A 288,358-nucleotide genomic window follows, 5' to 3' on the forward strand; every position below is an offset into this window, starting at 1 on the left:
TCTCATTCTTCAATGATTACTCCACAGCGGTTGTACGAAGACGCAAAGGGTTTGATGAGGCGAAGGCTCGACTCAGGAGAATGAAGATGGACTACGCACTGTTGTACCCGGCCACATTGAAGATTATGGTCAACGGATCGCCTAAGAAATTCTCCACACCTGAAGAGGCTGCTGCGTTTATTGACTCTCTCGGGTAAATAACTTTAAGCTGCGCCGCCGCAGCATTGGATAACTTTATTATCTTATTTGAACCTGATCATGAAACAGTGGTGTGAGCTCTCACATGCTCCGGTTCAGTAATATTCGTATTTTTATTATTTTTCTTGCTAAAGTAACTGCCGCTATAGCTCAGGCTGAGATATGGGTGAATCTATATTGGTGCCCAGGCTTGGTTTTAGGTGGAAGAGCCTCAATCTTCATATATTGATTTTCATTTTCATATGTATAAAGGACGAGGCTATTGAGTGGCAATGCAGACTTAAGAGTCTACATTGGAAAGTTGAAATCCCCTGCATGTTAGCTAGTGGGAAAACCCCCTTTTGGATCTTTACATGTTTAATTTTTGGGTTTAGTATAGTTAGAGTTCAGGGTTCATATCGTTTGTTTATGCTCGGTGAGATAGAAGAGAGTTCAACACATGGAAAAAGGTACCACCCCATTTTTACAGTGGGATTCAGTCTGAATATGAAACGGTCAAAGTGCAATGGCAGGTAATACACTGCGTGTATGTACATGGAACATTAGAGGGAGCCATAATCCCATTAAAAGGAAGAAGGTACTGTCTTTTTTGAAAAAAGAAAATGTTGATATTGCCCTGTTGCAAGAAACTCATTTGGATGATAAGGAACATCTGAAATTACAACAAGGGGGGTTTGGTCAAGTGTTTTTCTCATCATTTACATCCAGAAGTAGAGGTGTAGCAATTCTTGTGAAAAAGAACTTACCACTTAAGGTCTTGAATTGTGTGAAAGATAAATCTGGTCGCTTTGTTATAATTAATGGTACTTTACAAGGGCAGAGCATCTCCATAATGAATATTTACTTCCCCCCTGCCCACCCCCCTGATTTCCTCACCAAGGTATTTCTAGACTTTTCAGAATTAAACTCAGACACTGCAGTGGTTGGAGGAGATTTTAATTGTTTGTTGAACCCCCTTATTGATAAGTTTCCCAGCGGTATAGCTTCACTCTCCCCTCGAGCTAAGTCACTTAAAGTTATTTGTGATGATCTGGGGTATGCTGATGTTTGGAGAACTTTTCACCCCTCCAACAGAGAGTTCACTTTTTTCTCTGCACCTCATGGATGTCAGACTAGAATAGATTACTTTTTTATGCCCAGGACGTCTTTGCAGTCTGTTTTATCTGCTAGGATAGGAAGCATAGTCATATCTGATCATGCGGAGGTGATCCTGGACATAAAACTCAACGGGGCATTCAATCTGTCAAGACATTGGAGGTTGAATACAACCATCCTTAAAGACCATACGTTCACATCATATTTTATTACAGAGTTTAAAGCATTTTTCTCTATTAACTCTCAATCAACAGATAATCCCTCGCTCCTTTGGGAAACCTGTAAAGCGTACGCCAGGGGTCTGATTATGTCATACACAGCCACTAAGAGGCGGAAAAAGCGTGAAAAGCAAAAAAGGTTAGAGGGTGAATTAGGAACTAAAGAGAAGGACTACATTAAAACTCCCACTCCTGCCCTATTAAAGGAAATATCAGTTCTTAGATCAACGTTGGACTCTCTCCTAACACAGGACGCTGAAAAGAAAATGGGATTTGTCAGGCAAAAGCTATACGAACATGGCGATAAGCCAGGAAAGTACTTGGCGTACTTAGCTAAAAAGAGAGCTGACTCACAGTCAATTGCTACTATTACTGATTCGGATGGCAATCAGTTATATGAAAATAAATTGATAAATGACTCATTTAAGAAATTTTATGCAAATCTTTATGCCTCAGAACTGCCAAATGACGCACCCAAATTAATGGAGAATTTCTTTTCTAAGATTGAGCTCCCTACTATCTCCGAAGACCAGAGATCTCTCCTTAATGCCCCTATTACCGAGGAAGAGATAATGTTCGCAATTAAGAATCTGCAAAACGGTAAGGCCCCAGGACCAGACGGGTTTGGTAGTGAATTCTATAAAGAGTTTCATGGCCTGATCCTTGAGCCATTGCGTGATATGTTTAACCACTCATTTTCAAATGACCAGCTCCCTCAAACGCTGAGGGAAGCCAACATATCACTTATTCTCAAAAAGGGAAAATGTCCAGAGTCTTGTTCCTCGTACAGACCAATTTCCCTTCTGAATGTGGATAGAAAATTACTTTCTAAAATTCTAGCCACAAGATTAGAGGACTCACTGCCACTAATTGTGAAAGGAGACCAAACTGGCTTCATTAAGGGCCGTAAGTCGTGCAACAATGTCAGGCGGCTTCTTAATGTAATTCAAGCCTACCAACAAAGTGCTAGGGATGGTCTTGTGCTCTCCCTAGATGCTGAGAAAGCATTTGATCGTGTGGAGTGGTCTTACCTACTCTTTGCTCTAAATAAATTTGGTCTAGGGGACAACTTTATAAAATGGGTGAAAGTTTTATATGAGGATCCTCAGGCTGCTGTCCTTACTAATGGGCTAAGGTCAAATAGCTTCTCTATATACAGAGGTACCAGACAGGGCTGCCCTTTGTCCCCCCTCCTATTTGCACTCGCTATGGAACCACTGGCTGAGGCCATCAGGGTAACGCCTGCTATACAGGGGCTGCTCATTGGTGATGTTCACCATAAAATAAGCTTGTATGCTGATGATGTCCTGATATTCATCTCTAATCCCGAGACCTCAACTACATCTCTTATTAATATTATTCAATTATTCAGCGAATTCTCAGGCTACAAGATTAACTTAACTAAATCAGAGGCTATGCCACTTGGTAGCCTTCACTCTGTACCTAATACTTCTCCCCCCTTCCCTTTTAAATGGTCTCCCTCAGGCTTTACGTATCTGGGTATATTTGTAACTCCTAAATTCCAGCAAATGTACAAAGCCAATTTTGTTCCCTTGTTTGATACAGTAAGACAGGATCTGGAGCGCTGGAACTCTCTCCCGATTTCTTGGTTGGGTAGAATATCCCTCTTGAAAATGAACATTTTACCTAGACTACTTTACCCAATCCAAATGATCCCAGTATTACTCTCCAATAAGGTAATAAAGGATGTAAATGGATGGCTAAGTTCCTTCATATGGAGTAAACGCAAGCCAAGGCTTAAGATGGCAATATTGCAGCTGCCAAGTTCTATGGGGGGCTTGGATCTGCCCAATATCAGGTTCTATCAGTGGTGTGCCCACCTATGTTATATTTCTGATTGGATCACAAACGATGACTCCTCTATTTGGTTAGACATTGAGACTTCTCTTTCAAAATACCCCTTACAGGATCTTTTATTTTTCAGAAGTTTCAAGTCTGTAGAAGATCACTGCAATAATCCTATTACACTTAACACACTCAAGGTGTGGAGGTCAGTTCGGCGCTTCCTGGGAAGGTCCAAACTGACCTCTGCTCTTACCCCAATTCTTAACAACCCAGATTTTGGTCCAGGATTGCTGGATGCTGGCTTTAACTCTTGGCTTAATAAGGGCATACGCAGACTAAATGACTTATTTGCTGATAAGATTCTATTGTCATTTGAGCAGATGGTGGAGAAATACCGACTCCCAAAGCAGGACTTTTTCCGCTTCCTACAAGTAAGACATTATATTGTGAAGAGCACCACCTTAATTGGTAACCCTGATATGTCTGTCATTGAGAGAATGCTTTTCTTTCCACAAAGGAAAATGTCTGTAAGTCTGTTTTATGATGCTTTAAGGTCCTTTCCTGCTGTCGATACACAGAGGGTGAAACAAGTGTGGGAGAAAGAATTGTCTGTGACTATTGACGAAGAGATGTGGGAGGACATTTGGAGATATGCAAAAACAATATCTATATGTAATCGTACTAGAGCAATCCAATTAAGAATAATACACCGATTGCATATATCCCCAAATCGCAGACATGCCTTTAGCCCCTCTTCCTCTTCTCCTCAGTGTCTTAAATGCAAAACTGATACAGGCACCCTAACACATTGTTTATGGTCATGTACCAAAATACAAAGATACTGGTCTGGTGTTCTGCAAGAAATTGAAAAGATCCTAGGGGTTGATCTAGAATTGGACCCAGTTTCTTTACTGTTGGGTCTCCCTAGTAGGCATGTTACTTCTGTGAGTAAGAGGAGGCTTTATAACATCCTTACCTTTGCTGCAAGGAAAAACATCCTTTTACGGTGGATTAGTGATAAGGTTCCTTCTATTAAAGATTGGCATAAGATACTTTTTGAATGGGTGCCTCTGGAATATCTGACATGTACATTGCATTCTAAAACAGATCAGTTCTACAAAGTGTGGGAACCCTATCTAAATTACCTAGAACCTGAGGTATCAGCTATTATGCTGCAAGGATTCTCTTAGAATGGTGGTGATCTATGTATTCAGAACTACACTGTATGTTCCATGTGTGGAACCTAACTTCTTAGTTTAAACCGAGCTTTTTTGTTTAATCTCTGTTTGTAAGTTTGTTTAAAATGTATGTATTGAGAGACGCAATGATGGGGATAGGGTGAGAGAAGCGGGGATAGGAAAGTGGTGTGCGTATGTGTGTATAGGTATATGTGTATATATATATGTATGCGCAGATATGTGTAGGCGGGTGCCGTATTTTTTTTATTATTATTATTATTTTTTGCCTTGTCTCTGTTGTTGTATCTCTTTAATATGGGTGAAAATTGTGAAATTCCAATAAAAATACTGTAAAAAAAAAAAAAATAAGGATTTAAAGTGACGGAGATAACTTGAGACATGGATTGAATGTGTGCCATTTAGAGGGTGAATGAGCAAAACAAAATATTTAAGTGCCCTTGAACGGGGTATGGTGGTAGGTGCCACGGTGCACCGGTTAAAGTGTGTCGAACTTGCAAAGCTACTGGGTTTTTCACACTCAACAGTTTCCCGTGGGGATCAAGAATGGTCCACCACCCAAAGGACACCCAGTCAACTTGACACAACTGTGGGACGCATTGGAGTCAACATGGGCCAGCATCGCTATGGCACGCTTTCGACACCTTGAAGAGTCCACGCCCCGACGAATTGAGGCTGTTCTGAGGGCAAAGGGGGGTGCAACTCAATAATTCCAAATGTTTTATACACTCAGTGTATCTATTGAACTACTACGTGTTTAGCATTGCAGGGACCAAGATGAAAAATGAAATGTATCGGAAAGGATCGAATGGGAGTATGTCACATGCAAATGTAAAGGACGTCACGATTCTTCCTAGCAAGTACCACATCCTCCTGATACGGCTCACACCGAGGCTCAAACCCAGGACCTCTGCCCTGCTAGCGCACGTGACCGCCCTCCTGAAGCGTCTTACCATTTGGCGCTACACGAAAAGCTAGCTATTCAGTGGCGCAAGTGGCGACACAAGGCTGAGGAGGACGTGTCACACTCCCCCATATGCTACTAACAGGATGATTTCAGACAGGGTACAAATGCCTAATTAGTCATTAGGATGTAAATGAATGTTTTGGTAATCAATGAGGTGAGCATAGGACCAGGGAGGCCGGGACTAATGAGAATTAGACTGTGCTCATAAATCCGCTGCTAAATCACCTCCGGTTAAGTGGATGGGTGTCCAGTAGGGTTCAAGCCAGGCACCCTAAACTGTTATCACCTAGCTTATTACCATGCGGCTCACTGAATACTAATCATTCCCTTTGCTGACCTACAGAAGGCAATTAGCCTGAATTGTAGCATTAGCATATTAGCTAACGATGCTAGCATGAACAGCAGCGCATTCTATTGGGAAATGCTAATCATCATGCAAACACACAATGACGGAGTGGAAGGCAAAAGGATATTCCAGGGAGCATATTTCAACAGTGCTTTCTAAAGGAGATCATGGTATGCTATGACGTTGTGACATGGAAAGAGTGTCATGCTGACTGAAGAATAATGATGCATCCCGGGGAAGAGGGGAAGCAGGGAGGGCCAAGAAGGACAAAGGGATGAAAGCAGATAGAAATGTAATAGTCGTAAAACGATAATGATCTAAACCACTGCTGTTCATGGATATAAAGATAGGGGACATGAACAGGATCTAGTATCTATCCATCTAGGGTTAATGACCATGATAAGAGGGGCTAATGAATAGTCACACTAGCTTACAGCCAGCCACTGTCACTTAAGATGAGACAGAGGGGCCATGTCCCAAATTACACCCTATTCCTTATTTAGTGCACTATTTTTTTTACCAGGACCCTTGGGGGTCTGGTCAAAAGTAGTGCACAACATAGGGAATAGGGTGCCATTTGGGACGCAGCCCTGACTCACTCTGCACACCCAAGGGTCCAACAAGTCACAACAGCCACGATAAATAACACATGGTCGGCATTCCAAATGGCATCCTATTCCCTATATATATTGCACTACTTTTGACCAGACCCCTAAGGACCCTGATCAAATATAGACCCTTAATAGGGTGCCATTTAGGACGCAGAGGCATGATCTTCTAAAGTGGTCCTGTTTATATGTTAATTATCATCACTGGTCAGTCCGTCTTTCATAGTTGTCATGATCACCGGTTATTAATTCAATATTATACAGCATTAATATTCATGAGGTGAAATAATTCATTAAAAGCCATGCATGACGGACAGATAGAAAATACCTTTTAGAAATAGTTGCTTTGTGTCGTTCAGACAAGTGACAAACGCTTATTATGGAGTCTACTTAGTCACCTGGATGGGACTAAGTAGATGGGTTTTTTTTTACGTACACACACGTAAACACATGGAACAAGCGCTTACACACCACACACACATAATTATACATATACATATATATATATATATATATATAATATATTCACATCTATATTAATACATACACACACACATTATATATATACACACACATATACATACACTGTATATATATACACACACACACACATATGAAAGAGACAGTGAGCGACAGCTGTAGGAGGAGACAAGCTAGAGAATAGAGGGTGCACAAGACCCAGGTAGCAACGAAGGACAATAAATACTAAAAAAATCAGTATGCCTTGATCATGTTGATGAACCTCATCGACCCGTTTTCAAAGCCTTCTCTCCTTGAGGTTCTTGATTTCCAAGAAACCCTAATCCAGGTCCCGGTGCTCTACTATTGGATTGAGTGAATATTTTATACAAATGTAGCCTACCAATCCCAAAGGGCAAAACACATTGTGCTCACAAATGGTTAAAAGCAACGGTTAGCCGTCCTATCACCTCCGAGTAGAAATGTCGGCCATTATTTTCTATTCATTTGCCGTCGATACTACATATAGAATCGTCACCGTATGTCGACACCCCGCAGGATTTCGCTAACACCTGCTGCTTTTAGAAGGGAGTCTATGCGGTGCGTTTTGTCGTATAGAATGTAATCCTATGGTCAATAGTAGGGCCGGGACGATACCAGTATCGTGATACTCGTTAGTATCGTGGCAAGGAAACAAAATACGAATCGGATTCAACTTCTTTAGGAAAACAGCCCTAGTGTTGGAAACAAACATTATGTAATTCTGAGTCAGATGTATCCATTTATTTTCCAATCTATAGCACACAATATTTTATATACAGCAGGTTTTTAAAGGACTAAAGAGTTGTCTGCTTGGTGTTTTCATTTTTGCCATGGAATCTTTTTTTTCTATACTGGTATCATCACAGCCCTAGTCAATAGAATGCTTTGACAATTCTGTCAAATGAGTCAATGACAAAATCAAGAGTCTCCTTTCTACAAATTCGTTATATTCTCGAATGCAAAATAATGGCTAAGGGCTAGCTGGACTTCCTTTTCTGCTTCTGTTTGAAGCCATAATTTCTAATGGTTATTTTATGGTCTTATCGGATCATGCTAATAAGGCTGAAGGGGATATCAATGTATTCATCTGTTTCGAGTTTCCTCTTCTGATTCTGAAACATGGGGGGCGGGAGAAGGGGAAGACCTGATCTTATCACCTGGTGATGGCAGTATTCACACATACGGTCTTGCAAGCTCACATCAACACCTAGAACCAAGACTTGAGCAAACGTCATTCCAACACGGTCGACCTAATTGGAGAGGTGTGTCATAAGTCTCTCCATTGCGCCCTTCCTCTTGCTCACGCTCTCTTCAAATGGTTTCTATTCCCTTCTCACTCCCTCTCTCTCTCTCTCTCCAAAGCCAAGGACCTGCAAATCAAACACTCCATCGTCTAAACTGGGCCGGGGTTCATTATCGATCCCCTACCTTCCTGGTTTCTCCATATCTATGCTCAGGGCTGTAACATGCATTTCTCATACGTGACTTCATATTGTTTGTGTCAGTGCCTTCGGTTGAGGTTTAAATTATTCATCTTTAAAATGATTCTGTTAAAAAGGGGAAATCTAGGATTGGAACATCAATTTTTGGACTATTTAACCTTTAAAGTTGAAAGGCGCATGAGGTGAAACAACGCCACTGATCGTACCAGTGCATTTGTTATTGTTTTGCTGATGAAACGGAAGAGAGGAGCATCCAGCATTGTTGTATAGCAAAATACAAGTACATTCTTTGCTGTTCTATCACGCGTGCAATGATGTATTGTAAGATGTAAAGTACTCATTCTTACATTCACATAGGTTCTATTTACACACTTTACTTTAAATGTCAACCTTTTTTCCATGTCATTAAGGAAAGCTTTCACATCTCCCGTCAGTTGAGTGTCTCTCTCTCATTGGTGTGTGTGCGTGCGTGAACCCACTGCTTTAAGACACTGGCTCCTCCCTACCCTGACAGTCAGTAACGCTTTGCATTCTGGGAATGCTGCCTCGCTTGGCGCAGAACGAACCTGTTTCCACTGTAGCATCACATCGGAGAGCCATATTGTAAGCCGCCCTCCTCCCTCCCCCCTCCCTCTTAAGGGAATGAGTATGAAATACGTTAGATGAAATACGGTACTGAAATTGCACCGCATTGAGTGTGGCCTTTTGATGTTCTCACTAGGGGCTTGGTCATTCACTCAGCCCACCCTGGCTGGGTGTGGGGCATAAATCACAGGGACAGAAGCGCTGACCATGTATGCATGCATGTACTTATTTTCTTTGCATTATTCGAGGTCTGACAACACTGCATCTTTTTTGTTATTTTGACCAGTTGTCATTTTCTGCAAATAAATGCTCCAAATGACAATATTTTTATTTGGAATTTGGGAGAAATGTTGTCAGTTTATAGAATGGGTAAAATTAACATTTTTTTTTTTTTAAACATACCTATAAATAGTAAAACCAGAGAAACTGATCATTTTGCAGTGGTCTCTTATTTTTTTCCAAAGCTGTATGTATCAGTGGCAGTCATTAAATTTTTTTTTTTTTTATTTCAGTCAGTTAAGAACAAATTCTTATTTACAATGACGGCCTAGGAACAGTGGGTTAACTGCCTTGTTCAGGGGCAGAACAACAGTTTTTTACTGTGTCAGCTCGGGGATTCGATCTAGCAACATTTCGGTTACTGGCCCAACGCTCTAACCACTAGGTTACCTGCCACCCCAGACAGAAAAAAGAAAACTGTATTTTTTTTTTTTTTTTCATGAGAACAGCCTTATTTATATTACAGCATACTGGATGGCTGTCATTCATATTCCATTCACCCAGTTCAAAGTAACAGCGATAGGTTTAGCCTACTTGAATTGATAATCACATTTTCCCTACACCCAGGTTGCTACAACCTAGCCTATGAATGAAAGTTTACAACGTAGGAGCACATAGGTCGAGAGAAAAATTTGACACATTCAATTCCGCCTTGCACTCTTGCCCGCATCTAGGTGATATAGGGTGTAATCATTAGTCCAACAGTTTCAAACGAGTTTCTATTGCACAAATACAGGTATGTTTATCCCCGTTTTGCCTGTTTGCTTCCGTTTAAGAAACATTTAACAGAATCGGCGGAATGAATACATCACAGATCCCGCGTAAACACAGTTCCCTTTCATAGCAGCCACGTTGTATTCCTTCTCGCATCTACGCGCTCTCTTACTCTCATCTTGTCACTTCGCTGCACAACACATCAGCTGTATGTGAGCAGGCAAAAAATTATTTCTAAGCCAAACCATATCATAACCGCTACACACAGCCTACATCGCTGCCACAATATTAGCTAAAGTAACATCATAGTCAACATAGCTAATAGAACTAACACGTAAGTAAACCCATGCATTAACATTGGTGTGCAGTCGGTAAGCAGTTTAGCACTTACACAAAAGCTTACCTTGACTTGGAAGAGTTCTAGTGTTGTATTGGATAGTCCTAGCCAGCTAGCTAACATAGCATCCCTATGTTTGAGATGGGTGTTTGAGTAGGCTGAACTAGCTACCTGAATTTGCTAGCGCTCACTTGCTTCTCCTTCATTTTGGAAGACATTAATTTGTTCAAAACTGTTCAACAACTGTCTTTCTTGCTCTTTGAATCAACTACTCGCCACATTTTATGCACTGCAGTGCTAGCTAGAGCTTATGCTTTCAGTACTAGATTCATTCTCTGATCCTTTGAATGGGTTGACAACAGGTCAGTTCATGCTGCAAGTTGTCATAATTACTGTGCAAGTCTATGGAAGGGGGTGCGAACCATGAGCCTCCTAGGTCTTGTATTAAAGTCAATGTACCCAGAGGAGGACAGAAACCAGCTGCCCTCCGGCTACACCATGGTGCTACTCTACAGAGTGCTGTTGCAGCTACGGTAGACCATTGCAAAAGTGTGTTTTAATCAATTATCTGGTGACGTGAAAATATTCAGTATATAGTTTTATCTAAAAAGGATCACTTTTTAAACGTTTAAACATTTTGTATGCATGCATGTTAAATCCTTAACAGCAGAGCAATTATTTTGTAAACAGCTGAAATGTATAGGCATTTCTTATATTACAGGCTTGCTTTACTACCTATTTCTGTTAGGGAATGCCTAATCTGAAGTGCGTGTGTGCAATATCTCAAGTTGCCCTTGCATTCCTTCTAAATAATAAAAATGTTTTGAAAAATATATTAACTTTGGCAATGGGTAAAGTCTACAAAAACAAAAGTCTGTTCATAACAAACTCTAGTTTTAGAAACAGACAACTGCATTGAGATCAGATGTTTCATAGATGAGAAAATGTGTAGAATGTCGCCCGGAATCCATCTTGCTCCATCTTCTCCCACTGCCGGCCCTTCTCCCAATGACTTCCTCTCATTACCATGCCTCTCACCACCATTTCTACATCCGGTGAAATACCTGGCTCATTGTTCTACCAGTGCTAGTAGTATGTAGACATTTTGTTTAGCTTGCTACCTAGCTCTGTATAATATGAATGACACCGTATGATGACATTACTGTACTTTTATATTCGCCTGAGAGGGGTAAACGTTTATTTTTTTCTATGCTAAAGCTATGTGATAAGGCAAATGTTAGTAGTAGCTGTACCACTGGCTGTTGTCTTGCGGCTAAATCTATGAGTGTATAAAAGGAGAAAATAAACCATTTAAAATGTCTACACATGCTTGTGAATAGTTGCAGTGTAATACGGTGGATGAAAGGTTGCTTGTATAGTTTAATAGTTTGAATGCTTACTGGCTAAAGGCTATGATGATATTAATAAAAAAAATTGACCTGTGGCGCTAGAACATCACGTCACTATGTCCCCGATCCCCTCTCTCAGCATGTGACATTCTGTTGCTAATGCAAATCGAAAAGTTTATGTACATGCAATGTCATTTGAATTCCATTGTTTCAACCCTCTTCAGTCTAAATAAGCCCCTAGTTGCCCTGATATCTGCTACTACAACCCCTGTGGCTTTCCTCATGTCCCTTGACCTTCATTTCAGATCACAGCAGGAAGAGTTTAATGACTCTCCCATCCAATCAACTGCGTAAATGCTCCATGAACAGCCAATCATCACTGCTCACAGTGACATGGCCCAGGCTATTATTGGACAACTTTCATTGACCCAATGAAAGCACAGCGCTGGCATTACAATGCAAATGACTTGGGCAATCTGCTGCCTTTTACTTGATAAGATCAAAGTGGGTTAAGAAAAGAACATCTCTCTTCCTGATTTCCTGGCACAATGTGTTAGGTTACTGAGTTGCCAAGCCAGTAAACCTGAATAAGTAATCTAATATAAACTCAGCAAAAAAAGAAACGTCCTCTCACTGTCAACTGCGTTTAATTTCAGCAAACTTAACATGTGTGAATATTTGTATGAATATAACAAGATTCAATAACTGAGACATAAACTGAACAAGTTCCACAGACATGCGACTAACAGAAATGGAATAATGTGTCCCTGAACAAAGGGGGGGGTCAAAATAACAGTCAGTATATGGTGTGGCCACCAGCTGCATTAAGCACTGCAGTGCATCTCCTCCTAATGGACTGCACCAGATTTGCCAGTTCTTGCTGTGAGATGTTACCCCACTCTTTCACCAAGGCACCTGCAAGTTCCCGGACATTTCTGGGGGGAATGGCCCTAGCCCTCACCCTCCGATCCAACAGTTCCCAGATGTGCTCAATGGGATTGAGATCCGGGCTCTTCGCTGGCCATGGCAGAACACTGACATTCCTGTCTTGCAGGAAATCACACACAGAACAAGCAGTATGGTATTGTCATGCTGAAGGGTCATGTCAGGATGAGCCTGCAGGAAGGGTACAACATGAGGGAGGAGGATGTCTTCCCTGTAAGGCACAGCGCTGAGATTTCCTGCAATGACAACAACCTCAGTCCGATGATGCTGTGACACACTGCCCCAGACCATGAGGGACCCTCCACCTCCAAATCGATCATGCTCCAGAGTACAGGCTTCGGTGTAATGCTCATTCCTTCGACGATAAACGCGAATACAACCATCACCCCTGGTGAGACAAAACCGTGACTCGTCAGTGAAGAGCACTTTTTGCCAGTCCTGTCTGGTCCAACGACAGTGGGTTTGTGCCCATAGGCAACGTTGTTGCCAGTGACGTCTGGTGAGGACCTGCCTTACAACAGGCCTACAAGCCCTCAGTCCAGCCTCTCTCAGCCTATTGCAGACAGTCTGAGCACTGATGGAGGGATTGTGCATTCCTGGTGTAACTCAGGCAGTTGTTGTTGCTATCCTGTACCTGTCCCGCAGGTGTGATGTTCGGCTGTACCAATCCTGTGCAGGTGTTGTTACGTGGTCTTTAAGGGAATTGCTCAAACATTGGCACATTCTAAGATCCGATGATGGTCCGAAAACACATTACCCATACTTTTCCTTGGTCGTATTCTCGCGGGGCCAGAAACCTCAGAGATGAACTGGTAAACTCTGATTTACCATTCCAAGATATCCCTGCACAATGTGTATTCGCGCCCCTACTGGATGGAATCTACAAGTGTAATGGCTGTGCTCAATGCAATGGCACTTATAAATGTAGATCCTTCACACACACCCAATCAAAGGTGTAATTACGTGCTCCACTAAGGCAGTTATTTATCTTATAAACTTGTCTTTCTGGTAAAAAATGATGTGGGTAAAACAAAGCGCGAAGTACGTCTCGGAGCATCGTTGCACCGTTAGGTGCAAAAACTCGACTTACCCAGTTTTTGGAAGAAAACCACTCGATTTCGTCTATGTTATATTGGCATCGAACATGTCACCCTCCCTAGGAGAGGGAGGTGACCTCGACAGTTTGCTGTTAAAACAAGAGGCTGCTTGGATCTTTAAAGACCCTTGCTCCCTTCGGTCTCAACGTAGACTTTGATCTGAAGCAATTCTTGTGATTTTGCTATTGTAAAATGTTTGTAGGCTTATGTAGCCAAATTGTATCTATGATCGTACGCTATCCATTTATGTTTTTTGTATCCTATTTTAATATGAGAATTAACCAATGATTTCAGGCCACACCTGGCCATGATTACAGACACCGGTGTGTCTTTTGACACTATATAAATGAATCATCCCGCAGTGTTTGTCATTATACCCTGATGAAGACAGCTTGTCTGTCGAAACGTTGGACATAAATAATTTTGCATCTGAGCTCCTAGAGTGTGCGGCTCTCCTTTATTTTTTTTAAGTGTTCCACTCCGCTAGCCAGCACCTCGCCTAAATAGGTGCCTTTCTTTCGCCTCTAGGTTACACGTGTTCTGCCACTGAGGACGATCAGCTGTCTGTCCTGTCTCCCTGTAGCACTGTCTTAGTACTCACAGTACGGACATTGCAATTTATTGCCCTGGCCACATCTGCAGTCCTCATACCTCCTTGCAGCATGCCTAAGGCACGTTCACACAGATGAGCAGGGACCCTGGGCATCTTTCTTTTGTTGTTTTTCAGGGTCAGTAGAAAGGCCTCTTTAGTGTGCACACACACACACACATATATACAAAAAATAGCAAGGAGCATCTTGAGAAGAGAAATTATGCCTAGGTTTTCAATTCCGAGCACACACACCCGTGATGAAACATTGAAATTACTGGGATGGCTTAGCTTAACTAAATATCACATTACATTTTTATCCTGAGGCAAAACTTTAGTTGCGTAACCCTGAAATTATTTATGTTATCGCAAATGAATCTAAAAGACCCTATTTCGGACTGTAGTGGCTGACTGTGTTGAAGTAAAGAGGTTGACTTTCTCTGCTTGCCTATTCTATAAATTATTGAATACAACCACAACCGCAATCGTGGTTGCTAGAAAATTATACCTTCCCTTGACAAGGAGATCTAATAACATTAATAATAACGCTTATATTAGGCCCATATATTGTCATCATTTTATGTAGAAACGGGCTAAACCAAATTTCAAGACACTAGACGGTTAAAAAAATATCATAAAATGATAATTTAATACGACAACTTGTATATCTCCCATCATGCTGAGAAGACGCCGCGGCCATCTTTTAGCCATCGTCAACCACACCGCTGAGTCATCTTTTGCGGCTTAGCCTGGACATTCACAGTCTGTGATGCACTTTTTCCATCTCTGCAGCTAGCCTACATTTCAGTGTCAGAACGACCTTACCGTTGAGTTGGCAGCTTTTCCTTCCACGCAAGGAGGGCCAATGGGGTTGCATCCCAAATGGCACCCTAGTCCCGATGTAGTGCACTACTTTTCAACATGGACCATAGGGCCCTTGTCAAAAGTAGTGCGGTGCATAGGGAATAGGGTGCCATTAGGTACACGACCAATGTCTTTGGCATAACGGAGAAAGTCAAAACAACTCAGACAAATGGTAGTTGTGTCTACGACCTTCGTAGAGGGTGCCTTAGCGACAGGATATTCATCACTCTTACAACATAGTCATTTGGCAGACACAAACTTTATCCAAAACCAAGTTAAAGCATGCATCAAAATAAGGCGGCTGAAACAACGAGAGCTTGAAAAAGCGAACGCATCTCAACCAAGATAAAAAAATATATATATACATTAGTAAAACTTTTCAAAATTGAGTGATATTACCACTGTGCTGGGATAGTCCCATCTCTTAATACCTGAGATGTTGGCCTTGGGCCTCTACTCTCATATACCGACACTGGCAGGCTGTGTGTGTTTTTGGTTTTACTATCCTTGTGGGGACCAGAAGTCCTCACGTGTGTGTGTATATGCGTGTGTTTTTACTATTCATGTGGGGACCAGAAGTCCTCAAGGATAGTAAAATAAGGACAATTATTGCAAGTGGAGCCATTTCACCAGTCCCCACAAGGAAAAAGGCTATTTTAGGCTTAGGGGTTAGGTTTAGGGAAAATAGGACATTGAATGGGAATCATTTGTTTGTTCCCCACATTGAAACTGTGCGCGCGCTGTGTGCAATGGTATGTCCGGTGAGATGGCAGTAATGTGGCCATGATGACCTCCCAGGCCTTGCTCTGAAGAGTATCTATCCGTCTACCTATTATCTAGCCCTGATCAGCAGACTAACTGCTGAGTTAGAGAGGGAGGGGTAAGCACAGACAGAAAGAGGAAGGGGTTGCATTAACATCCTACACTGTGCAATGATGCTCTGTGTGCCTCTTCTATTAACGTTCCAATGCATCGTTAATGCTAGCTGAGCTGAACTTACAATGCCAATCTTTTTCATTTAAAATCAGGGAGTCAATCATTGACTGGTGTCTCTTACAAGGGAGCCCTGCATATACAATTTCATAAAACACATCAACAATCAAATACAATACAAAGCTCAACATATATTGGACAGATAAACCTAAATATACACAAAACAGTCAACAAAAACAAACACATTCTTCATGATAAGAATCCTCTGTTCACTGCCTGAACTGCCCAAGGGACACGAAAGCATTTACTCTAAAATGTATTTCGGAGATCATTCCAGACAGGTGGACACCAAAAGGAGTCTCCAGAGTTATCAAACCCGTTCACAGGGTTGGTTAACTTGGCATTTTAAAATCTTAACAGTGAAGTCCGGTAAGTCGGAAGCTTTGTGGAGGAAAGAGCGTAGTGACGTGATCTACTAGACTTCAAAAGAGGTCCAGACAACCTTCTGGTAAAGAACACAGTGATGAGTAATAAAACTATTTCCCGTGATAAAGCAAAGGGCGCGTTGAAAAACGACACCCGGGGGTTTAAAAGTAGAGGCAGCTGCACTTTGATGAAACGGTTTCACCCTAATCAAGAACAGGTAGAAAGGATGACTGCACAATCTGCTTCCTGCTGACTAGACACACAATATCTGTTTCCCGTAAAAATAGCCCGCTTTCAATCTTGGTTTAACAAGCTCATTCGTATGTTTTATAAACTGTAAATCGTTACAGAACCATCCGATGACTCAAGACGTAATCCATCTAAGTGAGACAATCTTACTCGCATGAAACAAACACTACAACTGAACCACCACAATAAAGTGTGCCAGCTATGCTCACATTCCCCCATTCGCCCTGAATTAACTAAGTGTAATGACTATGCCTTGTTGAAGCTTCCCCAAACACAGTAGGCCAGGTGGTTTGAGCCTTTGGGATACCGGTCCAAATTGTTGCCTATTGGCCGGATGTTGCTGTCCAAGCCCGCCCTTCAGCCTGACTGGCCAATGAGCATGCTGAAGCACTGAGTGACATGGAGACAGCGGCCAATAGGCACGCTCCAGGCACTGAGAGTTATGGAGACGGCAGCAAGGCCACATCTGGAGGACCGGACGTCCACAGAGAATCACACCATCAAAAGAGAGAGTGTGTGTGGACTGACAGGGAGAGAGAGAGAAAAAGGGAGGGGGAAAGAGAAAGAGAGCGAGAGTGGAAGAGAGAGTGTTAGAGAGCGTTGTACCATCCATGTCAGGGTCACTGTTCTGTTTACCCTCAGAGTTCAGCCATGCGTCAGTAACACTGACACAGCTGTGGACAACTGTGTGAACAGGGAGAGAGACCAAAGCACCCAGCAGCCATCATCAGCTGTGAGTTATCCACAAGGGTCCAGGCAAACACACACGGAGTTACGGACACAATCATCACAAAGTTAAAGTCAAACAATGGGATGCCTCCCGACTGTTTGGCAGGAAAACCAGGGTCCAAACATTCTCGGTATATAGCACTAACAGCAGCTTCTGTATATTGACTCACTTATCCCACAAGGGTCCAGATAAACAAACTCACACAGGGATATCACAGCCACTAAGAATATACTGTTAAGCTAAACCTGTACAGTAAACCTGCTTTTCTTTTTGATGTACAGTATATTGTCTGACTCGCAACAGTAAAGAGCTACAGTAGGTAAATACATTAAAGGTTTAGAGTAGGCCTCTATTATCAGACTCACTGCTGTTTGTGGACGAGCTCATACTGTAGGGGTGTGTCGAGTAGTCGGACAAAACAAGTATCTTATTTACACATATAGGCCATTTTCCTACGATTCTGATCCGAGTATGTTTCTTTAAAAAATATTTTCCGGTTGGCAGCGCGCAACTTTCAATCAAGTGCAAGGTGCTAGATGGTCTAAAGAACTCAACTGGCTAGTTAGCCTGTCTGAAAGAGAAAGGCGGGCTGTACGTTTACCCTCCTTCACCGATTGGATAAAGTGAAGCTGTGTTTCTCAGTCCACTTGCTTCAGCTGTATTTCTCAGTCCACTTGCTTCACTCGCATGTTTCGGTCTGATCATTTAGATCGCTGCCGCATCATGTTTGCCTACTACAAAACATCATAACTCAAATGGCGAGGACGTTGGTTAGCTTGCAAGCCATCAATAGGCATAATATCTAACAAGCGGGCCGAGGGCAGAGAAAAAAAGATGAACCGCCGATGCACATTCTGACTGAGTAACAGCAAACTTTTCTGCCTGGCCCACTTGTACAAATACATGTATGGCCAGATTGGCACACCCCTATCCTACTGGTAGTAACAGTACAGCTACACTAAGCCTATACACTAAAGGTAAACCGCCATATTGTGTGACTCACTGTTGTTTGTGGGTGAGCTCCTCCTCCTTGCTGACCAGGTCCTGCTTGAGGTTGGCCAGCATCTCCACCGAAACGTCCACCTGGCGGGAGAGCTCCGACGCCTTGTCCTCCAGGTCCTGTTTCTCCTGGCCCAGCCGCTCGCTCTCATGCTTGGCCCGCTCCAGCTCGCCACTCTTCCTCTCCAGCTCCGCCTGCAGCCGGCCCACGCGTGCAGCTATCTTCTGCTCCACCTGCAAATGGAGGAGGGATTTTGGTTCTAGTCCAGCAGTGGTGATGGGAAGTACTTTCTGTTTGAGTTTCTTGGTACATATGTAAAAAAACAGATTTTAAATTATGGAAAAAGGGGGAGAAAATAGAAAAATATGTGTTTTACTTTTCTCTTCCAAAGAGGGGTAGTGGTGGGAAGAAATTCAATTAAATCAGTGTTTCCCAAACCTCTTAAGTATTCTCAGCAGTTCCACATTAGTATTCCAGAACTAGCCTGATTCAATTAATGAGCTTAGTGGCCTTGGTGATTAGGTGTGGTAGTACTGGTATACATTGAATAAGTGGAATGGCTCGGGGCACTCAAGGAGAAGTTTGGGAAACACCAAAATAAATAATAAGATGATTACCATTACCTCCTCTGAGAGTTTCTCCAGCCTCTCGTCCAGCTCCAGACGCTCAAAGGCTCTTGCCTTCAACCTGGCCAAGCCCTCCTCATAGGCCGCCTCCACCGCGCTCGCAGCCACATTCGCCGCCACTGCCACGGCCGTGCTTTGGTTGCCGTGGGAACCGTGGGGGTCCCCGGCTGCGCTCATGGCTTTCTTCACAAAGATCTCCCCCAGGGGGAACTCTACACTGGGGATGTAGCGAGCCGCGGCGTTGGAAGTAGTGGATAAACCGCCGAGGTCGTCCGAGCAGGGAAGCTCTCGGCACGGGAAGCGGCGCTCCTTGAAGTCCCTGAAGGCGGAAGACCGGAGTTGAAGACCGTCGAAGGGGTCGTTCACGTTGTTGCTGCGGTTAATGCCGGGGACAGAAGGAGCGAGGAGAAGGTCTCCGTCGGCCACCAGGGGGAGTAGCGCAGCTGCGTCGCACACACTGTTGGACTTGGAGAGCACGTAGAGCGTCTCGTAGGTATGGTTGTACTCCAGATGGGCACGGAGGGAGGACAGCGACCGGAAGCGCTTGTGCTCCCCGCAACGAGGACAGCGGTAGGGCAGGTCCAGAGAAGCCATTCCGGGAGAGGCCGCCGGGGGGGGGGGGCCCTCACGGGGCACAGCGGCGCTGATACGCCGCAGGCTTTTCTCTCACCAAGTACTGGGCGGATCCTCTCATGGTACAAAAATGGTGGTGGCGAGATGAGGGTGGCGGTGGGAGTTAGATGAGGGCGAGAAGGAAGAGGGATGTCTGAGGGAGGCGAGAAGACGACCAAAGGCCATTCACGCCAGCACACATACTGGAAGTCTGACACACACAGATTCAGAAACTTCTTAGGTTGTTGATTTGTTCCTCTTGTCACCGTTACTTCTGCCTCACCATTACCTTTGGCCCTGAAAGAAATAGCGAAAAAGAGTTGACATTATTTTCATTACTTATATAGACAACACTTTTTTGCCTTGGAATGTATGGTGCAAAAACTAAAAACAAGTGAGCATCTACTGCATCTAGCATGAGAGCTACTTTAAAAAAAAATATAACACAGCCCGAGCTACTCTTTTCTTCTAGCTTAAAATAGGCAGTCTTCTCTTCTCCTCTGCAACTCTTCCCCAGCTCCTTAGTGCACTACTACTACTACTGTCTCTTGTACATTAGGTGTTATTTCTTTATACCTGGTAAAATGGTTAATAAAAAAAACTTATTTTTTCCCCAAATGATGTTCAGATGTATTTCCTTGTTTTAGATTATACATTTTTACTCAACATTACAATTGTTCATAGCGAAACAACGAAATTGGATGTTCTGAGTGGATGTCATCGCTTAAATCATTAGATGGTAATTCCTCAGTGCAGAAACAATCTTCAGATAATGTTTTTATCATTTATCTGCAGATGATGTATCGAGCTCCAAAAAAAGAATAGTAAAAGTAAGCAAACCAGGGAGTCAAATTTACATCTTTCACATATGGGATTTGACGTTCACCAAAAAGAGCCGTTCAAAACGAGCAGCTTGTTCGCAAACAACCCATCACTATTTGCTACACGCGGAGTGATATACAAACGCCCGCACCACACAGACAAAAAAGGGGCAATATTGCTGGGAATTAAGTGGCAGATATTGTGTAAAGTATGGCTTTTTAAGCCAATAGTGGCAAACCAGGTGTGGGATAATGTCAATGTTGCGTTGACTAGATAGTAGGTGGGAGCTTGCAGTGTCTGATACTTGTGTGATTTGTTTAAGACAGTTTGCGGTAGAACACGTGAAAATTGCATGTACTTTCAGAATTGTTTGGCGAGCTACTGGTAGCTTGCGATCGACCTGTTGGAGACCCCTGATCGACTGAATCATTGTATTAAGTCATTTGAGTTTGGTATACAGTAATCCCTCGTTTATCGCGGGGGTTACGTTCCGAAAATGACCCGCGATAAGTGAAATCCGCGAAATAGAAAACTTCTTTTTTTTTTACAATTAGCAACTATTACATGTATACAAATACAGTGACTCACGTGTAGGCCGTTTCACTGCTCTTCAGACTGGGCCGCTGCATCCTGACTGCGCTCTGCAGTGTTCTCTTCTTCTGAAGCCCGCGGTGCAGGTGTGTTTGTTCGGGAGAAGAGCATAGTGATAGGCAGCTGTTGTCGCTCTTTTTTCTTCTTTGCAAAAAGATCCTTGTACACCGACATGCCACCATCGATTACGTTGGAGAACTGTAATGAACGGCTCATCAAAGGGTCCCATTCCTCAGCTACTCGCTTAAGTTCAGTGGCCATTCGCACCATGGTTGCTAAGCGACCAAGCGTTAGTCCTTCCTTCCTTCCTGGCCAACTTAATGTAAATTTGCCAAGCTGTTTTATGTACGTACACATAACTGCACGAGACGACAAAATGATAGCACAATTCGTAGCATGTTTTGATACAAGAAGCGGGAGTGAGTTTTTAGCGAATCAGAATGCAGAGCACAATGCACCAAAAAAAAATAAAAAATGCATTATGAAAATCCGCGAAATAGCGAATCCGCGATAAGTGAACCGCGAAGTGGCGAGGGATCACTGTAGTTAAGATCTAACTAAAGCAATGGTCACCAACCTTTGAGTCAAGATCACCGAGTCAAAATGCAAGCTGAAATCTACCGCACATTTTTTTTTACATGAAAAAAATACGGAAGCCTACGCAACATTAACCAATTAAAAACAGCTTTGTGCAGTAGGCTACCGCCCAGCACATTATCACTGCATATTGGCTATGCTTGAATTGCCTTGCCAACGTTGTTCTTCTCAGACCATTTTTTATTTTATTTTTTAAATTGTAGGTATATGACACTGGTAATAGATCATGTGTTGTATTACATGTGAGGCACATCTGAGTGAGCTTAATTTTAATACTGATGGCATCTGATGGTCAGTCTGAGGAAAGGGGACAGTCTTCCAGCTGATGGCGAAACGCAAGTCGCACTGCATTATTTCTGCCTCATGCACCAATTCATGTTGTTACTCCTATGACCAGAGAAAGTGAAATACTCCTCGATCTAAAAAAAGACAAGCCTATAATAATAATAATGCGAGTTTATTAGAACCCTGCTCATTCATTGCAGCTGGTTGTAGCGTGAGTGGAATTAGGGAGAACGTGCATTTTATGATTTATATAAGTGTTGACAGTGCTGAATAACAACATAAAACATAAACTTACTCAAACAGCAGCTCTGCTGTATTCGTTGAGTCGCTCTTGTCATGGTTTTAAAAGTGTTTTAATCTCACAGTACCAATTTTACTTTGCGTTCGAGGCTTCTTTTACAGTCTATGGCTCGGGGAAACTGCAGATTGGGAGATCTGAGCTATCCGATTGGCCAGCTGTAGGCGGATAGTTCTACCTTCAGAGACATAAAATGGATCAAAATGGGAACACTGAATCAAGTGCAGGAAGGCAAGGCTTTATCGTTGTTGTTTCTTTACACAGATGTTTGGAGATTGACCAGTCCGCGATCGACCGGTTGGTGACCACTGAGCTAAAGCATAGCGCTAATTGAAATACAGCCACAGAAAGCACTGATGCATTCACAGGTTTCCTAAAATAACAAATCTGCATCTCAGCCCACAAAAGGTGCTTGTTTGAGTCTGATGTTTGTTGATGCAATGTGCTGCTGAGCCAACGCTGGAAACAAGAACAGACAGCACAGCAATGTGTCCCAAATGGCACCATATATGGGCCCTTTTCAAAAGTAGTGCACTATATAGAGAATATGATGCCATTTGGGACAAGCATCGTTTTAGGAGGGGACAACTGACAGGCTGAGCTCATTTTTAGAAACATCTGACATTTCAGTGAAACAAGGTCGAGAGACTGCCGAGGATGGAAATTGCTGCTGAATGAAAGAGGAATAATTATCTTGCCCTACCCTTCCCCTTCAGTGCATTGGCTTATCAGTTTATTTATTACCTTTTGGTTAGCAATAAAATATAGAACGATAGACATCTTTCGATCCTATCCTCCCCCAATTATAGATCAGAACGAGATATGATTTTGTTAAAGCTATTTCACTAGACAAGCATTATCGAATGCAGCTCCATTTAACTAATAGCCTACAAGGCTAATTCGATTATTCCTATACACATCAACGGATAAGGGTTTTATAACAGCTAAGTGACCCCAGAAACACACAGACCAGATGGACACTGCCCGCTTTAACAGATGCAAGTAGAGGAGAGAAAAAAGAAAAAAAAATGTATCGGGAACTCGTGCCAGATTCTCTTTGTGTATGGAACGGAGAGTCTTTCTCTGCCCCCTTCCCCTGGGCTCATTCCCTTGCTCTATCACTCCCTCACCGTCTCCCTCGCTCCCTCTCTCCGATGCATTCTGAATGGATAGACGTCGGGAGCGGAGAAGTAAACATTGAGCCCATTAGTCTGTTTATTTCTGTTTACCGCCGTCCTCGCTCGCTACATCTTCAGGGCGACCACGCTAAGTAGCTAACAATGAAGTCTTGAGGGTCGACCCGGGATGCATGTCTGGTTTACCCCTGCCGCCACTGTCAAAGCCTCACAATTCTGCTCACTTTGTGGTCGTCTCACTCGACCCAGTTTTTTTTCTTCTCTTCTTTCTGCCCTTCCTTTGCTTCCTGATTCCGCCTGTCAAAGTCATCGCAAATCTAGCGCGGCCCGGTTGACAACGACCATAGGATTTGGCCAAAACAAAGAGCTGGGACCTGGCTTATTCCAGACAACGAGAGTTGATGAAAACAGCACCCAAAATGACAAAAGAACTTCAGACCAAGCACGTAAAATCTGATCCCTTTCCTATTGAAATGAATAAAAAAAAATTAAATAGCAAAAATGAGTTATCGTTCTTTTTTTACATCCGTTATTAGACAGTAGCAACGATGATGATTATGAACATGGTCTTTTGCCTGCTAATGCCTGCAATGCAGTGAAGAAAACGATATGACAACAATAACGTCTAATGTAACTGGCCCCTCTTTGTACAACTGGCCCCAGCTTGGCCCCCCCAGTTGAAATGGTCTAGAACCGCCACTGGTGAGTCCACCCAGCCATCTGCCAATTAGAGTTCAGACGCAGAGCGCGAGCAGTCGGGACGTTCACCGCAGGCAATTAACCTGAAAGTGATGCCCCTCGCTTAATGTAATCGAATTAATTCTGCTTGGCATTTGGTTGATTTTCCAGCAACTATTGTGGCGTCCCCTGTACCGTCTGATCTAATGAGTGAAGCACGTTTAGCTTCAGCGCAGATTGTCTGCTGGGCTAAAAAAGTCCAGCGTGCGAGACGTTGAGGTCAGATACTGTATAAGTAGTGGGTACTTGTACTGAGTAACAAGAAGAGACTGGCGGGTTAGAGTTTCAGCTAAATCAGATCTGACAGTATTGATTGTGGAATTGACTGGTGGCCTAACATCACTGTCCTGACTCAGGACAAAACTGCACATCATTGAGTGAAACAGCATATCCCACTGATACTAAGCACGGTTAAAACAACATTTAGCTCAAGTACATTTTTTAAAACAAACCTAAGCATCGATGCTAAATCTATTAAGCTTATAATAGATATGTTGAAACACTTAAAATCCTATAATGTTGTTGGCCACCTCTTTCTTGTTATTCTTTGGATAAATGCCACTGCAAACTACCATCATCCCCAATTTCAATACATGGTATAAAAAAAAATAAAAAAAAATCCTCAGCCACATTACATAAAGTCTTATGAGGATCTGTTAATAGGCGAGAGCAACATTAGTGTGCTGCTGCCATAGAGACAAGCTCTCCCCCACACAACCCCCTGAAGCACTGCTAGAACTTCAACTCACATATTGCAGCGCTGACAAATCTTCATGACAGGCGAATCTGAAAATATTGTGGGCAGCACAGCTGACCTCTAACCTCACCCTAGCAAAATAGCTCATCGTGATGGCATGTCCATTTCCCCTTGAACAAATTGCTTTCGTTATGATTAGCTTGTGCCGCGTTAGTGGCTCTGCCATAGATGAGCATGACGAGCTGGACAAAGAAATCCCATCAGCGTGCCTCCCTATTCAATAGCTGCATGTCTTCCAGACACTGATCGTGTGCGTTACAGGTCTGAGACCCAGCGAATTAGGCAGAGTAGGCATTCAGTGGAGGGGGATTAGGCATGAGGCTCTACAATGCTTATTAACATACCAAGCGGGTATGATAGTAGGCATAATAGCCTGGCACAGACACGTCCTTACTCAGCTCAGAAGTGTTCTCATACACCGCGATCCCTAGACCAGTGCCTGGGTTCAAAAAGTGTTTGTTGTCTTTCAAATACTTTTGAGGTGTTCACCTGAGCTTGCCTGGAGTGCCAGATGGGCAGGGTTTGCATTTTTGGGACTATTCTATTCGTCCATTTCTGCCAGGTAATCTCAATAAGTTTTTGAAAGAAGAAAAATTACAATTTGGAGGTCTGGATCTGAGGCGCTGTGTTGTGTTCCCTATAGACTAAGTAACAATGGAGAAACAAATGCACTATATGGCTGCGACCCAATTCTCCACCTTTCTCCAGAAGTGTGCACTTTCTTGCATGGATTTAACAAAAATGGTGGAAACTCCCACCTTCCAATGCACACCATTTCATGCTTTTAAATCCATGAAAAGGGAATTCCCAAGGGCACACTTCTGGAAAAAGAGTGGGAAATCGTCTAGAATGGGAAGAGCACTGCCAGAGTATAACGCTCATTAAACCAGGAAGACCATGGTCAGAGACGATAAAAGACTCAGAGAGATTTAATTGGCCAATTGGGTGGGAAGGAAGTGAAGCAGCTTGTCAGTCACGTGTCACTTCCTTTGACAGGAATGCAAGTGGTGGCGTCCCACTGGCCTGCTCTCACAGTAAGAACCCACTTGGATGTACAGTACTGCTGTAGCATACATACACACGTGCCACGCACACCGGTACGGTTTACCCACACTTTTTCTTGACAAAAATAGCCCCCTCTGAAGCATTCTCCTCAATAACTGACTGTGTACACATCCAGTTCCAAACAGAACAGGAGACAGCGCATCAGATTGCTTCATCTCTAATGACACCACAGGGAGAATCCTGTCGATGCAGCGTTTACCTCAGTCAAGCATAAACACACTCAAGCTGTAGCCCACTCACTGCCTGCAAGATCCCCCACCTGCCTGCAGTACATGCAATAGTCATATACAGACCTGGGTTCAAAGAGTATTTGCTATTGTTCATATACTTTAGCTTCAACAGGTGTCTCCAGTTTTGTTGACATATTGCCGTTGGTGACGTATCCCCTTTCCAAACATACCGAGTTTGCCAATGGAACAGTCACAGAAGTGCAAACCCCACTGCACTTGGCACTTCAGGCAGGTTAAACAGGGTATATGAAAGAATGCAAATACTATTTGAACCCAGGTCTGGATGAACGGTATACCACTGTTAGGGCTGTGACATAATTGAATAACCATGTACCTGACAGTCATGGATGAAGAGACTGTCATGAAAATAAAATACCCATCAAAAATAGGCCTACATTCATTTTTGTATTGTAGATAAACTTGACCTAATAACGGGAGTGTTCACTTATGATTATAAGTATGGTTGCACATTTTGGGGAATATTCAGAGATGGAAACTTTCCATGGGAATTAACAGAAATATATGCAAATTAATACCATTTAAAATGTAGATGTTTTTTTGCATTGGATATATTTACCATATCATATGGACACAGAAACATAAGTAGACATAATTGCAAATTATTAAACCCTTCCATATAATTTTTTTTAAACAATTTAGTTACGAATTGAACTTTAATTAAATGAGTTGACTCTTCACATGGGATGATTTCACTAAACAACAAAACGGAATATTGAATGATCCATCGCATCTCCCAAAAATGTTTTCAACATGCATCTGTAAAATGATAGTCTAGACACTAAAGCTTTGGTTGTCTTCCTCTCATGCTTCCATGTCTTCTCCCTGGACCTACTCAATGTCCACGTCTTGAACATCAAACTGAGGCCTCATCTTCACTGTCACTCTCCAACCTTGCTGAGGATGGCTCGTTGTCATGCTCAAAAAGCCTCAAATGTACAGATAAATAAATAACACGGAACCGAAACCGGCTGCGCACGTGCGCCATCGTGCATGAATGTATTTTGTCCCCCTACACCAAACGCGATCACGACACACAGGTTAAAATATAAAAACAAACTGAACCAATGACATTCATTTGGGGACAGGTCGAAAAGCATTAAACATGTATGGCAATTTAGCTAGTTAGCTTGCTAGTTAATTTGTCCTATTTAGCTAGCTTGCTGTTGCTAGCTAATTTGTCCTGGGATATAAACATTGAGTTGTTATTTTACCTGAAATGCACAAGGTCCTCTACTCCACCAATTAATCCACACATAAAACGGCCAACCGAATCGTTTCTAGTGATCTCTCCTCCTTCCAGGCTGTTTCATCTTTGAACTTATAGTGATCGCATCTACACTTTCATAGTATTACCACGACGACCGGCAAAACAGTTGGTCTTTCAATTACCCACGTGGGTATAACCAATGAGGAGATGGCACGTGGGTACCTGCTTCTATAAACCAATGAGGAGATGGGAGGCAGGACTTTCAGCGAGATCTGCGTCAGAAATAGAAAGGAGTTCTATTTTAGCCCTTGGCATCGCAGACGCTTGTTGGTGCGCGCGAGCAGTGTGTGTGCAATAAATGAATAACATGGATTTCTAAATTTATTTTTGCGACGCTCGCGCACGCGACGTGTCCGGTCTGGTCAGCATGTAAGCAGTTAGATTAAACAACTCCTTTGTAATATATATATATTTTTTTTTATAAAACATGTATGGAAACAGGTGAATTAACACTCAGCAGGCTCAAGCAAGCTAAAACCCACATGGTAGCAAAAACTACAAGGTAGAAATTAACAAGTTAGAAATTATTTAAACAGACTTTGCTGTAGGCTACTACTTACTAGTTACCAAAAACGAATCATATATGTCATAAAATATATTCACCCCACCCAGTATTGTAATCAAAACTTAACCGAAAGAATGTAGTCCTTGGATCAGACAGTTTAGTAGTGGGCTCAATAGCATCTCATCTTATGGAAGAGTGCACTGTGCATGTGATGGAAGAATGCACTGTGCATCTTGATTCTCAAGATCTTGCACACTAATGAGATGCTATTGAGCCCACAGTACTAAACTGTCTGATCCAAGGACTACATTCTTTCAATGCCATTGAATTGGGGATAGTTTAACCAAAATATGCCACAAGACCTAGAATTGCCTTATGTTTATCCCACAAAAAAGGTTCACTGTTATAAGCTAACTTTTTTTGAGGAATTTAAGCAAAATTGCCAAAATTCCAGGGCTTAACTTCCTATTTAAAATTTCCGGAAATTTCCTGGAAAGTTTCTGACCCTTTTCAACCCTAATTATAAGCAATTGTTTTGCCAATATCTGGCATGGTATAGTTTGATACAGAATGTATAGACTGTGCTGCCCTCCAATCCCCGCAAAGTAGAATAGTAGCCTAGGCTATACAGCATTAGGCCGCAATACACTTTTATGACTGCCATGTGGTAGACTGCAGTTTGTAAACAGGCAATTTACCATTAATCCCTGTCATTTGGTTACATTTATGTTCATTTTACCGTTTCATTCTCGGAAGTGAAAAGTTATTTGCAGAGTTCACAACTTGCTACACTTGTGAGAAACAAGTGTTGGTTTATTTCATACCATCATTTACGCGCTCCACGTGAGCACGTGTCTGGTTTCTCTGTCATGTTAACGTTGACGGAGCGCACATGCCTGAACACGCATAGAAGTACCTGGCCTGCTTCTCGCAAATGTAGTAAAGTGCCCAACTGGGCTTCTCAGTTTTTTTCTTCACCTCACAAATTAGGATAGTTCCTCACAGTATTTGAAAAATCTTACCAACACTCTTCCTCTTGAAAATCAACGTTGCTAATAAATAGGCTATGGACATGTTGCGCGTATGTGTTTATATTTTAATGATTGTCAATTTAAATCTTCATACTATGGCATAGCTGTCCCCTTCATACTTTCCTTGTCAATTCATTATCTTCTAGGCTACTTTCAGAAAAGCCTACAAGTAGGCCTACGTTTTAAGGAAAGGAGACATATTTGCTTGTGTCCGACATACGCTGTTGGCTGTGATTAACTGGTGCTTTTACAGGGGAGTGCGTTTGAGTTTCCTAAAGTAGCCTGGGTGAACTCCATCTCTTTAATAAAAATCTAAACGCTCCTGTCATAATTTAATCTTGTAAAGGGCCTCTCAATAGCTTAGATTACATTCATTTCATTACGGCGTTTTCTCTTGGAAGAAAATATATGTTAATGCCAGCAGAGTTTGTTACGTTATGCGAATATTTTGGTAAAAGTGGGAGAGACCCCATCGGACTTAATTTGAATGGTTGTGTGTCAAATAGGATCTGTATTAAAAACAATGATATGCAGAAAAGCCAACAGACAAGGTAGGCATAGATCTTAAGTTTGACTCCATTAAATGTGGCGATACGAAAATGAGACAGATCCTCTCCAACCTGGCATTTCTTCATTTGATGATTAATATTTGTAAGTAATAACCTGAATAATAATGAAATATCAAGATAATAACGAAGTGTAATGGCTGGTTTCAAATAATCATTTCCATGTAAACAAGTATACAAACAGAACTGTTACACCCCCCCCTGCATGGTTGGCCTGGCCAATTACCTTAAACTCAAATACCAAGACCGTCACAGCCCTAACTACTGCATGTCTGTGAGGGAGGGGATCCTCCCTTCCACACACGCACATAATCCTGGCTCTTCACAGCAGCAGGCACCTGGGGCTTCCACTGTGTTCTCAGAATCATGCAAGCCTGCAGGGGTAAGACTTGTACAAGGCAGTACAGTATTGATCTACTATGATATTTACTGTATCAGATGTTACTGTATTTTATTGTATCACTTATCCTCATGTCTACACAGCATTGAAATGGTTTTGTTCTAGCTGACGACATTCAGTTGTTTCCCTGCCTGTCCTGCATGACCCTATTGTGAATAACCTCAGCTCTTCAAGTCTAGACTTTAAAACAATGAAGGGGACCTTTAAAACTGAGATAACGTTTAAAGAGCCTTCCCTGGCTGGCTGGCTGGCAAACTGTAACGATCTCACAAAACCTCTTTATTGGCGTCCGTTTCTATTCAGGCTTCCACACGAGAAGGAAGCGAAATGGAAATGAGACAGGATTAACGCCAAGTCAAAATCCCAGTGAAATGGAGCAACGCCGTTATTTAAATTCAAATGGTTTCAGCCAAGGTTTTGTGCGATTAACATTCAGATTGGCTTCGTCTCAAATGACTCCCTATATAGTAGTGCAGTCGGCTTGGGCGGTATACCAGGGTATTTTGATATACCCACGGTATGATTTTTTAATACTGTCAATATTAAATACTTAGTAGTCAACTTGTGCAATAGCTCGGTTAATAGATTAAGCAGATTGTGTTCTTAATTTCGCCTGTTGGGTTTTTTCATTTTTGAAGCTGTTCCCCAAAGCAGCCGATTGTAAACAAACATACCATGACTGGCTCAAAGAGCACACGGAAGCATTCGTGTCATGACGATCCAATGTTGTCCAGCTCAAGAGAGGTGGTTAAGTTACTAATTCACTACTAAATGTTTGCCAGCTAAATACAGTATCTTATAAGGTTTCAAAATAAATTCCCTTCAGCTCAGGGCTCCAGCTATGCATTTGGTTTGCTAACTTGCGAGCTCATGTGGCTAGCTTGCAAGATTAAGCTTCTTGGTTACATTGATTACAGCGTGCCTCTGAACGGGTTATGGTAGTAGGTGCCAGGCGCATCAGTTTGAGTTTGTCAAGAACTGCAACGCTGCTGGGTTTCACACAACAGTTTCCCGTGTATCAAGAATGGTCCACCAAGGACATCCAGCCAACTTGACAACTGCGGGACGCACTGGAGTCAACATGGGCCAGCATCCCTGTCGAACACTTTCAACACCTTGTAGAGTCCATGCCGCGGACGAATTGAGGCTGTTCTGAGGGCAAGGCTGAGAAGAACTTTGAAATAATGTTTGCCTGTGGCTCTGCAGAATCTAGCAGGTCTAAAAATGGAAGTCTCCAGGGATACCAGCTAACTCCAGAATCCCGTTCTGCTGTGATGAAAGGATCTGTGGCATGCTAACAGGAAGTTGAAATGACTCATCAGTGAAAGGTTGCAGAGAGAGAACGAGTAGATCAAGACAAGGTGGTGGCAGAAGAGCGGGAGTGAAAAAAAACGAGTGAGGGCAAGCGGGCACAGAGAGCCTCGGGGTTGAGCTGTGGGTGTCGGGGACGGGGGGGGCAGATGGTAGAAGAAACAAGTGACATGGAGGTAACAAGAGACTGCAGCAGTAGACAGGCCAGGAGGGCATCAGCCACTGTGAATAACACCTCTGACTTATTTTAAGAGGGAGGGAAGAAGAGGAGATTGCTGGTGTCACTATCATCAAGTGCAGGCGATTTGGTTAGCCAGCGTCCTAGGAAAGAGGGTGTAGCCGTCCCAGTGAGGGTTAAGGAGGTTTAGCATTTTTGCTTTGAATTAGATTATACTAATTGTGCTATTATGGTATGCATGATTGCTTTAGCCTTCCTGCAAGTCTGCGTTGACTGGCCAGGCAGAGACAATAATGTACAGTGTTTTGAGTAATCTTTCTGTCGTAGGGCTGAGTCTAAGATAGAACCCTATTCCCTACTACACAGTGTGCTAGTGAACAAGAGCACTCAAAAATAGTAGCCTGCAATATTTCAGACAAACAGATCAACTGATTGATCTCCTTGAGCTAATAACACAAATGAGCTTTCCCGTTCCATCAGTATCATCTCACTGGGTGGATGCAGAGAAGCTGACCTTTAAATTAGGCCCAGAGGGGATCCGAGGGAGACGACCCATCATGTGCCCATCACCAATTGGCTTTTAAAACGACGTCCAGTGGCTTTCCATTAAACAACAATCCATACTGCTGGCCCACAATAGATACCTAATCATCCAAAATCAGAGGTTTGCTGAAATCAGTGCCGAATTGCATCCCATTATCGGTAAGCACTGTACAGTTGGAGAGAGATGCATCACGTCCTCATTCTGATCTATGATAAAGTAAATGTTTTGCCTGGAGGTGTGGAGAGAATAGAGAAGCAAGGCAGGATGTGGCTGGCTAATAACCAGAGAGTCTAATAACAGAGTCTTCTACCTCTGCGGTGCTTCACACGGGAGGTGGTGGTGGCATTTAGCGGTGCCAAGACTCTGCAAGGTGCAACACAAGCATCTGCCTACTCTTAGTCAGTGTTGTTCAGACTGTTCACGGGTTTTATTCTGACGATGTGAACTAGAGAGTTTACGAGTGAGAGGAATTAAATATCAATTTTATACAGGCATGTAATTAAAACACATTGGCGAACGTTATGACAATAACTAACATGCGCTTGTGTTTTACGGTGTTCCCATTGGCTCCACAGATTCCCATATCTCCTTACTGTATAAGGGCTTCTGCTATGATGGTAAAGTTCCAGAAACTTTCCCAAAATTCCCAGGTATTCAAGAAATCACAGTTAGCAGATTCCACAAATCAGGAGGGAATAAGCAGGAAATACAGAATCCTCCAACCAGGATTTCTGGAAAGGTTACCAGATTTTAGCAACCCTAGCTTTTGCCTTACCTCTAACACTGGTTTACTGAAACCCCTAATGCTGGCTAGGCTTTAGCATGAGCGTGTCAAAGTGTTAGTCCTGAGTAAGCCACGGGTTCTCCCAAGACAGGCCAATCACACAGCCAAGGGCTACGAACCTGACAGCAGAGAGCCAATCTCATGGCCAGCCAATTGAACAGAATGTCGACGTCCTCTTCGGGGATGCCCACTCTATTCAAATGGACTGGACTGTGTCACACAATGGTCTACCTTTCCTTCATGACAGTTGATAGGGGTTGATAGGTGAAAGCCATGGTGGGAAGTGGAAACCTGTTCACTCCTTTCATGTATAAGTGGTTATGAAGGACAGGAGATAAGGAGACCGTTTAAGAATATTGGGTCACAGCTACTGTGTGAAGGAAAAGAGACAAGAAAAAAAGGTGGGAATTTTTAAGAGCAGCTACACTGTGGACACAGCCGTTGAGGACTGAGGAGACACTGCTACTGTACTGTGACTAGGGTTGCAAAGGGTCGGAAACTTTCCAGTAAATTTCCGAAATTTTTCCAAGGGAAGATAAGCCCTGGAATTTTGCTTAAATTCATCAAAAAAAGTTAGCTTATAACAGTGAACCTTTTTTGTGGGATAAACATAAGGCAATTCTAGGTCTTGTGGCATATTTTGGTTAAACTATCCACAATTCAATAGCATTGCAACCCTCTGCATGCACAGTGCACTCTTCCATCACATGTACAGATGATTCTCAAGATCTTGCACACTAATGAGATGCTATTGAGCCCACACTACTAAACTGTCTGAGCCAAGGACTACATGCTTTTGGTTAAGTTTTGATTACAATACTGGGTGAGGTGAATATATTTTATATGACATACATGATTTTTTGTTAACTAGTAAATAGTAGCCTACAGCAAAGTGTGTTTAAATCATTTCTAACTTGTTAACAATTTGTTAGTTTTTGCTACCATGTGGGTTGTAGCTTGCTTGAGCCTGCTGAGGAGTGTTAATTCACCCGTTTCCATACAGGTTTCATTTATTTAAAATTCTTACAAAGGCGTTGTTTAATCTAATTGCTTAACTATTTATCTGTACATGGAATTGTATTTGGGTTTTTAACAACAAAAAAAGTAATCTTTACAGGAAAATGCCCCGGGCACTATCTGATGTGTAGAGACATTTCACTGCAGCTAATGTAGAAGGAAAATCTGTGTACATTTGCAAAGTGTCAAATCATATGTGAAGAATGCAACAAAGATGCAGAATCATCTGGCCAAGTGCATAAAGTTCCCTCAGTGCTCACAACAAGCAACCTCTGACAAAAGTCCCTCTGCTTCTATTCGAGGTGAAAATGATGAATCAGACACCTTATCGATAGCAACAGCTCATGGTCCTCCTGGAATAAGAAGTTTTTGACTCAATGGAGGAACGTAGTCAGAGAAAGGCTGATGAATGTCTTGCTCGAGCTGTATATGCAACTGGTTAACCTCTGATGCTCACAGGCAATGTGTATTGGAAGAGATTTCTGAATGTTCTTCGCCCAGAATACACCCCTCCGATCAGATATGCTTTATCTACTAATTTGCTGGATGCAGAGTTCAACAGAGTTCAAGTGAAGGTCAAGCAAATCATAGAGAAAGCAGACTATATTGCAATCATCTCTGATGGGTGGTTGAATGTTGGTAGTCAAGGAATAATTAACTACATCATCTCCACCCCTCAACCAGTATTTTACAAGAGCACAGACACACCGGTCTCTACATTAAAGATGAGCTGAAGGCAGTCAATGACCTTGGAACACAGACGGTATTTGCACTGGTGGCAGACAATTCTGCGAACATGAAGGCTGCTTGGTCTAAAATGGAGGAGTCCTACCCTCACATCACACCCATTGGCTGTGCTGCTCATGCATTGAATGTGCTCCTCAAGGACATCATGGCACTGAAAACAATAGATACACTCTACAAGAAAGCCAAGGAAATGGTTAGGTATGTGAAGGATCATCAAGTTACAGCAGTAACACCCATTGGGGTGGTATTGTGATCAAGTTTGACAGTCTCCTGGAGGGGAATGAGTCTCTCCAAGAAATGGCCATATCACAGTCTGTTGATATGGACAGCCCCATCAAGAGGATCCTCCTGGATGATGTATTTTGGGAAAGAGTGGTAAGCAGCCTGAAACCTATAGCAGTAGCCATTGCACAGATTGAGGGAGACAATGCCATCCTGTCTGATGTTCAGACTCTGCTTGCAGATGTAAGAAGAAAGCCGTACTGCCCTGCCCACTTCACTGATGCGCCAAGCAGAGGAAACTGCAGTTCTGAAATACATAATGCATGAAGACTTCTGCCTGAAGCTCATACACACCGCAGCGTACATGTTGGATCCCAAATATGCTGGCAAGAGCATCCTGTCTTGTGCAGAGATCAACATGGCCAATGGTGTCATCACTACCATGTCTCGCCACCTTGGCCTGGATGAGGGCAAGGTTCTTTGCAGTCTGGCGAAGTATACTTCCAAGTAAGGGCTTTGGGATGGAGATGCAATATGGCAGTCGTGCCAACATATCTCATCAGCCACCTGGTGGAAGGGACTTTGTGGATCTGAGTCTCTTTCCCCTGTTGCCTCAATCATTCTCCAAATCCCACCAACATCAGCTGCCTCAGAGCGCAACTGGTCCTTGTTTGGGAACACACATCGAAACAGGCTGACCAATACAAGGGTTGAAAAATGTGAGGCTTTTTGAGCCTGACAACGAGCCATCCTCAACAAGGTTGGAAAGTGACAGTGAAGATGAGGCCTCAGTCTGCTGTTCAAAAGGTAGACATTGAGGAGGTCCAGGGAGAAGACATGGAAGCAAGAGAGGAAGACAACCAAAGCTTTAGTTTCTAGACTATCATTTTACAGATGCATGTTGAAAACGTTTTTGGGAGATGTGATAGATCATTCAATATTCCCTTTTGTTGTTTAGTGAAATCATCCCATGTGAAGAGTCAATTCATTTATTTAAAGTCCAATTTGTAAAAAAAATAAAATAATGTAAATCCTATTGGAAGGATTTAATCATTTGCAATTATGTCTACTTATGTTTCTGTGTCCATGTGATATGGTAAATATATCCAATGCAAAAAACATCTAAATGGTATTAATATTAATTTGCATATATTCCCGTTAATTCCCAAGGAAAGTTTCCACCTCTGAATATTCCACAAAATGTGACTAAGGCTAGGACAATAATTGTATGGTCATGTAAAAAAAAAAAAAAATATGGACAATAACAGAAATATTAAATAAGAATCGTCATGAGTGTCAAAGTAGTTTTAGGAGTGGGATATTCAACTTTATTTTCAAGTAGATATAGTTCACCCAATTGGTAGCGACCAAAGTAAGTTTTACTATTAACGCAGGCATGAGATATAAGCCTTGATACCAATTGAGCAACGTTTTCATGACCCGAAGAATTCCGGCTGTTCTGGATGCAAAGGGGGGGTCTGACCCAGTACTTGATGGGTGTACCTAATAAACGGTGTGTATAAACGGTGCTGTATCGAATCTCCGTTCAAAATTGTGGGGAGATCAGAGGCAGTCAACAACTGAGGTCTCAAATGTAAACAAAACAATCTCTCGTTACCGTCCCATAGTGGCAGTCAGATAGTGTAGTGTAGTGGCGCTATGGGACAGGAGGAGTACAATCAATGTTGTTTTTCCAGAGGTGATGTGATGCTGTCTGTTTACTTGAGGAAAATTACTATGGGATTGGGACACTCCACTGTCACTGTAGAGAATACTTGACACCTACACAAGGAAAATGACTATGGGAAGATCCACTGTCACACGCACAAACAGGAATACTTGACGCCCAACTGTCTGCGCGACAGAAAACATTCTGCATGAGAATTCAATTTCACTGAATATGCAGCATTCCTCCAAGGTAACTAGTGGTTAAAGAAATGCATTAGTTGACAGAGATAGTGCTCATCGGTCACCATTGTCAAGGAGATTTTCTTGAATCGCTTTGGAAATGTCTTCCACCCTGGGTCACTGTGTGGAAATTGAAAAAAAAGGCCCATGAATTTCTATTTGAAATTCAATACAAAGAAGAAATAGGCCTAACCTTTGGAGGAAAAAGAAACTAAATGTCAAATGGGACGTAAACTCTTCTTAGAGCTTAATATATTTGTACTGAACAAAAATAGCTGAAATAAAAGATCTCAGAAATGTTCCATACGTACAAAAAGCTAATTTCTCAGATTTTGTGCACAAATTTGTTTATATGCCTGTTAGTAAGCATTATTCCTTTGCCAAGATGATCCATCCACCTGACAGGTGTGGCATATCAAGAAGATTAAACAGCATTATTATTACACAAGGTGCACCTTGTGCTGGGGACAATAAAAGGCCACTAAAATGTGCAGTTATGACAAACAATACCACAGATGTCTGAAGTTGAGGGAGCATGCAATTAGCATGCTGACTGCAGGAATGTCCACCAGAACTGTTGCCTGAGAAATTCATGTTAATTTCTCTATCATTAGCCACATCGTTTTAGAGAATTTGGCAGTACGTCCAACCAGCCTCACAACCGCAGACCACGTGTAACCACACCAGCCCAGGACCTCCACATCCGGCTTCTTCACCTGCGTGATTGTCTGAGACCAGCCACCTGGACAGCTGAAGAAACTGTGGGTTTGCACAACTAAAGAATTTCTGCACAAATTGTTAGAAACCGTCTCAGGGAAGCGCATGTGAATGCTCGTCGTCCTCACCAGGGTCTTGACCTGACTGCAGTTTGGCGTCGTAACCGACTTCAGTGGGCAAATGCTCACCTTCCATGGCCACTTCATAGATTAATACAGGTTTCAACAGATTGCAGACAGCGTGTATGGCTGTATGTGTGTTTGCTGATGTCAATGTTGTGAACAGAGTGCCCCATTGTGGCGCTGGGGTTATGGTATGGGCAGGCATAAGCTACAGACTAACACAATTGCATTTTATTGATGGCAATTTGAATGCACAGAGATACCATGACGAGATGCCCATTGTCGTGCCATTCATCCGCCACCATCACTTCATGTTTCAGCATGATAATGTACAGCAACATGTTGCAAGGATCTGTACACAATTCCTGGAAGCTGAAAATATCCCATGTCTTTCATGGCCTGCATACTCAGACATGTCACCCATTGAGCATGTTTGGGATGCTCTGGATTGACGTGTATGACAGCGTGTTCCAGTTCCCGCCAATATCCAGCAACTTCGCAAAGCAATTGAAGAGGGACAACATTCCACAATCAACAGCCTGATCAGCTCTATGCGAAGGAGATGGGTCGCCTGCATGAGGCAAATGGTGGTCACACAAGCTACTGACTGGTTATCTGTACCCAACAGATGCATAACTGTATTCCCAGTCATGTGAAATCCATAGATTAGCATTTCACTGTAAGGGCTACACCTGTTGTATTCGGTGCATATGACAAATAAATTCATTAGGCCCTAATCAAATGTTATGTCAGACTGGTTTCCTTATATCAGTGGTCACCAACCTTGAGTCAAGATCACTTTCGCAGTCAAAAAACACGCAGAGATCTTCCGCTCAGATTTATTTTATTTAAACATGACTTGTAACATTAAGTAGCCACGACAAGCTGCTAATAATAATAAAAATGCAAGGCTATCAATACACTTGGCTACTCATTCGTTGCAGCAGTGCGAGTGGAAGTACGGAGAAACCAATTTTATGTTTTGTAATCGCGTTGAATAAAAACAGTGTTGACAGTGCTGAATAAAAACTTAATCATGAACTCACCCATAAAAACAGCAGCTCTTCGCTGTATTCTTTGACAGTCTCTGTGGTAATAGGTTTGTATCAAACTTTGCTGTGGCCGGGGAAGCTCTGTAGGCACGGTGGTTGAGCTAGCCGATTGGCTAGCCAGTAGGCGCACTTGTTTTAGTCTAAGATCTCCCGGTCCTCCTAGGTAGGCAGAGTTTGTCTTTTCAAACAGAAATGGTTCAGAATGGAAACAATTTGCTTACCCAGTAAGCAAAGCGTTACCGGGTAAGGCAAGTGCACCTACCGCCAACACTGCAACGCAAATAAAGATAAAGGAGTGCAAGCCTTTATCGTTGGCTTTTCTACAGAAATGTTTGTCAATCAACTAGGAATGCCTTGAAGATCAACCAAATCGATCGCCATCGACCAGCTGGCGACCACTCGCTTAGATGAAGTGTAACTCAGTAAAATCTTTGAAATTGTTGCATGTTACATTTATGTTTTTGTTCAGTGTAAATATGTTACTGAAACCGGTTTTGTGATTGTGACCTACATTATCCTCATATTGGCTAACTTAATTGCAGTGGTAATTGACAGGGAAGTGAAATCACCTGTGATAGTAAGCCTGAATGATCCGCTTATTCTACTACAGGCAGAAAGACTGGTGTGCCGACTGTCTTTACCTTTAAAATGAGAGGAAACTAAACCTTTCTTCACGAGCAACGTACATGCAAATGTATCTCAAATGACTAAAAACAGTGTGTGTGCAGTGTTTCCTCTGAAAATAAAGTTAGCAGTGGGTGGGGTCTGTGCATGCAAGTGTGCGCTTGTGTATTTGTGTGTCCATGCATGCAATTTCATCTTGTGTTTAGGTCTTAAAGTAATGTCGGTCTGCTAATACAGGTCTAGTGAAGCCCCAGTGCACGCACTACTTTTGTAAAAAAATATATATATATATCTAATACTGTAAAGTACACACACTAAAGCATAGCCGAGGGAAGTAGGGGTGCTGAGAGTGCTGCTGCACTCCCTGAATATTTATTTGGTTATTATTTATTTTTTTACATTTCAGGGGGTGCTCTAGCACCCGTACTTCCTGCGGCTATGCTTTAGTGTGTGTAAGTACTGTATTTATACTTGGGATATCCCTTTTCAACAGGAAAAGTAACACAATAACTCATTAAAGCTTGAATGACTTGACTTTAGTCACATCTGATGCCCAACAGAGCAGCATGGACACAGCAACAGCAAGTCAGTATTTCCCACAGTGGTCAGCCAGTCACACGAAACTGTAAATCAGTATTTCCCACTGGTCACACACAAGCACAATTTCCCACACTCAAGTAGCATGTCTGTCACTTTAGGCAAAGTGCTGCTGTGGCTTCAAGAGCTGTAGGGGCAGATCTGGGAAGTTTTCTAAATGGCCAAGCAGAAGCAGTGCATAATGCCAAGTCATAATTTCCTTCGAGACCGTCGCCTTGAGCTCAAGTGTATTTAGTGGGACAGCTGGAATTACTATGAGGCTCATAGCTGAGTAGTGGGATCTTTTAAAATATAAATACATATTTAAAGTAAGTGATATGATGTATTATCAGATAGGCCCTAATCATATTGCTTTGACGTTTGAACATTATGCCCAAATAAATGTAATTTCTCTGGAAAAAAGATTGATATACTGGAATGATAAGTGTTTCTTGACTTAAAAGCTTTCAAAAATGCCTTACGTGCAAAAATAGGCTACGTTACCCGCTGAATAATGATTCCACCCGAATAGATTGTATCATGTTATGATGGGCATGGGCCAGATTTTCATTAACCGTCACGTAGTTTATGAGAAGCGAATTAGGCCGTTGACATTATGGATTCCGAACATTCGATTGACAACTGATAGATTAAGTGACAATCACGCACGTGCAATGAACGGCTATACATATTGATTTCAACAATCGCACTGACTGGACGTTAGTCTTCGTTTGGGTGTGAAGACCCAAAGACAAGTGGCATAGGTAGTATACCGCAGTAGGAACATGCAGCTTGACTGTAGCCTATCATTCATCAATTGAAATAACCGAAGAAAAACATCACGTTTCATTACATAGCATAACATTGACAAATATCAATGCAGTCGTGTCGATGCGGACGACAACGTGCAGAAGGCGGAGTGTGTCCGGCGCGGGTAGTCGCGTAGCACTAGCAGCATGCCCTGATTTTCTTGCCTACCATTTTCGACAGTGCACAGACCATCACTTGTGTGCTGCCTGCTAGCTCTAATTTTGCGTTATTTTCAGCCATTCTCTCGAACGTGGTGTCAACTGATATATACACACAAACACTTAGCACTGCCATCCCTCCAAAACATTATGTAGGGTAAAAAGCGCTTCTCACCGTGCAATTCTCTCCCCATTTCTCGCTCGAGCGAAAGAGCCGCTCCAGCATTCGTTGACGTCACACGCCCCACTCTGCAGCAGAAATACAGTAGGCTTGCAATAGAACGAGAGGGCGCACTGGGAGAGCGAAGGAGAGAAAATAAGGCTGTTCGAGCACGAATAAAGATTTCTGCCCACCGAAATCTAGAAGATGAAAGACATCCCTCTACCTGTGTGATTCCCAAGGAGCTTTCATACCTGTGAACACAGGACAGAAAAACACGATCATTCCCTGGAGAACTAGGATTTGAAATGAATGCATGTATACAGAGAAAAATCCTACAAACTTTATTTTTTTATAACATTTTTTAAAGCATGTCAAAGTAGGCCTAGTCAGTGCAACTGCATCTACTAGTGATAATCATCACTTATGTCATCTATAATGGGCTCCTCACTTTATTTCAACCAATCAAATGTGATTTGATCAACAAACCAATCAGTAATAAATGTATCAATGAGATTCTCTCTTTTTTTAAAGCGCCTGTATAAACGGGTAGGCAACAGCCACGAAGTCACCGGCTAATTAATGCACTATAAAAATGAACAGCTAATGCAAGAGGACTAGGAGTCCTTGAGTATGGACGTGAGGTGTCTGTCGAGGAGTCATGCTCATAGGGGACACAGGGCCATGTGCCCCCTCAGGTGTCCTGGTAACAGGACGTCCTGGTATTTTTTGTGTGTGAAATGTTTAGTTGTGTCTCTGTAATGCTACTAACCACCTAGTAATTTTATGAAGTTGGCTTTAGCTAGCCCAGTTTGGGGACCTATCTCCCAACTAGCTACAAGAAGCCATTTCAGGCTATTATTATTATTTTTCACCTTTATTTAACCAGGTAGCCAGTTGAGAACAAGTTCTCATTTACAATTGTGACCTATTAGTCAAGTTAGAGTAGCTAGTTTGTCTAACTAAGCTGGCATGCCTGCTGGCAAGGTTGGTAGACTTTAGAAAAGCAAGCAATTACCAAATGTACTGAATAAGACTCACATTCCTTTCTAATCTTTTACCCAGATTTTAGCAGAGATGCAGAGCAGCATATTTAGTTTCTTTAACTAAATAATCACCAGTCAGCTTCAAGATGGCCACCATTGTTCCTGTGCCCAGGAAAGCAAAGGTACCTGAACTAAACAACTTCTGTCACCATGAAGTGCTTTGAGAGACTAGTCAAGGATCATATCACCTCTACCTTACCTGTCACCTTAGACCCACTTCAATTTGCTTACCGCCCCAATAGGTCCACAGACGACGCAATCACACTGCCCTAACCCATCTGGACAAGAGGAATACCTATGTAAGAATGCTGTTCATTGACTATAGTTCAGCATCCAACACCATAGAACCCTCCAAGCTCATCATTAAGCTCGAGGCACTGGGTCTGAACCCCGCCCTGTGCAACTGGGTCCTGGACTTCCTGACGGGCTGCCCCCAGGTGGTGAAGGTAGGAAACAACACCTCCACTTATTGTGGGAAGCTTGTGGAAGGCTACGCGATACGTTTGACCCAAGTTAAACAATTTAAAGGCAATGCTACCAAATACTAATTGAGTGTATGTAAACTTCTGACCCACTGGGAATGTGATGAAAGAAAGAAAAGCTGAAATAAATCACTACTATTATTCTTGCATTTCACATTCTTAAAATAAAGTGGTGATCCTAGCTGACCTAAGACAGGGAATTTTTATTAGGATTAAATATCAGGAATTGTGAAAAACTGAGTTTAAATGTATTTGGCTAAGTGGATGTAAACTTCTGACTTCAACTGTATATACACAACTTAATCCCTGGCCACTTTAATAATGTTTACATATTTTGCATTACTCATCTCATGTATATACTGTATTATATCTTAGTCTATGCACCTCTGACATTGCTCATCCATATATTTATATATTCTTAATTCCATTCCTTTTCTTAGATTTGTGTGTATTGGGTATATGTTGTGAAATTGCTAGATATTACTTAGATATTAATGCACTGTCAGAGCTAGAAACACAAGCATTTCGCTACACCCGCAATAACATCTACTAAACACGTGTATGTGACCAATCAAATTTGATTTACAGACAGCTCAAGTGTTATGCTTAGAAATGCATAAAAAAATTAAGATACATTTTTTACATCAAATGAAGCATAATGATAATGGCTCTAGATTGCAGGAAAAAGCAGTTTCAGGTGTTGGAGAATTTTTCATTTTTCAAACTTTTTGATGGGGGTGGTGGGACTAGTTTGTTGTTGTGCATGGTGTGTTATCTGCCTGTCTGTCACTTTGTGCAAGTGCACCATTAGCAAATTGCTACATGGTTAGGGAGGGTGACAGACAGGAATCTTTAAAAGAAAAGGGCAATGGAGAAGTTAACTATTTAACCTACTCCATCTTATAAAAAAAAAAAATGTACTAGTCCAATCCAGTTGTCTATCAAGAAATTCTCAAGGATTAATCCTCTGCTACCCTTGTCATTTCTCATCATTACAATCATTTTCCTTTACATATCGAAAGAAAGCCCTAATGCTGGGTGGCATTCATTAGTGTACGCCAGGAAAACGTAAACAAGCATTACTCAGTCCCTTGCTGTTTGTCTGTTTTATTCAACGTGGTGCCTAGTGAATGCAACCCTGGTGCTTATTGTTCCCAATACGGGTGCAGCCAGGACACAGTGTGCAATCAACGTGCAATACAATGCATTTATGATACTGCAGGTGCTGCCTGTCAGTGTGCGGTCTGATGTTTTGATCAGGGGGGGCTAAAGCACCATCTTGTGGCCAAATGAGAAGACTGCACTCCATCGTTCACCACATCGAAGGGAAACGCCACAACTTTTCAACCTCATTTTCATTATTTCCAGCACAATACCAGTGTCACGTGTTTCTATGTTTTGTAGGAAAAATATCTGAAGTTAAATAGTTCTACCTGATGACATCTTCAAAAGTTAACATTTCAAAAACGGATTCTCAAATACTGAGGTTTGTGGTGACTTTGGGAGCAAGAAATACCCTTCCTTGGGCTAGAAACTGGTTGCAGGGTTTGAAAATCACTTTTTTTTTTTTTTACATTTAATCTTACCTTGTGATGTCAAAGAGAAGCTTTTTTTCTTTAACAGATAGAAACACGCATGTAGACCCTGGTTTGGTGCTGGAGATGATGAATATGAGGTTGACAGTCAAGACTGTCTGGAGCGCTTCAGAGATGGGTCGTACTCAGGAATGAAATGGACGCAAATGTGCTGAAACGGGGAGGGACTATCTGAACTTGTCCAATAAGAAACCCTTGTTTTCGTTTTCCGTTGCAAAACGTTTTGCCACACTGTGCATTGGCTGCTGGGTAATATTATCACGTACACTCAAATACATAAATTACCTTTAGGGGATATTAATGGTATATTGTATGTCCCAATACAAATCAACCCACTATAGTTCTCAAGGATGTCCTATGCATTATGTATGGAATAGGGTGCCATTTGGGATGCCGCCAAGGGGAGAATCCTGGTGGTGTTCAAGTGGCAGTTAGCCAGAAGATTCCGACACTACCTTTACGCTTGTTTACACTGAGCTGCACTGGGGTCGGAATGCCATCAAGGTTAGATTAAGACACTGTGGAGCCGGCGCGAAATCAATGCGGGGGTGGGATATGACACTGTACTCCAAATTGTACTTTTATCCAAAATGATACATTGAGAAGATTGAAATACTGAGTTTTTCCAGAAAAATTGCCCTTTTTGTCCTCATGCTAGCAAGAGAAGCCACCGCAGCCATTTTGGAATGGCAGTGTAAGCCAATCAGCTCTTTTGTTGTTCAATGCAACACGTCTTTGTCAGTGTTCGAATAAAACCTTAATTGCTTGGATTAAATTAAGATGAAGCTGTACCAAAGTTCCAAGACAATGATGTCAACAAAGTATTGTGACAGATTTAGATCAGACACTTCTCCCATCCGTTCCTTTCATTCAGTTTTCTTATTAGAAACGACGGCCCCATTGGCTGCTGGGTAATAGTAGGGCTGTGAACCTTTATTGTCTCTTGATTGGCTGATTGAGACATGCTGTGCTTTGGTCTGCCTTCATCATTGCGCAAACAGCCTCAGCTGGTGTAGATATTATTAGTATCGGTTTGCATAGCAACCATAATAATAAATAATATATGCCATAACACATGCTTGACATTTCAACACACTGAAGTCGTTTTTTTTCTCTTCCCAAGAGTGTATTTTAATGCTGGTTGGCCGTGAGGACGGAGGAATAAGAAAATAATAGAATGGAGGGAGGAAAAATGTCAAGAATGAGATTTGGAGACAACCTTTCTTGTCTAGCCTTTTCTTTGTACCTCGGCAAGGAAATGCATGTAATTCAAAAGACCTTGAATGACTGAGGACGTTGAATGATGCCAGTACACGTTACAGACAATACAGTACAATACAGATAATAAGATACACGCAGATCCGGAAACGGGCACAGAACATTTCAGAGACAGTGGTTGCGCCCCAAATGGCACCCTATTCCCTACATAGCCAAATGGCACCCTATTCCCTACATAGTGTACTACTTTTGGTCCACGGCCCATGAGGAATAGGAAAGGGTATCATCTGAGACGGAACTAGTATTCAACATACTACTATTGCTCCCCAATGCAGTGATTATCTCAGCGAATAATCTCTTTTTGATCATATTGGGCTGTGTGACTGTGTCAATTCCAACATGAAGTCAATAGACTTGTGTAAAGAAAATGTACTTAAGCATAAAATGTCAAAGCAATTGCTAAAATACACTTAAGTATCATAAATCATTTCCAATTCCTTGTATTAAGCAAACCAGATGGTGATTATCTACGGATAGCCATAGGCACATTCCCACACTCAGACATCATTTACAAATGAAGCATATGTGTTTAGTGAGTCCGAAAGATCAGAGGCAGTAGGGATGACCAGGGATGTTCTCTTGATAAATGCATGAATAGGACCATTTTCCTGTCCTGCTAAGCATCCAAAATGTAACTAGTACCTTTGTGTGTCAGGGAAAATGTATTGAGTAAAAAGTACATTAAGGAATGTAGTGAAGTAAAAGTAGTCAAAAATATAAATAGTAAGTAAAGTAGAGATACCCCAAAAAAACTACTTAAGTAGTACTTTATTTTTATTTAAGTACTTTACACCACTGGATATTATCTTAAAGGAAAACTCCACTCAAAAACGATCTTTTGGTATTTTTTTTCATTAGTCCAATGTTGACATAGTCCCAAAATATTATATTCAACTGATGCAAAACGTTATTAAGATATGTAACTTTCAAAATACAGAAATTATCCCCATATGATGTGTCATGCGTCATATGATGCCACATTTATCAGTTGAATATAATATTTTGGGACTATGTCAACAATGGACTAATGAAACAAATACCAAAAGATAGTTTTTGGGTGGAATTGTCTTTTAAGATGGTAGAATACTATACAGAACCTGCAGGTGCTGTTTCTCGACAGCAGAGGGCAGCAGTAGTGTACAAATAATAACAGTGTCAACCCATACTACTGTAAGAACTAATCATGATGCGGTACCTCATAAATCAGGTTAAACTAAGAACAGCTCCATTTTCAAAATGATTGGGTACTGCTGCTCACTCTTAAGTGAATAGGAAATATTGGACAATGGACAGGTTATGATATACAGAGGGTTAGTCCCAAATGGCACCCTATTCAGAGCACTACTTTTCACCACAGCCCTATGTGTGTCCAAGCAGAGTTTCTCCAGATTGATGAGTGCTGGAGGTGAACTGAATATGGTATTGATGAGGGTGAAACAATGGTTGTTGTACACTGACATGGGTATAGGAAGTAACGGGCACACACACACACACACAGAGAGAGAGAGATCAAAGTACGAAAAAAAATGTATGTGAAAATAGTGGTCAGGGACTTGTTGAGAGAGGTAGTTGACTTCAATAGAGTGACAACATTTTCACAGGTATATAGAACCTAACAAATCAAAACAGGTCTCACCGAGAAAGCGAGCCAAACTTTTCAAAGTTTGACACGTTCATCAGAAAGTCAAACGAGTTTGCGTTTGTTATTATTTCACTTAGGCAATGAGAAAACTGAGGACAAAACAACAAAACGTCAAAGGGATCACTGGTCTGTACTAATTTATTACGTCGAGTACCAATTAAACACAATAAGTGGATTAAATGTGATAAATTGCAGGTGAAGGGCTTCATAACGGTAGGAGCATTCTATGCATACCAATGTAGATCAGACATGATGATACCATATGGACCATGGTGTGTAGAGAATCTCCAACGAGATACAGTCCATGCAATTACATATAGAATCCCTGTAGATTCTAGATATCAATGTACATTTAGATTGTCAATTATCTCTATGGTGTAGTAGTCTAACAGATCAACGTTACGGTGTGGTTGCACACAGTACCGTGACGTATACAGAAGGTGCAACACATAAATCAGTTTACATGAAGGTACGTAATATCTCTACTACGACTTACAATAAAAGGAAACATCTTTGTCGACAACATAGGCCCCTGTAGACACTCGGGTTGTGAACGGCGTGCAACGCACTAGACAGTGGTTGTGATACAACAGATATTTGAGACACAATGGAGAGTTTGTCCGCACAAAAATTACTCACTCAACCGTTGTTCTCTCCACAACGCAAGTGTTATAATTATTGTACAGAGACACTCTCCATTGTATCACAACCTTTGTGCCAAAATGCATTGTTCGTCAGTTGTACAGTTGAGTGTGTAAAGGACCATGGATGAGTCCTTCTGTATGAAGAATAATTAGTTTTTTTTTCTGCCAATATTGAAAGCTCCCTAATTACGACCGGTTGAAACCAGATTTCTTCTACCCCATTTACGAGAACGATACATGGGTCTGATAGCGAAATCCATGTACACAATGACAACGATTATACAGACCTCTGCATTTTCTGCTTGAGCCATACTGTCGATGTTGCCATGGTAACAGAGTATGTCTTATCAAGTATGGCTCTTGTTTTTTTCCAGTGGAACTTATTTTGGGCCGGCTTTCAGTGGGGTAGGTATGACAACAGGCTGGCGAGTTGCATTCATTTCCATATTAATACAGCTAACAGCCATTGTGTGTTGAGGCCTGAGGGACCTCATCAAATCGCTGTCACATTACCTACAACTTGGGCTATATATAGAGGCTTTTATGCAAATGGTGTCAAACACTTGGAAACTATAAATAGGTGGTCATTCAGATACGGACGGTGGTATCAACAACAGCAAAACAAATCCTGTTCTCCTTCAGTAAGGTTCATGGAGGGTTCTTACTTATCACTAACCATGTGTATGTGACAAATCAAAATTTGATTTGATTTGAAACCATGTTGGAGACCATGTCTTCTTCACACAGTATATCTCACGTGACACTATTTGAAGTATGGTGTAATTACACAAATCCCAAAAACGATACAGAAGCAGAGGGGATACAGATAAAGAGTAGAGACACAGCAGGAAGTGGCAGACACGGGATTGAACCCCTGTCTCCAGTGGGAAAGCATGTACAGTGTATATGCTACAACTAGACCACAGACTCTGCACCAGTGTTTTCTGTGTTAATAATAACTACTTTCATCTCCACGGACAGTCTTTGCTCTCTGCCTATAGCAGGCTGGGTGGCCTGTCGATATAGCGTGCATAGCATAACCACAAAGTTCAGATACTATTTGAACTTTAGTCACTTTGTAGCCCCCGCTCGTCATCTCTGTGTACTTTGCGTTTCCTCCCTTGTTGAAAATAATGAGCAGGTTTGATGTAGGGCTACTATAGCTGGTAATGAGAGGAGTGTTGCTGTTCAGGCGACATGAAAGCTCTTCAGTCTATCTGGCCTCACAAGCGGCGGCCATTATGGAGCCGGATAGAGCGGTTAAAGCCCCCATGGAGGTCTAGTTGCGGACTTTATAATGGGGGTTGGCTGAAAGTGACCGAGGCTACAGCTGGGAACCCCTTTTAAACTATACTGGAGGGATGGAGCCGTAATGCACATATTAGGTTTTACTAGGAATTCCCAACCTAATTCAAGTGTACAGTCAGAAGGGACATCAGAACACAAGCTGTATTGTAGGCTTAATAAAGTGGTTGTCTTGTGGACACAGGCTTTGCAGAGTGAAAGTGGGGGTCAGTCATAGGAGTATGTGTGCTTTCGCTATGTGGAGCTCATCATAAAATGCAAATGTTGATAGCTTTGACAATAACACATCCACTCAAAGCCATGTCTAGAAGATGTATATTGTAATGGCTTTCTTCCTGGGATGAAGGAGAGGACCAAAATGCAGCGCGGTTATTGTTCAACATGTTTAATAATATGATAAACTGTGAACATTAACAAATAACAAAATAACAAACGTGAAAGCCGAGACAGTCCTATCTGGTGCAGAATACAAACACAGAGACAGGAAACAATCACCCACAAAATCCCAACACCAAACAAGCCTCCTATATATGATTCTCAATCAGGGACAACGATTACCAGCTGCCTCTGATTGAGAACCATATTAGGCTGGACACAGAAACAGACAAACTAGACACACAACATAGAATTCCCACCCAGCTCACGTCCTGACCAACACTAAACAAGCAAAACACATAATAACTCTGGTCAGGACGTTACAGTACCCCCCTCCTGAGGTGCGGACTCCGAACGCACCCCTACAACTCAAGAGGAGGGTCTGGGTGGGCATCTGTCCGCGGTGGCGGCTCCGGCGCAGGACGAGGACACCACTCCACCACTGTCTTTGTCCCCCTCCTTAGCGTCCTTTGAGTGGCGACCCTCGCCCACGACCTTGGCCTAAGAATCCTCCCCAAGGCCCCCACATGATTTAGGAGGTAGCTCAGGACAGAGAGGTAGCTCAGGACAGAGAGGTAGCTCCGGACAGAGGGGCAGCTCCGGACAGAGGGGCAGCTCCGGACAGAGGGGCAGCTCATGACTGGAGGGCGGCTCATGACTGGAGGGCGGCTCATGACTGGAGGGCGGCTCATGACTGGAGGGCGGCTCATGACTGGAGGGCGGCTCATGACTGGAGGGCGGCTCATGACTGGAGGGCGGCTCATGACTGGAGGGCGGCTCATGACTGGAGGGCGGCTCATGACTGGAGGGCGGCTCATGACTGGAGGGCGGCTCATGACTGGAGGGCGGCTCATGACTGTAGGGCGGCTCATGACTGTAGGGCGGCTCCTGACTGGCTGGCGGCTCCTGACTGGCTGGCGGCTCTGGCGGCTCCTGACTGGCTGGCGGCTCTGGCGGCTCCTGACTGGCTGGCGGCTCTGGCGGCTCCTGACTGGCTGGCGGCTCTGGCGGCTCCTGACTGGCTGGCGGCTCTGGCGGCTCCTGACTGGCTGGCGGCTCTGGCGGCTCCTGACTGACGGACGGTCCTAGCGGCTCCTGACTGACGGATGGCTCAGACGGCGCTGGGCAGACGGATGGCTCAGACGGCGCTGGGCAGACGGATGGCTCAGACGGCGCTGGGCAGACGGATGGCTCAGACGGCGCTGGGCAGACGGATGGCTCAGACGGCGCTGGGCAGACGAGCAGTGCAGGCGGCGTTAGGCAAGCAGGCAGTACAGACGGTGCTGGGCAGACGAGCAGTGCAGGCGGCGTTGGGCAGACGGCCGACTCTGACCTGCTGAGGCGCACAGTAGGCCTGGTGCGTGGTGCCGGAACTGGTGGTACCGGACTGGAAACACGCACCTTAAGGCTAGTGCGGGGAGCAGGAACAGGGCACACTGGTTTCTCAAAGCGCACTATAGGCCTGGTGCGTGGTGCCGGAACTGGTGGTACCGGACTGAGGGCACGCACCTCAGGGCGAGTGCGGGGAGAAGGAACAGTGCGTACAGGGCTCTGGAGACGCACAGGAGGCTTGATGCGTGGTGCCGGAACTGGAGGCACTGGGCTGGAGACACGCACCACAGGGAGAGTGCGTGGAGGAGGAACAGGGCTCTGGAGACGCACTGGAAGCCTGGTGCGTGGTGTCGGCACTGATGGTACTGGGCTGGGGCCACGCACCATAAGGCGAGTGCGGGGTGCTGGAACTGGAGGTACTGGGCTGGGGCGGGAAGGTGGCGCCGGATATACCGGACCGTGCAGGCGTACTGGCTCCCTTGAGCACTGAGCCTGCCCAACCTTACCTGGTTGCATGCTCCCCGTAGCCCGACCAATGCGGGGAGGTGGAATAACCCGCACTGGGCTGTGTAGGCGAACCGGGGACACCATGCGTAAGGCTGGTGCCATGTACACGGGCCCGAGGAGACGTACTGGATGCCAGATATGTAGAGCCGGCTTCATGGCACTTGGCTCAATGCTCACTCTAGCCCGGCCTGTGCGGGAAGGTGGAATAACCCGCACCGGGCTATGCACACGTACAGGAGACACCGTGCGCTCTTCCGCATAACACGGTGTCTGCCCGTACTCCCGCTCTCCACGGTAAGCATGGGAAGTGGGCGCAGGTTTCCTACCTGCCTTTGCCACACTACCCTTTAGCCCCCCCCCCAAGAAATTTTTGGGATTTCTTCTCGGGTTTCCGTGCTAGCCGTGTACCTTCATAACGCCAGTTCCTCTCTCCGGTTGCCTCCAGCTGTTCCCATGGGAGGTGATCCTTTCCAACCTTAGCCCAGGGTCCTTTTCCGTTCATGATTTCCTCCCATGACCATTCCTCCTGGTACCGCTGCTGCTGTTGCTGCTGCCCGTTGCCACACTGCTTGGTCCGGGTTTGGTGGGTGATTCTGTAACGGCTTTCTTCCAGGGATGAAGGAGAGGACCAAAATGCAGCGCGGTTATTGTTCAACATGTTTAATAATATGATAAACTGTGAACATTAACAAATAACAAAATAACAAACGTGAAAGCCGAGACAGTCCTATCTGGTGCAGAATACAAACACAGAGACAGGAAACAATCACCCACAAAATCCCAACACCAAACAAGCCTCCTATATATGATTCTCAATCAGGGACAACGATTACCAGCTGCCTCTGATTGAGAACCATATTAGGCTGGACACAGAAACAGACAAACTAGACACACAACATAGAATTCCCACCCAGCTCACGTCCTGACCAACACTAAACAAGCAAAACACATAATAACTCTGGTCAGGACGTTACGTATATTGTGGCACTCTTCAAAACTGTTTGGTAACATATATGGTAACGTACATAAATGTGACAACTGCTTAACAATCGTAACATGACAAGCTCTGTCGCTTTGATGTGTGTGTGTGTGTGTGTGTGTGTGTGTGTGTGTGTGTGTGTGTGTGTGTGTGTGTGTGTGTGTGTGTGTGTGTGTGTGTGTGTGTGTGTGTGTGTGTGTGTGTGTGTGTGTGTGTGTGTGTGTGTGTGTGTGTGTGTGTGTGTCTAAGTGTCGAAACATTTCCATCACACTCTTTATAGAGTGAGAACGTCGAGTCCATAAATTCTTCAGCCATGTCGAGTAACAGGAAACGGCACATTCGTCAGCTGTCATATCAATCTTGCCGTTTATCCTTATCATTCACGTGCAGGGGGACGCAACTGTCCTCTGTGGTAAATGAAAGAGGGGTGAATGAATAAAGAGGAGAAGGGACGGTGATGGAGGGATCAGGGATCCCTCTCTATCTGTCGACGGGACGAGAGGAAGGCCCCGGCGGTGACACGGTTAACGGTTAACCACCTTGTCCTGGGGTTCGTGTGATCTGTTACCCCCTAGAGCAGCCCAGGAAACTGTCTCCCCTGCCCCAGTGTCCTGTACCTGGTTAATGGTTAAACCCAGCATCCTGCCACCAGCCATCATTTTGGATCCATAACAATAGAGGGTGCCTAGACCTGGATGGATGTACTGTGGAGGAATGGAATCCTCTCGTTGTCTGTCTCCCTTTGGCACGCAATGGCTGTTCAGTTACTGGTTAATGGGGGTACGCATGGATCAATCGGATGGACTGTCAGAGGGCACAAATACACAAATACACACACAGGGGGATACTGAGTATCGACTCATCTGATTGTACACAGATCGTCCAGATAGCTTGTTAACAGGAAGTGGACCCTATGCCAGCTGAGAGTTGATTGACAGTTGAGATGACTGATGCTATTTGTCTTTGTGTTGTTTTGCATTTGTGTCGACCTCGATCCTTTCCAGTTGTAATATGTGTTCTCTTTCGAAAAACTTCAGTTCTATGAGTTTGGAACTTTCTTTTTCTCCGCTTTGCATGTGCGTAACTTTATAGGGAAGGAAAACATTTTTTAAGAGAAATGACTGGATGGCAATGGCAAATAATAGCCCTTGTTGAGTTACTTGAATAACGAATCACATAACCAATTAATCTTAATAAACTTGCTTACAGTTGTACTTATAGCAGTGAATCATTGACATGTCATTATGTCGGCCTTTCTAGGTTTGTGAATTAAATACATCCTTGGCCTCCGCTCGAACACTGTGAACTAGATTGTATAGTAAAGTTATATTGTACCAATGCCATGTATTTAAACTAGGGGGGAAGGATAATGTATACTCTTCAAACAGCCTTGTGGCTCTTCAAGGATAATTCACAGTCTGTTATTCAACAGAAACATTACTTTTTTAACACACATTTAAAAAACACATTCTCCTCTTTAGAATTTAGAAGTTGTTAAATTGTCCCTTTTATACCGTTTCCCATTTTCACCTGAGTTGAACTCATAATCACCTTAGCCACAAATGTAATTACCAAACACCGAACATTAATTTGCATTGTCACATGATCCATGGGAGTGCTATTAGAGCAGCCCAAGACAAGGGAATTAGCGGCTATAACAAGAGAAAGTGTTTTGATTTTCAAATGGCCAGCGATGCTCTGAGTCATTCAAATGAAACCCCATTTAAAAAGAACAAAGAAAAGAACAGCTAAACGTCTCTTTAGGGGCTCAAAACGCTCCAAGGGGCTCACATCCAGTGACAGTTTCCGTCAGTGATACTGACAAGGCCTGGGCTCTGGGTCAACTGAGGCCTTTGAGGGGCCCCTGTGTGGCCCAGCATGGCGTCCATACACTCAGAACAGAGAGAGACGTCACTCTCCCCTTCCTCCCCCAGGTGAGGGTGACAATCCATCACCCGCCCAAAGGCCACGGCACTGGGGGTGCGGGGAGGGAGGAGCAGGGCTATTATGCGTCATTGAGGGGAGGAGAGGAGTGAGGGGGTTGTGACTTTGTGTGATGCTATACTGTTAACCCGGAGGGAGGTAAAACAGCAGGTACAAGCTAGGCTTGGAGGAACAGAACAGGGGATGATTCTCTAGCCAACTACTACTACTCCACAACAGTCTGATCGTGTTCTCCTATGGAGGTCTGTGTGAGTGTGTGTGCGTGTGATGCTGGCTGAGGATGCTTCCCAAATGGCCCACAATTCCCTATATGGTGCATTTGGTACACAGCCACAGTGTTTCCATATGGAGGTGTGTTTGTGTGAAGCTAGCTGAGGAGGAAGCCACGTGTGACGTTACACTATTGCCTGGGCACTGCAATGTGGTGTTTCGACTGGACGGATTATAATGTGTGGTGTGTCGATATGACAGACAGGTGACGTCATACTGGGTAGCCTACCTTTGTGTGCCCTGAGCACGGTCAACTTTAATGACTTTTCTGTCGCTTTAACTCAACGACTGATTGGGTCCCATCAGCTCCTATCAAACTGAGTATGAGATTATACAAAATGTTCCCTATATCATGCACTACTTTTGACCAGGACTCATAGTGTTCTGATCAAAAGTAGTGCACTATGTAGGGAATATGATGCCGAGACGAAACCAATATCATTTGGCATGTTTGCCTCTGAGCAATTAGTTGACAATAATTCAGATAAACATGAAATTCAACATCATCTAAGAATGGATAATTTGGTCCTTTGTGGCTCAGCTGGTAGAGAACGCCAGCATAGTGGGTTCAATTCCCAGGACCACCCATACAGTGCATTCAGAAAGCATTCAGACCCTTTGACTTTTTCCACATTTTGTTACGTTAAAGCCTTATTCTAAAATGGATTAAATAGTTTTTCCCCCCTTATCGATCTACACACAATAACCCATAATGACAAAGCAAAAACTGTTTTTAGACATTTTTGCAAATGTATTAAAAATAAAAAATCGAAATATCACATTTATATAAGTATTCAGACCCTTTACTCAGTACTTTGTTGAAACACCTTTGGCAGCGATTACAGCCTTGAGTCTATTTGGGTATGACGCTACAAGTTTGGCACACCTGTATTTGGGGAGTTTCTCCCATTGTTTTCTGCAGATCCTCTCAAGCTCTGTCAGGTTGGATGTGGAGCGTCGCTGCACAGCTATTTTCAGGTCTCTCCAGAGATTTATAATCAGGTTCAAGTCCGGGCTCTGGCTGGGCCACTCAAGAACATTCAGAGACTTGTCTCAAAGCCACACTTGCGTTGTCTTGGTTGTGTGCTTAGGGTCGTTGTCCTATTGGAAGATGTAACTTTGCCCAGTCTGAGGTCCTGAGCGCTCTTTGATCAAGGATCTCTCTGTACTTTGCTCCGTTCATCTTTCCCTCGATCCTAACTAGTCTCCTAGTCCCTGCTGCTGAAAAACATCTCCACAGCATGATGCTGCCACCACCATGCTTCACTACCACCATGCTTCACCACCACCATGTTTTACCTTAGGGATGGTGCCAGGTTTCCTCCAGACGTGAAGCTTGCCATTCAGGCTCAAGAGTTTAATCTTGGTTTCATCAGACCAGAGAATCTTGTTTCTCATGGTCTGATAATACTTTAGGTGCCTTTTGGCAAACTCCAAGCGGGCTGTCATATGCCTTTTACTGAGGAGTGGCTTCCGTCTGGCCACTGTCCCATAAAGGCCTGATTGGTGGAGTTCTGCAGAGATGGTTGTCCTTCTGGAAGGTTCTCCCATCTCCACAGAGGAACGCTGGAGCTCTGTCAGAGTGTCCATTGGGTTCTTGGTCACCTTCCTGACCAAGGCCCTTCTCTGCCGATTGCTCAGTTTGGCCTGCCGGCCAGCTCTAGGAAGAGTATTGGTGGTTCCAAACTTCTTCCATTTAAGAATGACGGAGGCCACTGTGTTCTTGGGGACCTTCAATGCTACATCATTTTTTTGGTACCTGTAACGCTCGTCTGAAGAAGTGGACCAAGGTGCAGCGTGGTACGGGTTCATGCTTCTTTATTTACTCAGAACACCAAACAAAACAACAAAAGAATAACGAACTTTGGATAAAAGTGTCTGCTAAATGGCATTTATTATTGTTATACTGTCAATCCACTAAGGAGAATTACTAGGTTTACATGGTTGGTTCCCCAGCTAATGGTTATAATTCACTGCTATAGCAACACAGTATTTGACATGCACACCATATCCCCTGCTAGATGATCGATGCTGTTACTACTGTAGTAGGTACATTTTGCATACATTTCACGCTGCTCAGATGTGCGATGCTTGATTTGATGGTTAATTCAGATGCAGGAAACAGAGAGCTGCGTGGAGCCTGGTAAGCGAATGCAAATCCTCACCCTGCTCAAGCTGAAGGTTCAGTGTACTAGCAGAGCCCGCGTTCCGTTCAGCCCACTCATTTTATACTGCTATTCTTTATGGCTCAGGCTTCTCTCTCTCTCTCCCTCCCTTCTGCTCTCTCTCTCTGTCTCTTTCAGGCTCTCTGATTCCATCTTGCCCGTGACAGAAGGGGTATCATTAACACACATGCACATGCATGCACACACACACACACAAATGCAAGCACAAATGCCCACACACACACACACACCGAGTATTCTCCAGGCCTCTGCCATTTGCAGTGACGCTCGGTGGGTGAGCCATCGTTAGAGGAGAGCGGTGCACTGGTGCCATCGCTTGGCCACAGTACATCTCCTTCCCCAGTGTTCGTCTGAATAGCGACAGTACAGTAAGACAGCAAACAGACGGCTCGTAGTGACACAGCTGTCACAAGACATGCCTCATTAATGCTCCTCAAATGTCACCCTCTAAAGTCATCGCTCACTGTTCACACTGATCTGCCCGACCTTGACACAAGTGAGACTTTCTTTTAGGAGAGGATTTTGTGTGATTGTGTTCATACTGCATGACTATTTGTAGATGTTTATTAAATTGGAGAACTTGAAACAGGCTGCCGTGAAGCTGTATGCTTTGCGAGCCAGTTGGAAGGGGGGGAAAAATGGGTCTCTGGCCAATAAAGGGTGGTTAAATGTAGTCGCATAACTATGACATGGTTGAAGTCCAACTCCGACATTCTGATACAACACTATTGCAAGGTGTGAACTCCACACACACACTACTCTGCAGACACTAGGAGTGCATCGCTGAATCAGCAGAGTGGTGAAGCCGATCCATCCATCACTGGGCGTGGCAGGAACCAGTCATCACAGGGGCCCCAGCGCACTACAGCTCTACCCAATCCGGGGAAAACAGGAGAGGTGTCCTGTAGAAGCTATACACAATGACGGCCATCACAGACTGATCCATCACACTAGATTAGAGGAAGTTGAGCCGCTGAGAGTCACTGAGCCTGTTGCTGTGCTGCCAGTGCCACCGGCTGGACCGGGTTAATGGTTAACCCATTGCATCCTGTCATCCATCTTGGATCTGCCGGATGCTGTCCGATACAGGCGGGGCCACTGTCAGGGGCATTGTTATGGCCAGGGGAGCTGATAAAATCCCAATGTAGGCTAAGGCAACACTGAGAGAGGGGGTGGGGAGGTTGTTGTCGTGACAGAGTGCTCCTGTCTTGGGTTCTCGCTTTGGGGTTTTCCTTGTAATTTCTTTGTTTCTAGTCTCATTGGGTTTGGAATCAAAGATCTTCGTTAAAAAAAACTACGTAATGACATGTCGATGACTCAGGGCTATAAGTACAACTGTAAGCATTTATTATCCAATGAGTATCAACTGTAATTGAATTTATTTAGATATTCCTCCAAATCTATCAGTTTGAAATCTTGCAAGAAGCCACAGGTATATACAGTGAGTAAACTTACATTTAGTAATGTAGCAGACGCTCTTATCCAGAGCGACAACTACTGCAGTAGAGTACACCTAAGATATAATTTACATTGGTACAGTACATGATGGTACTGCATCCAGAGTGACAACTAGTGCAGTAAAGTACACCTAACATATATATTTGCATGGGTACAGTAGATGATGGTACTGTACATTGGTAGAGTACATTTGGTCATTTCCTGGTAATTCATTCACATTTCCATTAGAGCTGTGAATTGATAAATTCTCAATAAATGAATCCTACCAGAGATACCAGGAAACTGCATTATCGCCCTGTGTTAACATGATGTGTCCAAATATGCCACCCTATTCCCTTTATTTATTTGATTTGTTTAATTTATTTATTTGCCCATAGGGCAGGGATGGGCTCCCCTTTTGAAGGTCCTGGGTTCAATTTCCACAAAAAAACTCAGTTGGGGTCTCAATTTACTGTTGCGCGTTAGAATAGATGAATGCACAAGGTGCAATTTCGACATCCGGTCGTGCATCAGCAGTTTTTCTCTTATTATGTCAGTCACTGATAATCAGTCAATTAGCCCATGTCAGCTAACATTTTTTAGATTGCCAAGTTAGCTGGCCGCTAAACTATCGAAACTTGTTATCATGGTGGAATTACCGGCTGGGGGCCCCCATTGATTTTTTTAGTCAGTCTAACTCCGATATAATATTAAAAACTGCAAACATCTCACTCCACCTTATGGCAAAATGTGTAGAATTGCATGAAATTTGCTGTAAAACAGCTCATTTTCCTCTCCAACCCATTACAACATTTGTAGAATTGCATGTTATAAAATTGCTAAATATTCTCTCAGTCCCATGGCAAAAAGTGTAGAATTGCAGTAAACATGCTTTAAAATTGAAACATTTTCACTACACCCCATGGCAAAATGTGTAGAATATTTACGAAATGAACTCTAAAACTTAAAAAATATGCTCTCAGCTGTCAAGAGGGAGGCCACTAATATGTTTTGCATGCAGACCCGCAAGCAACTGCGGGTGAGTTCCGATTTTCTGTGACCCCCACCCCCATCAAAGTTGCACATCCCTGATGAACAGTATTCAATATAAAGCTGCACATGCCATTTGTGACTCATCAATGGTAAAAGTAGAGCAGACACTGCCTGCAAGGACCTTCAATAAATATTTTTCTCCAAGAATGCCTGTCATGGCAGATGCACAGTATACTAACAATCCAGGGTTATTATGAGGGCCTTTGCTTTTAACGGTTGCATCAAGGACGGTGGTGAATTGTCCAGCGGTGATTGAATTGCATTGAAGTAATTTACCTCGCGCCAAGAAATGTTCACCTTTCTGTGCTGTGCACCCGTGTAACACCTTTGACTGAGTTACCAAGGAGATGTTGCGCGCGGGAATAGAACAGCAAACGAAGACTCATTGACCCTTTGGTTTGACACGCAATTTGTCAGGGAAGAGATAAGAGACATGAGTACAGTGAGTTTTCCCTCCCATCCATCTGCTATAGTGCCTCGCCTGATCAGTCATATTAATGAAGAAATTTGGCGCCTCCGGAACAATGGGAAAGAATTAGACACTTGGAGAACATGTTTGCATAACGAGCTCCTTTGCCGTTTTCAACAGTTTCTAGTCTTAATCACCTGGCGCTCTCCAGAACACCTACACCCTTCTTCAGGATCAGATATGGGGACCACCGGACCGGGAAATGATCTGAGCCGCGGCATTAATCCGCTAAGCTTGATTGCTATTACCGCGGTGTGATTATGCAGCTTGATTACCGAGCCCACCCCAAGGACCATGGCGCGCCTGCTTCTACACGTTCTCTAGGTGCGAATCAAATTACGCAGTGATTACCTTGTAACAGATCAATCGAGACGTGGCGGCCGGTGTGGTCATACACGATATAGACGTGCGTCTGAAGAAGGATGACTGTGATTATTAATGGATACTTGAGGTGGCCTGAACGCTGTAGACTTGAACTGTTAAATCGGACCCTGATACGTAATATAACCAAATGCATTCATATTACGTTTCAGAAGAGTGATTATTGGATTATTGCTGTAGACACAGAAATGTTTGCAGTTCAAGCATAGACAAGGGGGTTGTTTTGTGCTCTTGAGAAGTCTCGGGCAGTAGCTACTTAAATAGGCGTTCCTTACCTCATTTCAGCCCGAATGTAGTGGACAGCTTGCGCAGTGGATGGAGTGCAACTTTTTTATCGCTTATAGGAATTTTAGTAGTGAATGTTTTTATTTTTTATTATGGAGCTGTCTGTACCTAAACCATACACTAACCGTAACCCTTCTAGGTTATTGCATCCTAAGTCATAATGTTTGCAGATGTTGGATAAATGCCAAGAACAGAAGTGTGCTTGTGAGATCAAGATGGTATGCAACAAACCAAATGTACATGGCATTTTTTGAGATGCCAATAGACCTAGTACACAAGGCCACAAAAAGGGATGATAGCCCTAACCCTAATTCGCTACATTGGTGTCAGAAGTGGGATGGCAGCCATGGGAGAGGTGTGTACACGAGAGTGACTTGGCATAGAGAAGCATGAGGACACACTCTCCCAAAGGAAGGGGTAATGTAGTGAACATAACCCAACACCTAGCAACCTCAACAACAAGGCATAACTGGCATAACGGATAAGGTGTTGGCTTGAGAGTCGCTGGACACGGGTTCGAGTCCCGGTCGAGGCTACCCCTGAATTCAGTACAATATCTAATCCTTTACTAGGTTTCATTCCCCGCGTCAGGGTTTTTCATCTAATCTTCAGCCAAAACACAAATATGGTTCAGGTTGACTTCATATCCTGTTGAAATGCGATTCAATGGAAAAGACAATAGACAACCGGGCTACGTTTTTTATCCCACTTGCCCCATGGAAAGCATCAATCACACAGAAATTGTAGGGGATAGTCTCAACATATGAATTGAATTACTAAAACTCATTACCCATCACAGAACATTGACTTGAATGGGGATTTACGTTCTAGTAATTCTACTTTTATGACTCTCCCTTTCTCCTGTAGTTGTCGTTTGATCTTCATGTCAACCCTATGCATTACGGAGCTGACGGCTGGGGTCTGATTGACACAATGAGTTGTCATCGCCGTCGTGCAGGGCCTACCCCTGTGAAAACACAGGTCTCCGCGGGGGTCGCCAGCTTTCCGACAGGACTACTTAATGGCCTTCATATAATTATTAACAACCACCGTGTGGCTCCAGCTCCATAAATGTCAACTCCGAAAGTGGAGTTGATGCATTGTGGACTGGACTCTCATCTCCGTGAAATACATGATTTGAAACAACATTAACATGTGTCTGAGAGCAACTCGTGACAGGCTGTTTAGGGGGTTTAGTAATTACAGCTGAGATGGTTGAGGCTGCAGTCATGGGGTTCACCGGAGTCATTTTCTAGATCTGAATGCGAAAAAGAATACCAGTTTAAGCTGCTCCGTGCGGAATTCCATCAGTGGCACAGTTCAACAACTCTTCAGACTTCAAGTGTCTGGATAATGAATCACTGTAACTGCACAGCTATGCAATTCAGATTTCAACCACCCTCCACTGGACATGTTGGCTACTTAAACAATGTGCTATACCACTGAATATCCCCCCCGTCCACTGTGCTTTTGGAAGTGGTGAGGATGGATTGAAGAGAACTGTTGCCATCCATAAGGGATGACGGACAGGAGTTGGGGATATACATTGAGCTCCATGTGGTAAGGGTCACATGTTTCACGCTGCCTGGTACTGTGCGGGGAGTTGTCAGAGAGACAGGGGGAGAACGCAGGCTCTTACGCACTGGTGTGGGCAAGGGGCAATGTTCTGCCAGGCAGCCACGTCACAGGCACACAGGGTGTTCTAAATTGCCTGTCTGTCTGCCTTTTTGCTTGCTTGCCTGCCTGCCTGTTTGCATGCCTATACACTACCAACGACAGATTGCCCGGAGAGAGTCCAAGCGAGTTGCCTGCAGAAGAAAGTCTGCTGAAGATCTCGACTGTCTCTCCAGTGTTATCCCGATATAACTCTCTCTGTCTCCTCTCTTGGTAATCACTACTCCTCTTCCGTGGAGGACACAACGGGCTGAGTTGCCTTGACCACAGTCAGGGAAGATCCTGCTCTACTCTGCTCTAATGTTGACAAACAGCCAGAAAGACCATGCATAGAATAGAGTAAAATAACTTGATTTTCCCTGTGAGGGAATTTAATTTTTGGAGATGTTACTGTAGGCCTTTTCACATGCAAGTGTTGGGAATTGAACTTTCAGGACACAACGCTTAACACTATATGATGTGACTGTGAAACAGTATAAGTATTGTATTCAAAGATATTGGTTATTAAAACCTCAAGTGTAGCACAATAATGGGCTATAATAATACATGGAGAATGCTTGTTTCTGTTCAGGCAACCTTATCAAGTCTAATATAACTCATAAGTGACCAATGAGATCCCTGATCACAAGCTCAAGAGCACAATAGCCAGATAAGAGTGCAATCTGTCATTTGCATAGAAATAATGTTAGAAATTGAAATATATCTTCCCTTTTTTTTTTTTTACTTCTGACACATTGATTCAAATGGGCTCATTTGCATTTAGTAGACATACTGTACACTGGTAAAGACCAGCACCACACAAAAATTCACAGTACCATTGAATTAGCAGGATGTGTTATTGGAAATGTTATTTCCTTTGTGCATATTCCTTTTGATAAGTGACATGAAGGATATGAATGATGAGCGAGTCAGAGCAACAACTGTCAGTAGGTAACATTCTCTCGACACAGCCAGCATGAAAAGGAGGAGGTCAAAAGGGAAGATTGCAATGCTACTGGGTCACAAAGAGACAAACAGAGAGAAAGAGAGAGAGAAACAAACAATCATTGATCTCTTATCTATCAGCATTGTGGGAATGAATGACAGGTTAGACGGGGGAGAGGCTAACCATAGAGACATACAGTATCTCTATGGGGCCCTTTGAGATGAACAACATACAGCAGAGGCTATAGACCTCCATGGAAAGAGGAAGTATGGTTAAGTCTCTTTCTGATGAAGGTCTGTTTAGACTGAAACATCTGCACCCGAGGTTGTACCAAATACATACCAAGTATAATGGTGTCCTCCCTCAGCTAATGTGAATGTCTCATCTCAACATTTGGTAGCTATAAACCCATGACCTACTTCATGTCAGAGGGACCAGAATCACAACACTGAGTAATAGGGTGTTCACTTTAATGTGTTGGGAGCCCAAAGCCTTGTGAATCAACATTACATAGAACTGTGATGTCTAATGTTAGGATTCCACTATCTGCTGGTGCTGGGTTGTCCCGTTAGAACGTGTATTTTTAGGAATAGCCGCAATAGTCATCCACATGACTGCTTTGGTGGAAGATACTGTGTTACTTACATAAAGGAAGTTGTCAGCATAGGCGAGGAAGGACTGAGGAATTTCTATGCATGGACAAATGACTCTTGCACTGTTTCCAGAAAACCAAACATTTTATTCATAAACATTTGTCATAAAAATAACAACATCAATATTCAATTTATCGAAAGTATTTTCGTATAAACTGTGTATATATACAAAATTCATTATATACCCAAGCAGTTAATATAACTTAAGGCGAGTTAAAACACTTTTTTACAGTACCCTGACTGATTGGTGACATTCTCGCCAAGCCATAACCATTGTTTTTTTGCTAAAGTGAATAGCTTCCTCATCAGTAATGCCTTGTCAAGTCTTAAATCATCTCATCTGAAAAGTACATAAACTCGCAGCAATGTGTGCTACCTGATTACTCAACAGCAATGTTTTAGTGTTGTGCTGCTAGTCAATTCTGGCTTGACAGTACAATACAGTACATCGTACTGTACCAGAGCCATGTATAATGACTTACTAGTTTAACACTATAGTCCTCATCACGAACTGATTAGCAGTGTAATCAAATGATATTTCGAGTCACTATTATACGAACAGTTAGGTAATCTTTTACTTGTCTTAGAAATATATTTATATCAAATGACAATCTCTCTAAAACACTATTTTGCTACCAGCCCTCCAAAGGTACACGTAAAACATTGTGAGTATGTTTTAAAAAAGCATTTTCCACTTTAACAATTCAAGGTTAAACAGTGGTCTTTTGAAATATGTATATACACAGCTATAAAAATACAAAGTACAGTCATACAAATATATTTATTTTCCATTTATGGTATAACTTTCACGATTTAATAATTCAACCATTTTGTTTAAATACAACACAAAGACCAATCAATAGAATACTGATAGCAAAGCAAAATTAATTCTCAAAACCTTGGCACAAATGGACTGCTTCGTGACTAAAGCCAAGAATAATGTGTTACATTCATGTCATAAAACGAAGTCTCCTGCACTTCCATTCGGCAAGTGGAGGACTAAGTTATTTGTTGGCTATATTCAATAATACCACATGAACATAAACATGCATTTGAAGAACCACTATCTGACTGGTTGCAGTGTTAGTGGAATAAAAAAGCCTCGAAAGCATAAAATATAAGACTTTCTAGTGGATAGAGGATATCTCAAATTAGATATAAGTGCAATACAGCCCAGCAATTTCGATGCAGTTCTTTTTCTTATTGGTATATTTCTTCGTCGAGGTTTGAAGTTGGAGCTGTCCAGACGAAAGGGTGCTGAACTGCTGCAGGCATTTGTTATGATGCCTTGGTGTTTGGTTTGGCATGACCAAATTGGTTGATTGTAACAGAGAAATACAACAAGTGTCTGTTGAGCTGTCAACTCGGGAAGGTTTTACAATCAAGTTATGCATGTGTTGCATAGAGTCAGCAGCAGCAAGTAAACGAGGGTCGAAAGAGCAGACCCTTTTCACAATTCACTTTCCGATATAGCATTATGCAAATCAAACTCGCAAAACATCCTTATTCTAAGACTCCCTATAGAGACTTTCACAGTCAAACCAATTTCCCTCGACCTATATGTCACACCGCAAACATTGATACGTCGACCTGTAATCAGCAATGAACTGTCAAGCTTTTTATCTTCGACGGAAAGATTGTAATGTTGTGTGGACAGAACTACTCGTGTGCGTCGTGGTGCCTCTTCAAATTCCCTCCGGAAGAGTAAATTGCCACGCGCTGATCACTTGTGGCTTCAGCTCCATCTTCTCTTTCTGTTTCAGGTGCACGCGACCGTGCCTTTTCCTCTCGTCGCTCCGGGCGAACCTTTTGCCGCATACGTCGCAGGAGAACGGCTTCTCTCCCGTGTGAGTCCGGGTGTGGGTGGTGAGGTGGTCGCTACGGCTGAAACTGCGCAGACAGATGCGGCACTGAAAGGGTTTGTGTCCGGTGTGGATGCGGATGTGCCTGTTGAGTTCATCCGAGCGGGAGAAGCGCCGGTCGCAGTTCTCCATGGGGCAGGTGAAGGGTTTCTCTTTGGCAGGCCCGGTGGAGGCCGCGGGGCTTTTCCTGACACGCGGTGCCTTTTGCGCGCGCGGCGTGTAACTTTGGGCAAAGGAGTCTGGCAATAGGGAGGAGTAAAGAATTGAGTCTATAGTACTGGGTAAAGCTGGTGAGGTAAGCTGGCAAGACGAATCGCACTGATTAGATAATGGCGGAAGTTCAATGTTGGGAAACATAGCTGGCTTGAGGAGGTTGTTGGTTGAGAGGTCCATGACTGGCACTGGGTAGTTGGAGTAAAGAGAACTGCAGAAACTCTGAGAGCAGGTGTCAGAATAGCACTGCTCCTGCTTGATTCCGCCTTCAACTTTGAACTCCATCTCTGGGTTAGGACACATGGGGGAAAATGAGTCCAAAAGTTCCTTTACATCCACTTGTTGGTCAGACGGGAAGTCAGTGGACATCGGGAACGTTTCTGATGATTGGAAGCCCGTTTCCAAATAGGAGTCCGATTTATTGAACGTGCCCCATTCGTAACAGCTGCTCTCGAACTCATTCTTGACCACTACTGGAAAAGACGCAGCTTCTGACTGTGGCTCGGTGGTGCTGTTCTGGTTTCGGACTTGAGCTGGGGAGCCGAAGCTCACCTGGGGAGAGGCTGAATCTTGAGCTTGGCCGCCGGATTGACCGTCGGGGTAGCTGGGACATGTCTGCCCCGGAGAGTACAGGGGCGGGGTGGCGCTGCAGGTGGAGGATTGCCTCTGGACGCCGGCGTCGCCGAAGCTGCTGCTGTCCATGGTGCTCAGTTGAACTTCGGAGATTGGTAACGTGGAAATACCGACAATTTCTGTGATCATGTTGAGCAATGTCTCTGTGCTGCACGGCCCCCCCTGAGTCGCCTCCACATAGAAGCTGCCTGAGTAGGCGAGGGAGGAGGAGTAGCTGCCTTTGGGCGCCTCGCAGGGATTAAAGGCGAAATCTGAGTTGGAGGCCTCGGTTTTCAGGGTTACAGGTGCTCCCTCTGAAAAAGAAAGAGGGAAAGTTTGTCATTACAAATGTTGATTTTAGACTGATAAATGCACATAAATTAAAGTCGTTATGTAATCAATAAGCATACATGCGTAACATGCACCGCTGCAAATGGGACAAATTAAATCCATGCGATGTTTTTAATAAATTACAATGTGCAACCACAAACTATGTTATTCAAGCTATCAATGCATGCATATTGATTTATCACATTATGCAATGCAGCAAGAGGCTACTGCGAATTTACCATGGTTAAACTGGGCAGGTGCTCCTCTCTCTGCGTCCGAAAACATCTCCTGGGTATCTTTCCGAGCGCTATTTTCCATCCCCAGGGAAGAACCGTTACAATTCTCAAACTGAGGGTAGAAGGAATCTTTAGAGTTCAAATCCATGTTATTCAGCATGATTGCGAGATTGATTTCAAGTCTGTCAATCCAGGTAAGTGTAGGTAGATAAAAAAAAACTAAACAAAGCAAATACAAATTATGTGTCCTTTCCCCTCTGATGCACGGGTCGTCAATTATCCCCGAAAATGTGCTGGTCGTCGTATGAGGAAAAGGGTGTCAATAAATATTTCGAAATTTCCTTTTTGTCCAGATGACTGCGTGTTGTATCGCTTTGTAGCTTTTCGGCTATCTGTTGCTGTGGGTAGGTTTCACACCAGTGGCTTCCCTTGCCTCTCCTTATATACACTCCGGCGGGTCGATAGAACCCTCCCCCCATTCATCGGCTCCAGTGAGAGGATTCCCCGCTGCGTGTAAACTTCATGCCCATACATGGACAGAGGATGTGACGGGCTTCCCCAAAAAAAGGAGAGTTACGATTCTGACGTTGCAACAAGTCTCTTGGATCTGCGAGAGAGACTGCCATTGATTTACCATCGGGTATGTTAATGTTATGTCTGAGAATAAACGCTTGATTTATCAAATCATGATAACAATATATCATGGCAGTGGCATGGCAAGTGTTCTTGCATTTAACTCGGTCGACTAGAAAACATGGTAGCTTTTAGACAGTCATTCGATGCCGTGTGGAGATGTACAATGTCTTCTGCCACCAATCAACACACTTAATAACTTAATTTCTCATAAATTAAACAAATTACGATTGGGAAGGCTTTAGGCCATATGACGTTACGGTTTGGCTACTAAGCATCAATTTCATTACACTGTAGGATTAATAGAAGAGATATTATACAAATCAAGTTAACTGTGATGTAGCCAAGGAAGAAGCAATACCCCCTTTCCATTGTGGCAGCTGAAGTTACTGCACCCATTAATATTTAACTGGTTCTGAAAATTTTACCATGGGCTTGTATAACATAAAAAGGTAACAGTTGCAGGCACCCTGTTTCCTTTGTAGTGCACTGCTTTTGACCAGGGCCCATGGGGAATAGGGTGCCCGTTGGGATGCAACCTGTAGGTTATCTAGGCAATGCACTTGCTCACATCAAAAGATGACACACCTTAAACTCAAAAGAGAGGCATTGGGTCACCTTATAACAGAGGTTATAGACCTAATCCTTGAAACATTTGAGATTTTTGTTGAACACTACATGACCAAAGGTATCTGGATACCTGCTCGTCGGACATCTCATTCCAAAATCATGTGCACTAATATGGAGTTGGTCCCCCCTTTGCTGCTATAACAGCCTTACTCTTCAGGGAAGGCTTTCCACTAGATGTTGGAACATTGCTGCAAGAGCATTAGTGAGGTCGGCACTGATGTTGGGCAATTAGGCCTGGCTCGCAATTAGCGTTCCAATTCATCCCAAAGGTGCTTGATAGGGTTGAGGTCAGGGCTCTGTGCGGGGTTGAGGTCAGGGCTATGTGCAGGCCAGTCAAGTTCTTCCACACCGATCTTGACAAACAATTTCTTTATAGACCTCACTTTGTGCACGGGGGCATTGTCCTGCTGAAACAGGAAAGGGCCTTCCCCAAACTGTTGCCACAAAATCAGAAGCACAGAATCATCTAGAATGTCATTGTATGCTGTAGCGTTAGGAATTCCCTTCACTCGATCTAAGGGGCCTAGCCCGAACCATGAAAAACAGACCATTATTCCTTCTCCACCAAACTTTACAGTTGGCACTATGCATTGGGGCAGGTAGCGTTCTCCCGGCATCCGCCAAACCCAGATTAGTCCGTTGGACTGCCAGATGATGAAGCGTGATTCAAGCGTGATTGAAGCGTGAACGTGTTTCCACTGCTCCAGAGTCCAATGGCGGCAAGCTTTATGCCACTCCAGCCGACGCTTGTCAATGAGCATGGTGATCTTAGGCTTGTGTGCAGCTGCTCAGCCATGGAAACCCATTTCATGAAGCTCCCGGCTAGCAGTTCTTGGGCTGACGTTGCTTCAGAGGCAGTTTGGAACTTGGTAGTGGGTGGTGCAACAGACGATTTTTACGAGCTATGCGCTTCAGTATTCGGTGGTCCCATTCTGTGAGCTTGTGTGGTCTACCACTTCACGGGCGAACCATTGTTGGTCCTAGATGTTTCCACTTCACAATAACAGCACTTACAGTTGACCGGGCAGCTCTAGCAGGGCAGAAATTTGATGAACTGACTTGTTGGAAAGGTGGAATCCTATGACGGTGCCACGTTGAAAGTCACTGAACTCTTCAGTAAGGCCATTCCACTGCCAATGTTTGTCTATGGCGATTGCATGGTTGTGTGCTCAATTTTGTCATCAACAGGTGTGGCTGAAATAGCCGAATCCACTCATTTGAAGGGATGTCCACATACTTTTGTATCACATACTTTTGTATATATAGTGTAGCTGCTGCTACTTCAAACTCGATCAGTTCTAATGTCGTGGCCCCACTGAGCACATGTGGGCGACAGAAAGGTAGGCCTGGATGCTGTTTTCTTTTATAAATGCAACTCAGGAAAAGTCCTTGCTGGTAATTGCTTCCTACACGCTGCTGCTGCTCAGCACTGAACTGTTTTCACTCATTCACTTCCATCGTTGTCTAATAGCAAACGTGACCGCTGTGGTGGTGTTGTCACCGTGCTGAGAGCCTAAACTACAAAACACTAGGCTATCTAAAGGGTTGGCCTTTCAGGTATGCGGGGGAAATCGATAATACCCCGAAGTGTTCAGTGGTTGAACCAACCTGTCCTCACAGACGTTGACATTTCAAACAATAAAAAAGGCGTTTTATTTTCACTATCTGATGCTGGGTCCATAGAGGCGATGTAGCACATGTCCCTATGGGGAAAGTTGTTTAAATCGAGTGGACAAACAGTTATGTGCATGAGTTTCCTTTCTATGATATCAAAAAGTCGATAAACACTGAGTGTACAAAACATTAAGAACACCTTCCTAATATTGAGTTTCACCTGGTCAGTCTGTCATGGAAAGAGCAGGTGTTCTTAATGTTTTGTACACTCAGTGTACACTTTCATACCGGCAGCGCAAATCAGTCGTTGCGCTGTCCACGGTCCTGAAAGCACCCTTGTATAGCCACATTCCATCGCCCTTACATGGGTGATTTCAGGAACATGCCAGTGCAGATTCGAGCACTGTCACCGTTTAAACGCTATGGAAGCTCATTAGATCATATTCCCTGCTTAATTAATTTAACACGTAATCTATATTATTGCACAAGTGTATCGAAAACGATAGTCTAGGCTACATATTGCAATATGATGACAAGTGGTAATGGTATAGCCTACCTAAACTCGCTGAAGCCAAATGCATGAGGGAGTAGGCAATTTGAACTGAATTTCAAATAAAACACACATGGTTTGCTATCTCAGTTGTGTTCTCTCCTAGCTCGCAAATGACACCGATTTGAAGAGTAAGAATGGATCTTCAAAATCGTTGCCGTAACTGCATATGGAGAGAGGAGCACTCCCCGTCCACTTTCTAAGTTATGATAATAGCCTAATGCGCTACTGCTCGCGCCAGCCAGCGAGGCTTTGACATTCTCTGGAACAAATCGTTTTCACCTCAGTGACGTGCCTCTAGCTGCTCTAATTCTAGGGCCTCGAAATGTTACGTCTCTCGGAGATGTCTTCAAGTAAACCCATTGAAGTCTATTAAAACAGATCTGATCACACAGAGGTATCCGTCCCGAATAGCACCATATAGTGCACTACTTTTGACCAGGCTCTGGGTCGAAGCTAGTGCACTAGATAGGGAATAGTGTGCCATTTAGAGCCACGGGGTTTAGAACGCTGTTAAGATAACTGCAGAGTGCACGCTAACCTCTCTGCTCCCCGGCGAAATACCACAGGGCCAAGAAGCCTAATGGATTTGCGTAATGTCAGCACTTACCCGAGATTATTGCACGGAGCCCAATTTAGTGCTTGTAAAAGTTTAATGAGACACAGGTGTTATTGTATTCGGTGTAAAAGAAGTCTGATTTCTATTATGGAATTTGGTAGGCTAGTTTTAGGATTGGATGCTCGTTCTAGATCTTAGCATGGTGTTGACATCAAAGAATAATGTTCAACGTGTTGGCTAGTGCTAAAAAAAAGGAAACATGGCTGGAATGAAAGGATATCTTCCCAGGTTCAGGAGGCACACTTTGAATAAAGTTGGTCCCACATGGCACCCTATTTCCCATATAGTGAACTACCTTGGACCATGGCACATGGTCAAAATTATTGCACTACTGCATGTAGGGAAAAGGGTGCCATTTGGGACGCAGAATAGAAGTACAACATAATTATTGCTACACCACTATTAATAAAGTTACAGATGTTGAAACACACAATAATGACCTTTAAAAACTGTCCTAGCCTGGTCAACTCCTTAGGTCATTGTGAAGTTGGTGAGACAGCACAAACAGATCTGGAACCAGGCTATCTTTTTATCGAACTGGGTGTGATTTTTATTGAAAATACTGGGCTGTTTACCAAATGGCACCTAGTTCCTTTACAGTGAAACATTTTTAACCAGAGGCCCTATGTAGGGAATAGAGTGCAAGTTGAGACATATCATGGATGACCTACAGTCAACATGGTGCCTATCCCATTGCTGAAAGAGCACACAAAGCAGGATGCTTGAGGGAAACTGCAGAGCACGCTGAAAGGCCTAGAAGACCTATATAAGGATAAGGGTTAAGCATGCGCTCTCTCTTTAGCCAATCGAAGGTGCCAATTAACCCTCATCAAAGTATAACATCTGTGGTCATTGGAAGCTCCCCATTGGATATATGCAGTTCCCGGTAGCGACTAGAGAGAATACTTTATATACAATTCCTTATAGAGGGAAGACTGTATACAGAGCATAGAGAATCCTCTCCTGAAACCATCCATATGGTAATGAAATGCATACACTATCATACTGTATAATGCAGGACTGTGTCCTAAAATGGCACCCTATTCTGTATTTAGTCCCCATAGGGCTCTGATCAAAAGTAGTATATAGGGAACACAACCATAATAATTATATCCAGTATCTAGGCTTGAGCTCAAGAGCTAGATAGGCTGTTTATTCACCGATACATTTGAATTTAATTACCTAGATTACAACACGTTTTTGGTGGCAATACCACAAAAAGAGAAGGAGAAATCCTATAACCCCCCCCCCCCGTCCATTTCTGACAAGAAGGTCCCCCACATTAAAATATGAAATACCCCCCTTAGGCAACGGATGAGAGAACATCTCCGTCTAAACCTGGATGGATGTACAATAGAGCTTCTGAAGAGAAGCGAATAAAATGGATTGGGAGTGCTAACACCGGAGAAACCTCTGCCGGAAACACGACTCGCTATAAATACAAGATGCTCGCCTCGGCTGCCAAGTTTTTTTGTGTTTTTTATCCCTTCCTTCTCTCTATCTCGTTGGGCCACGCATAGTTACATATACCATCATTCAAACACCGGGTGATGGAGAGAGCAGAGAGAAAGAGGGAGAGAGAGAGAGAGAGAGAGAGAGAGAGGGAGAGAGAGAGGGAGAGAGGAGCGGAAGCGTGGTTTTTCTTTTGAAGGAGCATCTCTTTCTCTCTTTCTCTGTGGGAGTGATGGGTTAGGGAAGCCCGGGTAACTAGGCCCCTGTCTGTTGGTCGGTGTGGCAGGTTTCCCTTGTGTTCTTAAAATACACCCGTCCGCTCGCCCACCGCTGTCCCCGGCCGCCCCTTCCCTCTCTTCTCTCCTCTCTTTTCCTCTCCTCTCCAGCAGCGGTGGGATTAGAGCCTGCATTTCTTTCTCCAATCGTGACTGCAGATGGTGGCAGTGGGCTCCAGCTCCAGCGGTTCACCCAGCCCTCCCCCTCCCCAAAACACCCCCACACATCTCACACTCAGCCGGGCCCCTACCCAACCCTGCCCTCCTCTCACCACAGGATCCCCGCTCGAGTAGCACTCTGACAGGCCAACTTGCTGGTCCCACTGGCCCTATGCCAGCTACCTGCCGTTACCTAACTACTCAGAGGCTTGGAAGTTAAAGTGGCGTAATGGAACGCAGAGTGAAATTATAACTGTGAAATGATACCCTTTGTGGTCGATGTTGAGGGTAAGGGCAATATTTAGCTTGGTTGGAAGTTACTTAGGGTGAAATAGAACCTGAAGTGCTAGGCTGTCATTGTGTTGTGAGTGACAGATGGCCTTGAATAGTAAAAATCAGATGTACAGTAGGGTGATGATTATACAGTTAAATCAAAGCTGAGGAAAGCTGTATGATTTTCTCTGCAAGGTGCAACAACTACCTCCAAGGGCACAAAATGCTCTACCCAAATGTCCACACAAAATCTAGACCCCACTTAAAAACCATCTGTACTATTCAAAATCAATAGGGACCAACATTCTGACTGCCTTCGACTGCCATTTGTGAGATATTCTACAAGCATATATTGACTGCTGAGTTTGAAGCAGGCTTGCTTATTTGATACATCGACAATATGCAACAGGTAGAATGGGTTATGATGACAGTCCACGCTCGAAATAAAGGATATCTGATAGGCTAAACAGTGATTCAATCACCTTTTTGATGCACAATAACAAGAGAGAGAGAGAGACAGATAGATAGATAGCGAGAGAGAACACTGAATACAAACAAATAACTTGCAGCTGTTCTGAGGCAACAAGACTGAGAGAATGCAAAGGCTCGGTCGGGCTAACAAAAGTAACTATGGTTACGGCCGCTCGGCATGGCACTAGCTTTCCACAGCTTCACTCCAGAAATAAAACTGTTGGGCTAAGAGCGAAGAGCAGGTAAAGACAAAAGATCCTGGGTGAGCACTATTTATAGCAGCCAGGCTTTACATAACCAGCACAGAGGGCAGTGAGGGTACTGTAGAGATACTGGATGGAGCGGCTGCTGCTGGGTGCTTCTGGTTGCTGGAATGCACTGCAGGCTTCTGAAGGGGGCAGAGGGGTAGAGGTGCTGGGCATGAGGGAGGGGAGAGGGCCACGGAGAGAGGCGAGAGCCAGTCCTGGGGTGAGAGAATGAAGGGAGGGAGGAAGGGAGTGAGTGTGGTGGCATATCAGGGGAGCTCTATGTTGAAAGATAAGAAAGTGTGGAGGGCATTTGTTGTCGGTGGTGGTGAGGACAATAGGCCTAACTAGTGAGGGGAGGGAAGACAGGGTACTGCGCAGGAAGAGGATGTTGTTTTGTTTTGCTAACGGACGGACGAACACACTCGACGCTCCGCTCTTGCGTCTATCGACATCCCATGCTCCCCTGGGAGAGGTAGTGATGTCAGAGGCGAGGCGCCACCAGAGTGTACGCCCGCCGCTTGGCGTCAACATCAGCATTTTAATCATTGTGAGATGCGCTAACGAGTGTTTGGGAGCTGGGAGTGAGGGAAAAACATTAGCTGAGCTCAGAGGGGCCAGTTTAGCCACGGGGTGTGTTGTGGAATCCACACACACAGTCACACGCACAAACAAACCTAAACGTCATAGCGTGAGCTCATAGACAGAGCCAGAGGCTGCCCGCATTCTCACCTAATCTGAAAACCTATGTCAGCAGAGAGTCAGGTGATTTCCCCCCCCTCCCACATTATCATATCACCCCAGGACAAAGCCGCTGACAAGTCTCCCCTGTATCTATGAGAACACGCTCCATTGACTCTAATGTACGTGCCAGCATGAAACAATGATTTAGGATCTACGCACAGCCAGTGAATTGCCTAGAGATACTCTTCATTACCACCATCACATCTTACACAAATTGAGCCATTAGCATAATTACCCATTTATAGGGCTAATGTACTGCACTTCTCAATTGTAAGTGTAAAGCGATAGTCGAACTGTATTCAAAAAGAGCTTTTCTCCAACTCCAGAAAAGCTTGATTAATTGGAAGTGTTGCTATATGCGGCCGGCAGATTTTGTATGGTGCCTGACGTCGGTCAGACTCACCATATGCCTCACCAAATCAAATCAACATTTATTTACAGTGTATTTTACAAACAAATGTGTCAAAATACTTCTTACACACAAAACAAAGGAAGAGGGAGAAGAAAAAAATGACAAAGGGCAAAAGGTGAGGGAAAACAGTCAAATCTGACCATAACTTTCACCCTAACCTCAGCCCCATTAACCTAACTCTAACCTTTAACCCCAAACATTTCCTTAACCCTTAACATCCCGACGTACAAATCTGCCGGCTGAACAATGTTCAATATCCAAATGGACCCCTTGTCCTGGACACTCCTGTAGATCTGAAAGGATTGGATAAGCAAAACTCCACCCAACCTATCAGAGGGTAAGGTAAAGCTATTTACCATACTGCTTACATTTATCCAAGCCTTCCATGTCTACAGGAAGTCCTAAGGGGTAGGAGGCAGGGGATTACGGGTCCATTTGGAATAAAGAAACACACTTGGTTATTAATCAGCTCCCTCTAGCATAACTTTCTAGTCATTGCATTCTAGATAGCTGTGCTGAAAGAGGGGTTCTTCATTTCAATCTCCAACCAGCATTACTTGAATGATGCTCTCCATATGTCATTTGCTTTTTTAAAGGCAAACTATACAATAATTGAAATGTGAGATTTTGCCCAACACATTGCTTCCTTCTAAAAGGGTATTGGGCAGTCACAAATTCTCCAGAGGAAGCTCACATATTGTTGGCTGTAAATCCATACAGAGAAAACGCACCAATGAATAGGCCGACACCACGGGCCTGACTCATCTGTTTATTATGCAGCCACATTAGTGAGCTCTGATGCCATTTGGCTATTATCCCATTTCAGTGTGAAAAAAGGGGTCTTCGGAACAGGGGAAATGCTCGGTGAATGCTTTAGTCACACTGATGGGCCGCTCTCTTCAAAGGAATTAACAAATTTTTTTCTGACTGACTGCCATTGCTTGGAGGGGATGTGGAAATGTGGAATACATTTCCTCAGTGTGTGTGTGTGTGTGTGTGAGAGAGAGAGGGGTGTGTGCTTGTGGTTCTACCGTATGTATCACTTACTCAGGCCCAAGGCCCATGATGACCAGCGTTGCATTATCAGGTCAAGGGGTCAAATTCTAAGGCAACAATATATTAACCATGCACATTAGACCCAGCAGCACTGTGCTAAACCAGTGGTATTAGACCCAGCAGCACTGTGCTAAACCAGTCGTGTGGGAACCGGTCGCGTGGGAACTACAGTGGTTTCCCCAAAATGTGATAAAAATTAAGAGTACAGATTATTGTATGGAACAATATACATGTGTTGTTTTAGAAAGAACATTTGATAGATACAATGTTATTGAGTAAATGTACTTATTTGTTTCTTTTCACTTTGATAAGAGATGAAAATGCAATGAATTTAAAGTTATTTGTTGATGTAAAAATCTAAATTGACCCGATTTTAAGGTTGTGTCACTTGGGGTGCGGTTGCAACAAATTCTTGTGGGGAAAAAATGGGGTCCACTGAAATTCTGGCGGAAAAATTAGGGTCTCCGCTGAAAAAGTCTGAATACCACTGTGCTAAACCCTCTGCACTGTCGGCCTCTGATGTGGAACCTCTGACACATCTCCTCCCTACTGAACAACAGAGTGAACTATCACTTCCACACTCCACTCAATTTTCGGTTGCTAACATTCCCAAAATTCCCAGTTTTTTTACATTCGAAATTCCGTTTGGAATGTTCCCGGAATCAGTAGGGTGGAAAACCTGTGAATTTGGGGAAAGTTACAGGACTTTTGCAACCCTATTCTACATTGGGGCTAACGACGATGAACAATGAATGTCTCTCTCTATGTATATCAATAAAAAGGATAAATCACCATTAGCAGAATGTGAAATAAGGACTATGGCAGTTGCGCTTATGTTTTTTAATAAAACATTTACAGTAGCCTACTTCCCAAAAGTGAGGGAAATTACACTAACACATGAAAGATGTCTGCTTTATGTTGGTGATGACAGTTTTAAGATAAATACTGAATGTTGCGTTGCTCTCTTTTTCACCTTTTGCAATCATTCTCTAACTGCACTTTGGAGCCAGACTAGCTACAGCCAATGCCTCTTCCTACTGAGCATAGGCCTATTTATAGAACTGCAAACCTGACAGCGCCAAGACCAACCTTGAACTACACATCTAATCAAACGCTGTGATAACATGAAAGCCAGAAAGGATTCTGTCCCAGGGTCACGTGGAAGCTGGAAACCAACATCAGTGCAATCAGGAGCCAGGCCCTCTGTGATGGTGTTCACACACACTGCTGTGTTAACAAAGATCTAGCAACTGTACACTATGCTCCTGTCGTGTTTGTATGTGTCTCGACTCTCTGCATGTCAACGCTTGAAAAGAAGTTGACACCGGCGATGCACTACGAGCCTGTCCATTTTATCCAATTTGCCCATGGGCCCCTTCACAACGACGCCTCGCCATGGTAACGGGCGCCGCAGAAACAATGGCTCTCTGCGGATTGACGTCAGCGGCTGTCCTTCGTGTGTCGCAGTCTGACAAAGGACCAGGATCAGGCTCCCATAGTGGCTCTTTCTCAATGAATCTTTCCTCGATTCCTCGCCTCATCTCTCCTCACCTCTTTCTTAAAACCCATCGGAGAAAGAGCTCCCAGGAAAGGATCCATGGACCATCTCGTCCAATATGGTTGAAAAGGAGGTTAGGAGAGAGGATGCAAGGAATCAAAGCGAGACAAATTGACCCAGTCACCGGTTACTGATCTGGAGGGTTATTCCTATCAGAAGTGTAAATTAACAGCTGTAGTTTAATACACTTTAATAAGCACTGCTATAAACTATTAAAAGAAAAAAGCTACTTTCATTGAATTGCTAATATTTAATGATTGGTTACCAAAACCAGAGGCTAGAGTAACAACACCACACAATGGTAGATATTGAGCAAATAAATGTGCCTTTCCTAAAAGGCGATAATGACTTTTGAATGTAAATCATCCTTCCCACAGACACTGGGGGGAAAAAAGGAATCAGCAGTCAGACACAATACACAAGGTTTTGACATATTTATTGTTCTTTCCACTGAAGATGTAAGCAATCAACGCAATGAAGTTACTCATGTTATTCCGTGCCACTCAGGATATCTGCTACCAGTGGAGATACAATACATCTTCGTCTTGTTTTGCATTGATAAAATTAACAGGAAACCGTTTGTTCGCAGCAAAACATTTGACGAAATAAATCAAAACTTAATTCTCAATTTTATACTGGCTTAAATAAGATTGTATGACGGGACAAAGCAACCAAAAACAAAATTAACTGGGGATCAAATATTTTAAGACTGAATACACTATTTCTCAATACAGGTATTATTTTGTTCAACAGAAAACATCTGTGGAGACAAAAAACGTTTGAATGATTGACTTTGAAAAGTGCATTAGTTCCTACGGTAGTCTTGATATGATACCGTATGAATGATTTATATCAAGACTATTCTTTTACTACTACTATTGTTACTATAGTTCTTAAAAGGTTTCTGCCATCAGACAGACTTCTCTCAGTCAGGCGGCACTTGGGGAGTTCATTGATAAGTATATGGGGTATTCAAAAATAACCTTTCATGCGGTCTTTGGGGTATGGGCTTTGTACAAACACTCAATGAGACAGCCAAAGGTGAAGAATTGGAACATTGGAGTTGTTTAGTTATCGTTTGAGAAAATCATATTATTTAAGAAAATCTTAAAATCATAGACCTAACATCTGTTGGCATTAAGGAGACAGATGGAGGGAGTAAAAATGGCACATTGTAAAAGAACATCTTACAAAAAGCGAGATGAGATTTTTTTAAATTTTCATCAGTGTCAATACTGCTCAGCCATTATCAAAACAGTTAGTGCCGACCAGCCGGTGAAGGGGTGGCTCCCTTGCCCACTGCCCGTGCTGTCATTGTACTGTTCCCATATATACCCAGTCTCTGCATACTGTCTGTAAACATTGCTCATGATATTAGTTCTGAGTTCCTGGTAGAGGGTGGCCGCCTTCTCCTGATATGGCCCCTCAGTGTTGCCATAGTGGTGCAGTGCCCTGACGGCCAGGTAGTTAATGTTGATCCATATGGGGCCCCGCCAGTAGGGGGCATCGTGCTCCGTGTTGCGTTTCATGTAGAGCGGGTCGGCCCTGGACAGAGAGCGCAGGCCGTAGGGCGTCCACAGCTTGTCCGCGTCCCTCATGTCTCTGAAGATGTGCTCTAGCTTGGGCGAGTCGGGCGTCAGGACGTGCAGCAGGAAGGGGAATAGGCTGATGTAGCCCAAAGCATTGACGAACTGCGGCTTGGGGGCCCGGCGGACCGAGCGCACCAGGCGCGCCACGGGAAACTGGTGCCTCGGCTGCCCTGGGGGCACGTACACCTTCTCTTGCTGCAGCGACACCGCCTGCGTGTGGTTTCCATAGTCGCTGAAGGAGCGAAGCTGGTTTGACCAGTGCAGCTCGTCTAGCAGTGCGTTGTCGCTGAGCGTCTGGTGGGTGCGCTCGTACTCCTGGTGGGGCTCTCCCAGCAGCCGGGCTACGCTGGCCATGATGCCCGACGCCAGGGCCATCCAGCAGTGCAGGTCCACGTGGCGCTCCTCGGCTGATGGGTGCGAGGCCCGCGGATAGTCATCCAGGCCGGACGTCAGCGTCTTGGGATTGAGGAAGAGGTTGGTGTCCTTGTCACGGCCCCGCCAGCGGTAGGAGTTGGGCAGCGGGCCTGTCTGGGTGGTGTTGTACCACTCGAACCACGTCTGGAGCCGGGGGTAGAGCCTGCGGAGGAAGGGCAGGGTGGGCCGTGAGGACTCTGCGTCCGGGTTGGCCTGGAGCTGCTCCACTAGCTTCTGCAGGGCCAAGAAGAGGGTGGGTGGGTTGGCGTTCTCGTTGCGCTGCACCACAAACTCGGCAGGAACCTTGCTGCGCGCCTCGTCGCCAAGGATCTGCTCCCGGGGAATCCATCCCTCCATATTGACCAGGTCCAACCAGTGAGCCGTGGCCTCCCGCGTCACCTGGGGGTCCCACTTGCTGAGCAGCAGCTGGTGGAAGCCTTCATCCCACAGGAACCCCCGGGGGAAGAAGGAGCGCGAGGGCACGGCGGTGAACAGGGCACCCTCGGGGTAGAGCAGCGGGTACTCATTGTACACCGACTGGACCACCGACTGGCCGTAGAAGTAACCAATCCCGCCCAGCATGTTGCTCAGCGCCGCCTTGCTGAACTTCACCTGGGCCTGGCCCAAGCCTTTGGCCTGGAGGCCGAACGTCTTCTCGAACTTGGCGTCGAACGCCGCCTTCCTCTTCTCCAGCTCCTCTGTCATGGCCGCCGCTGACAGCTGGTTGGGACGATCGCGGAAGCTACCAGACTCGAACAGGACCTCAATCTGGAAGGGCGTCTGGACAGTGACCTGGTGCAGGACAAAGTCGCTCTCCTTTCTGGGGTCGGCTGTTTTCGGCTGGTGCTGGGGCTTGTAGGTGTCCACTGCAATGTACTGCCTCTTCTCGCCAGAGGGGGGGCTGTAGACGAATCTGCGGTTCAAGCTATTCCTCACGATGTCCGTCAGCCTCTCCAAGCCTGGCGACATGGTCTGGAGGTAGTTGTAGCTGAGGAAAGAAGGAGAGAAGACGAAGGTGAACCACCCTGAAGGTAGCAGGAATCTCTCATGTTCTCATTTTGCCAAAGCTTCCTCTCAGAATTGGAGCAAGGCACCAATATCTTTGACCTGCAGTCACCATAGGGTTTTATACCCTTCAGAGTGCAGTGGCCTCCTGGAAAGTGGCAAGACCTGTGACTTCATACTACTTCAGCCAAGGGTCAGGGACAAAGAGTACCACATACTGACCGATATGTTATGTTGAATGAAAACTGAAAAGGAGCCTTGTCCTTTCCTGTCTAAATGGCAGACACACTTGTGATCGGCTTGTTTTGGTTGCTGTGTTCCTGCTCTTCCTACCTTCTATTCAACACTCTTTTCTGGCCTGCAGTATGGCTTGATTGTGCAACCTCCTCATGAAACCTTGCTGTTCCTTCAATTTCTATGCATCGGAGTCTCTATTGACCTTGTCCTCACCACTGGAACAGATCAATGTCTCTCTGTTCTGTCCCTCAAAAGGTTGAACAAAACCTTTATATCAGAGCCAGAACAGCAGTTTGGCTGGCCATCTTCATCGCAGACACTGAGGACATGTCCTAGCTCTGCTTTGTGTCTCAATGCATTGCGGTAGAAGTTGTGCCTTTATTATTTGCAATGCTTTGTTTCATACTACATGATTTCTTTCACATATCATGTTTGCCTCTTAACAGGCTCACTGATTTTATTGATAAAGATTGATTATGTGCTATTTCTATTTTTCACTTAGAAAATCTTCTTCTGATTTTCTTCATATTGCTTGGTATTATTTACATTATATTAATAGGGACTATTGTGGCATATTTGTCCACTGTTTTCAAAAGTCTTTCACTCTGTTGATGGTTTTTGGGTTAGAAAATGCTAACGTTAGCAGTTTGGGAGAGTACCTACCTGGCGTATTTGGCACTGGGGGACTCCCCGGCGACAGGCTTGCGGAAGGTTATCTTGAAGTTCCCTAGCTCCTCTGAAAACCCAGTGATGGAACCCAGACGGTTCCTCTCTTCCACGTGGGCCTCCAGGGAACCCTGGGTGTCGGCAGCAGCGTAGAACATCAGGGAGATGACCGGCGCGTGGGGAGCCGCACTCTGGGGAAGGAAGAACTGGGTCATGTTCAGTAGGAAGGAGAAAATGTTTTGAAACGTAGTGAAATGGGAGAGAAAATCTGTGTTCAGTAGCATTCTAATAATTTTCAAAACTCAAATGTCTTTCAATGTAAGACAAATAATGAGAACAAAATATGCCTGGTTAATTCCCAGGTGGGTTTAAAGGTGTGCGAATGTTTCCTGTCATACTCACATGCTGCTTGGCTGTGATCCTCCAGGTCCAGTCCCCTCCGTGCTCACCGCCCATCCGCTTGACAAACTCTGTGGTGAGCGTAAAGTCGCTGTCGTGGATCTCCTGCACACCAAAGCTGAGGCCGTCATGCATCAGCCAGCCATAGCCCTGCAGCCGGTCGCCCTGCTCGCATGTGTGCCTGAGGTTCACATCCACCTCAGAGAACTGACGCATCCACATCATCCCTGGGGTGTAGAGAAATGGAAACACATCATTTATTTTATTTATTTCATAATTCCCCAAAATATGAAATGTTAAACATGTACATGGATTATGTATAAATATGTATAAATTAAAATGGCTGCTGGTCAAATGTACGGCGCCACATTTTTCTAACGGAAACCCATATAATCCAGGGTTTCCGTTAGAGAAATGTGGCTGGACATTGACCAGCAGCATTTTAATTTACCGGACATTTAATAAATGTAACGGATCCATATGCAGTTAGGTGCGTAACCTGATTAGAGCGTCCACCCACGGTGCTCAGAATGAAATAAATCACATTATGGTTATTCATCTTAACAAAACATGCAATTTGAGGATGCAATGGCGTGTGTCCTTCCTACCGAATTCTGATGAGCAATTTGACGAATAACTGTCCACATTTACTTTCCCGCAGCCAACGAGACGAGTAACGACAAGAAAAATCACTCGCCAATGTCAATCTACTATCCCCCATAGTAGAAAATTTGACCTATTATTTTGGTCAGCTTGTTCTGTGCGAGAAAGAAATATAACAGACAAGGACAGTTGAGACGATAGATCCCAAAATCATACAACCAGTAGGCCTAGGCTACATAAAAAAACAAAACATAAAAAAGCAATGAGGCTCATATAACAGATCCGAACGTTTAGTTTAAAATGTTGATCAAATATTATGTATTCACATTATAAACGCAGCAATGCGCAAAAGACCGTAAGTAGGCTATGCGCGAATGTTCGTTCCCTAATGCAATTAGCGGTTTCATGAGACAGATGAAAATATCCATTACAAATGTTGATGGAAAAGAATGGAGATCTAAAGACAAATAGTCTGGGTTTTCAATATGTCTGGGTTTTCTAGGATTGTGCCTTTGGCTACGGGACAATAAAATACAGTTGGTTTCAAATGGCATATGGAAGTCTTTATAAAAAAATAATTACCTGCACGTTTGTTTGGATTTTGGCTAGGCTACTTTGAAGCAAGGAAAGACATGCCTCATATGTAGTAAAACGTTAAGGTTTCAAACAATTAAGTATATGTTTTGAAAATGCAAACTGCCTCCTGCTCATTGCAAAGTGGTGTGTGACGCGCTGAAGCCTGCCTAGTTGTCTATGCACCTGAATGGCAAGCTCGCTTCAATTACCAGTTGAGAAATAAAAAGATAGGGTTAGTCTTCCCACCCCGTCTTATCTCCATGTTACAGCGAGTGTTTACGGAAGACAAAGGGTACCCCTGTGCTAACTAGCATGCTCCGAACACCTGTGTGTAACGGAAGAAGGCCGCCAGAAACGTGTTGTCACTGAAAAATACTGTTGGCTGCAACTGTGATAAAGCCGGATTAAACAGTGTACAGTATAATTAGCATTTGTAAAATGATTTTGATGTGACATGAAAGTAAAGGGCTTTATATTTCAAGAAACAACTCCCAATTAAGAATCGATCACGTTTAGATAAGAGAATTTGGCTGTTTTAGCTGCTAGAGCCAGTCTACCTCTGAAAATAACATAAGATCCTTGGACCTTAAGGGGTAATGATAGGCTCCTTAAGAGGTAGGCTCCTAACATAAACCCTGATATAATTTATTGTGTTAACCTCATATTATACAACTTATTTCCATTGTGATCCTCTGGCAAGTAGCTAACAGGTTAGTACCGCTTGCCACATATCACACACAGTTATTGCCAACTGCCACTTTAGTCAATAGTATTAGCAAATATTTAAGGGTGAATGTAGAGAAACGACAGTCTTGTACCTGTGACAACAGATCTTGGGCTCCTGGTTTTCATCCCAAAGTAGACCTGGGGTCGGTAGGAGCCCCAAAACCTCTCAGGGGACACCTCAGCGCTGGTGCTGTTGGCATCGAGGACAGGAGGTGAGTGGTGCAAAGTTACCACCCGTTTGGCCAGCGAGGAACGCATGTAAAGGGCATAGAAGAACCAGATAAGGCTGAAGATGCAGAGGCCGATGGAGATGTTGATGAAGATTTTGCCAATGTCGAGCTTCTTTTTTTTCTCCTTGCGTTGTAGGGTGGCAGGCTTCTCGTCTTTCCTTGTGGGAGGGGGGTCAGCCTCGCCGGTCACCACTCTCTTCCTCTGCCTGCCCATCCTTCCAGCTGAGGAGGAAGAAAAGATACAGGCGTCCTTCCTAACTTAGTTGCATGAGAGGAACGCAACCGCTTAGCGATTTCGCCATGAGGTCAATGATGACTTTAAAACAGTTATAGGTGATAGGAGAAAACTGAGGATGGATCAACAACATTGAAGTTACTCTACAATACTTACCTACTTGACATAGTGAAAAGAAGGAAGCATGTACAGAATAAAAACTATTCCAAAACCTGCATCCTGTTTGCAACAAGGTACTGAAGTAACACTGCAAAAAAAGTGTCAAAAGTTTTTTTCCGGCTGTTCGTGCACATTACATTTTTCTCGAGGCAAGCCGAATTTCGGTAGCCGAAGTCTAGGCCCCTTCGTCGCTCATTGGTCAACAGTAGGGATTCTTTAATTAAGTGTTCGCTGTCATTCAACAATAGACGACTTGATTTCATGCACATTTTTTACTTGAGAAATACTGCATCAAACTTCCTAGTTAACTTAAGAATGTAATTTTATATCTATCTTTGATTAATTCTGGCTATTTTGTATACTGGCTATGGCATCTCACAGTACTATTGCCACTTGTTTTTCAAGTGAATGTCTTTAAAGGGAGTATGAGAGCACAGTTGTTCACTCGTCTAGGTGCCAGCCGAACCAAAGCATGCAGAAGCCTTTAGTTTCTTCCCAGCAATGAGTCTGGATCTGAGTACCTCCCCAACGATTTCTAGAACGCAAACACATTCTAACCATTCTAATTGGTCACTGAAACCGATGGGTTGGGCCAGAGCCACACCTGGTTAAAGCAGCGTTTTGAAATCATTCATTGGCTTTGATACTTCAATTCCTGACGACTTGCCTTTTACAACACCAAAAACGACTTAAGTATGTAGCAAACATAGAGCAGCAGAATAATTCAGTTTAAGTTGTCTGGCAAATCTCGCGGTGGAATTACATGGGTCTACAACAGACCTACGTTTGGGTATTGTTTATTTATACATACCATTCATATTTGTTTCCCTTCTGGAATTCCGCCTACAGTCAATCTACAGAGTAAGTTGAAATTGTATTTTATTTAACTTCTGGCTTCTGGGGGAATATTACGTTGTTTTGTAAGCCAACTGCTAAAAGCAGCTAGCTACTTAGACCTCATCTTCAGCAGTAGGCAACATTGCTTGCAACTACTGTACAGGACTAACTAGTAGTAGTTTGCTAGCCAGTGTAATGTTGCCTCGTCGATTATGAAAATAACTACATAACGTTACCTGCAAAGTTGTATAAAGAAATACCTTTAACTATTACAACGTATTACATATTTTTTTAGGAACGGCGCTAGGCAAAGCATACATTCAAGCGTTTCGGCTAAAGCTAACTGGCTAATGAATGGTTAGCAAACCGGTGGCTGTCACTAAGGTATCGGGCAGACCTGTTTTAGAACGAGTTTGCAGAATTTTGAAAAAAGCTTTTCATGCCAATAATGCAGCACATTAATAAAAAAGCACCGAGAAAATGTAATATGGACAGTAAATGGAAAAACTCACCTTTTTAAATGGACAGCATATCAGCTACACATAATTCGCGCTACTTCCTGGTCCCCTAGCTCTCGTGAAACACTGACGTGTACAGTGTTGACAGCCCACGCCAGGGGCATATTCATTACGCCTATTGTTGCAAAACGTTTCTTAAAAGGAAGAAAACGAAACGGGTAAATACCTACCCGAATTAGTCCAAATTAAACTCGTTTGTTGCAAAACGCAACGTTGCAACTCTAATGATTACACCAGCTCGAGTTGTCTGGCCAGAGGTCACAACATTGAATCCATGCAAACCATATACTTTGGACATACTGTAGTCAACTCCTGATGCAATGACATTTGGGACTATGCCATCCTAATTGTTTTCACTAAACCAGAATATGCAGATATTTTAAAATCCAAATTCATGTAGTCGAATTGGGACAGGTTGTGCAACACATTCCAGTGTTGATCATTGTTTATCATTCAATCCTATAAATTTTCTATCCAGTATGGATCGAGCATTTATTTGCCATATGACTACCACTAGCATGTAGCATGTGATAGTAACTGGTTATACAAAAATGTCCCCAAAGAATATTACACTGAAGAGAAATATGGAATTTTATTGAAATTGTAAAATGAACTGCATGAGGAAGGGCATTGGAAACAGTTCAACCTTTTAAAGTGGTTCACAGTAATACAAAGATGGCTCTGTGGGGCTTATGTATAAAACCCTCAGTTTTCTTTTTGCGATGAAAGCTGGACACAATGCATTGAACTGTGAATATGATTGAGATCCTTATCAAACTGCAGTTGTGTGATTTGTATAAGTAACAAAACTAAGGATTTTCCTATATGTATCAGCTATGAAATTTTCAAAATTTAAACGCTGTAAAATAAGTGATTGCGTATGGAGAATGGCAATCAGGAACATGTGGTTCAGAGCGGATGACTAGGAGTAAATGCTGATGTCAGGCACATCCTCTGAGCCCTAGGGAGCGATGACCACTCACTTCTAGCTCATTCTTAAAGCCATTCCCAAATCAGTGTATGTAAACAAACAGGGGTGATGACTCACAACCTCAGTTTGGTTACAAAACTTTTTTTTTTTATCAATGAAAAGCTGTATGTTTTCCCTATCCAGAACCCTCACGTTACGAGTCGGAGCTTATTACTTTACATATTGGTCGACAAAGGCAGGAAAAATCCATTGCATTCTCATACGAGACCCTAGATCAGCGATAAGACTTGTTTTCTTCGTACTCTCTTAGGGCCAGACCTGGGTTCAAATGTATTTTCTTTCATATACTTATTAAGCTTTTGATGTAGCCTGCCTGGAGTGGCAAAGGTAGGGAGACTCATTTATTGTTTCCATTGCACCAGACAAGTCTAATCAAGAGCAATAATGTATTTGATAAAAACCCTACTTTTTAAACCCAGGTCTGCCTAAAACAGATTCCACTGGATGACATGTAACAGTTGGAGTTCGTGAATTGAACATCACACTACCAACACAAAAGCCTGCAGGGTGTTCCAGTTTGTCTATCAACAGCTCAGCGAAAGGAAGAGGGGTTCTAGAGATCCTGAGTATTTGTACTGTATATTTCTAGATGCCGATTTCCCACTTCTGACACTCAATTACAGTGTACTAGTCGGGAGAGTCCTCCACTAAGGGGAAGGAGGAAGGCCCTGATCTGGGCTCTGGTTATAAACTAGACAGGCTTTTGTGACTGCTGCTGTGCTTAAAACAGTTTAACAACCCTGCCTAGGATTGAGATACAAACGTGGAGTGGACAGATAAATAATCCAACTGACACAGAGCAAAATCACCAACAGAAAGAAAAATAAAGAATCATGTCTTTATGTAATTACAGAAAGCTTTGGCCAAAAATAAATGCAGAGGTCCATGTCATTCCAAAGAGCGATTCAGTTCATAAGAGCTTGCGATGCAGTATGCTGACAAGTTGTCTTTTTTGACAAATGCTTTGTATTTTTTTTTTTATGAGCGTTATACATGCTAAGCAAAAATAAAATTTGAGAAAGACAGTCAATGGTGTAGCAAAAAAAATTAAGCCAAAATAACCCGTGGCCAGCACAAGACAATACAATCTTCTTTCCACTTCTCCATTGACCCAGGGCCTCAACTCAAGACTCAAAGACCAGACTGAAAAGAATAATCAACCCCAGGTTTTTTTTTTTGCTTTCTTACAAAAATGACCAAAGAGAGAGAAAAAACTGATCGCCCGGGCCTGCCTCCTCGGTCCTCCTTCACCTGATGTCGTGGTGATGAGTGGGCCGGAGATAAAGCAGGGGAGTCTGACCGCGAGCCTGCCCAGCCTCAGGCCTGCGGATCTAGGGGCAGAGGGGGGGACGGGACGCCGAGCAACCCCCCCCCCCTCCTCCTACACACTAGTTCTTGATCAGGCCCCCATCTCCCTCACTCACAAACCGCTTCCGCCCCCTGGTGGACAGACAGAACAGGTGATTCAGTACTTCATAGGCTACCAATGAGTTGAGAGATGGGTCCTCAACCTTACAATATAAAACACTTGGGGCCTAATGAAAAGCTTTAGATTAAGTAATTAAAATACTCATTGAGTGGGTTTACATGTACCCTAAACTTGATATTACTCAGACTATGGCATTATTAATGTAAACTCTTACCTTAATTGAAGTCATTAAGTATGCATAATCTGATTAGTCTCAAAAACATGACTACTATACAGCCCCTCTAGGATTTGAGATTGTGATATTTGCAGACAAACACTTGATTTTGATGCAGCAATTCTGACCCTTTGCATGACAATATGAAATGATTTGTGTCACAAATGCGCTGAAGAGGGAAAGGTTTGTTAACATGTGGCTTGATTTACTCATTATGCAGTGATTGGTTGAAATCGCAAGCCCTCTATTTTGTAGTGAGGTGATGGGTCAATGTTTTTAGTCTTATGCAGAAATAGTGCAGTGATTCACCCTCGTATAATATGCAGGGAATTGTTGATTTTGCTCATAAATACGATTGCAGAATCCTGGAGGGACTGACTATACCCAAGAGACAAAATGAAAGGGAGTTTACAACACACTGACCTGGAGGGACAGGAGTCCCTCAACTGTTTGGAGATAACAGACTCCTGGTAGCAGAGGTCTGTAAAGGACTCCATGATGGAGTGGGCATGGGGCACATCCAGGTTAATCTCTGGCAGCTCGTCGTACACACGCTGGAAGCCCTGGATGTTACAACACAATACTTGATGAGTAAGCCAATCATAGGGCAATATAAGAGAAGATTAATCAATTCAGTCACTTCAGAGCTTGTCGGGTAACAAATTAATGCCTTGACAGTGACTAGAGAATAACAATATATACTGTAGCTATAGTGAGAATATGGCCAAATACTGTAGCTATTTCAGCAACCAGTAAATATGCCTTGACTGAGGATGTCTACGGATGGGTTTAAATCCACAAAGTCTGACGTTGACAATTACTAATTTAACATTCGATTCATGCTATGTTAATTGTAGTGCTGGAAAAGGAAAACCTGCAGTCATTTCACTGGAAATAGTTTAGAAGTTGAAGTTCTTTTTTTGTGTGCTAGTGCTACCAGCGAATTTGGTGCTTCTTTCTGGTGCGTAAGGGGACGTACCCGGTTCATCTGGTCCACTGTGATGAGGCCAATTTTCCAGAAGGCCTGGAGGAGCTTACACATCATCTTGACGGCCGTGTCCCCCTTGGACTCTAGCACCATGACAACAGCCTGGCGACCAGCCAGGAGAAGAGAGAAGAAAATGCATTAGACTTCATGCTAATATCTGAACAGGATGTTCATGTACAAAATGAATGTTTAAAAAATAAAGTGCCCTAAATGGCACCCTATTCCCTATGTAGTGCACTACCTTTGCCCAGCGCACTATAAAGGGAACGGTGTGTCATTTGGAACTCCGGTTATGTCATGGACAGTGTCTTAAATTCTCTGTTATGTGGATTGTCAGCTTGACCAAGATGAGACTGAAGAGTGGAGGAAGAATGACATAAGGCGCTGGTCATCTTTCTATTTTCAGTGAGGTTTCAATCCCTTATTTAACCACATTGGGGCATCATTGCTTTAATTCTCACCATACTGCATGGATTTGGCAATCTTTTTTGAGTAACATTACATTTAATTAGTATCTAGGATGCTGGTGGAATAATGTTAAGTAATAGTTTCCAAGATAACAGAAAAAAACAAATCAAACTATTTGCAGCAGAATAGACAATAGATAGGTTTATGACTTGTAGTCTTACCAATATTAAAAAGATTACGCCACACATATTCAACATTGCACGCATAGCCAACTAGCTACATAACTATTGAAAGTACAGTAGCGCTATCAATATCCTTGTGCTGACAGCAAAGGCCATGTTCAGTATGGAGAAGGAACAAAACAAAAGTTAAACAAAAAGGGAGATAGATGACATATTTCACCGGATGTATAAAAGAGACATCTGGTTGGTGTTTCCTCTCACTACCAAATATGGTAGTGAGGAAGCACAGTGGCCGGCAGTGGGAGAAGATTGAGCTAGAGGGATTTAGCTAATTTAATAAAACATTTGATCTCGTTACAGTTGTTGTTTTTAAACAGAAAATACCTAGCTACAGTTCTCTTGCATTTTACAATAGCTAACGCTACTGTAGCTAACTCTTAGCGACCTACAAACAGTAAAGTTACTTTAGCTAATGCCCTCTACAAAACATTTTATCTAATTTAAATAACGTATAAAATTAAACTCTTGGTGGCGTTAAGTCTCAACAACGACTAGTTACTTAACGTGTTGAAGTCCCTCTTCAAATCTCCAGTAAGTCTGCAACTCATTTTTAACTTTTAATTTGAATATGACAATTATTGACCTCACTAAGCCATCTGATAGACCAATAAACGCGACTTTGAAAAACCCATCGACACTTGCTCACTTGCCTCCCATTGGAAACGACAGGATGTGGCCTATCTTATTAGAACATCTTTAATGTGGTTGTCAAATAACATATTTTCGCTTTCTGTTGCAAAACATTTTTGATACAGTGTGCCCTTCTAAACTGGACCCAAAGCGCTTTTAGTGTTTACCTCGTAGACAAGCTCGTGGTGGAAGTGAGGTACTTCTAGGTCCCGCAGACAGCGTTCCGCCTCCTTCACCTCTCCCGATACCAAGTACTCCTTCAGCAGAAAGTTCATCTGAAACACATATCGATAAAGTATGAATCAATCACTCTCCATCATACCAACCATCATTCACCACCCATGGCTAAAACACTGCTAAATACGGATTTGACCGACAAAGGTTCGAAGACTTATCCCACTGAACTAAAGCCTAGATCCAATAGATAAAATATGCATCTTCTCTATAGTTTGACATTTCTCAGCAGTGACTACCGGGCCTGGTTGATTTGGTAGTGCAAGATTTTTCCTGTCAAAAGGTAATCATGAATCGGGGAGAGGACTCCCAAGTGATTAGTGGCTGGACAAATGGAGCAAATAGTCAATCACGATGCTCAATGACAAACAAACAATGTCTGGTTTTGTGTGTAGTACTCAACCCTCGTTTCTGTTCAGTTATGAACCGTCAGTGCAACTGCAATTCCGCAAAAGCTTGGTGCTTCGCTGACTGTTGGTCGACAATTGTCTTTAGTTGAGCATATTTTTTAAATGGCATGGTGTACAAGACACCTGTCTGAGTTGACTAATCTATTGTGAAGTCAGTGGGAATGGCACAGTCCATCAGACTAAGACATGCTATTGAAATTGTATAGGGTTATATTACGTAAAGACAATGATGCAGCACTAATATTTTATTTATTTTCTCCTGCTTTGGATAGAGGTCGCTGCTGTACATACCAAGACGCATTCCTCCTTATTGTCCTTAGAATTTCTAAGCAAACAGCTGGAGGCAGGGCTTTCTCCTATAGAGCTCCATTTTTATGTAATGGTCTGCCTATTCATGTGAGACGCAAACACGGTCTCGACCTTTAAGTCTTTATTGAAGACTCATCTCTTCAGTAGGTCCTATGATTGAGTGTAGTCTGGCCCAGGGGCGCAAAGGTGAACGGCAAGGCACTGGAGCGACGAACCATCTTTGCTGTCTCTGGATTCTCTGCCTCTGACCCTATTACGGGGGCTGGGTCACTGGCTTACTAGTGCTCTTTCATGCCTCCCCTTGGAGGAGTGCGTCACTTGAGTCACTGACGTGATCATGTCCGGTTTTGCACCCCCTCGGGGTCGTGCCGGGGGAGGAGTTCTTCGTAGGCTATAATTAGCCTCGTCTCAGGGTAGTACGTTGGTCTGTTTATCCCTCTAGTGGTGTGGGGTCTGTGTATAGTGGGTGGGGTGATACCCCCGGACAGGGCCAACCCGGCAGGATATCTATGCTGCAATAGTCTGTGGCGGGGGGCTAGGGTCAGTCTGTTATATCTGGTGTCCTGTGTGAATTTAAGTATGCGCCCTCCAATTCGCGCTCTCCCTCTCCTCCCGGAGGACCTGAGCTCTAGGACCATGCCTCAGGACTGACTGGCCTGATGTCTCCTGGCTGTCCCCAGTCCACCTGGTTGTGCTGCTGCTACAGTTACAACTGTTCTGCCTGCGGCTGTGGAACCCTGACCTGTTCACTGGACGTGCTGCTGTTTAACTCTCCCTCTCCTGCTGTTTAGAACTCTGATTGCTCAGCTATAAAAAGCAAACTGACATTTACTCCTGAGGTACTGACCTGTTGCGCCCTCTACAACCACTGATTACTAGTTGACCCTGCTGGTCATCTATGAACATCTTGAAAAACAATCTGGCCTTAATGGCAGTCTCCCACCAGGGTACCTCAGAGCCAGGTACCTCTAGGTTCCTGCCTTTCTGGGGAGTTTTTCCTAGCCCCCATGCTTCTACATCTGCATTGCTTACCATTTGGGGTTTTAGGCTGGGTTTCTGTATATATTTCTGTATACAAACTTGCCCTCCAAATACACCTCTGCTGTTTTCAACCAAGATCTCAGCGATCACTGCCTCATTGCCTGCATCCGTAATGGGTCAGCGGTCAAACGACCTCCACTCATCACTGTCAAACGCTCCCTGAAACACTTCAGCGAGCAGGCCTTTCTAATCGACCTGGCCGGGGTATCCTGGAAGGATATTGATCTCATCCCGTCAGTAGAGGATGCCTGGTCATTTTTTTAAAATGCCTTCCTCACCATCTTGAATAAGCATGCCCCATTCAAGAAATTTAGAACCAGGAACAGATATAGCCCTTGGTTCTCTCCTGACCTGACTGCCCTTAACCAACAGAAAAACATCCTATGGCGTTCTGCATTAGCATCGAACAGCCCCCGTGATATGCAACTTTTCAGGGAAGCCAGAAACCAATATACACAGGCAGTTAGAACAGCCAAGGCTAGCTTTTTCAAGCAGAAATTTGCTTCCTGCAACACAAATTCAAAAAAGTTCTGGGACACCGTAAAGTCCATGGAGAATAAGAACACCTCCTCCCAGCTTCCAACCGCTCTGAAGATAGGAAACACTGTCACCACCGACAAATCCACTATAATTGAGAATTTCAATAAGCATTTTTCTACGGCTGGCCATGCTTTCCACCTGGCTACCCCTACCCCGGACAACAGCACTGCCCTCCCCTCTGCTACTCGCCCAAGCCTTCCCCATTTTTCTTTCTCCCAAATACAGTCAGCTGATGTTCTTAATGAGCTGCAAAATCTGGACCCTTACAAATCAGCCGGGCTAGATAATCTGGACCCTTTCTTTCTAAAACTATCTGCTGAAATTGTTGCCACCCCTATTACTAGCCTCTTCAACCTCTCTTTCGTGTCGTCTGAGATCCCCAAAGATTGGAAAGCAGCTGCGGTTATCCCCGGGCTAGATAATCTGGACCCTTTCTTTCTAAAACTATCTGCTGAAATTGTTGCCACCCCTATTACTAGCCTCTTCAACCTCTCTTTCGTGTCGTCTGAGATCCCCAAAGATTGGAAAGCAGCTGCGGTTATCCCCCTCTTCAAAGGGGGGGACACCCTTGACCCTAACTGCTACAGACCTATATCTATCCTACCCTGCCTTTCTAAGGTCTTCGAAAGCCAAGTCAACAAACAGATTACCGACCATTTCGAATCACACCACACCTTCTCCGCTATGCAATCTGGTTTCAGAGCTGGTCATGGGTGCACCTCAGCCACGCTCAAGGTCATAAACGATATCGTAACCGCCATCGATAGGAAACAATACTGTGCAGCCGTATTCATTGACCTGGCCAAGGCTTTTGACTCTGTCAATCACCACATCCTCATTGGCAGACTCGACAGCCTTGGCTTCTCTAATGATTGCCTCGCCTGGTTCACCAACTACTTCTCTGATCGAGTTCAGTGTGTCAAATCGGAGGGTCTGTTGTCCGGGCCTCTGGCAGTCTCTATGGGGGTGCCACAGGGTTCAATTCTTGGACCGACTCTCTTCTCTGTTTACATCAATGATGTCGCTCTTGCTGCTGGTGATTCTCTGATCCACCTCTACGCAGACGACACTATTCTGTATACTTCTGGCCCTTCTTTTGACACTGTGTTAACAACCCTCCAGGCGAGCTTCAATGCCATACAACTCTCCTTCCGTGGCCTCCAACTGCTCTTAAATACAAGTAAAACCAAATGCATGCTCTTCAACCGATCGCTGCCTGCTCCTGCCCGCCTGTCCAACATCACTACTTTGGACGGCTCTGACTTAGAATATGTGGACCACTACAAATACCTAGGTGTCTGGTTAGACTGTAAACTCTCCTTCCAGACCCACATCAAACATCTCCAATCCAAAGTCAAATCTAGAATTGGCTTCCTATTCCGCAACAAAGCATCCTTTACTCATGCTGCCAAACATACCCTTGTAAAACTGACCATCCTACCAATCCTCGACTTCGGTGATGTCATTTACAAAATAGCCTCCAAAACCCTACTCAATAAATTGGATGCAGTCTATCACAGTGCCATCCGTTTTGTCACCAAAGCCCCATATACTACCCACCACTGCGACCTGTACACTCTCGTTGGCTGGCCCTCGCTTCATACTCGTCGCCAAACCCACTGGTTCCAGGTCATCTACAAGACCCTGCTAGGTAAAGTCCCCCCTTATCTCAGCTCGCTGGTCACCATAGCAGCACCTACCTGTAGCACGCGCTCCAGCAGGTATATCTCTCTAGTCACCCCCAAAACCAATTCTTCCTTTGGACGCCTCTCCTTCCAGTTCTCTGCTGCCAATGACTGGAACGAACTACAAAAATCTCTGAAACTGGAAACACCTATCTCCCTCACTAGCTTTAAGCACCAGCTGTCAGAGCAGCTCATAGATTACTGCACCTGTACATAACCCATCTACAATTTAGCCCAAACAACTACCTCTTTACCTACTGTATTTATTTATTAATTTATTTTGCTCCTTTGCACCCCATTATTTCTGTCTCTACTTTGCACTTTCTTCCACTGCAAACCAACCATTCCAGTGTTTTTTTAGTTTTTATTTTACTTGCTGTGTTGTACTCACTTCGCCTCCATGGCCTTTTTATATTTTTATTTATTTATACATATATTTGTTTGCCTTCACCTCCCTTATCTCACCTCACTTGCTCACATTGTATATAGACTTATTTTTTTCCACTGTATTATTGACTATATGTTTGTTTTACTCCATGTGTAACTATGTGTTGTTGTATGTGTCGAACTGCTTTGCTTTATCTTGGCCAGGTCGCAATTGTAAATGAGAACGTGTTCTCAATTTGCCTACCTGGTTAAATAAAGGTTAAATAAAATAAAATAAATAAAATTTGCATTTTGATACATCTGCTGATGTAAAAATGGGTTTATAAATAGATTTGAGTCATGACTTGAAATGCAAATCAAGCATTTGTTTTAAAATAAAGTGACCCTTGAATAATTAGCGTAAATAAATAAAGCGTTCCATGTTGGCAATTGCATTCACAAATGCATGAGACTTTAGTCTTTGCTGTAATTAAGGGCCCCTCCAAACAACCAAGAATTCCCCCATTTAGAGTTTCACGTCATCTGCATCCATTTTGCTGTCACATACGTATTCCGGTGTTCAGAGTTTATAACCAATTTATTAATGTAATATGCTATAGGTCAGGCCCTATGCGATTTATACACATGTCATGTAAAGAGTAAGGGTTGAGGGAATAAGGAATGTTTTTCCCGAACAAATCATTTTGGTAACAGAACCTTTAAGTCAAATGGCTGTAATTATTTTGCCGGTTCAGCATCACAAAGTGTGGTCGCTGCAGCGGAGAAAGAGGGAGACAATGGGTCAGTCAGTCTTTTTATTGCACAGCAAGTCTGAGCCCGGCACAATCAAATCAATTGCGGTCGGACTCCCTCTAGTCATCTGATCAAACGGTGCACTTAAAGCATCAGACAAGCTCAGTGCATATAGTTGATTAAATCACAGGATGTGTCGATATGAAAAAAAAATACGTTGTAACCAGTCGATTGGTCGAAAGAACAGATGACCAAGTACATTTTTTGTTGTCTGGGACAGCCTTATTGCTGACACTGGTTCTGTTGGTACGGCCCCAGCTGTAAACAATCTCTTATGGAATGCGCTTGCAGGAGAGAACACCTAGCCCCCCCACACACACACACACCCTCTCCAAACATCCCTCAGCTGGAGCAGGCACACTGCCGACTACCCCTCTCCATAGCAAAGTGAAATAGGGGCAGGGTTCCAGCGGTTGCTGCCGCTGGGGGTTTAACTGGTCTTCAATCTCGCTGACGAATGTGTGATGACCCTCGCGTGACCAATGCTTCACCTCTGAGCAGTGAGCACGGAACTGCCAAACAATAACAATCCGGTCCTCTGGCAGACGGTGTTTAAGTGGTGAGAATAAGGGCATAAAGGCTTGGCCGGGGGGTTGAAAGCCCAGATTAAGAGAAGCTAGACACAGACTTGTGTCCCAAATGGCACCCTGACCCAATTCCCTTTAAAGTGCACTACTTATGGGCTCTGGTTAAAAGTAGTGCACTAAAGGATATAGGGTGCCATTTGGGACACAAAATGCTCTGGAAGACTCCTAGACACTCACAGCACTGACTTATCAGTCCTATTCGGTTTGTGTATTCAATGGTACGGTATTCAATCAACCCTGGCTTAAATGTTTGCAGTAGTCACAGGCAGCTTTGTTTACAAAGATACTCTACACACACCCAGGGGAATAAGGGCACTTGTCTGACTCTCTACACACACATCCCTGTATCATCCGGTTCTTGGAGCGTGTTGTCAAATCACACCCTGAAACGGTTATTTCCAGGTCATGAAAGAAAGCTCTGGGGAACCTCACCACAGTACCAAATCCGTGTGAAAATGCCCCAGGGGGATACTGCTATTCAAATCTCTTAATACCCATACTCTTGACTTCAATGTAGTCTGTGGCAGAGTGATTTGATCAAACCCAGAGGAAAGAGGCAAAATCTGTTTCCCTAATAACCCTATCCCCCATGTAGTGCACTATTGGCCAGGACCCATAGGGCTCTGGTCAATAGTGCAGTATACAGGCGATAAGGTGCCATTTGGCACGCACACTAGTAGCTCCTATTCTGGCAGGCTGTGTGCCCTCTGTAGCCCAGTGAAGACCCACTCGATCAGGGCCTGAAGCCCAACAAGGACAGGCAGGAAATCAAACCTGGTCTGGAGTCTGCAGCCTACAGAGACTAACGTAGGATGAGTTACACAATACTCTTGCTCTTGCTCTGCATACTCATTCGACACATCACAAGCGTGTGTGCAGCCGTGCACATTCACACATGGGTGCCAAATTATCAATTTAGTTCAGGGAGCAAAGGCCCCTTTGACCACTAGACTATACAAATGCACGCACGCACACCTCATGACTTGAAAACCTGCACTCGGGTGTGTGAGTCCCTGTGCATCGGTTTACGTACGTACATGCGTGTGTCCCTGTGAGTGTGCGCATCGGCCTCTTTGTTCCAGGCTTTGCAGTCAGATCCAAGCATGGGGGACAGCATTGTGCTGACACCAGCCTAGCAAGGCTCCCCGTGGCTCTTTTCCCAGCATGCAGTTCTCTCCGCCTTGTTGTGTTTGTTACATAACAGACGAGTGCAGATCCAGGACCAAAATGGCACCCTATTCCATACTTAGTGCACTACATTTGGGGACTATATAGTAAATAGGGTACCATTTGGGACACAACCTGACAGAGCCCGTCTCTCTGCACCGAGAGTATCAGTTCAGGTGGAGAGAACAAAAAGGTAATCTCCACTGTGTGTAAATAGTTGACCCACAATGAAAGGCTGCAGAGAAATATAACAAAGCTCTCCATTGATTGGTTATGCATGTTTCTAGCTCTGATAGATGGGTGTTAGCTGAATATATTGCACTTCAAATAATATTAACAGAACCCAGGTGTGTTGCCATTTACCCATATTTGATTCTCATTAGGTTTCTCCTATCACTTCCAACAAGGCATCACATTTCATGCATGCAGAGACAACACCCGGAATGGGAGGTTGCTTGTCTAACTGGAATGTTTTGTTATGAGTCACAAGATGATACAACACTGGCATGTGATGATTGGCGGGCGGGGTGCCAGGTCCCGCATACTTGGCAGCGAGGGCCTCTTACCTCTTTGACGAGGTGTTTGACAGGTCTGAGGCCACCACCCACGCCCCACACATTGTCTAGCCGCACCATCTCCCTCTTCATGGAGAGGAGCACCGCCGCACGGTCCAACGCGGCTCTGTGGGGAGGGGAATAACCACAGAGACACAATGAGAAAAAGGGGAACGTGTCAAGTCACAGCTAGATATTGAACATGGTCACATGATTTCAGAACAAAATTACTTTCTGAATAAAGCAGGTTAACTACAAAATGGACTTTCCCAACTCATCAGAATAAATAACAGTGGAATTTGCATTCTAAGGTTGAAAATGGGAGATTACAAACATGAGGTAAAACCAAAAATGGTCATCCTAGGCATGACATGTGGCTACAATCAGTTCTGGATGGGGATCATTCAGTTGCTTGGAGAATGACTGTGCTTTCGTGGTGAGAAGACGCAAACATTTACCCTGGCCCTCTTATCAGGCGGTTCTTAAGCGATTAACTGACGACATCAGCGACAGAGGTAGGTAACCACCACTTTGATGTGGAGTGGGCTTTTCCACCATGTTCCTTGTTGGCCACAGATCTAAGATCAGTTTCTTCCTTAATCCTTAGAGAAACCTGATTGTAAGCAAAAACTGACCTTAAGGACAATTTCGTCTGAATGCTCCTCACCCTAAATGCCCAAAATTATCTAATCCTCCCTGCCTTTATTTAGTACATGATTCATATCATTGTCTCTAATGTGTTTGTCCATATATTGTCTCTGTGCCAATTTGTTGTTTGTCTGAAGCAACGCTTTAACCCTAAATAGAATTCTAAGGACACAAGAAGTTCTTTGAAATTAAAATCCCCTCCACCAATCAATGCACATCTTTTTATTTTATTATGCCCTCACTCCTTGACCTCTAACCCCTGCTCACCTAGCGTGGTCGCAGTCCACCTTGCCTTTATAGCGGTCCAGGAATGCCATAGGTAGAGCGTGGTCTGCGATGGCTCGGGCAATAAACTGTCCCAGCATCTGTAGAGTTGGAGAGAGTTAAAGAATAAACCTACGGTATATGATCGGTTGGGTTTAAAGCAGCATGGCAAATTATCATTTGTCTTAAAGAAAATGTACAAAGACTGCATAACAAATGGCACCCTATTTATTCCTTATATAGTGCACTACTTCAGACCAGAGACCCATGGTCCCTGGTCAAAAGTAGTGTACTAAATGGGGAATAGAGTGCCATTTGTGATGAAGACAATGTATTTCCCCCCCAATCCAGTACCTGTGGAGCCTCTGGCGTGTCCAGCATAAGATCGGGCAGCTCTTTGAGGATTTTGTCGAAGGCGCGGGCCATGTCGGACTCCGAGAGCCCCTTGCCGACCAGGTCACGGAGCAGCCTAGAGGTGAGCTCCCGGTGGCTGGCCTTCCCCTCCAGAGACAGGGACACAGCCAGGCTGGAGAACTCGTACTTGTGGTGGCCCAGGTTTAGCTCCTTCAACAGCATCTGGGAGTGGAAGAGGGGGGTAGGGTACACACACAGTTAACGTGAAGTAAAATGATATGTCGGAACCCTGCGTGGTTGAGACAAAACAGTAAAAGAAAATGGATGCACCACCACCTAAAGGCTGCCTCAAATAACCAAACTCTTCCTCTTTTTAGTACAACATCAAACACTTACTTGGACCTCTTTTGTGTCCCCGTGCTGAAAGTACTCCTGTACAATGGGGTTGACGGTCTTCTCCAGTTCCCTCTCGTCCAGCTCTGGAACAACTGTTGCGTACACAGTGTCTCCCTTCAAAATTAAACAAGACATTATAGGTCAGGAATAGCCATCTAATAACACGGCCGGCCCGCTCATTAGGCAGGATTAGCCTGTAATCTGAAATGCTACTGGTGCATTTGTTAAGTCCAATGCAGCTGTTTTTATTTCAATATCAAACCATTTCTGGGTAACAATGAAGTACCTTACTGTGATTGTTTTCAATTAATGGTCAAATAAATAAATGGCTTAGCAAAGAGCAATTTTTCAAGCAAGAATTCTGCTAGATCTGTCCGAGTGGTGAGGCGAAAACGAATTTACTACATAGTGACGTCACCATGGAAGGCCAAAACTCCCTCCCACCAAAACAGGCAGAAATGTCAGGTGGTCTTTTCAAACAGTTTTTAAACTAAAAAAGGGCATATTCATAATTTGTACTATTCCAACCTTGGGTCAAAATGTATGTAAAACACAGGAAAATCACTGACTGCACTGGGCCTTTAAGGTATAGTGCAGGGGTCAATAACTGCCATCATATTTAGGCTGAATGGCCGGGATATGGCAAATGTAACAGCAGACAGCAGTTCTGCCGACATACAGTGTACTTCTAAAACTTTGAATATTAACACCCCAGTCGCTCCGGTGAAAGGTTTTTCTAAACAATACGAGCAGATGAGTGCCTTTGGCTGATTCCAGAGAAACAAGAAAAAGCAAACTTCCTCAGTGAGCAGGGCTTCAGGAAACTAGAGCGGAGAGTGAGACCTCTATTGTTTTGACCTGCGTTGAAGAGGGGAAAATATCACTAGAGGGAGGGAGGGTTTCAGCCATTACCCAATGCACTGACTCAACTTTCCTGTTTTCCCCTCCTGGTTTCAGAAGTATGCTTGACCTTTAAGAATAACCACAAATGTTCAGACTGCACCAATGACCTGTTCTGGTATTGTTGGAATACTTTAAAATATTCTGCAGCTCACTTATAGTAACCATTGATCTTACTTGATTGAATTTGATTACACCATTTAACTTCCACAGACCCAGCCGTGATTGATGAGTGATTACTTCCAGGAAGGGAGGAGGACCCATGGGTCAAACAGGATCCATGTGATCCTAACCACTCCCTTACGACACAAACCACCTAGCTAGTAGGGATCCCAGACACACTACTACTGGGATATACTGGAGAGCAGGCCTGTGTTTCAAGAGAATGTTACGTCCAAAAGGCATCATATTCCCTATATAGTGCACTACTTTTGACCAGGGCCAGGCCCATAGGGCTATGTGCTTTTAGAGGACAGTAGAGCTGCGCTCCAGTGTCACCAACTCTGTCCTAGTTATCTGCTGCCACAGGGCAACTGGCTCCAGTACTGTTTCTGAAACAGCGGCACTCAAGGCCAAACTGCAATTTGCACCGTTCTTTTTCTAGGTTTTTATCTCTTAAACAATAGCCTTGGAGGCACTTTCCCACTACATGGTTCAGTCACAGCGACCTCACTACACAGGATAGCAAAAAAAGTCTGCGACATTCACTTAACTGATGTGTTTAAAGTTAAAAAAAAATGTATTATAAGCAACAACCCTCAGACCAAAACAACTACAAAAAGAACCTGGCCCATAGTAGACCCCTCATCTAAGCAACTGTTGTCTTTGTAGTAACAGCGTGGGACACTGGTGTACAGGATTAGAGGGGTGCGTGCAGAGGCTCTATTGTATAGGTTGGGGTTGGAGAGCGCTCATGTGGTTTACACATGTACACCTCACCTGTGCAACCTCGTCGTAGTTGGGGTCCTTGACATCTGGTTCCTCTACCTCGTACACCATCCCGGCTGCTCCCCACACACCTTTACCCCCTGCGCCACCTGTAGTGTAAGGACCACATCAACATCAGCGCTAGTCAGTTAGCACTATAGACATGTTTAGAATATGGGTTTTGTGAACCCAGGGAGATTACTGCTCTATGATCAGTTTACCAGACTTTAATCCTAAACAAACTGTTATGGCCCCAGACCAAAACTAGCACTAGACCACCAGGGCTTAGAGTAGATTACTTCCATCTCAACCATTATTAGCCTAGCACAGACCTTTCTTAGGCAGGTCCCATTTAGTCTTCCATCTCAAAGGTTATTAGCATAGTTAGCATTATTAGCTGTTAGCCTAACATTAGCACATACCTTTCTTGGGCAGGCCACGGCCCTTGCCTGTCCTGGACTTGCGGTCGTTGGGGACGGGCACCTTGCCCTTGGGGCTGTCGCCGTCGGCCAACTCACCCGACAGCGACTCAGAGAGTGACTCGCTGCGGGATGACGATTTGCGCACACGCCGCTTGGCCTTGGCCTTGAGCCGTGCCTCGTGGAGCGCCTTCTCCTGTGGCGTCCAGTTGCCGTTCACCTCCGCCTCGAACGCAGCCTCGTCCTCATCGCCATAGGGATGGTCCACATCGTCGTCGAAGGATAACACCCCTGCAAATGGATACAAGGACAGGCAGTGAGTTTAAAAGGTGCAGTATGGAGTTTAATCAATTACATGTAAATATTAATAACATTGAACAGGCAGGACTGCACCCTGGTTGACTTAAATACATGTCTGCATATATTTTTTTATTAACTTCTTGTCAATATGGGGGCGCTGTTTCCACTTTGGAAAAAATCGTGCCCAAATTAAACTGCCTCGTACTCTATTCTAGATCATACAATATGCATATTATTATTACTATTGGATAGAAAACACTGAAGTTTCTAAAACTGTTTGAATTATATCTGTGAGTAAAACAGAACTCATTTGGCAGCAAACTTCCATACAGGAAGTGAAAAATCTGAAAACGAGGCTCTGTTTCAGGGCCTGCCTATTCAACTGGCTTTTATTTATCGATATGCATGCACTTCATGCGCCTTCCACTAGATGTCAACAGGCAGTGGAAGGTGGAATGGGGTGTCAAGCTTGATCTGAGGTCGAATAAGAGCTTTTGGAGTGACAGGTCCGGTATTTTCTTTGTCTTCGAAGGCGCGCTGGGGAGCTCGACATTGTCTTCTGAAAAGCGTTCGGTATACACGGCGAATATCTCCGGCTCTGATTTTATTTGATACATATGATAATAACATCATAAAGTAGGTTTTCAACCGAGTTTTATCAGTTTATTCAACGTTTATTGGGACTTTGAGTTTTCCGTTCTTTGCACCAAGAGAGGATGGGAATGTTAGCAACCTTGGCTAACATTGTGGCGCGAATTCGACAGAAGAAATGGACATTCTAAAACCAAACAACGATTTATTCTGGAAATAGGACTCCTTGTACAACATTCTGATGGAAGCTCAGCAAAAGTAAGAAAACATTTCTGATGTTATTTCGTATTTCTGTGTAAAATGTTGACTCCTATTCTCCGCCGTGTTGGTGAGTGCTGTCTCACAATAACGCAAGCTGTATGTTATGGTAAAGTTATTTAAAAAAATCTAACACAGCGATTGCATTAAGAACCAGTGTATCTTTCATTTGCCATACAACAAGTATTTTTATGTAAAGTTTATGATGAGTTCTTTGGTCAGATTAGGTGTGTCCAAAATATCTCCGGACATTCTGGGAAAATGTTGCTACGTATTCACAATGTATAACCACGATTTGCAGCTCTAAATATGCACATTTTCGAACAAAACATAAATGTATTGTATAACATGTTATAAGACTGTCATCTGATGAAGTTGTCCAAAGGTTAGTGATTCATTTTATATCTATTGCTGGTTTTTGCGAAAGCTACCTTTGCGGTGAATAAATGCCTCTGTGTGTTTGGCTATTGTGGTAAGCTAATATAATTCTATATTGTGTTTGCTGTAAAACACTTTAAAAAATCTGAAATATTGGCTGGATTCACAAGATGTTTATCTTTCATTTGCTGTACACCATGTATTTTTCATAAATGTTTTATGATGAGTGTTTAGGTATTTCACGTTGCTCTTTGTAATTATTCTGGCTGCTTTGGTGCCATTTTTGATGGTGGCTGCAATGTAAAACTATGATTTATACCTCAAATATGCACATTTTCGAACAAAACATAAATGTATTGTATAACATGTTATAAGACTGTCATCTGATGAAGTTGTTTCTTGGTTAGTGACTAATTTTATCTCTATTTTGTCGGTTTTGTGAAAGCTACCTATGCGGTGGAAACATGGTGAAAATATGCGGTTGTATGTTTGGCTATTGTGGTTAGCTAATAGAAATACATAGTGTTTTCGCTGTAAAATATTTTAAAAATCGGAAATTATGGCTGGATTCACAAGATGTTTATCTTTCATTTGCTGTATTGGACTTGTGATTATGAAAATTATATTATATGATATCCCTGTTCCGTTAGGCTAGGCTATGCTAGTCAGCTTTTTTGATGAGGAGGATCCCGGATCCAGGAGAGAGAAGCGGTAGAGGTTAAACATTATTTGTGCAGTTCCAGTGGCCACAGGGGAACAAAGACAGCAGAATGCACCTTTGACAACAGGAGGTATACATTTGGTTGTGTAGCCTACAATCAGTGTTGCAAATTATGGAGATGGATATTCAAAAGGTTTAGAGGTCTGTGGAAACATGACAACTATTTGAATGTCAACTGCCAGCACTTCTACTACAAATTACACAAGAAGAATCCGTAAGTATGAGAAACGTGTCCAGTCAGTCATGAGATAATAACTAAAGGATTACAGAGAGCCAGTCAGTCAAGGAAAATATTCAAATCTGGATGTTCAAAAGTGACTCATTTCCCTTACAGATAACAACGAATTCTCTCATACCTGCAATGTTATTTTTGCACCGTGGACAATGTCTAGTGTAAATTGAGACTGGTGGCTTTTTAATGGACAGGACACATGTTAACCTTTGAGAATAGCTTAAAGCGGCAATAACTTTTTGGGCAACATAGAAATGTGAGTTTTCGTTTCCACGGGGGCTGCTAGCTAAATATGCTAACAAGCGCAAACAAAAATAAACAAACTGCAAAGACAAGCAATCTAACTTATAAAAGGTATACATATATAGGTTGGAGGCTGTCATTTTTGTTAAGTTTGGACATTTACAAGCAAATGTGAATGAGAGACATTGAACAAAGTTGACACATGCTTGTCTGAAGGAAGAACAGTACTGGCTCTGGAGCAGCATGTGTACACGCTGTGTCTGTGTGGACTCTGGAGTCGTTAAGGCAACAGGCCTACCTGCTCTGCTCGGAAAAGAGGGGTGGGGGAGCAGATGGGCAGAGAACTGAGAGGAGAAAAAAACCGCAAGGAAATGAAGCTAGCAGCAGCTGTACAGATTTCTTAAACACGGCAGAAAGCTAACACTATGATGCCCCGTCTTCCTTATTAATTCAGCCACTTAGATAACAAGCCAAAAAAAACTACTTGCTACACTCCTGAGAGGCACTGCATCGCAGTGCTGAGGTGCCGCCCATGACCGGGAGCCCTATATGGCGACGCACAATTGTCCCAGCGTCGTCCGGGTTAGGGGAGGGTTTGGCCAGGGGATTTCCTTGACTCATCGCACTCGAGCAACTCCTTGTGGCAGGACAGGCGCCTGCAAGCTGACCTCGCTCGTCAGTTGAATGGTGTGGCTGGCTTCCGGGTTAAGCGAGCAGTGTGTTAAAACTTCTTATGGCTGCAATCCCGGTAACGGGATGATATGACAACAGCCAGTGAAAGTGCAGGGCGCCAAATTCAAAACGACAGAAATCTTATAATTAAAATTCCTCAGACATACATGTGTCTTATACCATTTTAAAAGGTAATATTGTTGTTAATCCCACAAGTGTCTGATTTCAAATATGCTTTTCAGCGAAAGCACTACAAATGATTGTTAGGTCACACCAAACCACAATAAGCACAGCCATTTTTCCAGCGAAAGATAGCAGTCACAAAAAGCACATAGAGATAAAATGAATCACTAACCTTTGATGATCTTCATCAGATGACACTCATAGGACTTCATGTTACACAATACATGCATGTTTTGTTTGATTAAATTCATATTTATATCAAAAAATCTGAGTTTACATTGAGGCGACAATATTCACTAAATGCAAAAACATCAAGTGACTTTGCATAGCCCATCGTTTCAACAGAAATACTCATCATAAATATAGATGACAATACAAGTTATACACATTGAATTATAGATATACCTCTCCTTAATGCAACCGCTATGTCAGATTTCAAAAAAACTTTACGGAAAAAGAAATGCACGCTATAATCTGAGACGGCGCTCAAAAACAGCATACCACAGCTGCAAGGATGGCGTCACTATAAACAATAAAATACATGATAAATATACCATTACCTTTGATAATCTAGATCAGAAAGCACACCAGGAATCCCAGGTCCACAACAAATGTTTGTTTTGTTCGAAATCCGTTATTTATGTCCAAATACCTTCTTTTGTTAGCGCGTCTGGTTTACATATCCAAACGCTAATTCTGGTCAGCGTTATATCATACAAAAACTTAAAAATGTGATATTACCGGTCGAAGAAACATTTCAAACTAATCAATCATTAGGATGTTTTTAACATATAGCTTCAATAAAGTTCCAACCGGAGTATTCGTTCTTGTCTGCGTGAGCAATGGAACGTCAGTGGCTTGCATGAAGAAAAAGCATGGTAAGGAAATGGCTGCTTGATGGACACCTGACTGATTCTGCTCTCATTCTCTCCCACAACATCATAGAAGTCTCATTGAAATTTCTATTGATTGTTGACATCTAGTGGAACCCCTTGGCAGTGCAACATCATTAATAGCTCAAGTGGATTTCTTTAGGGACTCTGGTGAATACACACAGGCTCAGATTTCTGACTTCCTGTTTTGATTTCAACTCAGAATTTTGCCTGCCAATATGAGTTCTGTTAATCTCACAGACATCATTCAAACAGTTTTAGAAACTTTGGAGTGTTTTCTATCCAATACTAATAATACTATGCAAATATTAGGAACTATGACTGAGGAGCAGGCCGTTTGATATGGGCACCTTTCATCCAAGCTACTCAATACTGCCCCTTCAGCCATAAGAAGTTTTAAACACCATCCCGTGGTCATTTCCAAATACCCCAGTATACCGCCCATGAATGGAAATAGTGGAGCGATTTCTGCATATTGCACCTTTTAAACCAACAACCACAAAGTGCTTCACATCAGACACAGTTCTGCCATGTCAAAAATGTGGCCGTGTCTATTTGTGTGCTGTACTGTAGCTTTAAAAAAAGGGTCCATCTGAAGTCCATCAATTTTGTGACTTTAAATTAATTACATGTAACCATTTGAATCTTGAATATAACCTATAAATGCCTCATGAGCTTAGTTGAACTGTCCTATCCCATCAGAATCCAAAACATGCGCTTGTTTTACTCCAATGTTCGTAAACAAACACTGTATAGCCTCAAAACATAACTAGTCCTTGCATTGATAGCTCAGTCTATACATTTGAGTGGTTCCCTTTCTCCAGCCCATCCCTCAGCTTTTTAGTCCAACAGTGGCAGGGAGTTCTTTGTTGTTTAAACTGCTGATTGCTGCTTTAACAAAATGCAATGTTATCAACTGCACGATCGAATGGGGCCCTACAGAGTTTAAGAGTTTAACTAATTTAACTGCTTAGACCCATAAAGCCAGAATCATAAAAATGTGTCTTAATGGTAAACAGTCCAGCTTTAGACTAGGCCTATACCTTCCTCTGTCAACAGTGTCGAGCCTCCGCCCTATTTTACGATAAAGCCTTATTTTATCAGGTCAACTCAAGAATGGGGTGAACGGAGGTCAGTTCTGATCAATATTGGTCTGTTAAGCATAACCCATAAGTCCTATCTGCTTTTAAAGGGTTTGCATTCTAGTGTTAACGACTAGCCAATGGTTTGGTCAACGATAGCGCTTCAATCTCTCCAGTTCTAACATCAACAACACGTCAGCTCAAACAGCAGAGCATGCTCAGGCCCTGTGGGACGTTACCAGCTGGTGGCTGCTCACACTACATAGCTTAATAAGGTGATTTACAGAGGCAAGTCCACACATACACAACATATGTAAACCAAAACGCGCCTAATAGTCTACACCCAAGTCTCGAAACACCTTTGAGCTACAACAACAGACCAGGAGAGAGATAATTACATGCATTATGCCGATCACAGTAAGACACACTGCCTTACTACCCCAAGCATAGTTGGCCCACTTCCATATATTAAACAGTTGTGTGGCGACCCTTTTAGCAGGCACACGGTAGCCTGTGCACACAGAAGACTCAAAGGCCTCTGCCCTTACAACACCAGGGAAGCCCACTAATCCTAGTTTATTATGGACACGGACCACACACACACTCTCCTGCACTCACCAGCCATTCAGCCCACAGGTGCAGTAGCTAGTTAAGACTGTTAGAGGATTAACAAAAAAAAATTATTCCCTCGTATGGAGCCAGGGAAAAGGACAAGTCCGTGTACAGTAAGCATCTTGTGGGAACAATAACAAATGGAGTTGAAGTGGAGCCCTAGTAGTGGTGAGGGCAAGCAAAGGGCATATGGGGGGGGATGCTGACGTGGGGGCTTTTTCAATCCTCCTTGTCGCTAATCCTCAGCATGGGTCTTACTACATATGGCAGTGTTGGGCCCACAGCCAGTCAAATGACCCCTCAAGAGGAGCAGGAATTTCTAAGGGTGTAACGAATACCCCAGAGCCCTCCTACAAAGCCCACCGCCGAGCCCTAAGAGGAGGTATGGCCCTATAGATTACAGGGACAAGGAGGGCGGCCCAACCACAGAGCAGATCCAGCACTGACTGGAGTGGAGCTAGCACCAGCCAAACTACTTTTACTTGCCATGAGTGCTGTGTGCGCCTAAATCCAAAACGGCAACCTGTTCCCTAGATATTGCACTACTTCTGAGCCCATCGGGCCCGGTTTAAAAGTAGTGCACTTTGGGACAAAGCCTGTGTACCTGCTCTCCTAGAAGGGCTAGATGAGCCAGGACCCCACGGGTACGTCAATCATTCAAATGAGCTAGTGGTCAGTGATGCGTTTTGTACATGGAACAAGTGAAGAGGATTCCTACAGGGTGTAAAAGGTGTAACAGATTGCTGTACAGTATGCACATACACAGGAAGTGTCCTCGCTCTCTGATTCTAAACACAAGCGTGGGCCGGCCTACCATTGGTCAGAACCACTCCCTGGGCATGCAAAGCTGTAAACAACTGACCAAGTCTCTCGTCCTCCTCCAACTCCCTTCAAATAAACACATGCCAGAGCAGTAAATTAGGGAAAGACCAATGTCAGCCAGCCAAAAACAGGCCTGGCCAATTGGAAAAAGGAAGAAAAGGAGGAGCAGAGGAAAATAGGGTTCTGCCAAGTCAAGCATTGCAAACCCGAAAAACAAAATGTGCTACCTAACAAGCAAAGGTAACCTTATACCTCTCTAATTAGCTAGTACTGGCCACATGCCCTTTGACATTTATAATGCAGTGATCTGTGGTCTGAGCCATGTAGGTTGTCACTGACTGTATAGGGAACTGAACGTGCTAGAAACTAGTTTCTCTACTTCAGTGTGGTTTGTTTTTTAACATTTTTTTTTAGTAAGTGTCTATCATAGGCAGCCTAGCTGTATGGAGAAGTGCTTCTGTATACTTAAGTGTCCAGATATGTCCTTTGAAATGTTTGAATCCGTCGACTGTATTGCGATTTGTGAATTCAAAAAATGTGAGTGGCAAGTTTCTGCATGGCGATGACTGATGCAAATAAGACCGGTCCATTCTGCGCTCTGTATTTAATGCAGACTTCCCCACCAGCACTCAGACAATAATATTACTAGCTCATAGGCTACACCCCCCTCAGTCTGAAACTCCTTTTCTCTCAATCACTCCTCTTTAAGGTATTACAGTAACCTTAGTAAATTAACCAGAATAAAAATAACACTAAACAGCAGGGCAGACAGCAGATCCTCCTAAAAGCTTTGGGCTTGATCCAGGTCAGCGGGGAACTTTGCTGTCAAAAACAACCCCTTGTATTCCTGTGTTAGTAGCCAGTAGGCTACATGGGTAATCGTGAGATTAACTCCCACTATAACTGTAAATGGTATTCAGTTGGCCTGTGTGTGTGTGAACTTTTTAATGAAATTAGGATCTCTAACAAACTGTCGTCGTCCCCCCTACACAAAATTCACACTGCAGCTGGCTTGCCTGCCCTCTCTCTACACTAATGTTGTGAGTGTGTGTTCAGTCTGTCACGTATAGAATATCCTAGCCTACTCATTGGTGATAGGCTCTGCTTTACTGACGTTGCGAGACATTGCAAGCCAGGAAATTCCATTCCATTGCGAGATACAGCTTTTGATTGCTGATATAGGCCTAGTACACGGTCCTGATTCAGTCTGTCTGGTGGCCGAGCCTAGGAGCTTAGAGCGTTGGGCCAGTAACCGAAAGGTTGCTGAATCTAAACCCTGTGCTGACATGGTAAAAATGTTGTTCTGCCCCTTTACAAGGCAGTTAACTTCTTATGGCTGAGATCCCGTTAACGGGATCGACTTAACAGCCAGTGAAAGTGCAGGGCGCCAAATTCAAACAGAAATCTCATAATTAAAATTCCTCAAACATACAAGTATTTTACACCATTTTAAAGATAAACTTTTTGTAAATCCAGCCACTGTGTCCGATTTCAAAAAGGCTTTACGACGAAAGCACACAACGATTCAGAAACTTTTCCGCTAGGAATCGACTCATCTTTCTACTAAATGTCTTGGTAAGTCACAGTATTTAACTAACTTTTTAAAGTACTTTTTTAGGAAAGAGTGGTCGGTGAGCAGGCAGCAGGCTAGCTGCGCGCAGGCAGCTCAAGATAATTTTATTGACAGTTCTGGTCGCCTAGTGATGGACGGCATTCCTTTCAGAAGCGGCATTCCTTTACAGACAAGTAAAATAGTTTCGAAGTGCCACTGAACGGGTATCTCCAGAGAAGGTTTCGTGTCGTCGTTAAAAATCCATAGTGTACACTTGTAGTAGCCTAGTTCCATTCAAGGGTATATGACTGCGGTAGATAACCTCATTGCCCGGCCTTAGCGGTCCTACATACGTAACAGGACCATTATTCTGCATCGGGAATTGACATGGGATTTTAAGACTTTTTTACATCACATTTTAACGGAAAAAAATCATGTAAAAAATGTTCAGTTTAAATGTTAAGCAAAATTGTTAATTTGTCACAACCCTAGTGTGTGTACACTTGGCACTGGCTTGGACGTGGTGAGAGGCTGGGTCACTGGAGCTGGGAGAATTGACCCAGTTCCAGTTGTAATGGCTGCTTTGTATGAGGTGATAGTGGCAGTTCAGTAAAGTCACTCACAGCCAAACAGATTGGAGTCAGTGGGGTAATGGACGCAAAGTAGGTTTGGAAAAACTCCGTAAACTTTCTCAAAACTCCTGGTTGGAAGATTAATAGAATCAGGAAGGAATAGGCAAGAAATCTAGGAATCCTCCAACCAGGATTTCTAGAAAACCTGAGGATTTTGGTTAACTTCTTATGGCTGGGGGCAGTATTGAGTAGCTTGGATGAATAAAGTGCCCAGAGTAAACTGCCTGCTACTCAGGCCCAGAAGCTAAGATATGCATATTATTAGTAGATTTGTAATAGATTAGATTATTAGTAGACTCATATGGCAGGCAAAAACCTGAGAAAAAAATCCAACAAGGAAGTGGGAAATCTGAGGTTTGTAGGTTAAGTCTTTGCCTATCCAATATACAGTGTCTATGGGGTCATATTGCACTTCCTAAGGCTTCCACTAGATGTCAGTCTTTAACCTTGTTTCAGGCTTCTACTGTGAAAGGGGAGAGAATAAGAGCTGATTGACTAAGGTCTGGCAGAATGCCATGAGCTCAGTCAGGCGTACGCCTGTGAGGTAGCTGCGTTCCTTTTCATTTCTAAAGACAAAGGAATTGTCCGGTTGAAACATTATTGAAGATTTATGATAACATCCCAAAGATTGATTCTATACATCGTTTGACATGTTTCTACAAACTGTAATGGAACTTTTTGACATTTCGTCTGCCCTGCGCTTCGTCAATTTGAATTTGTGAACTAAACGCGCGAACAAAAAGGAGGTATTTGGATATAAATTATGGACTTTATTAAACAAAACAAACATTTGTGGAACTGGGATTCCTGGGAGTGCATTCTGATGAAAATCATCAAAGGTAAGTGAATATTTATAATGCTATTTCTGACTTCTGTTGACTCCACAACATGGCGGATATCTTTATGGCTTGTTTGGGCTCTGAGCGCTGTACTCAGATTATAGCATAATGTGCTTTTTCCGTAAAGTTTTTTTGAAATCTGACACAGCGGTTGCATTAAGGAGAGGTGGATCTTAACTTCTTAGAACTAGGGGGCGCAGTTTTCACTTTTGGCTAAAAAGGCGTACCCATTTGAAACTGCCTATTTCTCAGCCCCCAAAACTAGAATATGCATATAATTAGGATGCATATAATCAGATTAGGATAGAAAACACTCTGAAGTTTCCAAAACTGTAAAACTTTTGTCTGTGAGTTAAACAGAACTGATATTGCTGGCGAAAACCTGAGAAAAATCCAACCAAGAAGTGGCCCTGTTTTTGAGACCTCTGTTCCCATGCTTTCCTATTGCCCATATAAAGGGATATCAACCAGACTTCTTTTTCTATGTCTTCCCTAAGGTGTCAACAGCCATAGTTTCAGGCTTCTATTTTGAAGAATGAGCGTGAAAGGGCACATTGCGTAAGTGGATAGGTGGGGGCTCTGAGTGATTTTTGCGCAAAAGTGAAAGGCAGCCATTGTTTCTCTCGGTCCTAGTGAAAAGCCAACTGTCCCGGTTGATTTATTATCGAATAGATATTTGAAAAACACCCTGAAGTTGGATCAAAAACAACGTTTGACATTTCTGTGGACATTATGGATATAATTTGGATTTTTTTCCGGCGTTGTCGCGAACGCTTTTTCCGGTGGATTCCTGGGCATAACGCAGCAAACAAACGGAGGTATTTGGATATAAAAAATATCTTTATGGAACATAAGGAACATTTGCTGTCTAACTGGGAGTCTCGTGAGTGAAACCATCCGAAGATCATCAAAGGTAAACGATTAATTTGATTGCTTTTCTGATTTTTGTGACCAAGTTACCTGACGCTAGGTGTTCTTATTGTTTTGTCGAGCGATCGATACATTTACACAAATGCAAGTATTGCTTGCGCTGTAAAGCATAATTTCAAAATCTGAGACGACAGATGGATTAACAAAAGGCTAAGCTGTGTTTTGCAATATTGCACTTGTGATTTCATGAAATTATATTATATAGTTTGCGCTAGGCTACGCTATGCTAGTCAGGGTTTCTGATGACAAATATCCCGGATGGGTAGTCCAGGTCATAAAGTTCCATGTCTAATACTTGTATCTTTTATCAATGTTTATTATGAGTATTTCTGTAAATTGAAGTGGCTCTCTGCAAAATCACCGGATGTTTTGGAAGCAAAACATTACTGAACATAACGTGCCAATGTAAACTAAGATTTTTGGATATAAATATGAACTTTATCGAACAAAACATACATGTATTGTGTAACATGAAGTCTGATGAGTATCATCAAAAGGTTAGTGATTAAATTTCTCTTTCTGCTTTTTGTGACTCCTCTTTGGCTGGAAAAATGGCTGTGTTTTTCTGTGACTAGGTGCTGACCTAACATAATCGCATGGTATGCTTTCGTCGTAAAGCCTTTTTGAAACCGGACACTGTGGTGGGATTAATAACAAGTTTCTTTAAAATGGTGTATAATACTTGTATGTTTGAGGAATTTTAATTATGAGATTTCTGTTGTTTGAATTTGGCGCCCTGCACTTTCACTGGCTGTTCGCATATCGATTCCATTAACTTCTTACGGCTGAAATCCCGTTAAGTTACCAAAGTTTTGCAACCCTCACATGATGAAATGCATTCAAACTGCTGTCCGACATGGCCGTGTTCAGTGTGGAGAATTTGTTTTCAAACTGGGTGAAAGGGGGAGATGCTACTACCTGGACCTGCATCACAAATTGATTTCTGTTGCTAAATGTATTTATATGATGTGCCCTGCTGAACACGAACAAGCACTCTGGGGCTTGATTTGGGACAATCAGACTTATCTGGTGTGTTGTTACAAATTGGGTTAAGGAGGGAGAGGGAGGGGTGTGGTTGGTTGTTGGTTCTGTCCTGGAGGGGTTCAATAGGTAGCAAATGTTCCTGATAGGGAATATGGTGCCATTTCGGGCAGGCCATATCTTTTCCCAGCTGTGTTTGTTTTCGGTCCTCAGTTGAAATTAAGCGTCCGTTTCAGTGTAGTGCACGCTCCATTATGCTTTACTTTCATCCTATATTTACCTCAGGACTACTACCTATATAAATGTTCTTACAGGTAGTACCCTACAATGCTGCTAAAATAACACTGCAGCCTATCATTAATACTCTATAGGCAGGTTGCTGCTCCATTCAAAAGCTGGGTTACGTTCCACACTCGCGTCAGATAATCATAAAGTAAGAGACATGCCAAAGCAAGTATATTATCAGAATGTCAACACAAACAAGTAATTAAAATGCAATTTGTTCCAGTTGCTGCTAGGCTATATGTAAGCGGTGGTGTGGACATTGCAGCATTTCAGGGGTGAAATAATTTCACTGACAGTTGTGTTGAACTCAATAGGCCTTTGTTTGCGGGAGGGTTTTTACTCCAACCCACACAAAGGCGTCTTTGACAGGGAGTGTTATCACCACAGCAGCTGAGCTGTTTAACCAAGCGCGACAGGCCTTCCTCGAGTAGACTTGGGCTAACAGAGTTCATATGGAAGAGCAACAGCCCATATGTGCAGCTGTTTTGACCACTATGACTCAAGCATGGAGTGTACCATTAAAGTGCACATTCCTGGCACTCTCTTATCTTACATATTGGGTGGGGGGGGTGGGGGTTGTATTATGTACTGGTGTGTTTTCTTACAATATTTTCAGTAGATCTGAGTGATTAAACCCAACAACAACAAAAAGTTATTAAACAACTAATTGGACAAATTCGGTTCAATTACTTGAATTCCATTTTTTTGTGAGCCCAACACACCGTTTCTTTCAGGAGAGAAATCATGCCAAGACCTATGTGGGACGCTGGGCTGAGGGGAGTATTGGTTTTTATTTAAAAGAATATTCAGCCTAGGTCAGCACAACAATGTGGTAATTAACTACAATTGACCATAATCCACTGCGCCCGTTTTCTGTTTGATTGCTACCGCATGCGCAGAGATGACTGAGGAATGAAAAATAACACTAGTTAAATAAAAAGCAAGTAATATACACAACTGAATTTGTATTATTTCATAGTCATAAAAAAAAAAAAAGAGTAAACAAATGACTTAAAGCACTAATTGCTAAGCAACACTTTTTTGAGAAATTCCAATGTATGTACTTTACAAAAGGCAATAACGTGAGTATTTTCACACGTGACACTAGAATGAAATCCTGGGTTTAATTATGCTTTACAATTTTCACTGAATTGTAATCATTATTTTAATCCTTAATCCTATTTTAATCCAGATATTCCAGATATTCCAAGTAGGAACTGTAGGTTGGTTTTAGTAATACTGAACAAATTACACAATTGCAACCTGATCTCCAAACCATAATCTATATGCTATAAATAAAAAGGGCATCCATTTCACATTAGTACATTAAGCACATGCATTACGTCAAGTATTTCTATTGGTCCATATAGCGAGCTATACATGCCCACGTCACTAATCTTGTAAGGCTTGATGCTGCATTAGTAACCAAGTGGGAAGTGAGAATTTCCCACCATAGAGTTAGATAGGACTCTAGATAGATAAAACCCAATTTGGCATGGACATTGCCCTTGAGAGCTTCCACCATTTTAAATTGTGGACTGGGTGGGCCTTCCTATCGGTGAAGGATCACATGACTCCATCCAGGTCATCAGCCAATGAATTATACACGTGAGCAAACGTTCCATAAATATAGGTAGCATTAAATCACTAACCTTGTTTTCCTTATCTACTACTTTTGAGTTGGCAGTACACACCCTTGCAGTTTTTTGCCAACTCAAAAGTAGTAGATAAGGAAAAGTACTACTTCAAAAAGGAGATTGCCGCACTGGCGTTGCCCGTGCGCTCAGACGCCATAAAGGGACATGTAAAGATGATATTCATCAGTCTTTACCACATAAGACGGGGGGGAAAAAAACATTTGAACGGCCCTCCAACTGGTAATTCCTTGTGGGAAACTTATTTATCGTCGCTGAACTCCGACTTCTCCCACATGGCGACCTCTGACGTCACCTACTAAGGAAATTACCTTGATAAATGCAACTACAATTTTTTTTAATGCAATCTATTCATACGGTTTTTGAACACTATCATTTGTTTACAAGCCTGATAGCTGTACTTTTAGTTTATGGTTGACACAGCTTGTTGGCCATTAGCCAAATTGGGTGTTTCTCAATGAGTTCAAAGCATGCAAATGCATCCAACTGGTATTTACGACTTGAAATGGTAAATGACCACCTCCCACTTGGAGCTGAAGGATGACCGACTAGTTTCCCCACTAGTATCTACCAGTTGGAAGGCCGTTCAAATAGATTTTTCCCAGTTGTATGTGGCAAACAGAGAATGATAGAGATATCATCTTTGTATATGTCCCATTATGGCATCTGTGCTCACACAGACAGCGTGATTGAGGCCATCTCCATTTTGTAGTCAATTTTCTTCTATTACGAGTTGGCAAACAAACTGAAAGGGTACATAGAGGTCGACAGATTATGATTTTTCAACGCCGATACCGATTATTGGAGGACCAAAAAAATCCGATACCGATTAATCTGCCGATTTATATAAAAAATAAAAAAAATGTATTTGTAATAATGACAATTACAACAACACTGAATGAACACTTATTTTAACTTAATATAATACACCAATAAAATCAATTTAGCCCTAAATAAATAATGAAACATGTTCAATTTGGTTTAAATATTGCAAAAACAGTGTTAAATGGGCCTAGACAGCTGCCTTGGGGAATTCCTGATTCTACCTGGATTATGTTAAAGAGGCTTCCATTAAAGAACACCCTCTGTGTTCTGTTAGACAGGTAACTCTTTATCCACAACACAGCAGAGGGTGTAAAGGAATAACACAAGTTTTGCCAGCAGCAGACTATGATCGATAACGTCAAAGGCCGCACTGAAGTCTAACAAAACAGACCCCACAATCTATTTATCATCAATTTCTCAGCCAATCATCAGTCATTTGTGTAAGTGCTGTGCTTGTTGAATGTGGTGCCATCCTCCTCTATAAGGCTGTTGAAAGTTTGTCAATTTGTTTACTGTAAAAATAGCATTGAATCTGGTCAAACAATTTTTTCTAAAAGTTAACTAAGGAGTGGTAACAGGCTGATTGGTCGGCTATTTGAGCTAGTATATGGGGCTTTACTATTCTTAGGTAGCGGAATGACTTTTGCTTCCCTCCAAGCTTGATGGCACGCACTTTCTAGTAGGCTTAAATTGAAGATGTGGCAAATACGAGTGGCAATATCGTCCGCTATTAACCTCAATTTTCCATTCAAGTTGTCAGACCCCGGTGGCTTGTCATTGTTGATAGACAATCACTTTTCCACCTCTTCCACACTAACTTTACGGAATTTAAAATTACAATGCTTGTCTTTCATAATTTGGTCAGATATACTTGGATGTGTAGTGTCAGCATTTGTTGCTGGCATGTTATGCCTACATTTGCTAATCTTGCCAATGAAAAACAATCATTAAAGTAGGTGGCAATATAAGTTGGTTTTGATGAATGAGCCATCTGTTTCAATGAATGATGGAGCTGAGTATGCCCTTTTTCCCAGAATTTAATTTAAGGTCCTCAAAGCTTTTTAACCATCATTCTTTATTTCATTTCTTTGTTTCATTGTGTAGTTGTGATAAAGGATGATTAGAGCTCGTTTACAAATCCGTCCCATTCAACATAATGAATGATGTTCAATGTCATACACGTATTTAACTAATATGCATAAACGTTATTTGGATGTTCGTTGAAGTATTTTTCAAGTAGCCCAATAAAAATGGTATTGCAACGGATTGCGCTTCTAGTAAGGGGGCGTGGTGTTGTTTGACAACATGAACATTGAGTTCGTCGTTTGACCGCATGCTTATGCAAACAAAGGGGTTTGTCAGGGTATTTAGCATTTAATCAAATTTCCGAGATTGATTAAAAACATATAGCATTGGCCAAAAATGAAAGCACTGTTGCATCAATGTTTATGGACATTCCAGACAAGAGGTACAGGAAATGTGTTCTTCAAAGCAGTAACGTTAATCACAAAACATCCCTTAATACAAATAAATGTGTAGGCAAATGTCCGTAATTTAAACATTTGACAGGACAGTATATAACTGCTAGTGATTGATTGCGCAACAACGGTGTACTACAGCATGTTGATTGGCGAAAGGCTAACGTATCTGGCTAGCCAGTTAGGTAACAAGATGTAAAGAGGAAAGTACTGCACTGCAAAAACACGTTTCGAATGGGTTAAATATTAGAGGACGTGTTCACATATGCCCAGCAAGACAATGGGTCCATAAAAAACTTTACATACTCAAATATGTCGTTCAGCAATTTGTGAGTTGGCCGTCGAACTAACTTGCTATCTAGCTTCATTGCTAACTGGGCTCGCGCTAGTACAAGTGCTCGAGCACGAGAGCACATGGTGGAGTGTGGCTGGAACTGCAACCCAACCCTTTGAGACAATAGCGAAGTGGGCAAACATGTTTTCCTCGTTCAAGCCAAACGACTTACTGCCTTGAAATAAGCGTGCATTCGTGCATATGCTATTCAAATAACTCACCATCATGCTTTTGAACGGTGGTCCATGTCTCCCCTTCAGTCGCCATGGCGCTGTCTTGAAATGGTTGTTTACCGTTTAATAGCAATCCCCACCGTTTGGTCTGTCATGAAAACAAATAGCAGAAACGTGCAAAACAGCGTGAACAAACAAAATGTGCATCTAATGTATACATTGATGTTATGCACATGCATGGCGAAAATTGTGAGAACGTTAATCCTCACCCTTAGACAGTTTGCTTGCTCGCGCTATATAACGTCAGCTATAATACCCCCAAAATATGAAATGCAGTAACAAAATTAATGTCAAATAAATTCGACACTTTCTTTTTATTAAAGTAATATATAACTACTACTCCTTTCACAATAAATCTGACAAGAGCATGAGAAATCTGATGAGCAAAGAGAACTAGTCCGTGCACATTTCAGCAACGACCTGAAAAATAAACAAAGTCTGTTTTTAACTTTGGAAGGTCTGTCTTAATATCACGTGAAGAAAGCGCGAGCGGGGAGTGGTTAATACATGGGCAAGTCCTTATCTGTTCTGGCCAATCATTTGGGGTTAGTGTTATCCGAGATCCTTGGGACGTCCCTACCCTAAACCCTAAACTTAACCCCTACCTTTACCCTAATCATAACGGTACCTAACCGTAACCATTTTTTATTTCAACTTCAATGTGGTAGGGTCGTCCCATGGAACCGAGATTGCAAGGACCAATCATACAGCAGTAGAATATAGATAGGACAATGGAGGTCATAGATTTACAATCACAAGCAACAATCGATACATTTCATGAAGCTTGACCATACTCCTCATAGCACGTTTCAATGCTGTTGAAAATGTTTACCTTATGGTGTTCTAGCAACATTACACCACAAAATAATTATCTGCTTGCATTTGTAAAAAAGGAATGAATCCTATGTATGAATGACCAGGGCAGCTTTAATTTGCATACAAACGTAATAACACATAATCATATGCTCTGATGTACACACACAATTGCCTTTAGTACAACTGAGTAAGGCACATTAAATGCAAAGCCTGCATAGCTGCATTCTCATTTCTAACAAATAGCTCCAGTGGCAAATGTGAGTGAGGTATGGCTTCCTCTTCCTTCACAGTTGGATTGGGGTCAGAGTCAGAGTCTGGTTAATTTCCAATATATTTTATATAAACACAAAAAATCTAGCTAAATGTTTATCAAATCCATATAAACAATTGCTTCATTTAAGTGAATTGGAGTCAATTTAGCCCTGGTCATGGACCACAGTCCCACTGCTCTACAGCCTGATCTGAGCAAAAGCTTGCTCCCTGTTTTGCACCTAGGGGCCAATGACAGGAAAGGACCCAGGGTACAAACATTCAGTGAGCTCTGGCTGCGTGGCCCTTACACAGCTTTATCGACTCTGTTTACTTGGAGAGCCACAGAAGTATAAAACGTGTAGCCATTGGTGCTTCAGAGACAAAGATGGGTGAAGCTAACGCCTCATTGGGAAAGAGAGGAGTACACGAAAGGTGGCCAATTGGGATGTCACAAAGGGGGTGAAGGAGTAACTAGGCAAGGGTTGATGTGGGTATTTTTCTTCCTCTTTCCAGAATTCACTTATCCCCAAATCCCTTCCCCTGCTGACTGATAACAACAAGAGCGGGCCTTGGAGCTGAGAGAGAGAGTGTTGACTCAAATATTATATCCAGTTAATGTGGGATATGAGGATATAAAGGTATAAGGAGATCGCCCCTACACTTTACCCATGCGGCCCAGAAAAGATCCTGGTTAAAATGTTTAAAATTATAAACTGTAAGAAAAAAAAAAGTATATTGAAGCAAAAGCGTGTGGCTAAATTATTTCTAAAAGTTTTGATTAAACCCTCAACATGTACCTAATTTTAAGTTATCTTTTACCCCTTGGAGGGAAAAAAACCCCAACAAAAAACAACCTAACAAATACATGATGAGGTGGCTGAGTGGTGAAGGCGATGGATTGCTAATCTATTGTGAATCCCATCCTTGTCGGTGGAAGTAATTTTAATGTAGGTGTTGTAGCTAAATTACTAAGTGTAAATGGCAAATAATGGTATCTCTCTACTACCTACTCTCCCTCAGGAGGCTGAAAAAATGCTGCTTGGCCACTAAGTCCATCACAAACTTCTACAGATGCAGCACTGAGCGCATTCTGTCAGGCTGTATCACCGCCTGGTACGGCAACTGCATTGCCAGCAACCGCAGTGCTCCCCAAAGGGGGGTGCGGTCCAACGCATCACCAGGGGCACACTGCCCGCCCGCCAAGACATCTACAGGACCTGGTGTCACAGGAAGGCCAAGAAGATCATCAAGGACTTCAACCACCTGAAGCACAGCCTGTTCACCCTGCTAGGATCTAGAACAGTGATTCCAAACCTTTTTCGGTTACTGTACCACCAACTGATTTTTGCTCCAACAGGAGTACCCCTTAAGTACCCCCTAATGTGCATTTTACCAGTAAGTGTATGGTCTCATGAGTCTTCTCAAGTACCCCATGTGGATAGGCTCAGTACCCTTGGTTGGGAAGCACTGATCTAAAAGACGGAGACAGTACAAGTGTATCAAAGCTGGGACCAAGAGACTGAGAAACAGCTTCTATCTACAGGCCATCTGACTGTTAAACATTAATCACTAGCTAGCCTCCGCCCGGTACCCTGCCCTGAACCTTAGACACTGTACTCTGCCCTGCACCTTAGACTGCTGCCCTATGTACATAGAGTCATTGAACACTTGTCACTTTAATACTGTATTATAGTCAGGGCTCGTCCTATATATATATATGTATATATATGGATTTTAAATGACTGGAAATACAGATATGTATCTGTTGGTCACAGCTACCATAAAAACAAAGGGCGTGGATCAGAAAACCATTCCATATTTGGTGTGACCACCATTTGCCTCATGCAGCGCAACACATCTTCTTCGCATAGATGGGTGGTGACATGTCTAGTGAGTATGCAGTCCATGGAAGAACTGGGGCGTTTTCAGCTTCCAGGAATTGTGTAAAGATCCTTATGACATGGGGTCGTGCATTATCATGCTGACACGGGAAGTGATGGTAGCGGATGAATGGCATGGCAATGGGCCTCAGGATCCCATCACGGTATCTCTGTGCATTCAAATTACCATCGATAAAATGCAATTGTGTTCATTGTCCGTAGCTTATGCCTGCCCAAACCATAACCCCACCGCCACCATGGGACACTCTGTTTACAAAGTTGATATCAGCAAACTGCTCCCCCACACGACGCCATACACACTACACTGTCTGCCATCTGCCCGGTACAGTTGAAACTGGGATTCATCCCCGAAGAGCACACTTGTCGTCCTCACCAGGGTCTTGACCTGACTGGAGCTCAGCGTCGTAACCGACTTCAGTGGGCAAATGCTCACCTTCGAATGGCACTGGCACACTGCCAGTGCCATTCGAAGGTGAGCATTTGCCCACTGAAGTCGGTTACGACGCTGAGCTCCAGTCAGGTCAAGACCCTGGTGAGGACGACAAGCACGCTCATGAGCTTCCCTGAGATGGTTTATGACAGTTTGTGCAGAAATTCTTTGGTGGCTGGTCTCAGACATTCCCGGAGGTGAAGAAGCCAGATGTGGAGGTCCTGGGCTGGCGTGGTTACATGTGGTCTGCGGTTGTGAGGCTGGTTGGACGTACTGCCAAATTCTCTAAAACGATGTTGGAGGTGACTTATGGTAGAGAAATTAACTTTACATTCTCTGGGCAACAGCTCTGGTGGACATTCCTGCAGTCAGCATGCCAATTGCACTGTGGTGTTGTGTGACAAAACTGCACATTTTAGAGTGGCCTTTTATTGTCCCCAGCACAAGGTGCATCTGTGTAATGGTCATGCTGTTTAATTAGCTTCTTGATATGCTACACCTGTCAGGTGGATGGGTTATCTTGGCAAAGCATAAACGCTCAATAACAGGGATGTAAACAACATTTGAGAGAAATAAGCTTTTTGTGTGTATGGAACATTTCTGGGATATTTTATTCAGCTCATGAAACATGGGACCAACACTTTACATGCTGTGTTTACATTTTTGTTCAGTGTATAATATACATAAAATGCATCCTCCAATTGCAACGTCTGCCTATGCCCATATATATTCTCTTAAGAACAATATAAAGCCTTCCTATATTTTGTTTCAATGGAATCACATTCTGCCTAGTGGCGCGCGCGGTTGAGTTTTGGCCACATGAGAAAAAAGTGTGACTATTCAGCTAACCATCCTAAAATCTCATAAGAAATTAGGTGGTGTTATTGGTGTAACAGTAACGTTTTATACAATATTATTATATGTGTTTCTGTTATGTAGAATACTAATGAATCAGTATGTGATCTTCCAAGGCGTTGATTCAGCTTTGATTTAACTTTACTCACACCATTGTATGTGGTGGAGAGACACTCGGGTGTGCTCCAGCAGCACGAGAGACCACATGTGTGACTGTTTTATGAAAATCTGGGAATATTTGGCCAAAGAAACATTTCTGGTTGGTCTCACGGAATGTAAAACAGTTAGGAAGGGATATTTAAAAAACGAGATTGAGTGAAGTAGCAGCAAATATGTTGAATTAACAACTAATGAGCATTGAGAGGCTCACAAATGTCACGAAATTACCGTAGTTCTTTTATTCTAATTAATCAGAAGCACACTTTTTGAAGGTAGGCCTAGTTAGTCCTAACTGTCCTCCATTTTAGCTGTAATTTAACATGAAAGGATTTGAGAAAAGTCATTGGTTGACGATAGGCCTATGACATTGGCCTACATGAGAGTCTTGCGCTGCGCAGAATATCAGATCTCAACAATGGAGAGGTATTTAATGTCACCATTATGCCTACCACACCTTATGATATTATATCTTGTCATACGCGCAACGTGATTCCAAGAAACAGGCTGGAACGTCTATATAGGACAAATCAACTTTTTTCTAAATAAGTGGCGTTTGAATTTGTTGATTTAATGCGGGACATGATTGATTGGTTGCGGTAAACGGGAGGAAGGGCCACAATGAGGGAGTGTGTGTGTAATGTCCAAGGATATTTCCCCCCCCTTTTCATCACTTGTTTTTTATAGATGTTCCTGAGGAGTTCCTGGCTTTCTCCAATGATCTTCCCACAGATTTGTATTACCTTATTAAATCTGACTAGTGTTCCATAGAGCACAAAACCACCCCACAATATTAAAAGATAGGATGGAATATATATAGCATTGATAAAATGACATCACGCTAAACAATGTCCTCCATATGCGCTGCATATACATATAATAACTTCTCACAGCACAGGTCGGGCTCCACTATAACATAGAAGTTTCTGCAGCCCACTCAAACACCCTCCATCTTCTGGTGCCAATATGTCTGGCTATTGAACTCTCTCATCTCCCTGACCTTGGCCAACTGACCTCTGATTGGTTGCCATGTTGCTGGGCAACTATTAATCTGATGCCAGACATATTTAGCCAATCAGCTGCAGGCAATTATCTGGTTTGTATGATTAGGCTACATTGACCTGTCTCCACCAGTAGATGCTGTATATCTGTGCTGTGCCCTTCACCTCAGGACTTCTCCCATCCCAGGACTTCCACCTGTGGACACCTTTTGTCCTACAACCTCTGGACTCCTTAGTGTTTGTACTTCACTGCCCATGTAAGTGGACTTTGAGGAGCCAGAGTGCCTTTATTACTTCAAGTTATATTTGCCTACATATTGTATATTCCTGTTCCCAATATGTAACAATCTCTTTATTACATTGTCACTAGCCAACTATACCTAACTGTTAGCCAGTATAACTTGGTTAGTATTTCACCTGTATGTAATATGCCATGTTACATCGCCTGTTTTGTACACTTTTGGTTGAGTTATAATAAGTAGGCCTACTTTGGTTGTTGTCTAATTAGTAACACCAAATATGTTATATGTTATATATGTGGTGACACCCTTGCCATTGAAACATATAGGCTTAAAATGGCCACGGCTGCCGCTTCCAGTTGTTATTATTGTCATGTGACCATTCCAAGATGGCGGCTCCCATAGCCTTGTTTATATTAGCATGCGAGTGTAATTAGCCACATAGCATGCTAACAGGAATGCTAACGTTCTAATTTATGCTTGCCTATGTATGGATTTATACTTTTTATAATGTTATGTTAGCTTACACTGTTCATAATGTATTAGCCTTCTGGCTATATTAGCTTATCCCTTTCTTTAAAACTATGGGTCCACCTTACCCGGGTGGTGCTCTCCTTTCACGGAGGTTTAAAGCAGTGTTCTTAAAGGAAAAATGCACCCCACTCAGTAGTGTTCGTCATTAATCCCCTTGAATTGAAATAGGTCTACCTTGGACATTGACGTGACAAACAAATTTAAACCCTTCAAAGTAATTTGTTACCTAGATTATAATGGTCTACACTAACTATTATTGCAATGTTATTTAGATATATGCTATTAAAAATGGTTTTATCAAGTAAAAAACTTGACGTGAGAAATGTATAGACATTACAATTATGTTTGATATGCCCTGAGGAGTATAAAGACCGTACTGGTTACGCTACAGTAAAAAAATCTCGTGGGCAAAAGATGCGACTCCGGTGGGACTCGAACCCACAACCTTTGAATCACTCCTCAAGTGCTTGACTAGAAGTCCAATGCGCTATCCATTGCGCCACGGAGCCACCTGTTGATAGGTTACGCGCTAGCTGATATAACGTTGCGGCGTTCCGAAAAACCTTGCGCAGTAACGATGCTTTTGGCATAGCTTTTATGTGTACACTAGTTACTAACGTCACAATGGTCGCGTCATACGTGAAGCAAGACAAGTGTAGATTTCGAGTGCTGTTTTTGTGTACATACAATAAACAACTCAATTCCACAAAAAAATAAAAATAATTGTCGAGTGCATTGTAAGTGATTAAAGTATACATTGAGTAACACATGAGATTTGCAGGTGGCTGCTGGCCGAGATCTGAAACAGTTTTAAGTTTAGCTTGTCACAGACGAGTTTTGCAGTGAATGGAACAGAAAGGGACAGCTCTTTCGCATTGTCAATAGAGAAAGAATCACATGTTGTTTAGTGAAACAAGCGAATATATGGCGCTAGCTGACATTGTAACTAAATGAACAGCTGGCCATGAGACGAGTTTGGAACAGAGGTTTAGAAATCGTTGAAATAACATACGTGTCTTTCTGAAGCCAGAGCCCGGATAGCTCAGTCGGTAGAGCATCAGACTTTTAATCTGAGGGTCCAGGGTTCAAGTCCCTGTTCGGGCGATGCTTTTTATATTTTTACCTGCTAAATATTGCTGGACAATCTACATTTCATTAGCTAGCTTGGCTTTTTTTGAGAACTTTGCACTCACAGGCACCTTGAATACCCCGCCTAAATTGTATTATTTTACACTAATTCGTTGTATTCATAAGGTTTGTTTCTTATTTACCAGTTTGAAAGGCCTCCAAGCTGTAATTACATAATAGAGCCAATAATAAATAGCAGTCTACTTTTACCGGATTTTATTGGAATATCACTTTCGGGGCACTGGTGAACGTTTCTCGATGTGGGGATCATCTGGGCATTTCCCAAACATGCCCTAGGTGGAGACATTGACCATGTACTGTTTGTCTTTATGGGCTGACATAGGCCCCTTTTCAGTACACGACACACAGAAGCGCGCGACTTGGCTACATAAAGAAAGCCATCGCCATCGGCGACCATTCAACGCAGCCAATAATTACGTTTCTATTACTTCTTAACTAAATAACTTTTGAGTTCTCATAGGCTTACAATGTCGTTTTAACAGTCACTAAGGTTATATTTGGTGGTGATCTTTGCTAAATTATTTTGGATGTAGCAGTTGTTAGCTAGAACTCTAACGCTCATTGACATAGTCTGTAGCAAAAGTTAGCCCGAGACATTTTACTTGTTGAAGTTGACGTGTTTAAGTATAATGCAGTTGATTTGCAGGACATTCATACAAGCCTTAAAATTAAATTACAATCCAAAAGTTGTGTGAAATGAACTCATAAGTAACATGTAACGTTAGATGCATGCTTTTTTTTGCAGCAGTTCTATGAGAACTCCCGTCTTCTGCACCAAACTTGCAGTAATCACCCTAGTGTGGCAATGTTTGCCAACACAGAAAGTGGTCTATAGGCATCTTATTTCCAGCTTCTCTGATGGAAAAGTATTGCTATTTTTGGGAATCCTGCAACACAATCTCATCGATGCATGTGTAAGTGACACACTAACACAATATATGCAATTCAGCATTCCCTTCTATTCAAATCTATTTATAGTAGAGTGCATACATTTTCATGTGGCCTTTGTGGGAATCGAACCCACGACCCTGGCAGCTCCACCTTGTTGGTTGCTAGTCTTTCACAAATGAGATGAGTGAAACAAACCATCACAAAACAGTTGTATACAATAGAAATACTTTTAATTTGATGTTTTATCACAGGCATCAACGTTAACAAGATAATAAAAAAAAGCTGATTTTATTTTCTCTCAGTTCATAGCCCTCTCACTCACACACGCATCCCCATACACACCTAATGGACAAAGAAAAAACTGACAAGAGATTCTGCTGGATTAAAATCATCATCATCAACCCCAGTAGACATCCTACTCTCTTCTGCACACACACACATACAATAGTGCACGCACACACTTCAACTGGGGTTTTCTTGATGTCTGGAGTCACTTCTACCTGGACAATGCGGAGATCCTGAGAAAGACGGTAGGGAGGAGGGTTTATTGTGTGAAAGTAGTGAACAGATAGGGATACAAAAGTAAATATCAGGTTGTCAAAGAAGAAAGTGGTGTCCTAAATCCAATTCCTCCCATTCTACATTTTAGTCGTTTAGGAGACGCTCTTATCCGCTAGGCTAACTGCCGCCCTCATTCTTCCTGAAGTGTGTGTGACAGAGTTGAAATTCCACCTCCAACTGGGACGCAAACTGACAACCATCAGCACCTTACCACACAGTGTAATCAAAAAGCGGCAAGGCATTGTGCATGTGAACTTGTTCAACCCCCCCATGCTTTTCAAATCATTGAATGGGGAGGGAGGAACAGCACACTTCAGGGAGAATTGAAAGTGGGCTAAGGACACGTGAGACTGTACTCACTGTAACTTCTCCTGCAGCAGCTCCAGCCTCTGTCGGTCTACGTAGCGCGAGAAGAGAGAGAGCAGGTTGGGAGGGGTGAAGAGAGGAGGGGACAGGGACGAGGGGGGAACGTTGAGCAACTCCCTGGTCACAGAGAACACCAACTCTGTCCTGTGAGAGAGAAGCAAAAGGACACAGACAAGGTGGAGAGAGTTAGTACACTGCAACCACAATAAACTAACCTTAGTGTTTTGTCCATTAAAAAAATATATGTATAGGTTTGTAGTTGCGGTGTGTGTTTCCAAACCCTGTCACTAAGTGGAGACATTGACCATGCATCGTTAGCTATTACTGGTACCTTGTTTTTAGCTTTCTGATGGAACAATACTAGCTAATATTGATAAATGTAAAATCTAACAACCATTTAAAATTTTGCATATCAAAAAACACACAGGTTTCCACACAGGTTTCTGAATTACTAAAAGGAGGGCTGTGCTCACCATCGATTGTCATCCATGAGTTGACAGTTAAGGTCGGAGCTTTGCATTCGCTCTCCTTCACTCAGGATCAGGTAAAGCAGCGTCACACCAAACTGGAAGGATGGAGAGAGGAGAAAAGGAAAGAGAGATGGTAGAAAAGGAGAGATGGGGACAGAAAGTGAGTGCCCTGACTTCATGCCATCATGGCCTTATTTATCATCATTGAACCTTAACCATCATCACTGCTGGACAGAGATAGGTGCACTATTTTGCATCATTCTAACAGCAGGCAGATTGCATAGTGCAGGTACCTTATTTTGCAACACTTTGGACAGTTGACCCTCGCTGCCTTGCAGCTCCTGCAGCAAGTCTGTGAGGGCGGCGCTAGATAGGGAAGAGATCACCACGGCAACGGGCTCCACCAACCAGCACAGCGCCTGGGGGAGATGGGATGAGCAATTATAGACCACTTATGACCATTATATACGTCTACGTAGGTGAGTCTGTGGGCTTGAGCATCTCATTGAGAACAATACATTTTTGCAATAAAGATCCGACGCTAACCAACTGTGTGTATGTGTGCACCTATCTATACCTGGTCCTGTTTGTCTTTCTTGGCCAGGGCGGTCAGGTTCCGGGCAATCCCCATGACAACGGTGGCAGCCTGCAGCGGAGGCAGGAAAGGGATGAGCCTGGAGATGAGGCGCTTTCCCTTACGCACCGACATGATCAACAGACACTGCTCGTCACTCACTCTGCAGGATGGGGGGGGGGGACAGATGGAGGAGAAGGAGAGTGAGTCTGTGGTGAATATTAATGATGGGGGAAGCAAAGCTTTTCGGGACAATTAGGGTTTCCGCCAAATAGTGCCAGAGTGAAAAAAGTTGACTACCTGAAACTTAACAGTGAACATTAGTGACTGCTGGATCGCTGAGGGAGAGGTAGAGATGCAGGGTATGGGGGTCATGTCACCCCCTCTCCTCCCCCCTAATTCCAAATCATTCCCTAACCCCTTCACCCTAGGCGATCATGTACCGTTCAAAAGTTTGGGGTCACTTAAAAATGTCCTTGTTTTTGAAAGAAAAGCACATTTCTTGTCCATTAAAATAACAAATTGATTAGAAATACAGTGTAGACATTGTGAATGTTGTAAATGACTATTGTAGCTGGAAATGGCTAATTTTGAGTGGAATAGCTAAATAGGCATACAGAGGCCCATTATCAGCAACCACCACTCCTGTGTTCCAATGGCACGTTGTGTTAGCTAATCCAAGTTTATCATTTTAAAAGGCTAATTGATGATTAGAAAACCCTTTTGCAATTATGTTAGCACAGCTGAAAACTGTTGTGCTGATTGAAGCAATAAAACTGTCCTTCTTTAGACTAGTTTCCACCATATTTCTTACACCTAACATAACCCTTCAGATCTACACAAGTGTCTAGAGAGGAGCAGCAACGGGTCAATTTGGAATTCAGGGAGCCACGTTCCCCTCCATCCTTCCTCTCCCAGGCGTTAACGATGGCCCGCTGCCCCGGGGCCAGTAAAAATGTGCCGGCCCAGTGGATCTCGTCAACTTCTCAGCGCATTTTTGCGTTCCAGTTCAACATTTACATGCTCTGTCGCAGTCTTACTATCGAAAACTACACGTAAAATGATTGGCCGTTCATTCAAGGACCACCACACTCCCGCAAGTCACAACTGCTCGAGCAGAATAGGAGTTGATGCCTTCACACAGCACACGCGGGCTGTCCAGAGCAAAAAGAAGCGCTCGTCAGTCCACTCGCTGCCGCTTATTTAATTTAAGGGAAGTGAATTACAAAAGTAAACCTTCAATAGTGAACCTACTGCTGGCTGCTGATGATAGACTGTAAAAAGAAAGCTACAAAAAAAACACACCTAGCATTCGTTTTGACCAGCCTACTGGAGCTAGATAGATATCTATTTTCTGGAACGCATTAGTCTTAAAGGGGTAACGTCCTATTTTGAAATGTACATTTTTTTATTCTCAAACTGACATACTTTAGAAACAAAATTATTGCATCTAATACAATGTAATGACTTACATTTCCTAAATCGTATTACACAGCTTTTTCACACCATAATAACAATATGTAGCCTATTACTAGGTGAATATAGAGAGAAAGCATGCCAACCTCTAGGCCCTGCAAGACCTTAATGCATTTTAACCATCCCAAGTCCGGGGCCAAAAGATTTCTCACCTCGTCTTCCCACTCCTTCCCCTTGAGGGAGCTGTAGAGTGTGGGTCTTGTCCCCCCCCCTCACCTACCCCATCCCTCAGTCTCACCTGTCGTCCCACTCCTTCTCCTTGAGGGAGGCGTAGAGCTGCAGCGTGTGGGTTTTGTGCTGCTCCAGCAGGGCCTCTCTCTGCTCCTCCGGCGTCTGCATGAAGCGCTTCTCAAAGTCCTGCACCTCCAGCAGCAGACTGTACATCTGATGGAGAAAAAGAGAGAGCGGGAGGGAGATCGCGTTAGGGTCCCCAGAGTGCAAATCTCTCGAGAGTGTTTTAGGGGGATACCTGGTAACACGAAAAATAGTGCAGCGTTTCATAGAGAATATAGGTAGTAGTAACTGGTAACAAATGTGTAAAAAAATATAAAGATAGTTGCACACTATATACGCTCCCAATAATTTTATAGGCATCACTAACTTTAAGGCACATAGTACCTTCTTGTGTAACTAGCTAGCAGATACTAACACAAGATGGTTACAAAGAGATAATGGAGTGTCTACAGATATAATACATGTTAAGAGTGAGAGCACTGCAGGTGGTTCATAACAGGCAGAGGAAGTTCAAATCAAGGTAACATCATCAAAACAACCACAGAGCTGTAGAGACAGGTCATTCTCCCGTTCCTTGTCTTTACCTTCTCCACAGTGTAGAGGATCTGCCGTCTCTTATTCCACACCTGTTTCTCTCTCTTCTCCTGTGTGGGACAGAGGGAGCGGTTAGAGGTGTATAATAATGTACTTCTGCAGTGTTTCCCAACTGGGGGTATGTGTAACAAAAATGTGCAAAAAAAATTGAGGAATATATATTTTTATGTTCAAGTTATTTCAATCTTAATAGACAGGAAAACATTTACTGAGGTCACTGCTGTGGAATCTCTAGTTTATTTTATATTTATAGGCCTACTTTTTAAACTTCGGTGCGCATTGCTCGGTCTCCCTGGCCTCGGTCCGCCTGTTGACCCTCTGCTCCACACTAGTGGCTCACCATTTCAGCTAACAGCTAGCTTTGAGTAGAAACTAGCTATGGCTCAATGGCTGAAACGCACTGTTTCAATCAGCAGTAGCAGCACTAGCGCCAGCTCAAGTGAACCCGTGGAAAAAAGAAAGTTCACAAGTCAAAGAAGCGTCAATTTCATGAACAGTATGTCCTCGTCGGTGTCACCTCCTGTAACCTCTGTGGCGACGTGCTCTCAAATAATAGCCTGAAACCAGCCCATTTACAACAGCACATCAGTACCAAGCCTCTTTCCTGTGTGGGTAAGACCAGAGCTTACGCTTTCCAAAGCGGTCAAAATTTAAGGGAAGTCGAGAAAAATGAAAGAAAGCGACCAAAGCATTGGAAAGGCTTCATATGCCATGTTGTTACTTGTGGCCAACTCAAAAAAGCCATTCACTATAGCCGAGGAGTTAATTTTGCCTGCTGCCGTTATCCTCACTGAAATTACGATCGATAAGACAGCAGCTGATGCACTGAAGACAGTATTATTGTCAGATAACAGTGTGCTGTAGAATCGATGGTATGGGCATTGATATTGTTGATCAAGTGGTGGGAAAGTTAAATTCCAGTTCATTTGAGGTGTAGTTAGATGAACGGACGGATGTCAGTGGGGAAGCACAGTTGATTTGCGTTTGTGAGATAGAGACATTTCGGAAATTAATGAGCACCTTCGGTCCGGTGAGAAGCTAACGGAGAGAACTACAGGATGAGTTTCACATTGACAGCTTTTCTCAGAAACCCTGTGAACATGTGTGCGCACGGATGTCGCGGCATCAATGACTGGGAAAGTGAAAGGATTAATTGCCCGCATAAAGTCAAGCCGGACGTTGAATTAAATCGCTATCATTCACTATCAAAAAAGGCAGTGAAAGTGATTCACTTTATCCAGTCCAGTCCCATGAATCCCTGACTGTTAGGAAAGCTCCGCGGTGACAGTGGGACTGAGTACCAGCAGCTTACTGCTTCACACCGACGTCCGTTGGCTATCCAGCGGGAAAATGCTACAGAAGCTTTTTGAGCTGCGGGCCAAAGTGATTTTCTGTCTGAGCCCTTGTGGCCGTGTTGGAGGGCGCACAGACTGTGTACCCCGCCTTGCTGATGTGTTCAGCAAACTGAACAACCTGCATCGAACTCGGCAAGGCAAAGACACACGCATTCTAAACACGTATGACAAAGTGTGTGGATTCATAAAGTAGACCAAACTCTGGGAGAGAAAGGTGAAGATGGGGATAGAAGCTGTTTCCAGCAGCTTGACACCTACTTAAAAAAAAATAAAAAAATTTAACAGGTGATGTTGACAGAGCTCCTATGGTGCAAATAGTAAGCTCACATTTAGCCAAACTAAATGAGTTCAACTCCTACTTCCCTGACATTGAAAACAAGTCTGCTAAACTTGACTGGGTGAGTAATCCTTTCATGACTGACAGTACCAACAACAGTCCTACCAGACTGCAGGAAAATCTTCTGTATGTGTCCTCAGACCGTGGCCTGAAGATGAGGTACTCAGAGACATGACTGTTCTGGTGTGAAGAAGGAAATGTACACAGAATGAACTGCTGCCCTTTGACTCTGCATGCTTATATGAAGTGAGATTTTCACCCATGACCCTAATCAAGACCACATACAAGAACAGACTCGACTTGGAGAAAATCCCGATCACTGCCGTTGCCACACGGCCCCCCAAGACTGACAAAGCTTATGAGTGAGAGACAGCGTAAACTTCCTCATTGACTGGAGAGTCTTCATGTGTCATACACAAGTCTATAAATACAGGTTACATGTATTGGGAGTATGTGTATAAAATGGGATCTTTGTATTTGTATAATTTATCTGGAAAAAATGTAAGAGTATTATTATACTAATACATAATCATTTGCAGTTAAAATGACAGACTAATATTGATATTCTACCTAATTTAGTCTATTTTACATCCAATCTTGGAATCACAGTGGTCGCACGTGCATAAGAGGGTACTTTAGGCAAGTTTTTTAGGGGTACAGTACCCAAAAATGATTGGGAACCACTCTACTACAATAGGACAACATTAGTTATTATGGCTGTCTCCATATCAACGCAGGAACAACTGACAGTATCATCTGGAGTAGCGAGACAAAAACAATATAATAAGAACAAAGCGTGATAAGGAACAGGGAACATACGTCAGAGGCAAAACAGCAGGAGATAGAATGGCAGAACTCATGAGACACAGGCGTTTGGAGAGATTGTGGTGTGTAGCAAGTACCTCATCATCAGTGCGACTGGTCACCACTGTGTCGATCATTTTCCTGGGGTTGTTGACGCTGGACACAGTCAGCTTACCCAGTGAGCCTGCAAACTGCACTGTGGGGGGGGAACGAGACACACGTATGTTACAGATACATCCTCAAAACACACAAAGGTGATGTGATGATTATTCATTTAAAATTAGACCTTGGTTAAAATAGTATTGGTTTTCTTTCTAATACTAGATTGAGCTTCCCTGGTGTAAAGTAACTAATGCAATAGTCCCGAAAGTGCTAACCCTGCCCATTTGGTACACCAGGTAGTGTGCCAAACGCCATTTAACTGAAACAAATATATACTATTTGATCCAGGTTATTGAACATGTATCATCCTAGTTTTCTAATAATGATTAATGCATTACCTGGTCTGTAGGTGTGTTCCAGCTTGGCCACCTGGGGGGTGATGAGTTTGGTGGTGTGCTCCTTCCTCACGCCGTCTCTGTCTCTCTCCTGCCTCTTCTCCATCTTCTCAAAGTAATTCTGCCGGCCAACACAAAATTGGCGTCCATTTATTTACACATCTGTGCATTTAATCCGCCAGGAACAGGGACAACTACTGAAAAAAAGTTTCCTTATCATAGAAATCCATATTAGGGTAATCCATACTAAAACTATTTATTAACACTCAGTTAAAAAGGTGAAACTCTAACAAAGGCCAGTGAGACCTATCGGTCTCCAGAAGCAGGTGAACAGGGATTAGACTGAGGTAAGTCGCTCTGGATAAGAGCGTCTGCTAAATGACTTAAATGTAAATGTAGACAGCCAAGTGGAACTAATAAAGGATCTGAATGACAGGATTGGAACAGTGGTTTCCCTGGCATACATCCTGATCTCGTTTATGACATGCTCCCTCCTTATCGGTCCATCTAGGCTGGTAGCGATCAGATAGAAATACAATGTGTAGAACCAATGTGTAGAACCAACATGCTTTTCTGTCCATGTAAGGACTGGTGTCAGCTCCATAAATTACATGTTTATTTAATCCCATTCTAGGTTGGTCAGTAGGACAAAAGGTGATGGACCGATCTGATAGAAACAGACTGTGTAGAGCCGACATGCATCTCTGCAAGAGGTTGTGTCTGGTTTATAACTAACATTTCTATCCGCCTTGTTCAGAACCTCACACCCCCCTGAACACAACCCTGCACTGACCTGGGTCGTGTTCATTAGGGAACACCGTAGAAAAACGTTTTGCAACAAAATGACAACGAGCGTTAATTGGACCAAGTCTATGTAGTCATTCCCTGTTTCAACCCATTTTCTTCCAGTGGTGCCTAGTGAATACAACACTCGCTCATGTTCATTAGGGCACACAGAATAAAAAATAAAAAAACGTTTTAAAAGATTTCGCATGAGTACTTGGTCTAATTTACTTATTGGACCAAGTACTCATTCCGTTTCAGTCCATTTTGTTCCGTTTGGTGCCGAATGAACAGGACCGTGACTTTTTCCATTGACTTGGCTGTGCTAACCTGGTAGTAGTAGTCATCGAGGTAGGGATCAGTGCTCTGCAGCTGCATCATCTGGATCTTGGCCACCCACTCCTTCTCCCTCTGGGTCATCAAGTTACTGTAGGGGTCCCTGCTCCGCCAGTCCCCCACACGCCCGCCACGCTCACTGGGGAGAGAGATGATAGGGGAGGCAAAGTGAGAAAGAGGCTCCACAGCTGCAGGTTAGTTGAATGTAATGCATTTGCAACTCAAGGAAATTTGTGAGGCAATTTATGGCAACGGTACTGTGGATGGATATGGAGGAGACATGTGGATGCTGGGACAACTCAAATTATTTACACACACACACACTTCAGTCTACATACCCTCCTCTACTCTGCATCCTCTGTGTGAGCATGCGGCGGTGCTGGGGGTGCAGGTGCGTGGTGTTGTGTCGGATGATGGGACAGGGTATGTGGTTGTGGTGGGGACCCATCCTGTGGGGAGGGGGCTGGCCGAAGAAGGGCCTGAAGCCTCCGCCGCCAGGCAGCAACGGGGGGCCCTGACAGCCCCTGGGGAAGCCAGCAACCTGAGAGGGGGAGAAAGCGAGAGAAGGAATGAAAAAAAATAGATAGAGGAAAGGAAGGGAGGCTGGCATTGAATGTGTGTTGTGGAAATTCACCACTAAGGACTCAAACTCAACGTAAATGAATCAATCTTTATTATCACGCCCGGAGAAGTTCACAAACTCAATCCAAGCTTGATAAACTCTGAAAAGGTGTTTCCTTTCAGTCCTTATATACAAACAAGTTATATAAGCATGATTTCCATTATTCATTATTAACGTTGGTTCCTGCATGTGACTGACAAGGCTTCTTCTCTTAACAGGGACCTTGAAACTGAGATACTCCTTTTGGTTCCCAAAGCAATGTTCTGGGCGTACTGCCAATTGGTCTGAGGTGGTCACAGTCACCTGCACCAACCAAAATAGAGTGAGAGGAGAATTCAATTCAAGGCTCTCTCTTCAGACAAAATGTTCCCCCACATGTGTTTATGCAAACACCCATTTTACATAACAGTATGTATACAAGTTCATAGATATGTTGTACATGTGAATCATTTTTGCTCATAGGGAGTGTGAATGGGGTGTATTCCCTACGCACCAAACGGAAGCAAAAGGTCTGAAATGGGGAGGGACCAAATTACCGCTGCCACAATTTGCTACGGTGTGCACTTGTGAATGAATAAACCCCGGGGAGCCTAATTTTTGAGTGAGATGGCTCAAGGGGAGTGTATTCAGGTGTACAGATGAGAACACAGGTGAGTGTTTAGTACAGTGGAGTTTAAATCAAATCATAGCATGTAAATCTTGGTGGGGCAAACTCCCAAAACATTTTTTTTTTTTTAGATGCATACCAGCAAAGCCACAACACAATATATTCATTGGACTATAACAGTGACAAACAGTACCCACAAACTGTTAGGGCCTAAATAAAGCTGTCTCAACACCTTACCACTGTTACACCTGGCTATCAGCAAAGCCTTGTCTGGCAGCGAAACAGTTCCTTCAGCCTCATTAGCTGATTTGGCTGACTTGCGTAAACAAATGTGGTTTCTACTGACAATTGAGATGTACAATGGCATAAAGGGGCGACGAGCGAATAAGAGGCAATCCGTCATTTCGATTAAGAAATTAATGAGCGAGCGACTACGGACGTAGTCAATATAACTATTTGTTCAGCACTTTTGAAATGTACTGCGACAGAATTCAGAACATGGGCCCGTCCTTACAGTGTTCTCCCTGTACACCAAGTCAGAACCGTAGGATAAATAAAGGGGGCATATAAGCAGACAATGAAAACTCATACAATATTCGATGATGGCATTTCTCAAAAACAGGCTATAGGCTACATGTGCACCACCAAGTCAGAACAGTAGGCTAAATTATGAGGGGAAAGGGGACCAAATTATTAGGGTGAAGCACATGGGCTACTAACAGCGTACTACACAACATACACTTAGTATTACTTTCTTAGCTACAGCATGCATATCTTCCTGGCATATTGCATAATTTATGCAGCAGCATACAATACATTTGACTCACCTTGTTGTGCTCACTTGAACAGGAAGGTGGCACGGTGGTCCTTGGTGGGCAAATTGTCATCAAAGTCTGGCATTCTCTGGACTTATGGTGCTTTCAAGACAACTGGGAACTCGGGAAAAAAACAGGTTGAATCATGATGTTAGTGCTCTTCAGGCCGAGCTCCAGAAAGAGGCCCGAGTTCCCGACTTGGAATTCCGAGTTGGATGACCGCTCAAAATGTATTTGCCCAGTGGGAACTCGTTTTATCCGAGCTCCCAGTTGTCTTGAACTCACTGAAGCCTGAGATTTCCAGTTGTTTTGAAAGCGGCAGAAGTCATGTTGAATTGACAGCATGGCCAATGTTGAATGTTGTCCTTTGAAGCTTGGAAAACAGACCCTTAAACCCAGACTTGGACCACACATCCACTCCACTGAATAGCAGGCTAGTGATTGCTTTGCGATTTCCAACTTGTTGTGTAATCTTTATGTCCAGTTGCCGATGAGCACCGATACATTTGATCTATATTTACTCTTCATATGACAAGGATTGAAAAGGATTTGCCAGCAGGTTGTCGACTTGATTCATGATGACTGCTAGCTTGATAGCTATGATTTTGAAAGTATGATGTTGACATGATCAGTCCAATCAAAGGTACGGTAGATATAAAGTGATTTAACGTCATTTTATGTGGCCAATGACCTTGAGCCTTCTTGGGATAGGCACTTCTAATATACCTATTAGAGGTCGACCGATTAATCGGAATGGCCGACTTCAAGTTTTCATAACAATCGGAAATCGGGATTTTTGGACACCGATTTGGCCAAATGTATATATATTTATTTTTTTACACCTCTATTTAACTAGGCAAGTCAGTTAAGAACACGTTCTTATTTTCAATGACGGCCTAGGAACGGTGGGTTAACTGCCTTGTTGGGGCAGAACGACAGATTTTTTACCTTGTCAGCTCGGGGATTCAATCTTGCAACCTTACAGTTAACTAGTCCAACGCTCTAACCACCTGCCTCTCATTGCACTCCACGAGGAGCCTGCCTGTTACGTGAATGCAGTAAGAAGCCAAGGTAAGTTGCTAGCTAGCATTAAACTTATCTTATAAAAAACAATCAATCATCACTAGTTGATGATATTACTAGTTTATCTAGCGTGTCCTGCGTTGCATATATCGATGAGGTGCGCATTCGCGGAAAAAGGACTGTCGTTGCTCCAACGTGTACCTAACCATAAACATCAATGCCTTTCTTAAAATCAATACACAGACGTATATCTTTTTAAACCAGCATATTTAGCTAAAAGAAATCCTGGTTAGCAGGCAATATTAACCAGGTGAAATTGTGTCACTTCTCTTGCGTTCATTGCACGCAGAGTCAGGCTATATGCGATAATAATAAACGTTTTGTTTTCGAAATGATAGTTTCTGGATTCGACCATATTAATGACCAAAGGCTCGTATTTTTGTGTGTTGTGTTATAATTACGTCTATGATTTGATATTTGATAGAGCAGTCTGACTGAGCGATGGTAGGCAGCAGCAGGCTCGTAAGCATTCATTCAAACAGCACTTTCGTGCGTTTTGCCAGCAGCTCTTCGCAATGCTTCAAGCATTGCGCTGTTTATGACTTCAAGCCTATCAAGACCCGAGATTAGGCTGGTGTAACCAATGTGAAATGGCTAGCTAGTTAGCAGGGTGCACGCTAATAGCGTTTCAAACGTCACTCGCTCTGAGACTTGGAGTAGTTGTTCCCCTTGTTCTGCATGGGTATTGCTGCTTCGAAGGTGGCTGTTATCGACGTGTTCCTGGTTCGAGCCCAGGTAGGAGCGAGGAGAGGGACGGAAGCTATACTGTTACACTGGCAATACTAAAGTGCCTATAAGAACATCCAATAGTCAAAGGGTATATGGAATACAAATGGTATAGAGCGAAATAGTCCTATAAATACTATATTAACTACAACCTAAAACATCTTACCTTGGAATATTGAAGTCTCATGTTAAAAGGAACCACCAGCTTTCATATGTTCTCATGTTCTGAGCAAGGAACTTAAACGTTAGCTTTCTTACATGGCACATATTGCACTTTTACTTTCTTCTCCAACACTTTGTTTCTGCATTATTTAAACCAAATTGAACATGTTACATTATTTATTTGAGGCTAAATTGATTTATTGATGTATTATATTAAGTTAAAATAAGTGTTCATTCAGTATTGTTGTAATTGTCATTATTACAAAATATATTTTTAAATGTTAATTTATTTATTTTTAAAAGTTAAAAAATTGTCCGATTAATCCGTATCGCCGTTGAAAAATCATTATCGGTCAACCTCTAGTACCTATGGCAGCACCCAAGGGGCTTGAATTTTCAAGCTGTCCCCATAGATTTTGTAGTGACATAGTGTCTCCATGAGTGACAGAACACTGAGCCAATCACGGCGCAACGAGAGAACATTACCAACCCCTACGCTCCATATTTTCCGCTGGCTGCCCCACCACAACAGAAAGCACTAAGTTAGGCAGAAACACCAGCATTTTGGAGTTGCCTTACTCAAGAAAGGAAAAAAAGAGACAATGTTTGTATGCAGCTTTATTAACTCAATGATATATATATTTTTTTTTTTACATTGTTTGCAAACTGATATGCGACACATTAATGCCAAAACAACACGCTAAACTCTGCCCCACCTGACCTGAATGACGGGTCATCACTGGTTGAGTCTCACCTGAGAGTTGAGCATCTGCGCACGTTGGATCTGGGACAGAACGGGGCCCACGCCGGCCGGGAACGGAGGACGACACAGAGGAGAGTTCTAACACAGACAGAGAGAGAATCCAACTCAGAACCAACACTGACCAGGAACCTGCATCTGCAGTGAGCTAGAGAGTCCATCCATGAGCCAAGTTATTCAGCCAAAACCAAGGTAGCTGCTATGGAATAATTCATATTTTGTATTTATTTATTTATATATCCACCCTCACGGAAGTAACTGACCATGAAAAGTCAACCCTCATTCAACAATTGGTCAAAAACACCACAACAGTTCAGACAACCAAAATAAAACTTTACACTCCTCAACGTCAGATGCCCCACCAAATAAAGAAAGGGAGGACCGGAGAGCTAGTCTAATGAGAGAGGGAGGTAGGGGGACTCACAGCCATGTTTAAGAGGGTGTTGGGGGAGATGCGCTCAGGGAAAGAAGGGGGGTAGCGGTGTTGGTGGTGGACCGGGGCTCGCACATGAACGGTGGTGGGGTGGTGGATCTGCAACACACACAGGAGAGGGACTCAATACAACTAATTTGCCTATAACTGTACACAGATAGAGGGTTAACTCTGGCTTTCAATAGATAGGATGAGAGTAGAGGCAGAAACAGGATGATAACCAATCACTAATAGTATAATACAGTGGTCTCAAACTCCATGTCCGTGGGCCTCCATAGTGTGACTCAGGGGCCAGATGTGACCCGTGAACCGGAAGTTTGAGACCACTGGTCTAATAACTATGAAAGGGAAAGGGGGATACCTAGTCAGTTGTACAACTGAATACATTCAACTGAAATGTGTCTTGCACATTTAACCCAACCCCCCTTCGGCGCCCGGGGAACACTGCCTTGCTCAGGGGCAGAATTACATTTTTACCTTGTCAGCTCAGGGATTCAATCCAGCAACCTTTCGGTTACTGTCCTAACACTATAACAGTAGTTACTTCTGCAGAATAATACCATGTTAAACAAAACTACATTGAGAAGGGCAAATAACTATTTTAAATATAAGTGGGAGTATTTTGCATACAGAGAGATGAGATAACAGTCCATAATGATTACTAAAACGAGGAAGGGCAGAATTCTCTCACTGACCTGCTGCTGATGATTCATAGCATGACTCATCGGCTGCTTGGGCGGAGTCCCGATAGGCACAGCCCTCACTGGTGGGCTTCCAATCACGGGAGAGGACGAGCGAGGCGGTGGGGCCCTTTCCGACAAGTCCCGCCCATCCTCGCTCATAACTGGCGGAGGCCGATTGGGCAGCCCCACCTCTTTGATGATGGACAAAAGTGGACTGTCCTGGAAAGAAGAGAATTTAACTTTTAGATCGAAGTCTACAATCAATAATTAATAAAATTGCTTTAAACAACCCTGTTAAGTCATTCAGAGTGCAAATGTGCCAGCTATATAGTTTTTCATGTACAGTACAGGGCCACATTCAGCAAGGCACAACGTAGCTAAACTGTTTGCAACCGAGAAGCAGTGTTCTTATTTGACAAATTCAGGAAGTACATATCTGTTACAAAACAGGCAGGTGTCTTACCTCCATTTGAGTGATTAGTCCAGGGGTGACGCTCACAGGCCCAAATCCCATGTTGTTCTCCCAGATATTGTGTGAGTTCATCTGAAAGAGAGAGGCAGAGGAAGAGAAAGTGTCAGAAGGCGCCGCTCCACTAGCGATGCATAATATTCGTCCTTCATTGAACCAGCACATCTTTCCTTCTCCAAACCCTATAACGTAGTTCTGCAGCATATAGAGCTACAGGATTCTAGATCAGTGGTTCCCAAACCTCTCCTTTGGGACCCCCAGACATTTCAAAATGATGACGTAACCAGCTCACCTTATTCACCTAGTCAAGACCTTTATTTAGTTGACAAGTTGAATCCGGTGTGCTTAACTCTGGCATAGATCAAATACATGGAAGGGCTGGGGGTCCCCAGGAGAGGTTAGAAAACCACTGCACAAGACACATTGATCTGCAGCGTTACTACAGTAGAGTATACTACATTGTCTCACCTGTGGCATGGGGGCCCCCCCTCGGCGTAGGAGGTGCTGATGCTGCTGGTAGCTAAGCAGGGAGGGATGCAGTGGGCCCGGGGGCAGCCCCGACAGGGTCAGCTGGTGGTGGGAAGGGAGCTGGGAGGGGTGGTGGTGCTGCTGGGGCATGGAAGGGGGAGGAGGGAGACCAGTGGACCGGTCACCAGGCCCGGCTGGACCACCCACGCTGGCGATGGCCGGGTCTGCCCCAAGAATCAACATGGCAAGGGACTCGGCTAAGTCACCTCCCCCCATCTCCTCCAGGCCCAGAGGGGGCATCGAAGAGAGGGAGTGATGTGGTGGGGGGAGGGATGACGGGTGGGGGACGCGACTGGCAGGAGGAGGGAGTTGAACGGTGGAGGAGTCTCCTCCCATTCCCCTCATCCCTAGTCCCCCTAGACCCAAACCTCCGAGTCCGTCGTTCTTTCGTTCTTCGAGCTCTGCGAGCCGCTTGTGCTCCTCCTGCCAGTCATCATCTGTAGGTGGTAATAAGTCATTCCATTATTACAGGTGTCATCCAGGTAATAAAGACTGACTGACAACGGGGGATTTTAACTGAGAATGGTAACGTGAGCGATGAGATGAAGGACAATATTTATATTGAACCTTGGGTGCAGGTGTGTTTCTGCTTTAGGCAATTCCTTTGTCACAACAGAGATTTTACCATGACCACAGCACTGAAGCTAGCTAAAGCAGAAACAGACATGCATATCCTTGGCTCCCGAGTGGCGCAGCGGTCTAAAGCACTGCATCTCAGTGCAAGAGGCATCACTACAGTCCCTGGTTCGAATCCAGGCTGTATCACATCCGGGCCGTGATTGGGAGTCCCTGAGGGCAGCGCACACCTGGCCCAGCGTCGTGTGGGTTTGGCGGTCATTGTAAATAAGAATTTGTTCTGAACTGACTTGCCTAGTTAAATAAAGGTTCAATTAAATTACAACAAATCCTGCATGTACTGTATGCACGAAAGGCTTGGATATTTGTTGCAGAGTGTAAATGATGCTTTCGTGGAAGGTACGTACACCCTTGTACACATATTTCCATGTAGGCCTATTTGGCGGCGAAACTTAAGCGAACTGTAGCCTATTGCCTGTTCCTGAGTCTAATATTTTTTTCAAAATTGAAACAATGTGTCTGCTTTTCATTAAATCATATATAGCTGTTCTTAATATGGCCTAAGTTAAGTGTTCATTTGGCCAGAATATTATATACAGGCTACAACATACCATATTTTGATCAGTTATGAAAATACAACAGCTCAAGCAGAAAAAAATTAAGGTTAAAGGCCGACATTTCGACGTTTTAATTTTTAAAGAAAGACTCATGACTATAGAAATGGAAACATTGTGATTTTAGAGACAAGGTATCAATAACCTATGTTTAAGGGGACTACAACATTCAATCTGTTACTGGGCTCTCACCATCAGGTTAATCACATAATTCAAATTAAATCAAGTCACATGCACAATTTGATTGCGCACCATTTGTTCATCGACATCAAAGGAGACACACATTGGTTCTAACAAGAATAAATTTAGGACAAAAACTTTGTCTTGACATTTCATAACCGGATTACCAGATCATTTTGTTTATAAGCCCACTAGACAACTCATTCGTTGTCATTCTAAATGTCCTGAATAATGTAAAGGAAAATACCGCGGGGTGTGGCGCAATAGCCTACACAATTGCACACAGTGGACTAGGCGACACACAGAAGCACATGAAAACAACCAGCAACCGTTAAGCGCACCGTCAGAACGTTGTCCCGCTGATAGCACCTCAGGTTTCCATGGGCTTCTTATCGGCCAATTGATAGACTTTCCATATTGGTTCCGATCACTAGTAGCCTAATAACACTCCTCCAATCTATAGAGAGACATCCATGTTGCTGACAAACAGCATGTTCAAGGCCCTCAAGCGATTTGGCCCGAGTAAGCCGCTGTCCAGAATATCTAATATAGTCAAAACAGAAAATGAATCAATCTGCACAGCGCCTTACTATGCAACGTATAGACTTATGCGGTTTGAGTCTACGTTTCAAGGAAATAATATTGTAGGCCTAGTTTTATTATATTGATCATTTGATTCTAGAGCAAATTGAAATAAAATGGTATAAAAAAGGTTGCAAGAGCTTTGTTTTTTGCTATTGAAATGTATTTGTCATGTAGCCTAGGTTTATTTGTTATTAGCATGTTTACAGATTAGATTGTTCAAGTAAACTGTCCAACCCAGTAGGATTTATTCTGTCAACACCGTAGAAACTGGATAGAAGCCTAGCTATAGTAAGCCCAAAGGCAGGTTTAAACCAGTTCCCCAGCCAGCTGTTCTACGCACACTAAATCACAACCTTTCCATTTCTATAGGCTAGCTAGTTATGTTACAAAGAGTGTCTGCTTTAAAAAAAAGAAAAAAGTTGGCCTTTAACCATCCAAACATTTCACACGATATTCTGCCCATATGAACACGTTTATTTTAGGGCATAAGTGAACCAATTTCGGTAGACTATATATACACACTACGCACAATATTCTGACTTGATCAATCGCATGCAGCTCAGATTCTTTTCTTTATAGACAATGAAGAGATACCAATGTGTGAAATAATAGTCATATTAGAGGTCGACCGATTAATCGGAATGGCCGATTAATTAGGGCCGATTTCACGTTTTCATAACAATCGGAAATCAGCATTTTCGGATGCTGATTTTGCCCCCCAATTTTTTTTTACACCTTAATTTAACTAGGCAAGTCAGTTAAGAACACATCCTTATTTTCAATGACGGCCTAGGTACGGTGGGTTAACTGCCATATTCAGATTTTTACCTTGTCAGCTCAGGGATTCAATCTTGCAACCTTACCGTTAACTACGCTCTAACCACCTGCCTCACGAGGAGCCTGTCTGTTACTCGAATGCAGTAAGAAGCCAAGGTAAGTTGCTAGCTAGCATTAAACTTATCTTATAAAAAACAATACATCAATCACAATCACTAGTTATAACTACATATGGTTGATGATATTACTAGTTTATCTAGCGTGTCCTGCGTTGCATATAATCGATGCGGTGCGCATTCGCGAAAAAGGACTGTCGTTACTCCAACGTGTACCTAACCATAAACATCAATGCCTTTCTTAAAATCAATACACAGAAGTATATATTTTTTAAACCTGCATATTTAGCTAAAAGAAATCCAGGTTAGCAGGCAATATTAACCAGGTGAAATTGTGTCACTTCTCTTGCGTTCATTGCACGCAGTCAGGGTATATGCAACAGTTTGGGCCGCCTGGCTCATTGCAAACTAATTTGCTAGAATTCTACGTAATTATGACATAACATTGAAGGTTGTGTAATGTAACAGGAATATTTAGACTTATGGATGCCGCCCGTTAGATAAAATACGGAACGGTTCCGTATTTCACTGAAGAATTAACGTTTTGTTTTCGAGATGATAGTTTCCGGATTCGACCATATTAATGACCTAAGGTTTGTATTTCTGTGTGTTATTATGTTATAATTAAGTCTATGATTTGATAGAGCAGTCTGACAGCGATGGTAGGCACCAGCAGGCTCGTAAGCATTCATTCAAACAGCACTTTCGTGCGTTTTGCCAGCAGCTCTTCGCAATGCTTCAAGCATTGCGCTGTTTATGACTTCAAGCCTATCAACTCCCGAGATTAGGCTGGTGTAACCAATGTGAAATGGCTAGCTAGTTAGCAGGGTGCGCGCTAATAGCGTTTCAAACGTCACTCGCTCTGAGACTTGGAGTAGTTGTTCCCCTTGTTCTGCATGGGTAACGCTGCTTCGAGGGTGGCTGTTGTCGATGTGTTCCTGGTTCGAGCCCAGGTAGCGGCGAGGAGAGGGATGGAAGCTATACTCTTACACTGGCAATACTAAAGTGCCTATAAGAACGTCCAATAGTCAAAGGTATATGGAATACAAATCGTATAGAGAGAAGTAGTCCTATAATTACTATAATAACTACAACCTAAAACTTCTTACCTGGGAATATTGAAGACTCATGTTAAAAGGAACCACCAGCTTTCATATGTTCTCATGTTCTGAGCAAGGAACTTAAACGTTAGCTTTCATACATGGCACAAATTGCACTTTTACTTTCTTCTCCAACACTGTTTTTGCATTATTTAAACCAAATTGAACATGTTACATTATTTATTTGAGGCTAAATTGATTTTATTGATGTATTATATTAAGTTAAAATAAGTGTTCATTCAGTACTGTCGTAATTGTCATTATTACATATATATATATATATATATTTTTTTTTAAATCGGCCGATTAATCGCTATCGGCTTTTTTTGGTCCTCCCAATAAATCGGTATCACTTAAACGTTAACACACACACGGGCCCGGGCGAAAGAGTTGCCGACAAAGGAGTTTGCTTCTGCTGCAGAATAGAACACTTTGGAGCTTCAGTAAATGATAACGTCTTCTGTGCCTTTGTCATTCAGAACGAGAAGAGTTTGTGGTTGGCTTAGTCTTTCATGCCACCAAACGACCGACAGACACAGACAGACATAGCTAAGCTAACCATATGCCTTGCATTCTGACAGTCTCAAAACAGTAGGGCTCACCCCATTTACTCAACTGGTCGATTGTTTGGTCAATCGGCTGTTGGTCGACCAAGATGTTTTTGGTTGAGCAGACAAAAAAAAATAAAAAAATATGGCATGGGACATTGTCTGATTCATGCCTGTCTCAGTGGACTAATCCATTGCGGAGGTCGCCGGGATGGCACACCAGTATCACCAGTAGTACATTTACCGTTAGTAACCATCATTCTAAACAACAATGTTTATGTTTGGTTACAGTAATTTCTGTTAATGCATTCAATATATTATTATTACAGTCTGCGGACCGCACAACCTAGGAAAAACTTGTGAGGAACAAGTTGTTTTATTCAGTGGTCGTTTGTTTGTAGCGCTCCTGTCAATGTTGAGTAAGGACACGTACCCGGTTATACATTGAAGTAGGCCTAGGCTACCTGGTCTGTGCCTAAATGTAGGCCTATAAAATGTGCCCATTTGGGGATCTGATAGCATTTCTGATTATCGTAACTCACCACCACTGTGGAACATCAAACAGCAAGTAAACAAAGTCTGTTTTTACATCCATTGAGAATGACAATAGTTCTCCAACGTAGCCCATTTCAAAAATCTTTCCAGCTCTCTCCCCCTTTCGATAACCACTCAACATGAAAGGGGGAAAGAAATTGACTGCTCCGGTGGAAACGTCATAAAATAAGCCTACCCGATTACTTCTTATTCCTTGTGCATGTTCAGAGCAGGAAACTCTGAGGGTCCAGAATATTTTATTCAATGTTGCAAGTTTGCTAGTGCCAGCTTCAGGTCAACCCAAGTTAATACAATGTTTCAAGTTCGTTGGAGACAGGCCATGTGTAGCCAATGTGATTTATAGGAGATATATTTTGATCAGGATATTTTCTACCTGCTGGCTGCAATGTTTTTATTTGTTGGCTTCATCTAGGCTATTTTTTACAATGGCAATAGAAGTTACTTTTAGAATTTTGATTAATGACATGATAATGACTGAGATATGAAGACTATTATAAATTAAATATATAAAAAAATCATAACTGGCACTCAGATCGGTAGAAATGGCAAGATAAATTGAAACCCCCAAATGGAAAAGGTTGCCGACCGCTGGTGTAGCCTATTAGCAGCGGAACAGCAGAATCAGCTTAGGCTAGCCGCAGCTGGAGGAAGAGGGTCAGGAACTGTCACCCCCCCCAGCCCACAGTGTGCTCAAAGCATTAGACAAACTCAGTAGCCTACATATAGTTGATTTTATTGATTGGTCGAAGGAACAGACGACTAGGTCGACCAAGATTTTTTGTTGTTGTCGGAGACAGTCCTTCAAAAACATACAACTTTACAATGCGTGAACTTCCTATTCTTTATGGGCTTGTTTCTCAAACATAGCTTTCGAGAAAGTTACTCTCCAAATGTTTCCAAAACTGTATTGTGTGCGAGGTGTATTTGCGATTAGACAGAGGGCATTTCCCTAACAAGGCTAAAGGGGACGTCCAATGGCCCAAGGTTATTATAGTCTTGGATGTTTTAGTCGGGTGACGGGCAATTGTGACTCACCGATGGCTCCATCTCCGAAGGTGTCGTCATTAAACTGGTCAATCTCATCTTCTTCTTCTACCAGCCCCTCCTCCTTCTCCAGGGTACAATCTTCATCAAGGGACTGGAGGGAGAGAGAAATTAAAGGAAGTAAGGAGTTAGGGATGAGAGAAAGGAAGGCGGGAGAGAGAGAGGAAGGCAGGTGAGAGAGGAAGGCGGGTAAGAGAGATAGGAGCGAGAAATATGGATGGATGACAGAGAGGATATGAGAGCAACAAGAGATGTAGATAAACGGGATATTGACTGTTGTGTACGGGAGAGGGTTTGGTGAGATCATCAAGAAATGGAAAGATTTAAGAAACAAGTCGAGTATGTTGTTTTTCGTCAAGAAAAATATTTTATTTAAACAATGTCAGAAATGGGATTTCAGATAGTTATATTCTGGTCAGATTTTCAGATTTCTTAGCAAGCTCCTCAAGCAGACTGACCTTATCCGCAGATATGGCTCTGAGCACAATATTACAGATTTCCCTCAATTTGATAGCGAATTATTAGAACCCTGTAGAAATACTACTGTGACTATTTCGAGAACCCACGTGGATGGGGAGGTCAATTTTACCAGCTAACGTTAGTTAGATCCACAACAAGATTGATTGATGCCACTAGTTTAGAAGGTGGTAGCCCAAGATGTAACGTTACTGCTAAAAAGTTAGACGCTAAAGCTATGAAAATGCTAGTTTAGAAGATGTGGAAAAGAACAGTTCAGCATTTCACAGGCAGAGTGATCCATGTCATCTTTACCAATCGACTTACTTGTCAACAATTACTTGTATTTCCATTACAAAGAAGTGGCATAGCTAATATACTTCTGAACCTGTTACTGTACAGTCAAACATGGCCATCTATCTAGCCATCTTATCCCCTATCAAGACAATGTTTCCAAGCCAAGATAGCTTAACAGAAAAGCTAGTTAGCTAACGTTAGCAGGAAAGGCTACGCAAACTAGCTAGCTAATTACATCACACGGTATCCAAGTCGATAGTATCGAACTTGGCACATCCACTCAAACAATTCCACCATTCTTTAGTGTTTGACTTTTACGGAAGGAAAAAAAAGAAGTAAAGCCACATAATAGCCACATAAAAGCCATGACCATACTCAGTTCACTGGAAACACAGCAGGCCCGTGATGGGCGGGGGACAATATGCCAGGGAAAGCCTGGTGCTTGGTAGGCCGCACGGAGGAATTTTATCAACGGAGTCGATAAACAAAACCCAAAATATCCCAGAAAATTGCCGTATTGGCCACATTTCAACTCGTCTTGTGGGAACGCTAGCTAAAATGTCTACAGAAATTGCCAGACGTAATATAAACACTGCTCACCTGAAAACGGAACATGTATCTTTAGTCCGTGAAAGGTACAATTCTCCCAAGTGTCTCTTGAGGAAGGCTGCGCGCAAATTACGCAGGTTCGCGTGAGCGCGGCCAAGTCTATGTGCACGAGTACGTACGCAGGGAGCGGCTGCGCCGCACGGCTTGCAATGACTTTTTAGTGCATGCAATGTATTATTATTTATGACTAGATTCAAGGTGCATTGACGTACATTTTAATATTGCCTTCAAATTCATGCTGGGTTAAAAGTTACATAAAACATTATTGTGCACTCATTTACTGTAGCGCTAAATGCAGACATGAAAACACACGAGGTCCAGATCAAGGTTCTAATAACAACGTTTCAGTTTTGTTTCCTCAGCCTGATGAACCCATGGTAGTCCCTCCTTCTGTTACCTAGGCAACTATCAGTCAATTGCATAAGTCTTGAATAACCAGTCTAGCAGTGGCAGACTAGTCAACACATCTTCGGAAAGTAGTGGAGAGGGAGGCCACACAACGTAAATAAGGTACTAACTTCAACGTGTGTGTGTGTGTGTGTCTGTGGGTCTGTGTGTGAGTGTATGTATGTTAGTGTGTGTGTCCGTGCTTGCGTGTGTGTGTCTGTGGGTCTGTGTGTGAGTGTATGTATGTTAGTGTGTGTCCGTGCTTGCGTGTGCGTAGGGTTTATCTATGCAAAGGCGTGATACGAACATTATTATCTGTTGGTGGGTGTTATTAGCAACCTACTTGTTTGGAAACCGTTTTTTGATATTGGTTTTAACACTTTACTTTGATGCCTGAATTTCTCTTCCACTCTCTCTCTCTCTCTCTCTCTCTCTCTCTCTCTCTCTCTCTCTCTCTCTCTCTCTCTCTCTCTCTCTCTCTCTCTCTCTCTCTCTCTCTCTCTCTCTCTCTCTCTCTCTCTCTCTCTCTCTATCCTCCCTTTCTCTCTCTCTATCTCTCTCTCTCCGTCTCTCTCTCTCTGTCTCTTTCTCTATCTCTCCATCCCATCTTTTATCATCCCTACAGTTCAAGATGGTGCGGTCTGTCAGAGAAGAGGGTAGTCAGCTGAGCACCATACAAGACCTGAAGGACTCTGGCTTCGGCCGTCCTCCCCCCCGACACGGCCTCAAACTCCTTTTCTGGTTCGCCAACAAGTGTGTGGCGTTCAATCACCACGGCAACATGCTGGTACAGTGCCACCCTGAGAGAGGTGACTTCGGCTTCCACTACTTTGGCAACTTCGAGGAGATTCTCCCAGTTCTATCGCGAGACCGCAGGGAAAGATACTTCGAGGTGGGCAACCTGAACACAGAGACCTATTCCAAAGCCGAGGACCTACCGGACTACGTGAGCCAGGACTACGGGCTTTCCCTGGGCTACCGCCAATGCAACAAGGACCGCATCATCATAAGGCTGAAGCATAGGGACGTGACGGCCACCTATGTCACAGAGCACAAGGAGGATGGCGGCCGGGGGAAGTTTGACTCCGAACGCACCCACCTTGTAAATCCGGATTTGATCCGCATCATCCGGGACCCTGAGCTGGAGCTAGCGACATTCCTGGACCAGACGGGCTACATGGGGCTGTCGCTGAGAGAGCGCCTCCTCAGAGCTTTCAAGGTCTTTATTTTGTTTGTGTCTTCTTAGTGATCGCTTCTATTATTCTGAGCATCTCTGGGAATTTGTAGAGAGACACGTCTGATGTTAGCCATTGTGCGTTTATAGGTTAGGTCATAGGTCATATACTAAATACAATAGTTATATTGTATTATATTTTTTGTAAAAATCAAAGAAGAAAAGAAGAAGAAATACGTCTCTTGTCGTTGTTTCATTATAGCAAACAATGTCATCTCTGTTGTCGTTTCATTACAGAAAAACCCGGATGTCATCTCGTGGGAGTATGACTCCGAACCTTCCCAACCCTCAGAACGATCTGGTTCAGACCATAACACTTGGGACCTGGAGCAGGACCAGACCACTTCCCAGACGGGACTATCACAAAGAAAACGGTGCACCAGATCTTGCAAAGTCTTTAGTGTCTTTGTAGTCATCCTAATGGTTCTCCTGGTCATCACTTTTATTGTTTTGTTCATCTTAGGGAAGTTGTAGAGATAGCAGTCATTGTAGCCGTTGTGCTGCGGTTGGTCCATCAGGGTTGTGGTCAATTCCATGTCAACTCAGTCAATTCAGGAAGTAAACAGAAATTACAACTTTTCCGAACAGAAAAGCTTTGGGAAATGACTGAATTGAAATCTAATTGACCCTACCCCTGACGGCCGTAGATCATAAATGAAATAGTTGTATTATTATGTTTTATGATTATGTTAACTCAATACTTATAACACCTTACTCTTGTATGTCTTTCTGCTCTTGTCTCTTCTCACTGGCACTGATTTTTCACGTATTTTCCTTCCAAAGACTGTGATATGTGGTTGTCGTTACATTCTTTAGGTGAATGCACTGACTGTTAGTCGCTTTGGTAAAGAGTGTCTGCTAACTTATTAAATATGAAATGTAATGTTATTTTTAAAATCTTTTTGTAATCAATAAGATAATGGTTTAGAATAAAATACAAAGAAGGCAAGTTGTATAATTTGCCTTTATTTCACCTCTGTGATATATTTCTGTTCTTTATACAAATAGGGAACAGGAACCTCTCTAACACGCACGCACGCACACACACGCACACACACACACACACACACACACACACACACACACACACACACACACACACACACACACACACACACACACACACACACACACACACACACACACACACACACACACACACACACACACACACACACACACACACACACACACACACACACACACACACACACACACACACACACACACACACACACACACACACACACACACACATACTACATAAACACTTGACCTTTGTCACCTCATTGTCATTTGGACTGAAGTCAGAGCATCACTGAGACAGACAGCATACAAAGAACTCGTCAGACTCTACACACAGTACCCGCTATTATCATCATCATTGAGATATGGAGATAGAAGAGGACATCTATGCCAATGTAGAGGAGATCAGTGTGAAAGGATGTGATGATCTGGCTGCAGGTTATGAGACTTTACACCAGAGTCCAAAGGCTGGAACAAGTAAGTGTGTTTTACGGATTCTTACTGAGAGTTATGACTTGACTGACACACACACACTCTTTTGATCATAAATAAGAATGTGTAAACCAGACCTACAATAAGAGCTGCTCTAAAGAGTCCAAAGACATGGCAGATTCACACATAGGTGACAGATCTGAGGGAATGGTGGATGGAATCTGGATGCTGTGGAATGTGCTGTAGAAATGGTAAAACTATCTTGGGAAGAGACTACAGTGAAAATATGAATAACCTTTAGAGGGACACATTTCATTGATTTACACATTTCAAGCAAAAAAGAACTCGACGGACAATATGAGAGCTTAAACCAAGTTTATTCATCCCAGAGGATCGAACAGCTGTACCGACAAAAACATGTTTACAGTAGTGGTGGTATATGTACCCCACTTTGGTTGGAGTCTCCTCCTTCTCGCTAAACATTATATCTTTATTGCTAGGCAGGAAAGTAAGTGATACGGGCAATAAACGGTTTCTCTTCCCTTAACGTGACCTGACCTGACCTAGGCCCCCTTATCCACGGCTCTCTCCCCATAAGGACACAAGGCGAGACCCAAATGCAGACAGAGGAAGCAGATGGTTGAGCTCCGATATTTATTATAATCCAAGGGGTAGGCAAAAGGTAGGTCGGGGCCAAGCGAGAGTTCATAAACCGGGTCGGAGTCCAAAACAGTACCAGACGAAGGGCAGTCTCGAGGTCAGGCCAGGCAGGGGTTCAGTAACCAGATCTGAGTCCAAACAGTACAAGGGGATAGGTTGGCTTGAAAGAAGAGGCAGAGTGGTCAGGCAGGCAGGTTCGGAGTCAGGACAGGCAAGGGTCGAAACCAGGAGAACTAGAACCAAAAGAGACTGGGAAAGAATAGGATCAAGGAAACCGCTGGTTGACTTGGCAAACAAGACAAACTGGCACAGAGAGACAGGAAACACAGGGATAAATACACCAGGGATAGTAATCGACACCTGGAGGGGGTGGAGACAATCACAAGGACAGGTGAAACAGATCAGGGTGTGACACTCCCCCTTATCAATGCCTGCCACATGCAATCGTTCTCCCTGCACTCAGTACATTCCAAGCTTCATTGCACCCACCATAACCCTTCCTCCTACCATTAACCTCTGGTGTAGACCCTAGACTATGGCACCCCTCATGTCTCTATTATAACTAATAATAATATTTAAAGTTTAGCAATCCGAACCCATCACTGCATATCTAAGCATACCTCTCGAGCTGTCTGTATCCTCCTCTCCTGACTCTTTAAAAATATTCATAAACTAAATATGCTTTTCTGCTTCTCTGCCAAAATCTGGGTAAAAGATTGAAAGGAATTTGAGTCTTATTCAGTACATTTAGTAATTGCTTGCTTTTCTAAAGTCTACCAACCTTGCCAGCATGCGTGCCAGCTTAGTTAGACGAGCCAGCTACTCTAACTGAAATGGCTTCTTGGTAGCTAGTTATGAGGTTTGGAGATTGGGAACCCATCTCGGCTAGCTAAAGCCGACTTCATAAAATTGCTAGGTGGCTAGCAGTATCATAGAGAAACAACAATAACAAATGTACAATTTAAATGATATACTTTTTTACATGACAAATCTGAGGGGGCATGGTACCTCTGGTTTGAATTTATTTTCAGTCATATGAAAGTGGGACTGAGTTGAGGAAGACAGAATTATTGTTGACCACAGCATCAATTCCTCATTGTATCAGAGTAGCCTTGGTTTGTGAGGTAGAATAGAATAGATAGGACGAGGTCAGGTGTATGTAACCGCTTGTTTCTCTACACCTGCAGGACTGAATCATGAGAATCAAAACTGTCAGCCTTACAAGCTGGCTACAGTTTCTCTGGGACTGCTGTGTGTTCTCCTACTAACCACAGTCATAGGTCTCTCTGTGCCATGTGAGTATTCCATTCTCACATGTTGGACTTTAGGTTGAGTGCAGTTATGTGTGTGTAAGAAAGTTAACAACAGAAGGATAACAGCTCTCTCTTCCGTCACAGATGACGATGACTACACTCATTATCTCCTAACAGCCAACCACACCACAGAGAAGAAAGAGCTTCAGACTAGTTATGAAAACCTGACTAAAGAGAAAGAACAGTTGGAGAGGGAGAGAGACCAGTTACTGATTAGTTATAACAGCTTGGCTAAAGAAAGAGACCAGTCACAAACTCATAATATCAACTTAACTAGAGAGAGAGATGGGTTACAAAGGAAAATTTCAGAGCAGGAGAAAAAGATATCAGAAGAACTGGGTGAGTATCATTTCCATGATAATAACTGTGAATTTGAGCTGATTATGACATGTTGACAAATTATTTTCTGTGCGTTTGACTATATTGATCACTGTGCTTTCTTTCTGCAGGATGCTGTCCTGATGGTTGGAGGAGATTCGGATCTAGCTGTTATTACTTTTCAACAGAAAGTAAAACTTGGACTGAGAGCAGAGCCGACTGTATAAGGGGAGGAGCAGACCTGGTGATCATAAACAGCAGAGAGGAACAGGTGAGAGAGCGGAGGAGCAGAAACAAAGGGGGAAATAACGAATAAGAGAGAAACAGAGAGAGAGACACGCAAACAGACAGACAGACAGACAGACAGACAGACAGACAGACAGACAGACAGACAGACAGACAGACAGACAGACAGACAGACAGACAGACAGACAGACAGACAGACAGACAGACAGACAGACAGACAGACAGACAGACAGACAGACAGACAGACAGATAGATAGATAGATAGATAGATAGATAGATAGATAGATAGATAGATAGATAGATAGATAGATAGATAGATAGATAGATAGATAGATAGATAGACTAAACATACCAACTATGTTATTTCCAGCTGTTTCTAAACAAAATGGGAAAAGATGTGCACTTCTGGATTGGTCTGACTGACTCAGAGATGGAAGGGTTCTGGAAATGGGTGGATGGAACAACATCAACAACAACGTGAGTAATATTTACTTCTTGTAGTTTATTTTTGAAGCGTATTGTTTCTTAAATTAATATCATGTTGATATCATGTTCTGCTGAACTGGTTCTTAGGTTCTGGAGAAGAGGAGAGCCAAATAATACCGACAGGGAGGAGGATTGTGTGGTATTCAACAGGTTTATTGATCTGTCTTGGGACTGGCAAATTATTCCGTCATGGAATGACCAGCCTTGCTCAGTGAGTACCCAATGGGTATGTGAGAGCAGACCTAAATAAAGTGTCATAACATGACAAATCCATCCACAATAGGAGAATAATATCTGAATTCCCTTTTGAGTTAGCAATTGTATTATCACAGATTATTGTTGAAGTGTAATTTCAATCTATTACAACATTAGTTATGATTAGTAATGATTGTTGTTATGATTTGTAATGATTGAATTAATATAATATCGAATTGCTTATAATGAACCATAGTATTATGAATGAGAAACTTTAACCTGAAAGCTAATGTCGTGAATTCACATGCAGGGTCGAATCTAATCTAATCATCTAACTGTGAACAAGTCAAGTGCCATGCTTCAATTTGTGTTTATTTCTTTGTCAGATGGGATGATAATTATAGGCTACTTACTAATTCATTTTAGCTCCTAGTGGATGATATTAAATATATATTTTGAAAGCTAACAGAACAGAAATGTTTTAATTCTATTGTACATTGCTGCATAATTTCTCTGTCCATGTGATACATATTATAAATTATTTTAAACCAAAGAGAAAATACAACTGTTAGGTTATTTTATTCCCCATTGAATATTGTTGGGGAACAGAACTCCCACCTCTCTCTCTCTCTCTCTCTCTCTCTCTCTCTCAACATTTCCAAAGCAAGTGAGGTAGATAATATACAAAAGTGAAATAAACAATAAAATTGAACAGTAAACATTACACATTCAGAAGTTTCAAAACAATAAAGATATTATAAAGGTCATATTATGTATATATACAGTGTTGTAACAATGTACAAATGGTTAAAGTACACAAGGGAAAATAAATAAGCATAATTATGGGTTGTATTTACAATGGTGTTTGTTCTTCACTGGTTGCCTTTTTCTTATGGCAACAGGTCACAAATTTTCCTGCTGTGATGGCACACTGTGGAATTTCACCCAGTAGATATGGGAGTTTATCAAAATTGGGTTTGTTTTCGAATTCTTTGTGGATCTGTGTAATCTGAGGGAAATATGTGTCTCTAATATGGTCATACATTGGGCAGGAGGTTAGGAAGTGCAGCTCAGTTTACACCTCATTTTGTGGGCAGTGTGCACATAGCCTGTCTTCTCCATGTCTGCCTACAGCGGCCTTTCTTAATAGCAAGGCTATGCTCACTGTGCATAGTCAAAGCTTTCCTTAAGTTTGGGTCAGGTATTCTGCCACTGTGTACTCTCTGTTTAGGGCCAAATAGCATTCTAGTTTGCGCTGTTTTTTTGTTCATTCTTTCCAATGTGTCAAGTAATTATCTTTCTGTTTTCTCATGATTTGCTTGGGTCTAATTGTGCTGCTGTCCTGGGGCTCTGTGGGGTGTGTTTGTGTTTGTGAACAGAGCCCCAGGACCAGCTTGCTTAGGGGACTTTTCTCCAGGTTCACCTCTCTGTAGGTGATGGCTTTGATATGGAAGGTTTGGGAATCGCTTCCTTTTAGGTGGTTGTAGAATTTAACAGCTCTTTTCTGGATTCTGATAATTAGTGGGTATCGGCCTAATTCTGCTCTGCATGCATTATTTGGTGTTCTACGTTGTACACGGAGGATATTTTTGCAGAATTCTGCATGCAGAGTCTCAATTTGGTGTTTGTCCCATTTTGTGAAATCTTGTTTGGTGAGAGGACCCCAGACCTCACAACCATAAAGGGCAATGGGTTCTATTACTGATTCAAGTATTTTTAGCCAGATCCTAATTGGTATGTTGAATTTTATGTTCCTTTTGATGGCATGGAATGCCCTCTCTCTGTCTCTCTCACAAACACACACATAGAGTGCATACACATTTATTTCACCTCATTGCAATTTGGACTGTAAGGACATTCAGAGCATAGATGAGACAGACAACATACAAAGACAGAGACAGAGCAACAGAGACTATACACACAGTACCAGTTATCATCATCATTGAGATATGGAGATAGAAGAGGACATCTATGGCAATGTAGAGGAGATCAGTGTGAAAGACTGTAATGATCTGGCTGCAGGTTATGAGACTTTACACCAGAGTCCACAGGCTAGAACAAGTAAGTGTGTTAACAGACAATAATGACTGAGAAGTATGTTTTGATATGAGTACACTCCAAACTAAAGGTATTTAAATACATCCGAGTGAGGATGAAAGTCCCAGATCCCAACACCTCAGAATATTCTCCACATGGGCCAACTAGTCATTTAAATCAGTAAGATAAACGGTCCCCCTTGTTATGCAACAAGGTCATCTCCATTCAGCTGGTGATCAGCAAAAATACCACCCTGAATGCTTCAAAATCAAACTGACATACAGTTGAAGTCAGAAGTTTACATACACCTTAGCCAAATACATTTAAACTCAGTTTTTCTCAATTACTGACATTTAATCCAAGTAAAAAGTCTCTGTCTTAGGTCAGTTAGGATCACCACTTTATTTTAAGAATGTGAAATGTCAGAATAATAGTAGAGAGGATGATTTATTTCAGCTTTTTTTTCTTTCATCACATTCCCAGTGGGTCAGAAGTTTACATACACTCAATTAGTATTTGGTAGCATTGCCTTTAAATTGTTTAACTTGGGTCAAATGTTACGGGTAACCTTCCACAAGCTTCCCAAATGAAGTTGGGTGAATTTTGGCCCATTCAACCTGACAGAGCTGGTGTAACTGAGTCAGGTTTGTTGGCCTCCTTGCTCGTACACGCTTTTTCAGTTCTGCCCACAAATGTTCTATAGGATTGAGGTCAGGGCTTTGTGATGGCCACTCCAATACCTTGACTTGTTGTCCATAAGCCATTTTGCCACAACTTTGGAAGTATGCTTGGGTTCATTGTCCATTTGGAAGATTCATTTGCGGCCAAGCTTTAACTTCCTGACAGATGTCTTGAGATGTTGCTTCAATATGTCCACATACTTTTCCTTCCTCATGAAGCCATCTATTTTGTGAAGTGCACCAGTCCCTCCTGCAGCAAAGCCCCCCCACAACATGATGCTGCCATCCCCGTTTTTCACAGTTGGGATGATGTTCTTCGGCTTGCAAGCCTCCCCCATTTTCTTCCAAACATAACGATGGTCATTTTTTTTATTTAAAAAAAATAATAATAATTTTACCCCCTTTTCTCCCCAATTTCGTGGTATCCAATTGTTAGTAGTTACTATCTTGTCTCATCGCTACAACTCCCGTACGGGCTCGGGAGAGACGATGGTCGAAATCCATGCGTCCTCCAAAACACAACCCAACCAAGCCGCACTGCTTCTTAACACAGTACGCATCCAACCCGGAAGCCAGCCGCACCAATGTGTCGGAGGAAACACCGTGCACCTGGTGACCTGGTTAGCGTGCACTGTGCCCGGCCCGCCACAGGAGTTGCTAGTGCGCGATGAGACAAGGATATCCCTACCGGCCAAACCCTCCCTAACCCGGACGACGCTAGGCCAATTGTGCGTCGCCCCATGGACCTCCCGGTTGCGGCCGGCTGCGACAGAGCCTGGGCTCGAACCCAGAGTCTCTGGTGGCACAGCTAGCACAGTGCCCTAGACCACTGCGCCACCCGGGAGGCCCAAACAGTTCTATTTTTGTTTCATCAGACCAGAGGACATTTCTCCAAAAAGTACGATCTTTGTCCCAATGTGCAGTTGCAAACCGTAGTCTGGCTTTTTTTATGGTGGTTTTGGGGCAGTGGCTTCTTCCTTTGCTGAGCGGCCTTTCAGGTTATGTCGATATAGGACTCGTTTTTACTGTGGATATAGATACTTTTGTACCTGTTTCCTCCAGCATCTTCACAAGGTCCTTTGATGTTGTTCTGGGATTGATTTTCACTTTACGCACCAAAGTACGTTCATCTCTAGGAGACAGAACGTGTCTCCTTCCTGAGCTGTTGTCACGATGTTCTTAATAATGAATGTCGGACCATGGCGCAGCATACTTTGAGTTCCACATAATTTTAATGAATAAAGAGAAACTTAAGTAAAGACAAAACAAATAAAGAATAAACGAACCGTGACGACAATGCAGTGCTAACAGGCAACTAAACATAAACAATATCCCATAGCCCACAGGTGGAAAAAATGCTACTTAAGTATGATCCCCAATTAGAGACAACGATAGCCAGCTGCCTCTAATTGGGAATCACACCAAAACACCAACATAGAAAAAACAAACTAGAACCCCACATAGAAAATATAAACTAGACTAAATCCCTAGTCACGCCCTGACCTACTCTACCATAGAAAATAAAGGCTTCCTATGGTCAGGACGTGACAGCTGTATGACCGCTGCGTGGTCCCATGGTATTTATACTTGCGTACTATTGTTTGTACAGATGAACGTGGTACCTTCAGGCGTTTGCAAATTCCTTCCAAGGATGAACCAGACTTGTGGAGGTCTACAATTGTTTTTCTGAGGTCTTGGCTGATTTCTTTCGATTTTCCCAAGATGTCTGTCACGCCCTGACCATAGAGGGCTGTTTATTCTCTGTTGGTTGGGTCGTGATAGTGACTAGGGTGGGTCATCTAGGTGTTTAACGGTTTATGTTGGCCTGGTATGGTTTCCAATCAGAGACAGCTGTTTATCGTTGTCTCTGATTGGGGATCATATTTAGGCATCCATTTCCCCTTTGTGTTTCTTGGGATCTTGTCTACAGATAGTTGTCTGTGTACACACCAGTAGCTTCATGTTTCGTTTGTTCTTGTGCTTTATTGTTTTGTTTGGGGAGTTTCAATTTATTAAAATATGTGGAACTCTACGCACGCTGCGCCTTGGTCCAATTCTTTCGACGCGCGTGACAAAGAGGCACTGCAAAGAGGCACTGAGTTTGAAGTTTGGCCTTGAAATACATCCACAGGTACACCTCCAATTGACTCAAATGATGTCAATTGGCCTATCAGAAGCTTCTAAAGCCATTACATAATTTTCTGGAATTTTACAAGCTGTTTAAAGGCACAGTCAACTTAGCGTATGTAAACTTCTGACCCACTGGAATTGTGATACAGTGAATTATAAGTGAAATAATCTGTCTGTAAACAATTGTTGGAAAAATTACTTGTGTCATGCACAAAATAATGTCCTAACCGACTTGCCAAAACTATAATTTGTTAACAAGAAATGTGTGGAGTGGTTGAAAAATGAGTTTTAATGTCTCCAACCTAAGTGTATGTAAACTTCCGACCTCAACTGTACGTATTTGTAAGTCTGTCACCATATAAAACACACCCAATACTTTTAAAGTTATACTAATAAGTTATGGCATGTACACTATATATATTTTTTCAGGCATTGGGAAAACAAACTCCCAAGGATTGGGAGAGAGTGAGCGTGGGTGATATTGACCAATTCATGTGTGGGCGTTGAAGGTCAGTGCACGCTGGGTCAAACAGTTCAAACAGTTCAAAATATAATTTGGTGAATCATGGATAACAATTCAAACAGTTCAAAATATAATTTGGTGAATCATGGATAACTCCATCATTTGAAACGAGTTTCTGTAAATTATTTTTGGTAGAATTTTGGTAGAATTTCTATGTTGAAGATTCAAGAAAAATGTTGTGCATTTTTCACCATTTTCCATCCAATTGGCTTTATTTTTGTAATACATTACACTTGATCATTCTTGAATAAGTACCTCAATTTCTTTTTGTTTTTTTCTCTAACCTATTTTGTGCCTCTATAGTACAGTTACCATGACCATCTACCTGCATGTTACTTCCTCTATTTCCTTTATTAGTCTAATCTCTTTTGACCTAAACTGTTTTTGTTTTAATGATGAGTATTGTATTGAATGGCCTCTAAAAGTACATTTGAAAATGTCCCATACGATAAGGGTACCTTATTGCGGTACCTATATTATACAAAAACAATTATACAAAAAAAAGTCAATTATGATCTATTTTGTCTTAGTTAAGAACAAATTGTCATCCAATAGACTTTGATTACATTTCCATTATCCCCGTCCACGTGGAAATTCTCCAAGAGTTATATGGAGGCCAATTAGATGGTGGTCTGATCGCATTCGGTCTCCTATTAATACGTTTTAAACTTTTGATGCCAGCAAGAACGAGACCAGGAAGTAATGAAGACTGCTAGCTTGATTAAATCTCCTCCATGTATATCTCACTAGGTCAGGGTTTTTCAACCTTCATATATTCACTAGTTCTAATGTTTCCATGATCTTTGTGATCTCCTTAAGTGCTTGATGGTGATGGTTTGTAGAATGATTTCCTTCACGATCCATTGAGGTACTTAAAACCACATTATAATCTCCCACCATAGTAATAGATTATTTCGTTTCTTGTGAGCTCAATAGATTATTATATATACTTTCGAAAAAGTGTTGATCATCATTATTTGGCCCATATACATTAATTAGCCAGGTCTGTTTTTGGTCCAATAGCATATTTAAAATAATCCATCTGTTTGCACAATGAGATCAACATTTGTATTAATTAGTATAATCATCCCTTTTGAGTTTTTTTTGCCCATGACAAATATATACTGTATTTCTCCCTCCCAATCCTTTTCCCACCCAACCTCATCTATATTTGTAGAATGAGTTTCCTGTAAACAATAGATATTATAGTCTTTTTCTTTTAGCCATTTAAAAATTGATCTCCTTTTTGTATGATCTGCTAAGCCATTACAATTATAACTTGCTATACTTATATCCCCACATAATGACAACCAAGTTTCAATTATACTTACCACAACCAATGTTTGTAAACTTACCATTAAAAAGCACCATGATGATTAAGTGTCCATATAGCTGTACCATAACAATTTGCACTGTTAAGTGTACTGTAGCTGCAACTTTGTAAACCTCCAATTGTCCTAACATTCCACCCACTAAAGCCTCCCCCCATATCTAGGTCTGTTGTCACTAAGACCATCAGACCATCTCACTGACTCATGACACACCTTTGCGTCCTAAGGCAAACCCTTGGCCGCCAAATGACGTTGGCCAGAGGGAAATATGGGCAGTCCCATGATAACATAATTATCTATGAGGATGCTTAAGAGAACTAACCAAACATGGAAAACAGTCCGAAAAAAATGAGTAACAATAATAGATAATATTACTATAAATAATAACAGCACAATCTTGTACATGCGTGCTCATATTTGAAAGGCCGAGCAAGGCTATAAGCATGCCAGCCCAGCCTGCTCAGTTCATTGGATTCAATTGTTCGAAATTTTTTTTACAAATTAAGAGAAAACAACCTAAATATATCGCAACGCAAGACGAGTCCTTTTTTGTGTCCATTACATGCAAGAAATATTTAATCTAGTCTTCATTATATCCTGTTATATTCCGACAAAAAAAAACGAAAAAGGAAAAAGGCACATAGATTCTAACTGCCGCAAATGACTGCAAGTAAAAATTCGTCTTAGGCATCACATTATATCCTGTTGTGTTCCTGTTGTATCGCGCCATGGCAGTGCCAGAGCCGACCGCAAGCCAACCCCGGGCACTCCCTTACGGGAAGGCATACCCAAGTTCAACTCACGATCGATTCCGACACAGCCCCGGCACGACAGCCAAGAACACATGCAGTACTGGCAATCCAGAGCGAGTAAACCTGTAAAACCAACCCTCTCTCCACCCATACACATTAAGTTTTTTATTCCAGGGTTGTTGCTCTTTCACCTCGGCTGTTTTACACCTAGACCTATATCATTAGGATCAATAATATAAAAGGTAGGATAAATAGCTTATATAGAAATATATAATATACATTTCTCTCGCTTAGAGAAGTGCTTCCATAAGCCAATTATTGTATTAGTTCTACCGTTAACTTGAATCACTTTATCCCAGTGTTAACCAGCCCGCCACACAGTAGAGACACCAACCCTGTTGACAAATCCTAATCTTTCCATTTGCCGGTGTGTATCAGAAGAATAATCATCCTTTACATTTTTATGTTGAGATTTATTTTATAAAAGGGCAATACAAATTATTTTAGGATCGTCTAGGCCTATTCCAAAAGAGAACCTAGGCAGGTTTTAAATGATATAATCCTTTATCCTAGCCCTATAATACATCTATTCATATTTGTTAAGTTTTATCTAAAAAGCAAATCGTTCGGATTCACACGGCGAACAAGGGCCGCACTATAGAACAGATTTTATGTCATAATATACTCGACCTCTACAATTTTGACATATCATATTAAACAAACAAAGACTAAGTTGGTATTTCTAATGTACAATCTTCAAATTAAATAAAAAATCATGAAGAAAAAAAAAAGTCAGCCTTACCCATCCTTGCCTTCCCCTAAATCAAAATCAAATCAAATGTATTTATATAGCCCTTCTTACATCAGCTGATATCTCAAAGTGCTGTACAGAAACACAGCCTAAAACCCCAAACAGCAAGCAATGCAGATGTAGAAGCACGGTGGCTAGGAAAAACTCCCTAGAATGGCCAAAACCTATGAAGAAACCTAGAGAGGAACCAGGCTACGAGGGGTGGCCAATCCTCTTCTGGCTGTGCCGGGTGGAGATTATAACAGAACATGGCCAAGATGTTCAAATGTTCATAAATGACCAGCATGGTCAAATAATAATAATCACAGTAGTTGTCGAGGGTGCAACAAGTCAGAACCTCAGGAGTAAATGTCAGTTGACTTTTCATAGCCGATCATTGAGAGTATCTCTACCGCTCCTGCTGTCTCTAGAGAGTTTAAAACAGCAGGTCTGGGACAGGTAGCACGTCCGGTGAACAGGTCAGGGTTCCATAGCCGCAGGCAGAACAGTTGAAACTGGAGCAGCAGCACGGCCAGGTGGACTGGGGACAGCAAGGAGTCATCATGCCAGGTAGTCCTGAGGCATGGTCCTAGGGCTCAGGTCCTCCGAGAGAGAGAAAGAGAGAATTAGAGAGAGCATACTTAAATTCACACAGGACACCGGATAAGACAGGAGAAGTACTCCAGATATAACAGACTGACCCTAGCCCCCCGACACATAAACTACTGCAGGAGGGGTCAGGAGACACTGTGGCCCCATCCGATGATACCCCCGGACAGGGCCAAACAGGCAGGATATAACCTCACCCACTTTGCCAAAGCACAGCCCCCACACCACTAGAGGGATATTTCAACCACCAACTTACCATCCTGAGACAAGGCCGAGTATAGCCCACAAAGATCTCCGCCACGACACAACCCAAGGGGGAGGGCGCCAACCCCTGATATTACATCCATAAAGTCCAAAGTTCCATATTGCCTGAATAGAAAAATTATAAGTTCCTCATACCCATTCTGCATTACCATGAATCCAAACTTATTTTAAGTCCACATAGCCCACGGTTCCATACCGCATGAATAAAAACATAAATAAAAAAAGTTGTTCATGCAAAAAAAAAGTTTTTGTAAAAAAACAAATGAATCCATATTTATACTGTGTAAATATGCATCGGCGACTACTTCAACAGGAGGTAGCTATCGCTCATAGCCACGTTGTACTCTTCGAGTCCTTGAACATTTGTGTCACGATCGTCTTGATAAGAGAGAGAGGACCAAGGCGCAGCGCGTGAAAAATACATCTTCTTTTAATGAAGGAAAAAACAAACGTGACTCTAAACTGAACTAAGTGCACACATGCAACATAGAACATAGACAATTACCCACATTAACCTAGTGCCTATGGCTGTCTTAAATATGGCTCCCAATCAGAGACAATTAATGACATCTGTCTCTGATTGAGAACCATTCAGGCAACCATAGACACAGCTAGACACCTACACTAAACACAAACCCATCTACTCTACTTAACCCCCTAAACCATACAACCACCCTAGACAATACAAAAACACATACCTTCCCCATGTCACACCCTGACCTAACTAAAATAATAAAGGAAACAAAGAATACTAAGGCCAGGGCGTGACAATTTGGTTGTTTACATATAATTTATCGACCACTAGACAAACATTCTAAATGCTAAATCTAAATGCTAAATCTAAATGCTAAATTCGAAACTAAATGCATGCTCTTCAACCGATCGCTGCCCGCACCTGCCTGCCCGTCCAGCATCACTACTCTGGACGGTTCTGATTTACAATATGTGGACAATTACAAATACCTAGGTGTCTGGTTAGACTGTAAACTCTCCTTCCAGACTCACATTAAGCATCTCCAATCCAAAATTAAATCTAGAATCAGCTTCCTATTTCGCAACAAAGCATCCTTCACTCATGCTGCCAAACATACCCTCTTAAAACTGACTATGCTACTGATCCTTGACTTCGGTGATGTCATTTATAAAATATCCTCCAACACTCTACTCAGCAAATTGGATGCAGTCTATCACAGTGCCATCCGTTTTTTCACCAAAGCCCCATATACTACCCACCACTGCGACCTGTATGCTCTCGTTGGCTGGTCCACCCAACATATTCACCGCCAAACCCACTGGCTCCAGGTCATGTATAAGTCTTTGCTAGGTAAAGCCCGCCTTATTTCAGCTCACTGTTCACCATAACAGCATCCACCCGTAGCACGTGCTCCAGCAGGTATATTTCACTGGGCACCCCCAATGCCAATTCCTCCCTTTCCTTCCAGTTCTCTACTGCCAATGACTGGAACGAATTGCAAAAATCACTGAAGCTGGAGACTCATATCTCCCTTACCAACTTTAAGCATCAGCTGTCAGAGCAGCTCACAGATCACTGCACCTGTACATAGCCCATCTGTAAATAGCCCATCCAACTACCTCATCCCCATATATTTTTTTCTTCCCCCTTTGCACCCCAGTATCTCTACTTGCACATTCCTCTTCTGCACATCTATCACTCCAGTGTTTAATTGCTAAATTGTAATTACTTCGTCACTAAGGCCTATTTATTGCCTTACCTCCCTAATCTTACCTCATTTGCACACACTGTACATATATTTTTCCCCACTATTGTGTTATTGACTGTATGTTTGTTTATTCCATGTATAACTCTGTGTTATTGTTTGTGTCACACTGGTGTGCTTTATCTTGGCCAGGTCACACTTGTAAATGTTAATGTTCTCAACTGGCCTATCTGGTTAAATAAAGGTTAAATATATATATTTTTTAAAATCTGCTTCTCTGCTTGGAGCCTTTTGAAAGTGGGCTACAGGGCACTATTTCATGAGGAAATTGTTCATTAATAGAGAATAGGGTGTTCTTCAATTCCCTACCTTGTTGTAACAAGACCATTTTCATTTTGTAGTGGGTCAGCATAGCTACAATCAGACAGGGCCTTCCCTCTGCTCAGCCACCGAAACAGTGAGCTTTTTGTAAATAATTTGTTTCCACCTGTTCGTCCGTCATCTTGAGTTGACGTTTCATTGACGACTTTTTCCTCCTTTGACTGATAGTTTTCATTTTCATCCTCCTTTATTCCCATTGTAACAATATTATTTTTCATACTTCTGCACTTTAGATCAAGTCATTCGGCTTTCATTGTTTTATTATCATACCGCATGCATATGCATGCGATTTATTATTATGCGTGACTAGGTGCAAGGTCCATTGACCTACATTTTAATCTTGCCTTCAAAGTTACATAAAACATTACTGTGCACTCACAGTAATCTACAGTAAAGCTAATGCAGACATGAAAACACACATAGTCCCCAGCAGAGTTCTTATGACAATGTTTGAGTTTGGTTTCCTCAGCCTGAAGAACACTTGCATGGCAGTCCCTCCCTCTCACCTCTTACTTAGGCAACAATCAGTCATGTGAATAGTCTGCGACTGTCTGTCACAGTCGCAGACTAGTCACCACATCTTCAGAAAGTAGTCACCATAAATAAGGTACTAACTTTAACGTGTCTGTCTGTGAGTGTATGTATGTGCAGTGCTTGACTTAGACTGAAATCGGTAACGGTACTCATTTTGGGTGCTGATACTGTGGTGCAGGAGCTCCACAATACTTTTGAGCAAATATTCTATAAGAGGAACAGGAGCTCAAGCAGTGTGCAAAGCTGCCATCAAGGCAAAGGATGGCTACTTTGAAGAAACTAAAATATAACATTTATTTTGATTTGTTTAACACTTTTTTGGTTACTATATGATTCCAAATGTGTTATTTCATAGTTGTGATGTCTTCACCATTATTCTACAATGTAGAAAATAGTAAAAATAAAGAAAAACCCCGGAATGAGTAGGTGTGTCCAAACTTTTGACTGGTACTGTAGCTGTTATTACCTTTCAACAGAGAGTAAAACTTGGACTGAGAGCAGAGCCGACTGTATAAGGGGAGGAGCAGACCTGGTGATCATAAACAGCAGAGAGGAACAGGTGAGAGAGCGGAGGAGCATAAACAAAGGGGGAAATAACTACTGAGAGAGAGAAACAGAGAGAGAGAGAGACACACAGACAGACACACAGACAGACAGACAGACTAAACATACCAACTATGTTATTTTCAGGTGTTTCTAAACAAACTGGGAAAATATGTAAATTTCTGGATTGGTCTGACTGACTCAGAGATGGAAGGGTTCTGGAAATGGGTGGATGGAACAACATCAACAACAACGTGAGTAATATTTACTTCTTGTCGTTTATTTTTGAAGCGTATTGTTTCTTAAATTAATATCATGTTGATATCATGTTCTGCTGAAGTGCTTCTTAGGTTCTGGAGCAGATGAGAGCAAAATAACGCTGATGGGGAGGAGGATTGTGTGGTATTCAACAGGTTTATTGATCTGTCTTGGGACTGGGAAATTATTCAGTCATGGAATGACCAGCCTTGTTCAGTGAGTACCCAATGGGTATGTGAGAGCAGACCTAAAGTGTCATAACATAACAAATCCATCCACAACAGGAGAATAATATCTGAATTCCCTTTTGAGTTAGCAATTGTATTATCACATTTTTTGATTATTGTTGAAGTGTAATTTAAATCTATTACAACATTAGTTATGATTTGTAATGATTTAATTTATATAATAATTTATATAATATAGAATTGCTTTTGAAGAACCATAGTATTATGAATGTGAAACTCTAACCTGAAAGCTAATGTAGTGAATTGACATGCAGGGTCAAATCTAATCTAAACATCTAACAGTGAACTGTGAACAAGGCAAGTGCCATGCTTCAATGTGTTCAATTTGTGGATAACATTAAAGACATATTTTGAAAGCTAACAGAACAGAAATGTTTGAATTGTATTGTACATTGCAGGCATAATTTCTCTGTCCATGTGATACATATTATAAATTGTTTTAAAGCAAAGAGAAAATACAACTGTTATGGTATTTTATTCCCCATTGAATATTGTTGTGTATCTTTATATGGGTGTTGGGGAACAGAGCCCCCACCCCCACCTATCTCTCTCTCTGTCTCTCTGTCTCTCACAAATACACACACACACACACACAAACATAGAGTGTATACACATTTATTTCACCTCATTGCAATTTGGACTGTAAGGACATTCAGAGCATCGATGAGACAGACAGCATAGAAAGACAGAGACAGAGCAACAGAGACTATACACACAGTACCAGTTATCATCATCATTGAGATATGGAGATAGAAGAGGACATCTATGCCAATGTTGAGGAGATCAGTGTGAAAGACTGTAATGATCTGGCTGCAGGTTATGAGACTTTACACCAGAGTCCACAGGCTGGAACAAGTAAGTGTGTTTACAGACAATAATGACTGAGAAGTACGTTTTGATATGAGTACACTGCAAACTAAAGGTATTTAAATACATCCGAGTGAGGATGAAAGTCCCAGATCCCGACACCTCAGAATATTCTCCACATGGGCCAAATAGTCATTTAAATCATTATGATAAATGGTCCCCCGTGTTATGTAACAAGATCATCTCCATTCAGCTGGGGATCAGCAAAAATAGCAGATGTGTTCAGTGGGCCTAAGGATCAAAGCAGCTTTAAAGAAGTTCTCTGGTTACAGCATCAATATAAAGAGGTTTATTATCATCATTAATGAGAAACAGTGAGGCAATTCGTGGAAAGGTTCCTAATTTTTAGAGGGACTTGTTTCAAGCATTATTTTTTAAAATGTTTATATATAATTTGGATGGAAGTGATAGTAAAGGAGGACAGAAATACATTTGATTTCTGGTTGAAGACCACAAGACTCAGTTCCTCTTGGTATAACAGCATTGGTTTGTGAGGTGTATGTAACCACTTGTTTCTCTACATCTGCAGGACTGAAGCATGTGAATCAGAAATCTCAGCCTTGGAGGATGGCTACAGTTTCTCTGGGCCTGCTGTGTGTTGTCTTACTGATTACAGTCATAAGCCTCTCTGTGCACTGTGAGTGTTCAACTCACATGTACCTGAATGTGTATTTATGTGTGTGTTTGCAAATGTGTGTGCAAGAACGAGTGAGCCAAAAAAATATTGTTGGTGTGTGCTCTCTTCTCTTTTCAATCACAGATGATGAACAGTATTACGCACTGTCCAGACTCCAGACTTCATACAACAACCTGACTGAGGAGAAATTCCAGCTGCAGAGAACAGTTTCAGAGCAGGAGAAGAAGATATCCGAGCTTGGTAAGTATGATGTTGTAAGAATGTGAATGTAGGGGATGATATAATGATCAATAGCAATTGTTCTGTATTATATAATTATAGTATATAATAACTGGTCTGTATAGCTGAATTAGCTGTATTCATCCTCTTTCTATAGGACCCTGTCCTGATGGTTGGAGGAGACTCAGATGTAGCTGTTATTACTTCTCTAATAACAGTAAAACTTGGAGTGAGAGCAGACAAGACTGCAGAGAGAGAGGAGCAGACCTGTTGATCATAAACAGCAGAGAGGAACAGGTGTGTACGTGGGTACATGAGAGAGAGCGAGAGAGATAGAGAGCGAGAGAGAAAGAGAGAGAGAGCGAGAGATAGAGAGAGAGCAAGAGCGAGAGAAAAAGAGAGACTACATTTACTGCTTTTCTTGTATGCAGCATTTTCTAAACACATTGGGGGAAAAAATGCATTTCTGGATTGGTCTGACTGACTCAGAGAAGGAAGGGATCTGGAAATGGGTAGATGGAACAACACCAACACCAACCACAACACAGTGAGTGAAATGCAGAGTAACATGTCAATTACAATGGAGCAGGCAGAGTAACCAATAATCACTTGTTATTCTTCCTGGGTTGACTGTTAACTGAACTGGTTGGTTCTTAGGTTCTGGAGAAAAGGAGAGCCAAATAATGCCCAGGAGGGTGAGAACTGTGCAGTCTTCAACAGCTTCAGCGATAACCTGGGAATTATACAATCATGGAATGACCAGCCTTGCTCATTGCTTACCCATTGGGTATGCAACTACACACCTAACGTGTCGTCCTAATAGGCCTACACATCGCGATGGCATCTGCCCACAGGAGAATATCTGAATTCCATTGTTACAAAACTAAGCATCTCCTACAAATTCATGCTGACAAGTCCTGGCAGGAAAACAGATGACCCATAACACATGTAAAAAAAAAAAGTCCCGCTAATTAGCTAACGATTAAAATTAACGAAAGCTAACTTTGAATCTACGTCAGACGTTAATTCTTCAAATCGGCTGTTTTGGCATATGTTTCAGATAATCTGAACTCCCTTTTGAATTTGCAAAAGCGTTTAGATTTATTTTTCGACATAAAGGTTAATTTCTCCTGCATTTCATTAGTAGCACAAATTGTAGAGACAATTAAAATGAATCTTGACAAAACATTACAGTTAACTATGACTAACGTGCGCCCTCTACTGACTAGAAAGGCATATAGAAGGTCAAAGCGCAGAACATTACAGTAGTAGCTAGAATTACTTCAGATTGCTTAAGAGAATTGATTGTGTTGTAATATGAGAATGCAACTAAATTGGAAGCTGATGCAACATGTAGGTTCAGTCATAATCTATCCATACAACAAGACAGCTGCTTTAAACTGATAATGTCTTTGTCAGATGGAATGATTTGACAAATAAACATTTTAGAAGCTAAGAGATCAGCCATCTTTTCATTTATTGTATCGTGCAAACTGACAATAAAAGTATTAATCATTTGACCTTTGTTCATATGCTTTTTTAGAAATCTGTGTTGTGTTGTCATAATAACACGCACTCAGAGTCAAGATGTTTAATATAATAATGTCACTTAATCAAATGACTTATTCTATCAATAACTATAATGAAGTGAAACAGAGCTTTGTGCTTTAGCAATGCAAACATGGGACCAATTCAATTCCTCTGGTAACTGTGGGATAATCTACTCATGGGATTGGAGGAGAGTGTGTGCACACTGTACTGTACAGGTGTAGGTGTTGATTCAGGCCAGCGACCTAGCCACTGACCATTCTTGACCATTTTCCCTACGGATCCCAGGCTTGAGCCCCTCCATTTGTGTGGCTATTCTGAATAAAATCTACAAATTGTCCAGTATTTTACTCACCTCAATTAAACAAAATACAATTATGTTTATTTACATGAATATTGGGGAAAAGAAACCTCTCTCTCTCATACATAGAGTGCATACACACGTTTTTCACCTAATTTCAATTGGGACTGTGGACTGAATTCATTCTCAGAGCATCAGTGAGACAGAAGACAAAGAGGGAGAGAGAGATAGAGACCACAGAGTTACACAGTATACATTATACACCAGTTGTCATCATTGAGATATGGAGAAAGACGAGGACGTCTATGCCAATGTAGAGGAGATCAGTGTGAAAGGCTGTGATGATCTGGCTGCTGGTTATGAGACTTTACACCAGAGTCCACAGGCTGGAACAAGCAAGTGTGTTAACAGATTCTTAAACAGATCTTTATTTATTAAGTTTACTTTGCAGGACAAAAACATACATCTGAGAGATACTGAGAAATGATGAGTCACACCAGATTTAGCTAAGACCTATTTTCCGTCTGTAGTCCCCGGGCAGGTGAACATCTAATCATGGAAATATTCTATGCAAAACAGACAACCTAAATAGATCAGACATTATAAAAAAACTGCGATGGAGGACATAGGGATATTTTATCAACACATTGCACTGAGAAAGTGAAACACATTGCTGTTGGATATAAATGGAAATATCTGTGTACTCAAATGAAAGATGTACTACATATGGAGGGGACATGGAGGAGACATATTGCTAACACTAACACACTGCTAATACTAAAGGCATGTATAATATTATCACCTGTAATAAGTATGTATGAAACGCTGCAAACGCTGCCATGTTTTATAAATCAATAAATCAATCAGAATCATGTTCAAAATCATCATATGTTGTCTTTCTATGTAGTAATGACACATTTCACACAAAACAAATTCCTTTTGAATTGGAACCAAATTATTTCATGGAAATGGTAGTAGAGGAGGACAGAATTGCTGTTACTGTCTGTCTGTGTGTGGTTGAAGACCACAGCATCAGTTCCTCTTGGTATCAGAACAGCATTGGTTTATGAGGGAGAAACTGGTCAGCTGGAAAGACTAAGATAGATACAGTAGGACTAAGTCAGGTGTATATTATATTTGTTTCTCTACACCTGCAGGACTGAAACTTGGGAATCAGAACTGTCAGCCTTACAGACTGGCATCAGTTTCTCTGGGACTGCTGTGTGTTCTCTTGCTGACCGCAGTCACAAGACCACATTCTTATCGGCAGACTCAACAGCCTTGGTTTCTCAAATGACTGCCTCGCCTGGTTCACCAACTATTTCTCAGACAGAGTTCAGTGTGTCAAATCGGAGGGCCTGTTGTCCGGACCTCTGGCAGTCTCTATGGAGGTGCCACAGGGTTCAATTCTCGGGCTGACTCTTTTCTTTGTATATATCAATGATGTCGCTCTTGCTGCTGGTGATTCTCTGATCCACCTCTACGCAGACGACACCATTCTGTATACCTCTGGCCCTTCTTTGGACACTGTGTTAACTAACCTACAGATGAGCTTCAATGCCATACAAATCTCCTTCCGTGGCCTCCAACTGCTCTTAAATGCAAGTAAAACTAAATGCAGCATCGCAGTGCTAACTGCGCCACCAGAGTCTCTGGGTTCGCGCCCAGGCTCTGTCGCAGCCGGCCGCGACCGGGAGGTCCATGGGGCGACGCACAATTGGGCTAGCGTCGTCCGGGTTAGGGAGGGTTTGGCCGGTAGGGATATCCTTGTCTCATCGCGCTCCAGCGACTCCTGTGGCGGGCCGGGCGCAGTGCCGCTAACCAAGGGGGCCAGGTACACGGTGTTTCCTCCGACACATTGGTGCGGCTGGCTTCCGGGTTGGAGGCGCGCTGTGTTAAGAAGCAGTGCGGCTTGGTTGGGTTGTGCTTCGGAGGACGCATGGCTTTCGACCTTCGTCTCTCCCGAGCCCGTACGGGAGTTGTAGCGATGAGACAAGATAGTAATTACTAGCGATTGGATACCACAAAAAAGGGGGGGAGAAAAGGGGATAAAAAAAACTTTAAAAAACCAACAAAAAAAAAACAAGATCGCTGCCCGCACTTGCCCGCCCGTCCAGCATCACTACTCTGGACGGTTCTGACTTAGAATATGTGGACAACTACAAATACCTAGGTAAACTCTCATTCCAGACTCACATTAAGCATCTCCAATCCCAAATTAAATCTAGAATCAGCTTCTTATTTCGCAACAAAGCATCCTTCACTCATGCTGCCAAACATACCCTCGTAAAACTGACTATCCTACCGATCCTTGACTTCGGCGATGTCATTTACAGAATAGCCTCCAAACCTCTACTCAGCAAATTAGATGCAGTCTATCACAGTGCCATCCGTTTTGTCACCAAAGCCCCATATACTACCCACCACTGCGACCTGTATGCTCTCGTTGGCTGGCCCTCTCTTCATACCCACTGGCTCCAGGTGATCTATAAGTCTTTGCTCGGTAAAGCCCCGCCTTATCTCAGCTCACTGGTCACCATAACAACACCCACCCGTAGCACGTGCTCCAGCAGGTATATTTCACTGGTCACCTCCAAAGCCAAATCCTACTTTGGCCGCCTTTCCTTCCAGTTCTCTGCAGCCAATGACTGGAACGAATTGCAAAAATCACTGAAACTGGAGACTCATATATCCCTCTCTAACTTTAAGCACCAGCTGTCAGAGCAGCTCACAGCTCACTGCACCTGTAAATAGCCCATCAGTAAATAGCCCATCCAACTACCTCATCCCCATACTGTTATTTATTTTTTGCTCCTTTGCACCCCAGTATCTACTTGCACATTCATCTTCTGCACATCTATCACTCCAGTGTTTAATTGCTAAATTGTAATTATTTCGCCACTATGGCCTATTACCTCCCTTATCTTACCTCATTTGCACACACTGTATATAGACTTTTCTATTGTGTTATTGACTGTATGTTTGTTTATTCCATGTGTAACTCTGTGTTGTTGTTTGTGTCGCACTGCTTTGCTTTATCTTGGCCAGGTCGCAGATGTAAATGAGAACTTGTTCTCAACTGGCCTACCTGGTTGAATAAAGGTGAAAAAAATATATATATATATGTCTCTCTGTACACTGTGAGTATTCAACAATCACAGGTGGTAGGGTGTTTGTGTGTGTGTAAAAAAACATAAAATGATCAATTTGTTCTCTGTTCCATCACAGATGACGATGACAAACAATCAACTGTCCAGAAGTCTTTCTCTTCTAACGGCCAACCATACTTCAGAGAAGGAAGAACTAGTTACGAAAACCTGACTAAGGAGAGAGACCGGCTGGAGACTTCTTTCAACGCCTTGAATAATGACAGAGACCAGTTACAGGCACGTTTTAACACCTTGGCTGAAGGGAAACACCAGTTACAAAGGACAATGGCAGAGCTAGGAAAGAAATATCTCAGAAGAACTGGGTGAGTATGTACATTGTGCAAATACGTGTGAATTTGTGTTGATGTGAAAAGAGTATTATGATATATTGAAGTCATATGACTGTATTGACCGATATGCTTTCCTTCTGCAGGATGCTGTCCTGTCGGTTGGAGGAGATTCAAGTCTAGCTGTTATTACCTCTTTAAAGAGAAGAAAACTTGGGAGTCAGAGCAGGATGTATAAAGAGAGGAGCGGACCTTGTGATCATAAACAGTAGAGACAAACAGGTGAAAGAGAGGGAGACATACAGACAGACAGGCAGAGATAATAAACCTATGAACTATGTTTTCCCCAGGTGTTTGTGGAATAAATTGGCTAACAATCTGATGTTCTGGATTGGTCTGACTGAGTTAATGAAGGAAGGCACCTGGAAATGGGTGGACGGAACAACTGCAATTACAACACAGTGAGCAAAATACAAATGGATCGTGTAGATACTTGGATCTTGTACTAAATGCTAAAGACTTAATATAATCTTCCTCTTAACTTGTTGGTTCGTAGGTTCTGGAGACAAGGACAGCCAGATATTCATCTGGGTAGTGAGGATTGTGTGGTATTTAACAGTTTCAATAATTCACCCTACTTTGGATCTATTCAGTCATGGAGTGACAAGCCCTGCTCATAAACTAATCAATGGGTATGCGAGAGCACAGTGAATGTGTCATAATGTACGATAACATCCTTTCACTATACAAACAGAATGTGATATCCTTTAGAGTTAGCAATAGCTCTAGCCTAGATTCATGACTAAAATCTAATTTGAATAATAACATAATAATTGACATCAGTACATTTAATTATGGTTTCATTGATATAATAGAATGGCAATTAGTAGTGCATTTTTTAAAATATTATAGCTAATGTAGTATCAACAAGTTAAATGCAAATCTTTAAACAGTAATTAAGTTAATGTCAGATGTGATAATATTACACACGTACACTGAGTGTACAAAACATGAACACCTGGTCTTTCCATGACACAGATTGACCAGGTGAATCCGGGTGAAAGCTATGATCCCTTATTGATGTCACCTGTTAAATCCACTTCAATCAGTGTAGATGAAGTGGAGGAGACAAGTTAAAGAAGGATTTTTAAGTCTTGAGACAACTGAGACGTGGATTGTACACGTACGCAACGCTGGTGGCTTTCTCTTGCGTTCGAGCATTATTGCATCCAGCATTCTGAAAATAAACGCATTTATTGTTAATTAGCTCATGCAAAATTTTTTTTTTGGGGGGGGGGGGGGGTTGCATATACGTATTTGTAAGTCTGCCACCACATAAAACACACCCACGATTTCAAAAGTTATGGCATGTACACTATATTTTCTTCCGGCCTTTGGGAAACCAACTCCCAAGGATTGGGAGAGAATGAGTGTGGGTGATATTGGCCAATTCATGTGTGGGCGTTGAGGGTCAGTGCACGCTGGGTCAAACAGTAGTTTAATCTCAATAGTTCCCTTTCCTTCATCTGAATTCATGTGGGTTAAAAACAGAACTGCTTAACAGGATAGACCTAAAGTGTCAGCTAAAACTATCTGGGACTGGACAAAGAGAGGACAGAGATCCGGTAAGGACAGACACTTGCTGACACACACACACACACCAGCAGTTACGACTGACTGACCAAGATTCATCAGTCATGTCGTTTCATTGTAAAAATACCAGTATTAGGAAATTAGAGATTATTTTTCAACATTCTATCAACAGGTTGTTTTGCTGTCAACCTGCATTATTATGAAATACTCGGCAGGAGTCCTGTTGCTCTTGACAACAATGCTCACTACAGTCAACAGTGCAGAGGTGGGTGACCCCAGTTTTATTTTATTTATTCTTTATTTAACTTGACAAATCAGTTAAGAACAAATTCTTATTTACAATGACGGCCTAGGAACAGTCGGTTAACTGCCTTGTTCAGGGGCAGAACGACAGAGTTTTACCTTGTCAGCTCAGGGATTTGATCTAGCAACCTTTCGGTTACTGGCTAAACGCTCTAACCACTAGGCTACCTGTCACCCCAGTTGTACATATTATTTGAATATATTGGTGACACAATTTACAGGAAGCCAGAGCTTTATATTTATATATGTAGCCATATACAGTATATATGCTAACAGTGAACAGCTGTCCTCAGCCGTGCCAGAATGATTCTAACACTGTATAGCTGTCCTCAGTAGTGCCAGAATGATTGTAATGCTGTATAGCTGTCCTCTGCAGTGCCAGAATGATTCTAACACTGTATAGCTGTCCTCAGTAGTGCCAGAATGATTGTAATGCTGTATAGCTGTCCTCTGCATTGCCAGAATGATTGTAATGCTGTATAGCTCTCCTCAGCAGTGCCAGTGTCGGTGTGATGAGGAGCGGTTGAACATGGAACTGAGCTCGGTGGACGACCGCTACCCGACGTGCAGGGAAGAGATGATGGGGAACATCACCGCGGGCGACCTGCTGACCAGGGAACGCCAGGCCAGCCCTTCTTTCTCCACCGCCTGGTCACAAGCTGAACGCTGCAATGTGACGGTGGCGAACCTCACCGACCTCCATGTCACAGCGTTGACCCTCTACACAAACGCATACAACCGCACCTTCCCTTTGATCTTCGACGTGGAAGCTAGATCTCTGGGCCCCGACGCCAATGTTTACCGCCGGTACTTCCTGTTCAAGTCCCTCCACTTCCTGCTGACCGACGCCCTGCGGCTCCTGATAGGGCGGGAGGAGGCAGAGGCGGAGCAGGATGGGAAGGGCTGCCTGCTGGTGTATGCTGACAGCGGGCGCGGGGACAACTTGCGAGGCGAGGTGGGGGATCAGGTGCGCACCGGGCACTTTGTCCTGGCGTCCACGCGGCGGTACAGCTCCAGGTTTGACCTGACCATCCGGACGTGCCACGGGCACCTGCTGCCCCGCTCGCATTCGCGCCACTGCCGCTCCTCTTCAGGCCTCAATGTGCTGGTGCCACCCTATGAGCTGTTCAGGGTGGTGGCGGTAAAGAAGGTACCTAACAAATGGGGAGGTGCTCTGACGTGGCACTTCTACCTGGAGTCTATTGGCACTATGACCAATCTCAACTGCGCTATGACTTCTGCCATGTGATCGGCAAGTTAGCTTGTACAAAGCTCTAAGCAAATAAAGTTTGTTTGTTTGAAGAATCGATTGATTGATTGATTTTAAGATTTTTCAGTAGACACTACTACCCACTACTCAGATCCATAAACATGGATCGCAATCATCACTTTTTCTCTCTACAAAAAAACACTCAAACCTACCTTCCTAATGTACCTATACACCTCTCTAAACTTGAAATTCCTCAACAGTCTCATGCAGTGGCAATTTAGTAGATGTGGCAGTACAGTCCGTGGTGATGTCTCCCTAGTAGACCATTCATACAGCAATGATGTCTTTCTAGTAGACCTGCCAATGTCTGTCCCCCAGTACAGTCTGCATCCTCCAAAAGCCCCACATGCTCATTCGGCGCATCCAACTCAAACGTTCCATCTCCCTAAACACTTCCCTCTCCATCTCCCCGCCTGCCCAAAGCATGTCCGCCAGCTCCCAGCATTGGTCGGGCTCCAGCAGGAACCCCCACCGGGACTCGGAGGCCAGGTAGCGTCGGACCTCCCTGCCCAGCGAGGCGTCCCCTAGCTCCCGCAGACCGCGGAAAAGCGCCAGTGTGGTCTGAGGGTAAGGCTCAGCCTTGATCGCCTGCTTGATGTATTCCGCCGTGATCTCTGTAATCCCCTTGGAGCCTGTGACCTTTAAACCTTTCCCTAGACATGCTAGATCTAAGAGAGTCTGGTTGGGTGTTGTTGAGAGGCCAAGGAGGAAGCAGAGGAAGAGGTCATAAGTTCCGTGCGTATTCCGTAAAACCCTGTCCACGGTGCATCTGTGGAGGTCTAAAAGGGTTGCTCTCCTGAACGTCCCTTTCAATCGATCAAAGAGTGTAGTAGGTTGGAGTAGTAGGTTTCTCCTTTTATTTGTGTAGGTGAGAAACACGTGCAGGGCAGCTAGGTAGTCTTGAATGCCTGTGTATGCAAAGCGGTACATTTCCTCCAGGTACATCTCACACCCTGCGATGAGCGGCCTACACAACCTGTGGAATGTGGAACTTTTAGAGACGTCGATTCCGCATTCCTTCACATCGCTCTCGCTGAATATGAGGCTTCCTCTTTCCTGTTGTAGAAAAGCCAGCTTCCCAAGCTTACGAATAACCTCTCTGATTGATTCTGAGTGTTCACCATTTCGATTGTTCTTCAAACCAATCCGAACAAGCAAAAAGTGAGTGTATAGTTGCGTCAGAGTGTCTATCTCGACACACTCTCCCGCCTCAGTGTTTTCTAAAATGGTCGCCAACATCTCACAGCACAACGGTGTTTGGCACAGGACGCAGAGGTTCCGTGATGACTCTAGGGCAATAGCTTTCATGACTAGGGCGATAGCTTTGTGCACCAGACTCTGATTGCCAAACCTCTTTCTAAAGAACTCCCTCTTCTGGGTGTCGTCGAAGCCCCGTATCTCTGTCAAGCACTGTTGATGGGGGAGGAAGTCGATGGGGATGAAACTGGCAGCCGCAGGCCTGGTGATCACCCAGACGTAGGCAGAGGGAAGAAGCAGCTGACACCAGATGAGGTTCGCTAGGAGGATGGGCAAAGGCATCTCCTTATTGATGTCAGACTCTACTGATATGCTTTCAAAGTCCAGGGGAAGGTTGAATTGGTCCAAACCGTCCAAGATGAAGACCACCTTAGACCGACTCAGATCCAGACCGGGGTTCTCACTCTCCGACGTCATGGACAAGTGGAAGTGGCTGATGAGGCCACTCAGACTGAAGCTCCGGTCTATCAGCCAATTGAGTTCACTGAAGGGAAAGACAAACAAGAAGTCGACTTCCTGATTGGCTCTGTCCTCGACCCAGTTCAAAACAAACTTCTGGACACTCGCTGTCTTCCCTGAGCCTGCGGGTCCCTTCGTCAGGACGGTTTTTACTTGAGGCCGATCCGGAGATAGCGGCGGTTTGAAGATATCGTCAAGCTTGATCGTTACTTCCTCATTAGCAGTGGGCATATCTGATGGTGGCCTTACGGGTCGCGTGGCAGCATGCCTATCGTTGTGCCATTGGACGTTGCCCTCGGTGATGAGGAGTTCCACATAGGAGTGTGTGAGGCAGTGACTCCGCACCTCTTGTCCTGCTGGGGTTCCATCACACAATGACACGTATCTCCCTCTCAGCTCTGATTGGAGCTTCTCTCTGACTCCTCCTACTGCTGGGACACACACACACAGTGAGAGATAGAGAGACACAGGGAATTCAGATTAGATTGTTTAGGAATTTTTGCAGGTGTACAAGTATTTTCTGCATGCCTACAAGAGAGAAACATTCTGAATGAAACTAAATATATTATTGTCTCCAGTGAACTTAGCTCTAAATGTTGTGTGCACAGTGAGATGAGCTACAGAAGAAATGTCAATAGGAAGTAGATTCAGTATATAATTCCAGGCAAATTAAAATCATGAAGAGATAAATTACTTACACTTGCTCCTCTGAGTATGAGCTATACGTTCTCCCTCGGTGTGTGGCAAGGTCACCCCCTGTTGGCCAGAATCCTCCATCGCAGTCTGAGGCTGACGTCACAATCCGTGGGGTTGGTCTGGGATACACTTGTGATTTCCTCCCGGAAGAAATTCACAGCAGGGTTGGGCTCAATTCAGCATGCTCTTGAATAAAGGGTGGGAGTCATGTTTTGGCTGTTAAATGTACTAAAATGAGAACACAATAGAAATGTTAACTTTCAAATGGTACCTCAAAGATGGTTGGAGGGTCACATCAGAGAATGCTGACCCTAATGGGAATATCAGTTGTTTTAAATGACACTGTCAATCTTCCATAGGAAACAGGGTTGGGCTCAATTCAGAATTGAATTGAGAATGTCTGATAAATTCCAATTAAATGATTGAATTTTAATTGAATTCCAATCGAAGTAGTAAACAGGATATGGAATTGAATTAAAGGAAATAGAATTGAACTCGGTGAAATAAAAAATGCCTCTTCTATTCTATATTCTGTCCACAAAGTGAGAATATTTTGTATTGAGGTCAATGAGGGTGTCGAATTTAGTCAACAAAAAACGTTATTGCTAATTTGCTACGTGAGACTTATTTGATTGAACAGAAATGTTGTAATGGTTAGGTTGTTATGAATGCACATAAGTGGACACACGTGGCATTTCGGCAACTTTGAAAAAAATTACTTTAACTGAGTTGTGCCTGTTGTCATAGAGATAGATAGAGGACTCATCATAGATATAACCTGTTTTAGCATGGACATTGCCATTGAGGGCTTCAACCACTTTAAAGTAGTCAACTGGGTGAGGATTCCTATGAGAAGGGAGCAATCAGCCAATGAAGAAGAAGGAAACAGACTACTTTAAAATAGAGATAGCATTAATGGTGCTGCCCATGCTGTTACAGATGCTATAATGGCACAGATACAAAGATGCTCCCGAGTGGCGCAGCAGTCTAAGGCACTGCATCTCAGTGCAAGAGGCGTTACTACAGGCCCTGGTTTGATTCCAGGCTGTATCACATCAGGCCGTGGTTGGGAGTTTCATAGGGTGGCGTACAATTGGCTCAGCGTCGTCCGGGTTTGGCCGGGATAGGCCGTCATTGTTAATAAGAATTTGTTCTTAACTGACTTGCCTAGTTAAATAAAGGTTAAATAAAAAGTTAAAATATTTCAATGAGTCCTCTATCTGTCTCTATGGCCTGTTGTTCACACATGTATCTGCCCTTTCACTGGATAGAATGTTCCCACCTGCCTTCCATGTTTGAGGACATCTATTTCCATTGTTGACAAGTGGTCATTTGACAATCTTGTCAATATAATAGACAATCTTCAATTGCAATCAATTAAATTCTACTTCCTGCTATTCCAACTCAAATTCTACACCACTTAGTGACTGAATTGAGCCCAACCCTGATTCACAGCTAATAGTACAAACCTGAGATACAACAGAGGATCAGATAAATGCCATGACCTTGTTTGCACCTGTTTCATTGTAAACCTGACTCTAAGACTTGGGGGGTCGTTTTTAACTCAAACCATTCAGAGTAGACAGACGATTTCGTGAAAAAGTAACTTCTCTAGCTTAAACACAAGGGGGGCTTTTCTCAAATGAAAGTGGACGAGAATACGCTTGAATGTAATACAAATTAATCTAGCTAGATGTTCATTTTATACATAAAAGGATAAGTAGCATATAGTTTTTAAATGTTTTCATGGTTTTCTCCTTCAAGAAAACAACTGCTGATTCAAATGGGGTGTGGCAGATTTCAAAACTCTTCAGAGAACTGGTAGGATTCTCTTGTCCATCCTCGCCAAAAGGAGGATATCAAGGAGGGGAGGACCGTGTTCCGTTCTAGTAGGCTAGAGACTCTCCTTGACCACTTATCGGTTTTTCGGGTCACGGAGGAAAGACTTTTTACCAAATGATTAAAGTCAATGGTTTTGTTTAAAAAAACGTGGTGACGTCACCAACGTCCGGGCCTCTGTTAGTTCCTCATGGAATAACGTTTCACAGCAGCCATACCTCTCTACTACGTTGCGCACAGTCAAATTAGCCCCAAGGTTGCCTTGTTAAATCTTGTTCATTCTCGAAAATGAAATACCATGACTGTTTTCTCATGATACAACATACTTTGGTAATATCGTTATCAACCTAAAAATAAATAAATCCCTTAAAAATAAATGTGAATGCAGGGTGTGCTATTAGCTTGCTAACACTCTAAGAGAGACTGGTAGAATAGCTAGCATAGCTAGCCATCGCTAGCATTCACTGGTTGAAGTTTAAATCACCTTTGAGTGTAATGGAGTGGACTATTACATGAATACATGTCATTAGGGTTTCCAATCAAAAACACATATTTTGACCAATGGGTAAAATAGTATGTTAATTGTGTAGACACTCCTCTAAGAAAACCAATGGTCCAAACCCATGTCTCAATCATAATCCGTTCAAAAGTGTTTACCCTTAGGGATAGCCAAAATTAGGGTGACTAAATCAATGGAGGCCAGAGAATGAAAGTGGTAAAAAAAATCGGGAAAATAGCATTGTGTCAGCTAGGCTGGATGCTGTGAGAGTTTTAGGCTAATTGACAAGCTCACTGTTGACCTCATCATTTTTCTTTTCGAATCTGGAGGACATAAAGCATGCCATGTAGTATTTTCATATTTTAATATACTGTACGTTTTTCATACAAAAATTCCAGTTCTTTTTCGAAGATTTCTCACAATCAATTTTGCAGAGGACCAACACATGTAAACCCTCAAAAGTTACTGCGAGAAAGCACCACCGCTCTGTCAACAGAGTTCGGTGTTTATTATCGGATGCATGAAGTTACGAAACCCAATTTTTCTTTGTATAATGTTAATGATATGTCAGATAAAGACCCCACTGAACGACTCAGAACATGAATAATCATATTTGACTCGGTCAAATGTATATTATAACATAAGGAAGTTACATTTCATCACCAAAACGCGTTTTCATCAATTTAGAGTGGGCAGACGGGAGCTATAATCAGTTATAACGGGAGTTTATAATCCAGTGTCGTTATTGCTTGAATTCACGCATGGATTAACTGCTTTCAATTGGGAAAGATTGCTTCCGTACCCCACTTCCATGATTTCAGTTCAAAACGTAACTTCGTGGAGTTATGCTATAGATCAGGAATCAAATTAAAAGTGTAAAGGTACTCACCACGTTGTCCATGCTGCTACAGACTGAAAACGAATGTGTGTTTTATATAGCTCTAAATCCCGCGGTGTAAACTCAAATTTTTTAAGGAGGAACCACTGTAGGAAGGCTACTTATTTCCTGTAACGAAACATTGGAGTTTAACAAATTACAATATTGCGCAATCTGAGTTTCGTGTTAAATTACATAACGTTTCTATTTGTATTTATTCCAGGTCCCTATTAAATACTCTTCCTGGGATCCAATTACGATTACGCAATTACATACAAAATAAAACAGTACATAACAACATATTATTACACTCTACCACAACATATAAATAATACAAACACAATAATAGAGTAATATTACAATATTAAAATGAACATAACATAAATACATAGAATGATAAATGGGGCTCTCATGTTTTGCTACCAAATATTTGACAAATGTTTTAATTTTTACTCACAATAATGTTATAATAATGGCACATTGGCACAAAAAGGCGTGACTACAGTCTAAAGCACAGAAAGGTTGTTCGAGAACATTTTGGTTGCACATGATTTAAGATACACTTACACAATTTACAGTACACTGTCTCAGAGCGAAACACTGGCAATTACGTACAGTATACAGTATCCTGAAATATAAAAACATTCAACCACTAGATGGAGGTAAAGGACTGGAAGAAAAGGCCAACGTTATCTCGAAACAAAGCTGGAAATTTTATAGGATTTTTAAATAAAAAGTTAGTAATTCACTGTTTACAGTCATAATTGTTTTTAAACAAAACAAGCTAATTAAGAGCTACAATTTAGCCCAGACCTACCGTTTGCGAAAAGCGATAAGAAGAGGAAAATGTCACTCAAGATTAAATGGCAAATCAAGATCTGCCCCTCAGAAAGATTTTTTCAATACAACATACATGGTGAAAGGAAAACATGTATCTATGGACCTTTTGTTTCTAAAGGAGCCTAACAGCCATTGCTTCTAAGGAGTAGGTGGCTTTATCTCAAAGACCTGCTCTTTTTATGTTATGTACACAGCTGCTATCCACCGGCAAGCTAAACAATGACCAGCTATAAAAAGATACAGGGGAGGAACCTTCCTTTAAACAACAAAACAGTCAATACTGAAAATAAGCTTTGGCACAGCAGTAGCATAGCAAACACACTAGTGAATTGCATTAAAATATATGTTCCATTTGTTTTAACTTATACATTGGGATATGTGACAAAAGGCATTTAAAAAGACGGATTATCCTGATCCTGCTAACAACTCAAAGCATAGTTATTGAATTGGTCCGTATCAGTGGATGTCATCGAGGCCCCTATTTGACAGAATAAGAATGACCTACAAAGAAAGCCTGAAATTATAACAGTGCAAAAGTTCCAGGGGATTTTTCTCCATTAACAACTGTGCCTCTAAAAGGTTTTCTGGGTGAATATTTTTGCACTTTAATTTTGTTTCAACGTCCTCTTTATGATATACCAACCTCTACAAGATGTCAGTTATCATTTCAGCCTCCCATTTACTTCCCGTTTTTCTCCTTCATGCTGTGTCAACATCCCTGCTGGCAGCCATGCGATGTAACAGGAGTGTATCATAAACTGATGTCAGGTTAGGGTTGTCTACACGACTCCAATTCTGGTATCTCTGTTCGCTCCTCCTAGGCAGGGAGAGGGAAGTAGGGTAAGGAAGGACAGAGAGGGACAGGGGAAGAAGGGGCAGAGAGAGGGGAGATAAAAGGGGTGGGAAAACAACAAAAATAAAAGAGGATTTTATGCTTCTTTATTATAAACGTTGTGCCAGAGGAAGGAAGGAAACAGGACACTCCTGACACTCGCTTGTCTACTCTCATTGTTCTGCAGTAGGGAACTCAAGTCAACACAACACATCTAGAACCTTTCCTGAAGCTAGTGGAAGGAATCACAAAGCCTGACTTTAAAAGTCCACAGACTTTGCAAATACTGTAAAAGACTACATGAAGATCGAAGGCATTACTAATCAAATCAAATTGTATTTGTCACATGCACCGAATACAACAGTGAAATACTTACTTACAAGCACTTAACCAACAATGGCGTTTTAAGAAAAATAAGTGTTGAGTAAAAAATTGATAAGTAAAAAATGTAAGTAACAAATAATTAAAGAGCAGCAGTAAAATAACAATAGCGAAGCTATATACAGCGAAGCTATATACAGAGGCTATATACAGGGGCTACCAGTACAGAGTCAATGTGCGGGGGCACCGGTTAGTCGAGGTAATTGAGGTAATATGTACATGTCGGTAGAGTTAAAGTGACTATGCATAGATAATAAACAAAGAGTAGCAGCAGCGTAAAAGTGTGTGTGGGGAGCAATGAAAATAGTCTGGGTAGCCATTTGATTAGCTGTTCATAAGTCTCATGGCTTGGGGGTAGAAGCTGTTTAGAAGCCTCTTGGACCTAGACCTGGCACTCTGGTATGTGCTGTGTGGCTTCTCATTGTGCAACCCAACCATATCATATGGGCAAAACTGGTTGCAGTGACATCAGGCCGGGTATCAAACTCAGGTGGTCTGTGAAACTCAAGACCACATTAACTCACTGGCACAGAGCTAAAGCCTACAGTTGTAGCCATGAGGGCTGCTAAAGCTAACCTGATTTTTACTAACCTGATTATCTGTTCGTTTTTTAGGAGTTATCGATGCATAATCAATGTCAACTTGCACTCTTTCGGATGAATCTGTGAAAACAAATAAAGGAAAGTAAATATGGGCCTAAAGTGAGGTGTGAATAACTGACAGAGACATACAGACGCTCAGCCCCCTGGACAGCAGCTGTAAACACTCAGGACTAATTTGTTACTATGAGTACTGGTCTCTGTGGTTGCAGTCATGTTGGTGTCAGATAAGCCAAGCTATTCAAGTGATCATTATCAGAGAGAGAGAGAGAGAGAGAGCGTTTGTGTGTGTCTGTGTGTGTGTGTTTGCCTTCTGCTTTTTCAACATTTAGAGAACTTGTCTTGGATAATGACACTGTTTGAGAACAGCAGAGGATGTGTGGAAGATAGGACCCTTTATTTGACCTGCATCCTGTGTTCAAGCAAACATTTCCCACATTTTCCAAAACACTACCCTTGATTGTAAAACAAAATATAAAAAAAAGGCTAAGCATGCTTTGACTTTGGGGAGTGCCCTCACACCTCTAAAAGATAAATACCTGCCTTGTGAGTGTACATTTCCCCTCTTCTTTAGATAGATTGCAAGTCCAACCAGCCCTGAGGCAACCAAAACGCAGATTACAGGAAAAATAAGCATACCCCGAGTCCTCTCACCACTGTCTGAAATAAAACACAATGAAATTATTTTTGTAAAATATGTTTTGAATGAACTACACTTCACTTTCACTTGGTAATTGTTATTTTCTGGATGGATTTAATTCAAAATGTGTCTTACCTGCATCATTAGGACGACCATCTTCACTGCAACATTTTGGGACATGAACTGTCTCCTTGCTGACAGGGTTAGCAGCCACACAGCTGTAGGTGGAGTAGTAGTTCTTTCCCTCTACCTCCAAACGGAGAGATAGATCAGTGGTGAGGTCAGGACTGCTGGTCTGGTTTAGTATTTCCTCTCCTCTGTACAAGGTCAAGGTCACCTCTTTTTCGTTGTCCACAGAACACCCCACACTACAGGAGCTGCTGTCACACTCTGTCACCTGAGGTTTGGAAACAACATCTGGAAGAAAAAATATGAATAAATTGGAATTGGAACCTAATATAATATTTGTAATATACAGCACACACACACACACAGATACACACACACACACACACACAAACACTTACTGTATACAGTGAGCTGAATTTTTGTTTTTTTCCCTTCGTCTGTATTCTCAACAGTATAAAGCCCAGCATCGTCTATCTGAAGGTCTGACAGAGTGAAGTATCTTGTAACATTGTTCAAGTGGAGGCGGTTTTCAAATCTCTTCTCAAGGGTGATTTTGCCTTCTTTACCAGGGTACACATTTGCAATACTGCCAAGTTCTCCATAAAGTAAATTGCCAGACTTGATCACCCTCTCTGGAAAAGAGAAAGACTGTCCTACGATGCCTTTCACCTGCTGAGTCTCAGACTGGACTGTTTTCTGGGAAGCACAGAGTACTGTGGAAAGAGAGAGACTCAATATCAACACAATGACTGCAGTTGCACACTAAATCTCACAATACCTGGATAAGTGTTTAACATGTCAGTAACTGCATCCATCTGATATCAGACTGCACTGAAGATGACAATGACACTGAAGATGACAATGACATTCAATCATTAGTTAATTTTTGCTGCACGTCTGCAATGTAGTCGTCTGGAATGACACTACTGACTTGAAGCATACCCCAGTCCTTTATTTACTTATTTAAAGGAAAAAAACGTTCTCCCCTTTTTCTCCCCAATTTTGTGGTATTCAATTGGTAGTTAGTGTCTTGTCTCATCGCTGCAAATCCGATACGGACTCAGGAGAGGCGAAGGTCGAGAGCCGTGCGTCCTCCGAAACTCAACCAAGCCACACTGCTTCTTGACATAAGGCCTGCTTAACCCGGAATCCAGCCACACCAATGTGTTGGAGGAAACACGTACACCTGGCGATTGCGGCAGCGTGCATGCGCCCGGCCTGCCACAGGAGTCAGTAGAACGCGATGGGACAAGGACAACCCTGCCGGCCAAACCCTACCCTAACCCGGACGACATGGTCGCGGCTGGCTGCGACAGAGCCCGGACCTCTAGTGGCACAGCTAGCAACTGCGATGCAGTGCCTTAGACCACTGCGCCACTCACGAGGCCCCATCCCAGTCCTTAGATATTTACAGGCCTAATGTGATGGTTGGGGTTAGGAAATAATTGTTAGGACTAGTATTTGTATATTTTGTCTGAAATTAAGTTCACATGGAAATGCATTCACTGAGTGAGGGAAGTTCTTCCCCAATTGACTGTTGTTTTTTTTGCCAAAATAAAAGTCAAGGATATCACTGAAAAAGCACATGACTTTACAGAGATATTTCATTACCAAGTAACATCACTTTCCACTACAGCCTCTTAAACTGCCTAGATTGTATCCTTTGAATTTCAGGGTCAGAGGAACATTGCAGCATGATGACTAATGACTAGATGACTAATATAGGCGTTAGCCTACAGTATGTGTTATTTGATGAAACAAGGTTTTGTGTTGACAACACAGAAACAGGGATCAGGGGCATGATGTTTGTCCTACTAGCAGTAGGAAAGAGACAGGAATTCTGTACATATGGACACTGCAAAAATATTCTGATTATAAGCAGCTGTAGCCTGTAGAAAGTCTCTGCTAAATTACTCAAATGTAATTATCTAGACAGAAGTAATGTATATCAATAATCAGAGGTGGGAAAAGTATCCAATTGTCATACTTAAATAAAAATAAAGATACCTTAATAAAAAGTAAAATACTACTTGAGTATAAGTGTAAAAGTATTTGGTTTTAAATCTACTTAAGTATCAAAAGTAAATGTAATTGCTAAATTATACTTAAGTATCAAAAGTAAAAGTATAAATAATTTCAAATTCCTTATTTTAAACAAACCAGACCACACGATTTTCTTGTTTTTGTTATTTACGGATAGCCTGTGGCACACTCCAACACTCAGACATAATTTACAAACAATGCATTTATATTTAGTGAGTTTGCCAGATCAGAGGCAGTACGGATGACCAGTCATGTTCTCTTGATAAGTGTATGAATTCGTTGTTTTTTTTGTCCTGCTAAGCATTGAAAATGTAATGTGTACTTTTGGGTGTCAGGGAAAATGTATGGAGTAAAAAGTATATTATTTTCTTTAGGAATGTAGTGGAGTAAAACTAAAAGCTGTCAAACATTTAATTAGTAAAGTAAAGTACAGATACCCCAAAAACTTCTGAAGTAGTACTTTAAAATATTTTTACTTAAGTACTTTACACCACTGTCAATTATACACATTTTTTATTTTCCTAATTTAAAAAGTGCTAACTGCAAAAGATTTGAAGGTTTTAGGCATAGCCACAGGAAGTAGTTTGGGGGTGGGCGTGCTGCAAATTTTTTCGTAGATGGGGGTGAGATGTTTTTTTTGCCCGCGCTACAGATGGCTATATCGGTCCGCTAATACAGGCCCAGTTTTACTCCACTGCTATTGTGAAGAAAAAAAAAAGGTTTTCAGGTTTTCCTACTTCCCACGGCTATGGTTTTAGGTGTTGCGTAAGGTAGAACAAATGTTTCAGGTCACATCCTCTGAGGAGACATAGTCTTAATGTATGCGGCAGGTGTGCTCAATTAGCCATTACGTTACCCAGGTCATTAGCTTAATAATTTGGTTCATGGCTCATAGGCCCAACAGTATGTTATTGGACTTGTACAGTAACAACATTTCAGTATTCATTCTACAGGTGGATAGAAGAAAACTCATGCACACCCTACGGACATAATGTATCTGTCCTCCTATAGTGAACTGTATACATTGTCTATCTGAATATGTGACTGTGTTTCGTTTCCATTCCCATCAGTCTGTCACATTGTCTGGTCTGCCTTTTTCTGTCACATTAGTGGTTTGACCACACTGAGAAGCAGCCCCACACAGTCCCACCTCACACGCAGGCCTATGTGGGGAAATACGTTTCCACTGCAATGAATACTTTTCACTGCAGCGAACAGAATAGTTCTCAGTAATGCTTAAGGTCTACCCGCGACTTATAATTCTTTCAGTTGTCGGATCACTGTAGACCTGATAGGGGTCTTTGGATTTCTAAAAATGAAAGTGAAATTGCACTGGGAAAAGGAAGGCTATTTTGCATGGGTGGATAAGGCCTAGGAGTGTAACTACAGTACTTTTATACAACATTGTTTTAACGTTCTCTAAACAAATGAACTATATAAATTGGTGATGAGACGAAGAACATTGTGGTGATAGCCTCCCTAATGTTGCATGTTCTTCAGCACAAGGAAGCTAGCCTCCGGCTTACATACCCCAGGCACTTGATAATGAAGTATACATATGGTATAAGCCAAATATCTTTCTGTGTTTATGTCTCACCCACACAAACTCACATACCAAAGTCCTGCTCATTTAGAATAAACATACTTCTCAGCATCGCCATAGTAACAGAGGATGACAACACACAGACAGCGACTTGTGATAAAAAAAACTATTAAAAAAAACGTTGGCAACGGTTGAGGGGCATTTTCTGCAGCTGGCTACTGTAACAGTAAAACTGTAATAACAAAGCATTGGCTAACAAGCTAACAGTTGTTTACACGTTTCTAGGGAGTTGCTAAGAGTTTGTAGCTACTGGGAAAGGGAGATACCTAGTCAGTTGTACAACTGAACGCATTCAACTGAAATATGTCTTCCGCATTTAACCCAACCCCTCTGAATTAGAGAGGTGCGGGGGGCTGCCATAATCGGTGCCCAGGGAACAGTGCCTTGCTCAGGGGCAAAATGACAGATTTTTACATTGTCAGCTCAGGGATTCAATCCAGCAACCCTTCGGTTACTGGCCTAACGCTCTAACCACTAGGCTACTTGCCTACTGGCCACCTGCTGATATTTAAAAAACCTAGCTAGCTAACAAATAACAAAAAGGACAATCAAAAAGGACAAAGGACAGGATAATAGACAGGAAAAGTAGTACCTAAACTTACACAAGCAAGAGAAAAACAATTCAGACAGATAACAAGTGAGGTAGGCTTTGTTTTCATAAAAAAATGTCTAGCTACAACTAGCCAAGTGCAAACCAGCTGTAACATATACTGTATCCAGCTGTAATAAACTAAGACGGATACATTTACAAGCCCCAAACTCAGCAACCTTGCAATCCAATATGCAGAAGCTATTGCCAGTGAAGCAGGGATGAAAAAATATAAACAAAGAGCACGCAGAGACCCAAAAAGTAGAATTTATACAACAAAAATACAAAGAAATCAAGGTGGATCTTCTCTTTTTCACTGAACGTCCAAATGCTTGGCATGCAGATATGCGCAAGGCAAACAAACATCTTAAAACGTCTGGAAACAAGACCATGAGACAATTGTATGTGGACACAACCCTGAAATGCAATATTGATATATATAATAACAGAACAGTAATGATCCAAGTCTCTGAGGCCAGTCTAGAGCTGTTTGAAGAAGAGTTCGACAAAACCTCTCGTGGATGATGAACTAAAAACTGACATGTCTCCACTAGCAACGCCTGCAACTCCCAAAACCTGGGCTTCAAAACAGGAGGCCCACAGTACATCACTCCCTCCCTCACCTGTAGCAGCTGTGTGCACACACAAAAATATTATTGGTAAAACAAATCCAGAACTGCCTCCCCTACTTGAAGTGGAGATTACATAATTCAGGGAGAGCAAACAACAAGAATGTGACACTGTCCAGACGCTGATGGAAGAGTTGAGGCATTTCCAGGAGGAGAACCATGCTTCAATAGAACAGTTAAGACAGAAGTTAAGACAGAACACTTAACACGACACGGTCCAATGATGCCCTCCAAGAGGAGCTGTGTGTGGTAAAGGTGGAGCTGCAGCAGAGAGAGAGAGACATCAATTACCTCCGTCAGCAGCAAATGACTACGCCACCAACAGAGCAGCCCCATACGCCTGAGCCCAGTGCATCCTTCAACCCATCTGCATCACGTCCCCCCAGTCTCGTAGGGTCCACCCTGACCTGCCAACCTCCCAGCCTGCCACATCCTACCCTGACCTGCCAACCTCCCAGCCTGCCACAGCTTACCCTGACCTGCCAACCTCCCAGCCTGCCACAGCTTACCCTGACCTGCCAACCTCCCAGCCTGCCACAGCTTACCCTGCCTCGCCCACCTCCCAGCAGTCTGACCACATTCAGCAAGATCCAGTTCAACTCAGGATACCTCCCAAAACTGCAGTTCTGATGGACTCTCATGGAAAGTATCAGGAAGATAGGAGACTATTTCCGAGACGCCAGACGGTGCCTGACAGTGCACTTCAATAAGTCAAGCTGGAAAAACCTGACATCTTTGTCATACACACTCGGACAAAGGACCTGCGCACAAAAGGAGAAAGAGTGGCTGAGGAAGTGAGAAAGGTGTCAGAGAAAGCACACACCCTGTTCCCACGGACAAACATTATTGTATCCATCCTTCTACCAAGGAAAGTTCTCCCATGGCAGATGATCCAAAATGTCAACAACAAAAATCACCATGGACTGCTCCTCACTACCATTTGTCAGCATCTCTCACCACCACACCCTGACATATGAGCACCTGTACGACCATGTACACCTGGACCATGAGGGAGTCAGAATATTTGCCATGTTAGGCAGAGTTCCACAATTATACCAGCCCAGCAACAGAGTCCCCCCCCCCACCTCCCCACTATCCAAGGAGATAGCAGCCATCGGAGAGACAACCAGACCTGGGTCCGCCTTAGCACAGCTCAAGCAGACCCGGCCCATCACAGCACAGCTCATCCAGACCTGGCCCGCCTCAGCACTGCTCTATCAGACCCGGCCAGCCTCAGCACAGCTCAACCAGGCCCGGCCCATCACAGCAGAGCACAACCAGACCCGGCACACCTCAACTCAGCCCAGCTCTACACATCACCGACCACTACTCTAGGCTCTGGAAAAACTCTGTTGAGGGTAGTGCACCACAAGATGCAGTCCACACCATGTATTATTCTCATCATCAGCCCTCAGATGCTAAGTTTGGAGCTTCACCAGCCACGCTGCCCTTCACACCACCCTCCTCAATTATGCCCCACTACCTCCCTCCCAGGCAAGTTTTTGTTACCCTCCCTATTCCCATCCCCAGGACAGGCCTAGGACAATTCAAGCCCCCAATAGCAGCCCCAACTCTGCAACAGGAGCCACGCCAAGGCCTCTGGTGGTTAGAGCATTGGGCCAGTAACCGAAAGGTTGCTGGATCGAATCCCCGAGCTGAAAAGGTACAAATCTGTTGTTCTGCCCCTTAGCAAGGTAGTTAACCCACTGTTCCCCGAAGACGTGGATGTTGATTAGGGCAGCCCCCCGCACCTCTCTGATTCAGAGGGGTTGGGTTAAATGTGGAAGACACATTTCAGTTGAAGGCATTCAGTTGTACAACTGACTAGGAATCCCCCTTTCCTTTTCCTGTGCACACCCAGAATGGAGGATTGGCAGCCACTCTAGTCCTTTGCAGCAGCTCCACTCCTTCGGCAGGAGCTTCATCCAGGTGGACTGAGCGCTGCCAACACTGCTCTCCCAGTTCCTGCCCCAGCCCTTGCATCCAACGACTTGAGAGAGGTCTGTCAAATGCTCAGTCTGCTCTGCTTTCACGTGGTTGGCCAGGGACCTTGGAAAAGTCTCAGGTCACTCAACAAATAGCTGCAGATGGCTCCATGCCTGTTAGCTCTGATGGGAATGAGCTGTTATAACCCCTTTGACTTTAACTCTCGTAGTGGGTTCGGGCTAATGCACCTAAATGTGCAAAGTATGATGATAAAAAAATGACAGAATTAACATTTGAGTACAATACTCATGTCCTGACATTCTGGTTCTCTTGGAAACATGATTAAATGCTGTCTCTGATAAAGACATTGAAGTAAATTATTATCATGTATTTAGATGTGACAGATTACAGAAAGAGGAAGGGGGGTGGCCATATGTACTATCTAATTTCATTGCAACCCAATCTTTAAATATTTCTGTTCCCAAGATATTTCAGTTCCTGGTTGTAGATGTGTCCATAAACCAGAATACACATTTATTTGTTGCTGGGATTTACCGCCCTCCTTGCTGCCATGGCGGATGCTTTTGGTGCAATATCTAAGTGTTTAACACCTTTTCTGGTCCCTGGAGTCGGTCATTTTAGGGGATATGGATCTGGATTGGCTATCCCTAGCCTCAGATCAATTTAAGAGTATATGCATTGATTTGAATCTGACTCAATTGATCTCAAAACTCACACGGCTAAATGTGAAAAACCCTTTTAACTCCTCATTGATTGACTTAATTCTTACTAATAACCCCGATAAATATTTGTCAAGTGGAGTATTTGCATATGGTCTCAGTCATCATTGTCCCATAGTATGTATTAGAGATACAAAACAGCAAAATACTACTCCTCGTTTAATTAAGAAGGAACATTTGAAAAAGTTCTCAAGGGTTCTATTCTGATTTAGCCACTGTCCCCTGTATTCCTGACCCTGAGTTGGCTCTCGAAAATATATCCTCCAGATGTATTTTTCTTGCAGATAAACACGCCCCTTTTAAACAAAGATAGCTCAGAAGAAAACCAAGCTCATTCAGATGAGAAAGCAGGCCTGGGGCAAAGCAAGGAAAACTGACTCTGGTGGACTTAGGGCTGGGCGATATGGCCAAAATATAATATCACGGTATACATTTGATTTAAGAGTAGTGAGTGATCCTAGGGTGGCAACACATATATCCTAAATTATTTCAATTCGTTTTTCTCCATTCTGATTGTTTTATACTGTTCAATTCAACCAAAACTAATTTCAGCACTTTTATCATTTCTGCATTTCCTGCACTCAATTGCAGCGGTGGAAAAAGTACCCAATTGTCATACTTTATTTACAGATAGCCAGGGGCACACTCCAACATCTTCACAAACTAAGAATTTGTGTTTCGTGAGTCTGCCAGATCAGAGGCAGTAGGGATGACCAGGGATGTTCTTTTGATAAGTGCATGAATATGACAATTTCCCTGTCCTGCGAAGCATTCAAAATGTCATGAGTACTTTGAGTGTCAAGGAAAACGTATGGAGTAAAAAGTTAAAAATATATATATTTAGGAATGTAGTGAAGTAAAAGTAGTCAAATGTAAATAGTAAAGTACAGATACCCCCCAAAAAACTACTTAAGTAGTACTTTAAAGTATTTTCACCTGAATCAGGTGTTCAAAACGCATATCAGACCGAAAGCCTAATGCTTCCTACACTCTAAAAAATCCCGCACTGGATCACTATAGCACATAACCAGCACTGGGTTATTTTAACCCAGCACTGTTGGGTTATGTGAATGACCCAACATGTTGGGTTACTTGATTGACCCCCAAAAATGTGGTTATTTTGACCTAGCAGTGGGTTATTTCTTACTGTTTTGCTAGATTATTATTTTTCATGTATTTTTGACCTAGCAGTGGGTTATTTCTTACTTTATTGCAAGGATATTTTGTTTTACCTTCTCTCTATTACAGAATCTGTTCATTTGTAAACTTACAAATATTTCTAACAATAACAATCCATTTTACAACGTTACTACTGTACACGGTCTATGACATTCTTAAAATGACATATGGCCAATCATGACAAATTGTAGATAAAATACAAAATGTTTATTTTAAGAAATACATTTTAGCTATAAAATGAAGTCATGCAAAAGATAAACAATGATGATGAAAGCCAGGCGATTGTCCCCAGAGTCAGAACGAAGGGTTTGGTATCTTGTTTTTTTGGTCACTTGGCGGAGATATTCAGCCATATTGGTTCCAGCCTGGGAATTTTAGAATAGGATTATAAAACATTGAACAATAATCAAGACACTCATCACACTTTTGCACAAGCCTGTGTGAAGGATGTTAATCTGCACTGAGCTGAGTCCAGACACTTTGTGATTGGTTTACAGCAGGGGTGGGAAGAGTACTGAAATATTCTACTCAAGTAGAAGTACTGTTACTTCAATTAAATTTGACTCAAGTAAAAGTCAAAAGTAGCTCATTTAAAATGTACTCAGAGGAAAAGTAATTGAGTTACTTTTAAAACAAACATTGACCTTGACAATTAGCTAATGTTGCTAAGGTTATCTAAATGTTGTTACACATCTTGTTACAGATATTTCCATGCATTAAATTGAAAAAGTAATAGAGGAAATGAATGTACTATCGGAACTAGGTTCATTTATTTAATGAGCTGCAACAAGGCACATCTGTATGTAAAATATACAATTAACATTTGAAAAGAAATTAAACATTCCAAGAAGAATTAATATCAGTGGTGGAAAGGCTACTGAAATATCTTAATCAAGTAGAAGTACTGTTACTTTAATTATATAAAAATTACTGACTGAAAAATACAAAAAAGTACAAGTACTTGGAAAAGCTACTCAATTACAGTAATGAGATCATTTGTAATTAGTTACTTCCCACCTCTGGTTTACAGTATTACATATTATTCAATATTCCACAGGTATACTTATGCTACAATATGATTTTTGGGCCTCAATGTTTGGACGGGCAGTATTATTTCCAACTCGTTACACTGGTGGTGGGATGAACACTCTCAGGATTGTGCCATCTTTAGTTTCTTAGGGGACAAATACATTACAAGGTTTTAGGGGACAGTCAAAATGGACAAACATTTGAGACACTACTTTCATTTCAATATGTAGCAACCTGCACTCAGTACACTGGTGGTTGGAGAAGCACTCTCAGGGCTATGTCGTCTTTAGTATCTGGGAGACAAAGACAATGTTAGCTAACCCATTAAGTGGAAAGTCAAAATGGATAGCCTAAACATGTGAACAATTGAAACACTCCTTTCATTTTAATATGTAGCTAGCTATAGCTACCTAAAGTAACTCTGTCTGCATCCAGATTGAGACTACGTAGCCAGCTAGCTAGCTAACTAATATAAACAATTAGGCAAAAAAAACATAGTCACTAAAAGCATGAGTTATAAGCTTGCCAACTAGTTACAACCATGTTACATTAACTCAGAGACAGGGAATAGGCCTAGCTTAGTAAAATATATAGCTAGCTAGCTGGTCTAGCTAGCCAAACTGGGTGGGAAACCTAATGTTTGAGCTAACTACCTGACATGAAACAATGCACCTGTCACGGCCGTCATCTAGGTGGAAACGACCGGACCAAGGTGCAGCGTGTTGAGCGTACATATTCTTTTATTTAGAATGTCGTCAACAAAACAAGAAACAAAGAAACGACCGTGAAGCTTACTAGGACTATAGTGCCACTAACAAAGTCAACTACCCACAAACACCAAAGGGAAAAAGGCTGCCTAAGTATGATTCCCAATCAGAGACAACGATAGACAGCTGTCCCTGATTGAGAACCATACCCAGCCAAAACATAGAAATACAAAACATTGAAATAAAGAAACTATAATGCCCACCCTAGTCACACCCTGGCCTAACCAAAATAGAGAATAAAAGCCTCTCTATGGCCAGGGCGTGACAGCACCACACAATAGCGTTAACGTTAGGCTTACAGAAGACAAGCTTTCTACAGACACTGACATAGCTAGCCAGCCAAAAGACAACAAAAACCTTACATTTTTGATACCACACAGCATATAAAATAAATTGTTAGCTAGCCAGCTAAGTTAGAAAACGTTAGCTTAGTAGTTAATGTAAACTCACCCAATTCCGTACAAATGTGCGCAACCACGACATTCAAACGAGGCTGCAAAGAAAACTAATGGGACTGTAGCGACTGTGTTGACTTCAAAATCTGGGGTGTGAACTACGTTTCTATTCAAGCGTTGATCGACATGGTAATGGCTCTATTATATTGGAGAAAAGTTGAAAAAAACTGACCCTCCGTTACATTGTGATGTAACGTACAGCATGCATAAAGCAACTATTTATGTCTTACAATCTCTCTCCACCAGGTGTAGCACTTCTCTCATCGTCTAAAAACAAGAAATGGACAGTGACGGGGTAATGCGGCATACCTAGTCATTTGTGTCGTCACTGCAAGCGATCATGACTCTCAAAAGACAATGTTTACTTCTGAAGATCATTTTAGCACCGCCCCAAAAACCCGATTCAAATTCGACACAAACCTTCAAATAGGTATGTAATGACACATATAAACTCTTTATCGTGTTTTATTTACATTTTAGAGGCGATAAGGTGATAAATTGGACAGATCGAGTGAAAAAAAGCTGTTTTCCCACAAGACATCTGTCCTTCTCACTATCACGCATTAGTTTCGCTTCCCCACCCGGCAATTTTAAAAAGACCCGACAGAGCTCATTGCCTTCTTGAATTATGTAGAAATGGGCAGCGTGGAGCTCATGTCATTGATTTTGTTGGAAAGGGGAGAAATTGTGCTTTACAATGGTATTGACATTACAGTTGATCTGGAAGTATTACGTTTTTGGGGCGCTAAAATAAGGTCAATTGTACGGACCAAGGCGATGTACAAAAGTGAGTGAGTTTACGTTAACTAGCTAGCTAATGTTTGAGCTAGCATGCATGGTGTTGTTTGCTAGATAGCTCGCTAGCTAACATTATCTAAAATTTTCAATGACTGAGATATGTAATTTTAATAGTTAGGTCTATTTAACCTGACTGGATAATTAGCGTTGTTAGCTAACTTTTCCTCACAGTTTTTGGTCAGCCATAACTACTTGCCAATTTATCCGTCAAAGTAATTCCACTATGAGCAGGCTGCACTGTCTGGTAGACTTGCTACAGCTGCAACAATACTCATTCAATAGCTTGCTGGATAACTTTGATATGGCGGGAGAATTAACCCACCCACTGCATCATATATCAATAACCCAGCATTTTTTAGAGTGTAGGTAGTTCTTTATGAATTTTAGTTTCGAAAATTATCTCTCCGCAGAAGCGACAGTTACCGCTTGATTGTCATAGCAACAACAGGGAAACTGGGCAGAAGGGAGTTGTGCTTCAAATACAGCAATTCTGTGACATCTTTAATTGTGCCTCCCATTCTCCTTAACTGCTGGCCTGGGGACAGGTCGTCTAGAAACTAGAGAGCCAATAAATTAGCAGATAAACAGTTCTTGAGAGCTTGAACAAAAAAAGCTGTTTGCGATTTCGTTCATCCTCGTGAACCGGCGTTTGAGTTATGTGGTTGCAATATCAACAGCCCGTTATCTCTGGAATATCTTGGCATGCATCATTCAAGGCTAAATTTAAATTGTGTGCTGCGCAGTGGACATATAATGCACAATGTATCAGGAAAGACTGCCTGGCGTGGCAATACTCAGCATAGAAAACAGTCTGGCTCGCAACTTGGATCTACAGGCCGTGGTGAAAACATTTGCACACAAAAATAGAGGACTTCACGACACCAAGTTGGATTTAATTAGATCTAATTAACCTTGAATATTGCAGCCCATTTGTGTAAGGTGTTATCCAGATGAAACCGTACAACAGTAAATAGCGGGTGAATTTATCCTCAAGCCGACTACTTTTTTCCCAATTTGATGTTTAATGTTAATAAAAGTTGGCAGCTAAATACGGTATATAGCTATAGATAACACACTACATAATGAAACATTCCCGAGTAAGCTAGTGTTTTGAGGGTGGACTGACTGTATTATTTGGCATTAGACAGGTTTTACGCTCAACTTTCTGTCCAAACTGGGAGAGAGTACAAGGACGCCTCATGTCATGCAGGTTCAGGTAGCCTATACAGGACAACAGTAGGGGGGGGCATGTGTAAAATCACCAGGTAAGCCAGTGCAGGAAAACAAGCCATATTACAACCTGTGTTGTGATAATTGCATTGTTTGTTCTATAACCTGTTAGTTCATATGCCTTGACACCGTGATATGTGACTCGTTTCAAGAAGCTAGGCGTATTTCGCACTTCACTACTTCTCTTGTATTTTATTTTATTTTTCTAGGGGTGGATCAGCTTTAATAATGCGAGAGTTTGTCGCTTCCATCAGTGTAATTGTCTGCATCATTTCCAATCCCCAATATATTTTTGGCGTAAATAAATATGTATACACTGCTCAAAAAAATAAAGGGAACACTTAAGCAACACAATGTTACTCCAAGTCAATCACACTTCTGTGAAATCAAACTGTCCACTTAGGAAGCAACACTGATTGACAATAAATTTCACATGCTGTTGTGCAAATGGAATAGACAAAAGGTGGAAATTATAGGCAATTAGCAAGACACCCCCAAAATTTGTGGGCAGAACTGAAAAAGCGTGTGCGAGCAAGGAGGCATGGGCCAAAATGTACCCAACTTGTTGTGGGAAGCTTTTGGAAGGCTACCCGAAACGTTTGACCCAAGTTAAGCAATTTAAAAGGCAATGTTACCAGATACTAATTGAGTGTATATAAACTTCTGACCCACTGGGAATGTGATCAAAGAATGAAAAGCTGAAATAAATCATTCTCTCTACTATTATTCTGACATTTCACATTCTTAAAATAAAGTGGTGATCCTAACTGACCTAAAACAGGGAATTCTTACTTGGATTAAATGTCAGGAATTGTGAAACTGAGTTTAAATATATTTGGCTAAGGTGTATGTTAACTTTCGACTTCAACATTAAATCTCGTACATCCAAATATTTCTCTGCAGCTGTTGATAACCATTGCTATGAACGCTAAAAAGCCAATCTTACTGAAGCATATATCACTCTTTGGCCTATCTCTCTGTACTGATACAGATCTGCTACTCACACAACTACTCTCAGTATCCCACCCCCTTGACCCATCTTCCTCAACTTTCTTTACTGCCTCAGCATACAACACCCTCTGCACTACCCTAACCCTAGTAACTTCAACCTGCCTCTCTCGCACCGGACACTTTTGATCCCCAGACTCATGGACACCCCTACAATTAAAACATACTTATTTTCCCCCCAACGCTACACATTCCTTTGTCTCCTGCCCTTCGGCACACTTCTCACAACTAGGAACCTCCCTCCTACACACTGCTGCCACATGCCCAGAAGTTTGACACCTGTAGCATCATAATGTATATGGCACATAAGCTCATGCGGGATAACTGAAATATCCTAACATCACTTTGTCGGGCAGAGACTCAACATGAAAACTCAAAACAATTACTTTTCTGTTTCACCAGTCATGCCACCATGTCTGCATCGCACCAAATGATGAGTAACACAAACACCTTCACATTTGGTCCACTTTCACATTTACCGCTACCCCAGTAATCACTTCTTTCAATGGCACCCTATTCTTGAGAGCAAAACATTTCACATCTCTTGTCCCAATTAATTTGGTGAGAAGTGCCTGCTCCCTCTGACCAGCAGAAACACAAACAAGTATCACAAGGCAATTTCGGGTTACTTTCACCAATTCAACAGCACCCAACTCCGTTTTCACCCACCCTGAAACCAGAAATGGATCAGCCAAAAGGTAAGGGATCACCTCCTCCAAAAATGTCACTCCTACCGTTACAGACTCATCTTTATCCTGAGTGTCAGTGCAAGCCTCAGGCTCCGATGATTGCACGTCACTACTTCACTGGAGAGGCATTTTATTACATTTTTTATTTTTATCAAAATGATTTTGGTCTTTTTTGGTCTTTTTTTTGGATCCCCATAGCTTTTGTGAAAGCAGCAGCTACTCTTCCTGGGGTACACACTAAACATGACATAATACAGGACATTAAAAGACAACTACATCAATTAAAACATGTTACATGTAGCCTACACACAAACTATCCAGGTCAAATAGGGGGGAGGCGTTGTGCCGTGAGGCTTTGCTTTATCTGTTTTTTTAAAACCAGGTTTGCTGTTCATTTAAGCACTATGAGAGGCAGTTCCATGCAATAATGGCTCTAGATAATACGGTACACTTTCATGAATTTGTTCTAGATTTGGGTACTATGAAAAGACCCCTGGTGGCATGTCTGGTGGGGTAAGTGTGCGTGTCAGAGCTGTGTGTAAGTTGACTATGCAAACAATTTGGAATTCTCAACATAATGTTTCTTATCAAAAGAAGTGATGAAGTTAGTCTCTCCTGAACTCTTAGCCAAGAGAGACTGGCATGCATAGTATTTATATTACCCCTCTGATGACAATGAAGAGCAAGACGTGCCGCTCTGTTCTGTGCCAGCTGCAGCTTAACTAGGTCTTTCCTTGCAGCACCCGACCACAAGACTGGACAAGATAAGACAAAACTAGAGCCTGCAGGACTTGCTTTCTTGAGTGTGGTGTCATGCTCTGCCTTTATCTCTTTATTACAGACAGACCTCTCCCCATCTTTACAACCATTGAAACTATGTTTTGACCATGACAGTTTACAATCTAAGGTAACACCAAGTAATTTAGTCTCCTCAACTTGTTCAACAGCCACACTATTCATTACCAGATTCAGCTGAGGTCTAGAACGTATGGAATGATTTGTACCAAATACAATGCTCTTAGTTTACAAATGTTCAGGACTACAGAAGTTTATTACTGGCCACCCATTCCAAAACAGACTGCAACTCTTTGTTAAGGGTTTCAGTGACTTCATTAGCTCTGGTTGCTGATTTTTATACATGTATGGTTGAATCAGGATACATGGACACACATGCTTTGTTTAATGCCAGTGGCAGGTCATTGGTAAACATAAAAAAAGAGTAGAAGGCCTAGAGAGCTGCCCTGCGGTACACCACACTTTACATGTTTGACATTAGAAAAGCTTCCATTAATGAAAACCCTCTTGAGTTGTATTAGAAAGATAGCGCTGAATCCACAATATGGCAGAGGTTGCAACTGCCCTCAAAGATTAGTGTGAAAAAGTTGTGATGGACTAACATTACTTTCTGCACACAGATGACCGGAGTGACTTGACACAACAATTGTCCAAACAAGGTGTAGCTAGCTACGATGCCGTGAAAAGTTCATCCATGCATATGGTTAAGAGTCTAGATACATTTTCAGATATTATACATAAAGTTGTTTTCATTGCAAGTTAAAGTGTACTGTTAGCTAGCTAGCAAACATTAGCTTGCTGGCTCGCTAGCTAATGTTATGTGGATGATCTGTCTAGTAATATTATTACCATCTCAGAAAGCCATTTGCATTGCTAGTTATAGCCATATGTTAGCTAGCTAGCTAACATTGAACCTAGTTGGTTAGCTTTAGCTACCTGCAAATTCAAACTTCATGGATGGTGGCTTGCTATGCCAATCCGTTTGTCCTGTAGCTATGGGTTGGGATTACAGTTCATTGTTTAGCTATCTAGCTATTTCATGAACATGTGCACATGTCTAGACAACAGTGACCTATCCACTTAGCTAGATGTGGCTGGGGGGTTGCTATAGCATTGATTTTCCCATCAATTTAATGTCTGGGTAAGCATCATCTAATAATTATAAAATATTTTTTTCTGGACACTTTCAAAGTCAGATTAAGACATAGGTCAAGGAGTGGATAAAGTATATTTTTTACATCAAGTTTTTCCTTATTGTAGACTACTACTTTCACCAGTTTTGGTCTTGAAATCATTGGTTGGGTGGGGCTAAGGCTTAAGAGGGTGTGAACAATGCTGAATAAGTCTCGACAAAGAGCTCTCCAGTAGGTGTACCAAAATATTCAAGGTACATTTTCTCAAAAGTGAGGTTACAAGTTTATCAACTTTCAAAACAGAATTACTTTCACATTGTTCCTCAACTGCATTCCATGATATACCATTTTCCAGCTCTGAGTCTCTACTTTAATCCAATGTAAAAAAAACACAATTTCAAATGTTACCACATCAGACTGAATCCAGACCTATAGGCCAGGCCTATAAGGCTGAGACATTAAGAAGACACAATGATAGAATACATTTAACCACACCTTTATTCGATCAAAAACCATAGAGCAACATCTGTCAGGTGAAGTACACAAAACATATTGCTTATGACAAACAGTTACATGACCTACAGCATGGTCAAGCAAGTTAATGTTTCCAAAATTTTCGGACTACTAAACAAGTATTGATTTAGAACCCCAGAGTTACCAGAAGTTGCAAAGAAAACAGGCTCTGCCTCCACTATTCCAGCACCATTTCAACCTCAGCATTTCAGCATCATCTAATCACCTATGCTTAGTCTAAAACAGTGACAACTAAAATATATTAAAAAAACACATGACTTGCCTAGTTAAATAAAAAAGATATATGTGATTGTCCATGGTACTAATTTCTGTGAGTGTGCGTGCTGGCATGCAAGTAGAAAATAAATGTTGACTCACCCTACCTTTAGAGAAACGCAAATGACATCCTCCTCTTCCATGTTGGAAATGGTCATATAGAAGGCTCAACGAATCAGGTTTTGTTGTTCTAGGCTGCCTGGATAAAATGCTTGCTAGTTAGCCTAACTTCCTTTCATTGGCAATGATGTGCCAGGCCACTTAGTTAATGTTAGCCTATAGTAGGCCTATAGCGTGTAAAAATTGTCTGTCCTCGGTTGCAACACTCACTTCCGAGTTCCTGCCTCTGGAAGCAACGCCAACACAAGAACTGTTCATCGGGAGCTTCATGAAATGGGTTTCCATGGCCGAGCAGCCACACAAAAGCCTAAGATCACCATGCGCAATGCGAAGCGTAGGCTGGATTAATGTAAAGATTGCCGCCATTGGACTCATTGGAGCAGTGGAAACGCGTTCTCTGGAGGGATGAATCACACTTCACCATCTGGCAGTCCTACGGATGAATCTGAGTTTGGCAGATGCCAGGAGAACGCTACATTTCCGAATGCATAGTGCCAACTGTAAAGTTTGGTGGAGGAGGAATAATGGTTTGGGGATGTTTTTCATGGTTCGAGCTAGACCCCTTAGTTCCAGTGAAGAGAAATCTTAAACTACAGCATACAATGACTTTCTAGATGATAATGGGCTTCCAACTTTGTGGCAAGAGTTTGGGGAAGGCCTTTTCCTGTTTCAGCATGACAATGCCCCTGTGCACAAAGTGAGGTCCATACAGAAATGGTTTGTCGAGATCGGTGTGGAAGCACAGAGCCCTGACCTCAACCCCATCAAACACCTTTAGGATGAATAGAAGTGCCGACTGCGAGCCAGGCCTAATCGCCCAACATCAGTGTCCGACCTCACTAATGCTGGAAGTAAGTACCAGCAGCAATGCAGTGGAAAGCCTTCCCAGAAGAGGGGAGGCTGTTATAGCAGCAAAGGGAGGACCAACTCCATATTAATGCCCATGATTTTGGAATGAGATGTTTGACGAGCAGCTAACCACATACTTTTGGTCATGTAGTGTAGCTCTTGTGGCTCTTGAACATCTTCATTCTCAGTTAAGACATTCATGCGAGACACTTACACCCTAAAAAACACAGCTTTTTTGTCCCACGCTATGAACAGAGGAACATCACATTTGTGGTGGGCTGACCAGTGACCAGACCGTGACCTTTTTAACAAAGTACATTGCCTGTTCCAAAGACCTTCCTCTCGCTCTTCCACCCAGCTATGTGTCAGACAGCCTCTGACCTCATAATCACAGGAAACCACAAACATTTCCTGTTTAATGTCCGATTCGAATGTAGCTTAAATACCACAGAGTCTGAATATTATTTTTTACCTAATGATTTTTAGATATTGATATCCATGAAATAATGTCACGACTTCTGCGGAAGTTGGTCCCTCTCCTTGTTCGGGCGGCGTTCGAAGTTACCGACCTTCTAGCCATCACTGATCCTCTTTTCATTTTCCATTGGTTTTGTCTTGTCTTGTATCACACCTGGTTCCAATCCCATCAATTACATGTTGTGTATTTAACCCTCTGTTTCCTCTAATGTCCTTGTCGGTGATTGTTTTTCGTAAGTGTTTGTGCACGTTTGTTCTGGCGTGCGTAGGGTTATTTGTTTTACCCACGTTATTATTGTTATGTTTCCCGGTGGTTTTTGTTCAATAAACTACGCCGTTGGAAACACAGTTTTTCTCTCCTGCGTCTGACTTCTCTGCCGTCAGTACGCACCCCCTTACAAATTATTTCTTCATTTTGGGGATAAAGCCATGCCCATTGTCCTTCAATGATTCATCATTGTTGAGGGATTTCCCAAGTCACAACACCATAAAGTTGCATGTTTTACTATCCCATCCATAGTCTTTAGTCTTTTCAGACATCAATGGGCAGGCGCTGTGAGCCTAAACACAGTGAACCTGTGAGCTCTGTCAGTTGGACAAAATTTGAATAGATTGCAAATTAGTTTCAAATGACAAGCTACAGTCTAAGAGAACTATAAAAGGTCAGCCTGTTGTTTCTAAAAGATTATTAATCTCTCATTTAAATTATTTTATGATTCAATAAAGTATTGGCATACTCTGTAGTTGGTGTATAGATCACAAACTTGTATATCCTACACCTCTTTCGTCCCACGAAAGAGCTCTGTTTAAGAAACTAGTCTCTGTCTGTATCTATCCCTTACTGTAAATATTTGTCTAATGCTCAGACAGGATACAGGAGGATAGAGAGAGGAATGCTATTTTGGAATGAGTCTTAGCGATAGGCTGTTTAAATGTGGCACTGTTTAAATGAATTAGCATTTACAAATGTGACCATATTTAAAAGGGGGGAGGGGGATTAGGGAAATTCCCATTCGGTCTGTGCTCAACGCACTAGGCTGCTAGCCTCTCTTATCAGGGGACACAACAAACATACAAAGATAGACCCAAATGTTTTTTTCCCCAAAGTTACGAATTAATACATTGAACATTTAAAAAATATAATGTTTAGGCTACTTATCTATCATCTCCCACTTACACTTTTAGTTAGTGCAGAAAATCAGTAACAACAAAAGAAACATACCTTCAATGAGAAAATATAGCAGCATGAACGTCAGTCTGGCAAGCCTTCTCCATCTGAACAAATGGTTCATTGCTATTAAGCTCGAGCTGTTCAGTGGTGCGCACTGTGAAGAACCTGAAAGATGTGATCTTGTCGTTGTACAGAGGAGAGGAGAGAATAGACTCAACCAGACCAGCAGTCCTCTGGGGTTTATTCCTTTTGCCAATTCTGTTGCAAAACGTTTCTTAAACAGAAGCAATTGGAATGGGGAGGGACCTTCCTGAATTTATCCAATAGAAACTCTCATTTTAGTTGCAACTGTTTGGACTAATGATTACACCCCTGAGTGGTGTAGCTGCCAACCCTGTCAGTATTCACATCATCACAGTCAACACAACAACACCCTGTGAAGATGGAGGACTTGGAGAAGACATATGTGTGAGAAATCATATAATCCATTATTGCCATCAACTCATTGGATTATAATACCCATCCCTCTTGAGACGGGGAGCGGTTAGTAGATTTGTTGTGTAGTGATGAACCAGAGTGTACTGTAGGTTGTTAAAGAGCACCTTCTAGTGGAGAAAATTTAGAATTTCACAGTGAACTGTTTGCATCATCTTGTATGGTAACCTTATATGTTCTATTATGTGAGGTATATACACTGAGTGTACAAAACATTAGGAAAACCTGCTCTTTCCATGACATAGGTGAATCCAGGTGAAAGCTATAATCCCTTATTGATGTTATGGTCACCTGCGAAATCCACTTCAATCAGTGTAGATGGAGAGGAGACAGGTTAAAGAAGGATATTTAAACCTTGAGACAATTGAGACATGGATTGTGTATGTGTTCCATTCAGAGAGTGAATAGGTAAGACAAAAGATTTAAGTGCCTTTGAACCGGGTATGGCAGTAGGTGCCAGGCGCACTGCTTTGAGTGTGTCAAGAACTGCAATGCTGTTCGGTTTTTCACACTCATCACTCAAGAAGGGTCCACCACGCAAAGGACATCCAGCCAACTTGACACAACTGTGGGAAGCATTGGAGTCGACATGGGCCAGCATCCCTGTGGAACGCTTTCGACACCTTGTAGAGTCCATGCCCTGGCAAATTAAGGCTGTTCTGAGGGCGGGTGCAACTCAATATTAGGAAGCTATGTAGATTGATGAGGGAAAAAAACTATTTTATAAATTTTAGAACAAGGCTGTAACATAACAAACTGTGGAAAAAGTCAAGGGGTCTGAATACTTTCTGAATGCACAAGGGTTTCATTCAAGCTTGGATTCTGAAGGCACTGTATGTCATGTATTGTATTTCTCCCCCCCCCCCCCACACAGCACAACACCACAGAACAAAGACAAGAGGCATGGAGAAAGATACTGTCCTGTTATCCTAGTAGCAGCCTTGGTGGTGTTCCCAGGAATCTTTGCAGCGTTATTCACCATAGGGTGAGGCCAACAAAGGTAAGATATATTTACTGTAATACAGTTCACGTATCCTGTACGTGTCCCTCAAAAAGAGCTGTTTCTGTCTAACTCATTCTGTGTGCATTCATTCTCTCACTTCATATTATCCAGAGATTCTTTGAATGTTGATGGATAGTGGATGACCAATCCTTTGAAAAGCAGAGAACAAAGTTAGAGAGAGAAAGTAGGTTAGTTGAAATTGAAAACCAATGGACTTGTAACACAATGCTGCTTGGAAGAGTCTTTGGAATCTCCCTGATTTGAGGCTGGGCTGCAGGTGACTGAACAAAGAGAACATCTGCCTCAGGAATATGTTTGGGAGGAGCAGACAGATTGTGGGACGGTTGGGGGCCTGTGTGGGGTAACCAGAGATCTGTGTGGGTGTGTTGTGTCGGCTAACTCAGCCAGGTGAAACCTAGAAGATTGTACTTGGTATGAGTGGGGGGATAAACAAGCTGCGTGGGGGCTGAAATTTGCCTTGGCAAAGAGCCCATCAACTGCTTTAACGTTTAAATTAATAATTTACCCTGTCCACAATCAGACATACAGTGCTGAATGTATCATCAATATCATATTCGCATATAACTTTACCGGTACCTCAATTTGTTATTCAGAAGGTTGTTGTGGATGATCTCATGTGTTTACATTGAATAGGATATCAAGGTGTTTTGACACTTGAACAGGTTATTCTGGTGTATCTCTAGATCAGGGTTTTCCAAGCTCGGTCCTTGGGCGCCCCCTGGGGGCAGATTTGTTTCCCCCCAAGCACTACACAGCTGATTCAAATGATCAAAACTTGATGTTGAGTTGGTGATTTGAATCAGCTGTGTAGTGCTATGGCAAAAGCCCAGGACCGAGTTTGGGAAACCCAGCTCTTTATGACAGATTGATAAAGCCATCACCTGCTGCTTATCTATTGCATCATATTTTCAAACAGCCTATGAAAAACTGCCTGAAGACCAGGGTATCAGGCCAGGGTATTATGTAGATACAATGAAGATTAGGTACATTTACAATGGAGGTTACTGAGTGTTAATGTCCGTTAGAGAGAATGGTAAATGGTAGTTCATGTGTCAAGACAAATGCAGTTAATAAGAAAATGCTCTAAAAAGTGCAGCTGCTACAGTACATCTTTTCAATACTGTTGGGAAGTAAAGAGTATTACGCTTGTTGCCTCTATCAGATCAGAGTGTTATGTCTCTTTCTGTGAGCATGGTGTGGTCCTGTTAGAAATGTATAGAACATACTGTACAGACACCTCTTCTGTACATCACTCTGCAAAGTTCTTTGAATAAAGCCCTGATGTTCTGATCTATCTAAAGAAGAGTAGAAATGGACACTTATAAGGCAGGTATTTATGTTTTAGAGGTGTGAGGTCACTCCCCAAAGTTAAAATATGATTTGCATTTTTTTTTTTTTTACAATCAATGTAGTGTTTTGGAAAAGGTAGGAAATGTTTGCTTGAACACAGGATGCAGGTCAAATAAAGTGGCTTATCTTCCAGGCAGTGTCATCACACACACACACACACACACACACACACACACACACACTCTGACATACTTGAATAGCTTGGCTTATCTGATGCCAAGTACAGAGACACTAATGCCAAAAAGTCTGCAAGTACAGAGACAGGTATCCATAGTAACAAATGAGTCCTGAGTGTTTACAGAGCCTGTCCAGGGGGGTGAGCGTTTGTATGCTTCTGCCAGTTAGTCATTTCACCATATTTACTTTCCTTTATTTGTCTTCATAGATTCATCCGAAAGAGTGCAAGTTGACATTGATTATGCATCGATAACTCCTAAAAAACGAACAGATAATAAGGTTAGTAAAAATGTTACAGGCTGATTGACAATACAGCAGCTTTAGCAGCCCTCATGTCTACAACTGTAGGCTTTATCTCTGTGTCAGTGGGTTAATGTGGTCTTGAGTTGCACAGACCACCTGAGTTTGATACCCGGCCTGATGTCATTGTAACCAGTTTTGCCCATATGATATGGTTGGGTTGCACAATGAGAAGCCACACAGCACATATGGTATATAATAATGCCTTTGATCACCTGTGTCTTTTACAGTATTTGCAAAGTCTGTGGACTTTTAAAGCTTGGCTTCGTGGTTCCTCCCAATAGCGTTAGGAATGGTTCTAGATGTGTTGTGTTGACTGTTGAGTTCCCTACTGCAGAACAATGAGAGTAGACAGGAGAGCATCAGCGGTGGTCCTGTTTTCTTCCTCTGGCACAAAGTTTCTAAGAAGCATAAAAACCTTCTTTTTTTTGTTGCTTTCCTTCCCCTTTTTATCTCCCCTCTCTCTGCCCCTTCTTTCTCTGTCCCTCTCCGTCCTTCCCTCCCACTCCGTGCCGAGGAGGAGCGAACAGGTATACCAGAATTGGAGTCGCGTGGAGACAACCCTAACCTGACATCAGTTTATGACATTGCATGAAGGAGCAAAACGGGAAGTCACCGAGAGGCCGACATGATAACTCACATTATGCAGAGGACTATGTATCATAAAGAGGACGTTGAAACAAAATGTAAGTCAAAAATTATTCACCCAGAAAACATTTTAGAGGCAGAGTTGTTAACGGAGAAAAATCCCCTGGAACTGTTGGCTGATATTATAATATCTATTAGGCTTTAAAAAAAATAATGTTTTAAGTGGTGGATCAGCTTAATATTGCGGAAAGATTGTTGCTTCCATCAATGTAATTGTCTGCATCATTTCCAATCCCACATATATTTTTGGGTAAATATATAAATCCATATACATATACATACACATATGCATACATATACACATATATACATACACATACCTATATAGATATACATACTTTTTTAAAGAATATACCTTTATTATTCCCCGCAAACTCTACCACCTTCATGGGAGAAATATGCCCTGGAACTGTTGTGCTGATGTTATAATTTCAGGCTTTCTTTGTAGGTCATTCTCACAGACCTGTCAAATAGGGGCCTCGATGACATCCACTGATACTGACCAATTCAATAACTATGCTTTGAGTGAGTAGAAGGATCAGGATACTCCGTCTTTTTAAATGTCTTTTGTCCCAAATCCCAATGTATAAGTTAAAACAAATGGAACTATCCTCTAATCCAATTCACTAGTGTGTTTGCTATGCTACTGCTGACCAAAGCTTCTTTTCAGTTCTGTCTGTTCTGTTACCACATGTAGGTGCCTCCCCTGTATCTTTTTATAGCTGGTCATTGTTTAGCTTGCCGGTGGATAGCAGCTGTGTACATAATATAAAAAGAGCAGGTCTTTGAGATAAAGCCACCTACTCCTTAGAAGCAATGGCTGTTAGGCTCCTTTAGAAACTAAAGGTCCATAGATACATGTTTTCCTTTCACCATGTATGTTGTATTGAAACATTTCTGAGGGGCAGATCTTGACTTTCCATTTGATCTTGAGTGACATTTTCCTCTTCTTAATGCTTTTTGCTAAATGTATCTCTGGGCTAAATTGTAGCTCTTAATTAGCTGGTTTTGTTTATTATGACGGACCATTTATTGGTTGTCCTTGTCTATGTAGCACATCCTCCCTTAAGAATACAATCACTTCCTCCTGCAGACTCTGTACACTCTCCTTCTATCAGAGAATGTTGTGCTCCACCTACATTAGTGCAGCCTTTGTATATATCTGTGCCAGCACAGGTTACTGTGACCCGAAAATACAACATCTGTCAATACAATAGTGAGTTGTTGCACTGTAGGCTATTTCATTTTTTGCTACTCTAGTAAGTACTAAGACTGAATATGAATATATAATCCACTTTACACTATTTTAAAATATCTCTTGATTTATTAAAACTGATAAAGATAAACATGTTGTACTGAGTCATAGACTTACCCAAACATTTCATTTAAAGTCATACATTTTTTAAATATTTCCTGATGTTTAACAGTCATCAATACCCATGCTTGAAATACAGTATATACCAATGTTACACGCCCTATCGCAACCCCAAATATTATGTTAGATCACTCCACTCTCCGTTTTTGTTGTCATTTAAATCTTTGTAAACAAACAATGTATTGCTTCAGAATACCTGTGTAAACTGTCATTCCTTGAATCCATAGCTGCTTCTATGAGTTTGAGAGTGGAAACATTTCTCCAGAAACATAACTCCATGTTGTGGTTTTAATGTAACCTACTTCTAGGGTCAAATAGGAGGGACCACTGTAATTGGTTGGTGGATTCTCTATTTAGTGAGTTTAAGTGTGTGTGACCATTTGTCCTCTCACTGCATGCCATAAAAACTGTACATTTCAAATTTGAAAAAAATTATGACTGTAAACAGTGAATTACTAACTTTTTATTTAAAAATCCTATACAATTTCAAGCTTTGTTTTGAGGAAACGTTGGCCTTTTCTTCCAATCCTTTTCCCCCATCTAGTGGTTGAAATTTTTATATTTCAGTATACTGTATACTGTACATAATACACAATGTTTCGCTCTGAGACAGTGTACTGTAAATTGTGTAAGTGTATCTTAAATCATGTGCAACCAAAATCTTCTCTAACCGTTCTATGCTTTAGACTGTGGTCACACATTTGTGTGCCAATGTGCCATTATTATCACATTATTGTGAGTAAAAATGTAAACATTTGTGAAATATGCCATGTCGATGCTACTTTTATTGTTTGAATCACATTTGGTAGCCAAATATGAAAGCCTCATTTATCAGTCTGGGTTATTGTTATTTATGTTCATTTTAATATTGTAATATTACTGTATTATTGTGTTTGTATTTTTTATATGTTGTGGTAGAGTGTAATAATATGTTGTTATGTACTGTTTTATTTTGTATGTAATTGCGTAATCGTGACTGGACCCCAGGAAGAGTAGCTAATGGGGACATGGAATAAATACAAATAGAAATGTCTCAAAATTGGTATCTATCTTACCTCTATATTGTTTTACGTCCTCCAGATTTGTGAAGAAAGATGATGAGTTCAACTGCGAGCCTTTCAGTTAGCCTTAAATTCTCGCACATCATCCAGCCTAGCTGACACAATGCAATTTTCCAGATTTTTGACCACTTTTTTTTCCTCCGGCCTCCATTGATTTAGTCACCCTAATTTTTGCTATCGCTAAGGGTAAAAACCTTGAACAGATTATGAATGAGACATGCGGGTTTGGACCATTGGTTTTCATAGAGGAGTATCTACACAATTAACATACTATTTTACCCTCTGGTCAAAATATATGTTTTTGACTGGACATCTTAATGATATATATTAAGGTCTTAGTCCACTCCATTACACTCAAATGTTACTTCAACTTCAACCAGTGAATGGCTAGCGATGGCTAGCTATGCTAGCTGTTCTACCAGTCTCTCTTAAAGAGTGTTATCAAGTTAATAGCACACCCTGCACACAAAAAGTTATATTTGTAAGAGGTCTGCAGTAGGTTGTTAACGATATCACCGAAGTACGTTGTATCGGACATTTAAAACAACAATCAGAGCTACTTAGAAAACAGTCACTTATTTAATTGAAGAGAATTAACAAGGCAAACTTGGGGCTAATTTTGACGGGGTACGACGGCATTAGAGAGATGTGGCTGCTGTGAAACGTTATTCTGTGAGGAACTATTAGAGGTTGATGTCCGCGCCGGACCTGACTTTGGTGACATCATCACAAGTTATTAAATAAAAGCCCTGTCTTTTCTCATTTGGGCAAAGGTCTGTCCTCTGCCCTCTCTCCTCCGTAACCCGGAAACGAATAAGTGGTTGAGTGCTTGAGCAGAGTGTCAATTCGTTACTAGGCAAACAGAAGGTGTTCCTCCCCTCCTTGATACCCTTCTTTTGGCAAGGAAGTACAAGTGTATCCAAACTGAGTCCTTCTTGGAAGAGTTTTGAAATCTGCCACACCCCATTTCAATCAGCTATTGTTTTCTCGAAGGAGAAAACCATGAAAACATTTAAAAACGATATGCTACTTATCCTTTTATGTATAAAATGTCTTGCACAACTAGCTAAATTAGTTTATATCACTCTATACATTTATTTGGTGACTCCATTTGATTTCCAAGACTGTGTCCTTCCACTAAAACTGTTATTTGTTATTCATTTTTGAAGTAATTACAAGCATGAAACCTTGAACATAGACTGCTGACACCCTGTGGAAGCCATAGGATATGCATCCAGGGAGCTAATTTACAACATGACCTTTCTCTTGCAATTCTAATTCTGGTCTCTCTCAAAAACAAAATCTGGTTGGTTTGTCTTTGGATTTTCTCCTACCATATCTATTGTGTTACATTTTCCTACATTATTTTAACATTTCTACAAACTTCAAAGTATTTTCTTTCCAACGGTACCAATTATTTGCATATCCTGGCTTCAGGGCCTGGGCTACAGGCAATTTACTTTGGGCACATCATTCAGGCGGAAATGGAGGAAGAAAGGGACCTATCCCTAAGAAGTTTTAAAGACATATTTGGATAGCTAACAGCATTTTAATGTACATTGCAGACATCATGTCTCTGTTCATGTGATACATATTATAAATTATTTTAAACCAAAGAGAAAATACAACTGTTATCTCTTTCACTATCTCTCTCTCATGTATCCATATTTTATGTACACTATATTTTGGGAAACCAACTCACAAGGATTGGGAGAGAGTGAGTGTGGGTGATATTGGCCAATTCATGTGTGGGCGTTGAGGGTCAGTGCACGCTGGGTCAAACAGTAGTTGAATCTCAATAGTCACCTTTTGTTCATCTGAATTCATGTGGGTTAAAAACAGAACTGCTGAAAGCAAATACATCCACAATAATTATTTTACCTGTCCCATGTTTCAGATCAGTGCATTTGAAGCAGAGGAGAGGAAGCCACTGAGGACTATTGAGATACACCCACTGAAGGAGGTTAGCTTCAAGACAGAGTTTGTCTCTGTGGGTAGTCTACACTAGCGTCCGACCCAGGACAAGCTCAGATCATTCATTTATTGTAAGGTGATTTCTGTGAAGCTGTTTGTCTCAGAGTCTGACTTAACAGGATAGACCTAAAGTGTCAGCTAAAACTATCTGGGACTGGACAAAGAAAGGACAGAGATCCGGTAAGGACAGACACTTGCTGGCACAGACACACACCACCCCAATTAATAATAATTGAATTATATACACATTAGTTTGTGTTTTAACTCCACATTAGGTGATCAACCTCAGGTTCTAGCAGCTATGACTGACTGCAAATTATGCAGCTTTGGGGTTCGCGTGATCGCGAGTATGTACACAGGGAGAGGCTGAGACGGCACGGCTTGCCACAACTTTTAAGTGCATGCAATTTATCAGTATGTGTGACTAGGTGCAAGGTCCATTGATCTACATTTTAATCTTGCCTTCAAAGTTACATAAAACATTACTGTGCACTCACAGTAATCTACAGTAAAGATAATGCAGACACGAAAACACACATAGTCCCGAGCAGAGTTCTTATGACAATGTTTGAGTTTGGTTTCCTCAGCCTGAAGAACACTTGCATGGCAGTCCCTCCCTCTCACCTCTTACTTAGGCAACAATCAGTCATGTGAATAATCAGTCTGTCATAGTCGCAGACTAGTCACCACATCTTCAGAAAGTAGTGGAGAGGCAGGATAGAATATCACTCCCCCATTCTTCCTGTCTCTGTCTAACTCTCTCGCTAGCATTTGTCTCTGTGTCTCTCTCACTCTCTCTCTTGCTCTCTCTCTCTCTCTCTTGCTCTCTCTCTCTCTCTCTTTCTCTGTCTCTGTCTCGCCAACCATCCTTCTATATCTCTATCCCTACAGTTCAAGATGGTGCGGTCTGTCAGAGAAGAAGGTAGTCAGCTGAGCACCGTACAAGACCTGAAGGACTCTGGCTTCGGCCGTCCTCCTCCCCGACACGGCCTCAAACTCCTTTTCTGGTTCGCCAACGAGTGTGTGGCGTTCAATCACCACGGCGACATGCTGGTACAGTGCCACCCTGAGATGGAAGAGTTCGGCTTCCACTACTTTGGCAACTTCGAGGAGATTCTCCCAGTTCTATCGCGAGACCGCAGGGAAAGCTACTTCGAGGTGGGCAACCTGAACACAGAGACCTATTCCAAAGCCAAGGACCTACCGGACTACGTGAGCCAGGACTACGGGCTTTCCCTGGGCTACCGCCAATGCAACAAGGACCGCATCATCATCAGGCTGAAGCAGGGGGACGTGACGGCCACCTATGTCACCGAGCACAAGGAGGATGGCGGCCGGGGGGAGTTTGACTCCGAACGCACCCACCTTGTAAATCCGGATTTGATCCGCATCATCCAGGACCCTGAGCTGGAGCTAGCGACATTCCTGGACCAGACGGGCTACATGGGGCTGTCGCTGAGAGAGCGCCTCCTCAGAGCTTTCATGGTCTTTATCTTTTGTCTGGTCTTCCTGGTGATCACTTTTATCATTTTGAGCATCTTAGGGAAGTTGTAGAGAAAGGATTCTGATGTTAGCCATTGTGCATTAATATGTTAAGTCCATAGGTAATTTGCCATAGTGTTTTGATTGGGTAAGTCATATAGCCTAGTAAATACAACAGTTATATTATTTTAGAAATTGTAAAATAGTTATGTTACAAATAGTATATTATCAGGCCTATTTGCAATATATGATATATTATCTGTTTAAAAAAATGAATTTACATGGATGGAAACTTTCTTTCTGTGATTATTTTGAGTAAAAATCAAAGAAGAAAAGAAGAAGAAATATGTCTCTCTCTTGTTATTTTCTTAAAGCAAACAATGTAATCTCTCTTGTTGTTTCATTAAAGCAAACAATGTAATCTCTCTTGTTATTTTCTTAAAGCAAACAATGTAATCTCTCTTGTTGTTTCATTAAAGCAAACAATGTAATCTCTCTGGTTGTTTTCTTAAAGCAAACAATGTAATCTCTCTTGTTGTTTTCTTAAAGCAAACAATGTAATCTCTCTTGTTGTTTTCTTATAGCAAAAAATGTAATCTCTCTTGTTGTTTTCTTAAAGCAAACAATGTAATCTCTCTTGTTGTTTTCTTAAAGCAAACAATGTAATCTCTCTTGTTGTTTCATTATAGCAAACAATGTAATCTCTCTTGTTTCATTATTGCAAACAATGTAATCTCTCTTGTTGTTTTCTTAAATCAAAAAATATAATCTCTCTTGTTGTTTCATTATAGCAAACAATATAATCTCTCTTGTTGTTTTCTTAAATCAAAAAATGTAATCTCTCTTGTTGTTTCATTATAGCAAACAATGTAATCTCTCTTGTTGTTTTCTTAAAGCAAGCAATGTAATCTCTCTTGTTGTTTAATTATAGAAAACAATGTAATCTCTCTTGTTGTTTCATTATAGCAAACAATGTAATCTCTCTTGTTGTTTCATTAAAGCAAACAATGTAATCTCTCTTGTTTTCTTAAAGCAAACAACGTAATCTCTCTTGTTGTTTTATTGTAGCAAAACTGTAATCTCTCCTGTTGTTTCATTATAGCAAATATCGGATGTCATCTCATGGGAATATTACTCCGAACCCTCAGAACAATCTGGTCCGGACCAAACCACTTTGGACAGTTTGGTCCGGCCCACTTGCGATCGGGAACAGGACCAGACCACGTCCTTGTTGGGACTATCGCTGAGAGAACGGTGCACCAGAGTCTTTGTAGTCATCATAGTGGTTCTCCTGGTCATCACTTTGTTTTGGTCATCTTAGGGAAGTTGTAGAGATAGCAGTCATTGTAGCTGTTGTGCTGCGGTTGGTCCATCAGGGTTGGGGTCAATTCCATGTCAACTCAGTCAATTCAGGTAGTAAACTGAAATAAAAAATGTACTGACGGAAAAGCTTTGAGAATTGACTAAATTGAAATGGAATTGACCCCAACCCTGATGGACAAATAACAGCACAACAGCTACAATGACTCTCTAACCTCCGTAAGATGACCAAAACGATCAAAGTGATGACCAGGAGAACCACTATGATGACTACAAAGACTCTGGTGCACTGTTTTACTTGAATTTTTACTTGGTTTTACTTGCAATGACTGGGATATGTGGTTGTCTTTGCCTACCTTAGTTGAAGGCACTGACTGTAAGTCAGTTTGGATAAGAGTGTCTGCTAATGTTATGTTTTTTAAATATTTTTGTAATCGATAACATATCAGATTTCTAATACGCCGATTTAGAATGAAATACAAAGAAGACAAGCTGTATAATTTGTCTTTATTTCACCTTGTGATATATTTCTGTTCTTTACACAAATAGGAAACAGAAACTTTTCTAATACACACACACACACACACACACACACACACACACACACACACACACACACACACACACACTTTTGATCATAAATAAGAATGTGTAAACCAGACCTACAATAAGAGCTGCTCTACAGAGTCCAAAGACATGGCAGATTCACACGTAGGCGACAGATCTGAGGGAATGGTGGATGGAATCTGGATGCTGCTGAATGTGGTGTAGAAATGGTAAAACTATCTTGGGAAGAGACTACAGTGAAAATATGAATAACCTTTAGAGGGACACATTTCATTGATTTACACATTTCAAGCCAAACAAACAACAATGTGAGAATCAAATGATCTGACTCCCTGTGTGGAAGTTGGAGATTTTTGCATTTTTCTGAAACAGCTTTCCCCTGCAATCTAGAGCCATAATCATAATGCTTAATGCTTAATTATATGTACAAAATGTTACGATTGTTGTCTTCGGAGGAGGAATAGGAAGGATCGGACCAAAACGCAGCGTGGTAAGTGTCCATGTTAATTTTAATAAATAAACTGAACACTGCAATAACAAACAAAAAAACAAAGAGAGTGAACGAAACAGTTCTGTAAGGTGAAGACACAAAACAGAAAACAACTACCCACAAACGCAGGTGGGAACAGGCTACCCAAGTATGGTTCTCAATCAGAGACAACGATTGACAGCTGCCTCTGATTGGGAACCATACCAGGCCAAACACATAGAAAAGGACAACATAGAACAAAACCTAGAATGTCCACCCCCAACTCACGCCCTGACCAAACCAAAATAGAGACATAAAAAGGATCTCTAAGGTCAGGGCGTGACAGTACCCCCCCCCCCCCCAAAGGTGCGGACTCCGGCCGCAAAACCTAAACCTATAGGGGAGGGTCTAGGTGGGCATCTATCCGCGGTGTCGGCTCTGGTGCGGGACGTGGACCCCGCTCCAACTTAGTCTTGGCCCACTTAGGTGGCGCCTCTGGAGCGGAGACCATTGCCGCTGACCCCGGACTAGACACCCTCGCAGCGGGCCCCGGACTGAAGACCCTCGCAGCGGGCCCCGGACAAGAGGGAGACTCTGGCTGCTCCGGACAGGAGGGAGACTCTGTCTGCTCCGGACAGGAGGGCGTCGCTGGAGGCTCCGGACTGGAGGGCGACGCTGGAGGCTCCGGACTGACGGCCTTCGCCTCGTGCCATAACTCCTCACTGGAGGCTTCGTGCCATGGATCATCACTGGAGGCTTCTTGCCATGGATCATCACTGGAGGCTTCGTGCCATGGATCATCACTGGATGGTTCGTGCCATGGATCATCACTGGATGTTTTGTGCCATGGATCATCACTGGAGGCTTCGTGCCATGGATCATCACTGGAGGCTTCGTGCCATGGATCATCACTGGAGTGGAGAGTGTGACGACCCTCCCACTCTGTCTGCCGTATTCTCTCTTTGTTCTTATTTCCTTATTAGGATGCCGGTGGGCGGAGTTGGGAGGGTCGTCAGCTACATGGGAAACACCTGAGCCCAGTGTGTCCCAGGATAAATACACCACTTCCCCATTCATGGCGGAGACTCTCTCCATGCAGACACCTTTATAGATTTGGTTGTGTTTCTTGGTGTTTTTTTGGTTGGTTGCTTTAGCATCTTTCAACACCCTGCATTATCACATTCATGCATGCAAAACACTCACTTACACTACTGATTACTGATTGCACACATCATTGTATATTATACCTAGTTACTTTATTTAATAAATATATATTTTGTTACTCCTTATCTCCACGTTGTCTCCCTTTTGTTACGGGCTTTGAGCCGGTTCGTGACAAGAGACACACAGGAGGCCTGGCTCTGGGAGCAGGCACAGGACTCACCAGGCTGGGGAGACATGCAGGAGGCCTTGTCCTTGGCCGAGGCACCGGATGCACTGGGCCGTGGAGGCGCACTGGAGGTCTCGAGCAACGAGCCTGCACAACCCCTCCTGGCTCGATGCCCACTCTAGCCCGGCCGATGCGAGGAGCTGCGATGTAGCGCACCAGGCTATGAACATGTACTGGAGACACTGTGCGCTCCACCGCATAACACGGTGCCTGACCAGTACGACGCTCCACCCAGTAAGCACGGGGAGTTGGCTACCTGACTCCACCAATCCCCCCGTGTGCCACCCCCAAACATTCTGGAGCTGCCTCTCGTGCACCTCTCCTCGGGCTAACTCATCGTAGCGTCGCCGCTCCGCTTTGGCTGCCTCCAGCTCCTCTTTAGGACGGCGATACTCTCCCAGCTGTGCCCAGGGTCCCTTGCCGTCCAAGATTTCCTCCCATGTCCAGGAGTCCATCAATTTCTGCTCCTTCCTACCACGCTGCTTGGTCCTTTGGTGGTGGGTAGTTCTGTAACGATCGTCGTCTTCTTCGGATGAGGAATAGGAAGGATCGGACCAAAACGCAGCGTGGTAAGTGTCCATGTTAATTTTAATAAATAAACTGAACACTGCAATAACAAACAAAAAAACAAAGAGAGTGAACGAAACAGTTCTGTAAGGTGAAGACACAAAACAGAAAACAACTACCCACAAACACAGGTGGGAACAGGGTACCTAAGTATGGTTCTCAATCAGAGACAACGATTGACAACTGCCTCTGATTGGGAACCATACCAGGCCAAACACATAGAAAACGACAACATAGAACAAAACCTAGAATGCCCACCCCAACTCACGCCCTGACCAAACCAAAATAGAGACATAAAAAGGATCTCTAAGGTCAGGGCGTGACACAAATATGTTTATTTTTATGCATATCTAAGCATACATCTTGAGCTGTCTGTATCCTCCTGACTCTTAAAAAAAATGCTTTTCTGCATCTTTTCTGCAAGTAATTTGAGTCTTATTCAGTACATTTAGTAATTGCTTGCTTTTCTAAAGTCTATCAACCTTGCCAGCAGGCATGCCAGCTAAGATAGTAAGACAAGCTAGCTACTCTAACTTTATTTATAACTTTTTTTAATGTATTTTTTTGGGGGGGTGGGGATCAGCTTTAATATTGCAGATACGTTGTATCTTCCATAAATTGTCTGCATCACTTCCAATCCCCCATATATTATTTTGCAAATATATATATACACTACCAGTCAAATGTTTTAGAACACTTACTCATTCAAGGGATTTTCTTATTTTTTCTATTTTCAACATTGTAGAATAATAGTGAAGACATCAAAACTATGAAATAACACGTATGGAATCATGTAGTAACCAAAAAAGTGTTAAACAAATCAAAATATATTTTTATTTGAGATTCTTCAAAGTAGCCATCCTTTTCCTTGATGACAGCTTTGCTCACTCTTGACATTCTCTCAACCAGCTTCTTGAGGTAGTCACCTGGAATGCATTTCAATTAACAAGTGTGCCTTGTAAAAAGTTAATTTGTGGAATTTCTTTCCTTCTTACTTCTTTGGGTCTGGGGGGCAGTATTGAGTAGCTTGGATAAAAAGGTGCCCAGAATAAACTGCCTGCTACTCAGTCCTAAAAGCTAGAATATGCACATAGTTTCTAAAAGTATTTGAATGATGTCTGTGAGTATAACATAACTCATATGGCAGGCAAAAACCTGAGAAAAAATCCAACCAGGAAGTGGGAAATCTGAGGTTTGTAGTTTTTCAAGTCATTGCCTATCGAATATACAGTGTTGCACTTCCTAAGGCTAAGGCATATTGCACTTCCTAAGGCTTCCACTAGATGTCAACAGTCTTTAGAACCTTGTTTGATGCTTCTACTGTGAAGGAGGGGGGAATGAGAGCTGATTGAGTCAGGGGTCTGGCAGAGTGCCACGAGCTCAGTCTCGCGCGCTCCCGTGAGAGTTAGCTGCGTTCCATTGCATTTCTACAGACAAAGGAATTCTTCGGTTGAAACATTATTGAAGATTTATGATAAAAACATCCTAAAGATTGATTCTATACTTCGTTTGACATGTTTCTACGAACTGTAATATGACTTTTCGTCTGAACTTTCGCCTGGACTGGCCCGTGCCTCCTGAGTTTGGATTTGTGTACTAAACACGCGAACAAAAAGGCGATATTTGGACATAAATTATGGACTTTATCGAACAAAACAAACATTTATTGTGGAACTGGGATTTCTGGGAGTGCATTTTGATGAAGATCATCAAAGGTAAGTGAATATTTATAATGCTATTTCTGATTTCTGTTGACTCCACAACATGGCGGGTATCTGTATGGCTTGTTTTTGTGTCTGAGCGCCGTACTCAGATTATTGCATGGTGTGCTTTTTCCAAAATGTTTTTTTGAAATCTGACACAGTGGTTGCATTAAGGAGAAGTTTATCTATAATTCCATGCATAACAATTGTATCTTTTAGCAATGTTTATTATGAGTATTTCTGTAAATTTATGTGTCTCTCTGCAAAATCACCGGAAGTTTTGGAGGCAAAACATTACTGAACATAACGCGCCAATGTAAACTAAGATTTTGGGATATAAATATGAACTTTATCGAACAAAACATACATGTATTGTGTAACATGAAGTCCTATGAGTGTCATCTGATGAAGATCATCAAAGGTTAGTGATTCATTTTATCTCTATTTCTGATTTTTGTGACTCCTCTCTTTGGCTGGAAAAATGGCTGTGTTTTTCTGTGACTAGGTGCTGACCTAACATAATCGTTTGGTGTGCTTTCATGATAAAGCCTTTTTTAAATCAGACACTGTGGCTGGATTTACAACAAGTTTATCTATAAAATGGTGTAAAATACTTGTATGTTTGAGAAATTTTAATTATGGGATTTCTGTTGTTTTGAATTTGGCGCCTTGCAATTTCACTGGCTGTTGTTGCGGTGGGATGCTAGCATCCCGAATATCCCAGAGAGGTTAATACATTTCAGCCAAACAGTTGCGTTGTGACAAGGTAGGGGTGGTATACATAAGATAGCCCTATTTGGTAAAAGACCAAGTCCATGTTATGGTAAGAACAGCTCAAAAAAGCAAAGAGAAACAACAGTCCATCATTATTTTAAGACATGATAGCCAGTCAATCCGGAAAATTTCAAGAACTTTGAAAGTTTCTTCAAGTGCAGTCGCAAAAACCATCAAGCGCTATGATGAAACTGGCTTTCAGAAAGGAAGACCCAGAGTTACCTCTGTACAGAGGATACGTTCATTCGAGTTAACAGCACCTCAGATTGCAGCCCAAATAAATGCTTCACAGAGTTCAAGAAACAGACACGTCTCAAAATCAACTGCTCAGAAGAGAGCCTTCAAGGTCAAATTGCTGCAAAGAGACCACTACTAAAGGACACCAATAAGAAAAAGAGACTTGCTTTGGCCAAGAAACACGAGCAATGGACATTAGACTGGTAGAAATCTGTCCTTTGGTCTGATGAGTCCAAATTTGAGATTTTTGGTTCCAACCGCTGTGTCTTTGTGAGATGCAGAGTAGATGAACGGATGATCTCTGCAAGTGTGGTTCCCACCGTGAAGCATGGAGGAGGAGGGGTGATGTAGTGGGGGTGCTTTGCTGGTGACACTGTCTGTGATTTATTTAGAATTCAAGGCACACTTAACCGGCATGGCTACCACAGCATTCTGCAGCGATACGCCATCCCATCTGGTTTGCGCTTAGTAGTGAATTGACATGCAGGGTCAAATCTAATCTAATCATCGAACAGTAAACTGTTAACAAGGCAAGTGCCATGCTTCAATTTGTGTTTATTTCTTTGTCAGATGGGATGATAATTATAGGCTACTTACTAATACATTTGAGCTCCTAGTGGATGATATTAAACACATCTTTTGAAAGTTAACAGAACAGAAATGTTTGAATTGTATTGTACATTACAGGCGTAATTTCTCTGTCCATGTGATACATATTATAAATTATTTCAAACCAAAGTGAAAATACAACTGTTATGGTATTTTATTCCCCATTGAATATTGTTGTGTATCTTTATATGGATGTTGGGGAACAGAGCCCCCACCCCCACCTATCTTTCTCTCTGTCTCTCTGTCTCACTCACACACACACACACACACACACACACACACACACACACACACACACACACACACACACACACACACACACACACACACACACAGAGTGTATACACATTTCTTTCACCTCATTGCAATTTGGACTGTAAGGACATTCAGAGCATCGATGAGACAGACAGCATACAAAGACAGAGACAGAACAACAGAGACTTTACACACAGTACCAGTTATCATCATCATTGAGATATGGAGAAAGAAGAGGACATCTATGCCAATGTAGAGGAGACCAATGTGAAAGACTGTGATGATCTGGCTGCAGGTTACGAGAATTTACAACAGAGTCCACAGGCTAGAACAAGTGTGTTTACAGATTCTTCTTTTGTATTTATTACGTTTACTTTGCAGGACAATGCACAACAAAACCATAAGTCTATTTGGAACTGAGAAATGATGCGTCACACCAGATATAACTACTTTTCATCTGTAGTCTAATCTTGGAAACATTATATACAAAAGAGACAACATAAGTACATCAGACATGATAAAAAACAGCGATGGGGACATAGAGGCATTTATCAACACAGACGTCAACACATTGCTGTTGGATATAAATGGAAATATCTGTGTACTCAAATGAAAGATGTACTACATGGAGGGGACATGGAGGAGACATATTACTAACACTAACACACTGCTAATACTAAAGGCATGTATAATATTATCACCTGTTATAAGTATGTATGAAACGCTGCAATGTTTTATATATCAATAAATCAATCAGAATCATGTTCAAAATCATCATACGTTGTCTTTCTATGTAGTAATGACACATTTCACACAAAACAAATTCCTTTTGAATTGGAACCAAATTATTTCATGGAAATGGTAGTAGAGGAGGACAGAATTGCTGTTACTGTCTGTCTGTGTGTGGTTGAAGACCAGTGTTAGTTCCTTTTGGTATCAGAACAGCATTGGTTTATGAGGGAGAAACTGTTCAGCTGGAAAGACTTAGATACAGTAGGACCAAGTCAGGTGTATGTTATATTTGTTTCTCTACACCTGCAGGACTGAAACTTGGGACTCAGTCAGTTTATCTGGGACTGCTGTGTCTTCTCTTTCTGACCAGTCATACGTCTTTCTGTACACTGTGTATTCAACAATCACAGGTGGTAGGGTGTGAGTGTGTATGTTCATGTGTGTGTTAGCGTCAGTGTGTGTGTAAAGAAACATAAAATGATACATTTGTTCTCTGTTCCATCACAGATGACGATGACTACAATCAACTGTCCAGAACTCTTTCTCTTCTAACAGCCAACCATACTTCAGAGAAGGAAGAACTAGTTACAAAAACCTGACTAAGGAGAGAGACCAGCTGGAGACTTCTTTCAACGCCTTGAACAAAGACAGAGATCAGTTACAGGCCCATTTTTACACAATGACTAGAAACAGAGCCCAGCTACAAACCCGTTACAACACCTTGGCTGTAGAGAAACACCAGTTACAAAGGAAAATGTCCGAGCTGTAAGCACAACGCTGGAGATGAGAAGCAGGTACAGGGAGTGAACATTTAATTAACCTCGGACAATGGACAGGACAGAACAGCGTCTGGACAGGAACACAACGACATTAATGCTGACACAGGGATCTAACCAAGGAAACAGACAGATATAGGAGGGTCAATCAAGAAATTAAAGGAGTCCAGGTGAGTCCAATGATGCGCAGCTGCGCGTGATGGTGACCGGTGAGGAAGCACAGGTGCGTATAACGATGGTGACAGGTGTGAAGGCAGTCTGGCGCCTTCGAGCGCCAGAGAGGTAGAGCGGGAGCAGTCGTGACAGTACCCCCACCCAGCATCCCACCTGGGCGAAGCCTGACGGGCCAGTCGAGGCATGGGCGCTGGACAAGCTGGCTGGAGCGTAGAAGCCCGACGGACCGGCAGAGGTGTGGGAGCCTGACGATCCAGCTGAAGCATGACGTGGGGTGGGCGCCGGCCGAGACCACCGAGGCTAGACGACCTCTCGAGCCAGCTAAGACATGGAAGCTCAACAAGCTAGCTGAGGCGCGTCCTGTTCCCTAGGCGATAGCACCCGGACCCAACGTCACCAACTAAAACAAACTCCTTGATGCTTCTAACAGTGGTGTCAGCATTCTGTGAGGACAGACACTGGGAGACGAGAAGCAGGTACAGGGAGTGAACATTTACTGGCAACGGACATGGAACAGGACATGACAGCATCTGGACATGAACACATAAAGACAATAATGCTGACACCGGGATCTAACCAAGGAACAGATAAATATAGGAGGGGCAATCAACAAGGTAATAGAGTCCAGGTGAGTCCAATGATGCGCAGCTGCGCATAATGATGGTGACAGGTGTGCGTAATGAAGGCAGTCTGGCGCCCTCGAGCGCCCGAGGGGGAGAGCGGGAGCAGGAGTGACTAGAGCTGGAAAGAAAGATCTCAGAAGAACTGGGTGAGTATGTATATTGTGCATATAACTGTGAATTGAGTTGATGTGAAAAAAGTATTATGATATATTGAAGTTATATGACTGTATTGACCGATATGCTTTCCTTCTGCAGGATGCTGTCCTGTCAGTTGGAGGAGATTCACGTCTAGCTGTTATTACCTCTTTAAAGAGAAGAAAACTTGGGAGTCAGAGCAGGATGTATAAAGAGAGGAGCGGACCTTGTGATCATAAACAGTAGAGACAAACAGGTAAGAGAGAAGGTGAAAGAGAGGGAGAGCGACAGATACAGACATGCAGAGATTTTACACATACTAAATATGTTTTCCCCAGGTGTTTGTGGAATACATTGGCTAACAATCTGAAGTTCTGGATTGACTGAGGCAATGAAGGAAGGCACCTGGAAATGGGTGGATGGAACAACTCTCACTAAAACACAGTGAGTAAAATACAAATGGATCTTGTAGACACTTGGTTCTTGTACTAAATGCTGAAGACTTAATATAATGACTTAATATCATGTCTCTAGGATTGGGAGAGAGTGAGTGTGGGTGATATTGGCCAATTCATGTGTGGGCGTTGAGGGTGAGTGCACGCTGGGTCAAACAGTAGTTTAATCTCAATAGTTTCCTTTCCTTCATCTGAATTCATGTGGGTTAAAAATCAGAACTGCTGAAAGCAAATACATCCACAATATTGCTTTCACCTGTCCCACGTTTCAGATCAGTGCATCTGAAGCAGAGGAGAGGAAGCCACTGAGGACTATTGAGATACACCCACTGAAGGAGGTTAGCTTCAAGACAGAGTTTGTCTCTGTGGGTAGTCTACACTAGCGTTCGACCCAGCACAAGCTCAGATCATTAAATTCTTGTAAGGTGATTTCTGTGACGCTGTTTGTCTCAGAGTCTGACTTATCAGGCTAGACCTAAAGTGTCAGCTAAAACTATCTGGGACTGAGAAGACAGAGATCCGGGAAAGACACACACACTTGCTGGCACACAAGTAGATAATAATCAGAAAACACAAAATGTTGTTTTAATGTCAATTTGAAAGTCAATTGAATTATATACACATTAGTTTGTGTTTTAACTCCACATTAGATGATCAACCTCAGGTTCTAGCAGTTATAACTTACTAAGATTCATCGGTCATGTTGCTACATTGTAAAAATACCAGTATTAGGAAATCAACGGGTTGTTTTGCTGTCAACCTGCATTATTATGAATTACTTGGCAGGAGTCAAGTTGCTCTTGGCAACAATGCTCACTACAGTCAACAGTGCAGAGGTGGGTGATTCCAGTTGTACATATTATTTGAATATATCGGTGACACAATTTACAGGAAGCCAGAGCTTTATATTTATATATGTAGCCATATACAGTATACATGCCAACACTGAATAGCTGTCCTCACCAGTGCCAGAATGATTCTAACACTGCATAGCTGTCCTCAGCAGTGCCATAATGATTGTAATGCTTTATGGCTGTTCTCAGTAGTGCCAGAATAATTGTAATGCTGAATAGCTGTAGTGCCTGTGCCCGTGTGACGAGGAGCAGTTGAACATGGAACCGAACTCGATGGACGACAGCTACCCGACGTGCAAGGAGGAGCTGATGGGGAATATCACCACGGGCGACCTTCTGACCAGGGAACGCCAGGCCAGCCCCTCTTTCTCCACCGCCTGGTCGCAAGCTGAACGCTGCAATGTGACGGTGGCGAACCTCACCGACCTCCATGTCACAGCGCTGACCCTCTACACAAACACATACAACCGCACCTTCCCTTTGATCTTCAACGTGGAAGCAAGATCTCTGGGCCCCAACGCAAATGTTTACCGCCAGTACTTCCTGTTCAAGTCCCTCTACTTCTTGCTCCTGATAGGGCGGGAGGAGGCAGAGGCAGAGTCGGAGCAGGATGGGAAGGGCTGCCTGCTGGTGTATGCTGACAGTGGGCGCGGGGACAACTTGCGAGGGGGGTTTGGGGATCAGGTGCGCACCGGGCACTTTGTTCTGGCATCCACGCGGCGGTACAGCTCCAACATTGACCTGACCATCCGGACGTGCCACGGGCACCTGCTGCCCCGCTCACATCCGTGAAACTGCCGCTCCTCTTCAGGCCTCAATGTGCTGGTGCCACCCTACGAGCTGTTCAGGGTGGTGGCGGTAAAGAAGGTACCAAACAAATGGGGAGGTGCTCTGACGTGGCACTTGTACCTGGAGTCTATTGGCACTATGACCAACCTCAACTGCGCTATGACTTCTGCCATGTGACTGGCAAGTCAGTTTGTACAAAGCTCTAAGCCAATAACGTTTGTTTGTTTGAATAATCAATTCATTGATTTTAAGATTTTTCAGTAGACACTACTACCCACTACTCAGAGCCATAAACATGGATTGCAATCATCACTTTCTCTCTCTACATATAAACCACTCAAACCTACCTTCCTAATGTACCTATACACCTCTCTAAACTCGAAATCGCTCAACAGTCTCTGCAGTGGCAATTTGGTAGATGTGGCAGTACAGTCTGTGGTGAAGTCTCCCTAGTAGACCATTCATACAGTAGTGATGTCTTTCTAGTAGACCTGCCAGTGTCTGTCAGTGTCTGTCCCCCAATACCGTCTGCATCCAAAAGCTCCACATATTGATTCGGCGCATCCAACTCAAATGTTCCATTCCCCTAAACACTTCCCTCTCCATCTCCCAGCCTGCCCAAAGCATGTCCATCAGCTCCCAGCATTAGTCGGGTTCCTGCAGGAACCCCCACCGGGACTCGGAGGCAAGGTAGCGTCGGACTTCCCTGCCCAGCGAGGTGTCCCCTAGCTCCCGCAGACCGCGGAAAAGCACCAGGGTGGTATGAGGGTAAGGCTCAGCCTCGATCGCCTGCTTAATGTACTCCGCCGTGATTTCTGTGATCCCCTTGGAGCCTGTGATCTTTAAAATTTTTCCTAGACATGCTAGATCTAAGAGAGTCTGGTTGTGTGTCGTTGAGAGGCCAAAGAGGAAGAGGTCATAAGTTCCGTGCGTATTCCGTAAAACCCTGTACACGGAGCATCTGTGGAGGTCTAAAATGGTTGCTCTCCTGAACGTCCCTTTCAATCGATCAAAGAGTGTAGTAGGTTGGAGTAGTAGGTTTCTCCTTTTATTTGTGTAGGTGAGAAACACTTGCAGGGCAGCTAGGTAGTGTTGAATGTCTGTGTATGCTAAGCGGTACATTTCCATCAGGTACATCTCGCACCCTGCGATGAGCAGCCTACACAACCTGTGGAATGTGGAACTTTGAGAGACGGCGATTCCGCATACCTTCACATCGCTCTTGCTGAATATGAGGCTTCCTCTCTCCTGTTGTAGAAAAGCCAGCTTCCCTTGCTTACGAACAACCTTTGATTGATTCTGAGTGTTCACCATTTTGATTGTTCTTCAAACCAATCCGAACAAACAAAAAGTGAACATATAGTTGCGTCAGAGTGTCTATCTCAATACACTCTCCTGCCTCAGTTCAAAACAAACTTCTGGACACTCGCCGTCTTCCCTGAGCCTGCGGGTCCCTTCGTCAGGACGTTTTTTTGCTTGAGGCCGATCCGGAGATAGCGGTGGTTTGAAGATATCGTCAAGCTTGATCGTTACTTCCTCATTAGCAGTGGGCATATCTGATGGTGGCCTTACGGGTCGCGTGGCAGCATGCCTATCGTTGTGCCATTGGACGTTGCCCTCTGTGATGAGGAGTTCCACATAGGAGTGTGTGAGGCAGTGGCTCCGCACCTCTTGTCCTGCTGGGGTTCCATCACACAATGACACGCACCTCCCTCTCAGCTCTGATTGGAGCTTCTCTCTGACTCCTCCCGTTGCTGGGACACACACACACACACACACACACACACACACACACACACACACACACACACACACACACACACACACACACACACACACACACACACACACACACACACACACACACACACACACACACACACACACACACACACACACACACACAGAGATAGAGAGAGAATTCAGATTAGATTGTTTAGGAATTTTTGCAGGTGTACAAGTATGTATGCATGCCTATAAGAGAGAAGCATTCTGAATGAAACTATTTCTATTATTGTCTCTAGTGCACTTTTTTGTATTTTTAAATTTAACCTTTATTTAATTAGGCAAGTCAGTTAAAAACCTCTCTAGGGTACGTGAGACGTTAGCGTCCCACCTCTTCAACAGCCAGTGAAACTGCCTGGCGCCAAATTCAAATACAGAAATACTCATTATAAAAATTATAAAAACAAAACATATTTTACATAGGTTTAAAGATTAACTTCTTGTGAATCCAACCCGGTGTCAGATTTAAAAAATGCTTTACGGCGAAAGCATACCTTACGATTATTTGAGAACATAGCCCAGCAGACAAATCATTACAAACAGTAACTAGCCAAGTAGAAGAGTTACACAAGTCAGAAATAGAGATAAAATGAATCCCTTACCTTTGATGATCTTCATATGGTTGCACTCAGCAGACATTCATTTACTCAATAAATGTTCCTTTTGTTCGATAAAGTCTCTTTATATCCAAAAACCTCCATTTTGTTTGCGTGTTTTCTTCAGTAATCCACAGGCTCAAACGCAGTCAAAACAGGCAGACAAAAAATCCAAATTGTATCCGTAAAGTTCATAGAAGCATGTCAAACGATGTTTATATTCAATCCTCAGGTTGTTTTTAGCCTAAATAATCGATAATATTTCAACCGGACAATAACATTGTCAATATAAAAGGTAAACAAGAAAGGCACTCTCTCGGTCGTGCGCATGAAAAAGCTCTGGAACACTTTAGGGTCCACTCATTCAGACTGCTCTTACTTCCTCAATTGTCAGAATACAAGCCTGAAACAATTTCTAAAGACTGTTGACATCTAGTGGAAGGCATAGGAACTGCAATTTGAGTCCTAAGTCAATGGATACTGTAATGGCATTGAATAGAAAACTACAAAACCAACAAAAAAAACTACTTCCTGAATGGATTTTTCTCCGGTTTTCGCCTGCCAAATCAGTTCTGTTATACTCACAGACACTATTTTAACAATTTTGGAAACTTTCGAGTGTTTTCTATCCAAATCTACCAGTTATATGCATATCATATCTGCTGGGTCCGAGAAGCAGGCAGTTTAATTTGGGCATGCTTTTCATCCAAAATTCCGAATGCTGCCGGCCTACTGTACTTAGCTCTAAATGTTGTGTGCACAGTGAGATGAGCTACAGAAGCAATGTCAATAGGAAGTAGATTCAGTATATAAGTCCAGGCATATGAAAATAATGAAGAGATACAGTATTACACTTGCTCCTCTGAGTAAGGGCTGTACGTTCTCCCTCGGTGTGTGGCAAGGTCTCCCCCTGTTGGCCAGAATCCTCCATCGCAGTCTGATGTCACAATCAAATCAAATCAAGTTTATTTTATATAGCCCTTTGTACATCAGCTAATATCTCAAAGTGCTGTACAGAAACCCAGCCTAAAACCCCAAAACAGCAAGCAATGCAGGTGTAGAAGCACGGCGGCTAGGAAAAACTCCCTAGAAAGGCCAAAACCTAGGAAGAAACCTAGAGAGGAACCAGGCTATGAGGGGTGGCCAGTCCTCTTCTGGCTGTGCCGGGTGGAGATTATAACAGAACATGGCCAAGATGTTCAAATGTTCATAAATGACCAGCATGGTCAAATAATAATCAGGAGTAAATGTCAGTTGGCTTTTCATAGCCGATCATTAAGAGTATCTCTACCGCTCCTGCGGTTTCTAAAGAGTTGAAAACAGCAGGTCTGGGACAGGTAGCACGTCCGGTGGACAGGTCAGGGTTCCATAGCCGCAGGCAGAACAGTTGAAACTGGAACAGCAGCAAGGCCAGGTGGACTGGGGACAGCAAAGAGTCATCATGCCCGGTAGTCCTGACGCATGGTCCTAGGGCTCAGGTCCTCCGAGAGAGAGAAAGAAAGAGAGAAGGAGAGAATTAGAGAGAGCATACTTAAATTCACAAACATAATTTTTTTAAATTCACACAGGACACCGGATAAGACAGGAGAAATACTCCAGATATAAGAGACTGACCCTAGCCCCCCGACACATAAACTACTGCAGACTAAATGCTGGAGGCTGAGACAGGAGGGGTCAGGAGACACTGTGGCCCCATCCGATGATACCCCCGGACAGGGCCAAACAGGAAGGATATAACCCTCCCACTTTGCCAAAGCACAGCCCCCACACCACTAGAAGGATATCTTCAACCACCAACTTACCATCCTGAGACAAGGCCGAGTATAGCCCACAAAGATCTCCACCACAGCACAAACCAAGGGGGGGCGCCAACCCAGACAGGAAGATCACGTCAGTAACTCAACCCACTCAAGTGACGCACCCCTCCTAGGGACGGCATGAAAGAGCACCAGTAAGCCAGTGACTCAGCCCCTGTAATAGGGTTTGAGGCAGAGAATCCCAGTGGAGAGAGGGGAACCGGCCAGGCAGAGACAGCAAGGGCGGTTCGTTGCTCCAGAGCCTTCCGTTCACCTTCACCCTCCTGGGCCAGACTACACTCAATCATATGACCTACTGAAGAGATAAGTCTTCAGTAAACACTTAAAGGTTGAGACCGAGTCTGCGTCTCTCACATGGGTAGGCAGACTATTCCATAAAAATGGAGATCTATAGGAGAAAGCCCTGCCTCCAGCTGTTTGTTTATAAATTCTAGGGACAATTAGGAGGCCTGCGTCTTGTGACCGTAGCGTACGTGTAGGTATGTACGGCAGGACCAACTCGGAAAGATAGGTAGGAGCAAGCCCATGTAGTGCTTTATAGGTTAACAGTAAAACTTTGAAATCAGCCCTTGCCTTAAAACTTCTTGGAACTATAGGGGGTGCTGTTCCGCATTAGCATATTTGGGTCTCCAAATTAAACTGCCTCGTGCTAAATTCTTGATCGTACAATATGCATATTATTGTTATTATTGGATAGAAAACACTTTCTAGTTTCTATAAGCGTTGGAATTTTGTCTCTGAGTGGTACAGAACAATATCTACAGCACTTTTCATGACAGGGGTCAGATTTCAGAAATTTTTACCCCTGATCTGGAGTCTGTTTTTAAGGCGACAGTGAATGCTATGAAGAAACCGACACTGCCTACGTCTTCCTCTGGGTGTCTGTACGTCATCACGTTTTCAATGAAATCGATGGGACGTTCACAGCCATTATAAAAGAACAAAACGTATAGGTACCTCCCTTTCTCGTCGCGCGCCTGAAGCGTGAAGGACATCGGACTTGCCTCATTCCAAATCGTTGTCTAACCAGCAATATTTCTCCGGTCATGTTTTCAGTCGTTATAGTTGTTAAAAACATCATAATGTAGTTAATTTGAACCGTTTTATAGCAATTTATATCCGTTTAGTGCGATTCTGAGGAATTTATTTGTCGTGCACTCTGAAACTTTGGACACGTTTTGTGGTCCCGTTCGATCGTTAGTGGATATTTCGAAGGACAGAGGACATCTATCGACCAAAAGAAGATTACAACATAGAAAGGATACATTGCCCAAGAATCTGATGGAAGAACAGCTCAAAGTAAGCAATATTTAATATGATAAATCGTTGTTCTGTCGAAATATTTTAAACGCATATTTCGCCATTTTGTTTGTTATCGCGTCACTTGGCGAACCCTGTATTGAAAAGTAAGGATAATTTTAAAAATGTAAGTCAGCGGTTGCATTAAGAACTAATTTGTCTTTCGATTCCTGTCAACCCTGTATTTTTTAGTCAAGTATATGATTAGCTTTCAATTAAACTAGATCACTCTGATAGATGACGTCAGACATATTGAGGCTTGATTTCCTAGTATTTTTATTGTGTAACCACGGTTTTGTATGGCTAAATATGCACCTTTTCGAACAAACTGTATATGTATGTTGTAAAATGATGTTACAGGAGTGTCATCGGAAGAATTCTGAGAAGGTTAGTGAAAAAATGAATATATTTTGGCGGTGATTACGTTATAGCGCTCTTTGGCTGGAATCGATGCTCTGGTAACGTTTTCACATGTGGTATGCTAACTTATCGATTTATTGTGTTTTCGCTGTAAAACGCTTAGAAAATCTGAAATATTGTCTGGAATCACAAGATCTGGGTCTTTCCATTGCTATGCTTTGTCTATTCTTATGAAATGTTTTATTAAGAGTAAATTGGTCATACACGTTGCTCTCTATAGTAATTCTAGTCGTCTTGTGATGGTCGGTGCAATTGTAAACTGTGATTTCTACCTGAAATATGCACTTTTTTCTAACAAAACCTATCCTATACCATAAATATGTTATCAGACTGTCATCTGAAGAGGTTTTTTCTTGGTTAGTGGCTATCAATATCTTAGTTTAGCCGAATTGGTGATAGCACCTGAAGTAGTAAGAAACTGATGGAGTTAGAAAAGTGGTGTATTTTGCTAACGTGGTTAGCTAATAGATTTACATATTGTGTCTTCCCTGTAAAACATTTTAAAAAACAGAAATGATGGGTTTATTCACAAGATCTGTATCTTTCATCTGGTGTCTTGGACTTGTGATTTAATGATATTTAGATGCTACTATTTACTTGTGAAGCTATGCTAGCTATGCTAATCAGTGTGGGGGGGGTGGGGGGTGCTCCCGGATCCGGGTTTCTGAGGCAGTAGAGGCAGGAAGCCAGTGTAGGGAAGCTAGCACTGGAGTAATATGATCAAATTTCTTGGTTCTAGTCAGGATTCTAGCAGCCGTATTTAGCACTAACTGAAGTTTATTTAGTGCTTTATCCGGGTAGCCAGAAAGTAGAGCATTGCAGTAGTCTAATCTAGAAGTAACAAAAGCATGGATAAATTTTTCTGCATCATTTTTGGACAGAACATTTCTGATTTTTGCAATGTTACGTAGATGGAAAAAAGCTGTCCTTAAAACAGTCTTGATATGTTCGTCAAAAGAGAGATCAGGGTCCAGAGTAACGCCGAGGTTCTTCACAGTTTTATTTGAGACGACTTTACAACCATCAAGATTAATTGTCAGATTTAACAGAATATCTCTTTGTTTCTTGGGACCTAGAACAAGCATCTCTGTTTTGTCCGAGTTTAAAAGTAGAACGTTTTCAGCCATCCACTGCCTTATGTCTAAAACACAGGCTTCTAGCGAGGGCAATTTTGGGGCTTCACCATGTTTCATTGAAATGTACAGCTGTGTGTCATCCGCATAGCAGTGAAAGTTAACATTATGTTTTCAAATGACATCCCCAAGAGGTAAAATATATAGTGAAAACAATAGTGGTCCTAAAACGGAACCTTGAGGAACACCGAAATGTGCAGTTGATTTGTCAGAGGACAAACCATTCACAGAGACAAACTGATATCTTTCCGACAGATAAGATCTAAACCAGGCCAGAACTTGTCCGTGTAGACCAATTTGGGTTTCCAGTCTCTCCAAAAGAATGTGGTGATCGATGGTATCAAAGGCAGCACTAAGGTCTAGTAGCACGAGGACAGATGCAGAGCCTCGGTCTGATGCCATTAAAAGGTAATTTACCACCTTCACAAGTGCAGTCTCAGTGCTATGATGGGGTCTAAAACCAGACTGAAGCATTTCGTATACATTGTTTGTCTTCAGGAAGGCAGTGAGTTGCTGCGCAACAGGTTTTTCAATTTTTTTTGAGAGGAATGGAAGATTCGGTATAGGCCGATAGTTTTTTTATATTTTCTGGGTCAAGGTTTGGCTTTTTCAAGAGAGGCTTTATTACTGCCACTTTTAGTGAGTTTGATACACATCCGGTGGATAGAGAGCCGTTTATTATGTTCAACATAGGAGGGCCAAGCACATGAAGCAGCTCTTTCAGTAGTTTAGTTGGAATAGGATCCAGTATGCAGCTTGAAGGTTTAGAGGCCATGATTATTTTCATCATTGTGTCAAGAGATATAGTACTAAAACACTTAAGTGTCTCTCTTGATCCTAGGTTCTGGCAGAGTTGTGCAGACTCAGGATAGCTAAGCTTTGGAGGAATACGCAGATTTAAAGAGGAGTCCGTAATTTGCTTTCTAATGATCATGATCTTTTCCTCAAAGAAGTTCATGAATTTATTACTGCTGAAGTGAAAGCCATCCTCACTTGGGGAATGCTGCTTTTTAGTTAGCTTTGCAACAGTATCAAAAATACATTTTGGATTGTTCTTATTTTCCTCAATTAAGTTGGAAAAGTAGGATGATTGAGCAGCAGTGAGGGCTCTTCGATACTGCACGGTACTGTCTTTCCAAGCTAGTCGGAAGACTTCCAGTTTGGTGTGGCGCTATTTCCGTTCCAATTTTCTGGAAGCTTGCTTCAGAGCTCGGGTATTTTCTGTATACCAGGGAGCTAGTTTCTTATGACAAATGTTTTTAGTTTTTAGGGGTGCAACTGCATCTAGGGTATTGCGCAAGGTTAAATTGAGTTCCTCAGTTAGGTGGTTAACTGATTTTTGTCCTCTGACGTCCTTGGGTAGGCAGAAGGAGTCTGGAAGGGCATCAAGAAATCTTTGTGTTGTCTGAGAATTTATAGCACGACTTTTGATGCTCCTTGGTTGGGGTCTGAGCAGATTATTTGTTGCGATTGCAAACGTAATAAAATGGTGGTCCGATAGTCCAGGATTATGAGGAAAAACATTAAGATCCACAACATTTATTCCATGGGACAAAACTAGGTCCAGAGTATGACTGTGGCAGTGAGTAGGTCCAGAGACATGTTGGACAAAACCCACTGAGTCGATGATGGCTCCAAAAGCCTTTTGGAGTGGGTCTGTGGACTTTTCCATATGAATATTAAAATCACCAAAAATTTGAATATTATCTGCTATGACTACAATGTCTGATAGGAATTCAGGGAACTCAGTGAGGAACGCTGTATATGGACCTGGAGGCCTGTAAACAGTAGCTATAAAAAGTGATTGAGTAGGCTGCATAGATTTCTTGACTAGAAGTTCAAAAGACGAAAACGTCATTTTTTTTGTTTGTAAATTGAAATTTGCTATCGTAAATGTTAGCAACACCTCCACCTTTGCAGGATGCACGGGGGATATGATCACTAGTGTAACCAGGAGGTGAGGCCTCATTTAACACAGTAAATTCATCAGGCTTAAGCCATGCTTCAGTCAGGCCAATCACATCAAGATTATGATCAGTGATTAGTTCATTGACTATAACTGCCTTTGAAGTGAGGGATCTAACATTAAGTAGCCCTATTTTGAGATGTGAGGTATCACGATCTCTTTCAATAATGGCAGGAATGGAGCAGGTCTTTATCCCAGTGAGATTGCTAAGGCGAACACCGCCATGTTTAGTTTTGGCCAACCTAGGTCGAGGCACAGACACAGTCTCAATCCGTGAGGTTGGTCTGGGATACACTTGTGATTTCCTCCCGGAAGAGATTCACAGCAGGGTTGGGCTTAATTCAGTATGGTCTTGGATACAGGGTGGGAGTCATGTTTTGGCTGTTAAATGTACTAAAATGAGAACACAATAGAAATGTCAACTTTCAAATGGTACCTCAAAAGATGGTTGGAGGGTCACATCAGAGAATGCTGACCCGAATGGGAATATCAGTTGTTTTAAATGATACTGTCAATCTTCCATTGGAAACAGGGTTGGGCTCAATTCAGAATTGAATTGAGAATGTCTGATAAATTCCAATTAAATTATTGAATTTGAATTGAATTCCAATAGAAGTAGTAAACAGGATATGGAATTGAATTAAAGGAAATAGAGAAATGAAAACGCTATTCTATATTAGGTGTAGTAGTCTATACAAATATACTTGTACATAAAACATTAAAGATGTCGTTAAATACAGGCACATACAATATTGTTGAAACAATAGATTTGAGACGGTCATTCCTTTTAAGAGACTAAGGAAAACAAAACCTGCATGCGAAGTTATTACACTTAACTAATCACTTACATTTCGTTCAATATGGGGAAAATATTATGTTTCCCAGAATACATTAGTTTAACCCACAAGTTGACCCTGGCCTGAGGCCTTCAAAAAGAAGAGATCACATTTGTTGGAAGTATAATTAATTGGCTATTCTAAGCACTAAGGTTAAAAGAGTACAAGAACATTGTTTCCAGAGAAAAGTGCTATAATCTTTGGTATCTGGAAGTGTGACCTGTCAGATTCAATTAATCATGTTTTATAACTGAGTGGAATTTATTTGAATTGCACCAGAGAAGAGGAGGTTATACTCAGCCGGCAAAATCTATGGCACGCCCTGACCATAGTTTGCTTTGTATGTTTCTATGTTTTGTTTGGTCAGGGTGTGATGTGGGTGGGCATTCTATGTTGTATGTCTAGGTTGTCTGTTTCTATGTGTTTGCCCTAATATGGTTCTCAATCAGAGGCAGGTGTCAGTCGTTGTCTCTGATTGGGAGCCATATTTATGTAGCCTGTTTGTCATTGTGTGTTGTGGGTGGTTGTATCCTGTGTCTGTGTTTTCACCATACGGGACTGTTTTGTTTTCGTTTTGAATCATTCACGTTATTTTTGTATTCAGTTATTAAATTGAATATGGACACTTACCACGCTGCGTATTGGTCCGATATCTCTTACTCCTCTTCCGACGATGAGGAGGAAAATCATTACAATCTATCCACAAAAATAAGCCCGCGAAGTGAGAACATTTTGTATTGAGGTACATGATGGTGTCGAATTTGGTCAACAAAAAACTTAATTGCTAATTTGCTACGTGATACTTATTTGATAGAATAAAAGTTTCATAATGGTTAGGTTGTTATGAATGCACATATGTGGACACACGTGGCATTTTGGCAACTTTGAAAAAAATGACTTTATATTCTGATTTGTGCCTGTTGTCATAGAGATAGATAGAGGACTCATCATAGATATAACCTGTTTTAGCATGGACATTGCCATTGAGGGCTTCGACCACTTTAAAGAAGTCAACTGGGTGAGGATTCCTATGAGTTGGAAGCAATCAGCCAACGAAGAAGAAGAAAACAGACTACTTTAAAATAGAGATAGCATTAATGGTGCTGCCCATGCGGTTACAGATGCTATAATGGCACAGATACAAAAATGCTCCCGAGTGGCGCAGCAGTCTAAGGCATTGCATCTCAGTGCAAGAGGCGTCACTACAGTCCCTGGTTCGATTCTAGGCTGTATCACATCCGGCTGTGATTGGGAGTTCCCTAGGGCGGCGCACAATTGGCTCAGCGCCGTCCGGGTTTGGCCGGGATAGGCCGCCATTGTAAATAAGAATTTGTTCTTAACTGACTTGCCTAGTTAAAAAAAGGTTAAATAAAAAAGTTAAAATATTTCAATGAGTCCTCTATCTGTCTCTATGACCTGTTATTCACACATGTACCAGCCCTCCCAATGGTAGAATGTTCCCACCTGATCTCGCCTCCTCCCACCCGTCTTCCATGAGTTGAGCAAATCCAATTGAGAAAAGCCCCCCCTTGTGTTTACGCTAGAGACTTTCTGTTTATTTGCATGGGTTGCGTCACATTCCACTGAATCCGCCTGTGTCAGCCATTCACATATGTGGTGGATAGGCACTTGTCAGCGCCTTTAATTGCCAGACATAAGAGGATACCGAAAATTTTCTTTTCACGAAATCATCTGTCTAGTCTGAACGATTTGAGCTAAAAACTAAAGTCTTAGAGTCAGGTTTACAATGAAAAGGGTACAAACAAGGTCTTGGCATTTATCTGATCCTCTGTTGTATCTTAGGTTTGTACTATTAATGGTGAATCAGGGTTGGGCTCAATTCAGAATTTTGGAATTGACTCATGAGTTGAAATCCACCACAACCATACACCATCTAAAGGATGTAGAATTTGAGTAACAGGAAGTAGAATTTAATTCATTGCAATCAAAGATTGTCTATTATATGGACAAGATGGTCAAGTGAACACTAACAATAGAAATACATGTCCTCAAACATGGAAGGCAGGTGGGAGGAGGCGAGATCAGGTGGGAACATTCTATCCAGTGAGAGGGCAGGTACATGTGTGAACAACAGGCCATTGAGAGGGATAGAGGACTCATTAAAATATATTGTAACGACCCGGTATTGTGTTCTGTGTTTGTGGGTGTATGGTGGTTCTCATGGCTACTAGCAGGGGTTAAATATGTCAGGACAGATGGAAAGGTTGGGGGGGGTATGATGGGTAATACCGCGGGATTTGGAAATGCATAAATAGGGATTACTGTCTCATTGTTCTCTCTCTTCTGTTCGGGCCTTGATCTGTTCCTATGAGAGTGACTCTTAACCCGACAGGGTAACATTGTGTACGTTCGGCATTTAGCGGCGTGGGTTGTGGCCGGAACAATAGCCCAGTTTATGAATAAACCTGTGTTCTGACCTGCACACCTAGAGTCCGTCTCTTTTCCCTTTATGACCCAGCCGGGTCATTACATTGGCGTCAGAAGTGCTTTCGAACTACGGGATCGAGACTAGGCGAGTTAGCTGTTCAGTGTAGGCCGGGTTGGCTTTAGCGCGACTCGCATCTACGGTCATGATGCTTGGGGCGAGGCGGAAAATTAAGGAAGAGTCGGACAAAGTGTCCGTTGTGGGCTCGGGGGTACCCGGTCGGGAGGGTCAGGCGGCGACTGCCGTAGGGAAGCTGGAGAGCCACATGGCGGGAGTTAAATTGTCAGTCAGCAAGATGGCAGAACTGGCGGGTTTTCCTTCACACCGCTCGAGAGCAGACGTCACGGCGCCGGGGATATCGACGTCACCGGGTGCGGAAATGGCTGGGCCTGCTTATGTAAACAGAGATGGCAGCGACCTATTGCCATTAGCCACGGTAGCGGCTAAACTACCAAAGTTCAATGGACAAGGTAAATGGGAAGTTTTTTTTCACTCAATTCGAGTTGTTGGCTAGAGCCGGGAGGTGGTCTGACGAGACGAAAGCGTTACAGCTTGCCCTGAGCCTGGCAGAGGAGGCGTCGGAATGCCTGCTAACGCTAGCCCCGGACGAGAGGGGCGACTACGGTGCGCTAGTGGAGGCATTGGGGGGCCGTTTCGGCAGCGACGCGCAGCCCAACATGCTGCGGATTGAACTGAGTAACAAAAAGAGACTTCAGGGGGAATCATTAAAGGCGTTGGCAAGTGGTATTCTGAGCCTGACCAGGCGGGCTTATGCAACTATGCCGATTGAGGTGCAGGACGAGCTGGCACGGGACAGTTTTATTAGAGCGCTCTCTTCCACCGAACTGGGTAAGCATGTTCAGATGGCGGACCCACCATCTCTGCGGGCTGCAGTGGAGATAGCCAGGAAGAGGGAGCTGATCTGGGGTGAGGGAGTGAGAGTGGAAGTCGCCAGTCAACCAGAGGTGAGAGCAGCGGTGGCTGGGGTGCCAGGGGTCACAAAACCGGAGTGGGTTGACGAGTTGGGCGGGCTAGTCAAGACTGCTTCGCTTGTCATGGAGAGGGGCTCCAGGCAACGTCGCAGTGTCAGCTCAACTCCTATTGTCTGCTGGGGTTGTGGCCAGCCTGGCCACATTCAGCGGGAGTGTGACAGATTCCCCCGTCACCAGGGAAACGACAGCGGGTTCGCGCGCAGGGGGCAGTGCGGGCCCACCCCCCCGCCCCCGAACCCACTGTAAGCAAAGGAGGTACCCAGCAGCGCAGACAAGAGGGTGGGGACCTGCTCCCCCAGGGTGTAGCTGCCGCCGGGTTTCCTAGTCCTGTAGTTGTGGTGGGACGCACCACCGTTGGGGACTTCTGCAATGTCATCGTCAAGGTAGAGGGGGTGGAATGTTTGGCCCTGGTCGACACGGGCTCTACAGTAACCCTGGTGAGACCAGACATACTACCTGTTGGGGTGCGGGTGGAGCCGACCCTTGTCCAGCTACGGACCGTCACGGGGGAGCTAGCCCCCATGTTAGGGAAGTGTCAGCTATCTGTGACTGTGGGGGGGAGAACTGTGGGGTGTCCGGTGTGGGTAGCAGCGGTGCAGGACCCCTGTATACTGGGAATGGACTTTTTGAAAAACTGTGGGGCTCAGTTGGACTTAGCGTCGGGCACTTTGAGGCTGTCGGGGGGGCCCACAGTGGGAATGTCGCCTTCGGGAGGGCCAGCAGGGGGCAGGGCTGTCCCTCCGTCTTCCTCCAAGCTTGCAGAGACTCCACCGGTCATCCCGGCTGCTCCCTTGGTCGTTGTGCCATCCCAGCAGCTGTCTCCGGCGGTGACGGCCTTCACTCCCCATCATGGTGCAAGCACAGGCAGCCCAGTAGCCAAAAACACACTGGCTCCTTCACCCCATCAGCCCGACGGGGGGAAGGAGGAAGCTATCGACGCCGTCGAGGCTGTGTGGCTGAAGAACTGTCAGGGTCTGGATGAGGGACAACAGAGACAGTTAAAGCAGCTGCTGTTGGACTTTAAAGATAGCTTCGCTTGGGGGGAAGATGAGGTAGGACAAACGCACCTAGTCCAGCACGAAATAGACACTGGGGACGCCCGACCCATTAAAATTCGGCCCCGTCGTATTCCCCTTGCCAGGAGGGAAGCAGCAGACACAGCTATTGTGGACATGTTGCGGGCTGATTTCATTGAGCCATCAGATAGCCCATGGTCCGCGCCGGTCGTCATGGTGCCTAAGAAAGGGGGTAAACTTAGGTTTTGTGTTGACTACAGGGGCCTAAATTCTGTCACCACTAAAGACTCTTACCCCCTACCGAGGATTGATGAGTCGCTAGACCACGTGAGAGGGTCCTCGTGGTTCTCCTCCCTTGATCTGCGCAGTGGCTACTGGCAGGTGCCCCTCTCGCCAGGGGCACGTGAAAAAACGGCCTTCTCCACGGATAGGGGCCATTGGCAGTTCAAGGTGCTGTGCTTCGGGCTCTGTAATGCTCCTGCCACCTTTGAGAGGCTCATGGACAGAGTGCTGGCGGGGGTTCCGAGAGACGAGTGTGTTGTGTACCTAGACGACATATTGGTGCACGGCACATCGTTTGAGGTGGCACTGGGGGCAATTAGGCGAGTGTTGGAGAGGATCTCGGGGGCGGGGCTAAAATTACATCCGGGAAAGTGCCATTTCATGCAAAGGGAGGTGGCGTTCCTGGGGCATCAGCTGGGTGGTGAGGGCATCAGCACGATGCCAGACAAAGTAGAGGCTGTGAGGGGGTGGCCAGTTCCAGGGGGGAAAAAAGAGGTTAAGAGCTTCCTGGGGCTGGCATCCTACTATCGTAGGTTTGTGAAGGGGTTTGCGGGGGTAGCGGCTCCTTTGAACCACCTTCTCAAGGAGGACACTGTTTTTCAGTGGACCGAAGAGCACCAGCGGGCGTTTGAGGCCCTCAAACGTGCCCTGATGGAGGCCCCTGTCCTGGCCTCACCAGATCCGAACCGTCCGTTCATCCTGGACACCGACGCAAGCAATGAGGGCTTGGGGGCTGTGCTGGCTCAGCGTGGCCCTGATGGGGAACACGTAGTAGCTTATTACAGCAGAACGTTTGATAAGGCTGAAAAACGCTACTGCGTGACAAGGAGAGAGCTTTTGGCTGTCGTGACAGCAGTACGCCATTTCAAGTACTACCTGGGGGGCCTGCCGTTTGTGGTCCGGACGGATCACTCCGCCCTGCAGTGGCTTCTCTCCTTCAAGGAGCCAGAGGGTCAGATTGCCCGCTGGCTGGAGGAGCTGCAACCCTACGACTTCCAGGTGGAGCACAGAGCCGGCCTTCACCACAGCAATGCAGACGCCTTGTCCCGCCGCCCGTGTGCTGAGGATGGCTGTGGGTACTGCGCCAAATGGGTGGAGCGAGAGAGAGAACTGTGCAGGGAGGAGGGAGTCACCGCCACGGTGAGTCAGCTGAGTGTGACAGAGTGCCGGGAGCTTGAGGCTGTGGACGTTGGGGAGTGGAGGCGTCGCCAGGAGGAGGACGCAGAGCTGCGTCCTGTGCTGCGGTGGGTGGAAGAGAGAAGACGACCGCCGTGGGGTGAAGTAGCCCCTCTATCACCAGTCACCAAAGGACTGTGGGCTAAATTCACAGTCCTTAGAGTGGCTGAGGGAGTGCTCCAGAGGGGGTGGAAAAAGCCAGCGACTGGAGAAATTACGTGGCAGGTAGTGGTGCCCAAAAGGCTGCAGGGGAGCGTGTTACAGCAGCTTCATGGGGGAGTAGGCGCAGGGCATTTTGGGGTCTCCAAAACGTTAAAGCGCATGCGTAAAGGCTTCTATTGGGCCAGGCACAGGAGGGATGTTGAGGACTTTTGTAGGCAGTGCGACGAGTGTGCTGCTAAAAAAGGACCTCCAGGTCAGTCACACGCCCTCCTACAACAATTCCCAGTAGGGGAGCCCATGGAGAGACTGGGGGTAGACATAGTAGGGCCGTTTCCAACCACAGACAGCGGTAACAGGTGGATTCTAACCGCTATGGACTACTTCACCAAGTGGCCGGAGGGTTACGGTCTCCCAGACCAGGAGGCGCAGACAGTAGCTGATGCGTTGGTGGGGGGAATAATCAGTCGGTTTGGGGTGCCACAGTCTATTCACAGCGACCAGGGAAGAAACTTCGAGTCACGGGTGTTCTCAGAGTTGTGTAGATGGTTAGGCGCGGAGAAGACGCGCACTACTCCGCTTCACCCCCAGAGTGATGGGCTGGTGGAAAGATTTAACAGAACATTAGCACAGCAGCTGGCCATCGTTACCTCAAAACACCAGAGAGATTGGGACACCCACTTACCGTTTATTCTTATGGCGTGTAGGTCGGCTGTTCAAGAATCGACTGCGTGCTCCCCAGCACTACTAATGTTAGGTCGTGAGTTGCGCACCCCAGCCGAACTGACGTTTGGCCACCCTCCTGATAATGACGACAGAGTTTTGCCTGGCCCGAACTATGTGTGTCGTCTGCAGAACCGGTTAGAAGCGGCTCACACCTTCGCAAGAGAGCAACTCGAAAACGCAGGGGTGCGCCAAAAGCGCCACTACGACTCGCGCGCTAGGGGGAGGCACTTTGGAGCGGGAGAATGTGTGTGGCTTCACAACCCCACGCGCAAGAAGGGGCGGTGCCCAAAGCTGGACAGTGCATGGGTGGGGCCGTGTCTGGTGATAGAGAGAGTGGGGGAGGTGACGTACCGGGTGGAGGTTTCCCCACGGAGCAGGAAGGTGGTGGTCCACCGGGATCGATTGGCACCCTACAGAGGGAGGAAAACGGTAGGGAATGGGAGTGAGGGCTCTGATGTGAGCCCACGGGAACAGTCTAACGAGGAGACTCTAGCACAACCTGAGCCTGGGGAGGGGGCTGCTTCTTCGGAGGGCGCTGGAAATGACATTGGGGCAGAGGAGCGTTCTGGGGGGTCACCGCTGAGAGTCACGGGGAGGCCCAAGAGACTGATGCGACCTCCGGGTCGTTTTAAGGATTTTGTTGTGTAACCCTAGGGGCTAGGGTTTAGAAAGGGGGGGGCTATGTAACGACCCGGTATTGTGTTCTGTGTTTGTGGGTGTGTTATGGTTCTCATGGCTACTAGCAGGGGTTAAATATGTCAGGACAGATGGAAAGGTTGGGGGGGTATGATGGGTAATACCGCGGGATTTGGAAATGCATAAATAGGGATTACTGTCTCATTGTTCTCTCTCTTCTGTTCGGGCCTTGATCTGTTCCTATGAGAGTGACTCTTAACCCGACAGGGTAACATTGTGTACGCTCGGCATTTAGCGGCGTGGGTTGTGGCCGGAACAATAGCCCAGTTTATGAATAAACCTGTGTTCTGACCTGCACACTGTTGATGATTCGTTACTAGAGAAATGAGACCAAGTCAAGACGCTGGACAGGGTGGATCGGTATTTAGTAAGACAGTTTATTCAATGTAAAGATATCTGAGCAAAGCGTGCACGGACTCATTCATTTAGCTCAGAAGGAACTAGCCGACAGGAGTCCCGAGACATGGAGTGCATTTACATTTTATACATTAAATGACGTAGGTAGATTCTGGCAGTTCGTACTCCTGACTGGTCGCTGTGAGTGGAGGGCGATCCCCTTCAGGCTGATATCAATGTTCCATTGGTTCTTAGTAGTGTTCTTTGTCCTTGGAACCCAGCCCCGACAGAGGGGTGTGAGTGTGTATGTGTGTGCGTTCGTGCAGTGGCATTCTTGTGTGTTTCTGCAGTCATGAGATAAGAGGAGACAGTAACCAGCAGTTGTTGTCTTAGGGCCAGGGGTTCCCTGCTCGTGCCTCAGCAAATTTGTGCTTTAGAAATGGGGTGTGTTGAACAACAGACCATGCTTATGAAAGAAGTAGTTATAACAAGTTTTAACTGTGTATTGTTATAAATCAAAAATATCATTTATTACAACACCTAGAGTCCGTCTCTTTTCCCTTTATGACCCAGCCGGGTCATTACAATATATATATATATATTTATTTAACTAGGCAAGTCAGTTAAGAACAAATTCTTATTTACAATGACGGCCTACCACGGCCAAACCCGGACGACGCTGAGCCAATTGTGCACTGCCTTGTGAGACACAGCCTGGAATCAAACCAGGGACTGTAGTGATGCCTCTTGCTCTGAGATGCAGTGCCTTGGACCACTGCGCCACTCGGGAGCATCTTTGTATCTGTGCCATTATAGCATCTGTAAAAGCATGGGCAGCGCCATTAATGCAAAGGCGAACTCAATCAGGGGCACGTCAGCTGACATTTCCATTGTTGTCACAAGAGGCGCAGTAAGTGGAGAAAAGTTGGCATACGTTTCTTAGCACTATGCATTATACCGCCTCCAACGTTCTAATTTACTTCTGACCGGGTTGATGACTTCCGGAGCGAGTTCTGCTATTGTTTTTATCATTAGCTTACTAGCTAGCTAACTGTCGCCGATGCTTTTCTGACTGAAATAGTTCGCAATGACTACGTTTAAATTACAGCCCCGCGAAGGAGGTGCTAATGAACATTGTTCAGTTTCTTCCAAATGTAATGGTATTGTGAGCTTCCATCGTTTCCCAGTCGATGTAGAGCTCAGAAAAGCGTGGTTGGTGGCAGTAGGTCGTAACAACTTTACTGTCACCAAACACACAAAGGTGTGTAGTACACATTTCGTCTAAAGGGACTTTGAGGGAAAAAATGGGGGGCGACAATACCTAAAAAGAGGTGTTGATCCTACTGTCTTCGCGTGGAACTGGCAAATTCAAGAGACCGGGTGTTTGGGAAAGAAGACTGAAACCTCCTGCTCCGACTGAGGGGGATGAAGAACAAGGTGCGCTGCCAATGGACTGTGCCGTCTCTGATCCGGTCCAGAGCATGGGCCAAGCCAGTGTAAATGTGCATGTGTTTATTTGCTAGCAGCAAAATAATAATTTGTTTATCTACGACATGTATCAATCATTTGTGTTGTAGTGAATATCAGTTTGTGTGGAGCTTGTATTGGCTTTAATTAGGCAATGAGTAACAGGGGTGGGGGAAAGAAATCAAGTAAAATACAGTGGGGCAAAAAAGTATTTAGTCAGCCACCAATTGTGCAAGTTCTCCCACTTAAAAAGATGAGAGAGGCCTGTAGTTTTCATCATAGGTACACTTCAACTATGACAGACAAAATGAGAAAAAAAAATCTCCAGAAAATCACATTGTAGGATTTTTTATGAATTTATTTGCAAATTATGGTGGGAAATAAGTATTTGGTCACCTACAAACAAGCAAGATTTCTGGCTCTCACAGACCTGTAACTTCTTCTTTAAGAGGCTCCTCTGTCCTCCACTCGTTACCTGTATTATTGGCACCTGTTTGAACTTGTTATCAGTATAAAAGACACCTGTCCACAACCTCAAGCAGTCACACTCCAAACTCCACTATGGCCAAGACCAAAGAGCTGTCAAAGGACACAAATTGTAGACCTGCACCAGGCTGGGAAGACTGAATCTGCAATAGGTAAGCAGCTTGGTTTGAAGAAATCATCTGTGGGAGCAATTATTAGGAAATGGAAGACATACAAGACCACTGATAATCTCCCTCGAGCTGGGGCTCCATGCAAGATCTCACCCCGTGGGGTCAAAATGATCACAAGAACGGTGAGCAAAAATCCCAGAACCACACGGGGGGACCTAGTGAATGACCTGCAGAGAGCTGGGACCAAAGTAACAAAGCCTACCATCAGTAACACACGCCGCCAGGGACTCAAATCCTGCAGTGCCAGACGTGTCCCCCTGCACACTAGGAAGCCTGTAGCCATCTAATGGAAGTATTGGTGGAGAAGGGGCATCGGCAATCTTCACAATTTTACGGGTCTTTGGCTGTGGAAGCTGATAGGACAGAACACTGCCGGCTTGCACTGGCCCAAAGGCGGACTCAACCAGGGGCACGTCAGCTGAGATTTCCATTGTTGTCACAAGAGGGGCAGTAAGTGGAGAAAAGTTGGCATACGTTTCTGAGACGCGGAGTAGGTCCATGTCAGGCATGTATCCATTGAGTGCTTTGTAGAGAGAACTTCTGCAAAACATTTTAAAACCTTAACATCAGGTTGGAGATACTATGATAAAGACTCATGTAACTTTTCCAGAAACAGCACAAAATATACAGATTTATAGATTATATATTTCCCTCCAGTCTTTGTCCCAAACATTTGTCATTACATCGTAAAGACTCATTACATCGTAAAGACACCACTGTTAAGGCTTATCATCTGGATACAAAAACAATCACAAGAAAATGTCTAAAATGTTCCCATTCTAGGAACCTCCAATTTACCTTATTCCATCAGCACACGAGTTATTAGGTTTACTGAACTCTATCCCATCAACCAGACCTGGTTTCACACCCTAATTAACAAGGATTTACTGTTACATAGGCTGAATACTTTTCAGGTGCATTTTTTTATTGATATTGATACTCACAAGTGTTCTTGGCTTGTGCCAACGCTGTTCTGTGTCTGTGCAGCTGTGAACTGGTGGTGCAGCAGGAATGTTTAGTTGAGAGTAGTGCGCTGTCTGGTAAAGAAGGGCCACCAGATTGCACAGAGCACTTCCTGCAACACAGGAGCAGTGGCTTTGGACCACTATCACTGGTACGGAGTGCTTAAACACCATCTGTGAAGATAAGTGACTGAAGTGAGAAACAAGAATGATGCGGCCCATAAATAACAATAAACATAGTAGTGTCTAGTCTTCTTAACTAGGGGCTCATTTAACTATACAGGAATACATTGTGTCTCAGTAACACAATTACCAAACACTGCATCAACAGATCTTTACCAAATACCCTGTTAAGTGGGCAATTCTAAATTGGGATTGGGACCCATCATTAAAATCTATCTACTGATAAGATTAAACGTTGACACTGTCTCCAACACATTTTGACCATGATGACAGTGTCTCACAGGAGATGTTTAACAAGGTCCCTAGTAGCTATCTATAACCTTTCCCTACTCTCATGCTGTGCGGCTTTTCACTCTTCCTCATGGACCTGTGACAGGCAGCCCTCACGGTGATCTCCCCTGTCAATGTATCTTTGTTAGATACTGTGTAGAAGACATGAATAATGTGAACGCTGCGTGTAACACATCCGGTGTCAGGATAAATAAAAAGCAAGGTCTGCTAACTTTCTTTAATTATGTTTAATTACCGCAAACAATGAATGGCAAATGCAATTTTCGTATATACGGGTTCGCTGTATCACCGCGCAGGGTAAACAGGGAACACGGCCAGGAAGTACGTAAACAGCTGTTCTTATACCGTGATGACGTAGTTCCAACGCATCTGTTGGCCTATCACAGTAGAGGCTGGGCGCGGTTTAGACTTTGCCCCGCCTTTGCTGGCCCTCAGACTCGTCCAAGCCCCTTGGCGCTTTCCTTTGTCCACATCTGGTTGCTGGGTAGATTAGCTCCGTCTTGTGTCTGTCGATTCTACACTGAAACAGTTCCTAATATGGTACTGTCCAGTAATCTAACCTCCTGGTTGGCCTAGAGAGATGCACCCCTCCCCTCTCCAGATTGACCACAGCTTTTATGGCCTGTGTTGGTCAGTCCTTACACACATCTGTATTGTTTGTGTGTGTGTAACAAAACAATATGCTAGCAGGCTATAGTGCATAAACCCTAACAATAACAATTATTTTTAGCAAGCAAATATAGCTAGCAAGCATAACTTAACCAAGCTAACAAAAATACACACATTCTCAGGTAGATTCTGTCAACGTTACATCCTTTTACGAAGTAACTAGCTAGCTAGTTAATTAATAGTTAAATTAGCTAACTAATGATTGTAGCTAGCTAACGTTATATCTGTCACTGACTTGGTACTCACCTTCATAGTTGTCTATGTAGCTTCCTATATACATCTTGAACCCCTTTTCATTCTTGCTAGCTGGAGTCTCGGAGGCTGATTTAACAATTCGATGTACATCATTAATATTAATTTGAGGCAAGTCCTGAAGACACCTAGTAAATAACTGCGACATAGTGGTAGTAACGTTATTTCGTCGATAACTAGACTGACCGGAAATTTCCAAACCGATAGGAAGTGTGTTTAAAACGTTCGATCATGGAATCTGCATAAGGGCTATTGGATTCGCTCAACTCCCACATCCATTCTCCACAGTCCTCTATGAGCGTTTGAAAAAGGTCAAAGGTAATCAAGGAGTGACGGCGAGGAGAGCGAAAGTGGACGAAAATGTGCTTGTATGAAATGAGACTTCTTCAATCGCACGTCATCAAGCAAATGGAATCCCAAAAGAAATGTATAAGGTGATAAAAACGAATCTAGCTAGTTGTGCAAGACATTGTATACATAAAAGGATAAGTAGCATATTGTTTTTAAACGTTTCTCCTTCGAGAAAACAACAGCTGATTCAAATGTGGTGCGGCAGATTTCAAACTCTTCAGAGAACTGGTAGGATTCTCTTGTGCATCCTCGCCAAAAGGAGGATATCAAGGAGGGGAGGACCGTGTTCCATTTGCCTACTAACAAATTGAGACTCTCTTCGACCACTTATCGGTTTTCTGGGTCAGGGAGGACAGACTTTTTACCAAATGAGAAAAGTCAGTTAAAAAAAACTGCTAGCATTCACTGGTTGAAGTTTAAATCACTTTTGAGTGTAATGGAGTGGACTATTACATGAATACATGTCATTAGGGTGTCCAATCAAAAACACATATTTTGACCAATGGGTAAAATAGTATGTTAATTGTGTAGATACTCCTCTAATTTTATTTATTTCACCTTTATTTAACCAGGTAGGCAAGTTGAGAACAAGTTCTCATTTACAATTGCGACCTGGCCAAGATAAAGCAAAGCAGTTCGACACATACAACACAGAGTTACACATGGAGTAAAACAAACATACAGTCAATAATACAGTAGAAAAATAAGTCTATATACAATGTGAGCAAGTGAGGTGAGATAAGGGAGGTGAAGGCAAAAAAAGGCCATGGTGGCGAAGTAAATACAATATAGCAAGTAAAACACTGGAATGGTTGATTTGCAGTGGAAGAATGTGCAAAGTAGAGATAGAAATAATGGGGAGCAAAATAAATAAATAAATACAGTAGGGAAAGAGGTAGTTGTTTGGGCTAAATTATAGATGGGCTATGTACAGTTGCAGTAATCTGTGAGCTGCTCTGACAGCTGGTGCTTAAAGCTAGTGAGGGAGATAAGTGTTTCCAGTTTCAGAGATTTTTGTAGTTCGTTCCAGTCATTGGCAGCAGAGAACTGGAAGGAGAGGCGGCCAAAGGAAGAATTGATTTTGGGGGTGACCAGAGAGATATACCTGCTGGAGCGTGTGCACAGGTGGGTGCTGCTATGGTGACCAGCGAGCTGAGATAAGGGGGGACTTTACCTAGCAGGGTCTTGTAGATGACCTGGAGCCAGTGGGTTTGGCGACGAGTATGAAGCGAGGGCCAGCCAACGAGAGCGTACAGGTCGCAGTGGTGGGTAGTATATGGGGCTTTGGTGAGAAAACAGATGGCACTGTGATAGACTGCATCCAATTTATTGAGTAGGGTATTGGAGGCTATTTTGTAAATGACATCACCGAAGTCGAGGATTGGTAGGATGGTCAGTTTTACAAGGGTATGTTTGGCAGCATGAGTGAAGGATGCTTTGTTGCGGAATAGGAAGCCAATTCTAGATTTAACTTTGGATTGGAGATGTTTGATGTGAGTCTGGAAGGAGAGTTTACAGTCTAATCAGACACCTAGGTATTTGTAGTTGTCCACATATTCTAAGTCAGAGCCGTCCAGAGTAGTGATGTTGGACAGGCGGGCAGGTGCAGGCAGCGATCGGTTGAAGAGCATGCATTTAGTTTTACTTGTATTTAAGAGCAATTGGAGGCCACGGAAGGAGAGTTGTATGGCATTGAAGCTCGCCTGGAGGGTTGTTAACACAGTGTCCAAAGAAGGACCAGAAGTATACAGAATGGTGTCGTCTGCGTAGAGGTGGATCAGAGACTCACCAGCAGCAAGAGCGACATCATTGATGTATACAGAGAAGAGAGTCGGTCCAAGAATTGAACCCTGTCCAAACCCATGTCTCTATCATAATCTGTTCAAAAGTGTTTACCCTTAGGGATAGCAAAATTTAGGGTGACTAAATCAATGGAGTCCAGAGAATGAAAGGGTAAAAAAATAAAAAGGGAAAATAGCATTGTGTCAGCTAGACTGGATGCTGTGTGAGAATTAGGCTAACTGTTGACCTCATCAACAGGCTCATTTTCCTTGAATCTGGAGGACATAAAATAGATATTGATTTTGAGACATGCCATGTCGTATTTTCATATTTTAGTATACTGTACGCTTTTCATATTAATACAAATATTCCTGTTCTTTTTCGAAGATTTCTCACAATAATTTTTGCAGAGGACCAACACATGTAAAACCCTCAAAAGTTACTGCGAGAAAGCGCCACCAGAATTCAACAGAATTCGGTGTTTATTATCGGATGCATGAAGTTACGAAATCCGATTAAAAAAAATATAATGTTAATGATATGTTAGAGAAAGACCCTCCTGAATGACTCAGAACATGAATATTCATATTTGACTTGGTGATATGTATTTTATAACATAAGGAAGTTACATTTCATCACCAAAGCGTGTTTTTATTCATTTAGAGTGGGTGGACAGGAGCTACAATCCAGTGTGGGGTCGTTATTGCTTGAATTCACACTTGGATGAACTGCTTTCAATTGAGAAAGATTGCTTCCGTACCCCACTTCCGTGATTGTAGTAGAAAACGTAACTTTGTGGAGTTATGCTATCGATCAGGAATCAAATTAAAAGTATAAAGGTAGGCTACCCACCACTTTGTCCATGCTGCTACAGACTGAAAGCTAACGTGTGTTTTATATACGAAGGTTACTCATTTCCTGTAACAAAACACTGGAGTTAAACAAATTACAACATTGCGCAATCTGATTTTCTTGGAAAATTACATAACATTTGTATTTATTCCAGACCCACATTAGCTACTCTTCCTGGGGTCCAGTCACCATTACGCAATTACATACAAAATAAAACAGTACATAACACAACATATTATTACACTCTACCACAACACATCTATAATACAAAATCAACAATACAGTAATATAACACTATTAAAATGAACATAAATAACAGAAATACACAGACTGATAAATGAGGCTTTCATGTTTTGCTACCAAATGTGATTTAAACAATAAAAATAGCAAGGACATGGCATATTTCACAAATATTTTAATTTTTACTCACAATAATGTCACAATAATGGCACATTGGCACAAAAATGCGTGACCACAGTCTAAAGCATAGAAATGTTTGAGAACATTTTGGTTGCACATGATTTAAGATACACTTACACAATTTACACAATTTACAGTACACCGTCTCAGATCATACATTAGACTTAAGTATAAAAACATTCAACCACTAGATGGGGGAAAAGGATTGGAAGAAAAGGCTGACGTTTCCTCAAAACAAAGCTGGAAATTTTATAGGATTTTTAAATAAAAAGTTAAGAATTCACTGTTTACAGTCATTATTGTTTTTAAAATTGAAATGTACAGCTGCCTGCCATGCAAAGTGACAGAACAAAAAGTCACATACACTTACTAAATAGAGAATCCACCAACCAATTACAGTGGTCCCTCCTATTTGACCTTAGAAGTAGGTTACATTAAAACCAAAACATGGAGTTGTGTTTCTGGAGAAATGTCTCTGGAGAAATGTTGCCACTCTCAAACTCATAGAAGCAGCTATGGATTCAAGGAATGACAGTTTACACAGGTATTCTGAAGCAATACATTGTTTGTTTACAAAGATTTAAATGACAACAAAAACATAAATGGGGAACGGCGTAATCTACCATCATAGTTTGGGTTGTGCTAGGGTATGAAAAACATGTATATATTTCAAGCAAGGGTACTGATGTATTGATTACTGTTAAACATCAGGAAATATACACATTTTATGACTTTAAATTAAATGTATAGGTAAGTCTTTGACTTAATATATTGAAGCTCAGTACAACATGTTTATTTTTATCAGTTTGAATAAGTCAAGAGATTATTTTAAAATAGTTGAAAAGTGAATTATATCTTCATATTTAGTCTCAGTAACTACTCTGAAATAGAGTAGTATAACAATGAAATAGCCTACAGTGCAACAACTCACTATGGTATCGACAGATGTTGTATTTTCGGGTCACATTAACCTGCGCTGGCACAGATATATACAAAGGCTGCACTAATGTAGGTGGAGCACAACATGCTCTGATAGAAGGAGAGTGTACAGAGTCTGCAGGAGGGAGTGATTGTATTCTTAAGGGAGGATGTGCTACATAGACAAGGACAACCAATAAATGGTCCGTCATAATAAACAAAACCAGCTAATTAAGAGCTACAATTTAGCCCAGAGATACATTTAGCAAAAAGCATTAAGAAGAGGAAAATGTCACTCAAGATCAAATGGAAAGTCAAGATCTGCCCCTCAGAAATGTTTCAATACAACATACATGGTGAAAGGAAAACATGTATCTATGGACCTTTAGTGTCTAAAGGAGCCTAACAGCCATAGCTTCTAAGGAGTAGGTGGCTTTATCTCAAACGCCTGCTCTTTTTATATTATGTACACAGCTGCTATCCACTGGCAAGCTAAACAATGACCAGCTATAAAAGATACAGGGGAGGCACCTATGTGTAGGTAACAGAACAGACAGAACTGAAAATAAGCTTTGGACCAGCAGTAGCATAGCAAACACAAAAATATATGTTCCATATGTTTTAACTTATACATTGGGATTTGGGACAAAAGACATTTAAAAAGACGGAGTATCCTGATCCTGCTACTAACTCAATGCATAGTTATTGAATTGGTCAGTATCAGTGGATGTCATCGAGGCCCCTATTTGACAGGTCTGTGAGAATGACCTACAAAGAAAGCCTGAAATTATAACATCAGCGCAACAGTTCCAGGGGGATTTTCTCCAATAACAACTGTGCCTCTAAAAGGTTTTCTGGGTGAATATTTTTGCACTTTAATTTTGTTTCAACGTCCTCTTTATGATATACCAACCTCTACAGGATGTCAGTTATCATTTCGGCCTCCCATTGACTTCCCGTTTTGCTCTTTCATGCTGTGTCAACATCCCTGCTGGCAGCCATGCGATGTAACAGGAGTGTATCATAAACTGATGTCAGGGTAGGGTTTTCTCTACGCGACTCCAATTCTGGTATATCTGTTCTGTGCGACTCCAATTCTGGGATCTCTGTTCGCTCCTCCTAGGCAGGGAGAAGGAGGTAGGTAGGGGAGGGAAGGACAGAGAGGGACAGGGGAAGAAGGGGCAGAGGGGAGATAAAAGAGGTTAGGAAAGTAACAAAAATAAAAAAGGATCTTATGCTTTATTAGAAACGTTGTGCCAGAGGAAGGAAGGAAACAGGATACGCCTGACACTCTCTTGTCTACTCTCATTGTTCTGAAGTAGGGAACTCAACAGTCAACACAACACATCTAGAACCTTTCCTAAAGCTAGTGGAAGGAATCACAAAGCCTGACTTTAAAAGTCCACAGACTATAAAGGCATTACTAATAAAATAAAATAAAATGTTATTTGTCACATGCACTGAATACAGCAGGTGTAGACCTTACAGTGAAATACTTACTTACAAGCCCTTAACCAATAATGCCGTTTTAAGAAAATAAGCGTTAAGTAAAATGTTTAAAAAAGTAACAAATAAATAAAGAGCAGCAGTAAAATAACAATAGTGAGACTATATACAGTTGAAGTCACAAGTTTACATACACTTAGGTTGGAGTCATTAAAACTCGTTTTTCAACCACTCCACAAATTTCTTGTTAACAAACTCTAGTTTTGACAAGTCGGTTAGGACATCTACTTTGTGCATGACACAAGTCATTTTTAATTCTCTATGCTATTATTCTGATATTTCACATTCTTAAAATGAAGTGGTGATCCTAACTGACCTAAAACAGGGATTTTTTTACTAGGATTAATTATCAGGAATTCAGAAAAACTGAATTTAAATGTACTTGGCCAAGGTGTATGTAAACTTACGACTTCAACTGTACAGTACAGGGGGTTCTGGTACAGACTCAATGTGTGGGGGCACCGGTTAGTCGAGGTATTATGTACATGTCGGTAGAGGTAAAGTGACTATGCATACATAATAAACAGAGAGTAGCAGCAGCGAAAAAGAGGGGGGGGGGGGGGGGCAATGCAAATAGACTGGGTAGCCATTTGATTAGATGTACAGGAGTCTCACGGCTTGGGGATAGAAGCTGTTAAGGAGTCTTTTGGACCTAGAACTGGCACTCCTGTGTGTGCTGTGTTGCTTCTCATTGTGCAATCCAACCATATCATATGGGCAAAACTGTTTGCAATGACATCAGGCCGGGTATCAAACTCAGGTGGTCTGTGCAACTCAAGACCACATTAACCCACTGGCACAGAGCTGAAGCCTACAGTTGTAGCCATGAGGGCTGCTAAAGCTGCTGTATTGTCAATCAGCCTGTAACATTTTTACTAACCTGATTATCTGTTCGTTTTTTAGGAGTTATCGTTGCATACTCAATGTCAACTTGCACTCTTTCGGATGAATCTAAGAAGACAAATAAAGTAAAGTAAATATAGGCCTAAGGTGAGGTGTGACTAACTGACAGAGACATACAGACGCTCACCGCCCAGGACAGGTTCTGTAAACACTCAGGACTCATTTGTTACTATGAGTACAGGTCTCTGTGGTTGCAGTCATTTTGGTGTCAGATAAGCCATGCTATTCAAGTAATCATTATCAGAGAGAGAGCGTGTGTGTGTGTGCCTTCTGCTTTTTCAACATTTAGAGAAGTTGTCTGGGATAATGACACTGTCTGACCAAGCAGAGGAAGTGTGGAAGATATGACACTTTATTTGACCTGCATCCTGTGTTCAAGCAAACATTTCCTACCTTTTCCAAAACACTACATTGATTGTAAAAAAAACGAACTAAAAAAGGCTAAGCTTGTTTTGACTTTGGGGAGTGACCTCACACCTCTAAAAGATAAATACCTGCCTTGTGAGTGTCCATTTCTACTCTTCTTTAGATAGATTGCAAGTCCAACCAGCCCTGAGGCAACCAAAACGCAGATTACAGCAATAATAAGCAAACCCAGAGTCATCCCATCACTGTCTGAAATAAAACACAAGGTAATTATGCAAAGTATGTTTTGAATGAGCTCAACTACACTTCACTTTCACTTGGTAATTATTTTCTGGATGGCTTTAATTGAAAATGTGTCTTACCTGTCTCCTTGGGATGACCATCTTCACTGCAACATTTTGGGACATGAACTGTCTCATTGCTGACAGGGTTAGCAGCCACACAGCTGTAGGTGGAGTTGTAGTTCTTTCCCTCTACCTCCAAACGGAGAGATAGATCGGTGGTGAGGTCAGGACTGCTGGTCTGGTTTAGTATTTCCTCTCCCCTGTACAAGGTCAAGGTCACCTCTTTTTCGTTGTCCACAGAACACAGCACACTACAGGAGCTGCTGTCACACTCCGTCACCTGAGGTTTGGAAACAACATCTGGAAGAAAAAATATGAATAAATTGAAATTGCAACCTATATTAAATGTGTTCGTAATATATAACACACACACACACACTTACTGTACACAGTGAGCTCAACTCTTGTACATTTTTTTCCTTCATGTGTTATCTCCAGAGTATAATTCCCAGCATCGTCTATCTGAAGGTCTGACAGAGTGAAGTATCTTGTAACATTGTTTAAGCGGAGGCGGTTTTCAAATCTCTTCTCAAGGGTGACTTTGCCTTCTTTACCAGGGAACACATTTGCAATACTGCCAAGGTCTCCATAAAGTAAATTGCCAGACTTGATCACCCTCTCTGGAAAAGAGAAAGTCTTTCCCACGATGCCTTTCACCTGCTGAGTCTTACACTGGACTGTTTGCTGAGAAGCACAGACTACTGTGGAAAGAGAGAGACTAAATATTAACACAATGACTGCAGTTACACACTAAATCTCACAATACAAGGATACGTGTTTAACATGTCAGTAACTGCATCCACATGATATTGTGATCTGATGTCAGACGGCACTGAAGATGACTGACATTCAATCATTAGTTCATTTTTTCTGCACGTCTATAATGTAGTCGTCTGGAATGACACTACTGACTTTAGTATCACAGTCCTTCTTAGTTATTTACAGGTCTAATGTGATGGTTGGGGGCAGGAAATAATTGTTTGGACTAGTAGTTGAATATTTTGTCAGAAATTAAGTTCACATGGAAATGCATTCTCTGAGTGAGGGAAGTTCTTCCCCAATTGACTGTTGTTTTTCCCCCCAAATAAAAGTCAAGGATATCAGTGAAAAAGCACATGACTTTACAGAGATATTTCATTACCACCGAACATAATTAAATAGCCTAGATCGTATCCTCTGAATTTCAGGGTCAGAGGAACATTTCAGCATTAGAGGACTTTTGTAGGCATTAGACTATGTGTTATTTGTTGAAACAAGGTGTTGTGTTGAGAACACAGATAAATAGATCAGGGGCATGATGGTTGTCCTACTAGCAGTAGGAAAGAGGCAGGAATTCTGTACAAATGGACACTGCAAAAATATTCAGATTATAAGCAGCTGTGTATTCAGATTATAAGCACAAAACAAGGTGTTGTGTTGAGAACACAGATAAATAGATCAGGGGCATGATGGTTGTCCTACTAGCAGTAGGAAAGAGGCAGGAATTCTGAACAAATGGACACTGCAAAAATATACAGATTATAAGCAGCTGTAGCCTATAAGTGTCTGCTAAATTACTCAGATGTAATTATCTACACAGATGTAAAGTATATCAATAATCAGAGGTGGAAAAAGTATCCAATTGTCATACTTGAATAAAAGTAAAGATACCTAAATAATAAATTGTCACCCAGTAAAATACTACTTGAGTAAAAGTGTAAAAGTATTTGGTTTTAAATCTACTTAAGTATCAAAAGTATATGTAATTGTCACGTTCTGTCCATAGTTCTTGTGTGTTTTGCTTGTTTTAGTGTTGGTCAGGACGTGAGCTGGGTGGGCATTCTATGTTGTGTGTCTAGTTTGTCTGTTTCTATGTTTGGCCTAATATGGTTCTCAATCAGAGACAGGTGTTTTGTGTTGTCTCTGATTGGGAATCATATATAGGTGGCTTGTTTTGTGTTGGGGTTTGTGGGTGGTTGTTTCCTGTTTTTGTGTTTTCTCTGCACCAGATAGGGCTGTATCGGGTTGCCACATTTGTTATTTTGTATTCGTTTTAAGTGTTCACTGTTTATCGTTTTATTAAACATGTTGAGCACTGGCTACGCTGCGTGTTGGTCCGATCCCTGTTACACCCTCTCTTCTCGTGAAGAGGAGGAAGGCTGCCGTTACAGTAATAGCTAAATTATACTTAAGTATCAAAAGTAAAATTATTAATAATTTCAATTTCCTTATTTTAAACAAACCTGATTTTTTTTATTTTTTTTATGGCTTGCCAGGGGCACACTCCAACACTTACACATAATTTACAAACTAAGCATTTGTGTTCAGTGAGTTCGCCAGATCAGAGGCAGTAGGAATGACCAGGCATGTTCTCTTGATAAGTGCCTGCATTTGACTTTTTTTTGTCCTGCTAAGCATTCAAAATGTAATGAGTACTTTTGGGTGTCAGGAAAAATGTATGGAGTAAAACGTATATTATTTTCTTTAGGAGTGTAGTGGAGGAAAAGTAAAAGTAGTCAAAAATATAAATAAAGATTAAAAAAAGTAAAGTACAGATACTCACAAAAACTACTTAAGTAGTACTTAAAAATATTTTTAATTAAGTACTTTACACCACTGTCAATAATACATTTCTTTTTCCCAAATAAAATAGTGCTAATTGCAAAGGATTTGGAGGTTTTTGGCACAGCCACAGGAAAGAGTATGGGGGTGAGGGTACTGCTATTTTTTTCATTGACTAAGGGTGGATGTTTTTTCCCTCGCACTACAGACAGCTATATAGGTCCGCTTATACAGGACTATTAAAAGCCCAGTGCACTTCTGTTTTGAAAAAAATACATATCTATTTTCCCCTTCTGATTTTTCAGGGGCCGTACTTCAGACGGCTATGGTTTTAGGCCTTGAGTAAGGTAGAACAAATGTTTGAGGTCACATCCTCTGAGGAGACATAGGCTTAATGTATGCGGCAGGTAGGCTCAATTAGGCATTAGGTTACCCAGGTCATTAGCTTAATAATCTGGTTATTGGCTCATAGGCCCAACAGTATATTATTGGGATTGTACAAGAGCAACTTTTCAGTATTAGTTCTACAGGTGAATAGAAGAGAACTCATGCACACCCTACGAACGTAATGTATTTGTCCTCCAATAGCGAACTGTATACATTGTCTATCTGAATATGTGACTGTGTCTCTGCTTGTGAACACAGAGTCGTTTCCTTTCCCATCAGTCTGTTACATCGTGTGGTCCGCCTTTCTGTCACGTTAGCTGTTTGACCACACTGTGAAGAAGCCCCACACAGTCCCATCTCACACACAGGCCTATGTGGGGAAATAAGTTTCCACTGCAATGAGTACTTTTCACTGTAGCGAACAAATAGTTCTCTGTAATGTCTACCCGTGACTCTTATAATTCTTACAGTTGTCGGATCAATGTAGACCTGATAGGGGTCTTTGGATTTCTAAAAGTGAAAGTGAAATTGCACTGGGAAAAGGAAGGCTATTTTGCATGGGTGGGTAAGGCCGAGGAGCGTAACTACAGACTTTCCACATTGTTTTCACATTCTCTAAGCAAATGAACTATGCAAATTGGTGATGTGACGATCATTGTGGTGATAGCCTCCCTAGTATTGCATGTTCTTCAGCACAAGGAAGCTAGCCTCCAGCGTACATACTCCAGACACTTGATATAAAGTATGCATACGGTATAAGCCTAATATCTTTCTGAGTTAATGTCTCACCCACACATACTTACATACCAACGTCTTGTTCATTTAGGATAAACATACTTCTCAGCATCGCTATATGGATTGTAACAAAGGACAACACTCAGACAGCGACTTGATATAAGAAAAACAGTAAAAATAAAATGTGTGCAACAGTTGAGAGGCTATTTCTGCAGCTGGCTACTGTAACAGTAAAACTGACGATTAACAACACAGCATTGGCTTTGCCGTCAACTTGTAATTCATTTGAATTGTGAAACTGCAGTTACAGTATTTGCTGTATAATGGTTATTTTGAATGCAGCAATTGCAGTATAACTGCAGAATAACTAGAGTTAGGACATAACCACTACACCAGGGGTGGGCAACCACGGTCCTGGAGTGACGCAGGCAATTGATGTTTTTCATTTAACCGACCTGGAAGGACAGGTGTGTTGAATTTAGGCAATAACTGAACTGATCAATTAGCTCAGTTGGTCAGGTGTGGTGCCTAGTTGGAACAAAATCCTGTAGTAGTAACTGCGGCACTCCAGGAACAGGGTTGTCTACCCCTGTACTACACAATTACTGAATTGTACAGTATAATATAACATTAACCCTGCAGGTACAAAAGTGACTGTAACTATGTTATTTTGGACGCTATAAAACAGCATGTGCAACTGCACAACTGCAATGATTTTTGTAGGGAAATATATTTCTCAATGGAAAATGACAGATCATTTCAAAACATTAGTTATGAGTTATTGTTTCAAGTTCCAAGAGCAGCTGGTAAAAGGATGAGCTCCTAATATCTAGTATTAGATATTATATTTCAAATGATTTCGAGGAAGAGTACATTTGAGAAAAACAAGTGAGTGAAAGATAAAGAAGGACTAAGAATACAACATCAGAAGACAACTTTTATCCAGATAGCTTGTTAGCTATCCAGTTGAGTAAACAGTTGCTTACACGTTGTTATGGAGTTGCTAAGAGTTTCTAGCTACTGGCTACCTGCTGTTAGCTAAAAAACATAGCTAGCTAACAAATAACAAAAAGGACAATCAAAAGGACAAAGGACAGGACAAAGGACAGGGAAACTAGTACCTAAACTTACACAAGCAAGAGAAAACAATTCAGACAGAAAACAATCGAGGTAGGCTTTGTTTACATTCAAAAACATCTAGCTACAACTAGCCAACTGCAAACCAGCTGTAACACATACTGTATCCAGCTGTAATAAACTAAGACGGATACATTTACAAGCCCCAAACTCAGCAACCTTGCAATCCAAAATGCAAAAGGTATTGCCAGTGAAGCAAATGTTTTAAAAGAGCACACAGAGACCATAAGAGCAGACTTTATGCAACAAAAAATACTAAGAAATCAAGGTGGATCTTTTCAAATTCTTGGCATGCAGCCCTGCGCAAGGCAAACAAACGTCTTAAAATGTGTGGAAGCAAGACCATGAAACAATTGTACGTGGACACAACCCCAAAATGTAATGTTTATATAATAACAGAACAGTAATGATCCAAGGCTCTGAGGCCTTATAGGCAGAAACTCAAACAGGATGTACCAGTGACGAGAACCATTCAATGCTGGTCCGACCAATCGTAAGCCACGCTTCAAGATTGTTTTGATCGCGCGGACTGGAATATGTTCCGGTCAGCCTCAGAGAACAACATCGACCTATACCCTGACTCGGTGAGTGTGTTTATAAAGAAGTGCATTGGAGATGTCGTACCCACTGTGACTATTAAAACCTAACCCTAACCAGAAACCGTGGATGGATGGCGGCATTTTCTCATAAGCTTCCGGGTTAGAGTCCCGCTCCAGGTCCACAGACGCAATCGCCATCACACTGCACACTGCCCTATCCCATCTGGACAAAAGAAATACCTATGTAAGAATGCTGTTCATTGCCAACAGCTCATTATTCAACACCATAGTACCCTCCAAGCTCATCATCAAGCTGGAGGCCCTGGATCTCAACTCCGCCCTGTGCAATTGGGTCCTTGGCTTTCTGACGGGCCACTAAAAAGTGGTGAAGGTAGAAAACAACATCTCCACTTCGCTGACCCTCAACACTGGGGTCCCACAAGGGTGAGTGCTCAGCCCCCTCCTGTACTCCATGTTCACCCATGACTGCGTGGTCATGCACTCCTCCAACTCAATCATCAAGTTTGCAGATGGCAGAACAGTAGTGGGCTTGATTACCAACAACAACGAGACAGCCTACAGGGAGGAGGTGAGGGCACTCAACCTCTCACTCAAAGTCAACAAAACAAAGGAGATGCTAGTTATAGCCATATGTTAGCTAGCTGGCTAACATTGAACCTAGTTGGTTAGCTTTAGCTACCTGCAGATTCAAACTTCATGGATGGTGGCTAGCTATACCAATCCGTTTGTACTGAAGCTATGGGTTGGTGTTATGGTTCATTGTTTAGCTAGCTTGCTATTTCATGAACATGTCAAGACAATAATGACCCATCCACAGCTAGATGTGGCTGGGGGGTGGTTATATCATTGATTTTCCCATCAATTTAGACAAGTGTCTGGGTAAGCATAATCTAATATTTATTAAATATTTTTATCTGGACACTTTCAAAGTCAGATTAAGATATAGACCAAGGAGTATATGAAGTATATTTTTACGTGGAGTATTTCCTTATTGTAGGCTACTACTTTCACCAGTTTTAGTCTTGAAATCATTGGTTGGGTTAGGCTAAGGCTTAAGAGTGTGTGAACGATGCTGAATAGGTGTAGACAAAGAAGAACTCTCCAGTAGGTGTACCAAAACATTCAATGTCCATTTGCATTTAATAAACAGTTACATGACCTACAGCATGGTCAAGCAATTTTCGGACTACTAAACAACTATTGATTTAGAACCACAGAGTTACCACAAGTCGCAAAGAAAACAGGCGCTGCCTCCACTATTTCATCACCATTTCAACTTAGCATTCCAAAATCATCTAATCACCTATGCTTAGTCTAAAACAGTGAAAACTAAAATATACAAAAAACCATTTAGTCCAATCCATGTAAGCTAAATATAATGTGGTTATCCATGGTACTGATTGCTGTGTGTGTGCGTGCTTGCATGCAAGTAGGAAAAACATGTTGACTCACCCAACTTGTAGAGAAACGCCAATGACGTCCTCCTCTTTCATGTTGGAAATGGTCATATAGTAGGCTACACACTTTAAGTTTATGTTGTTCGAGGCTGCCTGGCTAAAATGCTTGCTAGCTAGCCTAACTTCCTTTCATTGGCAATGATGTGCCAGGCCAGCTAGTTAACGTTAGCCTAATAGTGTGTAAAAATTGTCTGTCCTAGGTTGCAACACTCACTTCCGAGTTCCAAACTACCTCTGGAAGCAACGTCAGCACAAGAACTGTTCGTCGGGAGCTTCATGAAATGGGTTTCCATGGCCGAGCAGCCACACACACAAGCCTAAGATCACCATGCGCAATGCGAAGTGTCAGCTGGATTAAAGTAAAGCTCACCACCATTGGACTCTTGAGTATTGGAAATCACGCTTCACCATCTGGCAGTCTGATGGATGAATCTGGGTTTGGCGGATGCCAGGAGAACGCTAGCTGCTCAAATTAATAAGGCCAACTGTAAAGTTTGATGGAGGAGGAATAATGGTCTTGGGCTGTTTTTCATGGTTCGATCTCGACCCCTTAGTTTCAGTGAAGGGAAATCTTACACTACACAATACAATGACTTTCTAGACGATTATGTGCTTCCAACTTTGTGGCACAGTTTCGGACGGCCCTTTCTTGTTTCAGCATGACAATGCCACCATGCACAAAGTGGGGTTCATACAGAAATGGTTTGTCGAGATCGGTATGGAAGAACTTGCACAGAGCCTGCACAGAGCCCTGACCACAACCCCATCAAACACCTTTGGGATGAATTGGAACACCAATTGCGAGCCAGGCCTAATTGACCAACATCAGTGCCCAACCTCACTAATGCTCTTGTAACTGAATGGAAGTAAGTCCCCGCAGCAATGTTCCAAAATCTAGTGGAAAGCCTTCCCAGTAGAGGTGAGGCTGTTATAGCAGCAAAGGTGGGTCCAACTCCATATGAATGCCCATGATCTTGGAATGAGTTGTTCGATGAGCAGCTGACCACCAGTGGTGGAAAAAGTACCCAAGATACCTTAACGGAAAATGTCTCAAGTAAAAGTGAAAGTCACCCAGTAAAATACTACTTGAGTAAAAGTCCAAACGTATTTGATTTTAAATATACTTTAGTATCAAAAGTTAATGTAATTTCTAAAATATACTAAAGTAGTAAAAGTATAAATAATTTCAAACTCCTTATAATTTATCTGGCAAACCATGCGGAACATTATTATTATTATTTTTTCATTTACGGATACTCAGGGGCACACTCCAACACTCAGACATAATTTACAAATGAAGCATTTGTGTTTATTGAGTCTGCCAAATCAGAGGCAGTAGGGATGAATCCGTGAATTGGACCATTTTCCTGTCCTGTTAAGCATTCAAAATGTAACGAGTACTTTTGGGTGTTAAGGAAAATGTATGGAGTAAAAAGTACAATATTTTCTTTAGGAATGTAGTGGAGTAAAAGTAAAAGTTGTCAAAAATATAAATAGTAAAGTAAAGTACAGATACCCCAAAAAACTACTTAAATAGTACTGTAAAGTATTTTTAATTAAGTACTTTACACCACTGCTGACCACATACTTTTGGTCAATTAGAGTAGCTCTTATTGCTCTTGAACGTCTTCATTCTCAGTTTTAAGACATTCAAGCGAGACACTTACACCCTAAAAACACACCTTTTTTTCTCACGCTATGAACAGAGGAACATCACATTTGTGGTGGGCTGACTAGTGACCAGACCATGACCTTTGTCAAAAAGTACATCGCCTGTTCCAACAACCTGCCTCGTGCTCTTCCATCCATCTATGTGACAGACAGCCACTGACCACATAATCACAGGAAACCACAAACATTTCCTGTTTAATGTCCCCCTCGAAAGTAGCTTAAATGCCACTGAGTTTTAATGTTTAATTTTACCTAATGACTTTTAGATATTGATATCCATTAATTAAAGAATTTCTTCATTTTGGGGATGAAGCCATGTCCATAAAAGTGCATGTTTTATTGTCACATCCATAGTCATTAGTCTTTTCAAACATCAATGGGCAGGCACTGTGAACCTAAACACAGTGAACATGTGACTTCTGTCATTTGGCCAAAATTCGAATAGAACACAAATGAGTTTCAAATGACAAGCTACAGTCTCAGTCTCAGAGAACTATAAAAGGTTATCAGCCTGTTGTTTCCAAAATATTTTTAATCTCTCATCTAAATTAGTTTATGAATCAATAAAGTATTGGCATACTCTGTAGTTGGTGTATAGATCACAAACTTTTATATCCTACAACTCTTTCTTTCCATTAAAGAGCTCTGTTTTTAGAAACTAGTCTCTGTCTGTATCTATCCCGTACTGTAAAAATTTGTCGAATGCTTGGACAGGATACAGGAGGACGTCTCTCCGGAAAGGGAGGAATACTATTTTGGAATGAGTCTTAGTGATAGGCTACACACAGTGTAAATGTTGCACTGTTTAAATGATTTAGCATTTTTGAATTTGACCAATGTTACTAATTAAAACATTGAACATTTAAAAATAAAAACATTAGGCTACTTATCTACCATCTCCCACATACAATTTTAGTTAGTGCAGCAAATCAGTAAAAACAAAAGAAACATACCATTAATGACAAAATATAGCAGCATGAACGTCAGTCTGGCAAGCCTTCTCCATCTCAACAAATGGTTCATTCCTCTAAAGCTCCAGCTGTTCAGTTGTGTGCACTGTGAAGAACCGGAAAGATGTGATCTTGTCCTGGTACAGAGGAGAGAATACACTCAACCAGACCAGCAGCCCTCTGTGGTGTATTCATTAAGACGATTCTGTTGCAGGACAAGATCACAGAAAGGATCACAGAAAGGAAACAGAAAGGGGAGGGACCTACCTGAATTTATCCAATAGAAACTGCTGTTTTAGTTGCAAATGTTTACACCCCTCGTATCATCACCAGTCTTTCTCTCCCTCTCGGGGTAGAGAGGTACGATTACAACTCCATCTACAGTGGTGTATCTGATTACCCTGTCAGTAATCACATCATCACCGTCAACATCACAACACCCTGAGGAGATGGAGGCTTAGAAGAAGAAGCATGTGTGAGAAATTGGATAATCCATGACTCCCATCATGTCTGAGCTCATTACATTATAATACCCATCCCTCTTGAGATATATAGAGCGGTTAGTAGACTTGTTATGTAGTGATGAACCGGAGTGTAGGTTGTTAAAAAACTCTTAAGGATCCACCCCCTTTTTTCAATTTTCACCTAAAATGACATACCCAAATCTAACTGCCTGTATGTCAGGCCCTGAAGCAAGGATATGCATATTCTTGGTACCATTTGAAAGGAAACACTTTGACATTTTTGGAAATGTAAAAGGAATGTAGGAGAAAATAACACAATAGATCTGGTAAAAGATAATACAAAGAAAAAAACAACCGTTCTTTTGTATTTTTTTATACCATCATCTTTGAAATGCAAGAGAAAGGCCATAATGTATTATTCCAGCCCAGGTGCAATTTCGATTTTGGCCACTAGGTGGCAGCAGTGAAAGTTTTAGACTGATCCAATATTCCATTGCATTTCTGTATCAAGACTGCCAAAATGTGCCTAATTTGTTTAATAATACATTTTCATATTCAAAATTGTGCACTCTCCTCAAACAATAGCATGGTATTATTTCACTGTAATAGCTACTGTAAATTGGTCAGTGCAGTTAGATTAACAAGAATTTAAGCTTTCTGCCAATATCAGATATGTCTATGTCCTGGGAAATGTTCATGTTACTTACAAACTCATGCTAATCGCATTAGCTTATGTTAGCTCAACCGTCCCGTGGAAGGTACATCGATTAAAGAGCACCTTCTAGTGGAGAAAAGAGAATTTCACTGTGAACTATTTGCAGTTTACATTATCTTGCATGGTAGACTTCTGTGTGCTATTGTGTGAGGTATATACACTGAGTGTACAAAATATTAGGAAAACCTGCTCTTTCCATGACATAGACAGACCAGGTGAATCCAGGTGAAAGCTATGATCCCTTGATGTCACGGTCACCTTTTAAATCCACTTCAATCAGTGTAGATGAAGGGGAGGAGACAGGTTAAATAAGTATTTTTAAGCCTTGAGACAATTGAGACTTGGATTGTGTATGTGTTCCATTCAGAGAGTGAATGGGTAAGACAAAAGATTTAAGTGCCTTTGAACAGCCCTGAGTGAATGATTTGTAGAAGCATCTTGGGCAGCTATTACAGCTGTGTCTTTCTGGGTAAGTCTCTAAGAGCTTCTCACAGTATTTGCACATTATTCTTATTCTTCAAGCTCTGTCAAGTAGGTTGTTGATCATTGCTAAACAGACTTTTTCAAGTTTTGACATAGATTTTCAAGCCGATTTAAGTGAAAACTGTTATTAGGCCACTCAGGAACATTCAATGTAGTCTTGGTAACCAACTCCAGTGTATATTTGGCCTTTTATTTTAGGTTATTGTCCTGCTGAAAGGTGAATTTGTCTCCCAGTCTGTTGGAAATCAGACCGAACCATGTTTTCCTCTAGGATGTTGCCTGTGCTTAGCTCTATTCCATTAAAAAAAAATCCTAAACAAACTCCCAAGTCCTTCCCGATGACAAGCATACCCGTAACATGATGTAGCCACCACCATGCTTGAAAATATGGGTACTTAGTGGTACTCAGTGATGTGTTGTGTTGGATTTTCCCCAAACATAACACATTGTACTCAGGACATAAAGTACATTTCTTTGGCTTATTGCAAACATTATGCATGTTTTGGAATATTTTTATTCTGTACTGGCTTCGATTTAGTATTGTGGATTAATTACAATGTTGCTGGTCCATCTTCAGTTTTCTCCTATCAAATCCATTAATGGCTCTGTCATGGTTTTAAAGTCACCATTGTCCTCATGGTGAAATCCCTGAGCGGATTCCTTCCTCTCCGTCAACTGAGTTAGGAAGGACGCCTGTATCTTTGTAGTGACTGGGTGTATTGATACACCATCCAAAGTGTAATTAATAACTTCACCATGCTCAAAGGGATATATTCAATGTTTGTTTTTTACATTTTTACATAATCTACTAAAATGTGGCTTTCTTTGCAAGCCATTTGAAAGCCTAAATTCTCTTTGTGTTTGAAATTCACTGCTCGACTGAGGGGACCTTACAGATAATTGTATGTGTGGGGTACAGAGATGAGGTAGTCATTCAAAAAGCATGTTAAACAATATTATTGCACACAAGTCCATGCAACTTGTTCTGTGACTTGTTAAGCTAATTATTTTCTCCTGAACATATTTAGGCTTGCCATAACAAAGGGGTTGAATACTTATTGACTCAAGACATTTCAGATTTTCAGTTTTAGTTATTTTGTAAAAATGTCCAAAAACATAATTCCTCTTTGACATTATGGGGTATTGTGTGTAGGCCAGTGACACAAAAACTACATTTAATCAATTTTAAATTCAGGCTGTAACACAACAAAATGTGGAAAACGTCAAGGGGTGTGAATACTTTCTGAAGTCCCTGTATATACAGTATATACAGTGGGGAGAACAAGTATTTGATACACTGCCGATTTTGCAGGTTTTCCTACTTACAAAGCATGTAGAGGTCTGTAATTTTTATCATAGGTACACTTCAACTGTGAGAGACGGAATCTAAAACAAAAATCCAGAAAATCACATTGTATGATTTTTAAATAATTAATTTGCATTTTATTGCATGACATAAGTATTTGATCACCTACCAACCAGTAAGAATTCCGGCTCTCACAGACCTGTTAGTTTTTCTTTAAGAAGCCCTCCTGTTCTCCACTCATTACCTGTATTAACTGCACCTGTTTGAACTCGTTACCTGTATAAAAGACACCTGTCCACACACTCAATCAAACAGATTCCAACCTCTCCACAATGGCCAAGACCAGAGAGCTGTGTAAGGACATCAGGGATAAAATTGTAGACCTGCACAAGGCTGGGATGGGCTACAGGACAATAGGCAAGCAGCTTGGTGAGAAGGAAACAACTGTTGGCGCAATTATTAGAAAATGGAAGAAGTTCAAGATGACGGTCAATCACCCTCGGTCTGGGGCTCCATGCAAGATTTCACCTCGTGGGGCATCAATGATCATGAGGAAGGTGAGGGATCAGCCCAGAACTACACGGCAGGACCTGGTCAATGACCTGAAGAGAGCTGGGACCACAGTCTCAAAGAAAACCATTAGTAACAGACTACGCCGTCATGGATTAAAATCCTGCAGCGCACGCAAGGTCCCCCTGCTTAAGCCAGTGCATGTCCAGGCCTGTCTGAAGTTTGCCAATGACCATCTGGATGATCCAGAGGAGGAATGGGAGAAGGTCATGTGGTCTGATGAGACAAAAATAGAGCTTTTTGGTCTAACTCCACTCGCCGTGTTTGGAGGAAGAAGAAGTATGAGTACAACCCCAAGAACACCATCTCAACCGTGAAGCATGGAGGTGGAAACATCATTCTTTGGGGATGCTTTTCTGCAAAGGGGACAGGACGACTGCACCGTATTGAGGGGAGGATGGATGGGGCCATGTATCGCGAGATCTTGGCCAACAACCTCCTTCCCTCAGTAAGAGCATTGAAGATGGGTCGTGGCTGGGTCTTCCAGCATGACAACGACACGAAACACACAGCCATGGCAACTAAGGAGTGGCTCCGTAAGAAGCATCTCAAGGTCCTGGAGTGGCCTAGCCAGTCTCCAGACCTGAACCCAATAGAAAATCTTTGGATGGAGCTGAAAGTCCGTATTGCCCAGCGACAGCCCCGAAACCTGAAGGATCTGGAGAAGATCTGTAGGGAGGAGTGGGCCAAAATCCCTGCTGCAGTGTGTGCAAACCTAGTCAAGAACTACAGGAAACGTATGATCTCTGTAATTGCAAACAAAGGTTTCTGTACCAAATATTAAGTTCTGCTTTTCTGATGTATCAAATACTTATGTCATGCAATAAAATGCAAATTAATTACTTAAAAATCATACAATGTGATTTTCTGGATTTTTGTTTTAGATTCCGTCTCTCATAGTTGAAGTGTACCTATGATAAAAATTACAGACCTCTACATGCTTTGTAAGTAGGAAAACCTGCAAAATCGGCAGTGTATCAAATACTTGTTCTCCCCACTGTATAGGTCTACAGTTTCATTCAAGTTTTGGTTCTGAAAACACTATGTCAGGTATTGTATTTGTTTTTCCCCACACAACTCCACACAACAAAGACGAGAGGCGTGGAGTAAGATACTATCCTGTTATCCCAGCAGCAGCCTTGGTGGTGTTCCCAGACATCTTTGCAGTATTATTCACCATAGGGAGACGCCAACACAGTTCACTTATCCTGTGCGTGTCCCTCTCAAAGAGCTGATTCTGTCTAACCCATTCTGTGTGCATTCATTATCACACTTAATATTCTCCAGAGAATGTTTGAATGTTGATGGATGATGGATGACCAATCAATCCTTAGAAAAGCAGAGAGCAAAGTTGGTGAGAGAAAGTAGTTTGGTTGAAATGGAAAACCAATGGACTTGTAACACAATGCTGCTTGGAAGAGTCTTTGGAATCTCCCTGATTTGACGCTGGGCTGCAGGTGACTGAACAAAGAGAACCTTCCTCAGGAATATGTTTGGGAGGAGAAGACAGATTGTGGGACGGTTGGGGGCCTGTGTGGTAACCAGAGATCTGTGTGGGTGTGTTGCATCGGCTAACTCAGCCAGGTGAGAGCTAGAAGATTTTACTTGCTAGTGGTGGGTGGGATAAACAAGCTGTGTGGGGGGTTAAAACGTGCCTTGGCAAAGAGCTCAACTGCTTTAACGTTTGAATTAATAATTTACCCTGTTCACAATCAGACATACAGTGCTGAATGTATCATCAATATCATATTTGCATATAACTTTACTGGTCTCTGACTCTCTCATTCCCCTCATGGTGTGTGTTGCAATACAGTAAAAGTAGCATTGTGTATTATTGTTTAGCTGTAATATGACTTGACATACAGTAGAATTAATTGTTGTAAAGAAAAGTAAATCCAACAATTTGTAATAATATGTCGATATTTTTGCTTTCATAAAGACACTGGGAAAAATATTTATTCAGAAGGTTGTTGTGGTTGATCTGGTGTGTTTACATTGAATAGGATATCAATGTGTTTTGACACTTGAACAAGTTATTCTGGTGGATCTCTAGATCAGGATTTACAAGCTCGGTCCTGCCCCCCCCCCCAGGCTTGTTTTTTTCCCCTAGCACTATAGCACTACACAGCTGATTCAAATAATCAAAGCTTGATGATGAGTTGGTGATTTGAATCGACTGTGTAGGGGGAAAAAACAACTTGCACCCAGGGGGAGGGGGCCCAGGACCGAGTTTGTGAAACCCAGATTGATAAAGCCATCACCTGCTGCTTATCTATTGCATCATATTTTCAATCAGCCTATGAAATGTGATGCATTAGATAGAAAGGAAAACTGCTTGAAGACCAGGGTATCAGGCCGGGGTATTATGTATATAAAATGAAGGTTACTGAAGGAGTATTAGGTACATTTACAATGGAGGTTACTGAGTGTTAATGTCTGTTAGAGAGAATGGTAAATGGTAGTTCATGTGTCAAGACAAATAAATGCAGTTCAAAAGAAAATGCTATAAAAAGGTGCAGCTGCTACATCTTTTCAATACTGTATTAGAAAGTTGTTACACATGTTGCCTCTATCAGATCAGAGTAGCATGTCTCTTTCTATGAGCATGGTGTGGTCCTGATAGAAATGTGCTGTATAGAACATACTGTACAGACACCTCTTCTGTACATCACTCTGCAAGGTTCTTTGAATAAGGCCCTGATGTTAGTCTCAAAACAACACCCACAAACGGACAAAGAGTGGGAGCCTTGTGGTTGCTTTAGCTCAAGTAAAGCCACACAAATACATGTATCAAAATGAACGAGTGACAACGTATATGGATTCCATCAACCCCCACAACTCCCCCATATTGTCTGTGTGTGTGTTAGTACGTCTGTGTGTACTCTTCTCTATCGCCATCTATGTCAGCGTGTGGTTATCGCTTATTTGTTCTCTCTGTTTGGCTGTAGCCTATACGGGTCAGTCGCTTTCATTCTCATTATAGGGGAGATGTGGAACCGCCCTCTATCTCTGCACAGCTTCTCTCCAGCAAGAGATCTGACACCACAAACCATGCTCTCAGTCCCCTGCACCCACATTTAGCAGACACTCTCATAAAGAGTGACCTACAAGTCAGATCTGTGCTAGTAAGCTAGTCAAATTCAATTGTGGACAAAGTACCCAATTGTCATACTTGAGTAAAAGTAAATATACCTTAATAGGAAATGACTCAAGTAAAAGTGAAAGTCACCCAGTAAAAAGTATTTGAGTAAAAGTCTAAAAGTATTTGGGTTTAAATATACTTAAGTATGAAAAGTAAAAGTATAAATCATTTACATTTCCTACACAGATGGCACCATTTTCTTGTTTTTTTAAATTCATGTATAGCCAGGGGCACACTCCAACACTCAGACATCATTCAGAAACAAAACATTTGTGTTTAGTGAGTCTGCCAGATCAGAGGCAGTAAGGATGACCAGGGATGTTTTCTTGATAAGTGTGTGAATTGGACCATTTCTGTTCTGCTAAGCATTGAAAATGTAACAAGTACTTCTGGGTGTTAGGGAAAATGTATGGAGTAAAAAGTAAATACATTTAATTGTGAATGTAGTGAAGTAAAAGTAAAAGTTGTCAAAAATATAAATAGTCAAGTACAGATACCCCGAAAAACGACTTAAGTAGTACTTTAAAGTATTTTTTTACTTAAATACTTTACACCACTGGTAAAATTAAGGACTCATGTGCCTAACCTTTAACCTAATCTTAGTTTTAACTGTTCAGAAAGGGAAATAACTTCTGTTGTTCTGTGGTCAGAGGCAATAGGACAGCTTCCAACTCTTACCTGTTATCAAAGTGCCCGTCTGTTAGTTCTCAGGGGAGCAGTCTTCCATAGATAATTGGTAGAGTATGGCCCTTGCAACCCCAGGATAGTGGGATTGATTCCCGAGACCTCCCGTTCATTAAAAAGTTATGCACACATGACTGTAAGGCACTTTGTACAAAAGTGTCTGCTAAATTACATAAATATTTGACAATGTATACTGAATAGACTTTCTAGCTGCATGCTGACATTTTAACATTATATGGCCTCTCCTCTCACTTTCACCGGATAGAGATAGAGATAGAGAAAGAGAAAGAGGAAAGAGAGACAGACACAATGAGAGAGAGAGCGAGAGAGAGAGTCAGAGAGAGAAAGTCAGATCGAGAGAGTCAGATAGAGAGCTCCATCAGTAAGACAATTCAGAGGGCAGTAGAAAACGTTGCTATGCGGAGACAATCATGATCATAAAGAACGTATTAACAATGGGAGAACATTTCAAAGTGCTTGAATCGTGTGGTAATAATGATTTGCCAGGCTTAGCCGGAACTGGAAAGTGTGGCTACCATGCACAGACAGGAGGGAAAGAGATGTGTTTGAGATGCGTTCAGGTTTTAAACTATCTTATTTTTGCTGTGAAGTACACCACCACAAGCTCACCAATAGTATCTTCATTGGATTAAATGCTCATAAAATAATTTTAAGATACAATATGATGAATGATGTAAATTTCTCTTTATGGAGACGTGTAGTGAGGGTCTCTGTCTCTAAGCTAGACAGGATGTGGTGGGGCTGCAGAGAAGCACAGATTATAGAATACGGGGGCAGGGAGAAATACACCATCTCTGACTGATATCATCAACCACACGGCCAACGTGACGAGCACTAAAAAACTGTTCAAACTAGATTACTTGAAAGTGTTAAAATTTCAGGATTCAGAGTAGGGCTAATGCCAAATAAAGTAGTATTAATTGTATGGAATTTCACATTTTGAGGATATGGTGAGTGCTTTATTTGTCTCTTCCCCACGGTGGAATCTTTACGGACGGCTGCTGTGTGAAACTACACTGTAAAAGTAGAAAGCCTCAAAACAGCATGGTTGTGTAATGAAACCATGAAAAGTAGTGCCCCTAATCAAACATCTAATCAAATCAAATATTATTGATAGCATACACATATTTTGCAGATGTTTTGCAGGTGCAGTGAAATGCTTATGTTTCTTGCTCCAACAGAGCAATAATGTAGGTAGCATGGAGGTTTGGAGCGTTGGGCATCTGTCGTTCTGCCCTTGAGCAAAGGAATTAACCCTAATTGCTCCAGAGTCGCTGTCCATATTGGCTGATCCCTGGCCGTGACCCCACTCTCTGAGGGTGTCTCAAGGGGAGTGGGATATGCATAAATATCACATTTCCATTTCATACCTCATACTTGTACAGGTCACCCACTTGTACATACAGTGTAACATGACTATATAATATAATACCCCCTAATTATAACAATACACACAAATCCCAAAGATAAAAAGAAAGGAATTAAGAAATATCAGAACGAGCAATGTCAGAGACTGGAATATAAATACTGTATATTTAGTATAGTTTTATCTATAAAGGATCACTTTTTTAATGTTTCACTATTTTTATATGTATGAGATTCACTGAAGAGGATAGTCCTCCCCTTCCTCCTCTGAGGAGCCTCCACTGGGAGATTGACTTTCAAGAATCTTGCACTTGCCTCTTCCGTTGACAATAATTCTTCTTCTTCTTCGGGATTTGGTTGGTGGATCGCATCCAACTTTTAGTTGCAAACAGCACCACCGTTGTTAGGTGTGTATATGGGAGGCGAAGTCAAGTGCAGGAGAGCGGAGTATAATAAACAGGCGCACTTTAATACCGGTTAACAAATGACAGCCCATAACACATACTAGTGCCAAAAACACAGTCTAAAACAAAAGTGCATCGCCTGACAAATATCCACGTAACAAATAACAATCACTCACAAACACAACATGGGGAACAGAGGGTTAAATAATAAACAAGTCATTGGTTGAGTGAAGCCAGGTGTGATAAGACAAAGACAGAACAAATGGAAAATGAAAAGTGGATCAACGGTGGCTAGAAAGCCGGTGACGTCAACCGCCGAACGCCGCCCGAACAAGGAGAGGGACCGACTTCGGCGGAAGTCGTGACAACCGTACTGGTGTGTGAGGCCATTCACCGCCTACCTACATCCAATTATTAATACTGTTATTTGATACGAAACTACAACATTTGGAAAAAGGTAAAGGAAAATTGCCCTGACAACTATTAGCCCTCTTAAAAAAAAACACCCCCATTCCACTATTGAACCCTATCTCATCCTACTCCAGACCAATAGTCTGAGAGCACATAACACTACCACTCAACACCCCCTGCAGCTGTTCTGCAGTTAATCCTTGCAATCCGAAGTACTTCTCTGCCTCTGCCTCTGCCTCCACAACCTCTATTTTCTGTGACTTTCGATCCACTTCTGCAGTATAATTGACAACCATGGCTATAAATGCTAAAAATTCCACCTTACTGAAGCTCATGTTCTTCCCATCACTGTCTCTTGGTCTCTGCCTACTCACAGGAATCCTCTCAGGATCCCTCACCCTGTACCCATCGTCCTCCACCACTCTCTTCACTGCTTCGGTGTAATACGTTTTCTGTACTACTCTAACCCTGGCAACATCAATCTGCCTTTCTCTCACTATACACCTCCGATCTCCAGCCCCTTAAGCACCTCCACAACTGACACACACAACTTTCTCCACCGGTACCACACATTCCTTCTCATTGACAATCTTGGATGTGGGAATGTGCTGTCCTCATTGAACATTAATTTGCCTGTTGGTTTTGATGTCCGTTCATCATGATCCATTACACGTCATGGCACATCAAGCTTAATACTAATATCTAAATATACTTGTCTTTCTTCAAACATGCATACAACATTAAAAAGAAAGGAGGACCAAGGCACTCTTCATATAATTAGTTATAATGCCCTTATTTGTATGGCATGTTCAATGGAAACAAAGATTACAAACTCTGACGTGGTTTGACTGCATGGCCTTCGTCAGGGAGAACAAAGATACGATAATACAGTGTCCTATTTTGAATAGCGCTTTCCAATCAATCCTTATTTGCAGATGGAGTGGTTACAGAACTCATTGGACAACACGTAGTAAGTAATACTATACACATTAAAAATCTAATCAAGGCTAGAAACATCGGAACCCCACCCCCCCCAAAAAAAAGTTTGAACATTAAATATGACGGGGCAAAGTGGTAAGAATAGGAGAGCCACCTATTTTATAGTTTGCTAGACCACAGCAAACAAGGAGTCGCAACATGTTGGGGGCAATAATGAAATATGTCCACTAGATGACAGCAAAGGGACGCCTCACGACTACAGTAAAGGTGAGAAATCCTCATCTTCATTTAAATCAGTGGAACTTACTGGCCACTAGTTTGTAAATCAAAAAGCTTTCCCTTTTCGTTGACTACTTGTATGGCATACTTGTGTTCCACTAAGCGGTCTTGAAGCTGTCTCTTTGTCCATCCAATGTAGAATACCTTGTAAAACGAATTTGTAGATGACATGAGTAGTTTTACAGTTAATTAAACACTTAACTTGATACTCGGTTTTAGAAGTTGTGTCAACAAAGTACTTTTTCTGTGGTTGCACTGGTTGCATTTAAAAGAGCCCCTTGGTTTGTGGTCTAGCCAAGTCTTGTGAGAGTCACAAAGGAAGGTAGCTGTGGACTAATTTGTAATTTAGGGTAGGAAACCTCTTAAAGCTTATGACTGGTGGCTCTGGGAAGACTTTGCATAGTAGCGTATCACTTTGGATGATGCAAACATTGTGTGAAAGAATCATGAAATCTGTATTTTTTTTATTACTACCCACAATCCTCTAAAAACAAGATAAGAAATGCAAGGAAATTAAAACCAAAGACTTTAATGAGTTCAATCATAAAATGTTCTCTCTCTTTGGTTATATTCCTGAAAGAGTCTTACATTTTGAGCAACACATTAATAAGATGGACTTATTCTTACATTATTTTGGTAAAATGAAATGAACAAATCCTTTAAATTACTTCTATAAATGTTTTAAAATATATATTTTGGGCTATTTTGACACTTCATTTAGACAGTTATGAAATGACAGAGGGGAGAAACAGATTGAAGGGCTCGAGCAGGGAATTGAACCCCGATTTTCAGTGGGGATAGGGGTGAAGTGTCTAAGCCGGATGCGTTACCGCTGTCCACTAGACCACAGGCTCTACATGACTTGCATACATTTTCATTAAGTATAATTTTGTTATTATTTTATTTCAATTCAACCCAGAATATATTTCTTACAGCTTACAGTGTGGCTATGTTGTTGAGAGGGTAAAATTCCAACACAATGTACCATTTTACTGCCCCTCATGTTTCCAATCTGTCTTAATAAAGCATAGCAAAAATAAAGATGTAATTCCACAAAAATATTCTCAATAGGCCCTTATTATCAATACATATTTAGGCTATAAACCATTTGCATTTCTAAACCATTGGTTGTATGAGAAACAGATAATTTATGTTTTGATGCTACCTTTTCCATAAACGGAAATCTCAACAAGTGTTTTCACAACACTCTTAAAAACACAAATATTTAGGTTGAGTGTTTCAGAGCACTTAATTGCTGTGAATTAAAACACTTAAATTGGGTTTACATACAACCACCAGATCTCAACTTATTGCCTGCCCTACTGTACAGCACCCGCTTTCACAGGAAGGCCAAGAAGATCATCAAGGCGCTCGTCACCCGAGCCACGGCAATTTCACCCTGCTACCATCTAGAAGATTGAGACAGTATAGGTGTATCAAAGCTGTGACCGAGAGACCGAAAAACAGCTTCTGTCTCCAGGCCATCAGACTATTACATAGTCACCACTAGCTGGCCTCCACCCTGAACTTAGTCGCTGTTACTAGCCGGCTACCACCCGGTAATCAATCAATCAAATGTATTTATAAAGCCCTTTTTAGATCAACAGATGTCGCAGTGCTATACAGAAACCCAGCCTAAAACCCCAAACAGTAAGCAATGCAGATGAAGAAGCACGGTGGCTAGGAAATACTTACCAGAAGAAACCTAGAGAGGAAGAAACCTAGAGAGGAACCAGGCTCTGGGGAGTGGCCAGTCTTCTTCTGGCTGTGCCTGGTGGAGATTATAAGAGTACATGGCCATTAAGGCCAGATTGTTCTTCAGGATGTTCAAACGTTCATAGAGGGGTCAAATAATTCCAGTGGTTGTAGAGGGTGCAACAGGTCAGTACCTCAGGAGCATTCAGAGGTTGAGACAGAAGGTGCGGTAGAGAGAGAGAGAGTCAAAAACAGCAGGTCCGGGACGCAGGCAAAACAGTTGAAACTGGAGCAGCAGCACAACCAGGTGGACTGGAGACAGCCAAAGTTCATCAGGCCAGGTAGCCCTGAGGCATGGTCCTATGGCTCAGGTCCTCCGGGAGGGGAGGGAGAGAGTGAGAGAGAATTAGATTGAGCATACTTAAATTCACACAGGACACTGGATAAGACAGGATAATTACACCAGATATAACAGACTGACCCTAGCCTCCCTGCACATAGACTGGTACAGCAGGGGTAGGTCAGGGGACACTGTGGCCCTGTGAGACGATACCCCCGGACAGGGCCAACCAGGCAGGATACATCCCCAATATTAAATAATCAATACCGTGTTGCACCTTTATCCAATAGCATAACAAATGAACAATTCTTACAAGTAAAGTACAAAGACTTAACTTTTGACTGTCTTTAAGACATCCTCTATATCAAATTTCAGCTTGACCGCCCAGCCAAAGCGAGCTTTACTTTGGTGTAGATTTATACATTATATTATCCAAGAATATAATAAATAATAATTATTGAAATTACCATTTATTCCCAGATCCCAGACGGTAGCTTTAAGCTTAAGCAGCTATCATGTAGCACCTGTAGGTCTACCCATCAATTAAAGAAGGAACTTAGTATCATTCACTGAATATACTGCAAAATTCACCTGAGCTCTGTAGACTGGTCTTCCCTGGCTGTCTGACCCTGCTGGGAATCTTCCCACTTCTAGAAAGTAGGCTATAGAAATAGCTCAAGAGAAAGTCTCCAACTCTGCTCTCTTCATACTACATCTAACATATTGCCTAATATCAGGGGCCCAACTTTGTTTTTAGAAGTGGGGGGGACATAAAGTCGGATGAACACTCCAGACAGCCTACCCGACTGCTCGGAGGCATCCGCATGGCCCTAAAACACACCGTCGCCTCATTTTATATCACATGATACAACGGGGGGGGAGGGGTAGGCAAAAATGCAATTACAGAATGTGGGGTGTACACTTGATTTGATGTCGCTAACGTTAAGTAACTATTCGTTGTTGAAGACTTTTATAACGCTACCAAGATAGAGAAGCAAGTTACAAATATATAGTTTAATGTTATACATTTTCTAGAAATTAGATATTAAAAAGTTTGTAGTGGGCATTAACTGTTTGGTGTTAGCTAAAGTAGTGTTACTGTTTGTAGGTAGTTAAGACACAGAACATGCAAAAAACGAGCTAACGTTAGTCAGCAAGTTAATAGTTGTCATTAGTTTTCTAATCAATACTCGAGACTATTGATAAAATACAATTGAGTGAGGTTATTATAAACTATAGCTAACCCATTACTCTTCACTTAATACACTATATAATTTCACATGGGCAATGTTATGTTCTGTTAATTACTGATGTCCCCTTTAAGAATGGAGCATCCATGGTCATGCGCAGTGTTGTTCTATGTTTATTCTGGTACTCACTCAGTTCAGTAAATGTGAAGCTCCAGTTCCATTTCTTGTATTCAGAGTCTTTCTTATAATATAAATAAGTAATAAGAGCTAAGACACTACAATGGCGACGAGGATGATTACCTGCAGTGTGCATCATGAATGCAGATGGAGCTCGTAGGAAGAGAGGAAGATTTTGACCCTGTAGCACAACAGCTAGCAAGCAGTGACGACGAGGGGAGAGCTAACGAGAACGAGGCGGCAGATCAAAGACCCGTGGAGCCGGAGGTAAAGAGAATGGCTAGCATCGGGAAAATAGATGTGTTTGATGACACGCAAGAAAACCCGGCAACTTACATTGAACGACTGGAACAGTACTTCATTGCAAACGACATTGCTGATAACAAGAGAGTACCAGCGTTGTTGAGTTTAATTGGCCCAAAAACGTACAGTTTGCTAAGAGATCTGACTGCCCCTCTGAAGCCCTCAAATAAAACATTCACAGAGATTGTGGAGATATTGCAAAATCACCTATCACCTAAACCACTCCTCATCGCGGAACGTTTTCGTTTCCACAAGAGAGATGAGGGTGAGGGTGTTAGTACATATGTAGCAGAGTTGAAGAAACTGTCTGAACATTGCCAGTTTGGAGAGAACCTAAATGACACATTAAGGGATAGATTTGTTTGTGGACTGAAACATGAACACATTCAAAAACGTTTGCTCACAGAATCAGATATCACGTTTGCAAAGGCTGTTGAAATTGCTGTGACTATGGAAATCGTGACGAAAGATGCATTTGAGTTGCAACGTAAAAGAAATACTGACCTATCACAAACTTCCCTGCACAAATTTTCACGCAGCCGACAGCGCCCCCGTGTGGCCAAAAAATGCAACATGTGTGACAGAGATGGTCACAGAGCAGAGGACTGCCGTTTCAAAGACGAAATTTGTCACAAATGCAGTAGAAGGGGGCACATTCAAAGAGCATGCAGAGCAAAATTCAGTCACAACAGGAAAACTGAGAAAATGAACGGGTCTGTGAATGCACTAGCAGAGAACAGTGGCAGTGATTCAGATGAACGATTAATTGGTACAATGGAGTTAAACACAGTGACTTCTCCCAACAGTAGCATAATATGGGTGACACCAGATATCGAAGGCAAACCCCTCAAAATGGAGCTGGACACAGGATCTGCAGTGTCTATAATTTCCACTACTGTCTACAATGAGCACTTCAAGGCTATCAAGCTGAAGAACACAAATGTGTTGCTGAAGACTTACTCAGGAGAGAGATTGAGCCCAATGGGGGCGTTGCAGGTCAGAGTGAGTTATGGGGGGCAAACACAGCAGTTACAGCTGTATGTGGTGCCTGGAACTGGCCCCCCATTATTTGGCAGGGAATGGCTTTCAAAAATAAAGCTGAACTGGTGTGATTTGAAAATGCTCCACACGTTCCAGTCCAAAGAGAAAGACACAGACCAAACACTGGAACACTTGCGGAAGAAATACAACACCGTTTTCAGTGATCAGATGGGAACAGTAAAAGGCTTCACAGCAAAACTTGTACTGAGAGATGACGCAACCCCAAAATTCTGCAAAGCCAGATCTGTTCCATACTCCCTGAGACCAAAGGTGGAAGCGGAAATCGATCGCTTGCAGGATACAGGGATCCTGACGAAAGTGGACAGAAGCGAATGGGCCACACCCATAGTTCCTATTGTGAAGAAAGACGGGTCTGTTAGAATGTGTGGGGACTTCAAGGTAACTGTGAATTCAATGTTGCATGTGGACCAATACCCCTTGCCATGTCTGGAGGACATCTTTGCTGCACTAGCTGGTGGGAAACACTTCAGTAATATCGATCTGAAACAGGCTTACCTGCAGCTACCGGTTGAAGAGAGCTCCAAACAGTACCTGACAATAAACACACACAAAGGTCTATACAGGTATAACCGCCTGGTTTTTGGCATCGCATCGGCCCCAGCCATTTGGCAACGAACTATTGACCAGATTTTGCAAGGAATCCCAGGAACCCAGTGTATACTGGATGACATGATCATAACAGGACGCACCGACAAAGAACACCTGGCTAACCTGGAAGAGGTCCTGAAAAGACTGAAAGAGTATGGTCTACAGGCAAATTTACAGAAGTGTGAGTTCTTCAAAGACAAGATTTTCTTCTGTGGACATGAAATTGACCGCAATGGATTGCACAAAACACAGGACAAAATCGAGGCAGTGGTACAGGCACCACGACCACAAAATATCACAGAAGTGAGATCTTTTGCGGGGCCGATCAATTACTACAGAAGATTCCTCCCAAACCTTTCAGCAGCACTCCAGCCTCTAAATCAGCTCCTGGAAAAGAATAGGACATGGCGGTGGACAGAACAGTGTGAAAATGCATTTCTTGAGGCAAAACGGCTCATCACATCTGAACAGGTCCTGATGCATTACGACCCTGAACTGCCAGTGAAGTTGGCTTGTGACGCGTCCCCTTATGGCTTAGGGGCCATCCTTTCACACACACTGAAAGATGGGTCAGAGAGGCCAGTTGCATTCGCGTGACGAACATTGAATGATGCAGAGAAAAACTACTCACAAATTGACAAAGAAGCACTGGCGCTAGTGTGGGGCGTCAAGAAATTCCACGCATACCTATATGGCAAGCGTTTCACACTGGTTACGGATCACCAGCCATTGCTTTCCATTTTCAGTCCAAAGAAAGGCATTCCGGCAATGACAGCAGCCAGGTTACAGCGATACGCCTTGTTCCTTGCCAGTCATATGTATGACATTGAGTTTAAGCCGTCGTCCCTCCACACAAATGCAGATGGATTATCCAGACTGCCGTGTACAAGAGAAAGACAAAGGAGTGTGGATGCAGTGGACATTTTCCATACCGCTCAGCTCGAGGCACTACCGGTCACAAGCACAGTTATCAAACAGGAGACAAGGAAAGATGTGACCTTGTCAAAAGTGTACACCTACACCATGTCAGGATGGCCAGCTACTGGCAGAAAGGAGCTGACTCCGTATTTCCAGCGGAGAAACGAAATTACAACGTACCAAGGATGTTTGATGTGGGGAATGAGAGTCATGATACCCCAGAAATGCCAACATCAGGTTTTGCAGCAACTACATGAAGGTCATGTTGGAATTGTCAAAATGAAGCTGCTCGCAAGGAGCCACTTCTGGTGGCCAGGTCTGGATCAACAGATAGAAAATATGGCAAAGAACTGTAGCGGATGTTTGAAAACCCTTCACATGCCTGCTCCTGTCCCAGTCCACCCTTGGGAATGGCCCACAGAGCCATGGCAGAGAATTCATGTGGACTACGCTGGTCCCTTTGAAAAGCACATGTTTCTGGTTATAGTTGATGCCCATTCCAAATGGCCAGAGGTGTTTTGCACTGACTCCTCCACCTCAGCTCAGACGATAGAGTGTCTCAGAACAACGTTTGCACGCTTCGGATTGCCGCTGCAGCTAGTAAGTGACAACGCGCAAGCTTTTGTAAGTGACGAGTTTACAAGATTCATGTCAGTAAATTTAATCACTCAACCTCAGCTCCTTACCACCCTGCCACCAATGGGCTGGCAGAATGCTTTGTGTAAACCCTAAAGCAAGGACTCCGGGCAGCAAAACGAGATGAAGGGACTTTGCAAACAAAACTGGCCAAGTTCCTGGTCTCCTACCGAAACACCCCACATGCCACGACAAATGAAAGCGCAGCCGCATTGATGTTCGGGAGGCCTCTCCGCACACGGCTGAACATCATGAAGCCTAACAGGCGTAATGAAGTGCTGAACAAACAAGCCAAGATGCTCTCCGGTGGCCGGGAGCGCCATCTCCAAACAGGACAGGAAGTGATGGTGCGAGACTACAGAAGAGGAGGGAAATGGACAAGAGGGACCGTACATACACAAACGGGACCCAGAACTTACCAGGTTCAAGTGAGCCCAGACATAATGTGGCAGCGTCACATTAACCAAATGCATTCCACGGAAAACAGCACAACAATCGAGAGAGAACAGGCACAGAGAGCTCCTGAGAGTGACACACAAGGAACTGTAGAGGATGGTGGAGCAGTAAAGAGACCCCAGGCTGAAAGAAGGGAACGTGTTGATGAAGGTGCTGCTATAGCAGAAGCTATAAGGGAGCAAGCACACACTGAGGATGTTCAGGGGCCTCCAGACAATCCTAGGCGCTACCCAGAACGAAGGCACAGTCCACCAGACAGACTGGACTTATAAACAAACAAACAAAAACGAACTGTTCAAGTTCAAATTAAAAGATGCAAAATAACTACAACAAGTTCTGGGAAGTGTTTCAGTTGTGGTTTGGTAAAAGTAACTCTGATTGTATAAAATAAGGAATGTTATGTTATGTTAATTACTGATGTCCCCTTTAAGAATGGAGCATCCTTGGTCATGCGCAGTGTTGTTCTATGTTTATTCTGGTACTCACTCAGTTCAGTAAATGTGAAGCTCCAGTTCCATTTCTTGTATTCAGAGTCTTTCTTATTACACAAATAAGTAATAAGAGCTAAGACACTACAGGCAAGAAGAGAGAAATAGTTGCTAGTTCGATATCTACAGTATATTATGTATTTCTCAGCAAACTGGCAATTAGCTTGCTAACGTTAGCTAGCTACTGTAGAGCAATAAATCTGATTCTGCATGTGCCAGAAAAATAGCAAACAGTAGCTAGCTAGTTTAGCTTCCTAATCATTCAGGTCCGCACATCTGAGAAAGCACAGGACTTATTTGTTTACTCGAGAAGCT

At 42.6% G+C, this 288,358-nt stretch overlaps 12 protein-coding genes, 1 long non-coding RNA gene, 2 other non-coding genes and 1 pseudogene across 35 annotated transcripts in view; 8 read left to right on the plus strand and 8 right to left on the minus strand.

The window, feature by feature from the left end:
- Positions 1 to 41,184, minus strand: part of LOC139578953 (F-box only protein 41-like) — a 106,199-nt gene extending 65,015 nt beyond the window's left edge. The window contains exons 1-3 of the mRNA XM_071407109.1: positions 40,967 to 41,184; positions 19,098 to 20,009; positions 18,478 to 18,707 (exon numbers count right to left, since the gene is read on the minus strand). Of these exons, the coding sequence (XP_071263210.1) occupies positions 18,478 to 18,707; positions 19,098 to 19,694 (827 nt within the window). The 5' untranslated portion in view covers positions 19,695 to 20,009; positions 40,967 to 41,184. The remainder of the gene's footprint in view (positions 1 to 18,477; positions 18,708 to 19,097; positions 20,010 to 40,966) is intronic.
- Positions 41,185 to 63,478: 22,294 nt separating this feature from the next.
- On the minus strand, positions 63,479 to 67,089 carry LOC139578915 (E3 SUMO-protein ligase EGR2-like). Its single transcript, XM_071407047.1, has 2 exons — positions 66,670 to 67,089; positions 63,479 to 66,414 (listed from the first exon to the last, which is right to left on the minus strand). The coding sequence occupies exons 1-2, from the start codon at positions 66,824 to 66,826 to the stop codon at positions 65,099 to 65,101; spliced, it is 1,473 nt and encodes a 490-aa protein (XP_071263148.1). The 5' UTR covers positions 66,827 to 67,089; the 3' UTR covers positions 63,479 to 65,098.
- Positions 67,090 to 77,776: 10,687 nt separating this feature from the next.
- Positions 77,777 to 85,643, minus strand: LOC139578954 (mannosyl-oligosaccharide glucosidase-like). 4 transcript variants are annotated; one of them, XM_071407111.1, is made up of 5 exons: positions 85,546 to 85,643; positions 83,665 to 84,024; positions 81,671 to 81,894; positions 81,266 to 81,459; positions 77,777 to 80,348 (listed from the first exon to the last, which is right to left on the minus strand). In XM_071407111.1, the coding sequence occupies exons 2-5, from the start codon at positions 84,014 to 84,016 to the stop codon at positions 78,587 to 78,589; spliced, it is 2,532 nt and encodes an 843-aa protein (XP_071263212.1). In that variant the 5' UTR covers positions 84,017 to 84,024; positions 85,546 to 85,643; the 3' UTR covers positions 77,777 to 78,586. The 4 variants fall into 4 exon arrangements, with proteins under 4 accessions (XP_071263212.1, XP_071263211.1, XP_071263214.1 ...); XM_071407110.1 differs by having other exon boundaries at positions 81,266 to 81,474; XM_071407113.1 differs by lacking the exons at positions 83,665 to 84,024; positions 85,546 to 85,643 and adding an exon at positions 82,853 to 83,071.
- On the plus strand, positions 84,829 to 89,466 carry LOC139578957 (uncharacterized). The gene is made up of 2 exons (XR_011675656.1): positions 84,829 to 85,057; positions 89,117 to 89,466. It is a non-coding gene; the product is annotated as an uncharacterized lncRNA (long non-coding RNA).
- On the minus strand, positions 86,129 to 119,267 carry LOC139578955 (programmed cell death protein 4-like). Its single transcript, XM_071407114.1, has 12 exons — positions 119,008 to 119,267; positions 118,787 to 118,886; positions 102,071 to 102,358; positions 101,661 to 101,758; positions 99,822 to 99,935; positions 99,426 to 99,647; positions 99,075 to 99,172; positions 98,172 to 98,286; positions 90,621 to 90,728; positions 89,165 to 89,275; positions 88,609 to 88,748; positions 86,129 to 87,982 (listed from the first exon to the last, which is right to left on the minus strand). Exons 2-12 carry the CDS (start codon positions 118,830 to 118,832, stop codon positions 87,931 to 87,933), a joined length of 1,392 nt encoding a protein of 463 aa, XP_071263215.1. The 5' UTR covers positions 118,833 to 118,886; positions 119,008 to 119,267; the 3' UTR covers positions 86,129 to 87,930.
- Positions 119,268 to 125,399: 6,132 nt separating this feature from the next.
- On the minus strand, positions 125,400 to 125,491 carry trnar-ucu (transfer RNA arginine (anticodon UCU)). Its single transcript is given in 2 exon segments — positions 125,400 to 125,435; positions 125,455 to 125,491. It is a non-coding gene; the product is annotated as a tRNA-Arg (tRNA).
- Positions 125,492 to 126,013: 522 nt separating this feature from the next.
- On the plus strand, positions 126,014 to 126,086 carry trnak-uuu (transfer RNA lysine (anticodon UUU)). The gene has a single exon. It is a non-coding gene; the product is annotated as a tRNA-Lys (tRNA).
- Positions 126,087 to 127,235: 1,149 nt separating this feature from the next.
- On the minus strand, positions 127,236 to 149,893 carry LOC139578916 (protein PAT1 homolog 1-like). The gene is made up of 18 exons (XM_071407048.1): positions 149,746 to 149,893; positions 148,384 to 148,486; positions 142,238 to 142,734; positions 141,764 to 141,844; positions 141,313 to 141,519; positions 140,609 to 140,716; positions 140,179 to 140,265; positions 135,748 to 135,950; positions 135,404 to 135,548; positions 134,294 to 134,411; positions 133,892 to 133,989; positions 131,288 to 131,347; positions 130,708 to 130,853; positions 128,997 to 129,156; positions 128,713 to 128,838; positions 128,423 to 128,514; positions 127,944 to 128,093; positions 127,236 to 127,540 (listed from the first exon to the last, which is right to left on the minus strand). Exons 1-18 carry the CDS (start codon positions 149,758 to 149,760, stop codon positions 127,519 to 127,521), a joined length of 2,418 nt encoding a protein of 805 aa, XP_071263149.1. The 5' UTR covers positions 149,761 to 149,893; the 3' UTR covers positions 127,236 to 127,518.
- Positions 149,894 to 150,130: 237 nt separating this feature from the next.
- On the plus strand, positions 150,131 to 152,324 carry LOC139578917 (uncharacterized). 2 transcript variants are annotated; one of them, XM_071407049.1, is made up of 3 exons: positions 150,131 to 150,264; positions 150,767 to 151,360; positions 151,613 to 152,324. In XM_071407049.1, the coding sequence occupies exons 2-3, from the start codon at positions 150,773 to 150,775 to the stop codon at positions 151,847 to 151,849; spliced, it is 825 nt and encodes a 274-aa protein (XP_071263150.1). In that variant the 5' UTR covers positions 150,131 to 150,264; positions 150,767 to 150,772; the 3' UTR covers positions 151,850 to 152,324. The 2 variants fall into 2 exon arrangements, with proteins under 2 accessions (XP_071263150.1, XP_071263151.1); XM_071407050.1 differs by lacking the exon at positions 150,131 to 150,264 and adding an exon at positions 150,353 to 150,462.
- Positions 152,325 to 152,590: 266 nt separating this feature from the next.
- Positions 152,591 to 156,896, plus strand: LOC139578927 (CD209 antigen-like protein C). Its single transcript, XM_071407061.1, has 6 exons — positions 152,591 to 152,878; positions 154,681 to 154,788; positions 154,891 to 155,145; positions 155,256 to 155,395; positions 155,741 to 155,847; positions 155,944 to 156,896. Exons 1-6 carry the CDS (start codon positions 152,767 to 152,769, stop codon positions 156,104 to 156,106), a joined length of 885 nt encoding a protein of 294 aa, XP_071263162.1. The 5' UTR covers positions 152,591 to 152,766; the 3' UTR covers positions 156,107 to 156,896.
- Positions 156,897 to 168,214: 11,318 nt separating this feature from the next.
- LOC139578929 (CD209 antigen-like protein C) lies at positions 168,215 to 172,052 on the plus strand. 3 transcript variants are annotated; one of them, XM_071407066.1, is made up of 7 exons: positions 168,215 to 168,320; positions 168,452 to 168,558; positions 170,207 to 170,314; positions 170,438 to 170,554; positions 170,691 to 170,830; positions 170,965 to 171,080; positions 171,191 to 172,052. In XM_071407066.1, the coding sequence occupies exons 2-7, from the start codon at positions 168,537 to 168,539 to the stop codon at positions 171,351 to 171,353; spliced, it is 666 nt and encodes a 221-aa protein (XP_071263167.1). In that variant the 5' UTR covers positions 168,215 to 168,320; positions 168,452 to 168,536; the 3' UTR covers positions 171,354 to 172,052. The 3 variants fall into 3 exon arrangements, with proteins under 3 accessions (XP_071263167.1, XP_071263165.1, XP_071263168.1); XM_071407064.1 differs by lacking the exon at positions 168,215 to 168,320 and having other exon boundaries at positions 168,339 to 168,558; XM_071407067.1 differs by lacking the exon at positions 168,215 to 168,320 and having other exon boundaries at positions 168,364 to 169,665.
- Positions 172,053 to 177,212: 5,160 nt separating this feature from the next.
- Positions 177,213 to 179,019, plus strand: LOC139578928 (ecto-ADP-ribosyltransferase 4-like). 2 transcript variants are annotated; one of them, XM_071407062.1, is made up of 3 exons: positions 177,213 to 177,443; positions 177,584 to 177,676; positions 178,208 to 179,019. In XM_071407062.1, exons 2-3 carry the CDS (start codon positions 177,611 to 177,613, stop codon positions 178,961 to 178,963), a joined length of 822 nt encoding a protein of 273 aa, XP_071263163.1. In that variant the 5' UTR covers positions 177,213 to 177,443; positions 177,584 to 177,610; the 3' UTR covers positions 178,964 to 179,019. The 2 variants fall into 2 exon arrangements, with proteins under 2 accessions (XP_071263163.1, XP_071263164.1); XM_071407063.1 differs by having other exon boundaries at positions 177,260 to 177,443; positions 178,211 to 179,019.
- Positions 177,691 to 208,310, minus strand: LOC139578925 (protein NLRC3-like). Of its 6 annotated transcripts, XM_071407057.1 has the most exons (9): positions 208,103 to 208,242; positions 188,431 to 188,745; positions 188,039 to 188,320; positions 187,807 to 187,923; positions 187,256 to 187,326; positions 186,095 to 186,268; positions 184,624 to 185,952; positions 181,399 to 181,582; positions 177,691 to 181,131 (listed from the first exon to the last, which is right to left on the minus strand). In XM_071407057.1, the coding sequence occupies exons 8-9, from the start codon at positions 181,475 to 181,477 to the stop codon at positions 179,273 to 179,275; spliced, it is 1,938 nt and encodes a 645-aa protein (XP_071263158.1). In that variant the 5' UTR covers positions 181,478 to 181,582; positions 184,624 to 185,952; positions 186,095 to 186,268; positions 187,256 to 187,326; positions 187,807 to 187,923; positions 188,039 to 188,320; positions 188,431 to 188,745; positions 208,103 to 208,242; the 3' UTR covers positions 177,691 to 179,272. The 6 variants fall into 6 exon arrangements, with proteins under 6 accessions (XP_071263158.1, XP_071263159.1, XP_071263161.1 ...); XM_071407058.1 differs by lacking the exon at positions 184,624 to 185,952; XM_071407060.1 differs by having other exon boundaries at positions 177,691 to 181,128; positions 184,624 to 186,268.
- A 108-nt stretch (positions 208,311 to 208,418) lies between these two features.
- On the plus strand, positions 208,419 to 218,950 carry LOC139578930 (uncharacterized). 4 transcript variants are annotated; one of them, XM_071407069.1, is made up of 6 exons: positions 208,422 to 208,519; positions 209,421 to 209,546; positions 211,306 to 211,376; positions 211,918 to 212,083; positions 216,379 to 216,635; positions 217,347 to 218,950. In XM_071407069.1, exon 6 carries the CDS (start codon positions 217,353 to 217,355, stop codon positions 218,007 to 218,009), a length of 657 nt encoding a protein of 218 aa, XP_071263170.1. In that variant the 5' UTR covers positions 208,422 to 208,519; positions 209,421 to 209,546; positions 211,306 to 211,376; positions 211,918 to 212,083; positions 216,379 to 216,635; positions 217,347 to 217,352; the 3' UTR covers positions 218,010 to 218,950. The 4 variants fall into 4 exon arrangements, 3 of the variants coding, with proteins under 3 accessions (XP_071263170.1, XP_071263171.1, XP_071263169.1); XR_011675647.1 differs by lacking the exons at positions 216,379 to 216,635; positions 217,347 to 218,950 and adding an exon at positions 212,494 to 214,717 and having other exon boundaries at positions 208,419 to 208,519; positions 211,306 to 212,083; XM_071407070.1 differs by lacking the exon at positions 216,379 to 216,635 and having other exon boundaries at positions 211,306 to 212,083.
- A 10,521-nt stretch (positions 218,951 to 229,471) lies between these two features.
- LOC139578931 (ecto-ADP-ribosyltransferase 4-like) lies at positions 229,472 to 230,568 on the plus strand (annotated as a pseudogene).
- Positions 230,569 to 255,912: 25,344 nt separating this feature from the next.
- LOC139578932 (SLAM family member 5-like) lies at positions 255,913 to 269,603 on the minus strand. 6 transcript variants are annotated; one of them, XM_071407071.1, is made up of 6 exons: positions 269,411 to 269,603; positions 260,353 to 260,670; positions 259,988 to 260,269; positions 259,758 to 259,874; positions 259,237 to 259,307; positions 255,913 to 257,969 (listed from the first exon to the last, which is right to left on the minus strand). In XM_071407071.1, the coding sequence occupies exons 1-6, from the start codon at positions 269,478 to 269,480 to the stop codon at positions 257,820 to 257,822; spliced, it is 1,008 nt and encodes a 335-aa protein (XP_071263172.1). In that variant the 5' UTR covers positions 269,481 to 269,603; the 3' UTR covers positions 255,913 to 257,819. The 6 variants fall into 6 exon arrangements, with proteins under 6 accessions (XP_071263172.1, XP_071263176.1, XP_071263173.1 ...); XM_071407075.1 differs by having other exon boundaries at positions 259,754 to 259,874; XM_071407072.1 differs by lacking the exon at positions 259,758 to 259,874.
- Between the last annotated feature and the right edge of the window lie 18,755 nt (positions 269,604 to 288,358).

This window comes from Salvelinus alpinus, chromosome 6 (assembly GCF_045679555.1).
Source record: "Salvelinus alpinus chromosome 6, SLU_Salpinus.1, whole genome shotgun sequence".
Lineage (NCBI taxonomy): Eukaryota > Metazoa > Chordata > Actinopteri > Salmoniformes > Salmonidae > Salvelinus > Salvelinus alpinus.

Bases quoted from the DNA above. Each gene is read 5' to 3' on its own strand.
- LOC139578915 (XM_071407047.1), bottom strand. From the start codon at position 66,826: ATGCTGAATAACATGGATTTGAACTCTAAAGATTCCTTCTACCCTCAG. The intron at 66,415-66,669 runs GTAAATTCGCAG...TTTCTTTTTCAG, and splicing joins ACCTGCCCAGTTTAACCATG to AGGGAGCACCTGTAACCCTG.
- LOC139578954 (XM_071407110.1), bottom strand. From the start codon at position 84,016: ATGGGCAGGCAGAGGAAGAGAGTGGTGACCGGCGAGGCTGACCCCCCT. The intron at 81,895-83,664 runs GTACAAGACTGT...TCTACACCCCAG, and splicing joins CCCAAGATCTGTTGTCACAG to GGATGATGTGGATGCGTCAG. The intron at 81,475-81,670 runs GTGAGTATGACA...AACATGACCCAG, and splicing joins GGATCACAGCCAAGCAGCAT to TTCTTCCTTCCCCAGAGTGC.
- LOC139578955 (XM_071407114.1), bottom strand. From the start codon at position 118,832: ATGGCGACTGAAGGGGAGACATGGACCACCGTTCAAAAGCATGATG. The intron at 98,287-99,074 runs GTGAGCAGGGGT...CCCTCCCCACAG, and splicing joins GTGGACTGCGACCACGCTAG to AGCCGCGTTGGACCGTGCGG. The intron at 87,983-88,608 runs GTCAGTGTGTTG...TCTGTCCACCAG, and splicing joins AGGGACTCCTGTCCCTCCAG to GGGGCGGAAGCGGTTTGTGA.
- LOC139578916 (XM_071407048.1), bottom strand. The intron at 142,735-148,383 runs GTGAGTCACAAT...TACCACCTACAG, and splicing joins CTTCGGAGATGGAGCCATCG to ATGATGACTGGCAGGAGGAG. The intron at 128,839-128,996 runs GTATAGATAGGT...CATCTCCCCCAG, and splicing joins AGAAAGACAAACAGGACCAG to GCGCTGTGCTGGTTGGTGGA.
- LOC139578917 (XM_071407049.1), top strand. From the start codon at position 150,773: ATGGTGCGGTCTGTCAGAGAAGAGGGTAGTCAGCTGAGCACCATACAA. The intron at 151,361-151,612 runs GTCTTTATTTTG...GTTTCATTACAG, and splicing joins GCCTCCTCAGAGCTTTCAAG to AAAAACCCGGATGTCATCTC.
- LOC139578927 (XM_071407061.1), top strand. From the start codon at position 152,767: ATGGAGATAGAAGAGGACATCTATGCCAATGTAGAGGAGATCAGTGTG. The intron at 155,146-155,255 runs GTGAGTATCATT...TTCTTTCTGCAG, and splicing joins AAAGATATCAGAAGAACTGG to GATGCTGTCCTGATGGTTGG. The intron at 155,396-155,740 runs GTGAGAGAGCGG...TGTTATTTCCAG, and splicing joins TAAACAGCAGAGAGGAACAG to CTGTTTCTAAACAAAATGGG.
- LOC139578929 (XM_071407067.1), top strand. From the start codon at position 169,554: ATGGAGATAGAAGAGGACATCTATGCCAATGTTGAGGAGATCAGTGTG. The intron at 169,666-170,206 runs GTAAGTGTGTTT...CTACATCTGCAG, and splicing joins GAGTCCACAGGCTGGAACAA to GACTGAAGCATGTGAATCAG. The intron at 170,831-170,964 runs GTGTGTACGTGG...TCTTGTATGCAG, and splicing joins TAAACAGCAGAGAGGAACAG to CATTTTCTAAACACATTGGG.
- LOC139578928 (XM_071407062.1), top strand. From the start codon at position 177,611: ATGAAATACTCGGCAGGAGTCCTGTTGCTCTTGACAACAATGCTCACT. The intron at 177,677-178,207 runs GTGGGTGACCCC...AGCTCTCCTCAG, and splicing joins CTACAGTCAACAGTGCAGAG to CAGTGCCAGTGTCGGTGTGA.
- LOC139578925 (XM_071407059.1), bottom strand. From the start codon at position 181,477: ATGGAGGATTCTGGCCAACAGGGGGTGACCTTGCCACACACCGAGGGA. The intron at 181,132-181,398 runs GTAAGTAATTTA...TGTGTGTCCCAG, and splicing joins TCATACTCAGAGGAGCAAGT to CAGTAGGAGGAGTCAGAGAG.
- LOC139578930 (XM_071407070.1), top strand. From the start codon at position 217,353: ATGGTGCGGTCTGTCAGAGAAGAAGGTAGTCAGCTGAGCACCGTACAA.
- LOC139578932 (XM_071407071.1), bottom strand. From the start codon at position 269,480: ATGAACCATTTGTTGAGATGGAGAAGGCTTGCCAGACTGACGTTCATG. The intron at 260,270-260,352 runs GTAAGTGTGTGT...TTTTTCTTCCAG, and splicing joins AGTTGAGCTCACTGTGTACA to ATGTTGTTTCCAAACCTCAG. The intron at 259,308-259,757 runs GCAGGTATTTAT...TTGTCTTCTTAG, and splicing joins TAGAAATGGACACTCACAAG to ATTCATCCGAAAGAGTGCAA.